Raw genomic sequence first — 269,464 nt, 5'->3', positions numbered from 1 at the left:
ACCAATGGAGGCACAGGCATCCATTCGGGTCCCCTCTCCAACCCCTGACTCTCAAGAGCAGCTGACCCAGGGTTGACAGGCCACCACCCTGCACTCCTTGCAACGCTGAGGGAAAAGCAGGAGACTGGCAGGCACAGAATAGCACTCAGCCACCAATCTGCAGCGTGGCGTTGAGCAAGTAGCTTCCTTTCTCTGGAGCTTTGTTTTTTTCACTTGTAAAATCAGGAGTCAGCAAACTTTTGTTTAAGGTCTCAGCCACATATATATTTTTTTAGTTTTTCTTTTTTTTTAATTTAATTAATCTCTACACCCAACGTGGGGTTCAAACTCACCACCCCTGAGATCAAGAGCCCCGGGCTCTTCCAAATGAGGTGCCCCACATATTCTTTTTTTTTTTTTTTTTTTTTTAGTTTATTTATTGATTTTGAGAGAGAGACAGAGACAGTGAATGGGGGAGGGTCAGAGAGAGAAAGGGAGAGAGAGAATCCCAAGCAGGCTCCTTGCTGTCAGCACAGAGCCTGATGCAAGGCTCGAACTCATGAACCATGAGATCACAACCTGAGCTGAAACCAAGAGTTGGACCTTTAACCCACTGAGCCACCCAGGAGCTCACACATTCGTTTTGTTTTGTTTTGTTTTTTTGTTTTGTTTTGTTTTATACAACCCTTCGGGGGCACTGGGGTGGCACAGTCCGTTGAGCATCTGACTTTTGATTGCGGCTCAGGTCATGAGCTCACGGTTCGTGAGTTCAAGCCCCACATCGGGCTCTGGGCTGATGGTGTGGAGCCTGCTTGGGATTCTGTCTCTCCTTCTGTCTGCCTCTCCTCCACCTGTGCGCTCTCTCTCTTTTTGCTCCCACCTTTCTCCCAGGAGCCAGGGTCTCCCTCCAGCCCTCAGAGTTAATAGTCACCCACCCCCCTGCTCTAAACCATTTATAATATGAACATATTTCATGTCAGTGTTAGCGGCCACTCCGAGCCCCTAGAGTGGCCCCCTCCTTGGTGCCTTCCCCCTCCTCCGGACCTCCCTGGAACTTAGCAACTACAGGGGGATAATGCCAGGTGTCCCTGGCACCAGTGGCCCAGCCCTGCCAGCCCCAACCAGCCCTGCCAATGGGCGTGTGTGTCTGTGCACCTGTGTCCTCCTCACTTGGTCAGCTGACCCCACATGTCCCTGACCTTGGCCATGTTCTGTGCTCGTCCTTGCGTGGTGTATATCAGCCAGGCCCTCCATGCCACCGCCGTCTCGTGTCTGTAGGCTCATCTGCTCGAGAGCAGCTGTGCTCCTGGCCCTTCCTGGGAGCTCCTGATGGTCCTGCTTACAGGGCGAATTTTGTGCTGAGGTGGTGAGCTGGGCTGAGGGGGCAGTGCAGCAGGCCCAGGCCAGGTGTTCTCGGTGGCCAGGAAGATGAACCATCAGCATCTCCTTTCCACACCTGTCCTAAGGTCAGAATGAACTTGAATCCAGCAAGGGCCCTGAACTAGAGAGTTTCTGTGACTGCAAAGGCTGGGCAGTTGAGTCGGGGTCCAGAGGGGTCAGAATCCACAAGCTGGATGAAGACAGCCCCCTAGGCCCCACCTGGCCCACCGCACCCTGGCAGTCCAACCTGAAAAAAATGATGAACTACTACATATGAATCAGTGTTTCTCTCCTGGTTAATGACAATTCAAAAAAAAAAAAAAAAATCTTGTTAATTTGGGCCTGTGTCCACTAGGATGCTGGCCAGAGGGCTAGCACTGCTGAGCTAAGGGGCCTGGAAGTGACATTGAGTGTAGGGGGCTGTGTCAAGGATGTTGAACCTACTTGAGTGATTCTTTTCAAATTGGTTTTAAGCTGGTCTCTACGATGGGAAGACAGGCCTATTGGAAGAGGGGGTAGAGGCCCCCAGGAGTGAAACTTCCAGGGAAAATTCTGAAGAGCTTCATACCTCTATCCTCAGGAGGGTGTACAGGCATTTGCAAACTGCTGGCGAGGGAACAGCAGAGGGAACAGAGGATGCAAACACACAGAAGCATGAGGGACTTGTTGAATGACCTGAGAAGGATGGGCTCAGGGCAGGGCTTCCTGGGGTGGGCAGATGGAGTTCTCCTTCATCTCTGCCAGAGCACCCCAATCATCTGGGCCCCAAGGAGGATCCCCAGAAGGCCCCAGACGCCCAACAGAGCCTGTGGGACTGGAGGAAGCTCCATTTCCCCAACCAGCCCCTTCTGCCCTGAGCCCTTCCTGGCCCCTTTTCTGGGGAAAAGAACTATGTGGGGGCACGGGGCTTTCAGCGAAGCCCGAGGGGCCAGCGAGGCTCGGGCCCCGGAGCTCCCTGCCTGGCAGTAATTTGGGTCCCTGGGAAATATTGGCGGCCTTGGCTAACCGAATTATTCTTTCGGTTTGAACCAGCTCCCCCTTTTGACTCAGATCCGGCTGGGCAAGGAAAGCGCTTTCCGAAACTCCCGCCCCGTCCTGCCAGCCCAGACGGAGGGGGCGGGGGGGGGGGGGGGGGGGGGGGGGGGGGGGGCGCGCAGCGCAGCGGCTCCGAGTTGGGCTCCCGCCCCCAGTTGGGGGCCTGGGGTCCGCCCCGCCCCCACCCCCACCCCCAGGCCGCGCCCTCTGCCCCCCTCCCCTGCGCCGCCCTACCCCCTACGACTGGCCCCTCCTCCCCTGGGCGCCCGCTGGGGCACCGGAGGACGGGGGCGCGAGCCTGGTTCACCAAGCACGTGCTTAAGGCACCAAAATAGAAAAAGAAAATACTTGGAAAGAATTTGATATTTCCAAACGAGCGTCGAAATCGCCTTACGGGAAAAGTCAGTCTTGTGGGACTTCTTTACACCAATGTAACCGTTCAGAGTTGTTTTTCTTTCAAATTACGCCACGGGGTGGGCATCCTGATCTTTTTCAGGGTTTAATGTCTACCCCCGCCCCGTCCCCAGGGGCCCTCAGCAGCACCCCATGTCAAATATTTTCAAGTCCGCGGGTCAAATCCCTGGGGCCACAGGGCTGCCCAGCTGTTATTTTGCAGAATTTCTCTCGCGGCTGCCCACTAGCAGTTCTGCTTATTGCTCCTGCCACTGACTCACAAGTGGAGGAGGGGATTTCTGAGCTGTTTCAAAACTTAACCAGAATAGTAGGGGGTTCATGCAGCCCTTGTTTATTTTTTTCAGAAAAGCCCCCAGAGCCAACAAAATATGACACATACAACAGAAGGGAAGGTGGGGTGGGCAGGGGCCTTCCAGGACCAAATGGCCTGCCTGCTTGTTAGAGCTAGACCTGGAGCCCAGGCTTCCTGTCTTTCTTCCCGGAGGCCTGGCTCATGCCATGCCTGCTGCTTTGCTCTGGGCTACGGAGAAGAGCTGGCATTTATGGAGACCTTCCTCCTGCCGTGCACGGTTGGAAGCTCTTTATAAGAAATAGCTCATCTATTTCTTATAGATGCGAGAGCTATTATTGTGCCATCCCCCTTTTACAGATGAGAAAACTGAGGGTGAAGAACTTCATTGACTTATGGAGAAAGATCCTGCTCAGCCACAGCAAGCCCCACGCTCACCAGAGTGGGGCTCCTGGGTGTCTGGAACTTCCCTATCGCAGAGGCCAGTGGGTTAGGAGCTTGGGGACTCTGAGATCCTGTAGGGACGTCCAGGATCCTGGATCCTGAGTGGCATCTAGGGCCCGAGATCTTGCTCACTGTCACCACCGAGGGTCCACCAGCAACAAGGATACCCAGCGTAGGGGCTCTGATCTAAGCCGCCAGCCTGGGGCCAGAAGGATGGAGAGACCACCAGACCTGCAGAGTTACCCAGCCCTGGAACTCCAGGAAGAAGGGAATGTGTGTGACCTCAAGGCCAAAATATAGAGTATCTGCCCTTAAAAACTAGGAAGTGCTGCCCTGGGGAAGGCCTAGATGGTACGTGGTGATGGGGGAGGGTGGTAGGAGGAGGTGGAAATGGACATCCTGCCCTTTCTCCCTTCCTTCCCCTCCTTCAGCCCCCTTCTGTGGATCTTCATTATGCACCAGCTATGTGCCCACCCTCAGTGGCCTCTCACTTGCTCCTCTTCCTTCCCAATCCCCTTTTTTCACCAACGGAGATCTCCTGAGCCAGTGTGGGACCTCAGACAAGTCCCTTCCATCTCTGAACATCAGTCTCTCTGGAGGAGCAGTGGCCTGGGCGCTGTAGCCCTGCCAGCAGCATGGTGCAGGCCGATGGGAAGGACCATTCTTAACCGGGGGATAGAGCCTCAGTGGATGCTGGACAGTCACACAATGACATGGGACTGACCACAAGAGCACCAGTGTGGCAAATGTCACAGCAGAGGTATATGATGGGAGCACCGGGACCCAGAGGGGATGTGGATTCCTGCTTCATGTGGAGCCTTGAAAGATGAGCAGAGGTTCCTGGGTGTGCATGGCGGGACCTACTGAGCCAGGGAAGGGCCCTCAGACACAGAGGGAACAGCAAGCACAAACACTTGGGGTCAGGAACAGAGCATACAGCACCGGGAATACAGTCCTCTGGCTGTATTGCAAGATTGGTCAGGGAGGGGTGAATGTCAAGCTGCCACCAGGCCCAAGAGCTGGGTGTACTGCAGGCCCAACACCCAGAGGAGCCACCTACGTGCAGCCTTGTGTCTTCAGCTGTGGCTAGTACCAGTAGTCGGGTCTGGAAGAGCCTGCTGAGGCCAAGGCAGGGAAGGAAGTCAGTTGCAACAGCAAAATCCCACAAGGCCAGCCCCATGGCTGAAGAAACCAAGGTACAGATGGACAGCTAGGGAGAGGCAGGAGGGCTGGACAACCATCTTCCCCTTCCGGAGGCCAAGGTAGGCCAACTTGGTGCCCCAGATGTGGAGAAGGAAGCCCCAGGGGTGTGGGCTCTAGTACAGGTGAGGGTGTACATATGTGTATGTGTTCCTATGTGTGAGCTAGGGGCTCCTCTGCATGCAGGATGCGTGTGCAGATGCACAGGTTTGTACACATGCTCTTGGGTACACAGAAGCAGGAAGTATGTACGGTGGGTGTAGGGAGAATTTGAGCTTCTGGTTGGCAGAGTGGGAAGGAAGGAGGGCCTGAGGTATAGGCAGGACCATTTGGATCTGAGTTCCCCTTTGGTTCTCCCTGCCAGGCACTGCTTCAAACATTGTTGGGATGTCAGGAAGGGAGGACAGGCCTCACCAGTGGCATTTGCAGGGCGGGTAATAGTGAGATGATGAATGCAGAGGCCTGGCCTTCAGGCATGGGATTAGATGTGAGGAGAGGCATAAAGAGAGCAGGAAACTTCTAACGGACATGAGTTCTGGGAGCCAATGGGTCCCAGACAACTCCAAGCCTGGAAGCTTTAGTTTTGACGTTAGCAAGGTCCCATGCATTCCTTTGGGAATGCAGGAACTAAAGCAGCCTCTCCCACTCCCCCCAAAAGCCCAGGCTTGAAGTACTCAAGGGGTTGATGGAGCCTGCTCAGGTTGGTAATGACTCACTTACCTTGCCCATAATTCCTCCTGGCATCCTGGCTAGACCCTAAGACCCCACCAGAGACTTCAAGACTTTGAAGCTACTACCTGAAAACTCAGAAAACTTGACCAAGTAGGAAGTCTCAGGGCCCAGCCCAGATCACCAAGAACAAGGCCTGGGGGTGGGGTGGGGGGAATTCAACCTAGGTCTCCCCTGGGGGGCACACAGGGCAGGGCTGTGCAGAAGGGCCATTGGGGAAGATGCCTGTTGTGCTAAGAGATAGTTGGGATTGGCGGGGGGGGGGGGGGGGGGGGTTGGAGGCTATTTAAGTATTTACTTCTTTACTTTCTTCCACAGGCTCAGAAGCACACTGAATTTGCCCTGTCCAGAGGCTGTCTTCACAGACCACCACCAACACAACAGAATGATCATTTGTTGAAGGACTATTTTATTTCCACCCTCATGTTAATCTTGCAAGGTAAGTATTGCTAACCCTGTTTACATGTGGGGAAATTGAAGATTAAAGACAGTGAGTAAGTTGTGTAGCTCACCTGCAAAAGGGGGCACCAGGATGGCAAAACAGTCTGCCTGGCTTCAGAGCCTGGGCAGTTCCTGTTCCAGTAGCCTGGCTGAGACTGAATGCAGCCTCCTGGGAACTTGTGAACGTGTCTGTGCATCCCCTTGTCCTTTGGTTGAATGAATGAATGAGTGAATGAATAAATAATAAAATACATACATAATAAAAGGGCCTAACTTACTGCCAAGAGTGAATGTGTGTAAGGAGCTTAGAGCTGGGGCTGGCCTGCCTCATACTTTCAGTCACTCTAAGCTTCAATTATTCTATGCTGCCTTGGGGGCCAGCTCGGGAAGCCAGTGGGCAGTCTCTGGGCCCCAGCAGCCTTACCTGGTAAGGATCCAGGTTAGGGCCACCGTGAGTGGGAGGATACCTGTGTCTGGCTCACAGCTGGCACGGAGTCTGGCACTCACCTCATGTTGTTGGCCCTGGAGGGGTCTCAGACAACAGGCTCTAGATGTGAAGAGGCAGCTTCTTGATCAGCTGTCTCTCCCCAATTCATCATAATCCTGCCCTCAGGACTCCAGAAGCTGCGCTGGTGGTCATCGCCACGCCCACGACTTTGCTGCAAGTTTAAGGGAACTCCCAGGAGATCGGGGACCCCCATTTTCCTCGCTCCGTATCCCCAAGTCAGTCCCAACCCTTCATTCCGACAGTAGGCCTGCAGCTGCCGGGATATGAATTCTGGAATCCGGGAGGAAGCGGGGGGGCACTAAAGAAAAGAGAGCTCCTCTGGCCTAGTCCCCCCACCATTCACCTTGCAGGGCTGCGCCAACGAGGGACACCGATTCTTCCGACAGGGGGCAGCTCCAAACTTTCCCCGAAGCCCTTACCAACGTAGTAAACTGAGGCCTGGCGGGACGCGAACTCCCCCCCCCCCCCCCCGGCCGCCTTCCCCTCCTTCGCCCCCTAACCCCCCCCCCCTTCGCCCCCCACCCATAACTGACTGCCTGCCCGAGCCCAGGGTCCAGCTGTCAAGGCCCTGGCATCCAGCCCCTCCCCGGGGCAGGGCAGAGCAGCAGAGGCGCGCCAGCCGCGCCCCCTCCTGGCTGGGCTCCCGGCCGGGCCTCGGGAGCCTGCCTCTCCCCCTCTGATGTAAACTGATATTTTAATTCTCTTACAAGGAATGGTGTTTAGAGAAATGACTTAACCGGATTACTCATCGTCTATAATGACTTGGCCTGGCTCCGAGGCTATTCCTAGACATGACGCTTGAGGCTTTGATTCTTTCTTTCTCTGCTTGTGCTACTTTTTTTTTTTTTTTTTTAATACCAAGAAATTACAGCCTTGTGCTCGCGGCGGCCCCGCCCCTACACGCCCCACGCACAGCATCCTGGGAGACGTAGTTCTCTCGTAGCCCGTCTGCCGCGCCGCGCCCCAGCTTTCCGCGTCTTGGCCGGGGGCAGGCGTGCGGCGGCGTCCATCCTGGGAACCTGCCTGTGATAGGGAACCCTACAGGAGAAACCCCTGTTGCGCGGCAACTGGGCAAGTCACTTAACCCGCATGTGCCTTGGTTTACTCCTCTGTCAAATGGGAGACAGTAGTAAACCATCGTGTTGAAGAGACAACTGAAATCTTATTTTAAGTAAAAGGGCTGGCTGCACAGACCCCAGGTTTTAAGAAGTCTTTGTCCTGTGCATATGTACTGATCTCCAGTCTACTTACTACTTTGTATCACAAAGTGACACAAAGAACCAGGCTTCAGTTATTCCCGTCCCTGGGGCTTAACCGGGACCTAGCGCACAGTGGGCCTTTCTTTACTCCTTACTGTTCGCAGATGAGCCTCTGAACTTGTCCAGCACTTACTCTCTGCTCCTCAGCGCCCTCAACTGTCATAAGCGGCTAAATATAGTGTCCACATCACAGGGTCGAGATGATACTAAATGACATAATTGACCTAAGATGCCTGGTATATCGTCTGATAAACATGGTCCAAGGCATTGCACCCTCCTAGGGCCAGGGTGTGGCTCAGTAACCGTGTGAAGAAGAAATTCTCTGCAGTCTATGAGGTTGGCAAGGCTACCTCTTCTGATCCAAAAGATGAGGCCTTTGTTCTAGTTGTGGCTAGGCCCTCAGGGCCTAGCCCAGTGCTGGCACATAGTAGGACGAACAACAAATGTTGGATAAATGAGACAGTACCCCTACTTTGTAGATGAGGAACCTGAGGATCCAACAGGTCAAGTGACTTGGTGAAGGCCACATAGCTGAGCTGTCTGACTAGGGATGGAAACCCCAATTTTTTCTCTTCGTCATTCCCCTCCCCCATACACAGGGGAATTGTCTTTCACCCTTCAGGCTCAGGAAGGGCAGAATCTCAGGTTTCCACCCAGCTAGGACCGTGGTGGGGTGGAGGAGCTCCCAGACCAAGGCCTGGCCCAACAAAGGAAGTTGGTCCAGATTCAGCGAGGGCAGGGCTAAGGGGTGGGGGTGGGGGTGGGGTTAGAGGGAACAAGCAGTTGGGTGTAGACAGGGCTTCCAGTGTGGACAGAGCTTGGGGAAGCTAGTTTTCACGTGCCCTGGGGGAAAGTGGCCAAAACTCTTCCAGCTGGAAGTTGGGCCCTTGGCGAACTCAATCTTGGCTGGATCCCTGCCCCAGCACCACACCTCCTCACTCCCTCACCCCCAGCAGGTCCCCAAAGGCTGAAAGCTATTCTTGGCTTTTTCTAAAAGAGGCATTTGAAGCCATGAGCCAGTTTTTTCCATTCCTGAGCTTGGGTATCATCTATTTCGGGCATTTGTTGTTTTCCATGCGTGGCAATGCCACTGTGAAGCCGGCCTTTCCTGGACAGCTAGCACGAGGGAGCAAGGCAGGAGCAAGGCGGGGCCAGCGGTTAAAAATACTTCCCGCTTCATTTCTCCTTTGAAAACAAAGCCCTGGGGGCCTTTTGCAACTGCTGAGCCTGGGAACCGAGCTTCCCAGGGCAAAAACTGGCTGTGTGTTGTTTCCTGAGTGAGCTGGATGGGCTTGTGTGGGTCCCAGAAGAAGCAACACTGACTTGCTGTGTGATCTTCTGCAACACACTTAACGTCTCTGGGCCTAGTGGCCTCCTTTCTAAAATGAGGCCAGGTGGACACATCTTGAATGGTCTCTCCAGCTCTGTGAGCTCCTAGAGAAGAACCACCCCCAGGGCCAGATTTTCTTCCTAGAACTGGGCCAGCAAGGGGTGCTGGGACACGGAGGTTGCAGTTAGGAGAAGGCAGCTTTTAGCTTTAGCTCAGGCTCCGGGAAGGCTTTGTGAGCTTCTGAGCCCTGAAGTGTTCTAAGGTGGTCCTGAATGTTCTCAGAGGATTCATGTAATCGAAAAAAGATGAAAGGCCATTAAAGAGGGAGTTATTTAAAGATACTGTGGTAGAGCCACACCAAGGCATGCAGCCCAGGAGTTATGAGACAAGCAGGTCTGTGTTCTGACATGGAGGGATCTCCAAAATCTATTGTTGGACAAAAAAGCAAGAACGGAACAATTAGAAATGTATCATTTGGGGTCTCTGGGTGGCTGGTTAAGCAATTGACTGTGGACTTCGGCTCAGGTCATGATCCTACAGTCCTGGGATCTTGGGAACGAGCCCCAAATCAGGCTCTCTGTGGGTTGTGGAGCCTGCTTGGGATTCTCTCTCTCCCTCTGCCTCTCCCCTGCTCGCACACTGTCTCTCTCTCTCTCTCAAAAAAAAAAAAAAAGTTTTATTTGTTTAAAAACACATAAAACAAAGCTAAATAATTTTTTATACCATGGATACATATATTTATGAACATGCAAAGGGCACGTTCTGGAAGATTTTACCCAATCTGATAATAGTCCTTATCTCTGGGGCAAGGAGGGCACTGAATTTGGAGTGGTGTCAGAGAGTGCTGATTTGTTTGTAATGTTTTCCAGGAAGAATGCATTTACTAGTGGGGTTTATGTGTTTGCTTGTTTGTTTTTATTGAGACACACTGAAAGACACCAAGACATTGAGGGGCGAGGAGACTCCTCTCAGGCTGTCTTAGGCCGGGACCCCATGGACAGAGGGTGAAGGGGCAGAGTGGCTGTGGGCAAGAGGTGGAGGTGTGTGAGATAGAGGCTTGAGCAATGGAAGTGTTTATGCTTTTAGGGAGGCAAATGGAGATGTTGTTCCCCTGCAAGATTTATTGGCCATTGTAAATTACGTTCTATTGCAAACAGTTGCCTCAGGAGGCAATTAAATTTAGATCATATTGTTCTCAGGTTGGCACAGGCAGGTGTTGACTTGCTGAGGCTTTGCACAACAGCCCCTGTCTGTAAGTGTGCCGCGGCCTGGATGGCAGAATAACCCTATTCCCTGGGGGGATAAGCTGCTACTTTGTAAGGTAGTGAGTTCTTTGTCAGAGGGCCTAATCAATTCAGGAGGGAGGATCTGGCCTAGACTGTGACCCTGAGGGGAGCACGCAGGTTTCTGAACGGAAGCTCAGGCAATCAATCCTGATAGAATGGGTGAAAGTGGGACTAGAAAGGCCATTAAACTTCCTGATGGCATCCCATTGCAGGGCCGGCCACCACAGCCTCAGCTGTCCTGGAGACTTTGTAAACTGGTAAGCGGGGCACATCATTACCATCACCATGATAACGACTGTTGTGCGCAGTTACTAAATACTGTCGGTGATGTGTCTGTTACCAAATCTCCAGGTGCTGGCTCTTAAGAACCAACCCACCGTGAGGGAGACGAAGGGGCTCAAAGTGTTATCTATGTTGGAGTGAGCCTGCGGGAGATCTTGCCGCCAACCTGCAGCCCTGGTCCATTTGGGTAGGTGGGCAGTAATGGGTACCAAAAAGTTTGGTGGGTGCCTGGGTACGAGGGTTCCTCAATACCTTGAGGTATTTCAAGACTACACCTCACTCCTGGATTCCAGGACTCCGTTGAAGCTACTGGTGGGCATCTTGCTGGCCCACTACTTCCTCACCAGCGCTGTGTCTTTCCCTTCCGCTCTCTCCTCAGGCTGTTGTCCCTGACTCTGTTAACGGCACTGCTGAGAAATGGCTGAGGTGACTGGTTAAGGAGGCTTGTTCTGGAGCCCCAGTGCCTGGGTTTTGCTCAGCCTCTGCCATTTGCCAGTTGTATCACTTGAGGCGAGTAACCTCCTAGAGCCTCAGTTTTACCCTGTAAAATGGGGACAGCGATTTGATGGGAAATATCTAGAGTTGTTGTACTAAAATAATCAACAGAAGAAACTGTGAGTGCCTACTATGTGTTAGGAACAGGGTTCAAGTCCTAGCTAGCCAAATGTTGAAACCTCAACCTCTTTTTTCAAACTGCCATAAAATATACATAATATAAAATTTACCATTGTAACCATTTTGAAGTGTGCATTTCAGTTGCGTTAAGGTTATTCAGGTTGTTGTGCATAGATCACCACCATCCTTTGCTCCTTTTTTCATCTTGCAAAACGAAAACTCTGTACTTACTAAACACCAATTCCCCTTTCCTCCCTTCCCCCAGCCCTTGGCAACCACCATTCTACTATTTGTCTCTATGAATTGGACTCTAAGTACCTCGTATAAGTGGAATATACTGTATTTGTCCTTACGTGACTGGCATATTTCACTGAGCATAATGTCTTCGAGATTCATCCATGTAGCATGTGTCAGAATTTCCTTTCTTTTTAAGGCTGAATGATGATACTCCATTATATGGACACACCACAGTTTATCCATTCATCTGTCCGTGGACACTGGCTTGTTCCCACCTTTTGGCTGTTGTGGATGATGCTGTGAGACGTTGGGCTCTCAAAGGTGAGCCTCAGTTTCCTCTTCTGTGCTGCGCACCTGGCCAAGTTACTCCTCCCTGCGGTGGAAGCTGCCTCGGCGGGCTCAGCAGCTCCTCGGGTGCCCATTCCACTCTAGCCTCACCCTCAGCTCCCCAAGCAGGGGTCATGCTCCCTTGTTGGAATGCTTTGTAGCTGCCAGTCCCTGGCCTTGTGACATCTGCAGACATTGCCCCAAGAGTTTCTGGGACCCCACAGAATTTTGACCAAAGGACTTGCTAGTTTGGTCTGGGGTCCTTGTTTAGCTAACACCAACCGCCTCTACTTCTATGTTGGGCAGGGTGGGAGTTGGAAAATACCCAGGACCCAGTTCAAGTCAAAGTCAGATGCACTTTGCTCAACCCACTCAGCCCCAGGGTCCCGTTGACGAGCAACGAGGAATTTTATTTCCAAGATTAGTTTTGTCCCTAGAGGCACAGGCAGCAGCGATTCCTGCGTGTCCTGCCTATCTCAGGTACCTCGGTCTCTGGGCCTGGGGAGAGAGAAAGCGCACTACAACTCCCAGAGGTCCTCGGGCTCAGGGGGCGGCCCCGGCCCCCGCGCGGATGAATTGGACCCACCAACCGGAGCCCAGAGCGGGGCGGGGGCGGTGCCCGGGCGGGGCGGGGCGGGGCTGTGGGGAGGAGGCAGGCTTGCTGCGCCAAGGGCCAGTTGCGCGGAGAGCGCGGGGTTGGAGAGCCGCGCGTGCGGAGGGCCTCGGGCGGGCGCCGAGGGACCTCTCCGGGCCATGGGTAAGCAGCTCCTTGGCCTGTCCCGGGACGGGGCTGGCGGCCTCGTGGGGAGGGCAAGGTTGCCCTGCCAGGTGCCCTCCGGGCCCTCGTGGCCATCCGGGCCCCCAGGAGGGGCGGAGCGGGGCCGGGGGTGGACTCCGGGGCGAAGGCGCGGGCACCCTAGCCCCGCTGGGGCGCCAGCGCCCTCCACCCTACGCGGGAGGGGTGAGGCTGGGTGTCGGCGCTCACTCTTCGAAAAAAGGAGAGACAAAAAGTTTTGGCGGCCAGGGGCTTCCCGGACGTTTATCTCGAAACTCTTTTCGTCGTCTCTTGGCTGAAATTTACCAAGTCCTGTACGGTTCTGTCATCCCACTTCCTGCTGTGGTTTCAATCTCGAGCTGGTCTCAGCTAATTTGTTGTGACAGGCTGTCCGCAGCAGTTTCTCTGCCTCCCAGCCCCCATTTGCCCCCCCCCCAGCCCCGCCCCGTCACATCCCCGCGGTTCTCAGAACCCGCCGGCGCCGCCGAGAAGAGGCACCGGGGTCCCTGGGCGCGCGCGGGGCGCTTTCCACTGCGGCCGCCGTTTCCTGAAAGTGACTCTGCGCGGGTTTTGAAGAACTTGCTCAATGCACTTTGAAGAATCAACTGTTCCTCTTTCAGCAAAGGGGTGTTCTGATCCTTCGGCGGTTACCGGCTTCCCACCCCCTACCCTTTCTCTTTCTCTTTTCTCTTCCCTTTTTCTCTTTTCTTCTCTGTTCTCTCTTATTCTTGTCTCCTGTCCACCTTCCTCTGCCCTCCCCCACCCGCCCGGCAGGAAAGAGCTATCTTCCCTCTTTGCTATCGTCCTCTTTCTTGTGTCTTCTCTTTCCTCGGGTCTCCTGAAGGGACTAGGTGGCGGCCCCGGGAGTGATGGGGCGGGGGTGGGGGTGGGGGTGGGGGGGAGCGAGAGAGTTGAAGCGCAGGCTGCGACCGTGCAAGGAGAGAGATGTTTGCCTTCGCGCTCAGCCGGAGCTGCGGAGTTTGGTCCCTTCGCAGGTCCCTTCGCAGAGTGTCCGCGGGCGCCTTCAGGCGGGGTTCAGCCCCGCTGAAGTGGGTGGAGGGTGGCGGGGCTCTCTAAGCGCCGGACTCTGAGGGTTCAGGGTGCAGGTCCGGGGGCACTGTGCTGGCCGGGTCCAGCGTCCCTTTGTTTTCGGCCGGTCCGCTGTCAGGGAGGGGTTCGCGGGGCCGAGGGGAGGATTAACAGGTGCTTCTCGCCCCCCGCCGGAGCACCACTGTTGAGGGAGTCAGCATCTCTGTGCCTACATGCCCCCTGGGGCAAAGGAGGGGTAGGAGATAGTGACTAGAGAGTCTAGCGCCCAGAGTGGAGTTCCATACTCCGCCGGAGCCCTGGGGACCCGTCTGGGGTGTGTGGAACATAGAGTGGCAGAGGTAGAAAGGACCTCAGGGGATCAGTCCCTCTTCCTTTGATTTACAGGTGGAGAAACTGAGGCTTAGAGTGAGTTCTGGCAGTGAGAGGGAGGCAGACCTCCCAAGACCTCTCCCCTCCCCCTTGCCCTCCTGTTACCTGATGGTAGGCCAGGGGCTGCCCACACTCCCTCTTAGCCCCCTGGGGTCTCTACCAGGAGGGTGGAAACGCTGAAAGGCTATGGAGTGCCCCCTGGCAGGAGTTAGGCAGCCTTCCTCATGTCCTGGCTGTGTCTCTACTCGTGGGTCATGTCTTGGACAAGTCACTGAACCCAGTTTCTCCCTAGGTGGAATGGGAACACAAACTTAAAGTTCATGGGGACCTAGGAGACAGTCCTTACATGGAGCCGTTACTGTTATCAAATACCACCCAGACTTGGTGGGGGGGGGGGACAGTGGGTATTCAGCCTATCCTGGCATAGGGTCTTTTAGGACATACCAGAGCTGACTAAAGGGGGCAAGAGTCCTAGTGCGGTTAGGAGACGGTAGTCTCACATTTGGAGCCCCCATGCCACCTACCTTTCTATATTTCTCTCAAGACTGTCATCTTGGCCCCAGCTGCTCTCAAACCCCGTTTTCCTGTGCCCCAGCTGAGACACTGAGGCAGGGCTGGGGCAGAAGCTGCACCCTTCGGGGTTCCCTTGTCCGGCTCATGCGTCCTCAGCCCTTGGCAGTCCTCCCTCCCCAAACTGCCCACTGGAGAAAGCTCCGCACCGAGACTTTGCCAGGCAGCCGGCTCCTGGGCCACAGAGTGGACTGGCGGCCTCAAAGGCTGTCTTTGTTTCAGCTCCGGCTCAAACTAAGAGAAACTTAAGCCAACAACCTCAGGCGAGGTGGGGCTAGGCGAGGTGGGGCGGTTTCTGCTGGTTGTTATTGGGCTGCTGTTACCATTATTGTCGTAATTGACGCAATTGATGCAGTGCTCCCAGTGGGTGACTTTTCATGAAAGGAAGTGTTGCTTCCTTTCCATCACACCAAGGGTGAGTGGGGCGGGGCAGGGCAAGAGAAAGAGAGAGAAGAGGAGAGGAGAGAGATATAAGTGGTGCGGTCTGGCACTGGGTCTCCGACGGGCTCTATGGCTTTGAACTAGTCACAGCCCAAGCCCCTCTCTGGGGTATCAGGAGCATCTGAGATCACGTGGTCTTACTGCATCCATGTGGTTGTTTATGGAGCACTTGTTCCAGGCCTCACGCTGCTCTGGACAGTGAGATACAGTGGGGAGTGAGCAGCACAGGCAGACCTCGGATCCCACTGAGGGGCGTGGGTACACACACACTTGTCTGTGGTTTGTGTCGGAAGCCTTGTTTCTTTGTCCTGCTTAGAACATCGGGCCCATGGGGGTCTAGCACACCCACCCATGAAAGGGATACCGTAGTACAGAAGCAGTGGCTGACTTGATAAAAGATGCAGCTCTGTGGAGCAGAGCCCCTTCCCACTCTTACCTGATTTCAGCTTGTCAGCAGAAGCCAGACTTTTTAGCAGATTAATAGGAGTGGTGTGATGGGAGATTGCTTCTTTCAGGGAGAGAAGCAAGCTTGCACCCTTTGGGCAGATAAGGAGCTTGGCGTCTCCCTGTTTCCATTAAGAAGTCCAGATCTCAGAGCTCAGTTTTGGGACGGTCAGACTGCTCTGGTTCTGAATCCCAGCTTTGCCACTAGTAAGCTGGGTGACTTCAGGCAAGTGATGAACCTCTCGGATCCTCATGTATTGTATCTGTAAAAGGGGAGAGATAGAACCCACTGGGTGGCTGGGAAGATTCAGTGAAGCGGTGTACAAAAATGCCTAGTCCACGGCCTGGCAGAGCACTGAGCTGAGTTGGTGGAGTGTATGATTTGGAAAGGGAAGTAAGGAATCTCTTGAGAACCAGTAGACTCCAGGGAGCGTCCTCTTTTGGAGTTAGTGACTGAAACTAACCTCTTCACTGCTGTGGTTTCAGGAGCTGGGGTTTAAGCTTGGACTTTAACACAAGCCATGGAGTTAAACAGATCAGATTCCTAATACCAGAAGGGCTTTGGGCAGCACGCCACCCCCAAGCACCCTGCCACCCCTGTTCACTCCCCAGTGCGGCACGGAGTCACAAGGGCCCAAGGGCTCAACTCCTGGCCCAACCAGCAGCCTCCTGTTCTCTTCCCAACAGTGAGAGGAGGAAACAACAGAGACTGTGGAGCCAAGTCCTGCTGTAGATTATCAAAGCTTTTCTCACACTGTCATCTAGCTGCCCAAAACACAAGGAGTAAGCTCAACAGAAAGCACACAGGGCCTTTAAGAAGGAACGTCTGAGGACAGCAAAGGGAGACCTGAATCTGGGGAGACATGTGGTCCTGAAAAAAGGAAGGTGCCAAATCAGAAAGGTGTTCTCTTTCTTCAAAGTAATTTCTAAGTTTAAATGCAATTCAACCAAAACCCCAGTTTTTTTTTTTGTTTTTTTGTTTTTTTTTTTTAAGGGAATGTGACAAATTATCCTGAAGTTCACGTAATTATTTAAAAAGAGTAATGATGGGGGACTTGCCCTCTGGATAGTCAGTTGTTTTACAGTTAAAACAGCATGCATGAGTACTGGCATTCCACAGTGAAGGAAACGGTAGAAAATTCCAGAAACGGTTTCAGGTGTGTTCCTTTCGTTGTTATTTAGAGAGAGAGAGAGAGAGCTTGAGCACACAAATCAGGGAGAGGCAGAGAGAGAGGGAGAGGGAATCCCAAGCAGGCTCTGTACTGTCAGCACAGAGCCCGATGTGGGGCTGGATCTCATGAACGGTGAGATCGTGACCTGAGCCAAAATCAAGAGTCTGACCGCTTAGCTGACTGAACCACCCTGGCACCCCTCCTATAAATTCCTTATAAACCTTTAGATTACGGGGAGAGTAGCATTTCAAATCACTGGGGGAAGGGCATCACTCAGTCAATATTGGGACATGTAACTGTTGGGGGGAAATGTGATTAGATCCCCATCTCATACCTTATAGATTCCAGCTGTGTTCACAGTAAACAATGAAATCATCATCATCATTATTGTCATTATTGCTTCCTGGATGGAAAAAGCCATGTCTGAACGACATTCCTTTGACCAGCAGTGGTTTTCTTCTTGCAAGTTGGATCCACCTTCCCGTTACAGTGGGGCATCTGAGGCTTTGTGGCGATAGCAGGACAGTAATTCAGAGGTTCCTGGGCAGCAGCAGTCACTCAGGAGCAGGTGGGACTCTTCTGCCTCTGCAGGCTGGATGTGGTTGGGAGACTGGGATGGCCGGTCCCCGAGCCTCTTTCCTCCCCTGCAGAGCCGGGAGAGCAGCCCAGCCCTTCCTCAGAGCACTGGAAGGTATGGGAGCTGGGAACCTGGCAGGCAGGGGAACCCGCCTGTCACCTGTGGCAGGGGTTTCACACTTAGTTTTCCTAGCAGAACCCTCTTCCAAATGAAGATGATCTAGAACCCTGGGGTTCCATGACTTGGGGTAGCCAGGGACAGGACAGAGGGCACCCTGGAGAAGGAAGGAGAGGACTGTCCTCTCCCTCAGCTGAGGCTGTGGAAGTGGGGCCCAGAAGGCCCTGCCAGGCAGAGAGCATGCTAGCCTGGTTGGGAGAGAGTGGAGGCTGAGTTCATTTGGGGACTCAGCTGGACACAGAGATAAAGAGAGTGTTTCCCTTTGTGGCTCTAGGCAAGAGCTCTAATCCTTTTCCTGTCTGGGGTTAAACGGCTCAGATTGGTGACCTCCTTTCCAGGTAACTTGAGTGCCTGGCTCCAGGAGATTTTCCCCTCAGTGTGGCCCAGGCAGAGCTCACCAATTCTGGAACCAAGCAGAAGGGATAGAGCTCCTCTGGCCCAGTGGCTCTCAAATTGTCTGCCCCCTTTAAGATCCCTTGGGGAGCTTTAAACTGATGCCCCTGCAGAACCTTAAATCAGACTGGGGGTGGGGGACACAGTCACCAATGTCTTTAAAACGCTCCCTGTTGATTCTAATGGGTACTGATCCTACCACTTTATTTTTCTGCAGCTGAGGGCAGCCACTTACAAGGGTCACATACCAAGTTTGTAGGAAGGCTCCAGTGAGAAGCCCCGGGATCACCGCATGTAGGGACTCCGGGTGGAGAGAGTCCTTTGATGCTGAGAAGCTGAGCAAGCAGGAAAGAAGGCAGAGAGGGTGTGAAGACAGGTGGAGAGGGGCGCCTGGGTGGCTTAGTTGGTTAAGGGCCCGACTTCAGCTCAGGTCACGATCTTGCAGTCTGTGAGTTCGAGCCCTGCATCGGGGCTCCGTTGACAGCTTGGAGCCTGGAGCCTACTTCAAATTCTGTGTCTCCCTCTCTCTCTGCCCCTTCCCCATTCGCACTCTGTCTCTGTCTTTCAAAAATGAACAAATGTTAAAAAGAAAAAAGGACAGGTGGAGAGGGCAGGAGGGCAGGGAGAAGAGCTGGGGAAAGTGGCTGTGCCTGTGACCTGGCCCGTGGACTTTAGGAATTCAGGGAGAGTGGCCAAAGGACTCCAGGGTCTTTCCCATTTCACAGAAGGGAAGACTGAGGCATAGAGTCACCAAGAACTTGGTTGGAAAGGGCATCAGTTGGGGAGGTGGGGGCAGGTCAGTTGTTAACACCTGGTTATTTCTGGATATTGACCATGTCTTGATTGGTCAGAAGCCAGCCTGAGAAGAAGGCCTGAGTGCCTTTCTCTTTGACAAGCCTTAGGATTGGTTTCTCTTCCAGGCTTATTTGGACTTCTCATCAAGGCTTTTTAAATGCTGGTGATGACAACAGCAACCACGATGGTGGCAAGGCCAGGCCACTTGAATTGGTGGTCAACAGACTTACTTTGAACCCTGGTCTCCCAGGGAGACAAGCAACTTAGCTTCTCTGGCTTCAGTTTCCCCTCTTTAAAAGGAGATCCCTGGGGCGCCTGGGTGGCTCAGTCGGTTAAGCGGCCGACTTTGGCTCAGGTCATGATCTCGCGGTCCGTGAGTTCGAGCCCCGCGTTGGGCTCTGTGCTGACAGCTCAGAGCCTGGAGCCTGTTTCGGATTCTGTGTCTCCCTCTCTCTGACCCTCCCCCATTCATGCTCTGTCTCTCTCTGTCTCAAAAATAAATAAACGTTAAAAAAAATTAAAAAAAAATAAATAAAAATAAAAGGAGATCCCTCCTGGAGGCCCCTCCGTGGCTCAGTCAGTTAAGCATCCGACTTCTGCTCAGGTCATGATCTTCGTTCATGAGTTTGAGTCCCACATCGGGCTCTGTGCCAACAGCCTGGAGCCTGCTTTGGATTCTATGTCTCCCTGTCTCTGCCCTTCCTCTGTTCACACTCTCTCTCTCTCAAAAATAAATAAAAACATTAAAAAGAAAAAAAAAACAAAACTAAATGAGATCCCTCCTGAGGGCACCTGGGTGGCTCAGTCAGTTAAGTGCCTGACTCTTGATTTGGGCTCAGGTCGTGGTCTCAACAGTGGTGAGATCGAGCCCCACGTCGGGATTCTCTCTCTCTTCCCCCTTCTCTGTGCCTTCCCCGCTCACGTGTGTGCACGCATACTGTCTCTCTGTCTCTCAAAATAAACGCTTTTTAAAAAAATGAGCTCCCTTCTGGGACTAAATAAGAGAACACACGTGGAAGAGCCAGGGACCCGTGCGGCACAAGCGAGTAGTTGCAAGCAGGGTGAAGCTTCCATGAGCGACCACCGAAGGGCACACCATCCCGTGGCCAGAGGTTCTGGCCTCGTGGGCCACGCTGGTGTGGGTTTGTTGTTGTCACGGCGATTCTTTTTCTCTCCAGGACAGAAAGGGGAGCTCGTAGGTGCCCAGTGGTAAGGATTTCCTGAGCTGGAGCAAACCGGGAAAATGGGAGCGTTCATACTAGGTTAACAAAAAGGAAGAGAAGGTTAGAAAGAAGGGGAGATCCAAAGCCCGGGGCTCCTGGTCTGAGGTGCACTGCCAGCTTGTCAGAGGGCTGGAGGCGGTTTCCAGTGTTTTTTGCAGGGACACGGGTGTTGTGCCCTTGGAACTATCAGCTTGTGGCTGCCCTTGGTAAAGTCGAGCGCCTCCTGCCCTCCATGCACGTTGTTGTGAGACACGCTCCTTCTCACTGAAACCCGGCGCCTACTGTGTGGCTTCACTGAATTGTCAGGAAGCCACATGCGCAGTGGGCAGTTCAGTCCGGATGGCTGTGAGTGGCCGAGGGTGCCCAGCGGAGCAAGATGGTTGTGCTAGGCTGGGGGCTGGGAAGGGCCACCCACAAGAAGTGGCTTGTCAGGTGAGACCCTTGCAGGTGACAGGAGCAAGTGGCCTAATGAGGGACAGTTAGCCCTCTGCCGATGCTCATAGAAAGGTCAGATGTTTCATAAACAGGAGCTTCTAGGCTTCTCGATTATTCCTGGAGGATCCAAGCACCCGCTGTGGTGCTCTTGGGCTCACAAACGTGGGAACCTCTGCAGCTTTCCCAGTTGGGCTGAGGTGCTGTGAAAACGCTCTGCCTGAATGTGGGGCAGGTTTTGGAGACAGGGTTTCCCTGAGCATCATGGCCCGACCTTCTCTCCTCTGACGTGACCCCAGGGTGGTTTAAATTTTCCTTCAAAGGATGTGGGGAGCTGGCTGGAACAGAGGAAGGAACAGCAGCAGGTGTGGGGCTCAGTTGGAGGTGAGCCTGGCAGAGAGGAGGGAGAGCAGAGTTGGCCACCGGGGTGAGCCCACAGGTGTGTGTAAAGGGCCAGCCTGTGTGCAGCCAGGGACCAGGAGGCAGGGGACACTTTGCCGAAGGAAGGGGAGGACTCGCTCCACACCTGGTGGTTCAGATGGGGGATGGGAGGACCTGCCATCTCTCCCAGAGGACCTCTCCTCACTGCCGGTTTCTTCTTGCCTGTGTCTCAAGTGCTCTCTCTCCCCCCTCCCCCACCCCTTCCCCTCTTTGCAGCACCTCCTGTCAAAGGGAAAAGGAAACAGTCAGAGGAGGGTGATCCCCTAGACCCATCTGTGTCCCCTCAATGCGATGGTGAACAGAGCAGGAGCCAGAGCCCCATCCATCTGGAGGTGAGTTGGGCGACCCCTGGGGGCCTCTTCCCTGCCCCTTCCCCCCTCACCTGTGCACAGCCTCCCAGGTGAACTTCGGGACTCCCCAAGCTTTCAGGAGGATGTGTTCCCCACGCTCCAGTCTGCTGAGCCGGGCCCAGCCCTCAGGTGTGGGGAGCTGGGAGCCAGGGACAGGAAGATCCTCCCGTGACCCACGGCAGGGGTTTCAGACTTAGTTTTCCTAGCAGAACCCTCTTATCAAATGAAGATGTGCCTGGAGCCCTGATGAATGAAACCGATAAAAGCACTGTTTTAAGATGTAAAACCACGTGTACATCCGTGCATCCCTCCAAGTTTACAGCGTGGGTATTAGAGTCCCTCAGCGAGATCACTAAGGCCATTTCGGTGAGCAGGGTCTGAGAGGGAGCCGTGGGCGACCCAGCGGAGCATTGGCCTGAACGTCCATTCATCTTGGCCGTTTGCTTTGGTGGCACAGCCTGGAGTAAAAATCCTGATTCACGTAGAAGAGTAGTTGCAAATGGTAACGGTTTTTCACAGCTTGCGCGGAAGAGCTGCCGAGGGAGTGCCTTCATTCTGAGGCCTGCACAAGACCAGCTGCCTTGGTCTCCAGTGCGTCACAGTTTCATAGGTGACGCATGAGTTTGCGTGCCATTCATTATCGGAGGTCTTCATTCAGTGTCAGAAACACTGAAACGGTACTTGAATAGAATGTTTTGGGAATGCACAGCTGTCTGTACTGTTCTAGGCCCTCATGGTTTACATCCTTCTGGTGTTTGGGGCCTCCCCATCCAGGACCTGGGAGCTGTCTGCTCTCCAAGCCCTGAGCCCCAGCTCAACCATACCCCACTGCCCTGAGCCACCAGCCAAATGAATACCATCAGCAGACACTGCCCCTCTGGAAGCAGGAACCGAACGTCCTGACAGAAGTGTGTCAGGAACCCAGGATAGGGCTTCACCACCCTAAATGCAGCACGCAGACTGGCAGCTCAGAGAGGCAGGCCACCACAGCAATGGCTCAGTGGACACAGGACCCCGCAGTGCCAGAAAACACCAAGCACCTTTGCTCCTTCGGCTTGGGGACTCTGAGCCTGCCACCAGGAGCTCACAGTCTGGTAGAGGAGCTGAGACACAGATAGAACAAATCCAGAGCAAGATAGAGAAGTGCTCTGTGCCTGGAGAGAGGCCTGGGGAGCTGCAGGGCTGCTCCTATGGCTGTCTCTGGAGCTGGGCCTCTGGGGACCCTGACTTGGGGTCCTGGGTACTAACAGCTGACAACTGCGTCTTTCTCATGCCAAGAGACAAATCACTCCAGCCCAGAGCCGTAAGCTGGATGCTGGGAGCCTGCTCCCTCCTATGGGAGCCATTCCTGCGGTTGGGGACCACATGCTTCATTCCTCCCCAGCAGCCAGTGGCTCCGCCTGTCCCCGGCCACCCACCAACTGGGGGCTCATCCCAATGCCTCCTGTTCTTTCCCCAGGACTCCCCCGAGGCAGGCGGGGAGCGGGAGGAGGACCAGGAGCGGGAGGAGGAGCAGGCCTTCCTGGTCAGCCTCTACAAGTTCATGAAGGAGCGACACACGCCCATCGAGAGGGTGCCCCATCTCGGCTTCAAGCAGAGTGCGTCCCTGGGGTGCAGGCAGGGAGGGGGAGCCTGGCAGGGGATCCCATCCAGGTAGGGTGTCAGGGCAGGCACCTCCACTCTGGACACCCCTGGGTGATGCCAGCCCACAGAAAGGGCACCCCCCTCCAGGCACAGGGCTGCAGTGGGTGGGGCCGGATCTCTGTCCTCCTTGGCCACTGGACTGCCAGTGCACAGGGCCTAGTCCACCCATCCATTGCAGTGGCCCTGTCTGGGTGTGTGCTGGTTCTGTGCCTGCCTGACAGGTCCACGGGAATGGGCTGCTGGTTGTGCCCTCCCCCTACAGAGGCTGACAGGGGCCCTGCCCTCTCTTTTCTCCAGTTAACCTGTGGAAGATCTACAAAGCAGTGGAGAAGTTGGGGGCCTATGAGATGGTAAGGAGGCACCTCTGGGTCCTTGCCATGCTGCATCTCCCAGGCCTTCCCCACTGCACCCTGTGGGGTCCTGGGGAGGAAGGGCCTTGTCCCCACCTCCAGATAGGAGGCAGAGGCAGGGTCCCAAATCCCGCCCCTTCCCTAGCTCTCCTGCATGCTGTGTGCTGTGGGGGAAGAGGGCCTGCCTTGCCGGCTTGTACTTTGCTGCTCAAAGCAAGTTTTCCTGTCTTCCCATCTGTTCTGTCTTCCTCGTGCTCCCCTTGCCTGGAAAGCTGCTGGGGCCAGCAGCCAGGCAGTGGCCCCTGGGAGGGAGGGCTGGCTAGCGGCCAGGCGAGTCCCTTCCCAGCTCCCCGCCACCACTGCTGGGAGAGAAGCAGCTGCAAAACTGCAGTCCCTGTCCCTGTCCATTGGGGACCTGGAGCTTCCAGGACTCCACCAGCAGGGGAGGGTGTGCCGGTCGTGCCCTCATGAGGTGCCCTTTTAGGTGACTGGCCGCCGCCTCTGGAAGAACGTGTACGACGAGCTGGGGGGCAGCCCGGGCAGCACCAGCGCGGCCACGTGCACACGCCGCCACTACGAGAGGTACGGGGGCCCGGGCCCGGGTGAGACTGCCTGCAGGACACCTTGGCCCTCACCTCGGGGCGGGGCGGGGCAGAGCAGGACCTGGGGGCAGGGGGCGGGGGGGGGCGGGGGGGCGGGTGGTGGCGAGCAGGACGTCCACACCTCCCACTGGACGTACAAGCCTGAGCTGCCTGCACCGCATTCATCACCGCCCAGGCCCAGCTCGGCCACACCGAGCGCCTCCTGAGCCAGATGAGGGAGAGAGGTGGGAGGTGTGGCACGTGCCTGCCAGGCTGGCCTCCTGGTGGACACGCTGTGCTCCTGCTCAGGCTGGTGCTCCCATACGTGCGGCACCTGAAGGGGGAGGACGACAAGCCGCTGCCCCCTTCCAAGCCCAGGAAGCAATACAAGATGGCCAAGGAGCCCCGCGGGGATGACGGGGCCCCTGAGAAGCCGAAGAAGGCCAAGGAGGAGAAGCGGTTAGACCAAGTAAGCTCTGAGCCTGCCCGGGCCACCAGCTGTCCCCAGGCCTCCCTGTCCCCTGGTCCCCTGCCAAACACCTCCCTCTTACCACCCACGTCATGGCCGCAGAGCACTTTGCCCAGGATAGCCAGAACCTACTCTGACGGCAGATCCGTGGGGGGCTCCAGGGTCATGGTTGTGCCAGTTCAAATGAGAGGCCCTGTGGGGTCTGAACTCCAGTCCGCACCTCATTCACCAGGCTCTGTGTCCTGATACCATGCTGTGCCCGTTCAGAGGACAGGAGACCGTTTGAAAATTTTTCACAAAGGTGCTGGAAGAGTGAACAGAGGCACTTGGGACCCCTCTGTGACTCTGCTCCCCAGGGCCCCCAGGTCAGGGTATGTGGCTCACACCCAGCCCTGAGGCATGAACTTTTCTCATTCCAGATGATGCCAGGAAAGACCAAGACAGATGCTGCCACGGACCTGGCACAGCTTCCTAGCCAGGAGCCCCCCAGGGATGGCACAGAACAGCCAGGCCCAGCCCTGGGCACCTCTCTGCCCTTCGTGGGTGCCAGCAGCTGCCCTGAGGCCTACAAGCGGCTCCTGTCCAGCTTCTACTGCAAAGGAACGCATGGCATCATGTCACCACTGGCCAAAAAGAAGCTCCTGGCCCAGGTGAGCAAGGCGGAGGCCTTGCAGTGCCAGGAGGAGGGCTGTCGCCACGGGGCAGGCAGCCCTAATGGGGACCCCCAGGCATCCCCAGCTGTTCACCTCTCCGAAAGTCCTCAGAGCCCAGGAAAGCCAGCTGAGAACTCCAGGCACCGGCTGACCCCTCAGGAGGGATTACAGGCACCTGGGGGCAGCCTCAGGGAGGAGGCTCTGGCCGGTCCTCGCCTGCCAGCCCCCATCTTCACTGGCTGTTTCCATGCGTACCCCACCGAGGTGCTGAAGCCCGTCAGCCAGCACCCCCGGGACTTCTTCCCCAGCCTTAAAGATGGGGCGCTATTAGGGCCCCCTGGCAAAGAGGAGGGCCTGCTGGTCAAAGAGCCCCAGTTGGTGTGGGGCGGGGATGCCAACCGCCCGTCTGCATTCCATAAAGGCAGCTCGAGAAAGGGCAGCCCCTACCCCAAGCCCAAAGCCTGCTGGGTGTCCCCCATGGCCAAGGTCTCTGCCGAGAGCCCTGCACCCCCACCTACCTTCCCTAGCATCCCAGGCCTGAGCAACAAGCGCAGCCTGGAAGAAGAGGGCTTTGCCCATGGTGGCAAAAAACTTCGGGCAGTGTCTCCCTTTCTTAAGGAGGTGGACGCCAAGGAGTGCGGGGCCAAATCCGTGGGGTCCGGCTTGGCCGTGTCCTGCCTGCTGGGCCCAGCGCTGGGGCCCACCCTCCCCGAGGCCTACAGGGGCACCATGCTGCGTTGCCCGCTGAACTTTGCCAGCACCCCGGACCACTTAAAGGGCCAAGCCACGCTCCCCTTCAGCCCCCTGGTCATCCCTACCTTCCCAGCCCACTTCCTAGCCACTACAGCGCCCTCCCCCATGGCCACCGGTCTGATGCACTTCCCCCCGGCATCCTTCGACAGTGCCCTTCGCCACAGACTTTGCCCAGCCTCGTCTGCATGGCACGTGCCACCTGCCACAACCTATGCAGCACCCCACTTCTTCCACCTCAACACCAAGCTTTAGGTCTGAGCCCACGGGGCTGTGCCGTGCTGTGCAGGGTCTGAAGTGGCCCGAGACGGGGAGGCACTGCCGGGGGTCTGGGCTGGAGCCTCTTCCCCGGGAGAGCTTGGCTGTGCCCAATGCAGGAACGTGCCCCCTGTCTGGGCAGCCTGGCACAGAGAGGGAGGCAGCGGGAAAACTGGGTTTGTCTCAAGGAAGCAGCCCAAGCCTGCGGGGCCGTGGGAGAAGACGGTGCTGGGCTGGCAGCTCCCAGCTAGGTCCCCAGAGCAGAAGCCAGGAACGTGGTGAAGGGCCAAGGAGCTGGGTAGCAGTTTGAGGTATGCAGGCTGCCCATGGAAAATCCAATAAAAGACCAATGCGAATCCACCCAGCCCTGAGGTGTGCATGGTTTGGACCTTCACAGGGGCAGGTGAGGCTGGGGCGTGTTCGTGGGTGGAGGCGTTGGTGACAGGGCTGGGGGAGCCAAGGAGAGAGACCTACCTTGCATCCACTCAGATCCCCCGCCGAAGGGCAGGGGGTCAAGTATCCTGTTCATAATTCAGCAGGCCTGTGCTTTCTGTCCACTTTCATAGTAGAGTCTCAGGGCAACTGCCTGTCAGGTGGGGGTCTGAGGCTCTGAGAGGGCTGGTGACTTGCCCTGGTTCCCCCAGGTAGTGACTGAGCAGAGCTAGCCACTTGGGTGTGATTCGAGTACTCAGAGCTAAACCACAGGACCCCAAACCATGAACAGCAGGAAGAGCCCTGGGGGTCAAGGGTGTGAGCAGGGAATCTGATTGGTCTGTCCTGGTGGTGGACTTACAGAGCCTGCTGCTCAATCCTCCCAGTGAGCCCTCTCACCTGCCCAGGGGTGGCCCAGGAGGTTCCCGATTTGGGTAGGCACCTAGAGGGGAAAGGGAGTGAAGGGGGCAGAATCTTGGCCTGGGCATCTGTGTTCATTAGATACGGTTGTTCTGGGGGCTCAGACCCTGCAGCCTAAACAACCTCCTTGCTAAAGGCTCAGTTTGGGGAGCTGTGTCAGTAGGAGGGAGGGCAGGAGGGCCCCGTTCAGAGGCTTCCCGCTCCTCCCCAGGCTGCCTGGCCTCAGACGCCAGCACAGTAACCTGCTGAGCTTCACGTGTTCCTGCAAAGGCAGTGCTGCTCCAGAATGCAGGGATGGTAGGGGTGGGGGCCAGGCCCCCGACTTCCAGCCTCCAGCCTCAGATTGGCCAACGGGGGCCTTTGACCTGCGCGGTTGGAACTTTCCTGCCTTCTGGGATACTCATGACCTCAGGTCATGAGAGGGGCAATCTAGCGTGACGACCCCGCCCCCACCCCCACACTTAGTTAACAGATGTGTAGGCTGAGGGCCCCCCATGGGTTCTGTTTGCCCAATGCCACCGCTGAGTATGACAGAATCCAGACTGGGGCACACAGCATTTCTGACACCAGGGGGTGGGCTACCAGGGCTGAAGGCATCCCATCCAGCCTTGCCTCCAGCTTCCACCCCTGGAAGCTGCCTGTGGAGGGGGAGCTCAGATGGGCACAGGCCGGAGAGCTGCCCTCCTAGGGATGGGGTAGCCAGAGGGGGGTAGTCACTGCTCCTGGCTCTGCTGGGGGTCCTTAGATTCACCACCTCCCTCCTGGGCGATGCCAGATACCAGCCTGAGTAGCGGCATGACCTCCAGTCTCGAGCCCCCTGTTCCCACATGCTGCCCATGTCTCTAGGCTCCTGGAATCTCTGGTGAACAAAGAGGGGCGGGAGGGCTGAATTCTGCCACCCTCCCTGCGAGTGCCCTGGGTGCTGGGTCACAGGCCACAGGGTCAGATCCCCTAGGTAAGGGGGAGGCGAGGGCCACCTGTTGTGTGCAGGGTCCTGCCTGAGATGGGGCACGGTCACTGAGGTCCTTGTTATCTGCAAAGCCACAGTGCCCTCGTTCTGGCACAGAGGTGGGAGGTGTGCACCAGGCAGAACTTGGGCACAGGATGTTCAGAGCTGTGATGGTGGTGCCCTCTGCAGGCTGTTTGGGGGACTACGCCTTGCGGAGAGGCTGCGACCTGAAGTTGGCTCCTGAGAAGGAGGCTGTGGCCCTTGCTTGGGGGTCAGCAAATACCCAGCGCTCAATGTGGGCATGCTTCCTGGGAAACTTCTGCGCCCTGCATTTCCAGTGTGCCGCTTTACATGATTTTTCTCACTTGCCCCTCATGATTCTGGGGAAGGTACTGTCCTGATTTACAAACGAGGAAACCGCTCCGAGAGCTCTATTAGGTTCAGATGCTGCTGACAGGCAAGCCTGACTCACTGGAAGGACATCCTGCACGTGCTTCCTGGGCACTGCCGCCCTACGTGCACAGGTGTGCTCCAGGTTGTGCTGTTTTCATACCCTATTCCTATGCATCCCTGCTGTGTCCTGACAGCCCTTGCCTCTGCCCTGGGGACCCACAGGCCAGCAGGACTGGCCAGAATCTACCGTTGGGGCATAAGCCATGTCTCAGGACCATTTTAAAGACCGCTTTCAAACTGTCTGTGGCATTCGAGCTGTTGAGGGTGGCAGTGAGGGCTTGCTGCGTGGCAATGAGTGGAGGCAACTCGGGAAGGAACATCCCTTTTCCTGGTGACCGTTGAAGCAGAAGGCCGTGTGTCAGGCATTCGACAGACAGTGAGCTTCCATTCCTAGCGGGTTCCAGGCACTGGTTTAGGTGTTGGGATGGACACATCAGTGGACAAAACACTCAAGCCCCCGCCCTCATGGAGAGGACATTCTATAGGCGAAGAGGGGGCAGAAAATAAGTGAATCAAATACAGAGCATGTCAGGAGGAGTTAAGCCCCAGGGAGAAAAATAGGGCTGGGGAGGGGAGTGTGCAGTTTGTTTTTGCGGTAAAATGTAACTTAGCCTAACATTTACCTCATTCTGCCCATTTTTAAGTGTGCGTTTGAGTGCACAGCGTACAATGTTGGGCTGCCATCACCACCATCCATGTCTAGGTTAAACAGGGTGGCCAGGAGTTCTCAGTAGAAGGTGGCATCTGAGCAGTGGCTGGAGGAGGTGATAGGGGGAACCGTGTGGCTCCTGAGGAGGGCAGAGGGAAGGGGGTGGGGACGAAAGCCCTGGGCAGGAGTGGGCACGTGCGTGAGGAACTAGAAGGCCTATGGAGTTGGAAGAGAGTGAGCTGGGGAAGAAACAGGGTTCCACAGGTGGCTGAAGCTGGATGTGTAGAGCCTTCTGGGTTCCAGTGTGAGCCAGAGCAGAGGAGGGTCATGGTCTCCAGCTCTCACAAGAAGGCTTGTGGTTTCTGGGTGGGACCAGGTGCTGGGGGGTGGGGGTGGCAGGAGCCCATCTACAGAGACACAGGCAGCAGGCTTGGGCGCACGTCCCCAGCGGGTGGGGGCCGTGCACACCTCTGGTGAGTGCTTTTGTTCTCCTAGGGAGCATGCAGGGAGAGGGGGCAGGATGGAGGTCTGAGGAGGGAGAAGGGCAACTAGAGATCTCCAAGAGAGGGGGCAAGGCTACACAGAGCAGGGTGCGGGGGCTTCTGGAAAGCCCCAAGTTCCCACCCCAAGAGGCTAGCAGCGGGAGTTTCCATGGGACTAGCAGCGGTGAGGTGGCCTCCCTGCCACTTGGGCCAGCTGGATGCAGAGCCGGGACTTGCAGAGGGGGCACTAGGTGCCACGTGAGTGCACCCGAGAGCCGGCCGAGCAAGGGCGACCATGACGGGGGGCGGCAGAGAGGAGGCTGGGAGGATGCAGTGAAGGACCCGGGACGGGTGGGACCAAGGGATGGCAGGTCCTGGTGGCTTCAGAGGAAGGGTGAGGAGATGAATGTGCTGAGGGAGGGCGAGGAGGCCCGGGTACGGGAAGCTCTGAAGTCAGCACAATAGCATAGCAGTGGTTTGGGGCAAGGCCTACCTCTGAGTCTTTGAGGATCAAGAATGGAGGATGGGGAGGAGGGAGTACAGCAAGGACCCTAGTCAGGGTCTCCCGGCATGACCTTCAAAGGGGGGAGCACGGGGTCTGGAAGCAGGGCTTTGCTCAGCCACCCTCAGGGGTGTGTGAAGTGTCCCACACTGGAGGCGCGGCAGGGGAGCATCTAGAGGTGGGCACAGAGTTGGCTGGCAGAGGAAGCCCCACGGGTAAGAGATTTCCATTTAAACTCAAGACCAGAGCATGCAGAGAGTGGCCTGAAGATGTGTTTGGTTTGTTTGAGCCGATGTGATATAAAAAAGGTTTTTGTAACTAGTTGCCAGCGTTTAAAAATCAAGAGATTTCCCATAAAAGTTTGGATATCGGGCTTCTCTTTAAAAATCAGAACCTCTGGCCACATGAGACCACTTCCTGGAGCTCAGTAAGCGCTGCTGCCCCTTGGACAGGGATTCCTACCCATTCAGTACAGTCTCCCCTACGCCCCTTGTCCTTAACCCCAAGGGACCCAGCTCCAGCCAGGCCACCTGGTCTGTCCTCTGTTCAAGCCAAAGTCCTGCTGCTGCGCGGCCACTAGGGGGCAGCTTTTGTTCTTTGTTGTCCACAAGATCAGTTTCCTAAGCAAGAATGTCACTGCTGGGAAACTCAACAGGGCTTCCAGACCAGAGGGCAGAGCAGAGTCTGGTTGTTGCCAAGTCGTCTGTGCAGTGTCCCCTGGTGTACGGGGACAGGGGCAGGCAGTGGTGGGCTGGCCAGCGCGTGGGCATGGGTCCCTATCCTGCCCAAATCCTGATGAATCAAAAGCCTTTGCCCCTCCCTGGGCCACATCTGTGTGTCTGTGAAAGGAGTATGGTCACTTCTAGGTTCTGCCTGTGACTCAGAATAAGATGCAGATAGGCTCTAGTGACTGATGAAGGACAGGTGACCTCTCCCCCCCACCCCCCCAAATCCTGGTCCTGGAGGACCTTCCCAGCTTCTCTGGGTCCCTGGCCACTCCCGGAAAGCCACTTCTCATCTGTGCACAGCAAGTGACAGCCACTGCCCAGCCTGTTTGTGAGGCCCCCACAGGGAGGGGAGGGGCTGCCGGAGGGAACAGGGAGAAGGGGCTCCAGGCAGGGGTCTTAGAAGGACGGCTGCACCACTACCACCACCCCCGCCAGGCTTCCAGCTGTCTCCAGGGTTCCTGCTTGGCCTTGTCACCCCTCCCTTGAGGGAGCAACGGGGAAAAGATCAAAAAGCTGGAAACCAGAACACGGGCCATGAGATGACTCCCCCACAGATTCAGTGAGGGTTCTTAGGCCCTTTACTTGCAAGCAACAGCAAGGAACTCCCACCCAGGCAGGAAAGAGCCTGCGGGGCTCAGAGACCCCAGGGAAAACAGAACAACCACACACAGGGACCGTAGCCATGCATCTCTGGGGCACTGCCTTCCGGGAGCTGGGGCCGCCTCCTTCTGGCTCATCTCTTCCCAACGATGCCACGCTGGTAGCTTGAACTAGGCCACAGTGAGAGCGTTCACACCCCCCAGGAACCAGCGTAGGTACGAGTCAGAGCATCCCCCTTCCTTGTCGCTCCATGCCCCCCCACGCTTGGGGCTCCAGCATTTAACGGCACACGACCACCATCTGGTTCAGCTTCAGTGGCTAGGCCTCCTGGTGGGCCTTAGCTAAAGGATAAATTTTGAGGAGAGAGGATCTGATCTTATGTCCTGTGCTCACCTGTGTTCCTGAGGCACCAGCCTGTCATTTCAGAAGTATGTCCTCCAGGTAGACCAGAACAGTAGCAGCCACTGTTGACGTGACGTCAGGGGCATACACTCCCCCTGGGCTTCCTTTTTCCCGTCTATAATATGGAAGTGAGTAATTTCTACCTCGAGAGTTGTGGGCAGTTAGCGAAAGTGCTTTGTAACTAAAGTTCTGGATGCATGTGAATCATCACCTCCTTCTCTGCAGTTCTGTCTGGCCCAGCCTGACCACCCCCTGCCTGCCCTGTATCTCAGGGCTTTTTTTTTTTTTTTTTTTTTTAATAATTTATCGTCAAGTTAGCTAACATACAGTGTATACAGTGTAGTCTTGGCTTCAGGAGTAGAGTCCTGTGATTCATCACTTACATACAACACCCAGTGCTCATCCCAACAAATGCCCTCCTCAATGCCCGTCATATCGCTCATCGTCAGGGAAATACAAATCAAAACCACACTGAGATACCACCTCACACCGGTCAGAGCGGCTAAAATGAACAAATCAGGAAACTACAGATGCTGGCGAGGATGTGGAGAAATGGGAACCCTCTTGCACTGTTGGTGGGAATGCAAACTGGTGCAGCCGCTCTGGAAAACAGTGTGGAGGTTCCTCAAAAATTTAAAATAAGAGCTTCCCTATGACTCAGCAATAGCACTACTAGGAATTTATCCAAAGGATACATGAGTGCTGATCATAGGGGCACATGTACCTCAGGGCTTTTGAAATTTGGGCTTATTGCCGACTGCTCTCCTGCCTGACTTCTGACTTAGAGCCATCCTGACCTTTGTGTCCCGTCTGGGTCTGGGACAAGAATGGTGAATCTGGGGTGCCTGGTTGGCTCAGTCGGTTAAGCATCCAACTCTTGACTTTGGCTCAGGTCATGATCTCAAAGTTCATGGGATTGAGCTCTGAGTAGGGCTCCACACTGACAGCATGGAGCCTGCTTGGGATTCTCTCTCTCACTCTCTCTCTGACCCTCTCCCCACTCAAAATGAATAAACATTGGGAAAAAATGATAAATCTGCTTCACCCCAGGTACCAACTCTCATTGTTCCTGGTTGCCTGCAGTTTTGGGTTGACTCAGTCTGAGAGTGATGCATTGATTAGTAATGTCTGCCAAGCACCTGGGAAGTGGAAGATACTTACCTGCCACAGAGTTGTCATCCTCATCTCTCTCTCTCTCTCTCTCTTCAAGCGTGATCATGGGCCAACTTAGCGCCACGTCTCAGCTGCAGGTCCTGTGCTCACGAGCAAGGGTTGTGGGACGGAAGAGCTTGGGCCAGGGATCCTAATCCTAGAAGCCTGAGTTGGACATCACTTGCCTGGGTAGTAATCAGGGAGGCAACTTCTTAGGAGAAATCCAGATAGGTTACTCCCTCCCCTCCCAAAAGAGGTCTCCCCCCCCACCCCGCCCCATCCCCATGAGCTGTGTGGAGAGAGGTAATTGATGATGAACTCCAAGAGTAGAGTAGAACAATTTTAGTGTCATTGTGGAGTGACTGCAGTGCTTTGGAGGTTTGTGGCAGAAATTAGTAGATGATCCATTAAAAGAATTCCAAATTCCAACTCTGGTCGGCTCACCTCTTCCATAAACTTGGCCCATGGCCCTCTGCCCTCAGGTTAAACCCCAAATGTCTTAGTTTAGAAGGCTCTTCCCTCAGTCTCCTGGCTCCGTGGTCCTCCCAGCCTCTGTCTGGGTTAAGCCCTGAGCTACTACCTCAGCTCTGGAAGCACAGAAAACATCTACCTGAAAAGCTTTTCTCTGCTGCTCCTGCTACTCCAGCCTCACCCAGAAGTTTTCCTCCCAGAGCCTTACTGGGTTAGGTGCCCATCCCCTGTGCCCCCACAGCACCTAGTACTGCTCACATACTGCCACTGCTGGACCTATTAGAGTCTGCACCCTCCTGCCACACCATAGGCTCCCTGAGGGAAGTCCGTGTTTTCCCCCCCATCACCACCAATCCCCAGTTCTACCTAGCCCATAGGACAGGTGTCCTGGTCCCACCCATTTTTTAGCCCAATTATTCTCAGAAACACTCCCCTTCAGAGTGTTCCCCAGCTGCCTCTGAGTGGTTCCCAAATGACTTGCTCAGGAGTCATCCCCGGGTTATTTCTAGAGAACTCTCCACTCCATCAGCCTGAAATGCTGGTGGCCCTTGAGAGGAGCAGCTCTTCCCAAGTGACCTCAGCCAATTCCTTGCCTGGCTTTGGAGAAGGGGTAGAACCCATCCTTGACTATTGCTTCAGAAATATGGGCAAAGGGGCGCCTGGGTGGCGCAGTCGGTTAAGCGTCCGGCTTCAGCCAGGTCACGATCTCGCGGTCCATGGGTTCGAGCCCCGCGTCGGGCTCTGGGCTGATGGCTCAGAGCCTGGAGCCTGCTTCCCATTCTGTGTCTCCCTCTCTCTCTGCCCCTTCCCCGTTCATGCTCTGTCTCTCTCTGTCCCAAAAATAAATAAAAAACGTTGAAAAAAAAATTAAAAAAAAAAAAAAAAAAGAAATATGGGCCAAGCCCCTTCTCATCCCCCCTACATACACATACACACACACAGACACAGACACACAGACACAGACACACAGACACACACACACACACACACACACACACACACACACACACACACGACTAGGCAAGAATAGTAGCAAGATTTCATTAAACTTTCAGGAAAAACAGCAGGGAGGCACAACCCATAACTGCTTCCTGAAATTGCTACTCAACCTAACCCAGATGGTGCCACACCCAGTTCCAAAGTTACCCTTAATAGGAACCTTATGAGGATATCTATCCAGTACTTTTTTTTGAAATTTTTTTAGTGTTTAGTTTTGAGAGAGACAGAGTGCGAGTGGGGGAGGCACAGAGAAAGAGAGGGAGACACAGAATCTGAAACAGGGTCCAGGCTCTGAGCTGTCAGCACAGAGCCCAACGTAGGGCTAGAACTCAGGAACGGTGAGATCATGACCTAGGCTGAAGTTGGATGCTTAACTGACTGAACAGCCCAGGTGCCCCAGCTCTTTTTTTTTTTAATGTTTATTTTTGAGACAACGCATGCGTGAAAGCGGGGGAGGGGCAGAGAGAGAGAGGGAGACATAGAATCTGAAACAGTTTCCAGGCTCTGAGCTGTCAACACACAGCCCGATGTGGGGCTTGAACTCTCAAACTGCGAGATCATGACCTGAGCTGAAGTTGGACGCTTAACTGACTAAAACACCCAGGCTCCCCTATCTATCCATTACTCTTCACATTTCATCATAAGGAATTCACCCATAAAAGATCATCAATTACCACAGCATTTTGCCCACTATAACCATCCCATTTACTTCTAGGCTTGTAATACACACTCCAACCCCTAGAGGCACACTTACCAGCAACAAAAAGGGACTTGGCCACTTTCCACCCACTCACCCCCACCTCCACTGGGAACCTGCAATACCAGTGAGGTAAGTCTCAACATCTCCCTCCTTGAAAATTCCAGCTCCTGGCCTGGGCCTATATGTCAGGAGCCAGATCTCCAGCCACTCTCTGCAGCCCCAGGCAGCGCCATACCTTGGTCATTAGCCAGACTCACTTCCTGCCTCAGGGAAAGGAGGACGGGTTTGTCGGTCTTCACCCACTTTTGAGGCTCTTCTCTCTAAATCCTCATATCCAGTCCCAGAATCAACCTCTGCTCCTGGACCAGTGGTTAAAACATTCGAAACTGGGAGGTGCAGGGACTTTGGGTCAGGGATAATGGAATAAAAGAAGCCAGAGAGAGATTTGGAAGCGCTCCTGGCCACACTGAAGCCTTCTGCATTCCTCCACTTTACATTTGCTGGCAGGATTTACCCCCTTCTGTTCACCTTCAGTTCCTTTATTCTATCCCTCGAGGGACTCCACAAGGGAACTGCTATGGTCTGAATGTCGAAAACCTAATGTCCCATGTGATGGGTATTAATAGATGGGGCCTTTGGGAGGCGATTAGGTCATGTGTGCAGAGCCCCTGCAAATGGCATTCGTGCCCTCATAAAAGAGGCCCGAGAAAGTTCCCTTGCTCCTTCCCCTTTGTGAGGGACAGTGAAAAGCCAGCCTAGAAAGTAGGCTCTCACCAAACACTGCATTTGCTGGCACTTTAATCTTGGATTTTCCAGCCTCCAGAACTATGAGAAATAAATTTCCATTGTTTATAAGGCACCTGGTTTGTGGTATTTTGTTCGAGTAGCTGAAACAGACTAAGACAAAACCTAGGAGGAAACTGTTGCTGTGTGCATGAACGTGCATACATGTGTGTAAGGTGCATGTGGGTATACATGTAGGGAAGTACACATGTGTGTGTAACTATCATAGCAAATAAAATATTACCCATTTCCCCATGTCCCTTCTCATCACATCCCCATACTTCCCAAACCAGAACTTGGGACATGTGGTTTGACAGAAATTTTCTTTTTTTATAATGTTCGTTTATTTTTGAGGGAGAGTGCACATGCACAAGGGAGCATGGGGGAGGAGTGGAGAGAGGGGGAGACAGAATTCTAAGCAGGCTCCACACTGTCAGTGCAGAGCCCAACGTGGGGCTTGAACTCACAAACCATGAGATCGTGACCTGAGTTGAAATCAAGAGTCTGATGCTTACCCATCTGAGCCACCCAGGCACTCCTAGTTCTAGGAATTTATTATAGAAAATGACTGGAGATATTTGGCAATAAAGAAGAAAGGGCTCGTAAATGACAATCATACCTCTGGTGAGAAGACCGTCTGCATCTGTGGCATTGAAATTATGAATAGGAAGACTATGTAGCAAAATAGAAAAAAATATATATGTGTGCATATTATTACTATCATTTATTTTATTTTATTATTTTTTAATGTTTATTTATTTATTTTGAGAGAGCATGTACTCTCAAGCAGGAGGGGAGCAGAGAGGGAGACAGAGAATCTCAAGCATGCTCCGTGCACAGTGCAGAGTCTGACTCGGGGCTCAATCGCATGATCAACTGACGGAGCCACCCAGGAGCCCCAATTACTATATTGTTTAAATGACTACTTAGTGGAACTCTTGGAATGTAGGCAACAGGAATCATTTTGGTGATTTAAGGAATGTCTGAAAAGGAGACGGTGGCTCACAAACTTGAAGGACTAGAAGACGATCAGGACCTGGAAAGTGTGGGCCGGATCGGTGCATGGAGGCCTGGAGGCAGAGACCGGCTGAGTCTCCTGGGGGCGGTGGGAGGAGGTGGCCAGAATGAATCTGTTCTTGTGTTACTGGGCTCACGATTAAATGCTTGGTCAGAAGCATGCCTACACAAAGTGCAGCAGACTCTGTCAGTTAACCACCTAACACCATCCCCTATTTGCTCTTGCTAACAGAATTCCAACTAGGTCCAGGGCATCATCCCAGGATTCATGGGACATGATTAATGTAAGCCAGTCAGAACAATGCTGTTCCCCATGTCCCTAGCCTCCTGGCAGCTGGGAGCCATCACCCAGCTCTGACCACTGAGATTTGGTAGGGTCTAAATTGTATTCCCACCAAATTTATGTTAAAGCTCTAAGTCCTGGGGCGCCTGGGTGGCTCAGTCAGTTAAGCGTCCGACTTCAGCTCAGGTCACCATCTCGCAGTCCGTGAGTTCGAGCCCCGCGTCGGGCTCTGGGCTGATGGCTCAGAGCCTGGAGCCTGCTTCCGATTCTGTGTCTCCCTCTCTCTCTGCCCCTCTCCCGTTCATGCTCTGTCTCTCTCTGTCTCAAAAATAAATAAACGTTAAAAAAAAAAAAAAGCTCTAAGTCCTAATATGACTGTGTTTGGGGATAGGGCCTTTAGGGAGGTCATTAAGGTTAAATGAGGTCATAAGGGTGGGGCACTAACCCAATATGAGTGGTATCCTTATAAGAAGAGACATAAGAGAGCTCCAACTGCCCCCTGCCCCGCTCCTGCCCCCAAGGACCAAGTGAGGATTTAGCAAAAAAGCAGGCATCTGTACTACAGGAGGAGAGGCTTCATCAGAAACCAACCCTATTAGACCTTGATCTTGGACTTTGTTGATAGCATTTGTGTGGTTGTAATAGACAGCCCATGGTCATCTCCAGAATGGTCAAACATATCTACTCCCCTTCCAGGGCCAGGCCATATCTAATTGGACTAATGGAGCTGAATCAGGGTCATGGCTATGCTCCATGGAGACCCTGCATGTCCTGGGGCATCCCAGATCTTTCTTGGAGCCTGAGGGAATTCCCAGAATCCTCCCCATAAATCCCTCTTTGAGTATAAACCGGCCAGAAGCAATTTCTGCTACTTGCCACTTGAACACCACCAGCCATCCAGGTCTCCTTTATGGTGAATGTCCAGGGGCTCTAGCCGTGGGTCCCAGCAGCCCCACATCAGTGGAGTTGGGCTGAGCCTTGTCCCCTTGCTGAGTCAGTAATGACCGAGAAGACTCCCTGGGGCTTGTGCTGAGGTGGGCCACCTAACAGCCTTCTGTGGCCAAGACAAGGATATTGGTCTTTGGTGGCCCAAACTGCTTCTCCATCACTTTTGCCAAAGCACACCCCTGAGGGCAAGGAACTTCTGGTTCCCTAGTATCCTGGGCTTCCAGTTCACAAGTAAGTGAAGGACTCTGTCCAGACAGTAAGTCAGGCCCCTCTGGTTTGTAATAATGGGAGGAAGACGTGCCAGACAGTGGAGAATCTGAACCACTCCAGAGTTTTCAGTAAACATTGCTCAGTGTTCAGCTACGTTTGAGAACTGGGAGCAAGAAGATCCCTGACTATTCTTTTCTAGGAAAAACCTAGTCATGAGTTGTATGCAAACAATGCCTAGAGTTTATAAGGCAGTCCTTGCAGCTTCTTCGCCCCACTGTTGGGCCTTGTCAGACCGGTGCTTGTACAGAAAGCAAAGGAAAGCTAAATCAGACACCGTGGAATTTGGAGTCTAAATCAGAGAGAGAAAGAGGGAAGAGACAGGGCAATGGGAAGGGAGGGGGGAGTGGGGAAGTAGATAGGAAGGCAGACTTCTAGTGACCTGCAGGAGGGATGAGGGAAGGTGCTGATAAATGATATAATGGTTTATAGAGGTCTTGTCCTTGTTGGTGAAAGACAACAAAGCATCTAGTTTGCTACTCTTCTGTTTTGTGTATTTTGTTTTTTTTGTTTTTTGTTTTTTGTTTTTTGTTTTTTTTTTTTCAACGTTTATTTATTTTTGGGACAGAGAGAGACAGAGCATGAACGGGGGAGGGTCAGAGAGAGAGGGAGACACAGAATCGGAAACAGGCTCCAGGCTCTGAGCCATCAGCCCAGAGCCTGACGCGGGGCTCGAACTCCCGGACCGCGAGAACATGACCTGGCTGAAGTCGGACGCTTAACCGACTGCGCCACCCAGGCGCCCCTGTTTTGTGTATTTTTTTTTTTTAATTTTTTTTTTAACGTTTATTTATTTTTTTTTGAGAAAGAGAGAGACAGAGCATGAACAGGGGAGGGTCAGAGAGAGGGAGACACAGAATCTGAAACAAGCTCCAGGCTCTGCGCTGTCAGCACAGAGCCCGACGCGGGGCTCGAACTCACGGACCGCGAGATCATGACCTGAGCCGAAGTCGGCCGCTTAACCGACTGAGCCACCCAGGCGCCCCTGTTTTGTGTATTTTGAACTCAAATCAATTTAAGAATCGGTAAGCACTGAGAAGAGAACGGCGCAGTGATAGGAAATGTTCAAAAACTGAGTTTTGTTTTTCTCTGTGTATTTCTTCTCTTGTTTTGTTTTAGACAGAGTGTGTGAGCAGGAGAGAGGGGCAGAGGGAGAAGAGAGGGAATCTTAAGCAGGCTCCACACATTAGCACGGAGCCCAACGTGGGGCTCAATCCCACAACCCTAGGATCATGACAAAGCCGAAATCAAGAGTTGGAGGCCCAACCAACTGAGCCACCCAGGTGCCCCTTTTCTGTGTGTTCTTGACCCATGGCTAAAAGTTTGGAACTGAAGCTATAATCCCTATTTGTATGTTTGTGTCTGAGTGTGTAGTATTTTCTTACCTTCAGATTATCAAATTAGTTAAATCACAAATCTCTTACAGGACCTCTATTCTGATTGAGACTTATTTATCTTAGAGATGGAGGTTTATATAAACTGAATATTCCTAAAATTCCTCCAACTTAAGGAAATTGAACTTCTAATACTTTCAACAAGCGGGGGTGGGAGGGAGGGAGAGGAGGAGGAATACACATTATGTTTAAAACAACTCAAATGTTTTTTAAGAATTCAACATCACGGGGCACCTGGGTGGCTCAGTCGGTTGAGCATCAGACTCTTGATTTCAGCTCAGGTCATGGTCTCACCCTTTGTGGGTCCCAGCCTGGCATGAGGATCCCCCCTGACCATGCAAGTGCATGCCAGTGCGGGGGCCTGCTTGGGATTCTGTGTCTTCCTTTTTCTGCCACCCCCCCCCCCCACTTATGCGCCCACATACTCTCTCAAAATAAACTTTAAAAGAAAAAAAAAGAATTAACTATCACATAATTTATATATATTTTTTGCAAGTGACACTAATATTATTTTAACAAAAACAGCTATGTCTTCTCTGAATTGTCAGCATTAAGCTTAGAGCAGGATTTGTGGTGGAGCTGCCTTAGGCGGTCTCTGCAAATGGGTCCTTAGCATCCCGTGCCTGCCACCGTGATCTTGATCGAGCGCCAAGGCCCTCGAGGGGTCTCATGGGAGGTTTCCACTAGCCCACAAGCGACAGCATGGCAGCCATCCCCTCCAGCGGTTTGCTCATGGCCACCCACGACTATTACCGCTGCCTGGGTTCCACTGCCAGTAATAGCTCCTGTGGAGGTGCAGAGTATCCTGGGGAAGCCATCCCTCACCACCCTGGTCCCTCCAAGGCCGGCCCAGGTCACTGGATGGCAAGTTTCTTTTTGGGGAAGTCCACCCTCCCGTTCATGGCAACACGCTCAGAATCTCCCCAGGCCTCCAGCGACTTGATCGCCTGTGACTTGACTCTGGAAGCCATGAGGAAGCAGCAGCCTGGTGGCCAGTCTGGCAAAGCAAACACCGAACACCCATCCCCAGTCCCGAGAGGCCACTGGCCCTCTTCAGGAGACGCTAGGCTCATCAGAGCCCCTCCTGTCCCCTCCTCTCTCCACGTAGACTAGGCAGGCTGCAGCAAGTGGAAACAGTTGGGTTCTTTTAGATCAAAATAACAAAACACCAAAAAGGAAGTCGAGAGAATCCCACTCTTTACTATCCAAGCCACACACAAGCCTTCCTGACACCCTGTAATCGTGTGCCTTGCACCAGGTGGGAAACAAACTCCAAGCAGTCAGTTTAAAAAAAAAAAAAAAAGTATAATATAAGCTTACATTTTATTCTATTTAGGTGTGTTCTTCCTAAACTCCTACAGATTTACTGATCAAATAAGCTAGCACTGCTTTTATTTAATGTTTAAGAATATGAAACATTTATGGGGCACCGGGATGGCGTAGTCGGTTAAGCATCTGACTTCAGGTCAGGTCATGATCTCACGGGTTTTGAGTTCAAGGTTTTTGAGCTCTGTGCTGACAGCTCATAGCCTGCAGCCTGCTGCAGATTCTGTCTCTGTCTCTCTCTCAAATATAAAAAGATAAAGAAAGAAAGAAAGGAAGGAAGGAAGGAAGGAAGGAAGGAAGGAAGGAAGGAAGGAAGGAAGGAAGGAAGGAAGGAAGGAAGAAAAATAAAATTATGTTTAATCAAATTGAATCATTATTCTGATAACCTTTCATTTCAAGAGTAATTATATTTTGCTGTGTGTCAACTAGAAGATAGTGTCTGATAACTTTAGGTAACCTAAAAATCTTAGATTGATTCTAAATTGGGTTTGATAATGGATATTCATTTAATTCCTAAATAATTTTTTAGTAAAATAAAATACTGAAACATTATTTCAAGCATAAGTTTTAGTTTATGTATTTTTGCCTCTTTATATGGTACTGAAGGATGGATATATATATATATATATATATATATATATATATATATATATTTAGGTCTATTAATAAACATGTTCATTTTTGCTACCTTGAGAAGTTGCAATATAATGGGTGTGTATGGATATAGAAAGTTGTACTTTTGCAGAAAGAAATTTACATGAGTTTGGGTCAAAGCTGGCTAAGCACTGATTGGTTTTTTGACATGATATTCAAAAAAAGCTTTAGAATCAAATTATTATACTGATCCAAAATCAGAATTTGGCTTTCTCTGTTAAAATGACAAAATTTTCTTGGATTATCGGTCTCCTCTTAATAAGGACTTGGTTAAAAGTTTTCTTTATCTTCTAGTTATCTGCTTAGAGGGCAAAGATTCTGTGTCTTAAAAGAATAAATTCTTGGGGCACCTGGGTGGCTCAGTTGGTTGAGCATCTGACTTCGGCTCAGGTCATGATGTTGCGGCTCCTGAGTTTGAGCCCCGTGTCGGGCTATGTGCCGATGGCTCGGGGCCTGGAGCCTGCTTCAGATTCTGTGTCTCCCTCTCTCTCTGCCCCTCCCCTGCTTGCACTCTGTCTCTCTCTCTCAAAAATAAATAAACATTAAAAAAAAATTATGCTTTAGGTTGACTATATCATGTCCTTGATTATTTAAGAGAATAAAGTCTCACTTTTGAAAGAGCAAAGGTTCTTTATGATCATGTTTCCTTTAAAAATTGTTTTACTATTATTTAAAAACATTTTTAATGTTTATTTATTTTTGAGAGAGAGAGAGAGAGAGAAAGAGCAAGCAGGGGAGGGGCAGAGAGAGAGGGAGACACAATCCGAGGCAGGCTCCAGGCTCTGAGCTGTCAGCCCAGAGCCCAATGCAGGTCTTGAACCCATGAACCATGAGATCACGACCTGACCTGAAGTCGGATGTTTAAACAACTGAGCCACCCAGGTCCCCATGTTTTACTATTATTTTAGTTAATTGTGGGAGTCAAGGGGCACCTGGCTGGCTCAGTTGGAAAAGCATGCAACTCTTGATCTCAGGGTCATGAGTTCAAAGCCCATGTTGGGTGTAGAGATGACTAAAAATAAAAAAATAAACAAACTTAAAAAAATATATATGGTAGGGGCACCTGGGTGGCTCACTCCATTGGGTGTCTGGCTTCGGCCCAGGTCATGATCTCACAGTTCGTGATTTCGAGTCCTGTGCTGACAGCAGAAAGCCCACTTCGGATCCTCTCTCTCTCTCTCTCTCTGCTCCTTCCCTGCTCACTCTCTCAAAAATAATAAATAAAAAAAATATGGTATCCAAATATTGTTTTACAGTAATCCATAATCCTACCTTAAGTGCTCAAAACTCCTGACGGAAGCTTTTGATATTTTGTCCTCCTCAAATCCTCTCTTAAATGCATATAAATAAGTGAAAGAAGCCAATCTGAAAAGGCTACATACTGTATGTTTCCAACTAAATGACATTCTAGAAAAGGCCAACTATGGAGACAGTAAAAATGTCAGTGGTTGCCCCGGGGTTTGGGGGGGGGGGTGCAGGGAGGGCGGTGTGGGTAGAGGTGGAGAGTGGGGGAGCAATAGGCAGAGCACAGAAGAATTTTAGGGCAGTGAAAATACTCTGTGATACCATAATAATGGATACATGTCATTTATTTTATAAATAAAATCTTTATTAAAAAAATCAAATTCTGAAGATTATCTTTCACACCTAAAACTGTCTTTGAGATTTCCCAGAGGGTCTCCAGAAAATCATTTAGGATTTTTTTTTTTTTAATTTTTGTTGTTGTTTATTTATTTTTGAGAGAGACAGAATGCAAGTGGGTTGGGGCAGACAGAGAGGGAGGCACAGAATCCGAAGCAGGCTCCAGGCTCTGAGCTGTCAGCACAGAGCCTGATGTGGGGCTCGAACTCATGAGCTGCGAGATCATGACCTGAGCCGAAGTCGGACACTCAACCGATGGAGCCACCCAGGCACCCCAAGGATTTTTCAAGTTTGTAAAAAGAGAGGTATTACAATTAGGCTTATCTGATACATTACTATCAATGAGTAGCACAGAAAGGTTTGTTAAATGAAGAGATGCTTTCATTCAGGTAAAATGTTATTAACATAAGATTTTCATAAATTGTATGCCGTACAGGAAGTTCTAGAGAACTGTCAGTGCCCTAACTGTCTATGACAGGTTTCCATTTATCAGAGTCCTAGTGCTGTTTTGCCTGATATTAGACAAAAACAGGTTAGTGTTATTAATCATAATTTGTTAGTTTTTATTTTTATTTTTATTATTTTTTATTATTTTTTAATGTTTATTTTTGACAGAGAGAGAGAGAGAGAGAGAGAGAGAGAGAGAGACAGAACTTGAGCGGGGGAGGGGCAGAGAGAGAGGGAGACACAGAATCCCAAGCAGGCTCCAGGCTCTGAAATGTCAGCACAGAGCCCGACACGGGTCTTGAACCCACAGACCGCGAGATCATGGCCTGAGCCAAAGTCAGCCACTCAACCGACCGAGGAATCCAGGCGCCCCAATTTGTTAGTTTTTAAATTGTTAACTTGGTTGCAACTTTACTTCTTTGATTCAAATTTTTTTTTTTTTTTTAACGTTTATTTGTTTTTGAGACAGAGAGAGACAGAGCATGAACCGGGGAGGGGCAGAGAGAGAGGGAGACACAGAATCGGAAGCAGGCTCCAGGCTCTGAGCCATCAGCCCAGAGCCCGACGCGGGGCTCGAACTCACGGACTGTGAGATCGTGACCTGAGCCGAAGTCGGATGCTTAACCGACTGAGCCACCCAGGCGCCCCCGTAATTTAATGCATTTAAAAGAATCATTAATTTATGGTTTTGGGCACACAATGTATAAAAATGTAATACTGTGATATCAACAACCAAAAGGGGTAGGGATAGAGCTATAAAGGAAGAGAGTTTTTGGTACGTTATTGAAGTTAAGCTGGTTTAAATTCAAATTAGAGTTATAACTTTAGCATGTTAAGTGCAATCCCCATGGTAACCACAAAGAAAATAACTATAGAATATACACAAAAGGAATTTAAACCCTTCACTACCAAAAAATTAACAAAAGACAAAAAATGACAGTAATGTAGGAATGAGAAACATAAAAAGCTATAGTGCATATAGCAAACAAATAGCACAATGACAGAAGTCCCCCCCTATCAGTAATTGCTTTAAATGTAAATGGATTAAACTCATCAATTAAAAGACAGAGATTGGCAGAATGGATAAAAACATATGATCCAACTATGTGCTATCTACAAGAGACTCACTTGAGATCCAAAGTCACAAACAGGTTGAAAGTGGAAGAATGGGAAAAGATATTTCATGCAAATAGTAACCAAAAGAGAGGGCTATATTAATACCAGACAAAATAGCTTTTAAATCAAAAAAGACAAAGAAGGATACTATATATTGACAAAAGGTTCTATACAGCAAGATGATAAAACAATTACAATCATACATGCACTTAATGACAGACCATCACAATATATAAAGCACAGCTGGACAGAATTGAAGGGTGAGAAAGACAGTTCCATAGCCATAAAGACTTCAGTACCCCACTCTCAATAATGGGTAGAACAACCACACAGAAATAAGTAAGGAAACAGAACTCACCACAATAAACCATCTAGGTCTAGCTGACACGTACAGAACACTCCACTCAACAACAACAGAAAACACGTTCTTCTCAAGTACATGGAACATTTTCCAAGATAGAGCATATGTTAGGCCGTAGATTAAGTCTCAACTTAAAAAGACAGAAATCATAAAAAGTATCTTTATCTACAACAGGATGAAGTTAGAAATCAATAACAGGGGCACCTGGGTTGCTCAGTCGGTTAAGCATCCGACTCTTGATTTTGGTTCAGGTCATGGTCACAGGGTCGTGAGATTGAGCCCCGTGTTGGGCTCCACACTGAATCTCCTGCTTGAGATTCTCTCTCTCTTTCCCTCTGCCCCTCCCCTGCTTGCTCATTCTCTGTCTGAAAGACAGAAAGAAAGAAAGACAGACAGACAGAGAGAAAGAAAGAAAGAAAGAAAGAAAGAAAGAAAGAAAGAAAGAAAGAAAAAAGGGAAAAAGGAAAGAAAAAAAAAACCACTAGGGACAATGAATCACAAACAGCCAAGTAGCCTGTTAAGCTGTAGCCAATCAAATAATTAAAAAATAAATCAATAACAAAAGCAAAACTGGAAAATTCATGAAACTGTGGAAATTAAATACACTTTTAAGCAACCAATGGATCAAAGAAGAAATCATAAGATAAGACAATACTTAGAGATGCATGAAAATGAAAACAATTAAAAGGAAAAATACAAATACCATAAGATCCAGTAATTCCACTTCTGGATATTTATCTGAAGAAAACAAAATCACTATCTCAAAAAGAATATCTGCACCCCTATGTTCACTGCAGCACGATTTACAATATCCAAGTCATGGAAACAACTGAAGCCTCTACTGAGAGATGAATGGATAAAGAAAACGCGGGGTGTGAACACACAGGCACATACAGGAATATTATTTAGCCATAAAAAAGAAGGACATGTTGCCATTTGTGAGAACATGGATGGACCTTGAGGGCATTACGCTAACTGAAAGAAGTCAGACAGACTTTGAAATTTACCAAGAGAGTAAGTCTTAAAAGTTCCCATAAAGAAACAAACAAACAAACAAACTTGTAACTATGTGTGGTGTTGGCTATTAACTGAACTTATTGTGGTAATCATTTTGATATTATATATATGAAATGATTGTGTTGTACATCTAAAACGAATACAGTGTTATATATTAATTACGTCTCAATTAAAAAAAAAAAAAGAAAAAAAGAAAGAAAAAGAAAACTTTGCAAAGGAAACAAAACACCTAGCCTCTCTCTCTCTGACCCCAGGGTCTGTGAAAGCTCAGTGGAGATCCCAGGCCTGCATTTCTTCTAGCGGTAACAAAGCAGGTCCCCCAGTCTCACACAAGGCCTGCTAAAACAGAAGACTGAAATAAGCCCTAGAGTTTCATAGAGAATATACCCAAGACCTCTTGGTTTCAATCAAAACCACTCAACGAACATACCATGAACCAGGAAAATCTCAGCTGGAGTGAGAAAAGACAACGGACTGTTAACACTGCGATGCCACAGGTATCAGAATTGTCTAACGAGGATTTTAAGGCAGTCAGCATAAAAATACTGCAGTGAGCAATTGTGAACACACTTGAGACAAATGAAAAAAGAAACTTCTCAGGGCTACTGTGCTCCATCTTGAGGGGTCCCCCTGCTCCCACAAACCTTCCCTGACCACTAGTCCTGCCTTACTGAGCCCTCTATCCCAGAATTCCTGCAAGAATAGACACAGCCTTAATTACCAGGCTTCTGGTCTCTGGTAACCTTGTAGGTGTCAGTCTTGCTTCTCTCGTGAAACCCTGGAAAGAAACTCGGTGTCCCTCTCTCTCTTTTTAAAAAATCTCTCACAAATCTCGGCAAAGAATAGGTGCACTTCACAGACAGGGGCTGAAGGGGTCCTTGAGTGAATCTACAGTGGCTCCTAGCGCAGCACCTGACACAGTCTACACTGCAGTCAAACAGGTTTGAAGCAATAAAATGCACAACAGAGAATCATTTCTACAAAGCAGGTTTCGGCACTCAGGAAACAGTGGAGAATGCCAGGCATTTGGATCAGGCTCCCTGTCCCTTTAACAAAACTCAGACATTTCTCTTCTACTTACAGACCTGAGAAGAAGGTGCTGGACTTCCATCTGTGTAACGTGCAGCTCCTGGGTCCATGTCACCTGCTCGGTAGCCTTCTTCTCACACGGGGGCCCAGCACACAGCCCCACAACCCAGCACTGGGCACAGCAGTGCAGGAGTGCAGGAGTGGTTGATGGGGAAGGTTTCTCCTCATACCTCCAGGCCCAGGGGACATAGGGGTCAACGGCCACCTCCTGGAGTGACCTAGCTTCATGTCCTCAGGATGTGGCTTATGAGACAGTAGAGGAAAATGCAGACCCTGGGGAAAGGCCTCTGAGAGTCTCAGTGTGGCTGGGGGCAAATCAGCCTAACCAGCCTGGCCTGTGAGCTAGGCAGGGGGCCAGGGAACCCAAGACAAGGAGCACCTGATGCTGAGCGCTGGGGCGAGCGCACACTGAGCCTTCCGGCTGAGCCACCATCCCAGCAAAGGACAGCATAAAACCAGGCATAATCTCCAGAAATTTATTGGAAACACGATACAAAGTGATCAGTAGACGGCATCTACTTACAGACAGACAGTCCACACTGCAATATCACGCTCTGAAGGAATTATCCTGGGGAAACACTCATGACCACTGATGCATGGTCCAGGCTAGTGTCCTCTGGCAGGGAAAATCAGAAATTGGGGACAGAGGGAATGGAGGGGAGGCATGGACAGAAAACTAGGACATGGCTTTCCTGAGGGGAATGGTGAGGTGGGATTGCTAAATGCGCAAATTCCCCCAAAGGAAAACAGGGACAGCTGTTAAGAATAAAGGCTTTCCCCCCTCCCTTCCAAAAGCATTCTCCTCTCTAGGTGAGTGAGAGTCTATGAACCCCCCACAGGGGCAGCTCCTCTGTCTACCCTCACTGGGGTCTTAGGATAGCGTGGGGACATAAACACCAGGCTGGACATGACACAGGGCAGACGGAGGACACACACGTCCCAGCCTGCTTGCCCTCAGACCCTCTCCTCTACCTCCCCCGCTCTGCTCTGAGTGGTGGGCCTGACCACTGCAGCGAGCTTCTCCTGGGACCCCAGGTCATCTGGCTTCCAGTGGGGTTTAACTAACGAGAGGCACCTGAAGAAACTACAGAGCACGAGGAAAGCAGAAGCCAGGCTATTTGTCCCCCACACCTGGGGAGCAGGGACTTTTCCGGCAGGGACCATGCCTCCCCATGGCCCCAGCTCCCACGAGATCAGCCTCTGTGGGCCCCAGTTCCTCCCAGTGGCTCTAGTCCCCGTGCTCTGGTAACATAGCCTCTCCCCATGTCCCACCAGCTTTGGGTGGTGGCAGTTTCCTGCTGTCGTTCTCCACCTCTGGGCTGCCCCTCATTCTCCTGTTTGGCCTCTCCGCTCTTCTTGTTTCTGTGTTCAACAGTTCTCTGGATTAAAGCTCCTCTGTTTTAAATACTTGGAGTGGCTTCCGTTTCCCCGGTTGGACGCTGACTGATAGAAACGGGGCTGTGGGCAAGGTACAGCTGTGAGAGGCAGGCTGAAAACCAGTCTGTCCCCCTCTTTGACACCATCTCTAGGAGTGGGCAGGTGGTGATGGCAGAGGGGGAAGATGGCTTGTGAACTTCTGTGTCTTCAACCAAGGGAACACAGATCAGGCTCAGCACAGCGAGTGCCACTGGGCACGTCTGCTGTGGCCGTGCAGACGGATCCCGCATGTCCACCCCACAAGCTCACCGCACAATGGTGACGCTCGGGCCCCAGGAACGGGGTGGCTGGGAAACCCTCTCAGCACCAACTGCTCAGAACGGCCAAGGCAAAGGTTAGAGGCTGCTGGGTGTCGTTCCTCCAGTCCCTGGAATGTTCAATCAGAATGCTGGGAACTTTCCAGAGATGAAATGGGAATGTAAGATCTTCGTCAACGGCCTCTTTGTAGGAGGATGGGGCTGCAGAACCTGGAGTTCTTACTACAAGGTGAAGAGCTTTCTTGGTACATGTGGCTCAATGCAAACTGCATGTGTCCCAGAGCTAAATGGGAGCTACAACTGGGGTGGGTGGGCTTCTCTGTTCTCCTTTCAGACCAGGCTTGGCCCCCAACTCCAAATCTCCTGGGCCTGGGTGAGGAGGGACTCTCCCAACAGGCAGAGAGAAGGAAGCTGGCAGCAGAGTCATGGGCAGCAGACTTTTCTCTAATCAACAGTCACATATCACATAGGTCAGGAGAGGTGCGTGTAAGGGCCAGGGAGCCATTGCACCTTCTGTGTCCGTGTGTGACAATAAATCCAGGGCGGGACACAAGACAGCCTTCCCATGTCTTTCTTTAGAGAGAACACACCATGTGGCATGGGAGGCAGAGTGCCAGTTGCCTCTTCTCCCAGGGCTTTTTGGAGGGGGCTTCTCTGCAGGGAACCCTGAGGGCGATGCCTATCACCTCCGCCCTGCTCCCTGGACACCTCTGACACAGGCCTTCCATCGGGACCCCAAGCCACAACCCAAAACAGCTCCAAGAGTTGGTAGTGGTGAGAACATCCCCAGGTCACCCTTGCAAAAGCCAAAGGTGAGAAGCAGCCCCTTAGAAGAGAAGCCATGCTGGCTGCAGAACTGGAGGGAAAAGGCAGCTCGATCTCTCGGCATCGCCTTCAGCCGTCATCCACTGTGTTCTCTTTGCTGAGCTGAACCCAGCCTCTGAGGATCTGGATGTCTACAGTGTCGTCATTTTAGCGATACTGCACTCTGCTTGGGAGGTCAGGGCGGGGGGGTGGAGGTAGGGGAGAGTGTCAACTCAATTGTAGTCATTCTGTCCTGCAACCACCTGGCTGTCTGGCCATTTATCCAGCTGCAGACCCCAGGGACAGCTGGAAGGCCAGACTCCAGTTTTCCTTCACGGTGCCGTGAGCCTGTGCCCTGCAGCCTGTCCCTGAAATGGAGGACAGGGAGTGGCCAGACTCATGTGCCTGGGGGGGTGTGGGGCACTAAGCTATTCCTGCCCCTGCAGCTGTGTGCACAGAGCCGCAGAATGGCCAGCCTGCCGTGCCAGCGAGGGCTGGTGCTGAGGGCAGACAGAAGAGCCCAAGCCAGCGAAAACCGGGTCACAGGCACATCTCCCGGGGCCTAGGCACATGTGTTCACAGAACTGTCTGGGCCAGAAAGGTGGGGGGCTCGTGGTCATACATACACACTCACCTGCACACACAGATCTCTCACTTCACCCTCGTAGGCCAAACAGATTCCGTCTGCTTAAAACAAACCTGGGTGATTTGTGACTCGTGGAAGGACCAACCTGGCTGCAAGTCCTTGGAGGCTGGCTGGGCTGTAAGGGAACAGGGCAGTACGCGAATGGCTTGTCACAGTGATATACACGCTCGACTCCGTTTAAACACCTGCTCTTGCTGGAGCTGAGACCAGGGAGAACCAAGCAGGACACCAGCCTCTCTCTGACAATAGAACACATGATATGAAGAGCTCACAGGCTTACCAAAAACGATTTTCTTATTTTTCTGTCAGAATCTCATAATTCTGTACCTAGGAAGGGTGGAGGAGGGGGAGCCGAATATAGAATGCAGGGGTGGGAGCAAAATTTCCCCGTTAAAAAATATAAAGATGAAGCCTATTGAGAGAAAGCCAAGTGACAGTAACGGCAAGGATGGGGGGATATCATGAACGGCATAAACACTGGCACATTTCTTAAGAAAAATCCATTCAGAAAGATGCCATGTCCCTCCTGTACACCATCGTGGTGCCTACAACAGGGCTGAGCGGACACATGCAGGGCAGCTGCAGATCTGAGCTCTCAGCAGCCCCGCTGCCCGAGGAGCCGCTGGGCCTAGGAGCAGAGGGCTAGAGAAGGAGGAGGTGCAGGGGCTCCCTCGTCCCCTCAATTTTCAGGCAGGTCCCGCCGTGGGACAGTGAGGTCTCTGAGAGGAAAGCGAGGTGACACGGATTCACACATGGAGATGCAGCTTTGGGGACGTGTACTCCCACAGTTTCTTCCCCTGCCCCACCGAGTCTCCAGGGGGCACATGTGTCTGTCTGCCACTGAGATGTACTGGAAATGGGGCTGCCTCCTTCCCAGGCACGACTGTGAACATCAGCAGGACAGTGTAGCGAGTCTTGGCTTATAGGATGAAACAGGGATAGCTCAGTCCGACACGCAGCATGTGAATTCTGGGGAAGGAGAGAGACAGGGTCAAAGTTAAAAGAGTTCTGATGGAGGAGGCCAGGCGCGAGCAAGGACAGAATCAGCCTTCCCACCAACAGTGTCACAGACTTCAAGGAAAGGCGGTCTGGCATTAATTCACATAAAAGCTCACAGGGTAGTTTAAGGCTGGAGGGAAGTCCAATTGAGGCCAAGAAAATATGTGAATGACACTGAAGTATCTTAAAAGCTGGGTTTTGGATGGGCGGGTTTGGTGGTCACGGCCAAGGCATACAGCATACCAGGCAGGTGCTGATGGGCTTATCAAACCGACATCGCGGAACGTCTCTGAGCAGATACTGAGGAGTGGGGAGCACAATTAGCCTGGAGGAGACACAGCGTGATCTGAAGTCACCATAATTCATCACGGTGATGTGGGCACTCAGAGGCTAGGAACACATTTTCCTACAGGAGGGGAGTGAACCCCAAACACCCACAGTGTCATAGCGACCCTTCCTTCCCACCCCCTCTGCTTCCCCCCAAAACCTTTAACTCTCCTTCCCAGGGTGGGTTATCTAGAGACTCTCAACAGAAACAAGTAAACGAAAAGCAGAAGTGGCCTGTAAACCACATCATCATCATCTGGTATCACTCACAAGGTTGTGAAACCTTTTGCTTGGTTATTAGGAAAGTGGCTGGGAGGGCACTGGGGGTTGTTTGCTGAGATGGGACCAGGTGCCCCAGCCAAGGAAGTGCTCAGACATGCTCTCCCATCACATGCCACTCTGCAACCAGGAGAGGACAAGGGACGCTCACCTTCACAGCCTCCCGCCATCCTGAGGAAGGTCTGCAGGATGGAGCAGAGCTGCGCCTTCACTTCATGAGCCTTTCTAGAATAGGGGAGATATATGTACACAGCCTGGTAGTTGATAGGGCTTGGCAAATATGTGTTAAATAAAAACCCAGATAATTGAGTTTAGGACTCAGGCTAACATTTGCCTTATTGAACTTACTATGGGATATATAACTGCATGATTTAACTTTCATCAGAACCTTGTGAGCATCAGAAAGGGTGGGAACTTGCTCGAGGTCATACAGTGAGTAAGTTGAGGATTTGAACCCAGATCTTCTTAATACAGGTCAAGATTTCCCTACTACACCAAGCTGCCCCATTTTCCATCCATCCCAGTAAGAGCATACTGTCCTCTTCAGTGTCTAAGTGAAGGGTTATGTATGTGTCAGAGCCTCTGATATTTCTTAGAAAAATCTCTGTCTCTCTTTCTCTCTTTCTCTCTCTCTTTTTGCAGGGGTGAGGGGGGGGTGCTCTGTCATTCATTTTTTGGTCCAGCCCCTGTGGAATTAAGCCATCTGCAAGAAGAGCCACTTGTAATAGTTTCCCAAGTTTCTGACCTGCCTTGGTGAACTGTGCTTTCTTTTATTTGTACCAAACTTACCTGCTTCAGTTTCAAAAGCAACCCTCTGGCATCTAGGTTCACACCTGGCTTCTTCACGCTGGCCGTGGTTTTGAGATATGTCACCTCTCTGCATTCCTGGCTGAAGAATCCCAGTGCTTACCATCTGCCCTTGCAAGGCTATCACTTCACTGCCCCGCGCTTAGAGCTTCCTGAGTCCCACCGCATTTCCTTGAAGCAAGGAACAAGAGCCATATGCGGGGCCCAGACACAGAGGCCCCAGCACAGCACAGAGCTCCAGGACAAAATGGACACTCCTTCTCAGGTCTCCTTCCTAGATGATATAGCCCAAATCATTTCCCCTTTTTGCTTATAAATACATTCTCAGAAGCATTAATCTACATTTGCTACTTCTGTCTATACTAACCCTGATTCATAAGCACTTGTTTTTTTACAAACATTTCCCTCTCGGTTTAAACTATTCAGAAGTACTTCATGTCCACGGACTTGGAGATTCTACACTCTAACCAATGCAATGAAAGCAACCTTCTTGAAGGTTTCCAGCTGCTGGATTCTGAGTTCATTTCCATCCCTTCTGTAACCCAGAGGAGAAGCCACCATCAGAACTTTGGAGGCTGGAAAGCAGATAAACGAGTGATAACAGATTATGCACTCAAGAAAGCCAAACCTGAAGCTGGCAGTGTGGAAAGCCAAGAACCCGATTTGTCTGAAGGGCCCACAAGTGGCTCAGGAATTAACACTAGAGACCTCTGGCAGTGAGGGAGAGATATTGAAGCAGGGAGATTAGTTGAAGGCTGTTTGAGAAGCAGCTGGACCCCGAGAAGCCCTCCTGACTCCATACCCCTACGCAACTGCCTGCCTCCCACAAGTCTGAGTGTGTATCCTCTGAAGAGGACCCGACAGAGGGTCTCAGTCCTAGGGGACAGTAGGCAACAAGCACAGTTGAGGGCAGGGCTGGCTACTCCAAACCTGAGGAATCAAGTGAACATACGCCTACTGGTGGTGAGACCTCCAGCCTTCCCAGAAAGCATGCAGCTAAACCTTCAACTTTGGGGGGAGAGACTGTTCTATGGTATGGCATTTGTGCCCCCACAAAATTCCTATCTTGAAATCCTAATGCCCAATGTGATGGTATTGGGAGGGGTAACCTTCGGGAAGTGCTCAGAGGGCGTAATCCTCATGGGTGGGATTAAGCCTCTTATAAAAGAGACCCCACAGAGCTCCCTAGCCCCTTCTACCATGTGAGGACACAGAGAAGAGTCAGCAGTCTGATACCTAGAAAAGGGCTTTCATCAGAACTCAACCATGTCAGCACCCTGATCTTGGACTTCCCAGCCTCTAGAACTGTGAGAACTACATTTATGTTATTTGAAGGTGATCCATCCACAGTATTTTGTTATAGCAGCCCAAATGGGCTAAGATAGATAGGAAGAATCTTCTCTGGGAAATGTGACCAGCCTATGAGACCAGCCTATGAGATAGTGGCACTTGAGTCACCGAACAAACAGTCCAGCCTGATCACCATACTGGGAAGTGTACTACAATCTCCCCCCATAAGCAGAGCACAGAGCTTTCAATCTGATTCTATTCCCCTACTCTTAAACATTCGTAGACAACCACAGGTCACCAGGGAAAAACCTGCAACATAAACGTCAGAGGCCAAAACAAAGAACAAAGAGAAGAATTAAAATTGGAAGAAACAGACTATTCATGGAGAAGAAAACTTAAAAAACAGAAAATGCTATAAATATCCTCAGAGGAGTAAAAAAAGATACAGTATCCATGAAACACAAACAGTATGCTATCAAAAAAATAAACAAGCAAACAAACATGAGAGAGCCAAGGGGAGCTGGCAGGGAACCTACAGAAAGATTGAAGAATTCTGCATTCTATAATGGTGGGCTAATTTGTATTAGATTAACCCTCCAGCCAATAATAGTAACAAACTTTGGATAAAATATTTAAAAAAAAAACTCCTTGAAGATTCTGGAGAGCAACCAAAAATCAGGCAAAAACTGGAGGGCATATGATCCTTGAAAAAAACAAAGTGAGATTAGGGGAGATCCACCCTTAACTGGCTTTTCCTTTGTGGGCACATTTTCCAGTACAAAAGGGAAATGGCTCAAGCAGAAAACTGCAATCTAAGCGGGCTGAACAATCAGGGAGAGTTCAGAGTTTGAGGCTGCCAATACAGCTGGAAATACAGGAGGAGGTCCTGGAAAGGAAGAGGACAAGGAAAAGGGAAGCTGCCACATCTACATACAAATCCCCCTCAAATCATTAGCTGATTCTGGAACTATGCAATTATGAGGTGGGACCCTAAGAAGCCCAGATGGAAACATCAGCTGGAAGGCTAACAAAGGCTGAGCAGCAACCTCAGCAGCTGTCTAGTACTGGGAAGACAGAGTTTGGAGTTCAAGTTCTGACAAGTGGGAAGGGCTGTGCAAACAACTTGGTCTTTCCGTTGAAATCTCACGGAACTCAGAGCAAAACTGAAATAGACCAGACCTATTAAAGCTTTTTTTTTTTTTTAATTTTTTTTCCCCAATGTTTATTTATTTATTTTTGGGACAGAGAGAGACAGAGCATGAACGGGGGAGGGGCAGAGAGAGAGGGAGACACAGAATCGGAAACAGGCTCCAGGCTCTGAGCCATCGGCCCAGAGCCTGACGCGGGGCTCGAACTCTCACGGACCGCGAGATTGTGACCTGGCTGAAGTCGGCCGCTTAACCGACTGCGCCACCCAGGCGCCCCCTATTAAAGCTTTAAACCAAGCCTGCATAAAACCAGAAGAGACTCTTGGATACTGACAACAAACTGAGGGTTGATGGGGGGTGGGGGAGAGGGGAAAGTGGGTGATGGGCATTGAGGAGGGCATTTTTTGGGATGAGCACTGGGTGTTGTATGGAAACAAATTTGACAATTATATTTAAAAAAAAATAATAATATAAACAAACAAACAAACCAGACTGCATAGAATCAAAGTGACCTGCCAATTTAATTGCTTGCTAGAACAAAACGCAACACTCTGTAGTGGAAAATAACAGAATCCGGAGTCTCTAAAACTTATCATCCACACTGACCAGTATTCATTAAAAACTAATAGCCTGATCAACCCACCAAAAGAAAATACAGTTAGTAGAAAATGATTAATGAATGATTCAGATGTTAGAATTAGCAGATATGGATATAAAATATTCACTATAGGGGCACTTGGGTGGCTCAGTCAGTTAAGCATCTGACTCTGGATTTCAGCTCAGTTCATGATCTCACAGTTTAAGAGTTTGAGCCCCGCCTCAGGCTCTGAGCTGACAGGGAGGAGTCTGCTTGGGATCCTCTCTCCCTTTCTGCCCTTCCCCTGCTCTCTCTTTCTCTCAAAATACATTTTTAAAACTTTAAAAAAAAACATAAAAAAATAGATGATTGTTGGACACTTGGGTGGCTCATTTGGCTAAGTGTCCAGCTTCCACTTAGGTCATGATCTCATGGTTTGTGAGTTCGAGCCCCACATCAGGCTCTGTGCAGACAGCTCAGAGCCTGAAGCCTGCTTTGGATTCTGTGTCTCCCTCTCCTTCTGCCCACCCCTGCTCAGACTCTTTCTCTCTCTCAAAAATAAATAGATATTGAAAAAAATTTTAATAGATAATTATTTAAAACCATAAAAAAAGAAAATATTCTCTATAAGTTTGTTAAAGAATCTATAGGGACACCTGGGTGGCTTGGTTGGTTAAGTGTCTGGATCTTAGTTTTGGTTCAGGTCATAATCTCATGGTGGGTTTGAGCCTCTCATTGAGCTCTGTGCTGATAGCACGGAGCCTGCTTGGGATTCTCTCTCTCCCTCTCTCTCTCTCATGTTTGTGTGTGCACACTCTCTCTCTCTCTCAAAATAAATAAATAAATAATCTTTAGCCAAAAACAAAGAGAAAAATAATCTATAAAAAAAAAGATGAATGTACAGCGACCTGCAGAATGAACCTGGACCAATTTCTTACACCATACACAAAAATAAACTCAAATGGATGAAAGACCTAAATGTGAGACAGGAAGCCATCAAAATCCTCAAGGAGAAAGCAGGCAAACCCCTCTTTGACCTTGGCCACAGCAACTTCTTACTCAACACGTCTCCGGAGGCAAGGGAAACAAAAGCAAAAATGAACTACTGGGACTTCATCAAAATAAAAAGCTTCTGCACAGCGAAGGAAACAATCAGCAAAACTAAAAGGCAACCAACAGAATGGGAGAAGATATTTGCAAACGACATATCAGATAAAGGGTTAGTATCCAAAATCTATAAAGAACTTATCAAACTCAACACCCAAAAAACAAACCAGTGAATGAGTGGGCAAAAGACATGAATAGACATTTCTCCAAAGAAGACATCCAGATGGCCAACCGACACATGAAAAAATGCTCAACATCACTCATCATCATGGAAATACAAATCAAAACCACAATGAGAACCACCTTACACCTGTCACAATGGCTAACATTAACAACTCAGGCAACAACAGATGTTGGTGAGGATGCGGGAAAAGAGGATCTTTTTTGCATTGTTGGTGGGAATGCAAGCTGGTGCAGCCACTCTGGAAAACAGTATGGAGGTTCCTCAAAAAATTAAAAATAGAACTACCCTAGACACAGCAATGGCACTACTAAGTATTTATCCAAGGGATACAGGTGTGCTGTTCTGAAGGGACACATGCACCCCCATGTTTATAGCAGCACTATCAACAATAGCCAAAGTATGGAAAGAGCCCAAATGTGCATTGATGGATGAATGGATAAAGAAGATACACACACACACACACACACACACACACACACACACACACACACACACACACAATGGAGTATTACTCAGCAATCAAAAAGAATGAAATCTTGCCATTTGCAACTACATGGATGGAACTAGAGGGTATTATGCTAAGCGAAATTAGTCAGAGAAAGACAAATATCATATGACTTCACTCATATGAGGACTTTAAGACACAGAACAGATGAATATAAGGAAGGGAAGCAAAAATAATATAAAAACAGGGAGGGGGACAAAACATAAGAGACTCTTAAATATGGAGAACAAACAGAGGGTTACTGGCGGGGTTATGGGAGGGGGGATGGGCTAAATGGGTAAGGGGCATTAAGGAATCTACTCCTGAAATCATTGTTGCACTATATGCTAACTAATTTGTATGTAAATTTAAAAAATTAAATTAAAATAAATAAATAAATGAATAAATAAACATTAAAAAAAAGATGAACGTAATGGGTAACAAGATGGTGTATTTTAGGAGAAATATAAAAAAACTAAAAGGAAATTCTAAAACTGAAAAATACAAAATCTGAAATGAATAATTTGTTAGATGGGATAATAGCAGATCCAATACTGTAGAAGAGGGACGTGTGCTTGGCTCAGTCAGTTGAGCATATGACTTGATCTCTGGGTCATGAGTTCCAGCTGCATGTTGGGTATAGAGTTTACTTTAAAAAATATACTGCAGGGGCACCTGGGTGGCTCAGTCGGTTAAGCGTCTGACTTCAGCTCAGGTCATGATCTTGCAGTTTGTGAGTTCGAGCCCGCTTCGGGCTCCGTGCTGACAGCTCAGAGCCTGGAGCCTGTGTCAGATTCTGTGTCTGCCCCTCCCCTGCTCCTGTTCTGACTCTCTCTGTCTTTGAATAATAATTAAACGTTAAAAAAATTTAAAAACATACTGCAGAAGAATCAATGAATTTGAAGATCTCTAAAAAAAAAAAATACTGAAACTGACAAACAATACATACTGTATGACTCCATTTATATAAAATTCTAAAAAATATAGTCTGTGGTGACAAAAAGTGGATCAGTGGTCACCTGAGATGATGTGGGGAGATGGGGTGGGTGGGAGAGTAGATTATAAAGGGGTACAAAAAAGTTGTTGAGGGTGATGGATAAGTTTATTAAGTATATAATGGATGGATAAGGGATTGTGGTATTTCCTGGGGTATACATATGTTAAACTTACCAAGTTGTACATTTATTGTTATTCATTTAAAAAAAATTTTTTTTGACGTTTATTTATTTTTGAGGCAGAGAGAGACAGAGCATGAATGGGGGGAGGGTCAGAGAGAGAGGGAGACACAGAATCTGAAGCAGGCTCCAGACTCCAAGCTGTCAGCACAGAGCCCGATGCGGGGCTCGAACTCGTGAACCACAAGATCATGACCCGAGCCAAAGTCGGACACTCAACCGACTGAGCCACCCAGGCGCCCCGTTATTTATTTTTTTAAAGTTTGTTTATTTATCTTGAGAGAGAGAGTGTGTGCAAGCAGGGGAGGAGCAAAGAGAGAAGGGGAGAGAGAGAGACTCCCAAGTGGACTCCATGCTGACACTATGGCTGTCAGTGGGGCTCAGTCTCACAAACATGAGATCAGGATCTGAGCTGAAATCAAGAGTTGGATGCTTAATCGACTGAGTCACATAGGCACCCCTCAAGTTGTATATTTTAAATATACAGTGCAGTTGTAAATGTGCAGTTGAGGGGCACCTAGCTGGCTCAGTTAAGTGTCCCACTCTTGATTTCAGCTCGGGTCATGATCCAAGGATTGTGGGATACAACCCTGCACTGGGCTCTGTGCTAAGCGTGGAGCCTGTTTAAGATTTCTCTCTCTCTCTCTCTCTCTCTCCCTCTGCCCCTCTCCCTACTCATGCTCTCTCTTTAAAAAAAAAAAAAGTCTATAACATATATATGTACATATATATATACATATATATGTATATCTATAAGAATATATATAAGAATCATTTCACAGTGATAAAAAGGTACAAAAGACCAAAAATTCTAATTATATATATCATCAATAACAGAATTTCAAAATACTAAGGCAAAAATTGACAGAATAAAGGGAGAAATAGACAAATCTGGTTGGAATGTAAATTTGAGAAAGTCTCCCAGAAAATAGAGCAAAAAGACACAGAGAAAGAAAACTGGAGAGACAAAGGAAAATCGGAGGACCAGTACAGGTCTAATGTCCAATATCTTGACCCTTTCTTCTGCTGACTTTACAGTTCCAGATACCTTAAATGTGGTCAGCCTTGTTTCCCCAGAACTCACTCTTGGCCTTGCTCCCCGGCTGCCCTGGAAAGGGGCTCCTTGTTGTCACTCAGCGAAGCTGTAGTTAGACTGTCATGGAAACAGTCTTCTCAGATTATCTTCTTCAGGCACCTCCGTTTAACAAAGTTGCCTTCAAGCTTGCTCCTCAGTTTTACATTAATTGCTTTTCATATTCATTTATATGTAAATAATTGTTGATAAAAATAAATATTTGGTTGAGGGAGAAAAATGCATAAATTATAACTCAGATGTTTTCTGAGCTTAAAGAGTACTCAGTCATCTGGAAGGGAAAACAGGAAACAGGAAAAGAAAATAATAAAGAGCAAGGTTGGGAAGCTTAAAATGAACCCAGGGGGAGGTCTCCAAATCAACTGGGCTGTGACAAATCCTTCCATTTCCATGGCCCTGGGGGGCCCCCCCGCAGATTCAGAACACTCCTCACTTCCATCCTGGGACCCAAAGAGAATGCTCAGGAGGATACCTAAATCAGTTGATTTCAGGAGTTGATTTACTTCCTCGGGGTATCAAGATCTAATACTGATGTCCTAATGCCTTTCTCAGACATCTGTGTCTGCTCTTTTGATGGATGGGTCACACTTACTCTAAGGAAGAGTTGTTTCTCAGGGACCTAATCCCCTTCTGCTGTCTCCCTCACTTTCCTTTCCCAAGCATCTACCTTTCCCCACAAAAAAACCAGGACTTAGCTCCCAAGTCAGGGGTTCCCTTTCTTAGAGACTCATCCTCTACATGTCATTGAGAATGGGAATACACTGGGACAGGTTGGTTAAAAAGGTTTCCTGTTGGGGCGCCTGGGTGGCTCAGTCGGTTAAGCGTCCGACTTCGGCTCAGGTCATGATCTCACGGTCTGTGAGTTCGAGCCCCGCGTCGGGCTCTGTGCTGACAGCTCAGAGCCTGGAGGCTGCTTCCGATTCTGTGTCTCCCTCTCTCTCTGACCCTCCCCCATTCATGCTCTGTCTCTCTCTGTCTCAAAAATAAATAAACGTTAAAAAAAAAAAATTAAAAAAAAAAAAGGTTTCCTGTAATGACCCTTGCAGGCAAACAGAGATTGACTGAGGAGGCCAGAGCTGCCCCTGAGACCTGAGGACCCTTGAGTAACTACCATGGACTTCTGTCACTCTTCTAAGATCTCCATATTGCTGAGAGGGTATCAAGTATAGACTTCCGACAGGCTCACACACTAGTATTTCCCTCAGGAATAGGATAAAAGTATTCTCTGGAAGAAACTAATATTAGTAAACTCAGGAATGGTCCCAGGGTGGCCGATTTGACATCCTTCCAGAATATTCCAAAACACCAAGTTGTTAATTACTCATGCCTAATGTACTTGGGTCTTTCTCTACAATGCCACCCTACAGCATCCACTCCCCTCAGATAATGCTTCCATGTCCCGAAACTCTCTAGATATATTAGGTACTCTGCTATAATTACTTGACATTCAATAAACCCTGGGGCCATAATGATCCATTGGAAAATACTGAAAAAAAAAATTCAAAGTCACTTTTATCTATTAAACCAGGTTGTAACATTACATCCTGAGACAAGGAGATCAGAGGCAAATCCAGGGGCACTTGATGTTCTTCCATAAACACTATTTTGGAAAATAAAAAAAAAAACATGAAGTCTCTTGAAATGATATAAAAATGTTGACAGAAGGTGGCCTGGGCCCAAGTGTGCCTAGGAATGCCATCAGCTGTTGCTGGCAGTCTATTTTTGTTGGGATTTGTGAAGACAGCAGAAGCATTCTCAGAGTGCTCTCCCTGCTCTCACTGGTACAGTGGACCTCCCACCCCCCATTTCCCAGAGTTGGGATGCAAACAGCTGGAGCTGTTGAATCACTGAGTCAGAAACAAGTCGTCCAAAGGACAGTCTTCACACCCTAGATCATAATATTGTACTTAGAGGCATCCACACTGGATACCCTCTTCATAGGGGACTTAGAGAAATGACATTACTCAATGTGGAAAACAAATAAGGAAAAAAACCTGGATCTGCACTGTATTCACAGACCCCAGGGGAAATAAGCCAGAAGAGAGCAGATTAAAGAGGAGTTTATTGTACCATTCATCAATTTCCTTGGCTCAGATGCCCTGACTCCGTCCCACTGATAACTCACCTCTCTCCTGAGCCTATTGGCTTTGGTATACCCGACACACTGAATCCGGCTTCAGTAGTACCCCTGGGACAAAAGCTGTATCATCTCAGAAAAAAGATGACAAGAGCACACCTCCAATTGATGTCCCCTCGGTCATATCACTACAAAACAGAAGTTGTTCTCTAGGGTCCCCATTTGATAAAGACAGAGACATAGCAGCCAGAAGCCTGTCCCTGTGCAGCAGAATAAAAGATCTGCTCCCTGGGGCAGGGAGGGCCAGGGCATCTTCTTAGGGGTCAGGAGAGAGGGGTCAGCCCCTCTCTCTCCTCCCTGGAGTGTTTTCTGACTCAGCCCTCATTCTGAAAAAGATTCCACTGTCTCAGGATGGTGATATTCCATCCCCTCTGCTGTAGGGTCTCTAGCTGCAGGAGCCTACACGAGGCTAAATGAGCCCTCTTTATCAATCTGATTTCCTGTCTTTAATACTCCTTTAAATAGCTTAATCAAAGGCAATTTCTCTTTATAGATACTGGGCCCTTCTAATGTGCAAATATACTTTGGAACACACCCATTTACTTCCAAGCAAACCCATGAGTCATTTTTTTGGAAATCCTATGTTTATGTCAGAAATAAATGTAAATAAATGTGTTGACATTTTATTTATATACAATCCACATATGACTACAAAAACTTTGGTTGATATCTTAACAATTTTCAAAATAGCTCTTCTAAAAAGGGTGGGGGGATAGAATCTGAGCACTTAATGAATACCTACCATGAGTCAGAGTCAATGTTGGGTGTACCCTATAATTTAATTTAAACACATTTCACCTTTAGGTGATTCTGTGAATTTTCTCTTGTTTCTTTTTTCTCCCCTCTCTCTGACACTAATATAGTTCCTATGCCCTACATTTCAGAAAATGTAGGGGGTATGTTATGGGCAGAAAAGCCTCACAGAGGCAGGAGATGGAGAGATAGCTTTGATCAGACAATCATGGCTTATACCTCACAGTCTACGTACAGAAAAACACCTACTATGTTCCTCTCTATATTCACAAACACACACCCATCTCCAACATGCAGAAAACATAAACATCTCCCAGGTACTTGTTGCACTGAGCACACAAATCCTGGTCCTTATACACCAAGTGGAAACAACCCCAGATTGGAGTTTAAATCTCATCTCTGCCACTTGTTAGCAGTGTGGCTTTAGCGAAATCCCTCAACCTCTTTGAGCCTGGGGTTTTTCATTATTAAAATGCATGTTAGGGGCGCCTGGGTGGCGCAGTCGGTTAAGCGTCCGACTTCAGCCAGGTCACGATCTCGCGGTCCGTGAGTTCGAGCCCCGCGTCAGGCTCTGGGCTGATGGCTCAGAGCCTGGAGCCTGTTTCCGATTCTGTGTCTCCCTCTCTCTCTGCCCCTCCCCCGTTCATGCTCTGTCTCTCTCTGTCCCAAAAAAAATAAATAAAAAAACGTTGAAAAAAAAAATTTAAAATGCATGTTATAACAACTATCTCATAAAGAGTTTGGAAGATCAGGGGCACCTGGGTGGCTCAATCAGTTAAGCATCTGACTTCGGCTCAGGTCATGATCTAACGGTTCGTGAGTTCGAGCCCCGTGCCTGGCTCTGTGCTGACAGCTCAGAGCCTGGAGTCTGCTTCAGATTCTGTGTCTCCCTCTGTCTGCCCCTCCGCCGCTTGCACTCTGTCTCTCACATTGTCTCAAAAATAAATAAACGTTAAAAAATAATCTTAAAAAAAAAAGAGTTTGGCAGATCAAGTGGTATAAGGTAGACACAATATCTTTAATCATTATCACAACACCATTAAGGCAAATGAAATTTGTACTTTACAGAGGAGAAAACAGGTTTCAAGAATCTGAGTGATTCACCCAAGGCCACACAGGAAGTAATCAGAGAAGTGAGCAGTTAATCCTAGATGGTTCCAAACACTTAGAGGTACGTTTTCCTCCATGGCACAGAGAAATCCCATCTGCCCTGTTGCCCTCTCTTTTGGGCTCTCACACATGGAAAGGCTTTTTCCAGTAATTGCTCTTCTCTCCCCACTGATCTCAGGGCTTTCTCTACTCCCAGCTACGTGGAATTAACCAAGTCAGCCAAATGTGGTAGGTACTTGGCTCGCTGGCAATAAAAAGGTCACCAAAGCACCTGCAAGTCAGCAAAGGAGATAGGATTTGGAAAGCATGTGATGGCAGGTGGCACATTACTGGCCCACCGCCTGACGGGAAAGACTGGAGTATAGAGGACTGTGGTAAGGAGCCGTGTAAGTCTATGTTTTGAAATTTCATTCTTCCTGCCATTACTGACCCCAAATAATGAGGCTTCTTACGTATGCAGATTCCGTTTTCACCCTTGGAGTTTAAGTCCCAGTAGGGGAGTCACAGAGGGCTGGGTGTGGCCCAGTGCCAAGGGTTAAGCTTAACAGAAGACACAGAGGTCTGATTTCCAACCATCGGTGCCTTTAAGAGGCCAGGGCCAGATGAAAGACAGTGACTTTCAGGAAGATGATAAGAAGCTGCCCATCATTTAAAAAATTTTTGTTGGGGCGCCTGGGTGGCGCAGTCGGTTAAGCGTCCGACTTCAGCCAGGTCACGATCTTGCGGTCCGTGAGTTCAAGCCCCGCGTCAGGCTCTGGGCTGATGGCTCAGAGCCTGGAGCCTGTTTCCGATTCTCTGTCTCCCTCTCTCTCTGACCCTCCCCCGTTCATGCTCTGTCTCTCCCTGTCCCAAAAATAAATAAACGTTGAAAAAAAAAATTTTAATAAAAAAAAAAAATAAAAAAAATTTTTGTTTAACATTTATTCATTTTTGAGAGACAGAGAGAGACAGAGCACAAGCAGGGGTGGGGCAGAGAGAGAGGGAGACATAGAATCTGAAGCAGGCTCCAGGCTCTGAGCTGTCAGCACAGAGCCCAACAATCATGGCCTGAGCTGAATTTGGACGCTTAACTAAGCCATCCAGGCACACCCCCACCTTTTTTTTTTTTTTAATGTCAGGTAAAATCCTTCCTACCAGCAGGAATCCAGAGCCTCTTTATCCATCATCATGAACTTCCAGCTGAAGGTGGAGCGTGAATAAAGGGGGGCAAGCCCCTGAGAAGGGGACAGGAAGCCCTAAAGCTGAGATATCTGAATATGTCAGTACAGTCAGATTTTGTTTCCAGTTAAATTAGTTCTGTCCACCAACATCCTGTTTGGTGTGCTCATCTGTCTGGCATGCTGGTAATTAAGTAGCAATGCTAACAGATTTTATTATTGGATCACAGGGCGAGGCTTTTCCATGAGTTTGTATCCATCAATTCCAGCAAGTGATGGTATTGACTATCTCATGAAAACTCACTATTGGCCTAATTTTTTTTTTCCCCTAGTACTTTGAGTTCACTTTGGAAGCTCAGGTTAGTCTGGATCCTATGTCCCAAGGAAATAAGAAATAGACCCCTTTATCCCAACGAAAAGCTTCACTGGGAGTACAAAAATGGGGACATTTTCTACAATGTGTGTTTCCCTTACACTTGTCTCTCAGCTCCACACCCATCCATTTAAATTCAGCTTAGTGACGCTGGGCCTGGGACTCTGCAAATACTTCTCCTTCGCCATCCGGCTCCCTGATACACCAGTAGGGGGTGCTAGAGGGAGGCTGTAAGGTTGGCAGCCACAGAAGGCACTTGCCGGGTCCTGCTCCCGCCTCACCGCCTCCCCCCCCCCCCCCCCGCCCCCCCGTAGCAGGTGCAGTTTGCTCCGTTCCCAGCTTTGCTTCACGCTCCCAGAACCAGCCTCATCACACTTGAGAGATGCCAGCACCCGCAGAGCAGCGCCTTTCCTCGGGGCCTCAGTTCCAGCTCCTCGGGCCTCCTCGAGCCTCTAGCATGTGATAACCGCAACTGCTTGCTTTTGCTCTCCCAGCCCTAGGGATGGCGGCTGCTTCCTGTGCCCCTCACCATGTTCCGTCACCTATTCTGTCCTCCAAGACCTGCAATATTGACTTCTTACGTTAAGTTAGCGAGAACGACTTCTGCGTTTTCTACTTTGCTGACAAATGTTTGAGAGCCACAACTTCTTTTATAACCGTGGTTAAGAGCAAACTCTGAAATCAGCCACACCTGAATAGGAATCCCAATCCCTTTATGCAGTGCCTGGTAACTTTGGAAAATTTAATTTACTTCTCTCTAGGTCTCATTTTTCTCAATCACTTTCGTTTATTCAATCAACATTGATTAAACACATACTAAGTTCCAGGCACTGTGCTAGGCAGTAGAAATACAATGTTATGCAAAACAGTTAAATGCCCTGACCCCATAGAACCTTCTGTCACGTGAATCAAATGAGATAACACAGGTACGGCACATGTCATCCAGCCTTCCTCTCCATACCATGCCGGGAGAGCAAAGACAAAAGGGTCTGGAAGGATAAAGGTGTCTCAACAGCTAGGTCTTTCCAGAAAATGAGATGAGTGTCTTTCCCTAAACAAGGCTGAAGGTCTCCGAAAACATAACACCAGGGATTCATTGTATGTCCTGTCCATTCCTCCTGCTCGGAGCAGAGAAGCAATGACCTTGCAGCAGCAATCTTCAGAAGGAAATGGGGCAAACAGGCATAGAGAGGGAACACTATGAGGTGGCATTTTTTAGAAATTCTAAAGATATAGGTAGCTGTGATACAAGGAAAGAGCAACGTGAATTGCAATGCGGGGCTAGGACTGGGGCCCAGTGTGAGTGTGACCATTGGGCCCAAGTGGAAAAAGAGAGTAGAGAGCTGTTATTCCAACTGTAGTCATTACAGGAGTCTTCTTACCAGAAAGTGTAGATGTACATGCATGTGTATGTATCAAATGAACTGGAACTTAATTTCTGCTTTCAACAACAGGACTATACACCTAGAGAGGCCAGAGAGGTCATGAGGTGGAAAAGAAAGATCCCTGATTCCATTTAAACCTGAATCCAAAAGCCCCAGGCTGTGGGCAAGCAAAAGCTGGAAAGAAATCCAATCTCCACATTTGGACACAACCCGTCCTTAGTCTTCTGCTATCCAGATACCAGGCGTATCGTGGAAGAAATGGCCAGTGTCCTTGTTAGTGAAGAAGTATCCTGCAAGACTACTGTGTAGCTAAGTTCTTGAAAGTCATATCTGTAACATATTGATATCCTATAAATGCAAACTAAACTCTTCACCCTCGATTTTTTATTCATTTTGACATCACTGTGACCACGGAAAGTCATACTGAAGGAAAACAACCACAGGAAACGATTACTAGAAGGTCTATTCCACATCCCTGCTCTAGGGCCTCATTATAAATAATTTACTGTCATTGAAGGAATTTAGAAGCCCTGAAGACATGAAAAGCCTGGAGAGAGTTTTACTCGTAAATAAATACCAACGTTTCAACAATCAAGACAGCTTCAAATTCCAGGACTGTTGAAATGAACAGTATATACTGCCTGCATGATTTATTATGCTTGTGCTGATGGTCCAAATGGGGAGGATAATTCAATTCCACCTGAAGAGTCATTATAGGGCCAAGCCCCAAGAGAAGTACTTTGGATAAGAGGTGATATTTCTCAGCTTTTCCATTTCGAACAAATTATTATTTCTGTATTTGAGACATCACCCAGGCAATCTCCGTCATGACTTGTAGCACTCTTGAGCAATTAAAAAAAATTTTATAAGGTAAAAGAAGTAGGGGACAAATGCCAAATGCAAAATGATCCGCAGAATGCCGAAGAACCCTTCCCCCCAGAGAGCACGGCTGCCTCAGACATAAGGTGAAATCGTCCCTTCTGCTCAAGAAAACATAAATGAGCAGTGAGTATGCATCCCAGCAAGAACATTATCGCCTAGCAGAGGCAACCTGATAAATACAGACTTCCTCTCCAAACAAGTCTCCTCACAGGGAATGTGAGCAAAGGGCCCCTTCTGAGGTGAATATCACTTGGCAAAATGTCCTCACCGTGGCACGCGGCAGCCTTCCCTCTTCTCCCCTTACCACACATTCAGTTCAATTAGAGGGTAGAAGAACCTGTTTGCTATACGTCTTGCATTTGTCATGGGACATGCTGAGAGCCGACAAGGGCAGAGAGGCCCTGGCCTATCAGACCAGCGCCCCCCCCCAGGATTCCTGGGCTTACATACCATCCAGGCCATTGTGATGACTGTAGTTCCTTTTCCCCAAAATGCTCAGAGACGTGTGATTTGGGGTGGTTAGCATCCGCTTGGTAGTGGGGGTTTGCAGGCTTGGTGTAGATCGAATGACATTAGGTTTCTTCGAAGGATGGATCTCTGGCAGGGGGAGAAAAGGTTTCTCAACTCAGAGCATGGTATTAAAAATCTCTGTGTGCACTTACATTGCCTAATAGGCACACATCTTACTTCTTAATGAGCTGAGAGTCAGTTCCTTATGAGCCAGCCTGTTTTCCCAAGGACCTCCATAATGATTCAGCTTCAAGTGCTGTTACCATGGCTTTCCTTATCAAAAGTGAGCTGCCTCTTCCTCTGCTAGCTGGAGCTCTGAGCTTCATGTTGGGAGTACAAGCAACAACGACAACAACAAAAACCACCAACAGAAAGCCACTGCCGCTTCAGAAGGTCACTGAAACACAGATTTACTAAGGGAATAAGGCAGCCAACTCTTCAAGGTTTTAGAAATGTAAACATTATCTGGAGAAGTAGCCTGACAGAGAAAACTAACTCTGCTCTATCAAAACAAAAACATAGCATGCAGCATGTCTGGGGTGTGAGAGATTTCTGAAAAACAAGATTCCTCATCTGGCTCTGCAACCAGGGTTTAGGACCAGGGTTAATCACGGCCAGTCCAGAACATGTGGATACAGCTGAAACCTGACACCAAACTCCAAATTCTACAGTCAAGACGTAGTGGAAGAAAAGCTTTGATGGAGGATATATCACACAACGATAACGTGCATGTGGCATACTGTGTTTACATCAAGTATGTTGTTGTTGGCCACATAACCCAGAATTACTTGCGTATTTTGGATAAAGCAGGAGGACAGAAATTGCAGCCTATAGGAACTGGATTTGAGGATCTCAGTCTGTTACTGATATGGACCACCTCTTGTCCAAAGCTGAACCTGCTTACTGATTCTGAGTCACCAGGTGTGCACAAGCCATCCTGTCTTCCCAGGGGAGGGCCAGGATATCAGCCTCATTTCCTGAAACTCAGGAAAACGGTTAGGATTGTTAGAAGTACTATATCTTGGTCTGGTCAAAACTCTACACTCGCCCAAATTCAGGAACAGATCAAGGGCTAACCAAAATGGAGTGCTGATTTTTTTTCACCGTGGCATTGAAGGCTTGCCAACCTTTTCATTACAACCTCCACACTACACTCCTTCCAGACCAGACAACTTGCCTTTGGACTCACTGAACCCTTTATTTATGAAGTTCCCTTGGCCTCAGAAAGGAAAAAAAAATTTTTCTTTCCCTACTGTTCTACCTATTTAAATACTACTTTATCATTCGAGGCTGAGATCAAATACTGCTTTCTCCACGTAGGCTGCCGGAACTCTCATCATCAGAAGTCACTCCTCCTTCTTCTAACTGTCCAATGAATATTGCCTGTAATTCCTTTATAGGAGCTAATCATTTGCTTAATTGTCCTTACCTGTGTGCTTTCCCTACTAAACTAAGATTTTGGAGGGCAGAGTCTTACTCATCTTGGTGTTCCCCCAAATCAATTAGCATAGTGTCTTGTACGTAGTAAAAACTCAGAAATACGTTAGGTAGGGATGTGTTTCAGCTAGTAAGAAGAGGACGGCTTTGGGCTTATGTAGTAGGCACAAAGACCAGTTTGCCCATAGGAGGAACACACAATTACCCGTGGAAAAACTAATATGCAATGTTAGCTGCATATTAGAAATATGCAAATATTAGAAATAATTCTATTTCTTATGATCAGAGACTTTTCCTTGCATGGTGGGAGAAGGGGCTTGTAGGCTTACGTCCTGCAAGGGAATACAGACAGCAACCTTCGAGGACTTGATCACCATGACTAGGTCCTGCCTATGATAACCAGGTGATGTTTTCGGGGGCTATCAAAGCAACTCTTTAGGCTCTGAGAAATAAAACAAGAAATAAGGTGACCAAGTAAAATCAAAGAGGGAGCTGTGAGCTTCTGACTTTTGGATGTGCTGATGAGGACGAGATAATATACCAAGTTCAAGGCTACACTTTGAATTTTAAAGGCGTGTCTAGAGTCTGAACACTTCATAACTGTGTATCTTTCTGACAGAGCAATAAGGTTCAATGCAACTCTGAGTACCTCTTTCACTTTTACTGAGAAAATAAAAAAAGCAAGAATATTAGAAGCACAAAAACATGCCATTATAGCTCCTATGTATACCAGGAACCATTTTAGGAACCATTATTTTGTAAATTACCTTAACACTCGCAAAAAACAAAAAGAGGGTGACTGCCTACTGATTTTTACAAATACTATTCTTAATTGTGCTATTTCAACATGTATATGGAACCATCACCTTTGGCAACTTCCAAGTTAAATAAGATGATAAAAACCAGAAAGCAATACAAATGTTTCCCTTTCAAAGTAACTTTAATTGGTACATTAAAACCATAAATATTTTTTAAGGTGGGTTAAAACCACTTTTATCTCATTAAAAAAAAATAAGCCAAGTGGAAGGATTTAAATCAAAACATTAAGAATATTCATCCTCTAAAAATTTAGTGATTCTTATTTTCCTCTTTTTGCTTCATCTGTATTTATATCCATAAATATACATTTTTATTTAATGATTTTTTTGGGGAAACAGTAAACATATCCATAACTGTGTGCATATGCTGTGTGTATATGTTTTGGTAATACAAAGAAAAGTTTCTAAAACAAAATAAATGGACTATATATAGGAAAGTATCCAATTTCAGCTACTTGAAAGGCTTGGATTTAGTTTAAGTGCATCAATTTAGAGTAGCCAAATACTGAGAAGATACCGAAATTGTTGTTTGAAATTTTCCCTCTGTTAGAAAATACCCACCTAAGTACCCAATGATACATGCCAAAGGTTTCCTAGTGCTTTTGCTTTTCAGTGGGCTTCCAGATAGTTCGGCATGTCTGTCTGCATCTGAGGAGAGAAGGAAACACGGAGACAACCAATGAGGCTGATTTCGCTACCTATACTACACATACTGCAGAAAAAAAAAAAAAAAAAAGGTGCAAGTGGATGACGATGCAAAATATCCACCAGATTCCTGCATAGTTTCCTTTGGGTTTGAGAAAACTGTTTCTAGTTCTGGTTCCCAATTACTGAATGAAGGATTTACCTGGAGAACCCTCACTTTAAAGCCTCACAGGAGTATAGCTAACACACATCTTACACATGTACTTTGTTTCTGTGTGGGCCTATCGGCAAAATAGTAAAAATATGCTTCCTTTCTAGCCATGGCATTGCTTCGATACAGTAGAAAAACTTCTGTGCAGTATGATGTGAAACCAGTCCTCATGTAAGATGAATCTGGCGTAGAAAACAAAAACGACAGCTAACAGAGGCAACACACTTGGCCATCCTTGACCTATGGGAGTGAGGCTCCGCTGAGAAGTCTTCATCTCTCTTGATTAAACTCAAGTCCATTAGGTAAGAGCCTCACGCGGGTAAAAGTGGGTCACTGGCTTTATTGCTGGTTTTCTTATCCTTCATATCCTACTGTGATGTCACTAGTGCTGAGATTCAAAAGGTTCCCTGTATGTAGACAGAGTATGTCATCCATTAGTCAGAACATTACGATACTGAGAATGGATATTAGCATTCATAAAAGTTCACATCACGTTCCTCATACCCTACCAGAAGACATTTCTGACGGAGAAAAATAAAGCATACAACACAAACACTCTCTGTGTTGTAATTAGCTGTCATTAGGGTGGCAGAGTAGATGTGGAACATGACTGCTCTCACACCAAAGAGTTAAGGTACGAAAATACAATTTGAAGGGACCAAAAAAAAAAAAAAAAAAAAAAAAGGGTACTGAAATGTTTTTTAAATTTGCAGGTATTGTCATAAAGCTTAACAAGGTAGTTTTAGCAGTATTATTTTGCTACGTTTATGCTTTTTCCCCACCTTCAAATACTTGACAAAAATGTTCTGTAGGTTTTCTGTGGCTGAGACCACATTTTTAGGCGTACCTACAGAAAATTGCTTTTGACATCCATAGGAATATTCTGCACTATTAGTGTTAAAATGTGCAATTCAATCTGGAATCTCAAATCATTTAAAATTAAAAATTAACTTTTTCATAAGCTCTAGCCCTCTCACCAAGGAAACTACAATTTTTTTTAATGTTTTTTATTTATTTTTGATAGAGAGAGCATGAGCAGGGGAAGGACAGAGAGAGAAGGGGACAGAGGATCTGAAGTGGGCTCCATCCCGACAGCAGAGAGTCCAATGCAGGGCTTGAACTCAAGAACTGTGAGATCATGACCTGGGCCAAAGCTGGACACTTAACTGACTGAGCTACACAGGTGCCCCACCAAGGAAACTATTTTAACTATTAAACAGAAAGAGGTGGGAAAATAGTATTAAAAAAAAAAACCCATTTATAATAAACAAAGCACATATTGCAGACAGCCTCAAGTAATAGGAATCTGAATATGTATCCCAAGTACTGGCTAATTATTATACAACCATGGATAACTATAAATGATCCAATTTCTTTTCTGGCTCAGTGGATTTCCTTTGGAAGGAAAATTATTAAGATACGAAAATTTTCACCTGTTGTTGAACAGTAGTGAAAAGATAAGAAGAAATTCTAAGCATATTTTGGAAGAGTAATCTAAATAAACATTAAAAAGCAGCATGGGGGTTGCCTGGGTGGCTCAGTCGGTTAAGCACTGGACTCTTGATTTTGGCTCAGGTCATGGTCTCATGGTTCATAGGATCAAGCTTTATTTCAGGCTTTGTGCTGAGTGTGGAGCCTGCTTAAGAATCTCTCCTCCTCTCTCTCTCTCTGCCCCTCCCCCCCCAAATAAATAAACATTTAAAAAAAAAAAAAAACAGCACAAACCCTGCAGGGATCAAATACCTGCCAAATCTCTAGTATTTAATACTAAGTAATTCCTTCGTAATATTGCTAATTCACGCAAATTTCAAGTTAGACTTGGGATGAGGACAAGAGAAAATTTTATGTTTTTTATTAAGGAAAGAAAGCTTGAATGAATCAGACTGGTACTTCCTCTGTGTTTTGGACAAAGGCAATCGTTGTATTACCAGTAATACGACTAACTTCACACTTTGTTCCCGTGGATAAGGCCCAAAGGAAAACTGCCAATGTGGCTGCAGCTTCTGGACTCCCAAAGGACTATCACCTTGACAAGAATCAACAGAATGGACAGCCTATCAAAGGGGTCACCAGCACAGTACTAAAGATATTTCATTTGAAATTAAACTAATCTGCTTTTAATTTCTCATTAAATCAGTAGGATTAATGATGTGATGTGCCAAGTGACAATTTACAGAGCACCTGAGTGGGGGATCAAAGCTCTTTAGAAGGATCGCTAATCACCAGTATGTTTTAAAAGAAAGTAGTTGGTGGCAAGAATTCTCAGTCTCAACGATGAGGAAATCAGGATCAAAAGTGCTAAAACTACCTAGTTACTGTTTGACGTCACAACTGCACGCATTTCAGTGATACACTCTGAATATGCATGGGAAAAATACCTTCTGCCCCAAGGGAATGATCATAAACATAGGATTATCGGGTCCACACGTGAGTTGGTTAAACAGAATCTTGGTCTGCACTCAAGAGCAGGCCGGTGGTGCCACTTGTCAGTTGGTCCTGGCTCTCAAATTATTCACCTAACTCTACTGAAACACAGAGCATTCATTAGGATGCGTTAAAAGTGCACAGATAAAACAAGCCGCCTGAGAGATGCCCAAAGAACCCAGAAGGAATAAAAATTTGCCCAGAAAGAGGGAGAACATGGGCTCCTCACTCAAATCACTTGGTTGCACACAGGCACATTTCTTTGGCTTCCTAGAGTTGCATCTCCTTGAGGTAAACCTAGAAAAACACTATTGCTTTTATTGCAACTCATGGTCATTTTTCTATAATGTTTTGGAAATGTGTGTGTGTGTGTGTGTGTGTGTGTGTGTGTGTGTGTGTGTGTGTGTGTGTGAGTGAGTGAGATGGTTGGGGGAGGGAATAAAACAGAAAAACTACAAAAAGTACACACTGAATTAAACTTCACAAAAACATCTCACATGGGCTTCCAAGACTGTTGTCAAAATAAAACCACTCATAGAATTTTCTTAAAGGAATTGCAAAAGCATTTCTATTTTTATGTATTTATAAGAAAGCTTCCTGCCCAGTGTGGAGCCCAACATGGGGCTTGAACTCATGACCCAGAGACCAAGACCTGAGCTGAGATCAAGAGTCTGACACCCAACCAACTGAGCAACCTAGGCAATCCTGCAAAGGCATCTTTCCTTTTTTCTTCCTTCCTTCCTTCCTTCCTTCCTTCCTTCCTTCCTTCCTTCCTTCCTTCCTTCCTTCCTTCCTTTCCTTCCTTCCTTTCCTTCCTTCCTTCCTTCCTTCCTTCCTTCCTTCCTTCCTTCCTTCCCTTTCTTTTCTTTCTTTCTTTCTTTCTTTCTTTCTTTCTTTCTTTCTTTCTTTCTTTCTTTCTTTCTTTCTTTCTTTCTTTCTTTCTTTCTTTCTCTTTTTCTTTCCTTTCTTTTTCTTTCTTTCTTAATGTTTATTTATTTTCGAGACAGTGAGCAAGCAGGGAAAGTGGAGAGAGAGGGAGAAAGAATTCCAAGCAGGCCTCGCACTGTCAGTGCAGAGTCCTAGGTGGGGTTCAAACCACAAACTGTGAGATCATGACCTGAGCTGAAATCAAGAGTCAGATGCTTAACCAAATGAGCCACCCAGGCATTTTGTAAAGAAGACGTAAAACCTAGGTGCCATTAAAAGAAATGATAAATTCAACTGTTTAAAAAAAAAAATCTGCTTGACAAATTCATCATAAACAAAGTCAAAGGCAAAATGGAGGAAAATATTTGCACCATTTATCACAGATCAAGAGCTAACTTCCTTAAAATATAAAAGTTCTCACAAGTCAGTAAGACTTCTAATAGAAAACAGGCCAGGGGCAAAAACAGTTGACAGAAAAGGAAATACAAATGGTTTTCAAATATATGCAAATATTTCTAGCTCATTCAAAATGAGAAATGCAAACTAATATAACTTACGTGTCACCTGTCAACTAGTCAAGGGTTTCAAATATGAGTAACACTGATGGCAAGGTTCTAGAGAAACAGGCATTCTCTGGACATCGTGGGTGGGAGCTCAAATCATAGTTTTTCTAAAGGTTACTGGGTAGTGACTATTAAAATCTCAAATGCATGTTCTTTGACCCAGATGTTCTACTTTTAGAGGTCTGTCCTGTAACCTACATGCACATTTCACACATTAGTATGAAATGCTATCTGCATAAGGATATTTGTTGCAACATTACATAACAGAAAATAAATGGAAATAACCTAAAAATCTGTTTAATAGAAAACTGGTTAAAATAAACATACAACAGATTATGTTTATTGAGTGTTGACCCTTGATTTTGGCTCAGGTCACAATCCCAGGGTCATGGGATCAAGTCCCTTGTAGGGCTCTGTGCTGAGCATGGAGCCTGCCTGAGATTCTCTCTCTACCCACCCCTCCCTCTTCCCCTCTCCCCTGCTTGCTGTAGCTAGTTGTTTTCTTTTTTAATGTTTATTTATTTTTGAGATGGGGGAGTGGAGAGGCAGAGACAGAGGGAGACAGAGGATCTGAAATGGGCTCTGCGCTGACAGCAGAGAGCCCGATGTGGGGCTCAAACTCATAATGAACCGTGAGAGCATGCCTTGAGCCGAAGCTGGATGCTGAACTGACTGAGCCATCCAGGAACCCCTCATGTTTAAATTTTTAAACATAAAAAAATTTATTTTTAATTTAAAAATAAAATTAAAAATTAAAAAAAGCCAGGTGCAGAACAATGTGGACATTAACATCTGTATTAAAACACAAAAAGAATACACCTCCTTAGACTGGTATAGATACACAGAATATCTCTGGATACTTTACATGCTATGACAACATTTACACTCTGAAGATGGTAGAAACGGGAATGACAGTAAGATCTGTAACCACTTTTGTATCTTTAGAAAAATTTAAAGTATCCATTCAGAAATAAATTTTTATTACAAATAAACTACCCCAAATACCAAAACTATTCTCTCCTAATACTGGAATTTGAAAATTTCACACAACTTTATATATATAAACTTTTGCTGAGAAATCCCTAGGGAAAAAACTCATAAAATATATATTAAAAGCTTCTGAATACAGGCCCTTGGGATACTTCCAAAGTTGAATTAACATCTTCAAACACAAAAAAGTGGCTCCAGGGGTCTCTCGAGGAGCGTCATACTAGGGAATGATGGTCATTCAAGTCACAAACCAGTGAGTCACCCACGCAAGCTCCAAGGTGGCAGGTCAACTCCTTGGATCCACTTCCCTTGGCACTTTAGCTTTATCTATGGAATGCTGCTCATAGAAACCTCAGTTTCTGAGGATCCTGAATCTCAAGTAGTAACCCTGTGCTCATCAGGTGTTGGGTGATTTTATGAATCTTTGATAAAATCATCGGGGAGCTCAGTGGTAATGTCTGATGGCAATAACAAAGGAGGAACACCATTATCACACTGTGGCTTTCTTACTGGGTGGGATGGGGTGTCAAGGGGGAGAAGAGACAGGCTGTCTGAAACTTGGCAACCCATGCTGTTGGTCTGCAAATCTTGTCAAGGACACAATACTTCTCTTTCTGCAACGTTTTGGTTTTTGGTCTACCAGTCCATGTTTAATAGCACTATCTATGTGGTAGAACTGGCTGAGGCATTTAGTGTATTAACGTTAGTAATAAGTAATAGTAAATGTTAGTAAGTAATAAGTCATGGACTTACTATATATTTACATATAAAGGTGTATCATTGGGGCACCTGGGTGGCTCAGTTGGTTAAGTGCCCGACTTTGGCTCAGGTCATGATCTCATGGCTCGTGAGTTCGAGCCCCAAGTTGCGCTCTGTGCTGACAACTCAGAACCTGGAGTCTGCTTTGGATTCTGTCACTCTCTCTGCCCCTCCCCCCACTCACGTGGTCTCTCTCCCTCTCAAATATAAATATTAAAAAATTTTTTAAGTGTATTATTAAACAAATAGATATTTGGGGAATTTGTTTTTTTTTAAAAAATCACCTTCTGGGGTGCCTGGATGGCTCAGTTGGTTGAGCATCCAATTTTGTTCATGATCTCACAGTTCATGAGTTCCAACCCCATATCAGGCTCTGTGATGATAGTGCGAGCTTGCTTGGGATTCTCTCTCTGCCCCTCCCCTGCTTACTCTCTGTCTTTCAAAATCAATAAACTTAAAAAATAAAAATAAAAAATCATCCTCTCTCCATAGATCTCATATGTATATATTTTTAAACATGTTGATCATACTATATATTTACGTTTTTAAAATTGTTTTTTAAAATAGGAAATGTACTCCCAGGGCTCAAAGGTGAAAACGTATAAAAGGATAAACAGGAGGAAGTCTCCTTTCCACACCTTTGCCTTAGCCTCCCAGTTTCCCTTCCCACAGATACTATTACTTCTTACATTTTCTCTGTGATACTTTATGGATATACAAAGATTCCCCTTTTTACTCTACTGTTTTAATACAGTTTTCTTAATGAAAATAAAGGCCAGAGGGTGCTATTTTAATAATAAAAAAAAAACCCAAAAAACAAACAAAAAAACCAAAAACATTTTCTCTAAAAGGATCAACTTGTTAAGCACCAAGTTACGATTATGATCTGCACCATCTGAGAATTTATCTCATTAGCTCTTCACTTCACTCTTATGCAGTCTGTCACCCCATGAACTCTGGCTAGGACACTGGCTGTGATGGGGTTGCCAAAACCAGAAGCCATGGGAAGGGTCAGCTTGTACAGTGCTCAGAACTCTCAAGTTCCCAGGGAAAACGATTTACCTTCGAAATATTACGAAGAATTATTCTAAAATGCATCAACGAGAGCTCTTGATCCATCAATATCTATAGAATTACAGACTTTCATCTGATCTGAAAGTACATCCATACTGCATCATAGGGATTCTTAACTTTTTTTGAGGAGGGATGGGGGGGGGGTCACCATTGCCCTTGAGAAACCAAGGAAAGCTTACTAAAAACATAAATACACCTATACATTCCCACTGGACCAAAGACACGGTTGCCTCCAGACATCAGGTTATTAACATCTCATCTTCCCTGTAACAAGCCAAGATCAAGGACCTGCTGAGGTTTTAACAAGGTACATATAAGAAGGGAGAAGATGGTGTAAGAATCAATTAGACGCTAGAAGAGTTCATTAGTTGCCTGTCTGAAAAAAAAAAAAAAAAAATGGATGGCTGCTAAAACTTTGTAATTTTAAATTTCAAGGTAAAATTATTCTGAAAATCTGATCCTATACATAACTTGACCAATGAAGCAAAATACACAATAAAATATGCTCCTTGAATCTCATCACAAAATGACTCTGTTATTTTATTATTATTATAGCTATATGTTTATAGAAATAAAACACATGTAATTTAACCTTGGACCCCTCCCCCCAACTTTTTTTTAGCAGTATGGCCTTTCAATTGAGAATACATAAAATGAGGTAACAGAAAAATATATTTCACTGAAGAATAATCAAAATAAAGGAAACCTGCAAATTTACTGAGAGGCTAATGGAAGAGCCATGGGAAATAGAAGCTTCCTCAGCTGCCAATTTAGTTGATGATGAATTCTCTTCCATTCATTGGAACAAACAGGATTTTGGATCCTGGCCAATTTTAATGGAAGAATTTCATTCATTTCTTCTCATGTTTTATTATCCTGTTTAGTTAAGAAATTATATAAATGTGTTTTAAATCAGCTAAGCAGTTTAGATGAATGTAAATATTTCCCAGTTTCTTAAGATGGGTAAGAAAGTGATAAGAGCATAAATTCATGAATTCAGAAATGCTAGCATGAAATTTCCTATCAGCCTAAGTTCCAAATATACATGAGTCTAATGTAGCTAAATTTCCCTCCATGGGACTCAAGAGAGTACTACCATTTTCCACTCTCTTTACACAGCACTTTTCTTCTCCTTGTAAAGCTTTTACCTGTAAGTTGTAAAGCCTTTCAACCATTCTGCTGAAAATCACCTTTAGGAACAAAAAATGATTTGCAATCATCACTCCTTAAATGGATATCCTCTTTAAATCAAAATGGAACATCTCATAATAAATTTCTTTTCTCACAAAGAAAAAGCATCTACTCAATGTTTATAAGATTTCCTCTATGTTAAGCCAGACAACAAGTTTTCTCATCCTTCAGGGGAAGAAGTTGCATGGTCTAACATGTCCGCCAGGCATGTGACTAAATGTAGCAAGGCTAGAATCAGAGCCTAACACACAAATTATGGACACATTTTAGGGGTACATGGTAATAACAGAACCACCCACAATTCACTTATATAGAAAACCTTTGTTCTAAGCAAAAAAATGAAACATAAGCAAGACTGAACATGTTGGAAATGAGAGTCACAGTCATGGAAATGTTACACGGTAATATATGTATGATTATGAAATGGAAACCAAATTGGACGAATAGAAAGAATGCTCAGCCACAAATATGGTCACTAGCCTATAAAAACTAAATACAAATGTTCAGAAAATGCACCCACAGACACTCAAGTTCATTTACAATTTGTTAAATCTTCAAAGAATTGTAGTGTTTGTAATGCAGCTTTGTGAATTTCCATAATACTGTAGAACTGTAAAAGGTTCATGGGAAAGTGAGAGGTTTACAAAGACAGGCAATTTCTAATTAGCGTAAATTGGCAACTTTTATTCAAACCTAACGAAGCCAGGTAAGACTGGACTGCATGTCTCAACCCTGGAGTTGCGCTGTGACGCCATCCTTAGGGATTACGTGGCGACACTACCTTATAGGTGAAAGCGTCTCTTCAGTAAGGGTTCTTAGGCACTTCCATCACAAAACCTCACTGGGCAAGGGCACCTCCCACCAATTCTCTGCCGGGCACTATTCTCTCTGCAGAGGGACTGCAAGAGATTTCAGTGTCTCCTTTTCAGGTTGGCATGATACAAATGGCAGCAGACAAAAACAATGTTAAAAAAATAAACCAAATAAAAGGCTGTACACAAGAACTTATGTTTATTGCAAACAAACAAACAAACGAACAAAAAAAAAAAAAACAAAAAAGAGAGATAGAGAAGGAGAGAAAATGGTCAGAAGCACAACACATAAGGTTAAGAATTTAAAAGCATCTTACATTCTGCCCTAATGGCAGCATAATTAATAGGAACAAACGGCCGTCTTGCTGCCTGCCGCAGCCGAAGGGTATTTTTGCAGACCTGACGAGCAAATTTTGTGAAATATGTAGTGTGAAGGAAGAAAGCTTGGCGGGTCTTCACTGCAGACTTGGGGCTCCCAGTGTTTCGAACTGGCATCCCCTGCATGGCCTGGCGAGACACATGACTCCTGACACGAGGGTCCTGCAAAATCAGACACCAATAGACATGTGAAAACCAGAATGCTATTTGCATCAGGCTCAAAAGAAAAGGCAATTTTAAAATTTTCCCCTGAACTTAATACTCTACCCCCACAGGAGAGAATTTAAAAGTATGCACTTTTGGGAAGAGGGTCGGGGAGGTGGGAGGGTGTGTGATCATATTTTTGTTTTTTAAGTTTTTATTTTAAACACACAGTGTTACATTAGTTTCAGGTGTACAACAGAGTGATTCCACACTTCCATACATCACCCTGTGCTCATCACAAATGCATTCTTTCCAGTATTTCTGTCTTTAAATGGACCTTAACAATCCAAAATCACATTCACAACAGTAAAAGTTGCCAAAGGTGTTAATTAAATTATCTTATTTTTTTAATAGTGAAGGAGTCCTGAAATCCTGTTAGCCCTTAAAGAGAAGTCTCCCTCTGAAAGACATGGGTCTACAGACGTAGACATTGCCTGGTATCTGCAACCTACAAGAATTTTACCAAAATTGTATTTCAACTCAAGATTGAGTCCATACCACTTTCTCGTCCCTCTATGATAGCCCAGGGCAGAAAAAAGGTTCAATTTGTATTTATTACTTTATGTAGTAAGGCATAGTTTCAACAGTATTCAAAGGTTGCAAACTGTTTTCAAAAAAGCACTTAAAACATTAAATTTGCAAGCTTTCTACTTATGCTAACACCTCCCACACACATTGTTCTTTTGCCTGAGTAATCACACAAGACCAATATTTTGAATACCTGAAAAAATCTGATATGTCCCTTCCTCTCTCTCTACGCCCACCTTAAATCTTGTGGTGCTATGTTTAGTTATAAAAAACAGCTTTGTTTGTTTTTAAGTGATCCTATACTGTACTTCTGTTTCCAAGGAGTGACCCAGCCATTGAAATGACATTTCTCAACATAAAAGACTATTACTCATATACCTCTGTAGTTGGGCTGGGAGATAACTTCTCTTCTTCTGACTGGGTGGGCATTTTCAGGCCTCCATATTTTTTCCAATAGAGCCAACAGGTTGCACACAATCTACACTGCATATTAGGTGGGCCCCAAGAATACCACTGATGAGACTGTGTAGCTAAAGATAGAGGAAAAATAGAAAAAACAAAGAATGCTATATAATTTGTAACATTAATACACCTACCGTCAAATATTTTAAAAAATATTCCAAAGCCATATTTAGCTTACAATGTTATTTTTCTTTCCCCAGTCCACCCAAACATAAAGTCTAATACACACATGTAGTTTTCAAGATTCAGAATTCATTAAACCTTTTATTTCTATATATATGTGTGTCTGTGGCTCCTGTTAAAAGAGGCTATTAGATGAAGTATCCTATATAATATGCTGTGCTATCACTGAGGGAGTTTTGTTGATTAAAAATACTCTCTACTGTGTACATTTCTGGAAATGAGTTACCAGAAAGATCATTATTATTAGATTAATGTTTAAAGTCTAAATCTAGGTTTCCAAATTGATGGTTCAGAAACTACCTCAGAGTTTAAGGTGCTCAGAGGGGCCCCAGTGATTAGGGCAGGAATCTGTCAGAAATGGGTATGGGGGGCAACTGGGTGGCTCAGCTGGTTAAGGTCCAACTCTTGATTTTGCCTCAGGTCATGGTTTCACAGTTCATGAGATGGAGCTCACAGCATGGAGCCTACTTGGGATTATCTCTCTCCCTTCTCTCTCTCTCTCTCTCAAACTTAAAAAAAGAATGAAATAGGTATCTGTTTTCCATTTCATTATTTTAATCGATGAGCAAAATAATTATTTTAATATTTCTCCCTTTCAAAACAGAATACCTTTCAAAACCGTTAAGTCCAGATCAAGTGAGCATAGCAGCCTAGATCACAGAATGCTTAAGACCTAATAACTCGGCTGATTTATCACTTAGCTAAACACTGCAAGCCTGTGTCGGTTTTGTTATGCAGTCTGAATTACTGCCACATGACACTTAAAGTATTCTATTCTCACAATGGATGTGAAGTTTAAGACAGAAAACACTGACACTGAAACATTAAGTTAATGAGGTACATAAAAATTATTATAATTCTGTAAGTCTGCCTTGGAATACTCTTCCTCTTGTAAGTTACCTTCATCAGGTCAAAATGTTCAAATAGCATATCAAGGTGTCAAATAACACTTCACAAGTCAATATCAAAAAGATAAAATATACTGACCATTATACTCAAACTGCTTCTTAATTGTTGTTTTTTTAAAATTTTTATTTCAGAGAGAGAGAGTGCAAGTGGGGGAGAGGGAGAGAGGGGAGAAAGAGAGAGGGAGAGAGGAGGAAGAGGAGAGAGACAGAGAGAGAGAGAGAGAGAGAGAATATCTCAAGCAGGCTCTACACTCAGCACAGAGCCTGACATGAGGCTTGATCCCATGATCCTGGAATCATGACCTGAGCCTAAAATCAAAAGTCAGACACTCAACCAACTAAGCCACCAAAGGTGCCCCAAAGTCCTTCTCAGTTTATTGAGAATAATACTGTATACATATCACGTGTTATTTCTGGTGGACTCCTTGCAGATAGCAGGACCTTCCCTTTTATAATTTAAAACATTTAAGTCAAATAAGTTGATTTTTTATTAACACGAATTTTAAGAATCCTAAATATTAGGCATGGACCTATTTTGGATTCTGAATATGAAATTTCACTCATATTTAAAGATACATTTTTACTCATGCCATGTCATTTTAATGTTTATCAACAAACATCTTTCCCCTTGCATAATTAACTCAAATTAAAAAGTGACAAAAAGAAAACACCATATAAAGATAAATTTTACATGTATAAGATACATTTTATGATAAATATTACTTAAGGAGTCTATAAAATATTAGAAAATAAAAATTGCTTATTTGTCATACATGCATAAAAATGACAGAATAATTCTTTTAAGGGATATGTGAGACTACATGAGTCTAAAAGGGGTAAGACAGATTAGGGGTGCCTGGGTGGCTCAGTCGGTTGAGCGGCCGACTTCAGCTCAGGTCATGATCTCGCGGTTCACAAGTTCAAGCCCTGCGTAGGGTTCTGTGCTGACGGCTCAGAGCCTGGAGCCTACTTCAGATTCTGTGTGTCCGTCTCTCTCTCCCTCTGCCCCTCCCCTGCTCATGCTCTGTCTCTCTTTGTCAAAAAAAAACAAAAACAAAAACACAGATTAAGCCCCAATTTGTTTGTAGGATTTTTATTTTCATTTAAATATACATAAACTTCAATATCTAAGAGTTTCCAATTCAAAGGCATCCATGATGCAACACATAGAAAATTTTGACCAGAAGAATCTAATATTCCCAAAACAATTCCCTTTTGTGCTTCCGTGGTACAGAGAAATGGTTAGGCATGTACCATTTCTATGAAGTTGGCAATTTGACTCACACTTTCCTTGGTTTCAGGTAAGATAATTATATGACCTAGTTTTAAAAGTCTTTTCTAGACTTTGAAATCTTAAAAAATAAATAAATAGAAGTATTTTTCTAATGCTGAAGCTTGGCATGGAGTATGGAGCAGAGGCACAAGTGTTCTTCATTCCTACGTCCTTAGGGCAGTAAGCTATGTTTATCCTTCCAAAGAGCTGCTGAGAGACAAAAACTGGGCACCAAGTAGCCTTTCAATAAAATTAGTTTCTTTCCCTTCCAGGCCACTTTGTAAGGAAATATAGATTATAATGTCACTAATGTCCATTAAGAGATTACGTGGTTGTTTGAGATTTTATTTTGTAAATTTTATTTATTTTGAGAAAGAGAGAGAGAGAGAGAGAGAGAGAGAGAGAGAGAGAGAGAGAGAATGCTCACGTGCTTAGGGGAGAGGCAGAGAGAAAGAAGGGAATCCCAAGCAGGCTCCGCACTGTCAGAGCAGAAGAGCCTGACTCGAGGGTCCATCTCACGAACAGATCATGACCTGAACTGAAATCAAGAGTCAGACACCCAACCAACTGAGACATCCAGGCGCGTCAAGATTTTAAATAATGTAAAAATATAAAAAGTGAGGGGTGCCTGGCTGGCTCAGTTGGTACAGCATGAGACTCTTTACCTCAGGGCTGTGAGTATGAGCTCCATGTTGCGTGCAGAGATTACTTAAAAAAAATAAAATCTTAAAACACACACACACACACACACACACACACACAAACACACACACACACACACACACAGTAAACAAAAACAAAACAAAACAAAACAAAAAACAAAGAACAAAAGCAAGATAAAAAAACCCAAAATTGTACCAATTACTTCATCTCACCAAACCAATTTAACATCCGGGTCAAATATAACGTCTGTCAGTGTCTGACAGGTTTTGACATGGATAAATACCAATAAATATACTGGGGCCCTGAAAGCAAAAAAAGCAAACACCCTAGAACAGCATCTCCCAAACCAGTGCATTCTGAGGGAACCTGGTCTGAGGATTAGAAATAGCAGTTTATCCACACACAGGTCTTTCTGACAGGATTTTCTGGAGCCTTTAATTTGTCAAAGTGTACTAAGAAACTCCAAAATTGGATTTGCTCTATTCTGTGGGACTGTGGCTTGCACAAAGCTAATAACCACTCTGCGGCTTAGCAAACACGGCTGCGGAATACTCAACCAACACAGGACTCCACAGGAGCAAAGCAAAGGAAACTCAATAGCGAAATATAGTGTTCAGGTGGACGGGCATGTATTCGTTCCGCTGCTCTCTGAGCAGCGCCGTGAAAGGACACCCCCCACCCCTCAGTGCCATCGCAAATGTGCCGCAAAGGAGAGAAGAAAGGCCTGCTGGAGAAGTCTTACCGTAGCAGCTCTCACAGGCTCGCCCTAGGAGGGGGTTCTGTGGCTGGAATGTGGTCCCCACGGCTCCATTCACGGCACCAGGTTTGCCATTGCTGGCGGATATTTGGTTGGGATTTGGTTTGCTGCTTTCAATGAAATATAAAGGGAGGTGATAAAAAATGACTTGTATAACAAGGCAAAAGTCTCTGTATCTCATCGTCGACTTAACTACATATAAACATCTGAAGGTTTAGTAAATAAGAAATAAGCTGGTAAAAATAAGGTGTTAAAATGAACTCAAACCATTCATCTTTGCAAAACAAGGCCCTGTAAAAACCAATCTCTTATGCCTGATAGAAAATAAACAGGGCCATTGGCTCTTCTCCATCCAAATACAATTTCCTTAGAACACCTTCTGCTGCTTTTAAAAGATACAAGTTCCGGGGCGCCTGGGTGGCGCAGTCGGTTAAGCGTCCGACTTCAGCCAGGTCACGATCTCGCGGTCCGGGAGTTCGAGCCCCGCGTCGGGCTCTGGGCCGATGGCTCAGAGCCTGGAGCCTGTTTCCGATTCTGTGTCTCCCTCTCTCTCTGCCCCTCCCCCGTTCATGCTCTGTCTCTCTCTGTCCCAAAAATAAATAAAAAACTTTGAAAAAAAAAAAAGAAAAAATAAATAAATAAATAAAAGATACAAGTTCCTAAGCTTTATTACATGAAGCTTTATTATCATGAAGTCTCCTAAGAATAAAAGATAATTTTTGGGGCCAAATAAATGAAGCCAAAGCAGAGTGTTGTGTTTAGAGAAAACCACTGTGCCATCCCTGCTGCAGGTGTGAAAGCTGCAGACTCTGTGCATTGTTGGCTCTTGAGTGGAAGCTGTTGGCATTTCAGGAGATTTAACCAGTTATGATAATAATTTCTACTGCTATATTTCAATTTTTATGAGGAAGACAACAATAGCACTTTAAATTAGGAAAGCCAACACAATTTGAGTTTTTCCTTTTAAGAAAAAATTTTTAGGAAGAGGAAAAAGGAGACACCTATCAAGTATCTACATGTAAATTTCCCAGGCCATCCTTCCTTAGACATGGGTAGCCCAGATTACCTTGTACTTACTGTGCAAACACGGCTAACTTTTCCCCGTGTAGGGTAAGCTAATTCCCCTGCTTATAAAGCTGGGCCTAAGAATACAACACAGGTGCACATGACATGTTCTCAATAAACTCATAATTCATTAAACATATTTATTCAGTGCCTAGTAAACAAAAGTGCCTGACCTCAAGGAGCTTTCATTCTAGAGGAGCTTCCACTTCTATTTACTAGACAGAAGATAAGCAAAATAAAGTGGCCAACTATTTGTCAGCAATGAATGCTGAGTGACTAAATGCAGATTATAGTCTATGTCCCCACAGCTACTGAAATAATGAGAGTTCACAATTAACAACACACTTGGAGTTTCAACACAGAATTGGCTCAGGAGTTTCCTCTTTGCTGTTCTCTGTTTCTTCAATTCCATTTACCAGTGAAAGCCTATTGTATAAACTTGGCCTGACGGCAAATTACGATTTCTTTCTGGCATTGGTACTGTAACTCTTAGGTGACACCCCTCCGCCACCCCAGAAGAAATCATTTAACTCCGAGTGCACTGAGGTCCCTATTCTGTAACAGGGCTATTATTTACACTTCTAACCTGTGCCAGCAATGTGTTTTCAAGACCATTTGTTTTTTAAAACATATTTTAAACAAGACAGAATGCATTTTTCTTCTTAAAGTTTGCAGCTGAAAACATACACAACTAAAAGTGGTGATTTATAATGACTAAGATTTCTAAGGGTGTGTAATAATATTCAATTTTTAAAAATCTACTATATATAGATAGAAGTGATGGCCCCTTAAATCAAATGACTGGTATCAGAAGGCTTCCCCCCAAATATGAAAATTTCTGACATTTAAACCCAGGCTAAATATATGTGTTAAAAAAGAGCTAATACAAATTCACAATTGAGCCGCCTTAAGCAAACACAATTTTAGTTGTTCAATTGAATTTTGAATGTTATTTGACTCAATAAATCACTGATCTTCATTATAACTGTAAAAGGAGAACAAGTGTGCAAAGACTCAATGAATATAAATGTGTGAATCACTTAAAATTAGTTCTGCAAATTCAAGTACCTACAGGTTAATTCTCAGGTGACCAACGAGGTCAATGCGACCATTTGAATAAACTTACTCTAAGACAAACATACCAAAAAAAGTTTTTTTGTTTTTTTGTTTTTTTTTAATTTTTTTTTTCAACGTTTATTTATTTTTGGGACAGAGAGAGACAGAGCATGAACGGGGGAGGGGCAGAGAGAGAGGGAGACACAGAATCGGAAACAGGCTCCAGACTCTGAGCCATCAGCCCAGAGCCCGACGCGGGGCTCGAACTCACGGACCGCGAGATCGTGACCTGGCTGAAGTCGGACGCTTAACCGACTGCGCCACCCAGGCGCCCCCCAAAAAAGTTTTTAAAGCTGCATTATATGAAACTGCCCTTTAATCTAATACCCAAACCTCTTTTCCCTCATCTGTACTCCAGATTCTACCCCTAGTGCCCTCCTGAGAATTTTGTACATTCAATTCTCTTTCCTGGACCCTACTCATGGTCATGTAATTCTCCTACTTCAAAAAGTCCCGGGGCGCCTGGGTGGCTAAGTTGGTTAAGCATCCAACTTCAGCTCAGGTCATGATCTCACGGTTCATGAGTTCAAGCACTGTGTCGGGCTCTGGGCTGACAACTCAGAGCCTGGAGCCTGCTTTGGATTCTGTGCCTCCCTCTCTCTCTGCCCCTCCCTGCCCCCCTTGCTCTCTCTCAAAAATAAACATTAAAAAAACAAAACAATCAAAAAAACCTCTGTTACTCTTTTCCAACCAGCCCTTCAAAGAGCTCTCTCAACTGACCTTTCCAGCCAGTTTCGTTGAGTGCTGCTAGTCCTGTCTGCAGTTCCTTAGTTCATATGCAGTCTTCACCATTACATTATAGATGACCAGTGACCTACCTCCATGTTGCTAAATTCCCAGGCTATTTTTCATCAACATCTGACATAATTAATCTCTTTCCCTCCTTGAAATACACTCCTCTCTCAGCTTTTGTGATAATGCACACACCTTGCTGTCTTACTTTACTGAAATTCTGGATTTCCTCAAGTTTGGTCCAAGACCCTTTTGTCTTATTCTTCCTCCGAATAAAGCTCATCCATGGTTTCAAACACAATATTATATGCTGATGGAGCTCAAATTTCTATCTCTAGCACAAAACTCTCCCCCGAGCTTAAGACCAATATATCCGACATCATATTCAACACCTCCTTTTGGGATAGAGCAAATTCAGAATGACCTAACTTGCTTCTCTGCCAGCGTCTTAGCTTGGTGAAGAACACAGTAACCCACCTTGTTGTGCTGGCCAGAAATCTGGGACTCTAGCTTGATATTTCCCCTCTGCCCCTCCATACAAGTCAATCACCTCCAAGTGGTGGACCATTTCCAGGGCCACAACCCCAGGTCAAGCTACTGTCATCTTTCTTCTCTAAGAACTTCAAAATTGGTCTCCTTACATCCACTATTACTCCCCGTCCCCAAACCGTTTTCCAAAATATAGCCAGTGATCTTAAAGTACAAATTTGGTCATGACACTTTCCTGTTTAAAATCCATTTCCACTGCTCATCAGATGGGTAAACCCTGGCCCCTGCCGACCATACTTGCCTCCCATACCTCACCAGTCTCTTTATAAAAGCTATACTGCCTTTCTCTCGGCTCCTAAACTATGTTCTGCCCCTTCCAATCTCAGGATCCCCTTGACCTGAAAAGCCTGTACCAACTGGTTAATTCTTCTTCCTCCTCCAGAGTTCATTCAAACTCACTTCCACAAGGAATCTTTCCTGTCAGCATCAACAGAGTCTGGTCCCCTGGTGTAAATTCTCATAAAAGCTATTCTATTCTTCTCCATTACAGTACTTGTCACACTAGGCAACTGTTTGGCATCTGTCTTCCCCACACTAGAATGAAGCCTGTCTTCTTAATCTTTCTATCTCTAGTACTGAACAAAGTGCTCTGCATATAGGAGCCTGCCAGGCTCAAAAGAATGATAGCATAATGTAATTCTCAATCTATTATTTGTTTCAAAATACTCGATTTCACAGTTAATTGTGAAATTCGTCAAAGGACTCAGATTCTTATCCAACTCACCGTAACTTCATACCTTCTATTTAGATAAAGATTTATGTAACTTTTTTTCAAGTTATGACTAGAAACTGTCTTGATCTTCAAAAACCATTCACTTAGATCAAGTTGGCACTGTAAATATTTTAAGTTCCGTGGGTATTACAATTTCTGTCAAAACCACTGAACGCTGCCACTGAAGCACGAAAGCAGACATAAACAACACATAAATGAATGAGTATGGGTGTGTTCCAACCACACTTTCTTTACAAAAACAGGCGTCGGGTCAGATACGGCCTGCGGACTAGAGCGTGCTGGCCTTTGACTTAAATTCAGACTCCGACAAAGTCAATGCAAAACATAACAGAAACAATTACCTGGGTTAGTAGGTGAAAACTGGCTAAACGTACTTTTCCTTTGCTGTGACAGCACCACAACGCACAAGCAAGCTGCCATGCTTGTCTCTGAAAATCTGACACATGAATCATAACACTGTTCTCTTTGGGGAGTTGCCCTTTTGCGAATTACTCAAATAAAATATCCTAAAACACTGGAAACTACTGCAGAAGGGACATTACCTGTCTGAATAAAAATTATGACTCCTGTCAATTACATGTTATCTGCCTTGAGATAAAAAAATAATCATTAAAAAAAATCAAAATTCATGGTCTATGAGGCCTCATATATATATATATATAAATATGTATTAATATATCAAAATTCAATAAACAAAATGCTATGTATAAAACAACTACACTAAACACAGAGTGAGAAAAATCTTGGAGCAGTAGATAGCACTTTGAGAAAATTTCATTTTAAACCCCAAAGAACCTAGTATAGCACTAGGTGCTTGATAAACCAAATTTTCCTGAACAAATGAACAACAAACTCTAAAGATCTCAAAAAAAAAAAAAAAATTACAATTCATTTAAAATGTAGCAAATGAAAAGCAAACTGGCATTCATTTTGATATGATAGGGATTTCTAAGCCCCCAAAATAATGATGATAGAACACCAGCCATGTGAGACAGCTGACATCTATTCATTACTCATCCAACAAAGTATGGTTCTTACTACTTTCTCTAACCCTTCTCCCAAGCAAACAATGTAAAATCCTCCACCAAATCAACAACCTCAAAAAGGCAATGTGAACTACCCATCCCCCAAAACTCCGTTCCGTAACATAGTTTCAAAAGCTGCTTAGCTTTCGGAAACACATTTGTTTCAAGTAATAGAGTTTCACAGGTTAGTTTTCTGATGCTTTCCCTGCAACGTTCCTAGAAGTATACTGTGGGTATTTTATTTTCCCTTTAGTCCTTTTGTCTCCTTGGGGTTTCACCCATCAGCCAATTTTCTTTCTAAAAAAAAGAAAAAATCACTGTCGTGGTATAATGGAAAGCAAGTCTCATGCTTTATAGTGGAAGAAAATAAGATACACAAAGAAATCCGAATTTAGCTGAAACTGACCACAATTACATATTTTGTTTTGATAGAATTAATACCATGACAAATATTTAAAAAGATTTCCATTACTTACTAAGTTGGGATATACACTTGTTTCAGTTTACTCTCAGCTTCTGCTGCCTTTAGACGTTTCTAATTCAAAAGACAGATAAAATATTTTACGTACAAGGCTAATAATTATTGCCACTTCATTGTCTTAGAAAATTCACATGCAAATGAAATATTCAAACACCATTCGCACAAATTGCCATTTTAAGAAGGGCCTTTCCCTTCCTGTGCACATTAAACTGCAGTGTTCTGTAAGACAACTGACTAGATTCTGAGGTACAGACTGCAAGTATTAATAACATTTGAGACATAGGTTTTAAAAATAAAGCTGTAAACAAGTGAAGTTTCCACTGCTCCCTGAGTGAGTAAACAGGGCTCACAAGTAACCATTTTTACTTTTCAAATTTAGTTTCTACTTTCTTTACAGCCCTTCTGGGAGAAACACACACACTCTGCTTAAAAAAAATTTTTTTTTTTGAAAAATGATTAGTTTCCAAGGTCCATGCAAAAGAAAGAGACAACTCTCCCAAGTACAATTAAATAAACATTTATCCTCAAATGTTAAGAGATACACAATAAACTTTAAAGCTGGCTGAACTCACATCAGATTTTAAAAGCCAAATGTAGGTAAAGGAACAGGGGAAAGATTACGTAATCATTTCTAGAAAATGATCAACACAGTAAATGAATATAAGCAAGGAAGGAAAAAAAATACATGTTGTAGATATCCAAAAAGAAGACAAAACAGAATGTAAGGCATTCATCCACTTTCTCAATGAGAAAAAAAAAAAACATTTAAGGCGACAACTTAAAATTTTTAGAGACAGAGTAGAAATTTTTGGAAATAATTTAATTCAAAAACCACTTTTCAACCACTCATGATGCCATCATCTCCACCACCTTTAAGGGACTTTTTTTGCCCTGAAAAATTCAAGTTTCCAGAGCACATGGTCTTCACTTCTACCTATGTTGTTTAAAATAAGCACTTTTGTATTATGATGTTGACACCAGAAATTTTTCAATTAAGCCATGGGTATCTCTTCATTATTCATGACCTTGACAACTCGCTATGGTCATTTAGTATCCAACACTTGTCACTGTGTGATCACATAACTTAGGGAAAATGATGTCTGTGTTAAATATATTTGCTCCTTTCTTTACCACCTCTAACCTATGACTAGAAGAATCTAAAAACAAGTATTGACTGAAGTCACTAAGGAAAATGTACCTTTCCCCCAAAGTAATAGTACTCAAAATAAGTAATTTAGAGATTTACCTCAACTTGGAACATTAAGGAAAGACTCAAATTAAAAGATTCCTTGCTTTTAGAAATAATTTTGGAGAAAAACTTATGCACACTACCAGACCATCAAACTAGTAAGACTAACAGTTAAGGTCAAAGATGTATATATGACACAAATGTCAACTAAGGAGGTTTTCAGAAGATCTTTTAAAATATCTCAAACTGGGAGCACCTGGGTGGCTCAGTCGGTTAAGCATCCGACTTCAGCTCAGGTCATGATCTCACAGTGAGTTTGAGCCCCGCATCAGGCTCTGTGCTGACAGCTCAGAGCCTGGAGCCCGCTTCAGATTCTGTGTCTCCTCCTCTCTCTGCCCTTCCCCAGCTCATGCTCTGTCTCTCTCTGTCTCAAAAAGAAATAAAAACACACACAAAAATTTTTTTTTAAATATATCAAACTATATGGTTGATGGCTTTGGTCTGAATTTCTAATACTTCATAAAATGACCTCACATCTTAGGCCATTCCTATCAACTATACTCAGAAAGAGACAAAGCACCAGGCACCTGCAAGGATAATACTGCCTCTCTAGTGGTTATGTCCCCTTGTCATCCTTCCAAAATATTTATCATAGTGACTTTGAAGTCAGAAAATACTAGAACTAAAATCTTAAAACAACATCTTAAGGATGTTAAAAACAGTATAGAAAAGAGAAAGCCAACAAATTTAAAATTAAGTGTATTGCTAAGAAATACTAAGATATAAAAAGAAAGCTCACTTTAATGCAATAGTATTGGTAGCAGTATGAAGAAAATTACCTGCTGCACATATCGGTCAGTAGTTTTCCACATGTAATAATATTCAATGATGCTAGTCAATGATTTCCAAGGGAGCTGAAAAAATATTTAACATGATAATGAAAACAAGGCATTACTGTAGGAACGGCTTTCTTTTTTAAGTCACGTTTTAAAAAATAATGAGGCAAATATCCACACGGAAGATTCACTCTAGGAGAAGTATTTGAGAAAACTAAAGTTAATTCTTAGCAAAGTGTACCCCAAACAAGTTACATTCAGTCAGAGACTCTAAAACAACACAGTCTATTTCTCAGCTCCCATTTTGTTACAGATGATAAACATTATGACTGATAATATTTCAGGACCTATTCAGGAAAGTTATTCTCAGGCTACAGGTGGCACTGAAGTAGTACAATGTTTAGAAATGACATTTATATAGATTTAGCCCAAGTTACTTTAACTTCCAAAGATGCCAGCTACAACTGGGTGTCGTTTGGTCTCTGCAGTAACCGTTCTCATCTTTTCCAAAACTGCTTTATTTTCACCTATTTTGTTATAAATAAAATAAAACCTAAGCCTCTGAAAGAGTACACAGTTGAATGTAGTCTTGCATTTGAAAAACAGGAAGGTTACCCTTTGCTATTTTCCATAATTATTCAAAACTGGCCAAATGAGCGCCCACTAAGGAGACCCACAACCAAAGAATATATTCAGGAATATGTCAGTATATTCCCTCTGTAAAGGGAAATCTGTCAGTCATCCCAGATGCACATCGGAATAGATCAAACCTTCAAGCGAATGACTGTCAACGGTCACAGTTTGTAGCGGTTGCATCAGATTCTACAGATAGGTGACTCAGCACTCTCTCTGACTTCTAGCTAACTTGCCCTAATGCACCATCGGGATTAGAGAATCAAAACAGTACTTCCCAGACCCCACTGCAGCTAGAGGTCTGCTTGAAATCCATGTGTACAATATCCACACTATTCTTTAATCACCTCAACATTTCACTCACCTGTTTGCTATGAAAAGAAAACAGATGGGAGTTTTGAGAAAGGAAATTATTTTAAGCTTAACTAGGTAGCAACTCCAACAGCAGTTACGAATGTGGTCTCTTTAAAGGACCAAATCAGCACAGCCACTGGCATGTGCGTTGCAGCTAAAGCAAACAGTTTTCTACAACCCAACAAGCAATCTAATGGGAGTTGAAAGTGTCTGAGGGATGGGGTAAGGAGCCCATGGCAAGACCTCACATGGCAAGACCTCACAAGGCAAGACCTCAGAGAACAGTCACGGGCACAGTCCCCTAGGGCTTCAAGCAAGCTAAGACATCTTCATCTGCTAACTATTCTTCACCTGAGAAACACCCCTGGCGTTCATTTATTTACCTGGAAGCCTGAGAAAAGGAAACCAAGTGACTATGTAACCTGAGCTTCATCATCAGCCAGATTTTATCTGAGCCATCAAGTCCTAATCAGCTATGCTCAGCACCACCACTCTCTTATCAAGAAGTATAGTCCTGAAGGCACAAATGACATGTCCCAGTGTGTCTACTCCTGTTGCAGTATCATTTCTCCCTCAACCCTCATGGCTCCACAGAAGTTCCCTATGACCTGTCAAGTGAGAAGGAAAAAAATCTGAATGTGGCAGATGGCTTTGCATGATATACTGGCATGAGCCAGAATTCTGCTGCAGCATTTTGGCCCCGAGCAGGGGTGGCTCTAAAGCACAGTGAAGAAGAAAGATCCTTTAAAAGGGCAGGGCATTAGAGTCACCATCTGGTTTCCTAGTCTGAGTTGAAGGAAAGCTGGCCAGAGGTACTAATCCATACCCACTCAGAGAGAGTGGTTATCTACCTGTCACAATGATCAGGGAGGGACTTGAAAGGAAGCAGATTAGAAAGTTGGTAACAATGAGGCTTAGGAAAGAGGTTTGTGGGACAGACACTTCTTGATGGGCCTAAGTGTGAGGATCTTTATATCCCCATGTTTATCAAAGGCTCCTTCTGGAGAGGAGGGTCTCTTATATCAAGAGGGCAAGATGATCTCTAGGGTTATCAGCCAGCCTCTTTCCCTAGCCACAACAATGATTGTTCAAAGGACACATCAATAAAATGGACACAGAGGCAAGCAGATTACATATGGGTACCCCCACATGGACATCCTCTCACCAAATCTGATCTGATTACTCCAGGTGTCCAATCTGCAAGGAACAATGCACACTGGGCTTCCAACATGGCACCATTCCTGGTAACATGTCAGTTACATTAGTCTCTCAGCATCCTGGAATGAACAGACATCTTGTTCTTGTTTAATAGACAATTATTCTAAATATGATTTGCCTTTTCTGCCTGTAATGCATTGGCTAGCAATACCAACCACGGACTAATGAATGACTTATTCTCACAAAACAGCTTCTAACTCAGGGCTCAGAACCCTCAGGAATAAAGGTTTGGGTTATGCTACCAAGTTGAGAACTCTGGTCATCAAAGGTACTAAGGAGAGAACATTGGGGGAATTTGATTTTGAATGCCAATGAAGGCCTCAGGATGAGTTTCAGAAAAGAGAAAGGAAGACTAAAGAAGCTTTCTATATTTCCTTCCCTGTTTATCAGAATTATTTTCCTTCAGCCACCCAATTCCTTTTTTTTTTTTTTAAGAGAGTGAACGAGTTGGGGATGAGGGGCAGAGGGATGAAGAGAGAGGGAGAGGGAGGGAGAATCCCAAGCAGGCCCTAAGCTAGATAATGTCATTCCCACCTTAACAATGAGAAGAAAACACCCAGATAACCTACAAAACCATACCGATTCTTGAACTAATGTTACAAGACAATCAACTGAACTGGATTCCAAAGTCACTCAGTACTCAAAGACTAGACTCATGAGCTACTTTTACTTTGGCAAAGCACCAATAAATAAATAAATAAAGATAACAAATAAAAACAAAGTAAGAAGAAAACAGCCAAAAATTTACCAAATTATTAAAGGTCAACAGTGAGCTAGCACAACTGTTGTAGCATCTATGGGATCTCTAGACACTAGGGGAATCCATCCACATTTGCCACGGGTCTCCATCAGGTGTTCATCAGAAAGATCTGGGCCAGAGCAGGAAACCTGAGAAAGCCCCTGTTGGTGGTGATGTAATTTGCACTTGATCTTAGCTAAAAGGCCGAGAAGTGGTGGTGGTGATGTAATTTGAATCTACACAAATAAATGAAGAGGAGCAGAAGTGATAACATTTTTAAAAATAAATAACAATACATAAATAAACATGGGGGAAAATATTTTTAAAAATCTCTTTAAAAAGATCACTGTCTAGGGGCGCCTGGGTGGCTTGGTCGGTTAAGCGTCCGACTTCGGCTCCAGTCATGATCTCACGGTCCGTGAGTTCAAGCCCCACGTCGGGCTCTGTGCTGACAGCTCAGAGCCTGGAGCCTGTTTCAGATTTTGTGTCTCCCTCTCTCTCTGCTCCTCCCCTGTTCATGCTCTGTCTCTCTCTGTCTCAAAAATAAATAAACGTTAAAAAAAAAAGATCACTGTCTAAAGCCAAAAAAGTTATAATTCCCTGTGGGATTTAGAACATAGCCAGAATTATATATGACAAAAAAAGCACAAGAATGGGAGGGAGGAACTGGAAATATATTGTCACATGGTTCTTCTTCTTCTTTTTTGTTTTAAGTAAGCTCTACACCCAATATGGGTCTTGGGGCTTGAACTCACAACCTAGAGATTAAGAGTCACATGCTCTATGGATGGAACCAACCAGGCATCCCAATCACATGGTTCTTATAATCTATGTGACCTAAGTGAGTTTGATTGAAGATAGACTGTAGGACATTAAAGATGTATACTGTAAACCACTACAAAAATAAAAGCTTAATTGGTAGGTTACTAGTAGAAATAAAACTAGAATAAAAAAATTAATTTAAGGGGCACCAGGGTGGCTCAGTGGGTTAGGCATCCAACTTCACCTTAGGTCACGATCTCACAGTTGGTGGGTTCTAGCCCTGTGTCAGGCTCTGTGCTGACAGCTCAGAGCCTGGAGTCTGCTTCGAATTCTGTGTCTCTCTCTCTATTTCTGTCCTTCCCCCAACTGTGTTCTGTCTCTCAAAAACAAACATAAAAAAAATTTTTTTTAATTAATTTTAAAAAGGGGAAAAGAACAAAGAACAATGGGACAAATGGAAAATTAATGGGAAGATGACTGGTTTAAACCAAAACTTGTAATATTGATAATTACATTAAAGGTAAATGGTCTAAACAATCCAAGTAAAAGGTAAAGACTGTTAGACTGGTTTAAAAAAAAAAAAAAAAGATCCTATTGTATTCAGTCTACAAAAAGCCCACTTCGAACATAAGTAAGACACAAATAAAGTGATGGAAACAAGATATACCATGTAATCAATAGAATAAAGCTGGAGTGGTTATATTAACAGACCTCACCATAAGGAATATTACCATGGATAAAGAGGCATGATGTAAAGACAAAAGGGTCAATTCCTTATGAGAACATAACAGTCCTAAATGTATGTACCTAATAACAGAGATTCAACATAATTAAAGCAAAAACCTATTGTAACTGAAAAGAAAAACAGAAAAATTCACAATCATAGCTAGAGGCTTTCAATACTACTCTCTCAACAGAACAGGTAGACAGAAAATCAGTAAGGCTCCAGAAGACTTGAACACCATCAATAAATCTGACCTAAGTAGCATTTATAGAACATTCCACCAAATAGCAAAATATCTCTTCTTTTCAAGAGCACATGGAACATTCACCATAGTAAGACCATATACAGGATGAGAATCACATCTCAAAAATGTAAAATTTGATTTTTTTTACAAAGTTTACAAACTTTTTTTTACAAAGTTTTCTGATCACAACAGAATTAAACTAGACTTCAGTAACAAAAATATGTGAAAAAGATGCAAATACGTGGAACTTACCTCTAAATAATCCATGAGCTAAAGAAGAAAATCAGAAAGAAAAACAAAAAATACTGATGCAATGAAAATGAAAACACAACTTATCAAAACGTGGAGACAGGCCCTGTAGTAGTTGGGCCTGCTGATGTTGACACAGGAGCACTGAAGAAACCCTCCCACATTCCAGGCCCCACATTAACCATAGGTAAGAATTTGATGTCTGTGAATGTTCAGATCACCTCCTATTTATTGCTTCAGTGAGGGGAGGAACCTGCCCCTCAAAACAGTATCAGACGGCCAGGACGTACAACACACGACACTGAAGACAAAACAGAGGAGTCTGACTGGTTTATTAGTCACAGATACTCACAGCCCAGGGGAAGATGACACCATGTAGGGCCACAGCGAGTCACTAGGGGCTGTGGAAGTGAGGTTCTGTGTAACAAGAGGGTGAGGTGTGCCCTGGTTCTGGAAAGAGTTCCCAGGGGAAGATGTGACTGGCCTGTCTCAGTAATTCTGCAGGCTAGCAGGGAAGTGAAACCCATGAGGTTGAAGGCTGCGGGGGAGCTAGAACTGGGCAGGTGGGAAGTCTTTCCTGCTGGTGAAGGATATATTTGGCAAAAGGAGTGGAACTCACAGTGAAGTTTTTGTGGCCCAGTGAGGCTCAAAGATATCAAGGCAGCACATGAAATTTTTGGTTAGGCCTTCCAATACAGCAGTACCCTGAAGGTAAACAGAACAACAACCAAATCCAAACCTGGTCCAACTACAGATTAGATTAATATATTAAAGGATTGGGTTAAAAAGGTAAGACAGCACACATGAATAGATAGGGATTTAAACAGAGAAAAGCATAAAAAAGAAAACATAAATGTTAGCAAAATATGCTAACATATTTGAAGAATTCCTTTAAGAAGTTTATCAGTATACTGGACATGGCAGAGAAAATTAGTGCACTGAAAAATAGATCAATCTAAATTATAAACTATACAAACTAATACACAAACAGTAAACTTTAGTTCTCAGACATTCATTAAAATAATTACAAAGAAAAATATACCCAGGTGCATTGTAGTAATAAAACTGCTATTAAACAAACAAACTAACAAAGAAACAAACAAAACCCCAAACTGAAGGTAAAGACAAAATCTTGAGCACAAAGAAAAAGAAACATTCACATACATAAGAACTTCTCATCAGAAACTATGTAAGCCAGATAGAGATACACCTTTAGAGCACTGAAAGAGAAAAAGAAAAAAAATGAATTCTACAAAGAATACCATTTTTGGGGTGCCTGGGTGGCTCAGTCGGTTAAGCATTCGACTTTGGCTCAGGTCATGATTTCACAGTTTTTGAGTTTGAGCCCCACGTCGGGCTCCGCTGATAGCTCAGAGCCTGGAGCCTGCTTTGGATTCTGTGTCTCCCTCTCTCTCTCTGCCCCTCTCCTGCTCACACTCAGTCTCTCTCTCTCTCTCTCAAAAATAAACAAACATAAAAAAAAAAAAAGAAAAAGAATAACATTTTTGTTAAAGAGGACAGGAAGACAATTTTAAGATAAGGCTAAAATCACTGTCAGCTAAGTACACTCTCAACAAATGATTACAAGAAAAGTTTCAACCTTAAAAAGATACTAGGAAAAGACAAAGCACTTCAGCACAAAGCAAGCTGAAGAAAGGAAATGACAAACATAAAAGCGGAAGTTAATGAAACAAACAAACAAACAAACAACAACAAAAATCAAGCAAGCAAAAAACTGGTTCTTTGCAAAGGTCAAAAACATCGATTAAGTCCTTGCTGGACTGATTAGGAAAACTACCAGTATCAGGAATGTGAGGGGGCATCACTACAGATCCATCCCACAGATCTTCGAAGGATAATATGAAATTATGAACCACTTTAGAACAATAACCACTTTATAACATTCTATGACAGGAGATATCTGTCTTTGTATCCCACAGCTATGGACAATGAAAACAGCCCTGGGAGGATCAGAGTCAAATAAGAAGCTATGGCAACACAGTGGCGCAAAAGATGAAGAATAACCACACAAAAAGGATCACCAGGGAGGTAGGCTTAGCTGAGACACCTGGAACCGGCTAAAAACAAAGAAGAAGGGTAAAGGCTATCAGTGTAAGCGGGTGCCAGTGTGGTCCGCAGTGGCCCGCTCTGCAGAGGAGCCTGGCAGCCACTGCCACTGAGGATCTCGAGGACCTCAACAGCCTTCATGACAGCAGCAGACTCCCTGCCATGTGCACAGCTGAGGACTCTGTAGTATTTGTTGGCGTGGACTCCAGCAGCCTACTCTGCAGAGGAAACTGATGGCTTCTGCCACTGAGGTAACCAACAGATACTGACCTCCTAGGGAGGGAGATGCTGCTCCACCCCTCCCAGATGCTGCTGTGTCCCCACCCCAGGAACAGGGCTGCCAGCTCCCATCTCCAACCCTGTGCATATCTGGGACCCCAGAACTCTGGCCGCTCCACATGCACCCACACTTCAGACCTTGGTTCCATGGTGGTTCTGCATGTGTTCACCTCTCGGTCACTGACACTGCAGGCTAGCCAGCACACCAGACCCCCGGCTGCTGTCACTCTGGGAGCATACATGCTCCGCTCCTGGTTCTGACCCAAGCTGATCCAGACACCACTGCCATGGCAAAGGTATCCACTGCCAAGAGGGATCCCTTCGGCAATGACACACCCCACGGGGGAGAAAGAGATCAGGAGATCCCCAGCGGCCTTCACTGCCACTGCAGACACCCAGAGAATGGGCCATTGAGGACCCCTGAAATCTTTTTTTTTTTTTTTAATGTTTTATTTATTTTTGAGAGAGAGACAGAGCATGAACGGGGGAGGGTCAGAGAGAGAGGGAGACACAGAATCCGAAGCAGTCTCCAGGCTCTGAGCTGTCAGCACAGAGCCCAACACGGGGCTCAAACTCACGCACTGTGAGATCATGACCTGAGCTGAAGTCGGACGCTCAACTGACTGAGCCACTCAGGCGCCCCAAGGACCCCTGAAATCTTAACTGACAACTGACCTCAGCAGATGGAATTGAATGTACACTATGCTGATGGGCCTTCCCAAGAGCTGGAACCATCATACACAAGCTTCCCACACCCTTGTATCCACAGCAGGCGAAGGTCTCTCCCTCCCCACTAAAACCAGTCTGTAAAGTCTGGTAGAGGTGACTGATCAATCAAATGCACAAACATCAGCACAAAGCTATAAGAAATATGAAGTTAAGGAAGCATGACATCACCAAAGAAACAGTAATTTTCCAGCAACTGACCCCAAAGAAATGGAGAGCTATGATTTCCTGATAATAATTTCAAAATCATGGTTTTAAGGAAGCTCAGTGAGCTACAGGAAAATACAGATAGAACTGAAATCAGGAGATAGACCCCAATACCAGGAAAACAATACACGAAATAAGTTCAACAGAGAGAAAGAAATCCTAAAACAAACACAAGTTCTAAAACTGAAGAATACAATGAGAAATGTAATGTGGAACATCAATAATGAACATCTGTGAACTCAAAAACAGGTCATCAGAAATTATCCAGTCAGAGTGAAAAGAAGAAAAATGAAGGAAAAAGAGTATATCTAGTCAGTAGAAGGAAGGAAACAATAAAGGTCAAAGCAGAAATAAATGAAGTATAAACTAGAAAAACAAAAGATCAATGAAACTAAGAGTTCCTTTTTTGGAAAGATAAAACCAAACTGACAAATTTTAACGAGTCTAAAAAAAAAAAGAGAAGACTGAAATAAATAAAATCAGAAAGGAGAATCAGAGGAGACGTTGCACCTGATACTGCAGAAATAAGAAGGAATATAAGAGACTGCTATTCACAATTATACACCAACGAACTGGATAATCTAGAAAGGATAATTGTCCTAGGAAGTTATCAATGGACTTCTCAAATAGAAATTTCTCCATTTCAAAGAGATTAAAAGCTTAATTAAAGAGAGCAATTCCATACATACAAGGACAAAAGGAAGTACATAAAAGTAGACAAGATTATCTAGTATTTAAAATGCAAGTAAGAAACTATGTATCATTAAGAGGAGTCAAGGACAGAAAACCCATAAAGCAAATTTTCCATACTGCTTGCTACAGGTTGTTTCCATATTAAAGGGCCACATCAAACTCAGGCTCAACAATTAGTAAGATATCTAGAAAAATATAGAAGGTCCAAAGGAGAGCAACAAACTTAAAGCAGACCTCAGAAATATTTTGTGCAAATGGTTAGAAAAGCCATCCATATTTTAAACTTGGAACTCAGAGCCTCCTGATACCAGGTCTTATAATTGCTTCCCAGAACGAATGTCAATTTCTCTCTCTGTAAGACTAGCCTTCATTCTATGTTGAGTAGATAAACATTACTACGTTGCAAGCTTGCTAAATGAATACTTTAAGGTTTACCAGCTTTTTAACAAAGATAAAATATTCACATCCAACATTTTATGTGCAGTTTTCTACTTACAAAGTCTTGACGTATGTCATTGAAGTCTTTGCCATATTTTTCCAGTGCCTCTTCAAATAAACTAGCTTCAGAAGCTGACCACTCTTCCATTTCATCTCTGCATAAAACAGGCCCTCCAAGTGGTACTAAGACACTAATTGCACTGCTTAAATCATAGCTGTGCCTATACAATGTATCCATAGCATGAAACTAAAGAAAACAAAATGGAGAGAAAAGATCAGTCAGAAGTGCAAACTTGCCAGATTATTTAAGAACAGGAATACTAAAATGCATGATGCACTGAATTAACACTAATATACTTAGGTATATTTTTTAAGTAACAAAGGTTTATTTTATTTATTTTTTTTTTTAATTTTTTTTTTCAACATTTATTTATTTTTGGGACAGAGAGAGACAGAGCATGAACGGGGGAGGGGCAGAGAGAGAGGGAGACACAGAATTGGAAACAGGCTCCAGGCTCTGAGCCATCAGCCCAGAGCCCGACGCGGGGCTCGAACTCATGGAGCGCGAGATCGTGACCTGGCTGAAGTCGGACGCTTAACCGACTGCGCCACCCAGGCGCCCCGACAAAGGTTTATTTTTTAATAAGGTTTATTTTTTTTTTAGGTTTTTTAGGTTTATTTTTTAAGTAACAAAATTAAGAAAAAATTTAAAAAACAGATTACCTATTTAAAATGTCATTTACTGATTTAAGAAAATGTTGATTTATAAGGTGTGTATTTAAAAAACTGCATTCATTTGTTACAGTAACCTAACCATGAAAATCCAGGGCCTCCAGGCACAGGTATTAACTAAAAAGCCAGTAAGTTTCACCATCCTTTCAGTTAAAAGTGCCAGAATCACTTCACCTATTATATAGGGTTGTCACAGCCTTCCTTGACAAGGGAATAATAGATTATATATCAGACAGAGAAAAAATATTCCCAGGTTGGATTAAGACAATGATGCACTAAGAACGAGAGTTACAGAAAACAATGGAATTGAGAATCAGGGTGACAAAACAGAACTACACATCCATGTTACACAAACAAAACAAAACACATATCCATGTAAAAACAGTAACTGGTTGAGATCTTCTAAGACCAAAAACAGATGACTAGGCTTGCTTGAATCAGCTAGGCTGGCATGGATTTCCTACATATTTCAGGAGAGAATGATATAAAGAGTAATTTGAAGCGAGGAAAAGATAGATTAGGATAATATACCTGTTTTTTTGCAAAAGTACCTTGGGTCTGGCTTATTTAAAACACATTCTTCTTCCCATCAGAAGCTGTGAAGAAACTTAGGTTCCAAAACTTTAAAGTTTGAAAAGCCTGTGATGGTATTTCTACTGGAGAACCAGAAATTCATTCATAACATATACGCACATTTGTATATGTGGAAGGAAAACTGCAGAACAGGGTGACTGGCTCTGCTGTGTCTGGATAAGCATGTAGGTGTGGCCCAGAATTGGTCGGCAAGGTGACCAAATCCTTACCAAGTGAGGACTAGTTCTATTTAAACTTTCTAACATATGGGGGCACCTGGGTGGCTCAGTCGGTTGAGCGTCCGACTTTGGCTCAGGTCATGATCTCACTGTTCGTGAGTTCAAGCCCCACATCTGGCTCTGCGCTGACAGCTCAGAGACTGCAGCCTGCTTCGGATTCTGTGTCTCCCCCTCTCTCTGCCCCTTACGCCCACTCACGCTCTCTCTCTCTCTCTCTCTCAAAACTAAACATTAAAAAAAAATTTTTTTTTTAACTTTCTACCATATGAAAGCCAAGTCCCGCACCTTGTACACAGTATCTACCGATATTAAAATTTTCACAAATGGGGATAGTATCACATCCATGTGGCAACATGTCTCTTAAAATTTAGCTGGTGAGTTCCCTACTACTCATACAGGAGTATAAAATAAACTCAAATATCAACAAACACCTATTAAAGAGAAAAAATCACTGGCTACAGTATGCATTAAAAAGACCTATTTATACTGTGATACATTAAGACACTGAATATGAATTTGTTGACAGAACTAAAGGTGGGATTCAGGACATACAGACATGTTTAAGGTACAGTAACTAACTGCTTTAATAAGGATTAACATCTCTCTTAAATAAATCACTGGATTCCACAAAACAAAAGCAAGGAGGAATCTCATTATCTGTTCCTTAGTCATAATCACAGCTAGGACCACTGATCACGTATAGTCTTTTGCTGTATGTGTCACAATCATGGAATAACTTCAATTTTTAAGTGAATTTCTTCTCACCTTTCCACAACAACGGTTACAAAAATGTTAGAATTTTTGATCTTTGGATCTTTACTCTTTGCCTGTGCTCTGCAAACTTCATAATCAACGAAACCCCACTTTTCTAGCTAAACTTCTCACTTGACAGACTCATCAGTTTCACTGTACTGTGCACTGTTGAACAAGTTTACATCATTCCTGAAATTATTTAGTTCCTAGATAACTGATCTACAAAAATGAAAGCACAGTTCAATAGCATGCAGGGATCCCTTCAATCACTAATATATTACTATAAACAGTTATTTTTGAAACTAAATTTACAATGGATAACAAAACTGAAGATTAAATGGTATTCAAAATCAATAATTATACAAATTAACTTTGCTGCTGACATTCCTCAAGAGGTAGTAGTTCTTATAATTAACAGGTGCTCTGAAACCCAAAGTCACAAGACTAAATGAGTGTTTCTCAGCTGATATTATAGCAGCCACTCAAAGCATAAAAGGATCTTCGGTCTTTTGTTCATGCGAGGTGATGAAAAGGCTTCTCTTACAGGCACTTTTACAAATGACGATAGGCTATTATCTCATAGAGTTTCAAAGAACCAAAGTAACATCACAGGCGTTATAAGTGATTATGACCCAAATCTGAAGCGAACAGATTGTTTTAATGGTTCTGTTCCTCACGGAGTGTGTGTTACTGGACACCGAAGTCAGCAATGGCTTTCGGAAGACTAACCCCTGCACTGTCACAAATCAAGTGGAAAGAATGGGTCCAACTTATAGGCAAATGGAGGCTATGAAACCCCCAGAGTCCACTTTGAAACGCAGCCCAGAGGAGAGCGCTGTCATGATCAGTATGTGTAGAAAAAAATCTACATCCCATCAGACGTATGCACTATGGAATTCCCAGGGAATAATTTTATTTAAATTGATGACCAAATTCATAAAGGAAACCAGAGGACCACATTATGGGCTAGAAGTCCATATTAACTCCATCTTTCTGACACACATAGGAGGCTCCTTCTGAATGGACTTTTACGGAGTTCAACATCACGCTAAAAAGCTGTAAGCAAAACACAGAATCTACCTTCTATAACATAACAGACAACATCAAGTGAAGACTCTCAGAAATAGGCTAACACAAGACATAGGAGTCTGACATCTGACTTACGGTTTATCAGTAAGATAACAACAATTCCAAGAGCTAGACATGTAAGAGAACACACTGGAAGATTCCGTTTATATGAACAAAAGAAAAGTAACAATCAGTGGTGAGAGAAGTCAGAATAATGATTCCCTCAGAAGGAGGGGGCAATCATTGACTGGGAAGAGGCATGAGGGAATCTTTTGGGATTCTGGTAAAGTTCTTTACCTAGATCTGGGTGGTCGATTACATGAATGTATACATATACACAAGTTTGCAAATGATGCACCTGAGTGTACTGAATACACTTTACTGTGTATACGCCTCAATTTAAAGTAACACAAAGAATTTAAGGAGTAAATGTAAAACAACAGAAAGTCTTCCCTCCAGATAAATACTTTACAAAGATACCATGTCTTCAATAGAGATACAGATACACACAAGATCCATTCAAATCTAAATTTAAAAAATCATAAGAACTCAGCACAAGCTGTTCTCTCTGCCAAATAGTGGTGAAGGTGTTGTCATATTTCATCTCATTCATAACAGATGGAGATGACAAACAGAAGTATTTTCGGAGAAAGACTGACAATGAAAGCTTGGCAGTGAAATTCTCATCCTTCGCTCATTAAGTACAATCACACAACGGTAGACTGGATTATTATTCAGCAAATATTCACTCCCTCCCCTGGGCCTTCACAGAAGAGGAGTCTTCCACTCCACTGATGTGGAGCCTGGCCACGTGACCTGACTGGTAGATAAGATGTTCAAGATACGTGACAGAACAGAGCCCTGGCATGTGTTTGCATATCTAGGTTTGCCCTCTTGAGCTACTGGCTTTTGTCACCAGAGGAGGAGATACACATGGAGCAGATCTGGACTCACACTGTAGTTTGGCACCTAAATTGGCCCAGTCTAGTTCAGCAGAATCCTAGACAATCTGCAAAGGAGTATATAAGAAATTAATGCTTGTTGTTATAAGCCACTGAAATACTAGGCAGTGTAACAGATACTGTGTTTTTCCTTCTGAGAGTAAAGAACTTACTCACTCCGTGCTAGATGTGCTATCAGCAGACACCCTCAGCTGTCACCTTTGGAATGATTTCAATTCAAGAAAGAATCGTCACCCAAGATCATGCCCTTTTCCTGGCACAGCCTTTATCCGATGATGCAGGAGTATACAGGCTCAGCCTGTCACCCGGATTTGGGACAACTCTTTGAAGTGTCCCGTGGAGTCAGCGGAGGCTTCGGGTATCATAGCCTACTTTCTTCCCCTGTTCAATCCTGCCTCCATCCCTCCTCTTCCACAGTTTTTTTTTTTTCTTAAATTTTTTAATGTTTATTTTTGAGAGAGAGAGAGAGAGAGAGAGAGACAGAGAGAGAGAGAGAAAGAAAGGACGAACAGGGGAGGGGCAGAGGGAGAGGGAGACACAGAATCTGAAGCAGACCCTAGGCTCTGAGCTGTCAGCACAGAGTCCGACGTGGGGCTCGAACTCACGAAACAGGAGATCATGACCTGAGCCAAAGTTGGACGTTTAACCAACTGAGCCACCAGGCACCCCCCACAGGTTTTGATTCCTAATAAATTTCCTACATACAAATCTCTATCTTAGCCTGTTTCTCAGAAACCCAGCATGTAACATGTAGCATTATTTTGACAACAGCTAACTGATATATATACATATTCAATCCTAACTATTGATTTGGTCAGAATGTTACAAAAACTTTGCATGTGTACCTCCAGCACAAATTATAGCATTCAGAACACTAAATCTACTTCAGAATTAATGAGCATATGGTTTTTCCCAAGCAGAAGGTGAATATAAACTCTCAGGAGTAAACCACAAACCATGATCAAGGCAAAACATTTTATATATATGTAAAAGAGAAGTATGCCATGCATTCTCAAGTTTTGCTTCAATGCACAGTATTCAAAACAAAATCCCTCATTCATCATCAAATTTGTTAAGACTTAGTTGTCATTCACTCAAATCAATCTCCAAGACACCCTGAGTCATGTCCTCATGTGTACTCAGACCTTTTGATTATCACAGGAAAGCTACAGGGCTAGTAAGCCACTGTAACCCCATGGCCCTAAATGTCCTTTGCATGAGCAGAACTGAAAATTCTTCCCCCCGGCTCTGATTCTAGACACAAATCAGACAAATACAGTAAAACCTTAGATTGTGAGTAACTGGTTCTACGTGTGTTCTGCAAGACAAGAAAACATTTCTAATAAATTTTAACTTGATCAATGAACATGTCTTGCAAAATGAGTAGTACATGATGCTGAATGTCACACGATCACAACTGAGCCAATGGTTCTTTCTTCCCTCTCTCTCTCTCTCACTCTGTCTCTCTCTCTGCAGGATTGTGGATGGTTGTCTCCCATGCTTGGATGCTTGGGTCTCAGGCCATGGTGTTTGGCAGAAACCAGTGATTTTTCAGAACACTGGAAGGTGCCCACAGCTGGCAACAGTGTATTTTTTGTCACTTCAAAGCACCTATGGACAGTCCTTTGCTTTTCCATCCAAGAGTAAGCTTAGCAATGCCATGCTTCATTCTAGGTCAGGCCGCCTGCAGATATAGGCCCTTTCCTCTGCTGCCTTATTGCCAGTCACATTAAATACAGTATATGACAAGAGAGTATTCATACTGTACTGCAGTCAACATCCGTTAGTGATAGTGAAAGTCGTCCTACATAATAACCTCCCCTCTCGTCTTCCTCATCAGCCACGAAGGTTTTCAAAGGTAAGTATAGGCTAATTTGTTTATTCTTCTTTATATTTTATCTTTTCTTTATAATTTTGTAATGATTACAGCAGTGTAATCATTTTTATATGAATATTTTGGGGTTGTGGAATGAATCATCTGAGTTTCCATTATTTCTTTAAAAAAAAATTTTTTTTCAACGTTTATTTATTTTTGGGACAGAGAGAGACAGAGCATGAACGGGGGAGGGGCAGAGAGAGAGGGAGACACAGAATCGGAAACAGGCTCCAGGCTCTGAGCTGTCAGCCCAGAGCCCGACGCGGGGCTCAAACTCACGGACCGCGAGATCGTGACCTGGCTGAAGTCGGACGCTCAACCGACTGCGCCACCCAGGCGCCCCTCCATTATTTCTTATAGGGAAATTCATTTTGATATACAAGTGCTTTGGATGAATTATGCTCACAAACCAAGAGTTTACTGTAAAACATCTATGTGAGGACACTGAAGAACAACCAATGCAAGCAAGGGGAGACTAAAATAATTCAGGAAGAATATGTATGACACGTGAGCTTCCACAATGACTTAACCTTTACCTTGATGCATTTTCTAGACAGAACAGACAAAAACAGAAAGCTTCCTTTGCATTAGGCCATGGTAAAAGTAAGACCCATGGAGCAAAATGCTGGGGAGGATTATGTTGCAGGCCCTAAAGGAAATCACAAATATAGTAAAAGAATTGGCGTATGTTTCTCTGACCACAACCCCCAAGGCAATTAAGATAAACTTATGAACCTCCTTTCCTTGGAAATTAACTCACAATTAAATGCAAAATTATAAAGTAAATTAGGAAATACTTAGAACCAAATGATAATGAAAATACTACATATCAAACTTTAGGACATACAGAGGTACATTTATAATCGTAAATATTGATGATGTAAAACTAGACAAAGTTGATGGGCTAAAAAATCAGTCTTAAAAAGCTGGAATGGGAGGGGTGCCTGAGAGGCTCAGTTGGTTAAGCGTCTCACTCTTAATTTTGGCTCAGGTCATGATCTCAGAGTCGGGAGACTGAACCCCACGTCAAGCTCCCAACTGGGCATGGAACCTGCTTAAGATTCATATTCTCTCATTCTGTCTCTCTCCCACACACACAACCCCCCGCCTCCCACCGCCAAAAAAAAAGAAAAAAAAAAAAAAAAAGCTGGATCAGGAATATCAGAGTAAAGCCTAAGATAAGTAGAAGGAGGAAAATAAACAGGAAAAAAAAAAAAAAACCTAAATAGAAAACATATAATAATAATAATTAAAAAAAACATACAGGGGTGCCTGGGTGGCTCAGTCGGTTGAGTGTCCGACTTCGGCTCAGGTCATGATCTCACAGTTCGTGGGTTCGAGCCCCGCGTCGGGCTCTGTGCTGACATATCGGAGCCTGGAGCCTGCTTGGGATTCTGTGCCTCCCTCTCTCTCTGCCCCAACCCACTTGCATTCTGTCTCTGTCTCTCTCAAAAATAAACATTAAAAAAAAATTTTTTTTTAAAAAGGGGAGCCTGAGTGGCTCAGTTGGTTCAGCGTCTGACTTTGGCTCAGGTCATGATCTCGTGGTCTGTGAGTTCGAGCCCCATGTCAGGCTCTGTGCTAACAGCTCAGAGCCTGGAGTCTGCTTCAGATTCTGTGGCTCCCTCTCTCTCTGTGTCAAAAATAAACATTAAAAAAAATTAATTAAAAAAAAAAACAAAAAAATCAACTCAATTAAAATCTCACTCTTTTAGGTAATAAAAAAAAAAAGAAATATCTGGCAAAACTGTCAAAAAAAAAATGGGAAATGACATACATAAACAATAACAATGAAAAGCTACTTACAACTGGAGACTTACCAGTTCATTCTACTTAAAGAATACTCCGAACACTTATGTTGATAAATTTGAAAAATTAGGGTGAAATGGAAATTCTCCTGACTTAACTGACCAAAGTGGACTTAAGTAAAATAAAAACTTATTTTAATTATAAATCAAATTATAACCACAACCCAAACTAAGGCATGTTCTACAAAATAAATGGCCTGTACTTTGAAAATGCCATGTCATGAAAGACAGAAAGAATGAGGAACTGTTCTGGACTGAAAGAAATTAAAATGATACAACTAAATGCAATAAATGATTTTCAAGGGGATCTTAAACCAGAAAAAAATTTTTTTCTTTTGTTATAATGAACATAACTGGAACAACTAGAAAATCTCACTAAAGCCTCTAGATTAGATAACAGTGCTACAGTAACATTCATTTCCTGCCTCAGTGATATACTTAGAAGGAAGAAAAATTTCATGTTTCATATGATTTACTGCAGTGGTAGTCTTATTAGTTTTAATTCTAATTTATAGCCTTGAGAACATGGACAGTACTCTTAAATTTTAAGAAATCGTGTTTTAAATTTTTTTTTTTTTTCAACGTTTATTTATTTTTGGGACAGAGAGAGAGCATGAACGGGGGAGGGGCAGAGAGAGAGGGAGACACAGAATCGGAAACAGGCTCCAGGCTCTGAGCCATCAGCCCAGAGCCTGACGCGGGGCTCGAACTCACGGACCGCGAGATCGTGACCTGGCTGAAGTCAGACGCTTAACCGACTGCGCCACCCAGGTGCCCCAAGAAATCGTGTTTTAAAAAAATTACATGAATTCTCAGTTCATCAATTTTACACTCATTTTGAAGAGTAGATTTCTAACGTAAGCTGATAAACCTAAAATTTTAATCTGAAGATTTATATATTCTGCAGACTACAATTCCTTTAAATGCTGTAATGACCATGAATTGCAATCTATCCTCAAATTCCCAGTACCCTCAATGCCCTAAATGAAATACGTAATTTCAACAGGACTCACAAATGAAGAGAATGAAATGCAGGATTAATGGCTAGCAATTTTACAAAGAGTTAATATCTGAAGAATAAAATTACTGTTGGTTAAGTCAACTTTCTATTTTCAAGAAAATAAGTTACTTACTTTTTCTAAGTTTTTCTTGAAAAAAATTTTATTGTAAAAATTATAGCTTGTTTTAAGGGGAAGATCTTTATTATTTTTTTAAAGTTTATTTTTGAGAGAGAAAGAGACAGAGCACAAGCAGGGGAAGGAGCAGAGAGAGAGAAGGAGACACAGAATCTTAAGTAGGCTCCAGGCCTGCATCAGCCCAAAGCCTGATGTGGGACTTGAACTTGAACCAGATCATGACCTGAGACGAAGTTGGATGCTTAACCGACTGAGCCATCGAGGCACCCTTAAGGGGAAGATCTTTATATCATATAATGAACTCCTTGTAACAATTGTATTAAAATGTATGGTCACTCGTAACCTAGTGACCATATTCAAATTTGATAACCTACTACAATGACAGTAAATATGGCATGATAAAAGCCCTTTCAGAAAACCAATAATGATATAAAATCAGAAGAAAGTAAATGAGATTCAACAAGATTGGGGGGAAAATATATCATTGTTATCACCATCTCAACAAACAATATTACCAAGCTCTCAACACTGTGCCACATGCTGTTCTAAATGATTTACAAGTACCACCTTGTTTAATCCTCAAGTTGATGCCACATGGTAACTCAGAGACAGACTTTTCCAGAGGCTGGGAAGAGGGTGGCAGAGATCTTGTTCAGGACACAGAGACATCACATACTCTCTCTTCCTGTGTGGCTAGAGTCTCAAGTGCCAGCAAAGCCCCGTGTTTGTGAATATTAACTTAAACGAAGGCACAAAAACTGTCAAACGTAATTTCTTCTGGAATGTTGAGGGAAGCTCAAAAAGATTTGTAGCATAGCAATAAATCACTTGTCTTCTACACAACCTGGGCGGTCAATTTCACGGAGAGTTTTATGCCCTCAGAAAACCCAGGGACCCAGGAAAAACAACAATGAGGTGTGGTCTGGGGACCCACTGCAGTTCCATCAAATTCTATATTCTTGGGACAGGTACATCGGCAATTTGTAGTTATGCCTGTATACCCTCTTCTTGTCAACAGATAACCCCCTGAAGCAGTACAGATAGGTTTCACAGTATTATTCCCATTGTGGATGAGGAAACTCAGGCACGGGAAGGCTACATAACTTGTAGAAGACTAAATGGATCATAAGCTATAGGTCCAGGGGGAAAAAAAACAACCCAGAGAATCATAAAAGTATATCCACTTGTACACCCATGTTCATAGCAGTATTATTCATGATAGCCAAAACGTAGAAGGAACCTAAGTTTCTATTGAATAAACACAATGTGGTATATGTGTACAATAAAATACTACGCAGCCTTGAAAAGGAAGGAAACGATGACACATAGGACAATATGGATGAACCTGAAGACATTATGCTAAGTGAAATCAGCACGTCACAGAAGGGCGAATACCGTGTCGTCCCCCTCCAATGAAGTACCAAGAGTAGTCAAAATCACAGCAACAGAAATTAGAACGGTGGTTGCTAAGGGCTGGGGAATAGGGAGTTGTTATTTAATGAGTACAGAGTTTCAGTTCGGGAAGACGAAAACATCCTGGTGATGGCTGCACAAGAGTGTGAATACTTAATGCGAGAGAACAATATGCTTAAAAATGGCTAAAATGGCAAATTTTTATGTTGTGTATATTTTACCACAGTTTTTAAACAAGTATGTCCAGTGCCAGAAACTTTCTGTAACTCCTGGTCTTTAGACCGTGTGTGTTCAGCTCTGGTGACACAATGAAATTATTTTCAAATATATATCACTTGTAGTGATGAGATGCATTCAAAAAAGACCTATTAACATGCTAGATAACATTTTAATAGAAATAACATACTCCAATGACCTATTTTAATAAGAACCTATTGTCTTATGTCCCAGAGAGAGAAACTAATTTATTCATTCTCAGAGATTTACTGAACACCTAGTAAATATATCCCAGGAACTATGCTTGGTACTGGGAATTCAACAGTGAGGAAAAACAGGTATGGTCACTATATTGATGAATACTACAAGCTGATATGTAGGGAAGGGGAAGAAGAGAGAGATACACGTTAATGAAATAATCACAAAAACAAGAGTTTAATTACAAATAATTAACATGGAGGAATGTTGTTGTGTCTCTCTCCATGAGCACACCACAAGAGTAACCTGCCCTAGATGGATAGATTAGACACAATTTGAAAACAGATTAAGAGTCAATTAGGTGGTGGGGCACCTGGGTGGCTCAGTTGTTTAAGTGGCCAACTCTTGGTTTTGGATCAGGTCACGATCTCACCTTTTGTGGGTTCGAGCCCAGCACTGGGCTCTACACTGTCAGGGCAGAGCCTGCTCAGGATTCTCTCTCTCTCCCTCTCTCTCTGCCCCTCCCCCACTAGTTAGTTCTCTCTCTCTCTCTCTCTCTCTCTCTCTCTCTCTCTCTCTTTCAAAATAAATAAATAAATTTGGGGAGCCTAGGTGGCTCAATTGGTTAAACGTCCAACTTCCATTCAGGTCATGATTTTGTGGTCCATGAGTTCAAATGCCACATCAGGCTCTGTGCTGACAGCTCAGAGCCTGGAGCCTTTTCAGATTCTGTGTCTCCCTCTTTCTCTGCCCCTCCCCTGCTCACACTCTGTCTCTGTTTCTCTCTCAAAAGTAAACAAACATTTTTTTTTTAAACCCTTAAAAATAAATAAATAAATATATAAATAAGTAAATAAATAAATAAATAAGAGTTAATTACATGGGGCTGTGAGAGCATCCAACCAAAGGGAACTAAAGTTGCAAAGGTCCTGTGGCAGGAGACAGACCACAGAATCAAAGGAAGGCTGGCTGGGGCCCAGAAGACATAGAGGAAAGGCTGGGGTACAGGACAGGACAGACTGGCCAGGCAAACCCCCACAGTTTTTTTTGACTCTTTTAAGGATCTGGGTTTTTATCCTGAAAGCAATTAAAGGCCAGTAAGGGGCGCCTGGGTGGTGCAGTCGGTTAAGCGTCCGACTTCGGCCAGGTCACGATCTCGCGGTCCGTGAGTTCGAGCCCCGCGTCGGGCTCTGGGCTGATGGCTCAGAGCCTGGAGCCTGTTTCCGATTCTGTGTCTCCCTCTCTCTCTGCCCCTCCCCCGTTCATGCTCTGTCTCTCTCTGTCCCAAAAATAAATAAACGTTGAGAAAAAAGGAAAAAAGAAAAAAAAAAAAAAAAAAAAAGGCCAGTAAAAGGATGTAAGATAGGAGACAGCAAAATAAAAATTGCATTTTAAAAAGATCAGATAGAATTAGAGATATTCCAGAATGCAGTCTTCTCCCTAGGAAATCAACACAGCCTGACCTTTCTCAGAACCAGACTCAGCATCAAAAATCCTGTTTCTAGTACTGAGTCTGTCAGAAATTAAATATGAATCTTTATGGAAGTTACTTCACCATTATCTCTAATATGATCTCTCCTGGAAGATTTTTGAGGCCCCCAAACAACTCAAAAAACTCTTTTTCTCAGATCTTTTCCTCCAACTTGCTTTAGTCCTCAGAGTTCAAGGAAAAGAGAAATCTAGCACTTCTTTAATTACCTGTTTTCCGAGACTGAGGCTATGCTCTGGCGATAGCTCCCTACCAATGCACATGGCACCCTCCGCCCCGTAACAGGCCTGGCCCTCCACCAACTACCTACAGACCACTTCGGGGTTTACTGTGTTCTAAAGAATTTTGTTTCCACAATGGGGCGAAGGGAGGTCAATGTAGGTTGTAAATTGTTTTTTTCTTTGCATATTGTACAAAGGACACTTTACATCTTAATGAAATGAGGGTGAAATCTAGGAAGCCTCCATGACAACTTAAGTGTTGTAACAATTATAAATCTTATCATGTTTCTTAGACTAGCACTGTTTGAAATTCAGTCTAGCTAAGATTGTAACAGGTCTCAAAATAAGGAAGTCAGACCTAGCAATGTGCAGGCATCTTAATTACCTGCTCCCAAAACATTACTGGTGATTTGACAAGTAGCATGTGGAGTCTAGGATAAACAGATACTTCAGATTAAGAATGCTGACAGTCAGCTGCAGTCCCTTACAGGAAAAGCCACAGTGAAAATCACCTAGGAGAGACCACTGGAGTTCCCACAGTTCTGTAACCGTGCCCTCTCTGCAGTAAGAAGTCTTCAGAGAAAGTCTGGTCATCTGATGGAGAAAGGTACTAACCACATCTGTATAGGTCTGAAAACACTGAAAGAAAAATAAGAACCTGATTCTCCAAATTCAACTGAATGATGAATCTAATTTTCATTTATTTTTTTAAATCTAATTTTCGGGGCGCCTGGGTGGCTCAGTCGGTAAAGCGGCCGACTTCGGCTCGGGTCATGATCTCACGGTCTGTGAGTTCGAGCCCCGCGTCGGGCTCTGTGCTGACCACTCAGAGCCTGGAGCCTGTTTCAGATTCTGTGTCTCCCTCTCTCTCTGACCCTCCCCCGTTCATGCTCTGTCTCTGTCTCAAAAATAAATAAACGTTAAAAAAAAAAATTAAATCTAATTTTCATTTCATGGTACAAAACAACTTACCAGCTTCTCATGATTTTTGGAAAATAATCTGCAAAACTCACATTATCAATGTACAAGTAATCAACTTTTAACCACTCCCACTCATTTCCATACAGGTGCCCCAGGATTTTATATGTTAACATCAAAGAGGAAGGCATGAAGCTACGAGGCAAAGAGGACTAAAGGTGCAGGACATGGCATCTGAAATCACAAAGTGCATCAATTTCCTCCTGCTTTTGTGACTTCTGAAAGATACCAATTTCATGGCACTGAAAGTAATCTAGACACAAGAGCAACATATAGAAAGAGTCCAAGTACAGCTGAACCTAGCGTCCGTTAGAGCAGGAAACCAAAGCATTTCAATGTTGCAGACAGAAGACCAGATCTTCAGCGCTGCCTAATCCGATGCAAACAATAACAATGATTTTTAAACCCAAGCCATTTTAAGGAGAGTGAAACAAAAAAGATGTAATCTGGGAGAGAGAATCTCAGGTAGGAGTCAAGAACAGATCCAAATCCTGTCTCTGAAACTGAAACCAGCTGTACAAACATGACAAACACAATTCCCTGAGCCTCTGAGTACACTTCTGCTTTAAAAAGTAACAATTACAGGGGTGGCTGGGTGGCTCAGTTGGTTAAGCGTCTGACTCTGGATTTCAGCTCAGGTCTGATACCAGGGTTGTGGGATCGAGCCCCACATCACATCGGGCTCCACGCTAAGCACAGAGCCTGCTTAATATTCTCTTTCTCCCTCTGCCTCTCTCGCCCACTCCCGCACTCTCTTTCTCTCTCTAAAATAAAAAGAAGCAACAATTATAGTAGTAAACAATTTAAGATGGTAGATATAACACAAAGTGTCTTCCTAAGTGCTGAATACTAAAAGAAAAAAAACAGAAGAAATGCAAACATTGGAGGGTGTGAAAGCATCCAGCCAGAAGGAACATGTAGGCAAGTGCTGCAAAAGATAAACACAAAATGATGTTTAAACTAATTAAGGTACATAGGTTGTGTTCTCTTTAAAATGCTTCTTTTATAACCCGCCTTCACTGACAGAAATAAATACCGAATCTTTAAAAACTCTGCCCTCTTAGGGGGCACCTGGGTGGCTCAGCTGGTTAAGTATTTGACTTTGGCTCAGGTCATGATCTCACAGTTCAGGAGTTTGAGCCCCACATCGGGCTTTGTGCTGACAGCTCAGAGCCTGGAGCCTGCTTCGGATTCTGTCTCCCTCTTTCTCTCTCTGCTCCTCCTGAGCTCGTGCTCAGTCTCTCAAAAATAAATAAACATTTAAAATAAAATAAAGACTCTGCCTTCTTCCAAAAGAAATTCACCCGCTGTCCCACCAGTCACCACCAGTGGGAAGCAGAGAGTTGCTGCAGCCCGAAGCAAAAGCTCACATACCTGCTCTTCACCTGTTCACACCTATCTTCAGGCAAATCAGCCCCAACTATCAAAGAGCTCTGTACCATCTCAAGAACAGGTTCTCCCTTGTCACTCCTCAGAGGGTGGAGGGAATCTGCTGCACTACAATAGGGTGAGCATCCCCAGTTATAATCTGGGAAGCATTATCTCAGAAGATGAGTGTTAAACCATAAGAGAGTAGCTATGTAAGTAACAGTATATCTATACAAGGCACAATCACACAACATTAAAAAAAAAAAAAAACTGGGGCGCCTGGGTGGCGCAGTCGGTTAAGTGTCCGACTTCAGCCAGGTCACGATCTCGCGGTCCGTGAGTTCGAGCCCCGCGTCAGGCTCTGGGCTGATGGCTCAGAGCCTGGAGCCTGTTTCCGATTCTGTGTCTCCCTCTCTCTCTGCCCCTCCCCCGTTCATGCTCTGTCTCTCTCTGTCCCAAAAATAAATAAACGTTGGAAAAAAAAAAAAAAAAAACTTTCCAGATTCTCATGATGATATGAAAAAGTATTTATTTTATATTGTTAGGGAATATGTGGTGGGGGAGGCAAAGTACAAAACTCTGATTTAAATGACTTCCACTATGTGTTAAAAAAAAGTTCACATGGGGGCACCTGGGTGGCTCAGCCAGTTGAGCATCCAACTTTGGCTCAGGTCATGATCTCACGATTCGTGAGTTCGAGCCCCATGTTGGGCTCTGTGCTGACAGTTTGGAGCCTGGAGCCTGCTTCAAATTCTGTGTCTCCCTGTCTCTCTGCCCCTTCCCCACTTGTGCTCTCTCTCTCTCAAGAATAAACATTAAAAAAAAAGAAAAAGAAAAAAAAACGTTCATGTGGGACTTATCAGCTTTTTATAATGTGGTACTTGTGCAGGGACAGATCAACAAAACAGAGGAGAAGAGATAACAAATCCAGAAGCAAGCCTAAGCATATCTAAAACCTTGAAAAAAGAGGAAGGAAGGATTACAAAATCATGAGGACAAGAAATTCAATAAAAGGTATTGAGATGACTATTTTCCATATGGAAAAAAAGACTCCTATACCTCATTCAAGTCTCAAAAATAAACTCCAGATATATTTATAATCATGAATATGAATACTATTTTTAAACTGTTAGAAAAAAACAATGACACAAGTGAAGAATGGACAAAGGATATGAATCTAAAATACAAAGAAAAACCACAAAGAGTCAATAAACAAGAAAACCTGCTTAACCTTATTAAGAAATACAAATTAAAATGAGGGAAGCATCAGGTTAGTAAAAATCTTAGTCTGAAAATACCCAATGTTGAAGCCAATGTAAGAAAATGGATGAGGACAGGAAAACACTCATTGACTGCTTGTGGGATTATAAATTTCTACCAGGGCACCTGGGTGGCTCAGTCGGTTGTGTCTGACTGTTGAATTCGGCTCAGGTCATGATCTCACGGTTTGTGAGATCGAGCCCTGCATAGGGTTCTGCCTTAACAGGGCAGAGCCTGCTTGGGATTCTCTCTCTCCCTTCTCTCTGCCCCTCTCCATCACATGCTAGTGCGCGCGCACACACACACTCTGTCTCTCTCAAAATAAACACACATTTTAAAAATAAATACATAAATTTATTTTTGCCTTGTGTAGAATAAGTTGGCTGTGTTTGGGCAAATCCAAAGTGATCAGTGCCCTATGAATCACTATGAATAACTATTCCCATTCTAGTTATGCCAGAGAGTTCACATACACACTCACAAAGGGTATGTGTTGGGATTTTCAATGCAGCATTATGGGTAGTAGCAAATGAAAAATGTTTTGAAGGAGTCCAAATGTTCATCGGAAAGAGAATACATAAGTAATGTGGTGTAGTATTCTATGAAGGAGTACTACAAATACTACCCAGTGGTTAAAATGAGTGAACTAGGGGTAAAAAAAAAAAAAAAAATTAGGGGCACCTGGGTGGTTCAGTCGGTTAAGAGTCTGACTTCGGCCCAGGTCATGATCTCACAGTTCGTGAGTTCAAGCCCCGAGTCAGGCTGTGTGCTGACAGCTCAGAGCCTGGAGCCTGCTTTGGATTCTGTGTCTCTCTCACTCTCTCTGCCCCTCCCCAGCTCATACTTGTACTCTGTCTCTGTCAAAAATAAATAAACTTAAAAAAAAAAAAAATAATAAAATAAAATAAAATAAAATAAAATAAAATAAAATGAGTGAACTAGGTATGTGTTTATTAACATGGCTAGAGAGCAGTAAGAGGCAAAGAGCAAAATGTCACAGAGTAAATTGAAACACATGCAAAACAAACTTTATGTTGTTTTCAGACACACAAGTACATAGTGGAACCAGAAAAACTAGACACACAGCAAATCTGTCATAGTGGCTGCCTCTTGACAGGAGGCAAGGGTGATGGGCATTAGAGGTACAGATAGAGGACGCAGAATAGGACTAGGGAGAGAGTATTAGAAATTATAATTGTTGAGATTTTTTTTAATCCAAAGAACTAAAACACTAACATTTGTTTTGGGTGGCTCAATACATTATCCTCCGTACCGTTCTGTAATTTGCGGGTATTACTGTTCATAATACACGAAGAGTGGCTGAAAGGAAATATTACGAAATGGTAAGAATATTCCACTCTGGATAATGAGTACAAGACTTTTTTTTTTTTTTTTTTTTGCCTGCTGCTGTACTAAATTTTGCAATTTTTCATAATAAGCATACACTAATTTTATAATTGGGAGAAAAATCTTGAATGTGGAAAAATATACAGGTGGTGATTAGATTCCACATTACTTTGGTTCGCATAAATATCTGTTGACAGGATTCTGAAGGTTTTTACAAATGTGACACTTGTACTCTCACATCTTTGGTAAAGTACAACCTCTAAACAACCAAAATATAAACCTATTTTGAAACCCTGAAACTTTTATAGAAAACATTAATGTACCAATGGAGAACAGAACTTGCTTCTATGAACAACATTCTAGTCTCGAAGAAAGCATAAAGAGAGGTGCTCCATGATGGCTACGGACTGTTCATGCTTTCACCATTATCTATACTGTAAGAAAGCACTGTAAGAAACAAATTTGATGTGAATTCTGCATGAGTTTTTACATTACTGCAGTATTTCGTTGAAAGCATTTCAAACTGGAACGTAATGAGAAAGTAGTAAAACCTCTCACTGTATTCCACTCCATCAGAAAACAAAATTGAGGGGCACCTGGGTGGCTCAGTCGGTTGGGTGTCAACTTCAGCTCAGGTCATGATCTCACAGTTTGTGAGTTGGAGCCCCACATGGGTCTCTCTGTGCCGACAGCCTGGAGCCTGCTTCTGATTCGGAATCTTTCTCTCTGCCTCTCCCCTGCTCACACTCTGTCTGCCTGTCTCTCTCTCAAAAATAAACATTAAAAAATTTTTAAAAAGGGAGCGCCTGGGTGGCTCAGTCGGTTAAGCCTCCGACTTCAGCTCAGGTCATGATCTCGTGGTCCATGAGTTCGAGCCCCGCATTGGGCTCTGTGCTGACCACTCAGAGCCTGGAGCCTGTTTCGGATTCTGTGTCTCCCTCTCGCTGACCCTCCTCCATTCATGCTCTGTCTCTGTCTCAAAAATAAATAAACGTTAAAAAAAAATTAAAAACAACAACAACAACAACAAAATTGAGACTTTTAGGAGTGGACTTGAGGAAACCTGTCATGAGGTACTGAGTGCCGGTATCCTAAGTAACAAGATTTGGATTAGCATTGAAGTACCTGAGACAGAAAAGAGTGGTCAGATTTTGGATATATTTTGGGGAGAGAAATTCCAGCACTTTTTGATGTATTTTATTTGGCAGTGATTATGGCCTGAAGAGGTGAAAGGAAAACATGATTGGAAAATGTATTTCTTTACACTATAAAACTCTGATAAATTTAACAGGAAAAAAATTATTGCTCACGTTTTTCTGCATACTCTGGGCAAGACTGCATTTGTAGTCATCATCAGCAGAGCATAGTAATGACTTCTTTTTTTTAGTTTATTTGTAACATTTATTCATTTTTTGAGAGACAGAGGGAGACAGAGTGTGAGTGAGGGAGGGACAGAGAGAGAGAGGGAGACACAGAATCTGAAGCAGGCTCCAGGCTCTGAGCTGTCAGCACAGAGCCCGACACGGGTCTCAAACTCATGAACTGTGAGATCATGACCTGAGCTGAAGTTGGACACTTAACTGATTGAGCCACCCAAGTGCCCCTTTTTTTGGTTTATTTTGAGACAGAATGAGAGAGTAAGAGAGAGAGAGAGAGAGAGAGAGCGAGAGAGCGCAAGCGGGGGAGGGGTAGAGAGAGACTGGATGTGAGCTCAAACTCACAAACCATGAGATCATGACCTAACCCAAAATCAAGAGTCGGACACTTAACTGACTAAGCCACGCAGGCACCCCCACAGTAATGACTTTAAAGAGAATACCTAGATGGGAATGCAAGCTGGTGCAGCCACTCTGGAAAACAGTATGGAGATTCCTCCAAATACTAAACATAGAACTACCCTACGACCCAGCAATTGCACTACTAGGCATTTATCCAAGGGATACAGGTGTGTTGTTTCGAAGGGACACATGCACCCCCATGTTTATAGCAGCACTATCAACAATAGCCAAAGTACAGAAAGAGCCCAAGTGTCTGTCGATGGATGAATGGATAAAGGAGATGTGGTATATATATTCAATGGAGTATCACTCGGCAATCAAAAAGAATGAAATCTTGCCATTTGCAACTACGTGGATGGAACTGGAGGGTATTATGCTAAGTGAAATTAGTCAGAGAAAAACAAAAATCATGACTTCACTCCTATGAGGACTTTAAGAGACAAAACAGATGAACATAAGGGAAGGGAAACAAAAATAATATACAAACAGGGAGGGGGACAAAACAGAAGAGACTCAGAAATATGGAGAACAAACTGAGGGTTACGGGAGGGATTGTGGGAGGGGGGATGGGCTAAATGGGTAAGGAGCACTAAGGAATCTACTCCTGAAATCATTGTTGCACTATATGCTAATTTGGAAGTAAATTTTAAAAAATAAAAAATTAAATTAAAAAAAAAGAGAGAATAACTAGAAACTAGTATTCAAAAGAGACAGGATGGATAACATAGTGTCATGAGTTATGGTGTATCCAGCATTAAATAAATAGCTGCAGAGGCAAGAAGATCTACATTATTTATAATAAAGCAGCTGTGAAGAGATATGGTATTATGAAAAAAACAAAACTGAAACTTTTATTACGTGTAATGAATATCGGTCAAATAACCTCACCAAAACTCACTTTTCTCATCTGTAAAATGAGCACGTTATCATGCTTGTCTCAAAAGGCTGTGGCAATCATATACAGAAAGTAACTTCAATCGGCAAACATCTGGGGCGCCTGGGTGGCTCAGTCGGTTAAGCATCCGACTTAGGTTCAGGTGATGATCTCGTGGTTCATGGGTTTGAGCCCCACACTGGGCTCTCTGCTGTCAGCACACAGCCTGCTTTGGGTCTTCTGTCCCCTTCTCTTTCTGCCCCTCTCCCACTCATACTTCCTCTCAAAAATAAACGTTTAGAGAAAAAAAAGAGTTCCTTCTCACATTAAAAACTGTAAAGCACTATATTTGATACGTAACGATTTAAGTACATAGATAGAATATGAGGAAAAAAGCATACAAGTGAAACGAGATGGGTCAGAATGTTTTCCCCAGAATATTTTTTTATTGTTTCACACCTATTCCATCAGCAGCCATTCATATTCGTCGCAGCTCACAAACATAAGCGGTGACTTAGGATGAGACACTCTACCCCCAGTTAACCAATCAGCCAAGTCAAATCAACCTAGCAGTCAGCAGGGCTAAGAGCCAGAAAGCTCTTTCAACAGAAAGCTCTCCCATCCATAACACTGCTATACTGGCTTTAAAATTAAAGTAGCAGAGGGAATAATAACCCCTAAATTTCAAAAAGCATCTTACCAGGGTGATGTCTCGAGAAGCTGCAGCTGCGCTCATATGCAAACTAGGCTGCCTCACAGAACTGCTGCAATCAAGGGCTCGAGCAAACGTCCCAACAGCACTGAATAATCCACAAAAACAAAGAAGAAAAATTAAGGCAACATTATTTTTTTATACTTAAAAAAACACATTTGGGTAGTGCGTGAAAATTGTAAAAGTCAGTGCTAAGGATCCAGGGGCTGCGAGCTGAGGTCTGAGTGTGTCTCAGCCTTGTCTGCAATGGGCGTGTGGCGCCTTGGACAAGATGCCTCAGTTTCTTCCTGTGTAGAGAACAGTGGTGGCCAAGAAGTGCACTACGTTTGTCTCTGCTACAGTTCTTTTCTGGGGTGGGGGGCGGGGGGGAGCTCGTTTCCTTCTTGCTCTTGGTGTGGTCATTTAGGGAGGATCCCCCGGAGGGGACTGCACTAGGCAATCTGCCTCGGGGACTTAAGAGAGAGGGGGACAGCACACTACGAAACCAAACCTCTTAAGCATCTAGCAGTCTCAGAAAGTCGTCATTCCTGAGTGTAATGGCCTCCGAGAGAGGAGGTAATCCCCTAAACAGGCAGTGGGGAATTATTTCCCATGTCCTTTTATGGTTGGGGCTCATCTTGGTCAAGACTTTTCTTTACACAGGAAAACAGGTAAATAACAAATATAGCTGTCAGGTGGGTATGTGCTATGGAGAAGAAGAAGAAGAAAAAAAAAGAAAAGTCAAACAAGTTCTTAGATGTTTGAGAATCAAATATCCAATGAAAAGTATTTTCTTTAAGATTTAAGCATTGACAAGCCAATTAACTATATATGGGTCATTATAATGAAATTGAGAAAAAGTGATTTGTGTGCCATAAAGAAGGGAAAGATCTATCATGAAATGCCATGGAGCAACCAATTTGGTATTCAACTGTGCTCAAAAAATGAGACGTAAGTGAGCTGCAGAGTTTGACTATTACTGCAAAACAAGTTCTGACCACTTTTTTTTAGCCTAAATTGTGAAATCCCAGGAACATTTTTACCTTGAAATGAGGTATCATCAATTGTAGCAATTCTTCCTATAAATAGGGCTCAAGATGTAATAGATTTCCACTTAAAAAACAAAACAATTACCACAACACTTTTTTTCACTTGATGATTTAGAAGGCCTTCCCATAAAGCATGAAATAAACGTTTAGACCTGCTGCTTGTTGTATTTTATTTTATTTTATTTTAATTTCTTCTCTCCCTTTGTTGTGTTTTAAGCATGTTAGCTGAGGAAAATTTTTTAATGTTCTGATTAACATAGAACACACATGCATAAAAACACACATTGCACAGCTATGCAGTAACTGCAAAGTGAAGCCATCCATGTCACTAACACCCAGCTCAGGGTACAGCAACCGCACCCCAGTAGACTCCTCCTGCTCCTTCCCAATCTGTAATCTCTCCTTTGTCCCAAAAGAGAACCACCATCATGGATTCTAACATCATGGGTTAGTTTTGCTCATTTGAAAACTTAGCAGAAGCACATACTATGTACTCTTTTCACATGCAGCTTCTTCTGTTCAAAATTATGTCTGTGGGCTCACCCACACTACTGGTTATAGAGGCGTTCATTCATTTTCCTTGCTACGGAGCATTCCTTTCTATGATGCCCCCTCCCCCTCTGTTGTTGATGGACATCAATGCCCAGTTTGGGGCTACTCTGGGTAGTGCCATGAATGCCATCTGTATATGCAACTTTTGGTGCACAGGTGTATGTATGCAATTCTGCTGAGTATACAGTCAGGAGTGAAACTCAAAGGATGTGTAGGTCAGATGAGAGCAAAGTGGTTATACCAACTTACACTCGCACCACCACAATAGCAGGGTGCTGGTTGCTCTACCTCTTTACCAATGTTTGGCACTTTCAAATTTTCACCATTCTGGTGGAATGTGCAATGGTATTTGATTATGGTCTTAATTTGTATTTTAGACCATTTAAAAAAACAAAAACAAAAACTGAGGGGGTGCCTGGGTGGCTCAATTGGTTGAACATCTGACTCTTGATTTCAGCTCAGGTCATGATCTCAGAGCCCTGGGATCAAGCCCCACATCGGGCTCTGTGCTGAGCATCCAGCCAGCTTAAGATTCTCTCTCTCTAGGGGCACCGGGGTGGCTTAGTCAGTTGAGTGGCTGGCTTCAGCTCAGGTCATGACCTTGTGGCCCATGAATTTGAGCCCCGCATCAGGCTCTGTGCTGACAGCTCAGAGTCTGGATCCTGCTTCAGATTCTGTGTCTCCCTCTCTCTCTCTCTCTGCCCTTCCCCGACTCCACTCTGTTTCTCTTTCTCTCTCTCTCAAAAATGAATAAATGTTAAAAGAAAAAAAAATTAAAGATTCTCTCTCTTTCTCTAAAAAAAGAAAAAAAAAATGAAAAAGGCACCAGGTGCATCTCCTTGGTGTCTTTCATGCCGGCTTGAAGGAAAAAGGAAAAAACAAAGAAAACCAAATTTGAAACTGCAATGTCTACTAAATAATCCCAGATCTGGGTAACCTGCCTGGAGTCTAGGCCAGCGGCTCCAACAAGGATTCATTTCCACTCTCAAATCTTCAATCTCCTCGATCTACTGACTGGCTTCCCCAGCAATGTACATCAGGTCTCCATCCGAGCACCAGTGGCTAGGTGTCTGAGTGCTGGAGTCCAAACGCCTGGCTGCTGACATGACATGTGACTTCCATGGTGCCAGGCACCATGAACAATGCTGTCACGTCAACTGTGCTGTCATGTCAGGGTGCGGTGAGACCCTTTTATCCTTTGGGTCATGAAGAAAGTTCAACAGAAAATTAGAGAACATAATGAAGACCCTTGTGATCACATCTGTATCTACTGGGTTCTAATATTTTGCCAGACTTGATTCATTGTTTAAGGAAATAAATATTAGAAATGTTGTTAGAGCCTCCTATACACATCTCCCACATCATACATAGACATGACATACATATTCATCTATATGGCCATTAATGAAAACATGGTTTGTTCATGGTATAACTTTTTAAGTGATCATACTGTGTGTACCCTCACTCAACATTAGTTTTGAGATTTATCTCTTTGCTATATATCCCTCGAATTCATTTTCATTATTGAATATACTTCAATTCACTTACCAAGTGCTTGTTGACATATTCTTAGGGGTTTTTTTCCCCAATTTTCCACTATTTACACTGCTATGATACACTCACTTACTTGCTGCTTTGCAGTAACTCCGCCATGAATATCATTTACTTTTATAATTGAAACAATAAAAATACATTTTTTAAAAAAAAAAAATTTTTTTTTCAACGTTTATTTATTTTGGGGACAGAGAGAGACAGAGCATGAACGGGGAAGGGGCAGAGAGAGAGGGAGACACAGAATCGGAAACAGGCTCCAGGCTCTGAGCCATCAGCCCAGAGCCTGACGCGGGGCTCGAACTCACGGACCGCGAGATCGTGACCTGGCTGAAGTCGGACGCTTAACCGACTACGCCACCCAGGCGCCCCTAAAAATACATTTTTGTCCCATTCATTTTCTCAAAGGGTGTGTGGTGGGTCAAGTGCAGGAGAGCCAGCCAGTCAGGCAGCCAGGCTTAAGGCTCTCAAAGAAAGTTATACGCTTAGCAACAGGCCCTCCTCATACGTGGGTGCAGTAAGAGGAAGGCAAGATGCACATCATTATGGACACCTGAACAATCCCCATCTAGCGTAAAAGAGATAACTGCTTTAATTAAAGATATGGGGATTCAGGTGATGAATTTCATCTTCATACTGTTCTGTAGTGCCCAAAGTTTTACCAGAAGAAATTATTATTTTCTTAATCGGTAAATTAATAAATATATTTTCAAACAAAAACTAACAATCATACTTAGGAAGTGGTATGATACATATTTCGGCTTTCTTACTTAACTAGAAAAAGAATACAACCAATGGAAAAGGTAGAATACAAAGAAAGAAACATACATACACCTATAAATTCTTACAAAAAGAAATTTCTTGGAGTTGGGGGTGGTACAGTTGGTTTAAATGCCCAACTCTTGATCTCAGCTTAGGTCATGATCTCACAGTTCGTGAGTTTGAGCCTCGCATCGGGCTGTGTGCTGACCCTGCTTAGATTCTCTCTCTCTCCCTCTTTTTCTCTCTCTGCCACGCCCCCGTTTGTGCGCACGCGCTGTCAACTAAAATGAACAAACTTAAAAAAAAGAAAAATGTTTAAAAAAAGAAATTTCTTGACTCAACAGTGCCATACTTACCGTGCTACAACTAAAAACTGGTCAATCTGTCGATCTGTAAGTGGGCTATTTGGATCCCAGACTTTAACTTCCAATTTGGACTGTTCCCTCTCATCGGATTCTCCTGTCCGAGAACAAAGGAAATGGAGTCTTGTTACTTAGCAAGGCAACCATTGCATTCCGTCGAGGACTGTGGGCACTACCGCGTTCAAAATGTGGTACATTCTTTCAGCAGATGGACAACATTTTGTAAAGTGAACACTGATAATAATACAACGAAACCAACCACAGCAGATTTTCATTTAGTTAGTAACATGTATTTCCTGGGTACTTGCATGTGTGAGGCACTAAACCTCATGCTGAGGGATATAAAAACAAAACAAAAAGCACGCCTGCTATGAGACGCTTTCACTGGTAAAACTAACACATAAGTAAGTAACTATGATACAAACGAAAAGAAACGTGTCATAAGGACATACAGAAAAGGCTGTAAAATTCTGACAATGAGAGGAATCACTTCAGACAAGCTAGGGAATGATGTCATAAAGGGTGTGGTATTTCTGCTAAGAACTGAAGGCTCTGATTGCACCAGCAGGGAGAAGGACTTAAAGTAAGAAATAAGAATGTGAGCAAAGTCATGTGGCTTTAAGATGTGACAGAAAAACAGCTCATTTTGTCACGAGCACATTAAAGGGAATGGGAGTAGATAACTAAAAGAAGGTTACGAACATAGTACTGAAGATTCTACACAGATTTTACTTCGAGGCAATGAAAAGCACCAGCCTTTTCAGTAGGAGAGTGGCAAGACCAGAAGGAAACTTCATACCTCACACTTAGCAATGGTATGTGATGAAGACAAAATATAGTGCTGACGCTGATGACAGAGAGCAAAGACAGGAGACATGTGTAGCAGGTAAATGTCAAGTCTTGAGAACTGCATGCATAGCGTCGGCATTAACAGAAAGCAGGAATGCTAGCAGGGCTGAGGAAAAGACTGACAATAACGCAGGATGCTTGCTTTATTTTAGGAATCTCTCACAAGGAGATAGAACTGTCAGGCGGGACTCAATGTCAAGACAAAGGATAGTAACGGAAAAGAGATGTGGGAGGCAACTGGAAGTCCGATTTACAGCTACGGGTTTCTTATTAGGCTGGGGACTGATTTTGGCTTTGTTTAGCTTTTGATTTATGAGGCAGAATGCCTTGCACTGACTGATACACTCTGAAGCTAAACATCCCTGGTGACAATCCTAGGCTGTGAGCCTCTAATGTGCTCAGTCCTAGCATAGGAGCAAGCAGGAATCAGGCTCAACAGGAGAAAGGGGTGGAGGAGGGTGGCAGGGACCCAGCCTTTCCACCTGCAGTCTCCTAAGTCAGCCACTGCAGTCAGGGTGGGGCTTGCCCTGCCTTGTTCAAAGGCAGGTAACCACAGAGCCAATCTCCACCCCCAACATAAAGAAGCACAAGCAGAGCAGAGCGAGTACTAGATCTAAAGTGTTTGAAAGGACTTTCGTTTTCATTGTTTGTTGCTTACAATTCTCAGCAACCTAAGCCAAGACATTCAACATCACCTCACAGTTAAAAGCCAAAAGATTTGCCAACTGTATGAAACTTGAGAGTAGAATCACACAATTACACTTCCCTGTAATCTTCAAAAAATAAAACTTAAGATAAATAATAACAGTACGAAAGATAATAATGGTAAATAACACAGGATGATTAAATGATGATGGTATCCAGTATTAAGCCCCTGTCACATTATATACTCCAGAATGTAATGATAAAACTGGTATTTACGTTTCAAATATAAGTTAATTAAGTTGACACATTTCAATCCCACCCATACATTCTACAGCATATAGCAGAAAGAGAATTCTGTGTAAGAATTCTAAACAGGGGCACCTGGTGGCTCAGTCAGTTAAGTGTCTAGACAACTTTGGTTCAGGTCTTGATCTCACGGTTTGTGGGTTCGAGCCCCATATTGGGCTCTGCGCTAACAGCTCAGAGCCTGGAGCCTGCTTCAGATTCTGTGTCTCCCTCATTCTCTCTCTGCTCCTCCTCTGTTTGTGCTCTCTGTCTCTCAAAAATAAACAAACATTAACAAAAATATAGCAGCAACAACCACAACAAAATAATAAATATAGAAATGTTCCTGGGGTGCCTGGGTGGCTCAGTCAGTTAAGTGCCTGACTTCGGCTCAGGTCACGATCTCACAGTTCGTGAGTTCAAGCCCTGCATCGGGGCTCTGTGCAGATAGCTCAGAGCCTGGAGCCTGCTTCAGATTCTGTGTCTCCCTCTCTCTGCCCCTCCCCCTCTCATGCTCTGTTTCCCTCTCTCTCTCTCTCAAAAATAAATAAAGATTTAAAAAAATTAAAAAAGAAATGTTCCTGGGGTGCCTGGGTGGCTCAGTGGGCTAAGCATCCAACTTTGGCTCAGGTCATGATCTCACGGTCCATGAGTTCTAGCCCCACGTCGGGCTCTGTGCTGACAGCTCACAGCCTGGAGCCGGCTTCGGATTCTGTGTCTCCCTCTCTCTCTACCCCTCCCCCACTCATGCTCTCTCTTTTTGTCTCAAAAATAAATAAACATCAAAAAAATAAAAAAAAATTTAAATGAAATTTTCCATATCTTGGGGTGCCTGGGTGGCTCAGTTGGTTAAGTGTCCAACTCTTGATTCTGGCTCAGGTCATGATATCACAGTTGTGAGATTGAGCCCTGCATCAGATTCTGTGCAGTAATCTTTGGAATGGTCTTGGTGACTGTGGTATGAGCCAGAGATGGGACCAAGACTACTGGTCATGTTCACGCTAGTCATTGCAATAATCTCACCTCACTCTTTCATTTATGATTATCCAGGCAATCAGTCCAGTCCCAGTCTCATCCCACACCAGCTTACGTACATCTTCCTAATCTCTGAATTCTTAAAAAATGTATTTACCAACTAATTACATGAATGTATATATAGCACCTTTATTTTTGCTTCATAAATTTTTTCATAATTTTGAAAAAAATGTAGATTTAGCAATGATTTTAAATGTGGTATCCCTAATCCTCCAACTACTTCAAATTTTAAGGTTTCTATTAAATATGGATGAAAGAAGAAAAGAAACAAAAAAAAGAAAAAGAAAAAGAAAAAAGAAAATTCAGACAAAGTACTTCTTCAGTATAATCACCTAAAAGTACATAATAGAGTTCAAAGACTCTGAAGAACTAAAGCTATATGGAAATCATCTTATAGGCTCTTTCCTGGATAATTGAAAATATTCTTTGTTCTAAACACAATTCATTTTCTTTGCACCAATCATCAGAGTACAATACTTGTCATGCTATTATTAAATTCAGAAACACACAAAGATGCCATTAGTCACCATTTTTATTCAATATTGTTCTCAAAGTTCTGGCCAATGTTTTACGTTATCAATCAAAGGAATGATGAGTTACTAGAGACAAATACTGTACATCATTTACGTGTGGGATCTAAAAAAGCAATACTCATAAAAACCAGAGAGTGGAACAGTGGTTACCAGGGGCTGGAGTGTAGGGAAATTGAAAAGGGAAAGATGTTGTTTTGGGATACAAATTCCAACTACTAGAAAAGTAAGTCCTGGAGATCCAATGCATAGCATAGTGACTATAGTCAATAATACTATAAACTTCAACGTTGGTAAGAGACTAGATCTTAATTGTTCCTGCAACAAAAAAGAAAGGATAATTGTATGATGTGATAGCGGTGTTAGCTAAGCTATAGGTAGTAATCGCATTGCAATATATAAAGTCAGCAAATCAACACTCTGTACACAAACTTACACAATGTTATGTGTCAGTTATATCTCAAGAAAAATATCTTATAAAAAATAAGTAACTAGAAAATATCTATATAAAAGTAACTAGAATGGCACAATAAAAATAGAACATAAAAAATCCAGTGCCATTCCAAAGAAAATATAATGTAAAAAAAAATTATGTTTTTGTTGCTGTAATAGAAAATATAACACTAAGAAACAAAACTGGAGTTATGTTTATATAAAACAAAACTTTTAAAGAAACTTTCAAAGAAGATAACTTGATTAAAAAAGAGGAAAGATTTAAAATCCTAAGGATATCATTTTTGTACAAGTATACCAACAGGCTAAATTTCACAAAATTTACTTTGAAAGCCAATAAAATAATTTGAATAGTAACCACCACAAATCCAAGAATAATAATAAAAGAATTAACTAGGGGCACCCAGGTGGCTTAGTCAGTTAAGCATCCAACTCTTAATTTTGGCTCAGGTCATGATCTCATGGTTCATGAGTGAGTTCGAACTCCACACTGGGCTCTGTGCTGACAGCAGGGAGCCTGCTTGGGATTCTGTGTCTCCCTCTCTCTCTCTGCCCCTCCCCACTCCTGCTCTGTCTCTCTCTCTCACTCTCTCTAAAATAAACATAAAAAATAAATAAATAAATAAATAAATAAACAAACAGGAGGAAATGGGAACTTAGAGGGTTTAGTTTTCCCAAGGTGACTCAGCTAAACATATTATTGCCAGGTTTTGCACAAACCTACAAACCCACAGTCATTTTAGTTTATTAATTTAATGTTACTATAATACTTTTTTGCAGTTACAAATTTTAATGAATATGTAAAAAGATTTTGTTGAAATTTTCAGTATTACAGTGAAATAATAATTTAAAACTTCCCACGTTATGACATCTTTTTCAATGGGAAATTCTCCAGGTGGTTATTTCAAACGCAACAGAAGATTTAAAATCTCAAAGAAACCTTTATCTTCCCTTGCAAACTACATACTGGTCTTTCCAGATCTCAAGAGTTTGTTAGATGGTGGGTAGCCATAAGCGAATTTTTAAATTCTGAAACTACAAAAAGATTTATTCACTAGCAAGACAAATGCCACAACAACGTCTTAGAATCCCAAGACATTCACAAACAAAGCAAGCCTGTTATATATTCTGGCATGGTGTTGATGCTGCCACCTACTGGGGGTATTAATTCAGGTTCTATATCCCATGCCAATGCAAATTGGAATATGGCCACTGGTCAAAATGTACCCACTCAAGAGTATCAAAAGGGTTAGTAAACACAGACTCTGGCAACTCCTAAACATCTGTTGAGTGTGGTATTTTCTGTATTTAATTTCCCTGCAAACAGGCACTAGCTATGTATATGATGGTAATGTCATATTTTCCTTTTTTTTTTTTTTAAGGTTTTATTTATTTTTGAGAGAGAAAGAGAGAGACAGAGACAGAGCTCGAGTAGGAGAAGGGCAGAGAGAAAAAGGGAGACACAGAATCTAAAACAGGCCCCAGGCTCTGAGCTGTCAGGACAGAGCCCAATGTGGGGCTCGAACCTGTGAACTGTGAGATCATGACCTGAGCCCAAGTTGGTGCTTAACCGACTGAGCCATCCAGGAGCCCTACAAGAACTATAACTGTTGGTATACCCATTTGTCACCCTATACCCTCTTCCCTGAAAATATATTACTTACAAAAAAGGAAGCTCTTTATATCTTGCATCTAGTTAGTTGCCTGATTACAAGTGAGATGAAACATCTTGGATATGCTAAATGCTTTAGGCTCAAATAAGAATCCAACGTGACTTCTTCATTTATGATGAAAAATGTGGTGTTTTTCTTTGTTACAGATGAATACTTACAGCTAACAAATTATAAACTTAAAAATAAACTTAATGAGAAATGTATAGAATCTATATGACTAAAACTATATTGAGAAAAAACATTAACATAGGGAAAGGGAAAGAGAGGGAGAGGGACAGAGAGAGAGAGAGAGAGAGAAGTGAACCATAAGAGACTCTTAACTCTAGAGAAGAAACTGAGGGTTGATGGACAAGGTGGGTGGGAGACAGGCTAAATGGTGATGGGTATTAAAAAGGGCACTTTTTGTGATGAATACTGGGTGTTATATGTAAGTGACGAATCACTGAATTCTACAACTGAAACCAATTTTACCATATATGTTAAATAACTTGAAACGAGAAAGAAAAAAGAAAAAAGAAAAACAAAACCACAAGACCCAAAAGTAGCCTTGAAGAAAGAAAAAAAGACATCCCTTATTTCTAATTAAGACTTTTCAAAACCATCAAAAGTCTGTTCCCTCTAAATTAACTGAAACTCCAATAGACATACTTAAGAAAGATTCAAGCTGATAATAAAATTCATTTGGAAAAATAAGAGGAGAATTAGCCTCACCAGATATTACCACACACTACAAAGTCACTATAATTAAAACAGTGAGTTATTAGAGCATTAACAGGCAAACAGACCAGTGGGACAGAATAAAAATCTCAGAAACAGACCCATGTAGAGACAGAGAAACAGACTCAATATTATGAAATGACCAGTCACCTCCCAAAGGAATAAATAATATTAATACAATTTCAATCCGAATTCTAATGAAATCTGGAGGGAAGAATTTGACAAACTGATGAAAAACTTCAACAGTCAGGGGGGAAAAATCTCTGAGATGAGACACCTCCCCACACTGACACACACACAGAGGGTATTTTAAAGAACAATGAAGGGAAACTTGTTCTATAATAAGAGATAGATAAACTTGGATCTATCACCTATTACACAATGAAACATTGAATACAATTTCATGGATCTATATATACAGTAGCTACATAACAAACTGGAGAACATGTTAAATTAATAACAGTGTTTAACAATGGGCAAAGAGGGATGATCTAAGGGACTACTTTTTGTTTTTAGTTACTTGCACTTTCACTTTCACTTTGCAAATTATTGCACAATTTGCAATAAAGTAATTTTAAAAACTAAAAACTGGGAAGAAGCAAAGAAAATACAGTGGAGCCCTCATTGTTATACTATGTTGCAAAGGGACTTCGTCAAAGACACCTCTAACTGTGTGGTTTATCTGGCGATTCTGACTATATGATGAAGAGACATGACTCAGAAAGAAGCACTGAACAGCAGCCTTTAGCATGTAATTCTCTCAATCCTGAGAGTTACTGGGGTATCTCAAGAGATTCAATGGGGACTTCTCTCCCACCTCATCCCTAATAGCCAGGCTTTTCTTATTTTATTTACGGTCATATTGTAGGGTGTTTCATTTGGACAAAGGATTCCATTACCTAAATAAAGTTTGTAACCACCCACCCAAAAGACTGCCAGGAGAAATACTATATTAAAGGCAATTAAGACTTGTTGATGAGGGGTGCCTGGGTGGCTCACTTAAGCCTAGGATTAGACTCTTGATTTCAGTTCAAGTAATGATTTCAAGTTCTGAGATGGAGCCTGGTGTTGGGCTCCATGCTGAGCATGGAATCTGCTTGGAATTCTCATTCTCTCTCTCTCTCTCTCTCTCTCTCTCTCTCTCCCTCCCTCCCTCCCTCCCCCACTCACTCTCTCTCATGTGTACATGCTCTCTCCCTCTCTAAATAAGTATATAAACATTTAAAAAATCTATTAAATAAAAGATAAATTATATAAATGAACATTTAGTCACATTTTTTAAACATAAAGTCTGCCTTTGTCAGAGAACTGGTACAACTCTTCAAATGCTACAAGCTGTTAAGAATCATTCCTCTTACAAATAAGAACTTCAAGTCTGGTTTGAGAAGAACCATAGAATACATTATTGCATTTTATGTATCATTTTGTTTCCTAAAATCTTTTTTTTTAAATATTCTAATCTAGGTAGAGACTCCTGGGTGGCTAGTTGGTTGAGCGTCTGACTCTTGATTTCAGCTCAGGTCATGATCCCAGGGTCATAGGATCAAGCCCTGCATGGGGCTCCGTGTTGAGCATGAAGCCTGATTAAATTCTCTCTCTCTCTCTCTCCCCTCCCCCCCACCCCGTCCCTCTGCCTGCCTCATGCTCTTTCTAAAAAAAAAAAAAAAAAAAAAAAAAAAAAAAAAATGCTTGGGAATGCAAGCTGGTGCAGCCACAAAATAGAACTACCCTACGACCCAGCAATTGCACTACTAGGCATTTATCCAAGGGATACAGGTGTGCTGTTTCGAAGGGACACATGCACCCCCATGTTTATAGCAGTACTATCAACAATAGCCAAAGTATGGAAAGAGCCCAAATGTCCATCGATGGATGAATGGATAAAGAAGAGGTAGTGTACACACACACACACACACACACACACACACACACACACACACACACACACACACACACACACAAAATGGAGTATTACTTGGCAATCAAAAAGAATGAAATCTTGCCATTTGCAACTACGTGGATGGAACTGGAGGGTATTATGCTAAGTGAAATTAGTCAGTCAGAGAAAGACAAAAATCATATGACTTCACTCCTATGAGGACTTTAAGAGACAAAACAGGTGAACATAAGGGAAGGGAAACAAAAATACAAACAGGGAGGGGGACAAAACAGAAGAGACTCATAAATATGGAGAACAAACTGAGGGTTACGGGAGGGGTTGTGGGAGGGGAGATGGGCTAAATGGGTAAGGGGCATTAAGGAATCTATTCCTGAAATCATTGTTACACTATATGCTAACTAACTTGGGTGTAAATTTAAAAAAAAAATTTAAATAAAATTAAAAAAATGCTAATCTAAGTAGATATGCTTTCCAAATAACATCACACTAACCAGACTTTATGCCTTTCAGGGGTAAATACCATATTTAAATAGTTTTCTGGATAACAGGAACTTGTGAGTTTCCATGATCTGATTCTTCTGCCCACTGTTACTTGAAACATCCCAACTTCATGACTTGGTTCAGCATTTATCTCTCCATGAGCAATACACAATTTCTAGGCTTTCTATACATCAGGGTGTATGCTCAGTGCTCAAGGGAGAACCACACAATCAATACCCGAGTGTTGATTTTAAAATTTCTGAAGTCAAATAATAAAAAATAATATAAAAGATAACATGAACGACTGATCTCCACAGTTCAAAGATGGGAGGGACTGGGGTTCAGGAAGGAGTGACAAAGGCTGCTGAGGGGATGCGGAACTTGGGCTGGGGGCCTACGCACACATGAGCACTAAGGACCTTCCTGGCTTTTGGCCTGTGCACGGATGGACTTGCCGAACTACCTCACTTGGAACATAGGCTTTTGTCCAAAACTCACAGAACTGCTCACTAAAAATGGTGGGATGTACTATGTATAAATCATACCTTAATTAAAACAAGGGAAAAACCCACCACCTGTCAATGACTACCTGGAAGACAATTAGGCATTCTGTATAAAATTTCAGACATACATGCCCTAAGACTCAGCAATTCTACTTTATTTGCCAGTTATATCCAGAGCACAAAATTATCCATTATACTCATTACAGCACTGTTTATTAATTTTAAACATCAAGGTTTTTGGGGGGGGGGGAATAAAATGTTTAGTGAACAATTAGGTACAGAGATATAAGTCTAACATCAAACATTAAGGACTAAAGATGTAAAAATTCCTTCTGGAAGATAAACTGATTTGCACAGATGAGAACATCAATGAATGCAATCTCTCAACCTATAATAAACTGATTCACTACTCTCAATCTGTTCAAAATCATTTCCAAACACAGGTGAGTGCAGACATGGCGTTCTGTTCTTCAAGCTTAATCTTTATTGACTGACTTTTCCTGGCACTTAAGTTCAGGAAAACACAGATGACTGTAGCCTGGCATTATTCACAGCCACCACGGACACCAACGTGTACAATTCTCACACTCTATCTTGAGTATCTATTGATTTAACTCTTCTGCATACATTTTCTTAGAAGTATGACAAGGTAAAGAGAGAGAAGAACATATGGAAGAACTCCTATGTTTTTATAAAAGTTTAGGTTGGGGTGCCTGGGTGGTTCAGTCCGGTAAGTGTACAACTTCAGCTCAGGTCATGATCTCACCGTTCGAGAGTTCAAGCCCCGCATCGGGCTCACTGCTATCAGTGCAGGGCCCACTTCAGATCCTCTGTCCCTCCCTCTCTCTGGCCCTCCTCTACTTGCACTATTGCTCTCTCTCAAAAATAAACATTTAAAAAAAAGTTTATTTTAGTAATCTCTACACCCAACATGGGGCTTGAACTCACGACCCCGAGATCAATAGTCATATGCTCCTCCAACTGAGCCAGCCAGGCACCCCTGGCAGTACTTGTATGTTTTAATAATCAGTGGGCAAAAACAAAAAGTGAAGGCCTTTTGGTGAGTAACGCAAATCGTAAAGACCTTAAAGGAAAAGACTAAGAAATCCCAAACTTTTGTATGATAAAAAATAAAATATATTTAAATTTAAAGTCACTATTAAAAATTTTTAATCAAATAATTAGGTCTGTGGGGGAGAGGTTTATAATCCTTGTAGACAAGGTAAATACTTCTGTGTTTGCTTACCTTTAGTAGTCAAGTAATTCTTGCCAATGCATAAAAAGATAACAACCAAGTAGAAAAAGCACAAGATGGGGCACCTGGGTGGCTCAGTCCATTCGGTGTCCGACTCTTGATTTCAGCTTGGGTCATGATCTCACGGTTGTGGGACTGAGCACCATAGTGGGCTCCATGATCAACTTGGAGCCTGGTTAAGATTTTCTCTCCCCCCTCCCTCTGCCCTTCTCCGGCTTGCATGTGCGTTCTCTCCCTCTCCCTCTCCCTCTCTCTCTCTCTCTGAAAAAGAGTGTGCCTGGGTGGCTCAGTCAGTGGGGCGTCCGGATCTTGATTTTGGTTCACGTCATGATCTCATAGCTGTGTGATCGAGCCTTGAGCCAGGCTCTGTGCTGACAGCACCGAGTCTGCTCGGGATTCTCTCTTTACTCTTTCTGCCCCTTCCCTGCTCTCATGTGAGCTCTCTCTCAAAATAAATAAATTTTACAGTTTAAGAAAAAAAAAAAAAAAAAGAGAGAGAGAGAAAGAAAGAAAGGGGTGCCTGGGTGGCTCAGTCGGCTAGACATCCAACTTCAGCTCAGGTCATTATCTCATGGTCTGTGAGTTCGAGCCTCGTGTCAGGCTCCGTGCTGACAGCTCGGAGCTCGGAGTCTGGAACCTGCTTCAGATTCTGTGTGTGTGTGTGTGTGTGTGTGTGTGTGTGTGTGTGTGTGTGTCTGTCCCTCCCCCACTCATGCTCTGTCTCTCAAAAATAAATAAACATTAAAAAAATAAAAAAAAAGAAAGAAAAAAGAAAAAGCCCAAGAAATTTAAAGGCTAAAGATAACTAGGGCAAGCATAATTTCAATTTTAAAACAAAACAAAACAAAAAACTCTAAGACAATTATATATCAAAATGTGGCTAAAAAATGAAGGGTGAAAAAATTCCTCATAATCATTGTTGGTGAAAGCACCTGGTTCTTTCATAATATAGTAATAGTTGTTTTGAAGAGCAAAGGAGCATTTTCAATATGTAAAATGTATATACCATTTCACTTCCAAGAAGTTATGCTTGAAAAAAATATGTAGGTATAGCTTTTCTAGCAGCATCAATTTGTAACATCGAAAACATAAATGCCTAAAAGTCTACCAATAGGGGGCTGGAAGAGGGAATTATAGTACATCCATGCAAATTTAAGACCTGCACAGTTAGTGAAAAGAATAAAAGTCACTGTACTCATAGGGAAAAGTACTAAAGTTATGCGGTTAACTGAAGAAAGCAGTTGCAGAGTAACATATGCAACATGGCACTGCATGTGGACCCTTCCTGGACGGAGGGTAAGCCAGCGTGAACCAAATAAACACACCCGAAACGACCATAGTGATTAAATATGGGTTTGGAATGAAGGAGAGCAGATGGTGTTCATTTCCTACATTATACATTTCTGTGTTTCATTTTTTAATGTTAAGAATGTTTACTTTTGAAATCAGAAAATAAAGGTTTGAGTGTACAGTTTTAACAGGAGAAAGAAAAATTTGTCTTGTTAGGAAGATATTTTTGAAATGCAAAGCTCTGAATCTCTCCAGTACATAACTACCCAGATTAGCCCAAATCCCCACCAAAACATAACTGTTCACTAGATTCCAGGCACCTCAGTTAGATGATTTAGGAGCATTCAGGATTTCAAGGCATGTACATATCACATGAAGACACAAGTTCAACGATACGAACATTCTAGAAGTTGCATTTAAAAGGAAAACCCAGCCAGAAAACTCACAAAAATGTAAAATAAAAATCAAACAATTGATCAAATAAATTATTTTCTGTTGTTATTTGTTGTATTTCTACAAGGGGAAGAACTTGTAACTTTTAAACTTTAGCCCAAAAGACTCCTCTCCCATATGAGGAAAAGAATATTTGAGTTTCAAGACATATTTGTTTTCATAGGACTTGAAACCCAAAGGAAAACATACCTTCTAAGAGCATTTCTGGAATGTCTGCTTGATATCTAGGTCCCACTCTGATTTCACCTTTGTCAGCTAATAGTGTTTTCACTGAAGGGTCGTAGACCAATGAATAGAAAAAGGTATCCTGAGAAAAAATGACAGAAAATATCTAGGTAAGCTCAACTCCTTCTACTTTTTATAAAGCAATGAGGCCCATGTCATGATAATGAAATCATAAAACTTCAGAGAGTATATAAAATTTCCTTTTGGTGAATAAATTCATGAATCTTGAAGAAGAGAACAATGTTAGGGTCATCATGTAAAACAGTGTAAAATTAAATCAAGCAAAAACAAATAGCAAACAATAAAGGTAGATTATAAAGTTTTGTTGTTTTAGTCTAAAAGAAAACCAATGAACTGCTCTAAAACAGATTCTGAGCTAGCAAAGCTAAGCTCTAAGTCAAAGGTAAGACACCTGAATCAAGCAATCATTTAAATCTCTAAAGCCCACACCAAACAACGAGGACACAAGGCGCCCTTACTTCTGGAGTGTCCACCCACATTTCATCAACATACTCAAATGGATACACATTTCACATTAAAGTTTAGAAGAGCTGAGCTTACATACAGTTTCCTAATTAAAATGTCACATTGCATTATTTCATGGAGCATCTATTAATTCCAATTCTGCAGTTCTCCTTTGAATCCTGAAACATTCATATTTATATATAAATAGGCATATAAACGTAACTACCTACCACCACCAGCACACCCACCAACTTTCCAAGGTTCTTTAAAACGCAAAAAGGCCCTAGTTACTGTGTCTAATGGATAAAATGACCAGGCTACCAGGCCTTTGCTGAATTCTGCATCACTACTGAAGGTCTTAAAAGGTCTTGTCCCTGCTTCCTGCTATGATTCTGAGGGTTATCTACTATACAACTCTCTGCATTATATGCTGGAGGGGTCTGCTCCTACCATCAGCACTTTACCAAGACCGTGCCGAGCAAGCTACAAATAAGAGATAATCTACCAGATTGTAAAGCTTTCTCCTTACAGACTGTGATAAAGGGAAAGGAGAGAAACAGACAAGGCGATACCATCCATTCAGAATTCTTCTGCATGGGTCACGGTCAGAAGAAAAGACTAAAGAATCAAACACAACAATATGACAATTTATGCATATAAAAAAAAGTCTACCTGGGGAAAAGAAAAAAAATCTGCAGAATATATAAACCAACCTGCTCAATAGGCTGATGGAGGGAGATCAATATGTAATCAGAATTGTTTGTTTTGTAAGACAGGAGCAACAAAGAATGTTACTAGGGTGACTGACGCTGCTGCCGTTGGCACAGTATGGGCTTTCAAGGTACACATACTTCTGGTCACTTTTATTGTGTAAAACAGGTTAGTATAGTATTCTAGAAAAATGGGATTTTGCCATACTATACAGCAAAATAAAATGAAATTCTTACTTAGGGCCACAAAAGTTGCTTAAGACTCCTTAAATTTACATGTGCCAATATGGGAAATCGCTTAAAATGTAAAAGGTAATGTTAATTTTTCTAAAAGGAAAACATTGTGATTAGAAAGTTGTCCTTTAAGGGGTGCCTGGGTGGCTCAGTTGGTTAAGTATCGACTTTTGATCTCAGCTCAGGTCTTGATCTCAGGTTCCTGAGTTCAGCAAAAATACCACGTTTTTAAAAAAATTACACCGTCTTAACAGCCAAATACACCAGTAAAATAAACTGAAACATACTCATGTTTCCTCCTTTTATTCCTGCTTCTATGAACTAATGGTAACACCTGAGCATTCTCTTTATCCATATTATTTTCCACATGTTGACTGACAACAAACACTATTACCTTCTTTTCTAAATTTCACAAGAGTAAGTTATAAAGACTATCAACCTTTTTTCTGCCTTGAACATTTACCTCCTCTTAGTTTTCTCTGTTCAATTTTCTAACGTACAGTAGTTCCACATGTCTGCATCAATCCTTTCAGGGACAACACTTTTAAGTATAATAAAAATTTTGGGGGGGGGGGGCGCCTGGGTGGCTCAGTCGGTTAAGCGTTCAACTTTGGCTCAGGTCATGATCTCACAGTCCGTGGGTTCGAGCCCCGCGTCGGGCTCTGTGCTGACAGCTCAGAGCCTGCAGCCTGCTTCCGATTCTGTGTCTCCCTCTCTCTCTGCCCCTTCCCCGCTCATGCTCTGTCTCTCAAAAATAAATATTGAAAAAACATTAAAAAATTTTTTTAATATATCCCTTTAATTCTTTAAACGCACACATACATACATACATACATACATACATACATACATACATAAAGATTTGGGAAAACAAAAACATAAAGGTTAAATCTTAAAATGTCAACAGTAAAAATTTTCTCATTGTGGAATGTTCTGTTTACAGGAATTTCCTCCTTCTAATGAAGTATATGTTCTCACCCAACTTGTGAAAATAGGTTTAAAATGTCTCTTGTTGAAGTTCACAGAAGGAAACACTTGTAGTTGACAAAGTTTATTGAGATTCTAGGAAAGAAAGCAGACCACCAGTGCTAGGATCTCATCTGGAAAAAGCCTAAAATAAAAACTCTTTATTTAAACAACAACAAAAACAAAAAACAGGGAGGAGGATTGAGTACACAAAAGTCACTTATTTCATAAAGCCAAAAATATTTCTACTGCTACCAACTACATCATCATACCTTATAAAGCCTTTCATTACCAGCTTAAAAAAGACGGCACAGAAGTTTTTGCCAACTCTTCTCTCAGTTAACCAGAAAAATAAAATTATCCAAAAGTATTCTGGTCATTACACTTTTATATAATGCTGCTCTCCCGGTGCAATAGTTTGGTACAGAAGAAATACATTTAAAGGTATAGGCTTCATGTGAAATCAAGGGGGAAAAAAACATAAAATAAGTGCAATTGTGAATTACCTCTTTATCAAGATATGACAATACTGACTCTGTCTCATTCAGAAGGGCAACACTGCATTTTCCCCTGTTGAAAAAGGGAAAAAGTGAATGAATGTCAGAAAGGCCACCTCACCTTCACATCGATGACATATACAAAGTCAGGAATATTCAGAATGTAAAGTTACTATTAAGAAACTAGATGGCAGTTACAAATATACGTAAATGTATACACTTAGACTCGCTTTACAATCCTGGTGTCGTAGAACATAAAAAATAAGACTGTTTTTGTAGGCATTTACTGCGAGGCTAACCTGTGGAAGGAACTGTTGTTAGGCAGTAAATTTTATGACATAAAACACTTCACGGGTATTTTCTAATTATTACAGAAAAAAAAAAGGAGTACAATGAAACCTTCGTATTAAAAGTGAGTTTCTGAATCTATAAAAAGTTACTATGAGGTGATTTTATACAAGGAGTCTTTAGACAAAGACTTCACCATGCAAACCAGTACCTAAATAATCTTCGGGTTTTTTTTTAAGTAGCCACCGCATATGAGGACCTAAAAATAATATACATTCATCAGGATTAACTAGCTTACCTTTATTGACCTTGCTCTAAAGCCTAGTTAAAATTTAAATACACTGCTATAAAGTAGGGGGCAAAATAAAGACCTACAGATTCAAAGACCTTGAAGTCTGATGGCATTTACCTTTGATCACAGCCCTTGGTGTGAGTTTGAAAACGAATGTCTATTAAAAAAACAAAAAACAGTCTTGTCCAGACTTGAGAAAAATTGAAGTTATCCAAGTAGAGGCATTTATTACAAATTCGTTTTCAATTATCCTCACTATCTTGAAAAATTCTGTAGACCTACGAATTTAACAGGAGAAATTTGGTAGACAATTCAAGTTGCAGATAATTGGTTAGGACTCACAAAATATTGTTTAAATGCCATAATGTTATTTGATTTTGTAAACAAGTCACTTCTTGCTCCCCACAAAATAACAAGCAAAAACAAATCGTCACATATACATTGAATGGGAAGCTAAAAGAGCAGGCTGTTGGAACACCAGAGTGAAAAACAATTCAAAGGAAAAGATTACCAAAAGCAAAATAAAATGTAAAAAACACTAACACAAAGGTCAAAAATTACAGTTTACCAAACATTTTCCAAATGTATATTCCTTAAATTTAAAAAAGTTTAACCCTCATAAAAACATCTTTTTCTGGTAATCATCTATAGTTAATATAACTTCAAAAGACTTCTGAGAACATGTGTTATTTCCATATTATCTTCTCAAATCTCTAACTTAGTTAGCGAGAGTTATAAGGGTTTTTGGTTTTTCTACTATATTTTATTCATGCAAATTACTGAAGCAGAAAAATTAACATTACTTCGGAGCATATAACAACACTCACAGTCAACAATTACCTGACATGCTCGTGGAAAGGACAGAATAACGCGCAGGGAAATTGCTCCGCTGAGGTTTGCACATCTACAGCTGTCACAGAAGAACTTCTGTGACCTGTGGGTGTGCTCCTAACACATGCAATGTGCATAAGTGGGTTTCCAAAAATAGGTTTCGTCTAGGTTTTTTTTTTGCCTCTGCAACAGCTGACAAAGCAGTATTTCTAACATTTAATACTTAATTACCTAGAAGAAATAAAATCTTGTTTTTTAAAGGTCTCTAAAGCCACTTTTTTTTTTTAAGTGCAGAGGAGCAAAAGCTGAATGTCATCTTAATAGATACCACTTTCTTCAACAGTCACTTGAATTTCAAGGGTTAACAGACACTGAGAATTTACACAAACAATACAGCCTACTTAAGAGTTTCTTCCATACTGTCTGAAATGACAAGAGGATTTAAACTGAATCATCAAACCACTATTTTCATATTTATATTAGGAGATAAGAAAACACTGGTTATGTACTCTTTTAGAGATACAACAGGACTGCAAAATCACGAGGATACCCAGCCAACCTAAAATACAAGTTATTTGGGTTAATGTAGCTTTTATGCAAAGATGAAAAAAATAATGCATGATTTTTCATCTGTAAGTTTTCTTTACCGCAGCTATGTATTTTTCTCCCAAATTAAAAATGAAAATCTGAGGGGCACCCGGGTGGCTCAGTGGGTTAAGCATCCAACTTCGGCTCAGGTCATGATCTCGTAGTTCATGAGTTTGAGACCCACCTCAGGCTCTGTGCCAACAGCTCAGAGCCCGGAGCCTTCTTTAGGAGTCTGTGGGTCTCCCTCACTCTCTGCCCCTCCCCTGCTCACGCTCAGTCTCTTTCTCTCAAAAATAAATAAACATTAAAATTTTTTTTAAAAGGAAAATGAAAATCTGACACTTAAAATATTCAAATACATATACTAACAGCTAACAAAGCAGGAAGTTGAGTCAGAATTATTTTATGAAGTAAATATGAATATGTAATTAACAGATGTACTACCACGCCAAGAGTTGTTGATAAAGGTAGCTTAAAAAGAGATGTAAAGAGCTGGCTTCCTTTATGCTGAACAAATCTTGGCTCACAGAAAAAGAAATAGGATGAATTTTAAGCTAACCCCAAACTAAAGGAACTATTATCAAACGGTGAATATAGATAACCCAACTGATTTATGCTGAATCTCAAGCAATGACCCTAATTGTGCTCTTCCACCATACTTTAGTCCGTAAAGAACAAAGATACCCAAACATGACGATATAAACATAAAACACATCAAAGACCTTAATACGAAGAAAAGTCACTCCAGGCCTGTATAATTATTTATGTTGCTTTTCTACAAGCAACTATATACAGTAACACAGAATTTTTCACTGAAAAAGGTTTTAAAAACATACTCTGTTTGCTTCAGAAACTGGGCAGGGTGTTGGGACAGAGAGACATGTGAATAAATAATTATGACACAACGCAATCCTGTGTTTAATGGCAGGTTCTGATCAGCCTATCTGCTTAAGAGGATGTTCAGTATACTCCCACAGATTCAAAAACCACATGCAAAAGGCGCACCCAGGTTACAGATTTATTTAAAGATGCTACCTATTTGTATACATGAAAGAAGAAGTTTAAATTAGCATCCATTTCCCCAGTGCCTAAAGACTTTCGGTTCCATACCACTCCAGCTTGTAGAATAATGGTGCAGGACCACCAGGGTCCCTGCTTAGGAAAATGAAAATTTCTTAGTGTCACACCAGATTTATTGAAGCCGAACATCTTGGGGAGGGATCGAGAAATCCTCGTGGTTAGGAAGAATCACCAGGTGATCCTTAGTCAGATTTACTGAATCCAAAGATCTCAGGGAGGGATCAAGGAAAGTACATGGAAAAACAAGCATCACCCGGTGATTGTTAGGCATAATGAACTTGAAAAACCCCTACTACAGATGCAGAGTCTGACTAAACTTTCCTTGTTCAATGAAAGACAATAGTTTTTCATGATAGAAAGGCATTTTCTCAATGGCCTTATGAGTCTTACAGTTGTTCTGGATTCTGAACATTTTCTCATATTGAAAACAATGCTAAGTTCTGTGATTGGAAATTCAGCGAACAGACAGTTTTAAACAGTATTTAATCCAAATTTTTAAAAAATGAAGTTCAAAGATCCAAAATGCTTTCAGAAAATGATATTTCACAACAGCAATACTGTAAAATAGGACAAAAGGAGATTCAAAATTCTGAATGAAAGGATTCCCAAATCAAAATTTAATGCCTAAAAAAATCAGCAGCTAAGTGTAGAAAACATTTTCAAGATAAGCAAGGACTAAGAATTTTTTACATTTTAGAAGACTAATTGAAAGGAAAGGCAAAAGGGGCACCCGGCTGTCTCAGTCAGTAGAGCATGTGATTCTTGGTATCAGAGTCATGAGTTCGAGTCCCACATTGGGTATATATCTTACTAAAAGAATAAAGAAGAAGGAAAACAAAGGCAGAACAATTATTAAGTCCAAGGAAAACAAAAGGCTGTACAAGAAAGAATATGTGGGGAATCCTTACATGTTCGTAAAATACAAAGACTGATTATTAAGTTAAAGAAAAATTGTGATACATTGGAAACATGAGGGAAAGGAAATAGAGAAGAGAAAGCAGAAATTTCTACAATTGAAAAAGTAAGAGTAAGCAGTGTAAGAGAGGTATAAATGCAGGAAAATGACTATGTTGGGGGGACTCTGCTTATAACTGCTTTGGATATTATTACACAGCTATATACATATGTTTGATTTTTAAAAATACAATTTAGGGGCGCCTGGATGCTCACTCAGTAAAGCGTCCGACTTTGGCTCAGGTAATGATCTCGAGGTTCGTGGGCTCCAGCCCTGTGTCAGGCACACTGCTGTTGGTGTAGAGCCTGCTTTGGATCCTCTGTCCACCCCCCCCACCACCCCCCCCCCCCCCGCGCCGTCCCAGTCTCTCTCTGCCCCACCCCTGCTTGCACTCTCTCTCTCAAAACTGAATAAACATTTTAAAAACTCTAACATAAATCTTAAAAAAAAAAAAATACTATTTAAATTTAAAGTAACAGGGGGGATCCTAATTAAATGAAGTGCATAAATTTATATACATAATATATATACCAAGGAAGCAAAGATTATTTACCATGACTCTATATTAGGTTTTCTAAACCTTGGCACTATTTTTTTTTAATGTTTATTTATTTGTTTTGAGAGACAGAGAGAGAGAGAGAGAGAGCATGCACACACAGGGGAGGCACAGAGAACCCCAAGCAGGGAGCCAGACCCATGAGACCATGACCTGAGCTACAAAGAGTCAGATGCTTAACCAAACGAGCCATGCAGGCGTCCCTCGACCTTGGCATTATTAACACGTGAAGCCAGGTAATTCTTTGCTGTGGGGGGCTGTCCCATGCACGTACGGTGTTAGCAGCATCACTGGCCTCTGCCAACTGGGTAACAGTAGCTCCCCCACACGTAGCTGAGACAACCAAATCTTCCCAGACTTTAATGAATGGTCCCCAGGAGACAAAACTGTCCCTTGTTGAGAATCACTGGTCTGCATTATAGAACTGATGAACCATGGGCTAACTATACCTTAATAACAAACACATAAGGACTGTGTCATAGAAGTGATATAAGTGAAAGAATATGATTTTATGGATCTTTAGACTATAAAAAGGACAAAAACAGAGAAAGAAATCTGGAATCCTTCAAATACTTCTATTTAAAGATACATTTTCTAATACTTCTTTAACAGATGTTAAGAAATAAAAACTAAAGAAGGCCAAAAACAAAAACAAAGATGATTCTGCAAAGAAAAGTGACACACAGTGTTTTGAAAAACTCATTCTATTCTGTCCGTGGTACGTAGAGAATGCCAAAGCAACAAAGCTTTGGCATGATTCTGGAGATTTGATAACAAATATGAAACAAACTACAAAGAAGGAATTCAAGGGTGAAAAAATCCTTCTCTTGGTGCCACTTTTCCCTTTTATAGCTAGGACAAAGTGGAATGTCCAAAAGAAGGCAGCAGTTATTAGGAAGATCCTCTTCCCTGGGACAGGATGACAAACTGTTTTGATTACCAAGGCCCTTCCACAACCATGCAGGATAACACGTAGAATATATGCTTTTCTGCACTGGGACTCTGGTCGGAGAAAGAAACACTTCAACCCACAGAGGATAAAATGATCCTTTCAAAGTAAAGATTTTCCCATACAAAGACAACATTCAAGAGAAAGTGTGCTAAACACATGGGCTTTAAAATGTTAAACTGTGGGGGTGCCTGGGTGGCTCGGTCGGTTAAGCGTCCGACTTTGGCTCAGGTCATGATCTCGCGGTTTGTGAGTTCGAGCCTCACGTCGGGCTCTGTGCTGACAGCTCAGAGCCTGGAGCCTGCTTCCGATTCTCTGTCTCCCTCTCTCTCTGCCCCTCCCCTGTTCATGCTCTGTCTCTCTCTGTCTCAAAAATAAATAAACGTTAAAAAAAAATTTAAAAAAATAAATAAATAAATAAAATAAAAATAAAATGTTAAACTGTGGGGCGACTTAGCCGGTGAAGCTTCTGACTTCCGCTCAGGTCCGGCGTTGGGCTCTGTGCTGACAGCTCAGAGCCTGGAGCCTGCTTCGGGTTCCGTGTCTTCCTCTCTCTCTGCCCCTCCACCTCCCCACCCACCTCCCCAATAAATACACATTAAAAAGAATGTTAAACTGTAATACGATTTTTCTCTTCACTGTATTTTTTTCTCACATCCTTCCACTAAGCAATCCTATGAGTTTACTCACACTAATTAACTTCCTTATGTTAGTTTCTTAAGCAACACTACTTGTACTCTTCAATAGTATCATTTTCACTAATTCAAATTGTTTACAAATAGCAATAAAATTGCAAAAAATCTAACATCTTAAAATACTGGCATAATAAAATGTACAGGAAGAAAACTTCCTTATTAGAAATTTTTTTAGATTCTGAATGAGTTAACATTAACAGCTAAACTGAAAAGAGTCTGTTAATTCAAGTGGAGTGCTATTTCATTATATAATTAAAAGTTAGCAGGTACTTGGGTGGCTCAGTTGTTAAGCATCTGACTTCGGCTGAGGTCATGATCTCACAGTTTGCGAGCTCAAATCCCACAGACAGTAAGCTGGAGCCCGCTTCAGGTAAAAAAACGAGACCCACTTCTCTCTCCTCTCTTCCCCTGCCCTTCCATCACTTGCACCCTCTCTCTCAAAAAAAAAATAAATAAATAAATAAAAAGAAATTACAAATAAAAGTTGGCATTACTATTTTTCAATAAACCTAAGTCTTTTAAAAATTGTTTTCTCGGGGTGCCTGGGTGGCTCAGTTAAGCATCCTACTCAAGTCAAGTTCTCGCAGTTGGTGCTCGTGAATTTAAGTCACTAAATTTAAGGCTCTCTGCAGTCAGCTTCAGATCCTCTGTGAACCTCTCTCTCTGCCCCTCCCGTTTGCTCTATCTCAAAAACAAATAAACATTTAAAAATAATTGTTTTCTCAAGTTGCCTGGCTGGCTTAGTCAGTAAAGCATGTGGGATCATGAGTTCAAACCCACATCAGGTGTAGAGCTTACTTAAAAAAATTTGCGGGGGGGTTGCGGGGGGAGCCTGGGTGGCTCAGTTGATTAAGCATCACATTTCCGATGAGGTCATGATTCACAGTTCATGAATTCAAGCCCTGCCTCGGGCTCTGTGCTGACAACTCAGAGCCTGGAGCCTGCTTCATATTCTGTGTCTCCTTATCTCTTAAAAATAAATTAACACTGAAAAAAAGATTTTTTTTTAATTTGAAAGAGAGAATGAGCAACAGAGGGACAGAGCGAGAGGGGGAGAGAGAATCCCAAGCAGGCTCCAGGCTCAGTGCAGAACCCAACACGGGGCTTAAACCTGTGACCCTGGGTTCATGGCCTGAGCTGACATCAAAAGTTGGACACTCAACCAACTGAGCCACACAGTCGCCCCCGCAAAAAATTTTTGTTTTCCGGGAATATGACAAAAAAGGCCTCAACAGACCTAAATTTACAAATTACAAATCCTTTTACTTGAATCTCCCTGTTTTGATCAACACAGAAATATGAATGAATACAAAATCCAGAAAATATAATTGGGAGATTTTAATCTATTTTACTTGATATGACTTATTTTGTACATCTTCACCCAACCACGCACATGTGAAGGGACCTATGCCAAAGTTTATTCTTTGCAGTATTATTTTAACAGCAAAAAGCTAAAATGAACCAAGTATCTATTAATTAGGATTAAATAAATTAGACATATGAAACAACTATAGAAAAGGTGAAGCAGATCCTTATTATCTGATATGGAATTATGCCCAAGATATTTCATTCATTCATTCATTCATTCATTTATTTATTTATTAAATTTTTTTTTTCAACGTTTATTTATTTTTTGGGGGGACAGAGAGAGACAGAGCATGAACGGGGGAGGGGCAGAGAGAGAGGGAGACACAGAATCGGAAACAGGCTCCAGGCTGTGAGCCATCAGCCCAGAGCCTGACGCGGGGCTCGAACTCACGGACCGCGAGATCGTGACCTGGCTGAAGTCGGACGCTTAACCGACTGCGCCACCCAGGCGCCCCTCAAGATATTTCATTTGAAAAGCACAATGTATAGGGCACCTGGATCGCTTAGTCATTAAGCATCTGACTTAAGCTCAGGTCATGATCTCTCTGTTTGTGAGTTCGAGTCCAACATTGGGGCAAGAGCCCCGCTTCGGGTAAGCTTGAGGCCCGAATCCAGTGAGCATGAGACCCGTTTCAAGTGAGCCCTACTTCTCTCTCTCTATCCCTCTGCCCCTTACTCAGTTGCAAGCCTCTCTCTCTCTCTCTCTCCCTCTGAAAAAAAAAAGCACAATGTAGAAAGCAAGATGGAGTCACTCAAGATAAACAGTGACTTATGTCAAGCAGTGACACAAGCAGCCAAGGGTGTTACAGCTAAGACCAGATATCACTGAAACCACCACAGGCTGATGGCATCCAAAACTGATAACCAGAGCAAAGCCAAGAGAGTCTGGAAGAACTAAGAGCTGATAACAAGAAGAAACCTGCAAAGGCCCAAGACTGACTAAACTGTGTTTTCCTAATGTTTATTTATTATATTTTAGAGAGAGAGCAAGTGGAGGAGGGACACCGAGGGAGACAGAGGATCCCAAGCAGGCTCTCTGCTATCAGCCAGATGTGGGGGCTCAAACTCCTGATCTGCGAAATCATGACCTGAGCTGAAGTCAGAGGCTTAATGGACTGAACCACCCAGGTGCCCAACTAAAACTCTTTAAAAAGGAAGGACTTCGCAGCAAGCTGTCAGACTCTCCAGATGCTGAGCCTTCCATGATCTGACCACATTAAAAAGGCAACTCCCGAAGGCTATGCCTGACTGATCTGTGACCCTAACAGAGATGCTCCACTGGTTGAATGAACATAATACACAGTAAGCACCAAGAGCTGACCTGGATGGGACCGAGGTCTGATCTCAACTACACACTCACAGACTGACTTTGCATTTGGTTCGTTAACTTATCCCTAACTGTATCTTGCTTGCTGTGTGACTTCGTATTGTGCTTTGCTCAGTGTGCCCTGTACTAAGGCAAGTTGAACACATAGTGAAATGTCACTGAGTTTGGAATCCTAAACCTGCTTTACAATTGTGTTTACCTTGCCGTGACTGAATAAAGCTGCACTATGGAAAGACACGACTCATACAGGAGTCATTATAGCATGCTCACAACATAGAATAGCATCACAATTTATTCCATGATTTACTACAGACACAAACATACACACTTCTTTGCTTCTATATGCATGAATTGTTTCTGGAAGCATACGTAAGATTCTAGAAACAGTGATGGGCCAGGGGACTGTATAGGAGTGAGACACTTTATTGTGTATCCCAGATTTTGATTTTGAACCATGTCAATATATCACATATCCCTCCTCAATGTTTAAACTTTGAATATATTTTTTATTATTTAAAAAAAATTAACATTTATTTTTGAAAGACAGAGACAGAGCACTAAGTAGGAGAGGGGCAGAGAGAGGGAGACACAGAATCTGCAGCAGGCTCCAGGCTCTGAGCTATCAGCAGAGAGCCTGATGCGGGGCTTGAACCCACAAACGTGAAATCATGACCTGAGATGAAGTTGGACACATAACTAAGTCACCCAGACATCCCTCGTTATGATTTTTTAAATGTGTATTTTGAGAGAAAGAGAAAGGCAGAGAGAGAGAGAGAGAGAGAAAGAGAGAGAGAGAGGGAGGGAGGGGGAGAGAGAGAGAGAGAGTGACAGAGTCCCAAGTAGGCTCCATGCTCAGCACAGAGCCTGACATACGGCTCAATCTCACGACCATGAGATCATGACCTGAGCCAAAATCAACAGTCTGATGTCTAACTGACTGAGCCACCCAGGTGCCCCACGTTTTTCATTACGATTAAGTGTATGCTTTAATCTCCATCACATATTTCCCTCATTCTCCTACCCACCTCTCCTATGGTACCCATCAGTTTGTTATCTACAGTTAAGAGTCTGTTTGTCGGTTTCTCTCTCTTTTTTTTTTTGCTTGTTTTGTTCCTTAAATTCCACCTATGAGTGAGATCATGTATGGTATTTGTCTTTCTCTGACTGACTTATTTCATTTAGCATTATATTCTCTAGCTCTATCCATGTTGCCGCAAATGGCAAGGTTTCGTTCTTTTTCATGGCTGATTCATATTCGTGTGTGTGTGTGTGTGTGTGTGTGAGTGAGTGACATCTTTTTTATCCATTCATCTATCAGTGGACACTTGAGATGCTTCCAGTTTGGTTATTGTAAATAATGCTGTGGTGCGTCTAAGTGGCTCAGTCAGTTGAGTGTCCGTCCAACTCTGATTTCAGCTAAGGTTGTGCAATCAAGCCCCATATCATGCTCCACACTGAGCAGGGAGCCTGCTTAATATTCTCTCTCTCCCTCTGCCCTTCTCCCCCACTCTCTCTCTTTCTAAAATAATAACAATAATAATGCTGCAATAAACAAAGGAGTGCACATATCCCTTTGAATTAGTTTTTTTTTTTTTTTTTTTGGGGAAAATGCCCAGTAGTGAGATTACTAGACCATAGTGTAATTCTATTTTTAATTGTTTGAGAAATTTCCATACCGTTTTCCAGAGTTGGTGCACCAGTTTGCATTCCCACCAACAGTGCAAGAGAATTCCTTTGTCTCCACATCCTCACCTACACTTGTTGATTCTTGAGTTTTTGATTTTAGCCACTCTGACAGGTGTGAGGTGTTATCTCATTGTAGTTCCAATTTTCATTTCCCTGATGATGAGTGATGTTGAGCATCTTTTCATGTGTCTGTTGACCATCTATATGCCTTCTTTGGAGAAATGTCTCCTCAGATCTTCTGCTCATTTTTTAATGTGCATTATCTGTTTTTTGGGTGTTGAGCTGTATAAGTTATTTATATATTTTAGATCCTAACCCTTTATCAGATATGTCATTTGCAAATATCCTCTCCCATTCAGTAAGCTGCCTTTTGGGTTTGTTGATTTTTTCCTTCACTGTACAGAAGCTTTTTATTTTGATGTAGCCCTATAGTTTATTTTTGCCTTGTATTACCCTTCCCTCAAGAGACATATCTAGAAACATGTTGTACAGCTGATGACAGAGAAATTACTGCCTATGCTCTCTTCAAGGATTTTTATGGTTTCTGGTCTCATATTCAGATCTCTAATCCATTTTGAGTTTATTTTTGTGTATGGAGAAAGAACGTGGCCCAGTTTCATTCTTTTGCACATAGTTAGCTGCCCAATTTTCCCAACAGCATTTGTTGAACAGATTGTCTTTTTCCCATTGTATATTCACTCCTCCTTTGTCAAAGATTAATTGGCCATATAACTGTGGGTTTATTTCTGGGTTTTCTATTCTGTTCCACTGATCTTTGTGTCTATCTTTTTATGCCAGTACCATACTGTTTTAAGTATGACCACTTTGTAATATAACTTGAAGCCTGGAATTATGATACCTCCAGTTTTGTTATTCTTTTTTAAGACTGCTTTGCCTATTAGAAGTCTTTTGTGGTTCCATACAAATTTTAGGATTGTGTGTTCTAGTTCTGTGAAAAATATTGTTGGTATTTTAATAGAGACTGCATCAAATCTGTACACTGCTTTGGGTAGTACAGACATTTTAACAATATTTGTTCTTCCAACCAATGTTTACATCTTCAAAAGGAGGGGGCTGATCAATTTTCTTGTGATCCCGAGAACAACCACAAAAAAAATCTGCTCTATTATCCATTACCTTTGGATACCAGGTTACTCCCAGCACTCCTTCAAACCATATATGGATATACTATCCCCAACTATACCAATTCCTAAACCCATCTATTCCCATAAACTCTAATCTATTAACTATAGCTTTGCACTCCTGGAATACTCTTTTGTTTAAAAAACAACTCTGGGGGCGCCTGGGTGGCTCAGTCGGTTAAGCGTCTGACTTCGGCTCAGGTCATGATCTCGCGGTCCATGAGTTCGAGCCCCGCGTCGGGCTCTGTGCTGACAGCTCAGAGCCTGGAGCCTGCTTCGGATTCTGTGTCTCCCTCTCTCTCTCTGACCCTCCCCCATTCATGCTCTGTCTCTCTCTGTCTCAAAAATAAATAAACGTTGGGGCACCTGGGTGGCTCAGTCGGTTAAGCGTCTGACTTTGGCTCAGGTCATGATCTCATGGTCCGTGAGTTCGAGCCCCATGTCGGGCTCTGTGCTGACCGCTCAGAGCCTGGAGCCTGTTTCAGATTCTGTGTCTCCCTCTTTCTCTGCCCCTCCCCTGTTCATGCTCTGTCTCTCTCTGTCTCAAAAATAAATAAACGTTTAAAAAAAATTTTTTTTTAAATAAACGTTAAAAAAATTTTTTTAATAAATAAATAAAAATAAAAACAACTCTGCTTATAGATAGGCAATTATTGTTCATTTATTAGTCTCTGATACGTATAACCACCTAAAAGAAAAGTTCTACCTTCAAACACTATTTGTTCTAGGTAAAACATGAATCAAAAAAAAAAAAAAAAATTCAAATTCCAGCTTCTGAAAGTGGATGGGGCACCTGGGTGGCTCAGTCGGTTGAGCGCCCAGCTTCACCTCAGGTCATGATCCTGTGGTTCGGGAGTTTGAGCCTCTCATCAGGCTCGCTGCTGTCAGCACAGAACCTACTTTGGATCCTCTGTCCCCTTCTCTCTGACCCTCCCATGCTTGTGCTTGCTCTCGCTCTCTCTCAAAAATAAATAAACCTTAAAAAAAATTGGATGGAAAGGTCTTTTTCAATGGTGAATAAACTTATCAGAGTCACTCTGCATTTCCCAGTTTGATAACTCCATTTCACAAATAGACACAAAGGCACAAATCCCAGTACTATAAAGTGTTATTTATTCAGTGACCTAATTGAGAAAAGTTTAACAGCATTCTTTTTTTTGTAAAAGTTTACTTATTGGGGCGCCTGGGTGGCGCAGTCGGTTAAGCGTCCGACTTCAGCCAGGTCACGATCTCGCGGTCCGTGAGTTCGAGCCCCGCATCAGGCTCTGGGCTGATGGCTCAGAGCCTGGAGCCTGTTTCCGATTCTGTGTCTCCCTCTCTCTCTGCTCCTCCCCCGTTCATGCTCTGTCTCTCTCTGTCCCAAAAATAAATAAACGTTGAAAAAAAAAATTAAAAAAAAAAAAAATAAAAGTTTACTTATTTATTTTGAGTAGGGGGGCAGAGACTCCCAAGCAGGCTCCATGCTCAGTGTGGGTGGGACATGGGTGGGACTCGATCCCAAGACCCTGAGATCTTGACCTGAGCCAATATCAAGAGTTGATATCAAGAGTCAGACGCTCAACCGACTGAGCCACCCAGGCACCCCAACATTCTAACGGGGAAGAAAGGTAGTATTTTTAGAGTGTCAACAGAATAATAATGAATTAAATGACAGGCAAAGCCCATCCATTCATCGGAAAAATGGACATTTGGGCTCTTTCCATAGTTTGAGTCTCTGAAATTAAAAAAACATTTTTTATGTTTATTTTTGAGAGAGAGAGAGAGAGAATGAGTGAGAGAGGAGAGACAGAGAGAGGGGGAGACACAGGATCCAAAGCAGACTCCAGGCTCTGAGCTATCAGCACAGAACCCGACACAGGGCTACAACTCACAGACTGCGAGATCATGACCTGAGCTGAAGTCGGCGTTCAACCAGCCAAGCCACCCAGGAGCCCCAAGCCTCTGAAATTTTAAAATATAGTTGGCAATATTAAAATGTCAGATGTGCTAGGAGATGAAAGTCAAAGATTTAGCTTAGAACCAAAAACAGAAAATATGAGAAAAGACAGTAAACCAAGAACTCCAGGAGAGCTAACACATAAGCAATTTAAGTACTAGAAAGAAAAAAAGTTTTGAAAGAAATGTTAGGAAAACAATTCCCAGGGGTACCTGGGTGGCTCAGTCAGTTTAGTAGCCAACTCGTGATTTTGACTCAGGTCATGAGCTCACTGTTCATGAGACTGAGTTCCAAGTCGGGCTCTGCTGATGGCACAGAGCCTGCTTAGGTTTCTCCCTCCTCCTCTCTCTGCCCCTTCCCTGTTTGCGTTCTCTTTCTCTATCTCTCTCTCAAAATAAATAAACATTAAAAAAAAAAAAAAAATAAAGATTTCCCAGCTATGAAGGAAGACCAGTATCATCCAATTAAAATGGTCTACCAAATATCCTCAATACTGAGGCATCACTGAAACTTCTGGATACAATGAGAGAATTACATTTTTCATCTATTGGTAAGAGAATTCAAAGAAGATTTAAGAGAAGGGAAAAAATAGGTAATATGAAAGTTTGGATATAAAACTACTGTTCGGTGACAATAGACATTTGAGGACAGTAGGGTAATTCCTTCAAAGTTTTGATGGAAAATACATTTCAACCCCAAATTCAATACCAAACCAATTATGCATCATGTGTATAGAACCACATCTCTATATCTAGTTATCAATTCACAAGAAATATGAGGGAGAATGGAACATGGTAAAGAACAAAATGGGGATATAGTCAGCAAATCCAAATGGTAAGAAACAAAACCCTTATTTGGTCACAAAAATAGCAAGGGCAGGGGCACCTGGGTGGCCCAGTCAGTTGAGCCTCCAACCGACTCTTGATTTTGGCTTGGGTCATGATCTCGTGGTGGTGAGATTGAGCTCCAAGTAGGGCTCCCCACTGGGCGTGGAGCCTGGTTAAGATTCTCTCTCTCCCTCTGTCCCTCCCCTGCTTGGAGAGTGAGGATGCTCTCTTTCTCTCTCAAAAAGTTAAAGATATAAAATCTAAAAAAAAAAAAAAAAAAAAGTAGAGAAAGAAAGAAAAAGAGAAGTCTTCGTTTATTTTCCCCTGTAATCACCCAAATGACTTGGCACCATTTCCTGAAAAGACTTCTCGTTGCAGTGGTTCCTTCATCAAATATCAAGTTGTATTATGTATGTGGGTCTGTTCTGACTTTTCCATTCTGTTCCACTTATTTCGCAATCCACTTATTAATACCATCTTGCTTTAATTACTGTAACTATACAAATGTCTTAATATCGATTGATATAAATCTCTAACAGTTTTTGTTCAAGACTGACTTTGTCAATGGTTCTCAAACCTTCTGATCTCAAGATCACTTTACGTTACTAAAAATCATTGAGGACCTCAAAGAACATTTGCCTCTGTGAGTTACATCAATCAATATTTACCATGTTAGAAATTCAAAGTGAGAAAAATTTAACATTTACTAATTTATTTAAAATAAAAATGAACATTAGCAAATACTTGTTATGAACAACTACTGTCTTTTCTTTTTTTTTTTTAATTTTTTTTTTTTTTTTCAACGTTTATTTATGTTTGGGACAGAGAGAGACAGAGCATGAACGGGGGAGGGGCAGAGAGAGAGGGAGACACAGAATCGGAAACAGGCTCCAGGCTCTGAGCCATCAGCCCAGAGCCCGACGCGGGGCTCGAACCCACGGACCGTGAGATCGTGACCTGGCTGAAGTCGGACGCTTAACCGACTGCGCCACCCAGGCGCCCCCAACTACTGTCTTTTCCAAAACAAAAAACTTTTCACAAGAACAGTGGCACTCTTTTCATTTTTGCCTATCTCTTCAATGTGTTGCTTAACAGACAGCTAGATTTTCAGGTTTATTTCATTTTCAAAAGGCATCCATCAACCACTTGTGTCTAAATAACCACAGTTTGTCTTTCAGTGGTTACTGCAAGTAATAACGGCACTCTAGGAAAAAGCAGGTAGTTTGGCTTACATTTCAAAGACTGTCATGAGATTTTTTTTTTTCTCAAGATAACTATCACACTTTCAAACATGACAGAAGTGATTTACATGTATTTCCCATTTCATGAGGCAGAATGTTAAAGAGACATTTAATGGTAGTTAAACCATTGAAACAGTGATGGTTACACAGCATCGTCACTATACTGAATGGCAGTGAACTAGATCCTCTACGCTGCACAATGGTTAATCTGATGTGTTAATTTTTCAGTTTTGTTTTAGGACATGAGGGATTCAGATTTATTAAAATAATAAATTGTACCATTTTGTCAAGAGCATTCTTTTTGTTGTTGTTTAAATGTTTATTTTACTTATCTTGAGAGAGAGAGACAGAGAGAGAGAGAGAGAGAGGGAGGGAGGGAGAGAGCACGCAAGTGGGGGAGGAACATAGAGAGAGGGAGAGAGAGAGCCCCAAGTAGGTTCCACACTGTCAGCCCAGAGCCCAACACGGAGCTCAATCCCATGAACTGTGAGATCATGACCTGGACTGAAATCAAGATTTGGAAGCTTAACTGACTGAGCCACCCATGCGCCCCTTGTCAAGAACATTCTTAAGTGGAACTTGTCATTTTGGTTATTGTTTGTTTTATTGCAAATTCACAGAGGTGAAGAATACAGCGATGACTCTAGCACAATTTAGTGCCACTGGTGCAATTCACACTAAGTTTGCCCACCACTGCTTTTGCAAGACTAAAACAGTGAAAAGGTGAATAACATCTTAACTATTGTTATAAAATAGTTTTGATTTCACAAAACCCCTGAAAGGGTCTAAGGGACACTCAGGAGTCCACAAACCATGATTTGAAAACACTTTGTTTTCACTATTCTTGGTTCTTTCCATTCTCATAAATTCTGGAATCAATTTCTCAATTCTCAATTTACACACACACACAACACACTTGCTGAGCCTTTCCTTGGAACAGCACTGAATCTTTAGATCAATTTGGGGAAAACTGACATATTTACTTAAGTCAAATTCCTTCAGCAACCCTTTGTAGTTTCCATGGTGAGTTTTTATAGATCTTTCCCCTTTTCTTATACATCTTTCTTTAGATTTATTCTACGTGTTCAGTGCTTTTCGATGAAATGGTAAATGGTATCTTCTAAAACTTAGTTTTCTAACTGACCCCTCTTCACACCATATACAAAAAACAGACTTAAATACAAAAAGTGAGGTACTGGCTGGCTCAGTCAGAGGAGCATATGACTCTTGATCTTTGGGTCATGAGCTCAAGCCCCATGTTAGGTACAGAACTTACTTTAAAAAAAAATGGTTAGGGGTCCCTGGGTGGCTCAGTCAGTTAGGCATCCAACTTCAGCTCAGGTCATGATCTCGCGGTTCGTGAATTCGAGCCCTGCATTGGACTCTGTGCTGACAGCGTGGAGCCTGGAGCCTGCTTCAGATTCTGTGTCTCCCTCTCTCTTTGCCCCTCCCCTGCTCGCTCTCCCTCTCTCTTTCTCGCTCTCGCTCTTGCTTTCTAAAATGTATAAACATTAAAAAAAATTTTTTTTATGGTTAAAAAAATACAAAAGGTGAAACAGCAAAACTTCAGGAAAACATAGGCGAGTACCTTCATGATCACAGGAAATCATTTGCCTGCGGTAACACTTCGACTTGTTTTTGAATGAGCACTCTTCCTGAGTGACAAAGTATTCTTACTCTAGTTTCATTCTGCTCCTTCACGTATATCAAACTTCTCAGGCATGTCTGTCAGCTTCTCAAGAATGGAATTTTTCCAGCCTTTATTTAACTATCCTCCCCTCCTCCTGCTGTTCCATTGTTCCTTTCCAACCACATTTCTCAAATATTTAAAAACAAACCAACCAACCTAGAAAGAGCAAAGATGACACCAGTGCCGCTGAAGAATAAGCACAAGCTGATGAGAGAGGAAGCTACGCACAAGTAACGCGGCGCCTCTGCCATTCCACGTCCGTTCCAGCAACCCGCAGCCAAAATGCAATGGCTACACGGAAGATTAGAAAAGAAAAATGCACTAAGGATACACCAAAATGTCGGTGCTGCTGAATGGAGAACTACACACGTGTGTTTATGAGTGTATGATAGAGACAGTGTGTATCTTTTTCTGTATTTGACATTTCAACAATAAGTTATAATTCTTTCATTATCAGAAAATAAACAACAAAAGTGTTTTTTTTTATTTTAATATGCAGTAATGTTGAAGGAACTACAAAATGGGAATATTCATAATATACTGTGGTGGGAATATAAACTGACAATAATTTTTTTTTAATTTTTTAAATGTTTCTTTTTGAGAGAGAGAGACCAGAGCGTGAGCAGGGGAGGGGCAGAAAGAGAGGGAGATACAGAATCAAGAGTAGGTTCCAGGCTCTGGGTGGACAGCACAGAACCCACATGGGGCTCGAACCCACGAAGCATAAGATCATGACCTGAGCCAAAGTCAAACACTTAACTGACTGAGCCACCCAGGCACCCCTAAACTGACAGTAATTCTTTCTCTCTTTCTTTCTTTTTCTTTTTCCTTCCTTTCTCTTTCTTTCTTTCTTTCTTTCTTTCTTTCTTTCTTTCTTTCTTTCCTTTCTTTCTTTCTTAAACATTTATTTATTTTTGAGACAGAGAGAGACAGAGCATGAATGGGGGAGGGGCAGAGAGAGTGGGAGACACAGAATCTGAAACAGGCTCCAGGCTCTGAGCTGTCAGCACAGAGCCCAACGTGGGGCTCGAACTCACGGACCGCGAGATCATGACCTGAGCTGAAGTAGGACGCTCAACCGACTGAGCCACCCAGGCGCCCCAAACTGACAGTAATTCTTGAAGAAAACAGAATTTTGCAAGAAAATATTTGAAAAAATATACCCCTAAATTAGAAACAGGTCTGCTGGGGGCACTTGGGTGGCTTAGTCAATTGAGCGTCTGACTTTGGCTCAGGTCATGATCTCATGGTTCATGAGTTCAGTCCCCACGTTGGGCTCACTAATGTCATCCTGTAGGCGCAGAGCCTGCTTCAGATACTCTGTCCCTTTTTCTCTCTGCCCCTCTCCCACTTACGCTCGCTCTCAAAAAAGAAATAAAAGATTTAAAAAAAAAAAAAAAGAAAGAAACAGGTCTGCTATCAAACAGTACGTATAGTTAATGATACTAACTTACTACTACTGGAGAAGGGAAGATAAAGAGGAGTACTCTCAGTGGATTTCCATCTACTCTGTCTTCATCAGAACCAGCCATGTTGAAGATGAATGCAAAATGGCATTTTCCCTCTCTAATGCCCAAATTCGCAAAGTTTAAAATAAACTTCTACCCATTATATGTCTAATGTGTTTTCACATTTCAGAAAAAATGGAAACGTAGAAAACCATAAAGAAGTTGCTTGCATTTTCTGATATTAAAACAAATCTGAAATCTCTCAAATGCCAAATTCCTATTTACATTCATGATGTAGATACATGCTTGCTAAATGAAAATGATCTCATTTATTCATAAAGTAAAGATCACTGACTAAACAAAATAAAACAATTCTTCAATAAACATATCAGTATATATCTCTCCACAAACTTGCATCGAGAACTCTGGTTAAATAAAATCCAAAAAGTAGAACTGTTAGGTCAAAGGATATGTACACATTACAATCTGGTGTTTCCAATTATACTAACACTCAAATACGGGAGAGTTATTTATCTGTTTCCCTACCCTCACAAACAATGCACATCGAGACAAGAACTATGGTCTTCCATGCCTCAAATTTTAACTCTTGTTCGCTAGAAACTTCCATTCTCCCTTTCTCATGGCTGCTATGTACGGCTCAGAAATTCACTTTATTCAGTGACAGTATATACACAAAAACAATTTCCTATCCTCCTCTGCCTAGTCCTCCTGGTAAAAGCTTGATGTTGACTCTGAGTACCTCACTCTCCCTGAGAGTCCTGAGCAACCTGTGATTCCAGACATCCAATCTTTAATTCTTGTGAAAGGAGAGAGGCACGCAATCTAAAATGTCATTTATGATCAGTAATAATTAAGAAGACATTATTCTATTATCTGTTGATGATTTTCATTTCCTCAAAGATAACAAAGTTAAATGACAACTATGCAAGCTTCAAATTCTGACTGGCTATTTTGTGCTGTGCTGTGTTCTGCAGTAGGCAGGAAAAAGATAAAGATACCGACCTTCCAGAATCTAACACTCTGGGGCGCCTGGGTGGCTCAGTTGGTTAAGCATCCGACTCGATTTCAGCTCAGGTCATGATCTCATGATTCATGAGATCGAGCCATGTGTTGGGCTGCTTGCGTTTCTCTCTCTCCCTCTCTCAAATAAACTTTCAAAAAACAAAAAAGGAATCTTACACTCTAAGACAATGTCTAGACAAACCTAGACAATCTAGACAAATTATACCTAAGCCGTAAGATTTTTATCAGCTGCTCAAGATACTTTTTTCAATTGAATTAAGAAAGCTCCTTGTTTTGGACGTGAGGAGACCATGCAGAAGCAACAGGGTACCACATAAACCATGAAAAGTTTATTACACATTGTGGCTACAGCCAGTCTTCCACAGAGCAATAATGGTGATTATGATGGTGGTGATGTTTATATTCTGGAATCCTAACCTAAAATTTGTTTAAAAGGATAAGAATATAAGGCTTTCTCCAAAGCACCCTGCCATTAAAGGACTGCTTGAACACTATGTGCACCTATGTCTTTCAGACTTATCCTACAGCTGACATCACATTTAGGTTCTGGAATAGGTTCTCTGGACTTCTTAAAAAGCATAGTCAAGGGTTAAGCAATGAGGTAGACAGGATCCTTACCACAGATGCTCAGAAAGAGGGCCAGGTCTGCAACACGGATATAATGGTTTACCTACCACCACTTACTTTTCATAACGAGACAGACTTAAAGAACGAATCATCAGGTCCAAAAGCCCTTACTACAGGAAAAATTTGAGGCCAATAATCAACAGGTATCTAAGAAAATGCTTTTAAGACACAATGAAGCGTAACTTCAAAGGCTGTGATCCAGATCCCAAGGTTGGCAAACAGGTAAGGACTGGCTCTTTTTACATGACTGACTACCTGCACCAGAGGCTTGGAAGAGACATTAACCATTACACGTACGATACTGTAATTAGCTTATAATTTTTTTTTCAACGTTTTTATTTATTTTTTTGGGACAGAGAGAGACAGAGCATGAACGGGGGAGGGGCAGAGAGAGAGGGAGACACAGAATCGGAAACAGGCTCCAGGCTCCGAGCCATCAGCCCAGAGCCCGACGCGGGGCTCGAACTCACGGACCGCGAGATCGTGACCTTGTAATTAGCTTATAAAAGGCCAAGCTCTTTGTGTTCAAGATGTGGAAAAACTGACACTGGAACACATATAAGACACATCCATGACTGAGGCACCCAATCAAGTAAGTAGTTCCTACTTGCCACCACATATCTAGCATTGTAGCATCATCTTTTAGTATAATAGTACAGTCTATATGCTTAACTTAGTTTTTAGTTTAGTTCTGTCCATTTGACCTGAACGTATAAATAGAAAACTTATGTGAAAAAATAAAATATCAAAGAACCTACCTATCCAACAAGTAACTCAACAGCTTTGTTTTTAATCTCTGATGCTTTTCTAACACTTACAGTCATATATACATCGTAATGCTGTCTATCTGCAGCCAGGTGGTCTGCTTCAATTTCTCAATCTGCCATTTAAACCTGTGACACTGACAAGTTACTTTATCTTTTTGTGCTTCAGTCTCATCTGTAAAATGGGGATAATAACAGAACCTACTTTATAAAGTGATTGTGGGGATTAAATAAAATACATATAAAACAACTGGAACAATATCTGTCACAAAGGTTCAATGAATGTTAGAATTTTTGAAAGCCAAGTTCAATAAATACAGTCTATCTGTGAGACTGAATACAGTATTATATACCCCTAACAGGTCTAGCAGCTGCATAACAATTTTACAGTGCTTTAGAGTGTCTGTAGCGTATAAGCTATTACTAATGACTTAAGGCACCATGCATGAAACATGCTGCCTCACTCCTTACCAACACCACCCCCCAAAGAAGTGTTCCAAAGACACTTTCATTGTTCAAGTCCTATCTAGCTCACAAACACAAGGTGAATCACTAAGTGTCCAGAATTGTCCCAGTCCTGGTTTACTCTCTCTCTGCCAGAGGAATCAGAAGGAACAAAGAGTGGTCTCCATACCACTTTGAAAAGCTTATACTATCCAGTGAGTATTGTTGCTCACACACTACAAAGGCATTCAAGAATGTTTTTCTCCTACATTCCATGTGGCACTGAGGAAATTCTGGGCACTTGATAATGTCCCTGGAGAATAAAAAGCCAGTATTCACCGAATTACCGCTCTTTGCTGCCAAAGAACAATGGGACTTGAGTAATTTTCTCCTGTTATAGCAGAAATAGATAGGGCATGACTTCAACATTAGCAAAATGTGAAGATCACTCCAATGTGTACTTGTTCCATGCATCAGCCTGTGGGCTGGTCAGCATGGCTCCAGGCTTTGGCCGGAGACTATCCCTAACCCCTACCACTTCAGCTGTTAGAAAATGAGAGCAGATGAGAAACAGATGAGAAAGAGTGGCTCTGAACTATTCCCTCTCAACTTGGAAAAAATAAAAAAATAAAGCCTCAAATGTTTAATAATTCAAAACAAACTACTGGTAAATGCACCCAGTAAACCCCTTGAATTTCAAAGACGGGGGACCTCACCTTATTTATCAAGCACTTAGTAAGGGCCTTATTCTAGAATATATTCAGGAAATATGTTCAACAGGGACTGAATGAATGATCATGTATTCTACATAATTTCTATGTTCAACACACGGGTGTCTTGCTAATTATATTCCAATATACTCTCTTAGTTCTATGGATGACAAAAAACACATTACTAGTTTTTCCATTCCAAGCAATCTGTTAAAGGAAACATTACTTATAAACAGATTCTAAGCTATCAGGACGGTAAATTAAAAATGTACTTTCGTGTTTTGGGTACATTTTTAAAACCATTTGTCAGATTCTCATTCTGGCAGGATTCTTATGACTAGCCACATTACTTCTTGAGCTTAAAATGAATCTGTAGATTCTAGTTTCTTCCAATTAAGTAATAAATGCATATGGCTCTCGAACATTATTAGTTATATATGTCTTTAAGAAAATTATGAAATATGTTTTCATGTTCCATCTGGACAAAAATAACTTACTTTCCTACTTCTTAAAATACCCCACTGGTAGGTAAAATGACTGTTTCCATATTACCTGGCCAGATCCAGATTATTTTTTCCAGCAAAGGACCTAGTCACACAGAATACACTAACTCTAGCCAATCTAAATACAGTGTCCCCTAAAAAACCTAATAAAGCAATGCTGTGATGTTAACTACTAAGATCAAGTTATTTCTGAAAAGATTTAGAGCACGAGGAATTCCAGTATCTGTCATACATTTTCTGCTTTAGAAAATCTGTGTCCGTTTCTGAAAAGGGAAATATGCACAAACGTCCTGGGAGATGGGTGTGTGTCTGTGTGTGTGATACGAGGACCAAATCACAGCTTAAGGCTCCAAATCTGTCTTAGCCTAAAGAAGACAGATTCAGTACCCACACTGGGGGTTAAAGAAGAGGGGCCAATTTTTGAAACAGTCTCTCCAAGGTTGACTAAATGCCAAGTTTACCTGACCTTGAGGGTCAGTAATTGTACATCTTCTAAGTTCAAATATTTTGTTAGACATCCGAGATGTTTATGCTTGAATTTTACCACTTCCAGCATATCATAAAAGATACCACCATTCATCTACAGCCCCCAAAACGACAAAATGTTTTCACTTTTGCTTACCGTCAATGCATAGAGCAGATGCAAGTAAGTAATAAAAAACAGAAACTTTTTCATCCCAGAGTTCCTCAATAGAAAATACAGTCTACAAAACCAAGAGTCACCTGCCTGGGAACCAGATCTTGTGTTTCAGTTCTGGAATTCTAATCACTAACTCCATAATGTTCTAGAAATCTGGTGAAGACCAGAATTTCCTAAAATACTGTTTGCTGGATACTGTTCTGTAGGATGCTAACGGATACTCAAATAAATTGGAAAAGTCTGGATTAAAATAAAGCTAAAATGGTTACTTTACTTGAAAACACTCACAGGGCTTTAATATGGTAGTAACACTATAAATTTCCAAGATAAAATTCCATTATGAGACCTAGAATAAACTAATTTGAGCAAGATCATGAAAGAGTTTGGAAATGCTTCAAAGAAGGCTGTTTTGTATTTTTTCTGTCACAACATTATTGAATACTTCATATCAACTTCTAAGAAGTTCTTACCTGATATGTGTTGCAGGCAGAGATTCATACTGGCGTGACAAAAAGAGCTCTCTATGTTTCAACTGATGTTTCTGTTTATCAGTCAAGTCCGCCTCAATTGTTGTTTCAGATTCTTCCTCAATTTCTTCTACACAAATAAAATTCAAAGAATGCATTATTACAAAGCACATTATCTATCTGGAAATTAAGACAGACCAACCTTTCATTCAATATTTTCTTCAAACCAACTGATTTTATTATTTTTTATTTTAAATTTACATATTTAATTTGTTATTTGAGTTACAACCATAAAATAACATTAACCAGGCCACAAACAAAGATGAAGAATTCCAATTTTAAAATGGCAGATGGGGGCATCTGGGTGACTCAATCAGTTAAGTGTCTGACTTTGGTTCAGGTCATGATCTTGCAATCCCTGAGCTGGAGCCCCGTGTCGGGCTCTGTGCTGACAGCTCAGAGCCTGGAGCCTGCTTTGGATTCTGTGTGTGTGTGTCTCTCTCTCTCTCTCTCTCTCTCTCTCTCTGCCCCTCCCCCAATCATGCTCGCAGGCTCACGCACTCTCTCTTTCTCTCAAAAATAAACATTAAAATATTGAAATAAAATACAATTAAGATGTACCAATATTTCAATGACAGTAAAAATGGAAGCAATAACGACAAAAACTTTTGACTAAAAAAGGTTTTAGAAGATGGAAAGCAGATAAAAACAAAAGAAAACAAAACAGAAAGTATACGCTTAGCCAAGAGAAGGAAGTGACAATCTATATATGTATAGACAGATGCAAGGAAGACGCAAGCGCAAAGCTTGAGGTGCCTTAACCCTCAAGTTACCAAAAAGTACAGTGAGAAAGGAGGAGGCGAGAGACAAAGCCAGGAGGAAAGGTTGCAAGTCCATCTACAACACTGTAACTAAATCCCAGAATACTCTATTTTAAAAAGAGAACAATCAGAAAACAAGAAATAAGATAATACTTTTTAATTTGATAACACAAACAAAAAAGCTAATAGAAGGGTTATAAGGTACTAATTAGGAAATCTCCCAGAAATTTCAACACTAAGACATAGAGATAAATACGTGACAACCAACAGATTTTAAAAAATTAAAAGATACTTTATAAAGTCCAACATCCCAGGAATAAAAGTTCCAGACAGAAACAATAGGGAAAACACATTTCATTATCTCTTTTGGTGGGGAGAGGGAGTGGAGGAAGACTTATCAAAGAAATGATTCAAGAACATTTCCCCTTACTGAGGAAGAGGACCATCCAAACTGAATTTCTGGCACACTTTATTTAAGTGCTAACATGAGATCACGAACGCTTACAGAAAAGAAACATAGGTCACATGCAAAGAAACTAGAATCAGTGTGGAATTATACACGAATAGTAATACTATTCCATCCTAAGATGCTAAAGCAATGCTACCCAAGAGGGAAAATGACAGTCAACCTAGAACCATACTTGATTTTTTGTTTTGTTTTTAATTTGAGAAAGAGAAAGTGCACACATGAGCAGGGGATAGGAGCAGCGGGGCAGAGGGAGAGAGAATCCCAAGCAGGTTCCAAACTCAGCACAGAGACCAACATGGGGCTCAGCTCTGGGATCATGACGTGAGCTGAAATCAAGAGTCAGACACTCAACCGACTAAGCTACCTAGACGCTGTGCTTGTAAACTGTAAATTATTTACCAGTCTGGAAACAGAGTAAGAACAACCTTTCTTTCATTCAACCAAGATTTATTAAGTGCCCAAACAGGCACTAGTTGAAGTGTTGGAAACAAGCCATGAGCAGAAGTTATTGAGAAGCAGCGTTGGAAGCAAGGGACAGGAGACAGCAAAGTTTTACATAAGTTTTAAAAAAACTGTATTTAGGGGTGCCTGGGTGACTCAGTCAAGCATCCAACTTTGACTCAGGTCATAATTTCATGGCTCGTGAATTCAAGCCCCAAGTCAGGCTCTGTGCTGACGGCTCAGAGCCTGGAACCTGCTTCAGATTCTGTGTCTCCCTGTCTCTCTGCCCCTTCTCCACTTGCTCTTGGTCTCTCTCTCTCTCTCTCTCTCTCTCTCTCTCAATCTCAAAAATAAACATTTAAAAACTAATATTAGCGGCATCTGGGTGGCTCAGTTGGTTAAGCTTCCGACTTCAGCTCAGGTCACGATCTCACGGTTAGTAAGTCTGAGCCCCAAGTCGGGCCTTGCACTGACAGCTCAGAGCCTTGAGCCTATTTCAGATTCTGTGTCTCCCTCTCTGTCTGCCCCCTCCCCCGCTCACACTTGGTCTCTCTCTGTCTCTCAAAAATAAATAAATGTCAAAAAAAATTTTTTTAATTACAATAGTAATAAAAATTTAAAAGCTGAATTTACTAATCTTATTAAAGGGGTGTCTGGGTGACTCAGTCGGTTAGGCGTCTGACTTCAGCTTGGGTCATAAGCTCACAGTTTCTAAGTTCGAGCCCCATGTCGGGGTCTGCACTGACAGCTCAGAGACTAGGGCCTGCTTTGGATTCTTTGTCTCCCTCTCTCTCTCTCTCTGCCCCTCCTCTGCTGCCCCTCTTCCGTTCACACTCGCTCTCTCTAAAATATACATTAAAAACAAAATCTTTTTAAAGAAAAAAAATGACCAGTGTCATTTACAGATATAATTCAAAATAATTTTAGATACAAAAATTTCTTAATATAAAAGCTCTCAGGGCTCATAGATCCTCTTCAGTCTTACTTGGACCAGACTGTGTGGGAACATCAGGGGCACTGAGGACTCAGCCAATAATACTACTGGAAGGGGGTGGCGGTGGGGGTGGGGGGTTGCTCTTCATGCAGGAAGAGTTTAAGTTTAGGACTCAGAGACTTTAATTTTGGGACACTGATAGGCAACACACACACAGAGACACAGAGAAATATATACACGTGTGTTATATTTCTCCCTATTCTTCTAAGTTCCTATTTGGGGACCCAGAACCACAAAAGGGATTTTACCACATATAATTCTCTAGTTATAGCAGAGCTTTTGAACTGCATAAGGATAATGAATGGGCTAAGCATCAGATCTTTTCTACAGTGCTTTCAAATTTTTAAAACTCTTTAATTGAAAATGAACCTGAAAAACTGACTTAGAGAAAGATTCACCCAGCTCCAAAAAAAGACTAAAATGATTTAAAATTCTTTGAATATTCTTTTTAATGAACTACTCAAACAGAAACACAGCCCTAAAAGAGCCATTTACTTGCATAGGCATTTCACCAGTGGAATCAATGAAGTTACTGCTGCATTAGCAATATCAGCACCAGCAAATACCACGTATCAAATTATACCCTTTACTTAATTAGGATTTGATAAATTGTTGTTCTGTAAAACACAAGCTAACTGAATTCTAATGTGTACCCTGTACAGCTGAAACCACAACAAACTTTACCAATAAGAGCAGCAAATCTTATTCCCTTATACAACCTCTGACTGCAGGGTGAAAAGGCCTAGAATCTCTTACGTGCAACCACAACAAAAACCGAAATCACAACAGTACCTAAAAGTCACCTTTCAAAATGTACTTGTTAAACTTCATTTACCTATTTTTATAAATTTACATTGGCTTCTGAATAGGAATGATTCTCAAGCCATTAAATCCTAAAAACATTAAATGGTCACAATGGCAAAACAGGCATTTAGGCAATGAAAAATTTAAAAAGACCTAATATAATTATCATCAGAAATTGAGTACATGGTAATATATTCCTAATTTTTCTTAAACCGTTTTACCAAGCTGATGAACCATCAAATTTGCTACCTTCTAACAGTTACTGAAGTATAAGTCCCATACTCTATACAGTGGTAAGAGAGATTGATACCAAATTAGTTACTATACTTTCTTTACAGCTGCAAAACTTTCCATACAGTTTATTAGTAATAAGGCACTGTCTGGAAGCATAGAGGGGAGAAAGAGTAGAGAAGGAAACTGAACAATGGGGATTGTATAAAATTTTAAGGAGCAATATAAATATCACTATCCTTAATACTGGTACCTTCTGGGACACCTGGGTGGTACAGTAGGTTAAGCGTCCAGCTCTTGATTTGGGCTCAGGTCATGATCTCATGGTTTTTGAGTCCTGTGTCAGGCTCCATGCTGACAGCACAGAGCCTGCTTGGGATTCTCTCTCTCTCTCTCTCTCCCTCTCCCCCTCTCGCGCCCGCTTGCTCTCTTCTCTCTCAAAATAAATAAACAAACTTAAAAAAATACTAATATCTTCTGTTTTAGTAGTATGGGCCACATAATACACAACCCACCAAGGCTCTTACAAATTTCAAAGTTTTAGACTGCAGGATGAGAAAGAAGCCATGGCCAAAAATCTCAGCAAGGCTAATTACACATGCAGGCTGAGAGGGGATGGGACAAAGTGAGTACAAACACTGTCCAAGAAGTGGGGATCAGAGAGCAAATCAAACTAGCCAAATAGTCCAGAGTATCAGAACATCCAGCTATGGGATTTGGGAGATCAGTCTTCTCAGCAGTAGGTTACAATCAGGAACTTGGGCAAAGCTCTAAAGAATGGGCATGTGACATACACAAGACCAGAGCCAGCCAGTGATGAATTTAGGTATCTGAACAAGGGACAGAAGGGAAGGAAGGAGCAGTCATTACTGATTCTAGGTACTTCTGGACTTGAAACTGGGTGTTCTTCAGAATAGACTGGCATTCTAATAATTCCTACCAGTTAGTTGGGAGGTGTGGAGGGGGAAGTAGACAGGAGGAGAGCCCTCCACAGACTTTTCCCAAGCTTCCTTAGGTCTCTATTTTAATGGAATAGCAGCCCACAATGATAAGATGTTACTGGTACAGACCGTACAGAAAAGCAGGTGGTTAAAAATTTGTCTGTAGATGCATTTAACAAATATCCAAATGTTTGAAGGCATATTATTGGGACTGAAAATAGCTCAGTATTGATGTGACTCAAGTTTGCCTAGTAAGAAAAAAAGTTCTGAAAAAAGGAATAAGCAAGTTGAATAAAATTAGAAGGATTTTGTGACAATTGAGATTTCAGGAAACTATCTGAAGGAAGAAAAACAGTTTGACAGTTTAGAGACAAATAATCAGTAAAGAAAAATCAGTTATATTTCCATCATTAGCAATGAAAAATCCAAAACTGAAATTAAGAAAACAATTTCGGGGCACCTGGGTGGCTCAGTCGGTTAAGCATCCGACTTCGGCTCAAGTCATGATCTCGCGGTCCGTGAGTTCGAGCCCCACATCAGGCTCTGTGCTGACAGCTCAGAGCCTGGAGCCTGTTTCAGATTCTATGTCTCCCCTCTCTCTGACCCTCCCCCATTCATGCTGTCTCTCCCTGTCTCAAAAATAAATAAACGTTAAAAAAAAATTTTTTTTAAAAAGAAAACAATTTCATTTACAATGACACAATAGGAAAACAATACTTAGAAAAATATTTAACAAAGGACAAAACTTGCATACTAAAAACTACAAAACACTGTTGAAATAAATCAATCAATAAATGGAAAGACTACGTTCACAGACTGAATGACTTCCTATGGTTAAATGGCAATTCTCCCTAAACTGATCTACAGATTCAATGCAACCTCTACCAAAATTTCAGCGGTCTTTTCACAAAAATTGACCAACAAACCCTAAAATTCATTCGGACATATAAGTGACCCATAATAGCCAAAATAATTTTGGAAAAGAATTTAAAAGGACTCTCACACACTTCCGTATTTCAAAGCTACAGCAAGACCGTGTGGTATTAGCATAAGGACAGGCATATACATCAGAGGAAGAGAGTCTAGAAATAAGCTCATACATTTATGATTAATAGATTTTGGACAAAAGTATCAAGACAATTCATTCACGGGACGCCTGGGTGGCTCAGTCAGTGTCCTATTTCAGCTTAGGTTCCTGAGATTGAGCCCCACAACAGCTCTACTCTAATAGTGTGGAGTGGAGCCTGCTTGGGATTCTCTCTCTCTCTCTCTCTCTCTCTCTCTCTCTCTCTCCCCCTCCCTCTCATCTCTCTCAAAATAAATAAACATTTTTTTTTTTAAAGACAATTTGTTGGGGGAAAATATCTTTTTTCTACAAATGACACAATTTTTTTCCTACAAATATCAAACTGGTTATGAAGAATGAAGAAAGAATGAAGTTTCACTCTCACACCATATACAAAAATGAATGCAAAATGAATCGACCTCCTAAATTTAAGAGCTAAAATTATAATACTCTTAGATAAAATACAGGTATAGACCTTCATGACTTTAGACTAGGTAATGGTTTCTTTACTATGGCACCCTAAAGCATAAGCAACCAAAAAATATTTATGAATGGAATATTAAAATTTTTGTACTTAAAAAGACACTATCAAGAAACTAGAGATGGGGCACCTGGCTGGCTCAATCAGTAGAGCATGTGACTCAATCTTGGGGTTGTAAGTTCAAGCCCCATGTTGGGCACAAAGCTTACTTACAAAAAAGAAAATAAAGTAGAAACAATCCACACCACAGAATGGGAGAAAATATTTGCATACATGTTTCTGGTAAGAATTTAGTATCCAGAATATATAAAGAATTCTTACAACACTTAAAAAAAAAAAAACAAAAAAAACAACCCATTAAATAGTGGGCAGAGGATTTCAACAGACATTTCTCCAAGAGATATACAAATGGCCCGTAAGTAAATGAAAAGATGTTCAACATCATTAGTCACTAGGGAAATGCAAATCAAAATATACTGAGATATTTCAAACCAACTAGGATGACTACAATCAAAAAGATATAACAAGCATTGGCAAGAATGTGGAAAATTGGAATCTTTGTACATTATTGGTGAGAATGTAAAATGGTGCAGCTGCATTGTTAAACAGTTTGGCAGTTCTTCAGACTGCTAAACATAGTTACCATAAACCAAGTATTATTCAGCCATAAAAAGGAATGAAGTGCTGATGATTTATTCTACAACATAGATGAACTTTGAGACATTATACTAAATGAAACATTATGAAAGTGAAAGACACAAAGGGCCATATACTATATGATTCCATTTATATGAAAAGTCCAGAATGAGCAAATCCAGAGACAGGAGGTAAATGAGTAGTTGCTAGGGATTGGGTGGAGGCGAAATGGGGGAGTGACTGATAACAGGGATGGGTTTCTTTTCGAGTGATAAAAATGTCCTGGAATTAAATAATGGTTATGGTTGCACAAATTTGTGACTATACTAAAAGTTACCAAATTGTATACATTTTTTATTTAAAAAAAAAAAATTTTTTTTAACGTTTATTTATTTTTGAGACAGAGAGAGACAGAGCATGAACAGGGGAGGGTCAGAGAGAGGGAGACACAGAATGTGAAACAGGCTCCAGGCTCTGAGCTGTCAGCACAGAGCCCGATGTGGAGCTCGAACTCGCGGACCGCGAGATCATGACCTGAGCCGAAGTCGGCCGCTTAACCGACTGAGCCACCCAGGCGCCCCATTTTTTAAAAGACGAATTATAGGGGATATGAACTTATCCAAAAGCAAAAGAGCTAAACTTGAGAAAAAAGTCAAATAAAATGCAAAAGGTCAGCGGAGCCACCATCTTCCAGGAATGCATCAGAAGGACCAGCACAAAGGGAAAGAGGCAGCACCTGCTGTATGTTCCCTAGGCCTTTAGAAAACATGGAGCTGTTCCTGTGGCCACATCCATGCTCATCTACAAGAAAGGTGATGTTGCAGACATCAAGGGAAGGGGCACTGTTCAAAAAGCAGTGCCCCACAAGTATTACCGTGGCAAAACTGGAAGAGCCTACAGTGTTGCCAGCATGCTGTTGGCACTGTTGTAAATCGGCAAGTTTGGGGCAAGATTCTTGCCAAGTGAATTAATGCACGTATTGAGCATAGTAATAAGCACTCTAAGAGTAGAGACAGCTTCCTGAACCGTGTGAAGGAAAATGATCAGAAAAAGGAGGACGCCAAAGACAAAGGTACTTGGGTTCAACTGAAGCCCCAGCCTGCCCCACCCAGAGAAGTGCACTTTGTCAGAACCTGTGGAAAGAGCCTGAGCTGCTGGAACCCATTACCTATGAATTCATGGCATGATAGTTATTTAAAAAAAAAGGGAGAGAAAGAGAGAGAGAGAGAGACCTCTGGACTGTGAAAACATACACAAACACACAATGCAAAAAAGGCCAAAAGAATAAATTTCAGTACAGTCATGTAATGAAATTCTATTCAGTAGCTAAAAATGCATGAATGATTCCAAGTACGAACATGCATGGATCTCAAAAACTTGATGTTGAGCAAAAAAGCAATCTGTAGAAGGATACATATGTACAATAACATTTATTTTTTTAATGTAAAAACAGTGCTCTATAAAAATACACATATGTATAGCAAAAATATAAAAACATGAATGGAAAAAACACACCAAGACATCAATTCACCTATGGAGAAACTAGGAACGGAATGGGGTTGGGAAGGCATACACATGACACTATAAGAATCTGAAGCAAACCTGTGAAAATATTAAGAGAAGACAAACCTGGCTGGTAGATTCATAATTAACACTACATTATTGCCTCTTTTCTGCTTCCTAAAAATACTTTGAAATAAAAAGTAACAGGACCCAATAGAAGGGTAACAGTCCTTTTCCCTGTACCAAAACTCTAATCCAGGTTAAGCTCTATTTTTTTTCCTTCATGGCAATAACATCTATAGTTGATAATCATGTCTTTCTTTTTTTAATGTTTATTTATTTTTGAGAGAGAGAGAGAGCAAGCAGGAGAGGGGCAGAGAGAGAGAGAGAGAGGGAGATACAGAATCTGAAGCACACTCCAGGCTCTGAGCTGTCAGCACAGAGCCCAACTCAGGGTTCGAACTCATGAACCATGAGATTGTGACCCGAGCCAAAGTCCAACGCTTAACCAACGGAGCCACCCAGGTGCCCTGATAATAATTTCTTTAACCTATATCTTTGTTTTCTTCATCTCTTTCTATCACCTTGCAAAAATGTAAATTTCAACTGGCATTAACCAATTTCTGAAATATATGCAAATAAATATACATATTTATAAATATTAAATATACAAATAAATTTTGGTTTTGAAAATTAAAAAAGGAAGAGACCAAAATAGAAAAGTAGGACGGCTTGGGAGATCAAAATCAGGCAGGAACTAAGAGTCCAATGCTTTTGTAAAGAAATGCTCAGTCAGTTAAGCATCCAGCTTCAGCTCAGGTCATGATCTTGCAGTTCTGGAGTTAGAGCCCTGCGTTGGACTCTGTGCTGACAGCTCTGAGCCTGGAGCCTGCTTTGGATTCTGTGTCTCCCCCTCTCTCTGCTCCTCCCCTGTTCGTGCTGTTTGTCTCTCTCTGTCTCTCTCTCTCTGTCTCTCTCTCTGTCTCTCTCTCTCTCTCAAAAATAAATAAACATTAAATTTTTTTTTTATTTTAATACATGAGGGGCCCCTGCGTAGCTCAGTTGGTTAGGTGTCTGACTCTGGATTTTGGCTCAGGTCAGGCTCTCACAGTTTGTCAGGCTCTGTGCTGACAGTGTGGAGCCTGCTTGAGATCCTCTCTCTCTCTCTCTCTCTCTCTCTCTCTCTCTCTCTCTCTCTCTCTCTCTCTGCCCCTCTCCTGTTTGCTCTTTCTCTCTCAAAAGAAACTGAAAGAAAGAAAGAAAGAAAGAAAGAAAGAAAGAAAGAAAGAAAGAAAGAAACAAACACATGATATAAACAAGAGAGAATACTGGAGTAGATGAAAAGTTACCAGAAGTAAGAAGATCAAATGTAAAGTTGGAAGAAGTCTCTGAGATATGGTACCTGATCTATTCAGACTTTCGCCAATGTCCATGCAGCAGAATCCCCTGCTCTTTGCCACAAAGCAGAACCCACATGAGCTTACGTACTTGTGACAGAATGTCTTGCACTACAATCCATCTGATTTACAGTCCCTTGAGAACAAAGCTGGGCCATTTATCTTTGTATTCATGCTCTTTTACTCATGGGGATTCAAGAAATGTTTGTAAGAGACTGGGTAAGAATTATCAGGTAACACAAGTCAGTGGCTGCAAGGACAGATGCACAAAGTTAAGACATAAACACTACACAGAGTAACTACCAAAAAGTTACTGTTCAAGGGGCTCCACTTTTCACAATTCTTTCAAGATCTAACAAGGTGGATGGGAGATCAGGCTTCAGAGTCACACTTGAATCCAAAGTCTAGTACCCAATGCTCCCAGTTATGTGACCTTGGGCAAGTTATTTACTCTTTGTAATCCTCAGTTTCTTTATCTGTAAAATGTGTACATAATTCTTCCTCCCTCATAAGGTTACTGTAAGTATTGAGATAATGCACATAAATTGCTTAGCACAATGTCTAACACAGAATTAGATTTTAAAAACTGCTATTACTATATATTTTTTGTTATTACTATTTTTTGTTTGTTTTTTATTTTTTGTTTTTTTGGAGAGAGAGAGGCAGAGGGAAAGGGAGGAGAGAATCTTAAGCAGGCTCCATACCCAGCATGAAGCCTGACACAGGGCTTGATCTAATGACTGAGATCACGACCTGAGCCAAAATCAAGAGCTGAAGGCTTGACCACTGAGCCAGCCAGGCACTCTGCTATTACTATTTCTGTTTTTTTGTTTTTTTTGGTTTTTTTAATGTTTACTTATTTTTGAAAGATAGAGAATGAGAGAGAGAGAGCAGGGTAGGGGCAGATAGAGAGGGAGACACAGAATCCCAAGCCGGCTCCAGGCTCTGAGCTGTCAGCACAGAGCCTGATGCAGGGCTCAAACTCACCAACTATGAGATCATGACCTGAGCTGAAGTTGGATGCTTAACCAACTGAGCCACTCAGGCATCCCTGATATTACTATTTCTTAAATGACATTTAATATGATCTTTGACATCTGGAAAACAATTCCTATATTCTAAAATAAGGTTCTTGGGGCACATGGGTAGCTCAGTTGGTTGGGCATCCGACTTTGGCTCAGGTCATAATCATGGTTCATGGGCATGGGGCCTGCTCTGGATCCTCTGTCCCCATTTCCCCCTGCCCCTTCCCCACTTGTTCTCTCTCTCTCAAAATAAAAAAAATAAGCTTTAAAAAATAAATTACCAAAAAAATGGCTCTTCGTTAAGAAGGCAAGTCATATTAAAATAAAAACAAATTAAAAATCTGTTTTCACTTTTTTTGAAAAAGATTTTATTTGTAGGTAATCTCTACTGTTTTTAAGCTTTTTAGTCTCAGAACTACTTATATCTTAAACCCTAAGACCTCAAAGAGCGTTTGTTTAATGTGTTATATCTACCAATACTGTATTAGAAATTAAAATGAGGAAATTTTTTTTTTCCTGAGAGAGACAGAGACAGGGAGAATGCCTGCGCAAGAGGAGGGGAGGTGCAGAGAGAGTGGGGGTCAGAGGATCCAAAGCGGGCTCTGTGCTGACTGCAGCAAGCCCGATGTGGGGCTCAAACTCACAAACCATGAGATCATGACTGAGCCGAAGTTAGATGCTTAATCAATTGTGCTACCCAGGCACCCCTAAAATGAAGAAATTTTTAAAACACAAGAAATTACAAGCACACAGTCCACATTATCATGAGAGTGATGATGCCATTGCATGTCATATAGTCTCTGGAAAAACTCAGCTACGTACTCATGAGAGAATTAGTGGAACAATTAAATGACAACTTAGAGTTATTATGAAAATTGTTCTGTCCTCCAGACCACCCGAAAGGTATTCAGGAATGACTGATCTCTGCAAAAGAATTACTAACTGAAGTCTAACCTGAAAAGAAAAATAAAAACTGCCTGAAGCAAGACTTTTTTACTTTATTGAATTTAAGAAGCCTGCTACAAATTTTATCTTCACATTGTATGATATAATGACTCATAAGTTGTTCTACAGCAAGTTAGGATCCCATCAGAAATTTAAGCTATTTCTGCTTTACATTTATTTATTCAAAGAACACTGCATCTGGCAAAGGCTGCCCAATCTTATAATATATTCAAAGTCCATCTGGAATTTTATACAGCCTTAACATGCCACCATGCATTTTCCCACTTGCTATCAATTTTTAAATTTAAGTAACAAAACAAAAGGATTAGAAGTAACCAAATTTTCCAGCACCACCAGACCACCATCCTCCCCAAATCATTACGGACACAGAAGCCATCATCTTCCTACGACGCAACTCACCTTTCTCCTCTGCTTTGATTAAAAGAACAAAAAACAAAACACAAAACCCCCAGTCACTTTCAATCACCAATGGAATCAAAACTAAACTTTCATGGCTGAGAAATTTCCCAATGATCAGTCCTGCCATATGTTGGACCTATTCCCCTCCCAACCCTACCCTTTTCCTGGGAAAGAAAAGAAAGGAAAGGAAAGGAAAGGAAAGGAAAGGAAAGGAAAGGAAAGGAAAGGAAAGGAAAGGAAAGGAAAGGAAAGGAAAGGAAAGGAGGAAAGGAAGAAAGAATAGAGAAAGAAAGAAAGAAAGAAAAAGAAAGAAAGAAAGAAAATTTATTGATGTGCCTACCAATGTGTTCTGAGGATATCTGTGAGGAAGACATAAAAGTCCTGCCCTGATATGGGGCACCTCCGGGCCTCAGTTGGTTGAGTGTCCAACTCTTAATTTTGGCTCAGGTCATGATCTCATGGCTCCAGAGTTCAAGCCCCATGTAGGGCTCTGAGCTGACAGTGAGAAGCCTGCTTGGGATTCTCTATCTCCTTCTCTCTCTGACCCTCCCCCACTCGTGCTCTTTCTTCTCTCTCTCTCTCAAAATAAATAAATATACTTATATAAAAAAAAAAAAGTCTTTCCCTGATAGATTATAGTTGACCCAGGATCACAGATAAAAATTTATTATCTCAAGTGTGGTATTATAAACTTCTGTAGGGTGATCCAGAAGTAGGACAGAGGAAACTAATGTAGCCTGAGGGGCCAGCAGAGCCTTCTGTGAAGAAGCATAGCTTAAGTGAGACCTGAAGGAAAAGGGGGGGTTGGGGTGGGTGGGTCCCCATCATTTTTAAACTAGAGAACGCAAGACTGCACAAGGTTGGCCCAGGCCTTATCTGTACTTGAACTTGGCTAGACCATGAGAATTTCCTTCTTCAACTACCTTCACATCTTGTTGACTAAATCAGTGGAGAGCCTCATTTAGGGTGACTGGAACTGTCCTGGTTTTAAAACTGAAAGTTCCCTGTTCAGAGAACCCGTCAGGATGGTTGGTCACCCTAGCTCTCATTTTACTCAACCTGAGTATGACCCTTTGGCCTAATGAAAGAAAACTTACGGTCTCATAATGGTGAAAATTTAAAAGACTAAAAATACCAGATCTCATTAAGAACATAAACCACCTGGAATTCCCATACATTAACAAACAAAGTAAAAGCTGGCCGGACCACTGTGGGAAATTTTTTGGCAATATCTACCGAAGTAAATTTACACCCACCCCATAAACCAACAATTCCACTTCTAGGTATTTACCCAAGAGTAATGAGAGTTTAAATACACCAGAAGACTCGTACAAGATGTTCCTAGCAGCTTTGTCATAGGAGCCAAAAACTGGAAACCACTCAGATGTCTATCAACAGAAGAAGGAATACTACTGGGCCAGAGAAAGGAACAAGTGATAACAAGCAAGAGCACCAATGGATCCCACAAGCAGGGAGCTGAGGGAAAAAGTGAGGTAAAAAAGGGCAAATACTGTAGGTATTCCATCCGGATGAAGTTAAAAACTTGGCAAAACTAACAGATGGTGGGTAGACATCTGAACAGTGATTACCTGTGGGAGGCAGAGGGCAGTAAGGACCAGGAATGGGCATAAGAAATCCAATAGGGTATTAGAAAGATTCTCTATCTTGAACTGAGTAGTAGTAATATGGAGGTTTTGTGTTTTTTTTTTTTTTAATGTGTATTTATTTTTGAGAGAGAGAAAGAGAGACAGAGTGCATGCACAAACCGGGGAGGGGCAGAGAGAGAGGGAGACAGAGGATCCGAACTGGGCTCCATGCTGACAGCAGAGAGCCTGGTGTAGGGCTCCAAATTCCAAATGGTGAGACTGTGACCCGAGCCGAAGTCAGACACTTAACCAACTGAGCCACCCAGCCACACCCAGAGCTGAGTACATTTTATGTGTACATAAAAATGTACACGTTTAGAAAATTTACTGACCTGCACACTTCACCCATTCCATTGTATTTTATATCTTGACTTAAAACAATTTTTTTAAAGAACTAGGACTTATGCTTCTGGACAAATAAATTAACAGGGACCAGATCTACCCTCCTGTCAGAAACAACCAAAACAATTCAAAATTAATAAACAATTTAAACAGCAGACAGCAGACAAAATACAGGAAACATCAGTTTTCTTAACACTGGACCACTGGGCATCAGGTGATGAAGAAGAATAATTCTTGAGAGACAGGAAGCAAACAAGAGATGAGCCCCCTAACATTACTTAACTGCCTTGAGAGAATTTCCTGGCAACAACAGAAGGAGAAGAAACTGAGGCGAAGCCTGGCAGAGTCCCAGAGTTAGGGAGACAAAGCTGAGCAACCAGGGAGATCAAAGCAACTAGAGAGCAAGAGACAGAGTACCAAAGAACAAAGAAAACTTGACACTGGAGGGGGTGATCCTCGATCTCAATACCAATCAAAGCACATGAAGAAACTACAAGAAGCCAAGGAAAGAATCATTGGAAAAGAATCAGAAGGAACAGTGCCCAGTGATCACATGGGGCCATGAACAGATTTGTTCCCAAACAGCTACACTGGAAAAACTCGTAATTCACAGCGTATTGGGTAGAGTACACAGAAAAGTCTTGCCTAAGTAATGGGGAACAATTAAGCCCTAGATTGAGCTCTGACTGCTCCATGTTCATTTAACAAAGATATGAAAGTCATAAACACAATAACCAAAAGGATCAAACTGTTTCCAAGTAACCTGAGTGCATCCCAGAGCAAAACTCAGTAAGATTTACAGGAATAGGAAAATATCCAGGACACAGAAAAGTAAAATTTACCATGTCTACCACACACCTAATAGAAGGCCTAAATTCAAGACTGCCCATACCAACTGTAGGCAGAGTGAAGACACCAAAACTCTCTTACACTACCTATGGGAATATAAAATGGTACAGTCACGTTGGCAAACAGTTCACGGTTTCTTAAAAAGCTAAAAATACCCCTATTACATGGATAAAGCCATTCTACTCCAAGAGAATGTATGTCTGTACAAAAAGTTGTAAACAAATAACCACAGCAACTGTGTCTGTAGTAGCCCAAAACTGGAAACAAGTGAACTGTCCAATAACAGATGAGTGAATAAATAAATGGTGGTACATCCACACAATGGACTGCTACTCAACAATAAAAAGGAACAAATCGTCAGTGCTGACAGACATACTGTTTTCATGGATTAGAAGACCTAACATTGTTAAGATGTCAATTCCCCTCAAATTGAGTAATGGATTTAACACAATCCCAATCAAAATCCCAGCAGGCTTTTTCTACAAATTGACAAGCTGATACTAAAATTCAAATGGAAATGCAAACGATCTAGAATATAGCCAGCCAAAAGAACTCTGAAAATGAGAAATCAAAGTTGGAGGGCTAACATTACTTGATTTCAGGCATTAAAAAGCTACCATAATCAAAAGCAGGTTATTGGCAAGAAGAGCAACAAATGGATCAGTGGAACAGAACGGGAAAGCCAGAAACAGAGCCACACATATGCGACCAACTGATTTGACAAAGGCACAAAAGCAGTGCAAACGGAGAAAGTGCAAACCTTTCCCACAAACGGTGCTGGAGCAACCGGATATGCACACGCCCCTCGCCCTACAAAGAAAGGAACTTAGGTATGGATAACTCGCACTACATATAAAAATTAATTGAAAGTGGGTCGTAACTTAAATGTTAAATCTAAAACTATAAAACTTCTACAATACAGGAGAAGACTAAATGACAGCAAAGCATGAAAGTAAAATTGATTCATACTTTCTGGAAGGCTCTTTGGGAACATGTATTACTAAAAACCTTAAAAACTGTATACACATGCTCTCTGAATCATACAAAAAGAAAAAAAAAAGACAATCCCCCAAAAAAGGTACATTTATTTACTAGGACAGTCACTGAAGCGTTTTTTCGATTCCTTTTTCTCTGTAAACTACTAAACAATCAAAAATAATTCTACAATGGTACACTCTATTTACAGTTGTGAATTATGTGACATATGAATTACCAATATAAGAAAGATGAGCCATCCCATACTATAAAATATAACCTTTTTCAAAGCTTTAAGCCATATGGAAACCAAGGACCAGAAAATTTATAGTCTACCATGGACAAAATGGAAACAAGAATCAATCACAGAGTAGAGGATTACAATAACATTTCTTACAGACATTTTCTGCAGTTTATTTCCCTCTGGGAGCCTTTCACTAATGAGCTTCATAATTTCTCAAAATTTCTTATAATCCTGTCATCCTTTCCTATCCTATTTATAGTCATTTATATGAAAAGATATACAGTCATAAGCAAGTTTTTTAAGTCTTTTCAAATAAGGGGAAATAAAGAAAACATTTCCCCAACTATACAGAGTACTGAGTAATCTGAAAACCACCTCAACAAAGGAAATGGACTTGCTACTTAAACTAGAAAAACACAACAAAGGAGTCAACCATATTACACCTGAAAGGCAAAAAAAATTATATAAAAACCGGAAATAACATCTTTTATTTTTGCTATCTCTAGAGATGTCTTTCCAGTATCCTAACCTTTAATAATTTTTCGACCAGGCTGAAATTAATTCCTGCCAGGAAGCATAGTTTCACCCACACGCATTTCCAATACTCTTAAATGTAAAAGCAAGTTCGGCCAACCAGCTATTTTTACAACCTTGCCACAAAGACTCACAAGTCCCCACAGAATGAAAATATTCATGCAGCTTTAAAGACTAATGTCAAGAGTGGGGAAAAAACACAAGACAAAGCAAGAGATCGTGGAAAAAAAATTGTGCTAAAAAGAATGAATTTATAAAAAATCTTTATTTATGCAACGAAGCTACATAGAACCAAGATATTGTATCAGATGGTGTCCAAAGCTATACTTTATTCCAAGATCTATAAATACTGGCCAACAGAAAGGTTTAATTTGGCTGTGAAGAAATGTAATTTTTCCACTAAACTATGGGCAGTGGGGAGAGGAGATCATGCTCATAAAGTGGTATGATTGGAAAAGTAACCCTTTAATCGAGGTAAGAACTCTAATCTATTCTTATTTAACCTAAGATACAGTTTACCCTCTATCTTTCACTCAAGGGAATTAAAAAAAAATTCAAGAGTTAATCTGATATGCAGTATCAAACACAGTACACGGAAAACACAAAATAAATAAGCTTCTTTCAACATCATATAGCAACCTAGCCCTTAGCAGTTCAAGGTCTTCCACCAGTGAAATATAATACATCCTTTGGAAGTTTAAAACATTAATGCAAATTCCAATGTGGGTTGAAAACAATTGCTGATTAGAGAAAACATGTAATGGTATTTCATCATTCTATTTCTATATCAGAATGAGAGCTCATCACATAACATTTCTATTCTACCAAGAATGATTTTATTCCCCATTCTTTTTTACTAGTTTAAGGACAAAAGTAGGGCAGAAGAAAGTCTTTTCCCTAAAAACAACTTGAAAATACGCATTCTTGGAATTTAAGTACTTCTGCCTTTCCCTCCTCCAAAAAAGACTCAAACTACAAAAACAAGTTTACATCTAAGAAATGTTAAAATTTAATAAATACTAACAGGGGCACCTGGCTGGCTCAGTCAGCAAAGCATATGGCTCTTAATCTTGGGGTTGTGAGTTCGAGCCCCACGCTGGGTGTAGGATTATTTAAATAAGTAAACTTTTAAAAAATACTGATAATGTTATGCCAAGGGAATTTACGAAGGGCCTTTTAAAGGGTGCAGCATTGAGCCTGGGTGGCTCAGTCGGTTGAGCTTCCGACTTCAGCTCAGGTCATGATCTCACGGTCTCTGAGTTCGACACCCGCATTGGGCTCTGTGCTGACAGCTCAGAGCCTGGAGCCTCCTTTGCATTCTGTGTCTCCCTCTCTCTCTGACCCTCCCCCATTCATGCTCTGTCTCTCTCTGTCTCAAAAATAAAATAAAACATTAAAAAAAATTTTTAAAGGGTGCAGCACAGGACCTGGGACAATTATTCTGAGCATCAGTTTAGAAGGTGTGTAGAGGGGTAGCTCTCTGAGGGAAAGAGGGCACCCGGAGGGCTTCTGAATGACCACAACTTCCCTGTAACTGTAAGCATCTTCATTAGGAAATATGTAAGACATTGTTGCTGTATACTAACCTCTGCCAATAAGTGCTGTACGTATTAAGTAAAATACCTCTTCCAGCTAACTCATAGCTCTTTACCCTGCCCTTGCCCGCTTGTGGATGGTGATGGTGGTGGGGGGTGGATGGTGGTGATGGAGCCGCTGATGGTGGGGGAACAGCAACATACTCCAGGAAAGATACACAGTGAGGACTCACTGTCCCATACAAGGGAGAAGCCCTAGGCAATGGCAACAACCAGTCTTGTGGGGTTGTGCTTCCCAAACGTGCAAGGGGCACACTGCTGCTCTTCACTGTACACCCACCCACACACTTCTATTCGTCTTATACTTTTTATGACATAATGGGACCTGTGCACTATAGCCCTGAAAGGAGAAACGTTAAGTATGAAAAGAGAAAATGTTTTAAGCCCACCAGCTCTCTATAATGCCTTAAAGTGTTGTTTATTAAACACATAGAATAAAGCCAAGAACGCTTCTTATATCTTGGGTGAAAAAAACAAGGTAACAGAGGAAAAGAATAGAGACTATCTGGACTCTAGGTCTAGGATCTGTGTTGTGCCACGATGCCTACTTGGCTCGTAAGGGAAGGAATATGGCCCCTGAAAGCCTTATGATAAATGGGTGAAGGCAGAAGCTGCCATCAAAGATGCCTCTCACCTCAGCTCGGCAACAGAACTGGCCAGATCCAAGAGGATTTTCCTAAGTATTCTCTCCGCCTCTCTGCAAGAAGAGTTTCCCATCTATACCGTCCCATTCTTAACCAAAATTGTCATGATACAATTCTCTTTACTCTTTTGTAAAATGTATAGGTGACCAGGGTACTCAAACTTGTGAATGACCATTTCCTAAAAGCATGTGGTATCACTTTAGAAACCCCCCCCCAACAGGGGTCAGGTGTCCTTCCTAGGTATTTCACCTCTGCCACAGCACTTACTACACGGTGTTAAAACACCACGTGCCTGCGACCCCAGGACAAAAGGCTTTCAGAGCACAGAGCAGTGTCTGGTCACTGTTAACATACCTAGCACCAAGAACAGACACTAGATCATACAGAGATGCTCAGTGGATTATTTACTGAAGGAGTAAGAACAAGATATTGGAAGGAGCATGGCCCACTAAAAAGAAATGGATTTGGGATTTCCAATTCTAGTTCTAGAATGTCACTCACTTGCTTGATGTATAATCCTGAATAAGGTATACCAAACACGGCAATAATAATCCTTATGTACCACCATCACGATCATCTATCAAAATGCCACTACAGTAAATATTTGGATTTTCTCAACTTCATTCCTTCCCTTTGGAGAGATCTGAAAGCTTAAAACGAATTCCTAGTTTCCCACACACAAAAAGTTGTGCAAGGAACTGGCATAAAAGGTATTGAGAGGCTATGAGCCCAATGAGGCTGGGGTCACCTTCCTGAGACCCTTAGCAGTTAGCCAGGAGCGGCTGAAAAAGTGAAGCTTTGATGCAGCAACGTCCATTCTCAGGTGTCATGAAAGGAGTGAGCGTCAACAGCTTCTGGATATGACCTCTACAATCTTGGACTGAGGCTTCAGGTGACCACTGCCAACTTCCACTTTCCTGGCTCTGCAGGACAACTGAAAAAGCATGCTGCCAGCTTAGCTGCAGGGAAAGCTTCAGAGGGAGCAGCTTCCCATATGGGTCAGTTCTCTGAACTGTTACGGGAGTCCTCCTGGGGCCGAGCCTAGGATACGACCTTCAGTCTTTCCATTATTTCATAAGCACCTAATTCCCAGTAATAGATCATATGTAGGCTGGTTTCTGTTTCTCTCAAATGATTCCGACTGATATAAAAAGCACTGTTTTCTGCATACCTCATGATTTGCCAGGTACTTTATTCATTGTATTCCACATAACTCTCAAGACAAGGAGGGTAGGTAACAAGGTAGAAAGTATTAGTAAGCCCCTTGTAAAGAGGAAGACACTAAGGCTCAAAATGATTGATTAATCTGCCCAAGGCACATGACAAAATCAACATTAATATCCATGTCTGGCTCCAAAACTTGTTTTTCTACACAGCCAAATTGGACAAACATAAAATGGGGTATAGCCATATTTACCTTCTCCAAAGTAAATTTAAAAAAAGAGATAAATAAAACAGAAAAGCAGCAATCAGAGGACAGAATATTGGTCTGTCTAGGTAACCTTGGGTCAAGGACTTAGCCACAAAGTACAGTTTGAACAGATTACGTATAATAAGATCCTTCCAGGTCTAAAAATCTATAGTTTGAAATGCAAAATGAAAACATACTTTGAGCAATTCTAAATACAGGCTACACGCGCATGCGCGCGCGCGCGCACACACACACACACACACACACACACACACACAAAAGCACTAATAGAAACACAGGTGGCAATAGGAAGCTACAGAATTCAGTGTGTTATTACTATACCTCAATGCTCAATGAAACAATTTAAAAAGTAATCTGTGGAAAATTTTAGATTAGCTACTGACTACAAAAATTATTTTCATTCAATTAGTCATATGAAAATACAAAACAGGAGTCTACAAATTAAGTTGAAGCTAACACAAACCTTTAAAGAAGCTTAACAAAATCTAATTATTGGAATGCCTCACTTAATAATCAATAAACAATGTGACATCAATTTTAAACTATTAATAAAGTACTAGCTTTGTTTAGGGGCAGCTGGGTGGCTCAGTCAGTTGAGCATCCAACTCCTGATTTTAGCTCAGATCATAATCTCACGGTTGGCGAGTTCAAGCCCCGAGTCAGGCCCCACGATGGGTAAGGAGCCTGTCTGGGACTCTCTCTCTCTCTGCCCCTTCCCTGCTTGTAATTGAATGCGCACTCCCTCTCTCTCAAAATAAATAAATAAACTTTTTTTTTTTTTTTTAAAAAGGGAAGTGTAAAAAGATAATAGCAGCCATTAACATTCAAAGTAATGGATCAATAAGAAAATGTGTATCATAAAACATAATTAACTTGTCAAATAAGAAGCCTCGGTAATATTTACAGTTGATAATAATCTGGTTAATGAGACACAAACTTGCCATAACTGCTAATTATAAAATGTCATTCCACAAAATAAAAACATTTTAAACAGCAAGAGAAAAATGTCCTTATAAATGAACATTTATTACTTTTAATGCTGTAACAAAAAATAGATTTTTGTGCCAACTCCAATCAACTGGTAGTAGCTGCTTGGAAAGGACTGAGAAGGGTCTCCAGGGGCAGAGTTAGGGCTCGGTGTCTCAGATTTGCCATATTTGGCCCTGGACTCCGAAAAGGAGAATGTCAGGCTGACATCAACGTACCTACACACGTAACAGACTAGACTAAGAAGCAACAGACCTATGCGCTATACTCTCATAATGTCAAACTTCCTAAGAAAATACAACAGACATCTAGAATTCGAATATGTTTAGCCTTATCCCTGCTAATAAAATTTGTGGTCAAAGTACAAAAACTGGAATGAAGAAAAAGTTCTTCAAATGCCAGGGTAATTTCTTTTCTTTTTTAATGTTTATTTTTGAGAAAGAGAGAGAGAGAGGGAACGAACATGGGGGAGGGGCAGAGAAAGAGGGAGACACAGAATCCGAAGCTCCAGGTTCAGAGCTTGTCAGCCCAGAGCCTAATGTGGGGCTAGAACCCATGAACCATGAGATCGTGACCTGAGCCAAAGTCAAACGCTCACCCGACTGAGCCCCCAGGTACCCCATCTTTTTTTTTCTTTTCCTTAAGTTTATCTATTTACTTTGAGAGAGGGTGTGATAGGTGTCGGGGAGGGACAGAGAGGGAAACAGAGGGAATCCCAAGCAGGCTCTGCACTGCCAGCACAGAACCCACTAACCTGAGATCATGACCTGAAGCGAAGTAGGACACTCAACCAACTGAGCCACCCAGGCACCCAGCCAGGGTAACTTTCTATTGTATTTTCCCTTCTCTCTTTAGTATTCCTCTTCCGAGCACAGCTGGCTCTTGAACATCATGGGCTTGATGTGCAGGGGTCCACTTATAAATGGATTTGTTTCAATAAAAACAGCATATAAATGTATTTTCTGTTCCTTATGATACACTAACATTTTTTTTCTCTAGCTTACTTTATTGTAAGGAGACAACATACAATACGTATAGCATACAAAATGTTAATTGACTGTTTATGTTATCAGTAAACCTTCCAGTCAACAATAGGCTATTAGTAGTTGAGTTTTTGGAGAGTCAAAAGTTATACACGGACATTTTACTGTGCAGAGGATTGGCACCCCACACCCCTGCACAACTCAAGAGTCAACTCTACTACAAATTCGACAAATGGGCTGAACGAATCACGAAATAGACACAGCTGCTAATGAAATAAGTCACCAAAGTATTATATCACAGAATTCTCCAAATAAGCCACACAAAAGGGCTAAGAAATAAAAGAATGACACCAAGTGAACAGAAATCACCAACTTCTGTTACTAGGAATTCCATAAAGAGAACAGAGAGAACAGAAGGACAACACAGGGACACCTGGGTGGCTTAGTCGGTCAAGTGTCCGACTTTGACTCTGGTCGTGATCTCATGGTTCGTGAGTTCAAGCACCGCATCAAACTCTCTGCTGACAGCGCAGAGCCTGCTTCAGATCCTCTGTCTCCCTCTCTCTCTGCCCCTACCCTGCTTGCGCTCTCTCTCTCAAAAATAAAAATTTTAAGGGGCGCCTGGGTGGCTCAGTCGGTTAAGTGTCTGACTTCGGCTCAGGTCATGATCTCGTGGTTCATGAGTTCAAGCTCCACATCGGGCTCTGTGCTGACAGCTCAGAGCCTGGAGCCTGCTTCAGATTCTGTCTCCGTCTCTCTCTGCCCCTTCCCCACTCATGCTCTTTCTCAAATATAAATAAAACATAAAAAAAATTTTTTTAAAAATTAAAGTTTTAAAAATAATAAAATTACTAAAATAAATAAAGAACAACACAGAAACAGTAATCTTAGATGAAAACACTCCTGAGCTGAAAACAAAATAAAGGTCCTCCCTCACTTCAACATATTTACCAAAAATAAACAAAATGGTTACTGAAGTAAGTCCAACATGTAGACGTAGACGTAGTCTGGTAAAATTTCAGAACACCAATTCTAAAGGAGAAAAGCTTCCAGAGGACAAAACATGTTACCTACAAAAGAGTGAGAATCAGACTGACATCAGACTTATCAACAACACTGAATTCCAGAAGACAATGAGGCAATTGCTCCAAAGTTCTGAGAGGAAACTATTTTGAACCTAGAATTCTATAAAAAGCCAAACTAGCATTCAAGTGTGATGGTAAAATAGAGACATTTTAAGGCAGGCAAAGATTTAGAAAGTTCACCACCCACAGACGCTTGCTGAAAAAAACTTTGATAGCGACACATTTCAGCAAAGCAAAACACAAATGTAATTCAAAAATAAAGATAACTTGGATACAAGAAACGGTAGCAAGAGAACAAATGAGTAAAACGAAGATATAAACCTTAAAAAGCAGCTATGTAATGTAAGATGGACTTATATGTAATAAGTACTGAGAACAGTGTCTGGTATGATGTGCTGTTATTAAGTCATCACTACTTAACTCTAAAATTCCGGAACAAAATGCTGTACAATGTCAACACTGGAAGGTAGAGGACAAGGAAGACAATGTACGCTCAATGTTTTTCCTTATTCTAAGGGGAGAATAACTGGTGGGAATATATAGGGTTAACCGCGTCCGTTTAAATGTAAGGATATGTTTTTTTCCTTTATTGACTTAAAGATTTTCCCATTACAAATTATTTTAACAAAACTTAATAGAAAACAGGCAAAAGGTTTAAACAGAAAAGGAAATATAAGGTGGCCTCTATAAAAAAGCCACGCTATTGTAAGAAATGTAAAATAAAACTATACCAAGGTATCATTTTTTTTTTTTTTTACCCATTAGATTAGTAAGGATCAAAAGCCTGATAGTAGGAGCGCCTGGATGGCTCAGTCGGTTGGGCGTACGACTCTTGGTTTCAGCTCAGGTCATGATCTCACAGTTCGTGTTTGAGCCCCACATTGGGCTCTGCGCTGACAGTGCGGAGCCTGCTTGGGATTCTATCTCTCCCTCTCTCTGCCCCTCCTCCCCCCACCAAAGTAAATAAATAAACTTAAAAAAAAGGCCTGATAGTAAACGTATTGGAAAGGGATTAGGCACTCATTCACTGATGGTAGGTATAAACTGGTACCCTATCTGAGGCAGGCAATTTGGCAATGTTTATCAAAATTACAATGTACAACCTTGAGACCCCACAATCGTGATTCTAGGAATCTATCCTAAATATAGATACTCTGTTCATACATGCACTAAATGATATGCACTCTGCAGAACTGTGGAACAGTAAAGGATGATAAACCCAGTCCTCCACCAGTATATAGGGGTCAAATTACAGTACAAACTGTGGAATACAATGCAGTCAGTAAAAGAAAGTAATAATACGGAAGGATCTCCAAGATAAATGAGAAAAAAAGCAAGGGCCAGGAAAAGTAATACAGTGCATCAGAAGTCTTCAAAAGGTGAACTTGAACCCCTCTGTGAGTACATGAAGACATTCCATGGGACACAGCAACACAGGTTTAAGGAAGCTGATTTTTTTTTTTTAAGTGATGAAGATTTTTTTTTTTTAAGTTTATTTATTTTGAGAAAGAACGTGTGCATGAGCAGGGGAGGGGCAGAGACAGAGTTAGAGAATCCCAAGCAGACTCCCCACAGTCAGCACACATCCCAACACAGGGTTCCAACCCATGAACTATGAGATCATGACCCGAACCAAAATCAAGAGTCAGTTAGATACTTAACCAACTCTACCCATGCAACCTGACTGATATTTTTAAAAAAAAAATTTTTTTTTTTTCAACGTTTATTTATTTTTGGGACAGAGAGAGACAGAGCATGAACGGGGGAGGGGCAGAGAGAGAGGGAGACACAGAATCGGAAACAGGCTCCAGGCTCTGAGCCATCAGCCCAGAGCCCGACGCGGGGCTCGAACTCACGGACCGCGAGATCGTGACCTGGCTGAAGTCGGCCGCTTAACCGACTGCGCCACCCAGGCGCCCCTGACTGATATTTTTAATAAGCTATAGGCCCAATGTGGGGCTTGAACTCGTGGCCCTGAGATCAAGAGTCACATGCTCTACCAACTGAGCCAACCAGGCACCCCCCTAAAGAGATCAATTTTTATTTTTATTTTTATTTTTAGGAGATCAATTTTCATTTACTTTTTAAAATGTTTATTGATTTTGAGAGAGAGCAGGCCTGCATGCATGCAAGCAGGGGGAGGATCAGAGAGACAGCACAAGAGAGGATCCCAAGCAGTCTCCACACTGTCAGTGCAGAGCCTGACAAAGGGCTCAGTCTCACAAAAAAACTGACTGAGCCACCCAGGCGCCTCCAGGAGACCAATTTTTAGATCAACTTCCTCAGATACTAGTTCCTGTTCTGCCTGAGAACTAGCACAAGGTAGAGGCATCTGGCTGACCCTTCTTTTCTCATTTGCACGACCCTCTTATCTCTCTACCACCTTCAACCTTACAGTGAAACACAACCCCGGAGAGTAAAAACCAAACAAACACACAATATAATCTCTAAGAAGCCACTTTAACCAAAACATCAGAAACACACACAGTGGGTTTCAGTTACAAAAGAAGTGTGGTATAAGCATTGGGGTATTTGGGTATTGGGATGTTATGGATTCAGAAATATTTAAGACTATGGCATTTCATGTCTCCCTACCAAATTGATAATGAACAATTTCCATTTAAAGACTTCACTTTTGGGGGCGCCTGAGTGGCTTGGTCAGTTAAGCATCTGACTCTTGATTTCTCCACACTGGGTATGGAGCCTGCTTGAGATTCTCTCTCTCCCTCTGTCCCTCCCCAACTGAATGGTGGTCAAAAAATACCATCACCCCAGGGCACCTAGGTGCCTCAGTAGGTTAAGCATCCAACTCTTGATCTCAGCTCAGGTTATAATCTCATGGCCATTAGCTCAAGCTCTGCATCGGGTTCTGCACTGACATCGTGGAGCCTGCTTGGAATTATCTCTTGCTCTCTCTCTCTGTCTCTCTCTCTCTCTCTGCCCTTCCCACTCTAGTGCCCTCTCTCAAAATAAATACACTTCAAAAAGATGGGGTGCCTAGGTGGCTCAGTCGGTTAAGCATCTAACTTTGGCTCAGGTCATAACCTCACAGTTCGTGGGTTTGAGCCCCACACTGGGCTCTGTGCTGACAGGTCAGAGCCTAGAGCCTGCTTCGGAATGTGTGTGTCCCCTCTCTCTGGCTTTCTCCCGCTCACACTCTCTCTCTCTCTCAAAAATAAATAAACATTAAAAAAAATTTTTTTAAATAACATGTCCACTATACTTCACTACAAAATAATTTTTTAAGACATTAAAAAAAAAAAAAAATCACACCTGAGAAAACAGTCCCAAGAAAACAAAACAAAACAAAAAAACAGGTGCCAGGCTAGCTCAGTCAGTAGAGCATCGACTCTTAATCCCAGGGTCTCTTAATCCCACAGTTCTGAGTTCAAGCCCCATGTTGGTTATAGAGCCTATTTAAAAATGAACAAAAAAGAAAAGAAAGAAAAGAAGAAAACAAGGAGTGTAAAAACTAACAAGACCATCACAGCAAGACTCCAAGCATTCTCAAAAGTCTATCTTAGAAATCAGAAGGAAATGGCTGCCTTGGATATGCATAGTACTCACTAAAACCGCAAAAAAAGAGACTCCAAAAAAGTCAGTGTGATTTAGCTGCCTAGTTTGTCAATGAAGACTGGCTTGACCATTAAGGTTTACTGGTGATCATTTTCCAGGATTGAATAAATGAAATCTGTAGTTCCAACAATCTGATGAAAATATATTTAATAAATATCAATTTACATATATTTAAATATATTTTAAGTATATACATAAAATTCATAATCTTCCCAGACATAAATTTAAAATGTAAAGGTTTATTTATTTATTATTGTTTTTTTTTAATGTTTATTTATTTATTTTTGAGAGAGAGCACATGAGTAGGGGAGGGGCAGAGAGGGAGAGAGAGAATCCCAAGCAGGCTCCATGCTGTCATCACAGAGCCCAACATGGGGCTCGATTTCACAAACTCCAGGATCATGATCTGAGCTGAAATCAAGAGTCAAGACACTTAACCAACTGAGCCACCCAGGCACCCCTAAAATGTAAATGTGTATTTAAATGAACATTATTTCAACTTCCTCCAACATTTCTGAATATATTAGTTTAAATAAGGTCCTGGGGGGCCTGGGTGGGCAGCTAAAGTCTGACTTCAGCTCAGTTCATGATCTCACCGTCCTTAAGTTTGAGCCTCTCACTGGGTTCTGTGCTGACAGCTCAGAGCCTGAAGCTTGCTTCGGATTCTGTGTCTCCCTCTCTCTCTGCCCCTCCCCTGCTGGCTCTCTAGCTCTTAAAAATAAACATTTTTTAAAAACTTAAATGAGGTCCCTATGATGGTTAATTTTGTGTCTCAAATTGGCTAGGCTAACCATTGCTCTCATTCAAAATATAATCTAGGTGTTGCTCCCAAAATATTTGGTAGATATTATTAACATCAGCTGAATCTAAGCAAAAGAGAGTGCCCTCAATAATCTGGGTGGGCCTCATCTAAACAGGTGAAAGTCCTCATGAGCAAAACTGTATTGCTCTGAGGAAGAGATTCCACCAACCAGCCTACCAGTCAGGATTTCCAGCCTCTACAATCATAAAAGCCAATTACTTGCAATAAATCTATTTATGATTTACATAAATTGGAAATTATATAGGTGTGTGTAAGTACACAGGAGGTATGTATGCGTGTGTGTGTGTATGTGTATATGTATATGTATAAAATCTACAACTGGTTCTGTTTCTCTGTATATATACGTATAAAACCTACAACTGATATAATTTCCAACAGATAAAAGAGTAAGAAGTACAATTAACAGTCATTTGTTAGGTGTTGTTGGTGTTACTGTGCTTCTCAGAAAATGAGACCACGAAGGACTCTAATCACTGGTTAATAAACCTCTTCCAAGTCTGGTGGTTTCAAATTCTCTTCTTTCAGCAAAACTGAAGGAGGACCTAATTGAATTGTCAGCTACTAAACCATTATTAAAAATCACTTTTGATGAAAGTCTGCTATATGATTTTTCACATACAACTCAGAAGAACCAAGAAAGAGACACTTGTAAGCTCTGAGGGCAGAGATTTCTGTTGCTTTGTTCACTGCTTATCCCTGGAGCTTAGAAGGGTCCAGAACATAGTAGGAGCTCAAAGTACATTCGAAAAATGAATAAATGAGCCAAACTCCACCATTCTCATCTAATAACTTACATGAAGACATTTTGTCAAAAGCTACATCTATAAACCCAAAAATCACAAAGAGAAAATGCCAAACCCTGTCTCATTCTAGCAATGAGTTACATTTACACAAGCATTCATTAACTAATTGGGAGTGAGAGGAAACCCCATCTATCTTGTTAAGAGATGATTTCCGGTAAAAATGTATTTTTATGTGTAATAATTATCATATTTTTAATAATACTAGTACTGTAATAAATCCAAAAGAAATTTTTAAGACTCTGAGCCTTATGAACGCAGGAAATATAAATGTTTTTAATTTTTACTTATACATTTTGTTGCAGAGAAGGATATGATGATGAATAAAACTTTCATGCATAAAATACATTAGGCTAAAATTCTGTGGAGAAAACAAAATGGAAAGGAGCTCAAGGAAAAAAAAGGATCACGTAAAATTTCAAACTGTTAGAATAGAACTGGTTCTCCCTATTTTTAACCTGTGATGGTGGGCAAATTGTTACATTCTTTCTTTTCCACTGGAATACTTTATTTATTGTTTATTTTTTTAGAGTAAGTGAGTGAGACAGAGAGAGAGAGAGAGAGAGAGAGAGAGAGAGAAAGAGAGGCAGAGAAGGATCCAAAGCAGGCTCCACACTGACAGCACAGAGCTCAATGTGGGGCTCATGCTCAGGAACCGCAAGATCATGACCTTAGCAGAAGTCAGTCGCTTAACTAACTGAGCCACCCAGGTGCCCCTCCACCAGAATACTTTAAAGTGTGATATAACAATTTATTTTTAAACATCACTGTTTACAACACACGAAATATTACATCTTTGCGACTATTTTAATTTAAGTAAGCTCTACACCCATCATGGGGCTTGAACTCACAACCCTGAGATCAAGAGTCACATGCTCTACTGAGCCACTGAGCCAGCCAGGCACCTCCACAACTATTTTAAGCTTTAGATATCAACTTTGTATTTTTTTCATTTTTTTTTATTTGAATAAAATTGGCACACAATGGTACATTAGTTTCAGGTGTACAATAGAGTGATTTGACAAGTTTTACATTAGGCTGTGTTCACCACAAATGTAGTTATCATCCATCACCATACAACCAATTACAATATCACTGACTATATTCCTTCTGCTGTCTTTTATTCTCATGATGTATTCATTCCATAACTGGAAGCCTGCATCTCCCACTCCCCTTCACTAATTTTACTCATCTCTCCACCCCCACCCACTTCTGACAACCATCAGTTTTTTCCTCTATATTTATAGCTCTGGTTCTGCTTTTTGTTTGTTTATTCCTTTGTTTTTAAGATTCCCATATGAGTGAAATCACATGGTATTTGTCTTTAACATTTCACTTAGCATAATACTCACTAGCTCCATCCATGTCGTCACAAATGGCATGGTCTCATCCTTTTTTAAGGCTGCATAATATTCCTATGTGTGCGTGGGGGGGTGTGCGCGCGCATGTATTGTGTGTTATGTGTGTACATCTTCCTTATCCATCCATCATTGGGATACTGGGTTACTTCCATATCTTGGCTATCATAAATAATGCTGCAATAAACATTGGGGTGCATATATCTTTTTGAATTAGTGTTTTTGCTTTCCTTGGGGACGTAGGCAGTATTACTGGATTATATGGTATTTCTATTTTTAAATTTTTAAGGAATCTCCATACTGTTTTTCACAGTGGCTGTACCACTTTACATTCCCACCAACAGTATACAACAATTATATGTCAACTTTACAGGGACACCTGCATGACTCTGCCAGTTGGGCATCCAACTCTTGATTTTGGCTCAGGCACGATTTCACAGTTTGTGAGTTCGAGCCCATCAGGCTCTGTGCTGCAGAGAGTGCGTGGGACTCTCACTCTCTCTCTCTCCTTCTGTTCCTCTTTCTCTACCTCTCTCTCTCAAAATAAATAAACTTAAAAAAAAAAAAGATGTCAACTTTACAGTGTATAGGAGAGTAAAGGTTTTTTTAAATAATTAAGGGAAATAATTTTGAGAGCAAAAAACATAAAAATCACTATACTGTGCCATTGTTTTTGTTTAAAAAAAAAAGTTGGGAAAATGCATGTATACACATATATACTATTTCCTTCTATATACATTGACTTTTCTCTAGAAAAGACACCGGAAACTAGTAACAGTGATCTGTGGGGGAGATTTAGGGCTTTGGAGACTTGATGTGGGGAGTTTTTACACTATACTTTGGTACCCTTTAAATGTTAGCCCATATTCAAATATTACCTTTCAAAAACCAAATTTTTAACAAGTAAAATAAATAAAACGTGAAGAAACAAAAAAAATGTGAAGGCAAGTATTACAAGACTACAAATAAGATGAATGCTTTCCTAAAAAGAAGAAAATCTGATAAAACCAATACAAGGAAAGGAAGGAGGGAGAAAACACACATGATTTAAAATAAAATATGATTAAATACAAAAGAATTAAATATCCTTACTGAAGTTAGAGACCCTCGGAATGGGTTTAAGGAGACCAAAAAATGAAAACAAAATTAATCCAGCTGTAAGTGGATTAAAGAGATATGACACTCCAGATTAAAAATAAAAGGATTAAAAAATGTATAAACTAGGGTGGCTCAGTCAGTTAAGTGTTGGACTCTTGACTTCAGCTCAAGTCATGATCTCACATTTGTGGGATTGAGCCTCCCATCAGGTTCCGTGCTGACAGTGCGGAGTCACTTGGGACTCTCTGTCCCTCTCTCTCTGCGGGGCTCGAACCCCACAAACCACCAGATCATGACCCGAGCCTAAGTCAGATGCTCAGCCAACTGAGCCACCCAGGCGCCCTGGGTAGGCATAGAGATTACTTTAAAAAATAATAAATTACCTCAATTTTTTTTAAAAAAGGATTTACTATAAAACACGAAAGAAAACAAACAAATCCGACTTTTTCCCTCACCATTCTTTGTTTTCTTCCCAGCGTATGATAGCATCACTTTGCCAATGTCCATATAAAGTTCTATTAGGATTTTGACTGAATTTCATCAATCTTATAGATATATTTGGGAGAAATTTAAACATTTACAACATTGAATACTATTTTCAAGAACAAGCTACTGAATTCACAACTTCTACATTTTCCCCTGTTTCATTAATTGTTACTTTTATATTTAATAATTCCTTCCCTCTTTTGGATTTATTTTCTTTTTCTCTTCTATCTCAATGCCTGGCTTTAATAATTACTTCCAGTCATTTTTTTCAAGGTGTGCTTTCAGTCTTCAAATTTCCTTCCTTCCTTTCTTTCTTTCTTTCTTTTTCTTTCTTTCTTTCTTTTCTTTCTTTCTTTCTCTTTCTTTCTTTCTTTTTTTCAATTTATTAATTTTGAGAAAGAGAGTGAGCACAGGAGGGAGAGAGGGATGGGGAGAGACAGAGAGAGAGAGAGAGAAAGAGAGAAAGATAAAATCCCAAGCAGGCTCCATACTGTCAGCGCAGAGCTGGAAGCAGGGCTCGATCCCACAAACCATGGAATCATGACCAAAGCCAGAATCAGGGTCAGACCGTTAACCAAGTGAGTCACCCAGGCACCCCTGAAGTCTTTAAATTTTCTTTGCAGTGTCACTCTGGCCTCATCCTACAGGTTTTTAAGATATAGTACTTTCATTGTCATTCATCTTGGAATCACTTGCTACTGAAGATTTTATTTCTCCTTTAGCACAAAAGTTGGCTATAAGCATTTTTTTAAATTTCTAAATTGGATACTCACATGGCTTGTTATCCTTTTATTGTTGTTTACTTCATTGCCTTGTAGACAGAATGTTACTTATGCATTCCTATTTTTGGTATTTGTTAAAAGGTTTTCTTTGGGCCTCATTTATAGATGAATGTTATGAATAACAGTCTGTCTTTTAACAGGAGAATTTATCCCACTCACATTTTTTGTCATTTGATATGTGTGGCCTCATTTTGGCCATCTTGTATTTATTTACCTTATTGTTCTTTATCCATCTTCTCTTGAGTTGGGGTCTATTTGGGACCATTTTAAATTCATCTATTAATCTAGTAACACAAGTGAAGTAAAATCAATGTATTTTTCCATTGGTTATCCTTAAATCAAGATATAGTGAATACAGTAATCTATTATTCAACATAACTGAGGGGCACCTAGGTGGCTCAGTTGGTTGGTTGAGTGTCTGACTTTGGCTCATGTCATGATCTTGTGTCTTGGTTCATGGGTTCAAGCCCCATGTTGGGCTTTGCACTGACAGCGTGGAGCCTGCTTTGGATTCTGTGTCTGCCCCTCTCTCTGCTCCTCCCCTGCTCCTGGTGTGCTCCCTCTCATCTCTCTCTCAAAAATAAACATTAAAGGGGCGCCTGGGTGGCTCAGTTGGTTAGGCATCCAACTTCAGCTCGGGTCATGATCTCATGGTTTGTGAGTTCGAGCCCCGCGTTGGGCTCTGTGCTGATGGCTCAGAGCCTGGAGCTTGCTTTGGATTCTGTGTCTCCCTCTCTCTCTGCTCCTAACCCGCTCATGCTCTGTCTCTCTCTCAAAAATAAATAAACATTTAAATAAATAAATAAGTAAATAAATAAATAAACATTAAAGAAAAGAAAGAAAGAAAAAGAAACAGGGGCAACTGGACAGCTCAGTCAGTTAAGCATTCGGACTTCAGCTCAGGTCATGATCTTGCAGTTCTTGAGTTTGAGCCCCACATCGGGGTCTGCACTGACAGTGGGGATCCTCTCTCCCTCTCTCTCTCTCTGCCCCTCCCCAACTTGCGCACGCATGCACACTTTCTCTTTCTCTCAAAATAACTAAACTTAGGGATGCTTGGGTGGCTCAGTGGGTTAAGCATCTGACTTCAGCTCAGGTCAGGATCTCACACAGTCTGTGAGTTCAAGCCCCACATCAGGCTCTGTGGTGACAGATGAGCCTGGAGCCTGCTTCGGATTCTGTGTCTCCCTTCATCTCCCTCTTCGGATTCTGTGTCTCCCCCTCCCCCACTCACACCCCCCCCAAAATAAACATAGAAAAATTAAAAATAAACTTTAAAAAAAGAAATATAACCGAATACCTATTATCTTCCCCTTCCCTCAGAAAAGACTTGTATTTCCCTACTTTATTTATGCTTTTAAAGTATACTTATTTATTTTGAGAGAGCGAGCATGCAAGTAGGGGGACAGAGAGAGAGGGGGCAGAGACAGGGGTGGGGAGACACAGACTGCCAAGCAGGCTCCACACTGTCAGCGTGGAGCCAGATGTGGTGCTCAAACTCACAAGCTGTGAGATCATGACCTGAGCCGAAATCAAGAGTCAGATGCCCAACCGACTGAACCACCCAGGCGCCCCCTCCTCCTGTTTTGTTTTTTTTTTAATGTTTGTTTATCTTGAGAGAGAGTGTGCAAGCAGGGGAGGGGATGAGAGAGAGGGAGAGAGAGAATCCCAAGCAGGCTCCACACTGTCAGTGCAAAGCTTGATGTGGGGCTCAAACTAATGAACCATGAGATCGTGACCTGAGCCAAAACCAAGAATCAGGGGCGCCTGGGTGGCGCAGTCGGTTAAGCGTCCGACTTCAGCCAGGTCACGATCTCGCGGTCCGTGAGTTCGAGCCCCGCGTCGGGCTCTGGGCGGATGGCTCAGAGCCTGGAGCCTGTTTCCGATTCTGTGTCTCCCTCTCTCTCTGCCCCTCCCCTGTTCATGCTCTGTCTCTCTCTGTCCCCCCAAAAATAAATAAACGTTGAAAAAAAAAATTTAAAAAAAAAAAAAAAAACAAAAAAAACAAAACCAAGAATCAAGACTCAACTGACTGAGCCACCCATGCGGCTGTACCCCACTGCTCTGTGTCTAATGATCTGATAAATATAAACTTTTGTTCCTAAATTAGATATTTGTATACTAAAAAATACCTTTATTGGATCACTCATACTGTTATTGAATTCTCAACTTTAAATAATTTGCTCTTCTACTAAGAAATATAATCCTCATTCTTTTATTGGTAACTTTCTTTTTTTTAATATTTATTTTGAAAGTGCATGCACACATATGTGCAAGTGTAGGAAAGGGGCAGAGAGAGAGAAAGAATCCCAAGCAGGTTCTGTACTGTGAGAGCAGAGCCCAACGTGGGACTTGATCTCCCAAACCATGAGATCATGACCTGAGCCAAAATCAAAAGATTGGCCGTTTGGCAACGAAGGTTAGGCACCTTTTTTTAACTTCTTAAACTTTACAGGATCCTCAGTTTTTCTTTGGTGTTCTGAAATGAAGTATCTGCAACTTTTTTTTTTCATTCAATCTAAAGACTGTCCTTTAATTCTGGGGAAATGTAATTCTTTTTAATAATTTCTCCTTTTCATTTATTTTCTTTCCTTTCATTTATTTTGATTTTCAATGTTTATTATTTATGTAGAAAGAGAGAGAGAGAGTGTGCATGCAAGAAGAGGGGCGGAGAGAGAGAAGAGAGAGAACCCCAAGCAGGCTCTGTGCTATCAGCACGGAGACTGACGTAGGGCTCAATCCCAGAAACCGTGAGATCATAACCTGACGGACCTCAAGAGTCGGATGTTCAACAGACTAAGCTGCTCAGGTGCCCCCTTTCGTTTATTCTCATTATTTAAATCCATCAGTGTCTTTATCATTCAGTCCTTCTAGTCATTCTTTTATTTCAACAGGCATTTTTAACTTCCCCAAAACATGTTCTTATTCTGATTCTTCATTTATAACTGTATGTGTTACATAGGATCAACACTTATACACATAAATATATATGTATGTAGAAATTCACACATGAATATCTATAAATTTCGCCTTTTCACAAATGTTTCAAACCTGGGGTTAAAACTTACATATTCATATCATTATTAGTTCAACTATATATTGTGCCATCTGTCTATGTTGACATGTGTAAGTGTGTTTTCATTTGAATGGCTGAAGGGATTCCAGAATATGTGCAGTAAACAAAGTTTGTTTAGTTTAGTACCCTATTGCTGGACACTTAGGTATCTCTCACTTTTTGCTATTACAAAGGCACATTTCCTTGAGTACTTGCCTATGATTAGTATCCAGTAATGGAAATACGGAGTTTTAATTTTACTAGGTATTCCCAAATTCTCCCTTAAATTCCAGGTCAAGGCAGTATCAATCTTAGCATAGTATAAATAATTTTAACTTTTTTATTACTTGAAACTTTAATCTCTAATTTTCGGGAATTAAGGAAAAATTAAGTATTTTAAAAAAAAATTTTTTTTAACGTTTTTTAATTTATTTTTGAGACAGGGAGAGACAGAGCATGAATGGGGGAGGGTCAGAGAGAGAGGGAGACACAGAATCTGAAACAGGATCCAGGTTCTGAGCAGTCAGCACAGAGCCCGATGCGGGGCTCGAACTCACAGACAGTGAGATCGTGACCTGAGCCCAAGTCAGACGCTTAACCGACTGAGCCACCCAGGCGCCCCATTAAATATTTTTTTTAAGTAAGCTCTATGCCCATCATGAGGCCTGAACTCACAACCCCTACAGGGTATAATACTGAGTGAGAGATAAATACCGTACGATTTCACTCATATGTGGAATCTAAAAAACAAAACAAACAAATGAACAAACAAAAAAACAAACTCATAAATGCCAAGAACTGGTGGGCTGCCAGTAGGGGAAGAAGGGCAAAATAGGTGAAGGGGATTAAGAGGTACAATTCTCCAGTTATAAAATTAAAAAGCCATGAGGCTGAAAAGTACAGCATAGGGCATATAGTCAGTAATACTGTAACAGTGTTATATGGTGACAGATGGGAGCCACACTTATCAAGGAAAGCATAGCATGATGCTATATAATAGAACTGTCAAATCACTATGTTGTACATCTGAAACTATTACAACAAGAACGTTAGACACCTGATAGATACGCAGTATATTGCAAAAGGCAGTCCAGTACCAGAGCACTGATTCACACGACTTTCAATGTCCCTCTGAACGTTTACACAGGCGAAAGACATGACTCTGTTACTGGAAACTAGGGTGAACTCCAGTTTATGGATGAGAAAGAAGTATTTCGGATGCGGTTTTAATATAACTCAATTTTCCAGGAATGCAGTCATCATATAAAAACAGAGACGATTTTGTGGTGTTCAGAACTTACCAAGAGCACCATTCTGAAAAGTCTCCAGAGTTCCTAATATAACATTTCAGTCTAATCTATAAGTGCTGCATTGCTAGCAATACCATGCATGCATGCAGACATTTCATAATTCCACAGTCTTCCACTATAGTCATGCCCCACTATTTACACAGACTGAAATACAGTATGTATGATCTTATTACATTACATATTCCATTATTATAGTCTATTAGTTTACTTTTTTACTTTATATATCAGAACATAATATTGTTGGTTTTGTTGTTTACATTATAAGTTATACTATCGATGGATTTCACGTCAGAATAATAAAGAGGGTATTTTTCCCGACTTGTGCTCACTGTGGCCAAAAATTAAGTAAGAGGAAAATATTCAGTGTAAGTCAATGTATCAAAAGAAAACAAGGTTTACTTAAAGAAAACTAATAGTTCATTAAATATTTTTAGTAAACAGTCATAAACTTTGATATTGACCTTAAACTGTCATCGAAATTACACAAAAAAAGAAAATCTATTATGATCCTGTTCCAGTTAACTACTGCGGAGTTACGAATCACCCTAAAACTTGATGGCACAAGACAACGACTATTATATTTTGCGCACAAGTTCAGTGGGTAAGGAATTCGGACACAGCACAACAGTCTTGCTTTTGCTTCACAATGACCAGGGCCTGAACAGGAACTCAAATGGGTGAGGCCAGATCAACTGGCTCCTTCAGCCACATGTCTACCACCTGGGCTCTCAGCTAGGGCTGTCAACCATGGCATTTATCCATAGCCTCTCCATGTGGCTTGGCCTTCTCACAGTATGGTGGCTGACTTCCCAACAGGAGTATCCTGAGAGCAAACATTCCAAGGGAACCAGGCAGAAGCTGCACGGCCTTTTATGACTTAACTTAGCCTTGGGAGTCACATAGCATTACTTCCACCACACTGTCACGCCACACAATGACAGAGACCCCATCTAACAATGGAAGGAATGTCAAAGAATTTGGGGACCACATTTGAAAACCCTCACAGATTCTTTTCAGCCAACCAAGATGTTAAAACAAAATGACTGATAGTCTGGCTGTTCAGATCTATTCCCCTCGCTGCTGAGTTTAAAGCCACAAATATTTATATCAACAAATGTAATGAATAAGACACATGAAGCCTCAAAAAATGATCAAGACCAGGTTCCCAACAGTAAAGAACTTAACATTGAGCACTCAGAAGGTACAAACTGTGTGCTAAGACCAGGAAAGAAAGCTGGAAAGGACAATGCAGATATATTCAAAACAATCGGTTTCAGTATTTTAACGATCAGTTGTGATTACTGGTTACAAATCTTTAAAAAAATTTTTTTTTTCAACGTTTATTTATTTTTGGGACAGAGAGAGACAGAGCACGAACGGGGGAGGGGCAGAGAGAGAGGGAGACACAGAATCGGAAACACGCTCCAGACTCTGAGCCATCAGCCCAGAGCCTGACGCAGGGCTCGAACTCACGGACCGCGAGATCGTGACCTGGCTGAAGTCGGACGCTTAACCGACTGAGCCACCCAGGCGCCCCTGGTTACAAATCTTTTAAAAAGAGGTGCAATTCTTTTTATAAAATCCTACTTAAGTCCAAAATACCTATAAAATATAATAAACATTCTATATCTTTTTAATAATTATAAATCATGTATTATGAGAATCTTTAAAAAAAATTAAGTTCCCCATACGCCCTTTGACACCAAAACATCTTATGAGAACATGACTCAGACCGGGATGAGATAAGAACTGGGTATAGAAGTCACGTCACCTTTTACCTGTAACAAATCTATAACCTTATCGATTAATAAGATTAACACATCCTGAAATGTCTCATTATTTAAAATTTTAAAAATAATGTCAAGGGGCACCTGGCTGGCTCAGTCGGAAGAATATGTGACTCTTGGTCTCAGGGTCACAGTTCAAACCCCACAGTGGGTATAGAGATTACTAAAAGAAATAATAGTAATAAACCTAAAAGAAAAAAAAGAATGTCAAAAAAAAAGAAAAAGAATGTCAACACTACTTTCTGATTCTACTCAAAACGGTAACACAAAAATGCCAAGAATTATTAACAACATGGTAACAATATGAACATGACTTAAGGTAGGTAGGATCAGCCTCTTTCCAGTTCTCTCCAAGAGCTAATCCTGGTTTTACAATTTTGAGTTGGAATAAATATAAATTCCCATCTTCTTTCCTTTTCTGCCTTCACAGAGCTCCAAGTGTATGCTTATTGTAGTGGAAACACAGGAGTAAACAGAATGAGCATTCATCAGAAAATAACTATTTTCACTCACTTCCCTGTGTCCCAACTTCAGCCCACAGTAAGTGACATAACAATGGAAAAGCTGGGAAGAAAATTCTAAGGAAGGAAGAGAGCAGAGCGGTAAGTACAGTAAACACTTTACCTTCTGCCAAACAGTTTAAATAAAAAGAAAGGTGACATAAAATTTAACTTTCTAAAGCTTTGCATTTTAAGAATCACAATATAAAAGTATACAATATGTTGGGGCACTGGGGTGGCTCAGTGGGTTGAACGTCTGACTTCAGCTCAGGTCATGATCTCAAGGTTTGTGAGCTGAGCCCCACCTCGGTTCACTGCTGTCAGCACAAAACCTGTTTCAGATCCTCGGTCCCCCTCTCTCTCTGACCCTCTCCTGCTCATGCTCTCTCTCTCAAAAATAAAACATTAAAAAAAAAAAAAAAACTAACACTTTAAAAAAGAAGTATACAATACATCAAAAAAAAAAATCTAAAACTATAACGAATATAAAGCTATATAAAATATAAAAAAGTTATCAAGAATACCAATGAATTTCATATTTGAAAATTCCAACAGTCCTAAGAACCGTGTCCATCTGAAACTATTTTTTTAAAACAAAATTCCTTTTCTAATAGAAATGCTTTTTAAAGTATGTACTCTGGCTTTTAGTGAAATTACCTTAGTAAAGAATTGGTAATAAGACTATAGTCTGACTTCTTTTCATCCTTATAAATATACTATCATCAAATATCCAATCTGTTTAAAGTACATGGTCATCTAGATATAGCACCGCCCTCTCTCAAAGAGTCTCTCCCTTAATGCTCAGACTATGGTCACTAAGACCATTTCCCAGTAAAAGGAACCAGGGCTCCAGAGATGAGGTCTGGGGCAAGAAATTTAAAAGATGAGCCTGGAACATCTTGTCATATCAAAAAAGCAAGTAACATAACAAAGACTACAAAGATCATTTCAAAATGATCCAAGAACCATTCTCTTTGCAGGATACCAGGAATCACCTCATTATTTTTGAAAACTGGTAATAACTGAAAAAAGGAAAAAGCACATCAAGACTTTAATTCAACCTGCCTTTCCTAGAAGATCTGAACCTGAAGATTAACATGATAGCTGACACAGGGAAAATTCTCTTCACAGAAATAGTCTATGCCAATAAATTAGGGGATAAGGGGCACCTGGGTGGCTCAGTCAGTTAAGCATCCAACTCTTGATTTTGGCTCAGGTCATGATCTCATGGTTTGTGGGATAAAGCCCTACATCAGGCTCTGTGCTGACAGCATGGAGCCTGCTTGGGATCCTGTCTCTCTCTGTACTCTTTCTCAAAATAAATTATAAACAAACAAACAAACAAATAAATAAATAAAAATGAGGGGATGATAGAATTATGATAGAAAGCATAATTTTCACAACTTTAATGAATTAATCCAGGCAATCATCAATCAATGATTAATAACATTACAAAAAGATACCTTAAAAATTCTGAGCCTGATAGGCTCAGTCAATACAGCATGTGACTCCTGGTCTCAGAGTTCTGAATTCAAGCCCCATGCTAGTTGAAGAAATTACAAAAAAATAATTCTTTTTTTTTTTTTATAATTTTTTTTTTCAACGTTTATTTATTTTTGGGACAGAGAGAGACAGAGCATGAACGGGGGAGGGGCAGAGAGAGAGGGAGACACAGAATCGGAAACAGGTTCCAGGCTCTGAGCCATCAGCCCAGAGCCCGACGCGGGGCTCGAACTCACGGACCGCGAGATCGTGACCTGGCTGAAGTCGGACGCTTAACCGACTGCGCCACCCAGGCGCCCCAAAAAAAATAATTCTTTAAAAAAAAATTCTATTTTTATTTTTTGCTTTAAAAGGCATTAGTAGGAAATTTTGCAAAACCTAAGTCTACTACAGATTAGAGTATTATCATGCTTGGTTAGGTAAGAAAATCTGCTTGTTTTTAAAAGATATACACTGAAGTATCTTTCGGAATTAGGGGAAATATGTCTTCAACTTAAATGGCTCAAAAAAACTAGTACGTATATAGATATAATAGAGCAAAGAGTAAAATGTTAACATTTTGGGAATCTGGGTGGAGAATATATGGGATTTCTTGGTAATGTTTTTAATAATTTTTCTGTAAAAGTTATTTCAAAGTAAAGTGTTAAAAAAAATGAGACACAGGAAACAATACATTATGGACATCATGAGAGAAGTACACACATACTACCTCATGAAGTAATCTGGCATCCCTTACCCCATTTCCCCTCCAAAATAACCATGTGGATTTAGATCCTCTAGAATCTGGACCTAACCATCTGTCTACAGAAAAAATGTGGTAAAGGACACAACAGAGATGCAATAAACAAACTCCAGACCAAAGGAAATTCCTGTGTAGGTGAACAACCTGCTATCTTCAACAGAACGATGAGGGATAGAGGGAAAATATATGAATGAATATCTACACAAAAATTTGTATATGAATGTTCACAACAGCATTATTCAAAATAACCAGAAAGTGAAACAATCCAAACTGTCCTTCCACTGAAGAGTAAACAAAATGTATATCCACCCAATGAAATACCATTCAGCTATAAAAAAAAAAAAAAAAAAAGAAAAGAAAAGAAAAGAAAAGAAAAAAAGGGGGTTGCCTGGGTGGCTCAGCCAGTTAAGCATCCAACTTCAGTTCAGGTCATGATTTCATGACTTCATGGATCCCACTTCGGATCCTCTGTATCCCTCTGTCTCTGCCCCTCTCCCACTCAAGCTCAAGTGTTCATGTGTTCTCTCTCTGTCTCTCTCTCAAAAATAAATATTTATAGGGGCACCTGGGTGGCTCAGTTGGTTGAGCATCTGACTTCAGCCCAGGTCATGATCTTGTGGTTCCTGAGTTCAAGTCCCACATCGGGTTCACTGCTGTCAGCTATCAGAGCTGAGCCTGCTTTGGAATCTCTGTGCCCCTCTCTGCCCCTCCCCTGCTTGCACTCTCAAGGAAAAAAGGAAGGAAGGAAGGAAGGAAGGAAGGAAGGAAGGAAGGAAGGAATAGATAGGAATTCAGGCAATAACATGGAAAAAACTTGAAAACATTATGCTAAATTTTAAAAAGCCAGACAAGAAGACACATTATTAGAGGCACCTGAAGGTTCTTGATCTTGAGGTCCTGAGTTCAAACCCCTGGTAGAGTGTAGAGCTTACTAAAAAACAACAACAACAACAACAACAACAACAAAAACACCTACCCACACACATATTATATGATTCCATCAAAGGAAATATGTCCAGAAAAGGCCAATCTATAGAGATAGAAAGTGGATCAATGGCTGCCAGAGGCTGAAGGGGGAAGGGGAAGTAACTGATTTCCTTTGGGGATGATGAAAACATTCTGAAATTAGACAGCAGTAATAGTTTCAGCTTTGTGAATATGCTAAAAGCCACTCAATTGCTCACTTCAAAAGAACAGATTTTATGCTATGTGAATTATGTATCAATTTAAAATAATGAATGAAGAGGGGCGCCTGTGTAGCTCAGTGGGTTAAGCTTCTGACTTTGGCTCAGGTCATGGATCTCACAGTTCCTGAGTTCGAGCCCCGCTTCGTGCTCTGTGCTGACAGCTTGGAGCCTGGAGCCTGCTTCAGATTCTGTGTCTCCCTCTCTCTCTGCCCCTCCCCTGCTCATGCTCTGTCTCTCTCTCTCTCTCTCTCTCTCTCTCTCAAAAACAAATAAACATTTAAAAAAAATGTTTTTTTAAATAATGAAGAAAAGAAATTATAAAAGAAAAATGTGAAAACTAACTAGATATTTCATGAGCATGTTTACAGAATCCCAAATGATCAAAGAATGCTAAAATGAGTAGGCTAAAGATTAAGAACAAGGTATTCACATAGTTGCTAATAATCTCCCCCCAAATAACTTACTAAATACAAAGGGACACCACCTTGACCAAGTCATCAAACCAAACACAATCAATATTAAGACAAACCCAATTATGTGTCTGCTAATATAAGGCATGGAGAGGGATACAGTAAGACTTCCATGGCATCCCTACAAAAATTACATAGCCTGCAAAAACAAGAAAATACCCTAAATCTAATCATGAGGAAACATTAGACAAACATAAATTGAGCCATGTTCTACAAAATAACAGGCCTGTTTTCTTGAAAAATGTTAAGGTCAAAAAACACACAAAAAAAGACTGAGGAACTAGCTCCATATCAAGGAGACAGGACAACAAAATACAATGTGTGAGTCTGGGTTTTATTCTAAACTAAGAAAAATAGGGACACCTGGGTGGCTCAGCTGGTTAAGTGTCTGACTCTTGCTTTCAGCTCAGGTCATGATCTCACAGTCTGTGGGCTCCACGATGACAGTGCAGAGCCTGCCTGGGATTCTCTCTCTGCTCCTCCCCTGCTTAGGCACACATTTTCTCTCAAAATAAATAAATAAACATTTAAAATAAGTAAATAGGGGCGCCTGGGTGGCATAGTCGGTTAAGCGTCCGACTTCAGCCAGGTCACGATCTCGCGGTCCGTGAGTTCGAACCCCGCGTCAGGCTCTGGGCTGATAGCTCAGAGCCTGGAGCCTGTTTCCGACTCTGTGTCTCCCTCTCTCTCTGCCCCTCCCCCGTTCATGCTCTGTCTCTCTATGCCCAAAAATAAATAAACGTTGGAAAAAAAAAATTTTTTTTTAATAAAATAAAATAAAATATAAAATAAATAAAATAAAATAAAATGAGTAAATAAAGGGCACCTGGGTGGCTCAGTCGATTAAATGTCCAACTGCGGGTCAGATAATGATCTCATGGTTCATGAGTTCAAGCCCCACATCGGGCTCTCCACTGGTGGGGCAGAGCCTGCTTGGGATTCTCTCTTTCTCTCTGCCCCTTCCCCACTTGTGCTCTCTCTCTCAAAATAAATAAATAAAATTTATAAATAAATATAAATAAACTAAGAAAAAACATACACAGCTATAAAGAACACCATTAGTACATAAAATTTGATTAAGGACTATGAATAATGGTTTTGTGTGAATATTAGGTTTCCTGAATTGTTTACTATACTGTGGTTATGTAAAATAATTTCCTTGCATTTAGGAAAAACACACTGATGTCTCCAACTTACTCTCAAGTGATTCAGTTTATACATATAATAAGAATAATAAAGTCAATAGGGCAAAATGTTAATTGCTGAATCTGGGTAGAGGCCATATGGGAGTTCCTTGTATGTTCTTGGTACTTTCTGTAAGTTTGAATGAAGCCATATCTTTTAGAAATACATACTGAAGTATTTACAGATGAAATGGTAAGATTTCTCTGATGAGCTTCAAAATAAGGGGCAAGTAGGGGTACAGATGAATTAATTGGTCATTGATTGATAACTGTTAAAGCAAAGTAATGGAAACATCAGGTGGATTACACACTTCTCTGTACTTGTGTATATTTGAAATTTTCTGTAATAAAAAGTTTTAAAGGAGTCGAAAATGGAAAAGTTTTTTTAAACGGAGAAACTGAGGCTCAGGAAATTTAAGCCCAATTTTGAAATCTTTCAAATACATGATACTCTCTCCATTAATCCTCCTATAAAACCTCTTTATACAGCAAGAACTATTCAAGCAGTTTTATTCTCCCCACCTGAAATTTTGGTCAATAACAACAGAAATACAAGATACTTCTGACTCCACCATACCTAAGCATATAGCTACCTCTGAGAATAAACTCAATAGATAATAGAAGAAACAAGCAAATGTAGATAGAAGTAATCCACCCAATGATCTACAAATTGCTCAGAAGGTAGAAAAATCAACTGAGGAGCACCTGGGTGGCTTAGTCGGTTGAGTAGATGACTTTGGCTTAGGTCATGATCCCACAGTTGGGGAGTTTGAGCCCCACATCGGGCTCACTGCTGTCAGTGCAGAGCCTACTTCTGATCCTCTGTCTCTTTCCCCCTCCCCAGCTCATGTTCTCTCTCAAAAATAAGTAAGACATTTAAAAAAAGAAAAAGAAAAACCAACTGACATTTTTTTTTTTTTATGTTTACTTATTGTTGAGGGGGGGAGAGGAAGGAGGGGCAGAGAGAGAGGAAAACAGAGGATGCAAAACAGGTTCTGCACTGAGAGTGGAGAAAGCCCGATGTGGGGCTTGAACTCACAAACCGTGAGATCATGACCTGAGCCAAAGCTGGATGCTTAACCTGCTGAGCCACCCAGGCGCCCCCTCTCTAAATCTTTTTCTTTTTTTTCTAAATCTCTTAAATTTGATTTCTAAGGGTCAATACCAAGGGCCTATTCAATTCTGATTTTCTACATCTACATGCCTAAAATAGCACAAAATGTGGCCATGCTGAGAACAGTCAGCAGACAGGGCGCCTGGGTGTCTCACTCATTTAAATGCCCGACTCTTGGTTTTGACTCAGGTCATGATCTTGCAGTTGGTAAGATCGAGCCCTGAGTCAGATCTATACTGACAACAAATAGCCTGCTTAGGACTCTATCTCTCCCACCCTCTCTGCCCCTCCCCTGCTCATTCTCTCTCTCTCAAAATAAATAAGCATTTTAAAAAATAATAAAAAGTAGTACTTTGGTCTCATACAGGAAGGACAAACAGGAATGCCCTGAATCTGTCAAAATATAATTTGTAATTATAGAACAACTCATATCATAATAAACACTTTTTATACAATAAACAGAAATCTAAAAACACTATGAACTACAGCAGAAAATATAGTAGGAATTTAACTTATGAGACAATCAATCTTCCAGGTTAAACCAGCAACACAGTGGGTAAATAATTATCACACAGGCACAGAATAAACCTGTGTATACAATAGCCTCTCCTACCCCGTAACCGCAACACTCCAAAAGCTTCAGGATCCCCAAGACCAGAGTATTACAGATCACAGTGTCAAACTGAAAAACACACAGACATATGGTCCTAGTCTCATATATTTTGTAGGGCAAAAATTACTTTCAAAATTAAGTATTGTACTGGGGCGCCTGGGTGCCTCAGTCGGTTAAACGTCCGACTCCTGGTTTTGGCTCAGGTCATGATCTCACAGTTCCTTGAGTTTGAGCCCGCACTGACAGTGCAGAGCCTGCTTGAGATTCTCACTCTCCTTCTCTCTGCCCCTCCTGCATGCTGTCTCTCTCTCTCAAAATAAATAAATAAACTTAAAAATAAAGTACTATACTTATGTTTCACATATGTCTTCTTTCTTAAAATTTAAGCCACTTTTTTTTATCATTGTGTTTATTGTTTTAAAAAATTAAAGGGGTAGGGGTGCCTGGGTGGCTCAGCTGGTTGAGCGTCTGACTTCAGCTCAGGTCATGATCTCAACAGCTTGTGAGCTCTGAGCCCCGCATCGGGCTCTGTGCTGACAGCTCAGAGCCTGGAGCCTGCTTTGGATTCTGTGTCTCCCTCTCTCTGACCCTCCCCCGTTCATGCTCTGTCTCTCTCTGTCTCAAAAATAAATAAACGTTAAAAAAAAAAAAAAAGAAAAGAAAATATATACTAAAACCAAGTACCACTGAAAAAATTACTCCCACCTAAACTAAGAGGAAGACAAATGGAAAGGCAAAAAAGTACAGGTAACAAAAAGTATTTTTCCTCCTATCATGGAAAACAAAAAACTTCAAACATTTTTTAATTAAAACAAGACAATTAACTTACTAGCATGCTTGTCTGCAAGCATTATAAGCGTGTTGGAAATATCTCGCCGTCTATAAAAGCACACTACTTTTGCTTCCACGTTGCCCGTCGCAGTCTAAGAGAGAAGAAAAATAAAAGTTATCTGTACCGAAGAATAGACTCAAATAGTTTACAAAACAAAACTAAATACAACACAATTACAAGATCAATCTCATTTACACTGTGCCAACCACAACTGCAGGATAATCAGAGAGCTGAAAAAATTCAAATGAGGATGTGCAGCATTTGCAAAGGTTCCAAGTTAAACTGAAATGTCAAAATTAAATAACTTACTAGTATCAATTAATCTAAAGTGATCACACCCCTTTAATGACTAAAGCCAGATGCTTAAATCTGCTTAGCCCTGAGAAACTAATCCCCCAAATTTTCAGAGCCACAACGTAACTTACTTGAGACAGCAAAACATATCCCACTCCCAGAAGCAGAGGCTAAAAGTAAAATCATCCAGCCCTCTCCAGAACACCCCCATGTTTCATGATGGTGAAGCCCTGTAGGTTCGGGCAGCCGTCAGACAGAATGGAGCAGAAGACCTGGAAAAGCATTCTCCAGCCCTGGTTAAGTCTATGAATCTGTAATAGTTGATCTTCTCAGCAGTACTTAGTTTACCTTCACATATGAAAGTATTAAAATCTCTGAGTTATGAACGCTGAAGTTCTTATTTATTTTTGACTACAGTCTAGAATACAGCCAATATTCAGTTAGGTTGTAATTTGCTGCAGCTGGGGCCCAGGTTCCTACTCTCCTCCTATTCCTTATGAATTCTGAGAACTTTCAAGGTCAGTCATTCATTACAAAGTTCCTTGTAAAAACACATAGATTACAGTAAAATGCTATTGTGATTTCCAATTTCAAACAAATATGAGAACAAATTTTCAGAATTTCTCTGGGCTTACAGATATATTCAGACATAAAGAAATAAGAATATACTTATGCTACAGTAAATTTGTCAATTTTATGAAGTTCAGCAGCAGTATTTTAGAGTGAGAAATAGTCATGGAGAAATATTGCCCTTTGAATTGAAATCATATTAAATCCTAACCAAAGTGCTTCCATATTTCACAATATTGTGATCAAATACATCCTCCAGAAGTAATGATCCAGCAATCTAATAAATGAACAGGTCAATACTTCTTGTAAATAAAATCTATCAATGACTACAATTATAAGCTCTTTATCAGTTTTGTTTTAAGACAAAAGCACATTCAAAACCCAAAGCAAGTGTCTAGTGGCATATCTTTTCTGCCTTTCTAGTGAGTTCCTCCACTAGGAATACTCTACAAAAACGAATTCAAAACTGCTTGGGGTGGAGGGGCACAGTTCAAAATAAACAGTTTTGGGGCACCTGAGTGGCTCAGGCAGTTAAGGACCTGACTTTGGCTCAGGTCATGATCTAACAGTCTGTGAGTTCCAGCCCCACATTGCATTGAGCTCTCTATTAGGGCAGAGCCCACTTCAGATCCTCTTGTCTCCCTCGCTCTCTGCCCCTCCCCCACGCATTCTTTTTTCTCTCTCTCAAATATAATAAAAAACAAACATTACGGGGCACCTGGGTGGCTCAGTCGGTTAAGCGTCTGACTTGGGCTCAGGTAATGATCTCACAGTTTGTGAGTTCGAGGCCCACATCAGGCTCTGTGCTGACAGCTCATGGAGCCTGATTACTTGTGCTGTGTCCGTCTCTCAAAAATAAATAAAAATGTAAAACAAAAAAATTTTTTTTTAAAAAACATTTAGGGGTGCCCGGGTGACTCAGTCGGTTGAGCGTCCAACTTCGGCTCAGGTCACGACCTCACAGTCCGTGGGTTCCAGCCCACATCAGGCTCTGTGCTGACAGCTCAGCCTGGAGCCTGCTTGAGATTCCGTATCTCCCTCTCCCTCTGCCCTTCTGCCACTTGTGTTCTCTCTCTCTCACACACAGAAATAAATAAACTTAAAAAAATAAAATTTTTAAAATAAACGTTTTTTAAAAATTAAAAAAATAAAGTCTCTTCTGAACCATGTACACACTTGGCCATTAGGTACTTTGCAACTACAGTGTTCCTCTTCCCCTCCACAAATACACATACAAAACACACACACACACACACACACACACACACACACACACACACACACACACACACCTCTTCCCCTCCACAAATACACATACAAAACACACACACACACACACACACACACACCTCTTCCCCTCCACAAATACACATACAAAACACACACACACACACACACACACACACACACACACACACACACACACACACACACCCTCCAGCATTCCTCTAAAGTTGAGCTACTCAAAGGATGGTCCAAGACCCAGTCTACAACTGTTGCTGTGTAATTAATGAGAACTGAGAGTGAGAGTGTGTATTAGAGCATCTGATAGTTAATTTTAATCTGTTGAACCTACTAATGAAAAATGAAGGCTTGTGGTTTTATAAGCTTATTTTAAACTTCATTTTTCTATTATTTATTTTCATTTTATAAAAGCAGTCTGAGATAGTGAACATTCTTTTAATGTTTATTTATTTTGAGAGAGACAGACAGACAGAGTGCGAGCAGGGGAGGGGCAGAGAGAGAGGGAAACACAGAATCCGAAGAAGGTTCCAGGCTCTGAGCTGTCAGCACAGAGCCCAACTTGGGGCTTGAATTCACAAACCGTGAGATCACGACCTGAGCCGAAGTCGGATGCTTAACCAACTGAGCCACCCAGGTGCCCCAGATAGTGAACATTCTTAAAAGTCTTTCACCACAAGGTGCCTGGGGGATTCAATCAGTTGGGCATCCAACTTTGATGTCTGCTCAGGTCATGATCTCTCGTTTCATGGAATGGAGCCCCGTGTCAGGCTTGGTGCTGAGAGTGCAGAGCCTGATTGGATTCTCATTCTCCCTCTCTGTCTGCCTCTCTCTCTCCCTCTCAAAATAGATAAATAAACGTTAAAAAAAAAAAATCTTTCACCACAAATAGTTCTCCAAGCACTGCTCTAAAAACCTAGGTTAGGAGTGCCTGGCTGGCTCAGTCAGTAGAGCATCTATCTGACTCTTGATCTCAGGGCTGTGAGTTCGAGCTCCACATTGGGTGTAGAGATTACTTTTAAAAAGTGAAAAAAAATTTGGTATATATAAAAGTCTGGCTATTCTTTCAACTCACCACATTTCTTTTGAGACCTTCCTCTGTGCCCAAGCACTGAGCTGAGCTCCACAGATACATAGTGCCCACCCTCACGAAGCCTCCACTCTAGCAAGGATGTCTATTCACATCATCTCCTTTCCAACCCTCCAAAGCCCAGTTGGAATCATGTCCCTCACCTGATTAGAAACCTTCACCAGTTCCCCGCAACTAAAGCATAAATGTAAAATGTGCCTGACAATATTGCCACTCATATTTTCCTTTACAACTTCCTTTCCCCTCCAGACTCTACTTCTCTCACTCATGGAAGCAGGAAGAGCAACCCACTGGGGGAAGGCAGAGGAAAGGGGGTAGAGTCCTAGGAAAGAAGGAAAGGAGTCCAACAGGTGAAGCATGGAAAGCTGAGTGTCCAAGAAAAAAGAAGGACCAGGGAAAACCACATAGGTGGGAAAAGCAGGGACATGTGTAAAGAAGAACCCACAGTGGATGTCAACTTTTCTTCTGTATTCTTTTCTCCATGTGCATTGCAGCCTCTTAAATCCCGTTCCGTCAAGCATGTTTACTGAAATATCCTCTAGCAATAAGGGGCTTTTCTTAAGCTCTAAAATCATTTTAGTCATACTCATGTCTGTTTCTATCCCAGACTTAGAAGGTACATTATTAAACACACACACACACACACACACACTTTCCATTTCAAAACGTCTGTGGTTTGCTCAAACTAAAGAACAAGTGAAAAGGTGCTTTCCCAATTTCTGTCCTTTTTCCCAAGAGATCTAAAATGGTAGGAGAGGTCTCAACCTGGGTTTCATGAAAGGGCTTTGAGGGACTCTCCTGAAATTATGTGCAAACGTAGTTGGAGGCAGAGGGTGTCATCAGATTCTCAAAGAAATTAGTGATTCCCCTCTCCCCGCCCCCCCCCCCCAAAAAAACCATAAGACTAGAAACAGCAAAATGAATCTCAGAGCAAGTCATAGGGCTAATAAAATATACAGAATATGAAGATACACACAAATAATACAGCATACACACCAAAAGAATTTTAGTAGCAAATAACAAATTTTTCCACAAGTTTAACTTCCCAAACTTCCTGACACTACACTATTATGTGCACACAGCTTTCTCTCAACATGAATGCAGTGCAATCTTTTTTTTTTTAATTTTTTTAATTTGAGAGAGAGTAAATGCCAGAGTAGGGGAGAGGAATAGAGGGACAGAGAGAATCTTAAACAGGCTCCATGCTCAACACAAAGCCCAATGCAGGACTCGATCCTACGACTCTGGGTTCATGGACTTGAGCTGAAATCACGACTTGGCCACTCAACCAACTGAGCTCCCCCAGCCCACCCCCCCACTGCCCTACCACCCTGGAGGCCAGCAGATGCAATCTTTAGAAGTAGGAGCAACATCCAACCTAGATAAAGACTAAATAAAATATACCAAAAGTTGTTTCTATTTTAATCTTATATTCACCCTCCAAAAGATTATCTTCACAAGGGGCACCTGGCTGGCTCAATTGGTTAAGCGTCTGACTTCGGCTCAGGTCATGATCTCTAGGTTTGAGGGTTTGAGCCCCGTGTTGGCCTCTATGTTGACAGCTCAGAGCCTGGAGCCTGCTTCAGATTCTGTGTCGCCTTCTCTCTCTGTCCCTCCCTCACTTGCACTGTCTCTCTCTCTCTCTCAAAAATAAACACCAAAAAAGATTTTTTTTAATAATAAAATAAAATAAAATAATTAAACACACACACACACACACACACACACACATATTCTATTCAGAAGATAATTAATAGGGGGCGCCTGGGTGGCTCAGTCGGTTGAGCGTCCGACTTCAGCTCAGGTCATGATCCCGCAGTGTGAGTTCAAGCCCTGCATCGGCCTTGGTGCAGACAGCCCAGAGCCTGGAGCCTGCTTTGGATTCTGTGTCTCCCTCTCTCTCTGCCCCTCCCCCACTCATGTTCTGTCTCTCTCTGTCTGTCAAAAATAAAAGTAAACATTAAAAAAATTTTAAAAAGGGGCACCTGGGTGGCTCAGTCGGTTAAGCGGCCGACTTCGGCTCAGGTCATGATCTCGCGGTCCATGAGTTAGAGCCCCGCGTCGGGCTCTGTGCTGACCGCTCAGAGCCTGGAGCCTGTTTTGGATTCTGTGTCTCCCTCTCTCTGACCCTCCCCTGTTCATGCTCTGTCTCTCCCTGTCTCAAAAATAAATTAAAGGTTAAAAAAAAAAAATTTTTTTTTTAAATTAAAAAAAAAAAAAGAAGATAATTACTAGAGATGCCTGGCTGGCACAATTAGAAGAAATGCAATTCTTGATCTCAGGGTCATAAACTCAAGCCCCATGTTAGGTGTAGAAATTAAATAAATAAAAACTTTAAAGAAAAAAAGAAAGGACATTAACCTATTTTAGTAACTATCTTCTTAAAATTTATTTATTTTTGTTTTATTTTTTTATTAAAAAATTTTTTTTAAGTTTATTTATTTGGAGGGAGAGAGAGAGAGAGAACGAGCGGATGAGGGGCAGAGAGAGGGAGAGAGAATCCCAAGCAGGCTCCACGCCACCAACGAAGAGCCCAATGTGGGGCTGGAACTTAAACTGTGAGATCCTGACCTGAGCCGAGATCAAGAGTCAGACACTTAACTGACTGTGCCACCCAGGCACCCTAAATTTTATTTATTTTTAGTAATTTCTACACCCAACATGGGGCTTGCACTCACAACCCTGAGACCAAGAGTCGCATGTTCCACTGACTGAGGCAAGCCAAGCACTCCTAGGTAAATGTCCTTTCTTATCCTGGCTTATCAATTGGAACACATCAAGTACTCTTAAATTCATTACTGGGATTTTCCATCATGTTAATTTTCCTCACTTTGCCAATTTGACCTATGCTACTCTCAGGGCCTGTATCTGGAACATTTGTGTGGGCTCTCTCCCATGGCTACCTTTCTCATCCTTTAGGACTCAACTTCAGTGTCCTTAAAATTCTTTCCCCTTCTGGGGCACCTGGGTAGCTCTGTAGGTTAATCATCCAACTCTTGGTTTAAGCTCAGGTCATGATCTCATGGTTTGCTTCGTGAGTTCAAGCCCTTTGTTGGGCTCTGCGTGGACAGTGCAGAGCCTGCTTGGGATTCTGTCTCTCTTACGCTCTCACTTTCTCTTGCTCTCTCTCAAAAATAAATAAATAAACTTCAATGAAAAAAAAATCCTTTGCCCTTCTATCCAAAAGGAGTGACCCCTGTTATTCTCTATGTTAAGATCCTTGTTTATTTCCTTCTTAAAAGTTAACATCATTTTCACTATTTTTTTTTAATTTTTTTTTCAACGTTTATTTATTTTTGGGACAGAGAGAGACAGAGCATGAACGGGGGAGGGGCAGAGAGAGAGGGAGACACAGAATCAGAAACAGGCTCCAGGCTCTGAGCCATCAGCCCAGAGCCCGACGCGGGGCTCGAACTCACGGACCGTGAGATCGTGACCTGGCTGAAGTCGGACGCTTAACCGACTGCGCCACCCAGGCGCCCCACTATTTTTTTTTTTTTTTTTATGTCTGGTAACTTGTCTTTCATGTGTCTCCCTCATGAGACTATGAGGAGGGGCAGAAAATAGGTCCATATTGTTCACTGTTGTGTATCAGCTAGCCTAGTGCCTGGTACACAACAAGTACTCAATAAATATTTGTTTAATGAATTCTTTAAAATGAGAAATCTTGGGGCAACTGGGTGGCTCAGTTGGTTGAGCGCCCAACTTCAACTCAGGTCATGATCTCAGTTTGTGGGTTCAAGCCCCACATTGGGCTCACTGCTGTCAACCCAAAGCCCACTTGGGATCCCCTGTCTCTCCCCTCCTCTGCCCCTCCTCTACTTGTACTCTCTCAAAAGTAAATAAAACATTTTTTTAAAATAAATGAGATACCCTTTCCATATCCCTTCAAAAATAAAGGCCCTATGTAAATATTCACTATTTAACACTAGTCAATCTCACTTATTTACCAATAATCCGTCTATTTAAATTGCCACTGTCTGGGGGCGCCTGGGTGGCGCAGTTAGTTAAGTGCCCGACTTCAGCCAGGTCACGATCTCGCGGTCCGTGAGTTCGAGCCCCACGTCGGGCTCTGTGCTGACGGCTCAGAGCCTGGAGCCTGTTTCCGATTCTGTGTCTCCCTCTCTCTCTGCCCCTCCCCTGTTCATGCTCTGTCTCTCTCTGTCCCAAAAATAAATAAAAAGAAAAAAGTTGAAAAAAAAAATAATAAATAAATAAATAAATAAATAAATAAATAAATAAATTGCCACTGTCTGAAATTACAAACTGTAGTCTCTCACAGTTCAGTCATTCCCAGCCTCCCAAAAACCATTATTATAATAAGGACTCTCTGCTGAAAGCAGAGGACCAGGAAGAAGTTATAGATGGGAAGACAAGGGTACTTTCTTTTTTTTTTAATTTTTTTTTAATGTTTTTACTTATTTTTGAGACAGAGAGAGATAGAGCGTGAGCAGGGGAGGGGCAGAGAGAGAGGGAGACACAGAATCCGAATCAGGGTCCAGGCTCTGAGCTGTCAGCACAGAGCCCGACGCAGGGCTCGAACTCACAGACCAGGAGATCATGACCTAAGCTGAAGTCGGACGCTTAACCGACTGAGCCACCCAGGCGTTCCTCTTTTTTTTTTTTTTGTTTTTAAAGTAGGCTTCATGCCAGCGCAGAGCCCAATGTAAGGCTTGAACTCACGACCCTCAGATCAAGACTTGAGCTAAGATCAAGAGTCAGAGGCTTACCAGACTAAGCCGAGGCGCCACTGTTTTTCAAATATAATTTATTATTATTATTACTATTTTAAGTAGGCTCCACACCCAGCATGGAGCCCAACACAGGGCTTGAATTCACAACCCTGAGATCAAGACCTGAGCTGAGATCAGGAGTCGGATGCTCAACCGACTAAGCCACTCAGGTGCCCTGAGGGATACTTTTGAAGTGAACAGTGTTATGACGACAAAGGAGTGTGAAATGAGCCAAGTTCAAGCTAGAGGGTGCAATCCAGTCATATTACCACTGCATACCTCTAAACAACACTCCATGATGCATCTACCTTAAAGGTTTAAGGTTATTTTGAGGCTCAGAAAAAGTAACAAATGTGAATCCCCAAGATTATACGCTTCCAGAACACCATGTCCTGATGTTTGCAAATTTAGCACAGCTGCAATTTTCCTTCTAATTGTGGGATACTTTGGCTGATGATTGTCTCACTACCGGACCTATTTTTGTGCACCCCTGAATTCCTAAAAGCGCATATCTAAAAATGCCTGGCAGGTAGCAGGTCCTCAGAAATATCTGTAAAACGAACAAATCAAAATAATTTGTAAACAGTAAAAGCTTTGTGCAAGCATTAACATCAGACATTGGAGAAATTCATTAATTCAACAAATAATCACTGAATGTCTTAACTATGTACCAATCGCTTTATTCTAAGGCACTTGGGATGCATTAGTGAACAGAAAAGATCACTACACACAAAGAGCTTACATTCTAGTCTGAGAAAACAGGCAATGAAAATAAACACAATAATTAAGTATACTTGAAGGTGATAGATAAATGATATGGAAAAAAGAGCAAGGCAGAGCAGGTACAGGGGATTAGAAATGACTCGGTGGTCCTAACGTGGGTGCACATGAAAACAGCCAAGAATCTACTGTGCTGGCAGCCATATGAGCAAGGCAGAGACCCTGAAAGTGGAGGTCAGAGGGGTAGGGAGTAGCCAAAGAATACCAGTCTCACAGGCCAACATTTCTCTTTTGTATCCTAATTGTCTACATAAACTGATAAACAGCTTCGAGTTGCCTACACCTTTACATCAATAACGTAAAAAAGGTTAAAATGACACCCCAACAGTTCCCACCCACAGACTGATCTAATCCTGAGACCATTCTCTTCATTTGGCGGTAGTGGTCTCAAAATACGACAAAAGTTTTACAAATGCAAGGTCCACGGGGTATCTCCAGAAGCAAACCAAGATCTCGGGGCTTATAAACCAGAAATGCCCTAAACCACACCCCACTTCCTGGGGCTCAGAACTGGACCAGCCTCCAGATGGTACTTTGGGGGAAAGGTTTCAGCTAGATAGTGCCAACATTTTAACACTATGAATTCTCATAAGCTGTACAAATAAGCTTCACAGTTGGTTTGGAGGAAAACAGAGCATCATTAGTAATCTATGGTTCATATAGTTTATGACTGTTTTCATAAGCCACCATTGCATTCATATGCAAACAGTCACAATGCTTCTGATGTCCTGGACACCAGCGACCAGGGACAAACCTTAATATAAAAGTTTTATTTACCTAAGGCCTAAAGTAGGAAGCTACTTTGCATTATACCAAAACTGTATTCTTATTAGTCTAGTCCAGAATTTTACAAATTCCCTTCAATATTAGATTTCATAGCTTCCTCCTTCTAAAGATGGAAGAGGAAAATCATGATTCACTAAAAAGGGAGAAATACAATTATGACTCTAAATATAAAAAGAGACTGAATTACAGGAATGACCTGCTCTGAGAAGCTCCAAGCAATGTGAAGAAATATGCAGATGTTACTCAGTAAATTTAATATCACAGGTAATTATAAAAAGTAAAAGAATATTCAGAATCCTGCCTAACTCTCTAATCTGCAATCTCTACTTTCAAAGACTCTAGGACTGAAAGTAAAATCACCTCTTATGCCCTTTACCTAATTACCCTTCAATGGAAAACAATTATTTTTTAATATTAGAATCAAGAAAGCTCAGTGTATACCTTGTTGAGTTCTTCTATCCTTCTGATGAGGTACGGGTTACTGGAGGAATTCTCAAAGTAGACATAATCTGTAATTAAAGGAAGTAAAGAGCTTAATCTTTTCAACAGAAAGTTCACATTTGTCAATCTATGACTTTCTATATCAGGCAAATTCACTTTCAAAATGAAGTGCAGACTTCGTTCCCTGATAAAAGCAAATTTAGTAATACAAGTTTAATATATTTTCTCATATGCCTACTACTCACAGACCCTTATTTTCCTCTAATATTTTCATCTCAATTCATGTTTTATCAAGTTCTCCTAAACTTTCACACCACCCATCACTAAATAATAAACAAACAGACCCCTCTTATCATTAAGTAGTCAGAGCTGACTAAACATGTCTTTTATGCTGTAACTGCTCCCACATCTTTTCCCTCAATCCAATTTACCCTGGAGTATGCTTCTCACATAAAACTATTGACCTAAGACAAATTTAGAGCATCTTGAAAAGCTTAGCAGCCCAAAGTACATTTCAATCACTAAAAAAAACAAAGCGAAACAAAACAAAAACCAATCAAGTGAGCTGAGCAGGTAAGAGGAAGCACACTGACAAACTTTTCCACAGGTCTGAGATGATGGGGGGGTAGAGGGGTGTACAGACATGAAAGGGGGTTCACTTTCTGACAGAGCTCTCTAGAGATGGTATCAGGCTTTTAAAAAACTCTTTACCATATTTAATCCAGATCCATGCAGGGTTGTGTTGTAAAGAAATCACAACCGGCTTTCAATAAAAAGGATAGAAATTTTCAAGTGTGGCTTTTCCTCTCATCTAATAGGCTCACTGGAAACTTCCCACTGTGTGTTTATTTGAAAGGTTGGGCTGCGTTGTTATTGTCTATCTCAGTGGCTCTTTCCTGTCTCTCTTCTGCAAAGTGGCCTCATTTGGCCAGGCTATTCCCACCACCATCCATCAGGAGCTCACTAATGAGCAGAGAAGAGCGAGTCTCACACACAAACACGCCACTTATCTGAATTATTATTTTACGAAGAAAGAGGGAGGAGGGCGTCGTGAGTAGGGAGAAAGTTTGTTTGACCTTATTTCTCTCTCCTGCAGAAGGCTGGGAAGGAGGCAGACACCAGAGCAAACGTCCAGGCAGAGCTCAACTCCCCACCTCTGGCTGCGGTGCCCTGGCCCCACTGTGTCCCATCTTGGGGGGCTGGGCAAGAAACGGGAGGGGGTGGTGAGGAAGGAGAGGTGCAGGGCCCCGTCCCCACAAACAGGCCCCTGGCTGTGCCCCTGGCTGAACCCCCATCGCCCCCACCCCCACCCCACACTCCCACTAAAGGGGAGAAGGAGTAGAGGAGGGGGGGATGTCCCCCCATCCTCTCCAACCCCCACAGCCTGGAAGCCACGCGGGGAAAGACCACCCTATCAGGGGGTTCGACGGCCCATACCCAATGCGGGTGTCCTGGAGGGGGGCGTCTGAGGATTCACACCCCCAAGTACAGGCCTGGCCCTAGAAAACTGAGCGGGGGTGGGAGCGAGGGGCAGGGTGGGCGCCGGCCCCCAGCCGGCCACAGTCGAGGGAGGGGCGGGTGGCGGGGGTGGGAAACCCCGGCCCCTTCGGCGGGCCCCGGCGCCCCCCGCTCCCTGCGCCCTCGGCCGGGTCGCCCGCGGCTCCCAGCGGTTAGGGTGAACTCGCCCCGATCCCCCACTCCCGAGCCCGCTCCCAGACGGGCCGGGTCGGGCCGAGCTTTCCTACCTCCGACCCGGTACATGTTGGCCGCCATGTCCGCCCGCCCGCCCGCGGAGCCCGAGCCGAGCCCCGCCCGCCGCCGCCGCCGCCGCAGCCGCCGCCGCCGCCTCAGCCTCGGCCGCCGCCGCCGCCGCCGCCGCCGCCTCGCCACGGGGGGGAGGGGAGGGAGGGACCGAGGGGAGGGGGAAGTGAAGGGGAGGGGACGCCACGGGGTGGGGGCAGGTTACCGCCCCCAGCGACGGGCTTGCAAGGCCGAGTGGGCCGGGCCGGGGGAGGTCGCTGCGGGGCCAGCAAGGACTTGGGGCGGGCGGTAGCTTGGGGGCCCTTGCTGGAAGTGGAGTACCCTAGGGCAAGGGTCGTGGCCGAAGCAGAGGCCTGTACTCGCAAAGGCGGACCTGGGGCTGTTAGAGAATTGGGGCGGGGGCAGGGGCTCAGGCTCTCCCGAGCCGGTACCGCCTCAGCCAGTGTACCCTGTCACCTGGCCACCTCCAGACAGGTCTTCCTCCCTGCTCCGTCCCTGGGAGACCCCTGTATGCGAGACCTCTAGCACGTGGGCACCAGCCTCAGGGCAAACACTTGGGTACAACTAAGTGCACGCCGCAGAGCACCTTCCTCGTGGTGACGTTAATGCAGTGGTCCTGGGTCACGCACACCTTGGGGCCAAGAGGACTCCAGGTGCTTCCAGCATCCTCAGGGAAAGCCCCAACTGGGGACAAGTGTAGAAAAAACTGACGCCCTCCCAAGTTTACCCCAACTGCATTGGTAGGTCTGTCAGCGTTCACCCCAAAACCGGGTTGAACAGAACCCACTCCCCCCCCACGTGGAGGCCTCACCTCTAGACAGGCCCTACACACTGTGCTGCCCTGCCAGGAAAAGAGGCCCTTAGAGAAGGGAGTGGGGGGTTCTTTTTGCCCATAGGGGAACAGGACCCTACCTTTCACCACCAACCACAAAGGAGGAGATAGTTTTAATCACCTTGCCACTGATGCACTGTTAACTAGTTATGTGTCTAAAGCTTCTAAATCATTATTATTTTCCCATGCTAATACTCTAGGCAATCCCTGTGTCCTCAGCCTTAATTCCCTCACAGGAAACTAACAAAAAACAAATAGAGATGAATCTTAGCTGGGGCAATCCCCCAAATGAACGCAAACAACTTTCTTTAAAAAGCCAATCCTTTCCAAACTTCTCCCAGGCATTGTCATATAATCAGCATAAAGATGATCCCTCCCCTTCCTGGGCTGTTTGGAGTTTCTGGTGATTTACAGCTACATGTTGGTGACTCTGGGTGTGGGGTCTGTGCAGGGATGGGAAGTGTCCTAAGAAAAGATTGTGTTTTGTTTGTATGGTGATGGCATTTGTGATGGTCCGTTATCACAAATTACTAAGGTGAAAAAAATAATTTTCTACATAGCTGAGGCAAAGTAAAAAATAAAAATAAAGCACCTTTGCCTGAATCACCTTGATTATGTGTGACCCAAGTTTCTTCAGATATAAAATGGGAACATTAATTTCATTTCACAGGTGAGTTGAGAATCAGTTGTGATGATATATGAAAATGCTTTATAAATCATTCAGCATAGAGCACTATGTAAATAACAGGTGTCTGTTGCTTTTTATTAACTCCATAATGTTTCAGATTCCCAAGGGTTTTATACCATGGGTACAATGTGAGCCTGTGTCAGCTCTTCTGAACCAGAGAAAAAAGCAGAAGTGTTCTGTTATGCGCACTGAATAGTTGTTGTTTATCATAATCCTTTTACTGGACATCCCACGGAAAACATATTGTGACATATCTGACATCACTGTCTCCATTTCTGTGCTGACACATAAATAGGTTGAATAATTCACCTGGAGTCATCCAGTAAACTGGTAGCAGTATTGAGATTATAATTCAGCCCTTTCCTCTGGCCTACAATTCTCTAAACCAGAAGCCTTTTTCCAAGTGACAAGGCTACCTGAAAACCATAAACTACAAAGGAACAGATCACAAGCTTTAAAGCCTTTGACCATTCCATCATTTTTATTTTTATTATTATTTTTTTTTTCAACGTTTATTTATTTTTGGGACAGAGAGAGACAGAGCATGAACGGGGGAGGGGCAGAGAGAGAGGGAGACACAGAATCAGAAACAGGCTCCAGGCTCTGAGCCATCAGCCCAGAGCCTGACGCGGGGCTCGAACTCACGGACCGCGAGATCGTGACCTGGCTGAAGTCGGACGCTTAACCGACTGCGCCACCCAGGCGCCCCCATGCCATCATTTTTAAATAAATGAACACTTTTTCCCCCTTCCAAATATTTCTGTATTTCTGTTAGTTCCGTACTGCTCTCTCATTTCCCCAACTTTGTGCACCTTAGCAAGTATTTGTGGTGACTGTACTAACCATACTTAATGCGCAAAAGGTGCCAAGAAAACTTCCTCCATCTATACCCACCTCCTCTCCTTAGGAACAGTCTTATCCAGAAGTCCCCCATTGAAAGGTTTCAGAGACTTGGGGGGAGGAGCAGGAAGTACGATGGTGCCAGAACCCAGGGCCTTTTCCTTCCTCTAGATTTTGTATATTCAACCTCTTCCACCTCCAGCTCCTGGGCCGGTGTCTTCTACATAGTACATGCTCCATATCTGAAAGCATAAATACCAATGATGGGCTCAGTATAGTTAGAGAACTAGGTACTGATTTGAATGCGAGGATTTTGTCTATGAAACTTACATATCTCCTAATATCAAAGAGGTACTGCCATAATGGAGTTTTGCAAATGTTTGGAGATTAAAAGAAACCCTCAAAGCAGAGAAAGGGTGGAAAAGCCTTTACCTTCAAAGGAAGCAAAGGTACCTCTACCTCCGGAGGCTGTGTGGTTCAGATCACCACAAACTTGTCATCAACCAGCCCAAACTTCACTCCTAGTTTGGCTATTTAGCTGTAAGACCTTGAGCAAGATACTTATCCTCACCGAGCCTCAAGTTCTTCAAGATACGATTAGGGATTGATACCTATAGCAAAGTCTTGTGCTTAAAAGAATACATAAAGTGTTTGGCACATGTTCAGAGTTTCCTATATATTAGGTCCTTTCTCTCTATGCCAGCCACCCTCACCACTAAGGAAGAGGTGTCTCTCAGACCTTGCCAGAAATCCCCTGGCAAATCCAACCTTCCGTGGGAAAAATTTCCTGGCATGGCTATTGTGATTAAAGAATCATTGTGGGGGGGGGGGGGGTCGGAGGGGGGTGCTAGGTGGCTCAGATAGTAAGCATCTGACTCTTGATTTTGGTTCAGGTCATGATCTCATGGTGAGCAGGGAGCCTGCTTGGGATTCTCTCTCTCTCTCTCTCTCTCTCTCTCTCTCTCTCTCTCTCTCTCTCTCCTCTCTCTCTCTCTCTCTCAAAATAAATAAATAAACATTGAAAAAAAAAGAGAGAGAATCATGGTAAGAAATTGTCTAAAGGCCCATTGTGTTCCTGTGTCAGTTTCTAGCATCCCACCACTTAGCTGAAGAGAAATGGATGCTCAAGAAAGCAGTAAATGGGGACACCTGGGTGACTCAGTCAGTTGCGTGTCCGACTCTTGATTTCAACTCAGGTCATGATCCCAGGGTCTTGGGATCAAGCCTCAGGACAGGCTCCAAGCTGAATATGGAGCCTGCTTAAGATTCTCTTTTTCTCTCCCTCGGCCCCTCTGCCCCTTTCATAAGAAAGGAGGGAAGGAAGAAGTAAATGAGACAGAGTTGATTTTTGTCTCAATCTGAGGATAGAGTTTTCATATAGGTTCTACAGAGCTGGCCAGAGACTAGAAGCTTCGTGATATTGAATTCAGGAAAGGAACTTGGGTAGGAGGGGGGTGTCTAGAATCTAATTAATCTGAAATTAGATGCCAGGTTTTGGATAAAGGATTATATCTTATTGTTTGTGTTTTCTATGATTTGTTTCTCTCTCTGTCTTTTTTTCTTTTCTTTCACTGACTTGTTTTGTTATTTAGTAAAATTCTTTTGGAAAAAGGCCAGCCTGTCTCAGCTATTCTAAGGAGGTCCTAGGTTTTAAAGGCACATGTGCTGTATCCTAGGAGAAAGCTAAGCATATAACAGCAAGAATCAAAGCAGGGAGCCCCCGAGGGAAAGGAAATGAGAGTCAGGCGTTTTGTAGCTTCTAGAGTCAAGGAGCATCGCCTTCCATCCATCCCTGTGCTGAAAACATGAAGCTCAGGGCTAATCTCAGAAGGTCTTGGTTTTTGGAAATGTGCATTTTAGGAGTCCATGGTTTTCTCATGCCCTCCAAGGGGATCTGGCTCAGCCATTGGGTTGCATCCACAGGAGGTTCCTACTCTAGAGGCAGCATTGCTTCCAGGTAGCAGAAAAGGGACCAGAAATCACAATGGGGACAAGCATGAGCCCCTGGAAGGTTGAACTAATTGATCTTAAAGCTTCCCTTTTTTAGCTGGCATAATGCTATAAATTTGGATGGGGAGATGGCTGGGCAGTACAGGGTGTGGAGTTAGGAAAACGAATTATAAGGGGAAATGGGAATGTCTAAGGGATTTAACAGGGAGTGTTTATAGGAATGACACAGGCTGCAGTAAAGAGGATTCGACAAGATGGAAGGGTCTAGGCAGGAGACCAGTTGGTAGGTTGGTGAGGAAACATGGTGAGGTTGGTAGGTTGGTGAGAAGGGATGATGGCTTGACCTAGGGTAGAGGCAGGGGGATGGGAGAAAAGTAGAGGGATTTGAGAAAGATTTAGGAGGTAGGGGTTATGGGATCTGATGACTTTGGAGAGGTAGAGTATGAGTAACTGGGTGGGAAGAGGTATGATGCAGTGAGTTTAAAACACTAGAGTAGGGGGGCACCTGGCTGACTCAGTAGGAAGAGCATGCAACTCTTGATCTCAGGGTCGTGAGTTCAAGCCTTACATTGGGTGTAGAGATTACTAAAAAATAAATGAACTTTAAACTTTTTTAAAAGGTTTATTTTTATTTATTTATTTATTTTTTTTCAATGTTTATTTATTTTTGGGACAGAGAGAGACAGAGCATGAACGGGGGAGGGGCAGAGAGAGAGGGAGACACAGAATCGGAAACAGGCTCCAGGCTCTGAGCCATCAGCCCAGAGCCTGACGCGGGGCTCGAACTCACGGACCGCGAGATCGTGACCTGGCTGAAGTCGGACGCTTAACCGACTGCGCCACCCAGGCGCCCCTAAAAGGTTTATTTTTAAGAGAGAGAGAGAGAGAGAGAGAGAAAGAGGGAGGGCACGAGTGGGGGAGGGGCAGAGAGAGACCAACAGACAGACAAAGGATCGGAAGTGGGCTCTGTGTGACAGCAGCAAGCCGGATGTGGGGTTCCAACTCATGAACCATGAGATCATGACCCGAGCCAAAGTCAGATGCTCAACTGACTGAGCCACCCAGGCGCCCCTAAATAAATAAACTGTTAAAAATTAATTAATTAATTAAAAAAAATACTGTAGGGTAGGCAATTTGGGGGAGGAGGGATAGTTGACAGGTTTAATGTTAAACAAATTGTGTTGTTTTCCTTTTGGAAACATCCAGGTGGATGTTTCCTCTTTAGGAAAGAGATGGACAAATAGGCCTAGAGCTTAAAAGGGAGATCTGCAGTGAAAATAGCCTCTTCTGTGTCACCATCTACACAGAGCCTGCCTGTCTTGTCTAAGGAGTAAACCAAACCCTGGCCCCAGGGGAAGAAGCAGGTTCCCTGAGTCCTTCAGCTTGGGAAAAAAACAGGTTTAGCAGGTCCGGGGTTCAGGAGATCAGAGTCCAGGTCCAAATGTGCAAACAGGCAGGGCATGGGCAGACAGCCACACAAGTCGCTGACCAAGACAGACAGTGAAGATGAAGGGGAATGCCCAGGGCTGCCCATCTCACAAGGGTCAGTGAGCAAAATTCTCAGACTGAGATAGAGAGTTCCGCTCCCAGCTCTGGAAAAGCAGCCAGGGTTGGGGAGAAGGAAGGAGGAAAGCCAGAAAGAAGAGGAGAAGGAAAGGGATCCAGTCTGAAAAAGCAAACCTGACTACTTTCTTTTTTTTTTTTTTAATTTTTTTTTCAACGTTTTTTATTTATTTTTGGGACAGAGAGAGACAGAGCATGAACGGGGGAGGGGCAGAGAGAAAGGGAGACACAGAATCGGAAACAGGCTCCAGGCTCTGAGCCATCAGCCCAGAGCCCGACGCGGGGCTCGAACCCACGGACCGCGAGATCGTGACCTGGCTGAAGTCGGACGCTTAACCGACTGCGCCACCCAGGCGCCCCCAAACCTGACTACTTTCTACCTTACCTTCTTGCCTCTAAGATCCTACGGTGGGTTGAATGGGAGTCTCCCAAAAGATACGGCTTGTGAATGGGATCTTATTCAGATAAAGGGTATTTTCAGATGAAATTAAGTTAAGGATCTGGAGATGAAATCATCCTGGATTAGAATGGGCCCTAAATCCAATCACAAGTGTTCTTATGGGAGACGGGAGACACAAAGTGAAGAGGAGAAGTCCATGTGAAGGTGGAGGCGGCGACTGGAGTTACTCAATCGTAAGCCAAGGAATACCAAAGACTGCCAGCAACCACCAGATACTGGAGAAGAACTATGGAATGAATTCTCCCTCAGAGCCCTCAGAAGGAATCAACCCAGCGTGTCTGGGTGGCTCAGTCAGTTAAGTGTCCGACTCTTGATTTTGACTCTTGATTTCTACTCAGGTCATGATCTCATGGTTTTTGAGTTCAGGCCCTGCATTGGGTTCTGCATGGACAGCAAGGAGCCTGCTTGGGATTCTCTCGCCCTCCCTCTCTCTGCCCCTCCTTTGCTCATTCTCTCTGTCTCTCTCTCTTGCTCTCAAAACAAAATAAACTTTTTTTTTTTTTTTTTGAAGAAGGAATCAACCCCGCTGACATGTTGATTCCTGGGTTCTGGCTACCAGAACTGTGGTGAAAATATGTTTCTGTTGTTTGAAGAAACCCAGTTTGTGGTAATTTGTACAGCAGATCTAGAAAACTAATACAGGTGGTATCCACAACTCAATTTTAAGTAAATATAGATTCATCCAGAAAACACTGAACACTACATGCAGAGACAAAGGGATGCAGAAGAAAAGAGGGACACAGAAAGAAAGGAATCCAATACCACTTCATCTAAGTCCTATTCAAACCAAAGATGGCAAAAATTTTGTACCAAATTATATAGGACGACACTTAATCATGTAGGCTGTTGTTCCCTCTTACCCCAGTACTATAATAGCTTTTTTAAAAAAATGTTTCTTTATTCGTTTTTGAGAGAGAGTAAGAGCACAAGCAGGGGAGGGGCAGAGAGAGAGGGAGACACAGAATCCAAAGCAGGCTCCAGGCTCTGAGCTGTCAGCACAAAGCCCGGCGTGGGACTCGAACCCACAAACCGTGAGATCATGACCTGAGCCAAAGTCGGATGCTCAAGTGACTGAGCCCCCCAGGCGCCCCTGTTATAGCTTTTCATTGCCATTTACCTATTCTTTCAGATGAACTGTGTCTTCGTGGTAAGATCAATGAATCCCATAGGTATAGGCCACTTACTGCATTTTTTTATCTTAAAAAATGTTTCTTGGTTGTAAGTGATGCTGGGCGTGATAATATGGTCTGAAATAAAGCCTTTTGAAAGTTAAGAAAAAAAAAAACAAATCAAAAAGATCACTCGAGCTGCAGTGCAGAGGATAGACTGTGGGGAATGGAAACAGGGAGACTAGTTAGAAGGCTAACATAGTTCAAGGAGGAAGAAGGTGACAAACGTTTGGAATAGAATTGTAGCTGTCATGGCCCAAGGAGTTGTTTTTTGTTTTGTTTTGTTTTGTTTTGTTTTTTGTGGGAGATGCATTTTTAAGGCAGAGCCAACAGTTCTTGCTGAAGGATTGGATATAGGAGATGAGAGGACAAAATCATAGATGTTAGTACTTCCAAATGCTTATAGATATCTGTTCAGAGGTGTTAAACAGACAAGCAGATGTGGGCTCTGGAGCTCAGCACAGAGACACAGGCTAAAAATGCAAATCTGTTTAGGCGGTCCATGAGGCTGGGGACTGGTCAGTTCAGCTGAGAGAGAGTGTAGATGGGGGAGGCAGGCAGAAGCCTACACCCTGGGACAAGCCAGCATTTTGCTAGCAGGTTCTGTACCCCAGCTGCACCAGAGGAACTACTTATCATACCGGTCCCACCCCCCAGAGATCCCGATTTAGTTAGTGCAGAGTGGACCCTGATTTTCAGCTAAAAGAAAAAAAAAATTCTCAGGTTATTCTGAAATACAGTCAAGACTGAGACCTACTCATGTAGTGATCAGGAAGAGGAGAGGCACAGAGGAGGACTGAGGGAGCAGTGAGGTCGGAGGGAGAAAAGCCAGAGGAGTACGGGTCCCAGAAACCAAGTGAATAAGGGAGGGGCTCAGCTGTGACAAATCAGAGCAACAGATCATCGACCCCTGGATTTGACAAGGTGCTGGTCATCAGAGACCAACTCCTCTGCCAACATCTTTCCTTTGGTGGCTCCTGACTCTCCAGATACCTAGGCAGCTCAAAATGGATTAGTGGAGTTTGGCCCTAGAGATTCTACAGAGTGGATGACTCCAAGGACGGAGAGTAGGGCTTCTGAACTCCCCAGACTGACGGATGAAGACTAGAGTTTGCTCTTTTCATCAGCTCCTTTTATGTTTATCTGTGGTTTATAGCAGCTGCCCTTTCTGAAAGAGACTGAGGGGGGAAAATATATTTAAAAAAATAAAATAAAAGAGACTGAGGGAAGTTTATTTGCACTCTTGATTTCAAAAAGCACAGACTATGTGGAAGGGCTCAAAGCTATACTTTGAACTCCTGGATAAATAAATCGTTGTTTATGTTCCCTTTTATCTCTGCGAAGTTTTGGAGGAAAAAAAGCACAAGTATTACAGAGCTGTCCCAAGGAGCTTCTTTTACAAAGCCAAAGCCAGGACCATATCATTAATGGCAACTAACACAGTGCTCCCCGTCTAATTGCATAGATCAGAGCACTGAGGGGTTAGCTCCAAAAAGAGGGCACCTGGAGGCAGTTTAATCTTTTTGAGGTTTTGGCAAAGGACACCCAGGACCTGTCCAGCCAAATCCCATCATTGGTTCCTTTCTGTACGAGGAGAAAAAGTGTGCATCTCCTGAAGTCCTAACTTTCCCCCCAGGCTCCTGGTATAATGGGGTGAAATTTAGACTGTGTTCTTGGAATAGAAGGCAGAACCCATGTTACAAGCCAGAATTCTGGAGGTGAAAGGAGGATGGAAGGTTCCAGTATTTCATGGAGTCTCCTTAATACCTCTGCCCTTGAACTCAACTGCCTCCTTTTATTTGGTATCCTGATTCTCTGCTCTATATTCACACAGGATTTAGGTTGGACCTGTTCTAAGTGGCCCTGACGTCTCTCCAACAGGTTGAAGCAACCTCGAAGGTGGAGTCCAAACACTCTGTGGCATCGGTGTTCCTGCCTCTTCCTGCTTCTCTCATTCTCCCCACCAGCGAGACCCCTGCACCCCCTCATGGCCTCTCAGATCTGCCCTGCGATGGGGAAGCACAATGACTCCATCCAGGAGTAGCTTCGAGGAGAAGCCTTTAGGCTCAAGATGGACTTCTCTGTTCTGGTCCAACTTCTCCCAAAGCGACTGCAGCAGAGGGCAGGCCCTGAGACTTGAGGGATGGCATGACTCCCAGCCAGTGGCATGTTCCTGGGATCAGATGCATTATTTATGATGCTGGTGTCAGCATGGCTCCCAGGCACCAGGGGAAATGGAAAAGGCACTTGGGCCTGGGCTGATTAAACTAAATATTTAAACAGGAATCAGGAATTGAGGCAAAATTCATTTTTCTTCAGTAAGGCAGAGAGCGCCACAAATGACTTCAAGGCTGGGGACTTAGTAAACACCATGCTGATCATCAGGGAAGACTGGAGGCCTCTGGTCCTCCACAGTCAGCTCCCTGTTCCCTCTCTGGGGCAGATCTCAAGGGTTTGCAGGGGACTTGGGAGTCAGAGTAGGGGAGGAGAGATGAAGGAATCGGGGAATGGTTTGAGACATTGTGGGAATGAGATTAGGAAACACCAGGACAAAAGGCAGACTGCGTTCATGCCTCCAGCTGCTGCTTCTTTCTCCAGAGACTTCCATTTCCTTGTCTCCCAAGATCTGTTCCATTGCATTTGCCCACATTATCACATTTATCTTTTGATTAGTCCGAAGGAGGGTGGTGGGGTGTCAGGCAATCATGGACCAACACTCTTCACTTAATTCTTCTTCTTTTAAAAAATTTCTTTTAATGTTTATTTATTCTTGAGAGAGAGAGAGAGAGAGAGAGAGAGAGAGAGACAGAGCATGATTGGGGGGGGGGGGGGCAGAGAGAGAGAGGGAGACACAGAATCTGAAGCAGGCTCCAGGCTCTGAGCTGTTAGCACAGAGCCCGACATGGGGCTCGAACTCACAGACTAGGAGATCATGACCTGAGCCGAAGTCGGACACTTAACCGACTGAGCCACCCAGGCGTCCCTTCTCTTAATTCTTCTCATCTCACCAGAGACAGGTCCCAGTCAGGAAGCCAACCTCCATCCACTTGCACACTAACATACTGGAGACTGTGCACAGACAGTCCACATGGGGTCTGGGCCCTCCATTTACAACATCCAGAAACCTCCAGATTTGAGCAAAGATGAGATTTGAAAAGGAAATTTCCTGGTGGGAAGAAGCCCTTGTCATTTGGTTTGGCTCTTCCCGGTGTGTTTTTTCCCTCCCTGTGGGGTCCATCACTTGTATTTCCACACCAGTCACCATCCCTGGCCCCCAGGGATGTGATTTTCTCAGTCCCAGCATGAACATGCTCCCTTCGCCTGTCCTCTTATTACAGCTGAGACAGGTTGACATTTTCAAAATTAACTTTTGTAAGAACTTAGGAAAGAAAGGGAAATAATTGCAGAAAATACAAATGAGTAAATTCAATTCAATTCAACGTTTATTGAGAGTCTTGTGCTTAGCCAATATGCTGTACTCTGAGTTACCTTGATGGTTAAAATAGTGTTCTGGTCCTCAAGGAATTCACTGCCCAATAGAAGAGGTAGTCATGAATATATGGTGAGGTATAATCTAATAAGATAAGGGCCATGTTAGCCCAGAATTGGGAGCAATTAATATGGTCTGCTGTAGGGGTAGGGCTTCCAGAGAAGGCTTTAAGAGAAGGTAATATTTGGGGTACCTGGGTGGCTCAGTCTGGTAAGCATCCGACTTCAGCTCAGGTTATGATCTAGCGGTTCATAGGTTTGAGCCCCGTGTCGGGCTCTGTGCTGACAGCTCTCGTAGCCTGGAGCCTGTTTTGGATTCTGTCTCAGGCTCTCTCTCTCTCTGCCCCTCCCCCACTAGTGCTCTGTCTCCTCCCCTTCCGCCCCCCCCCCCGTCAAAAAATAAATAAACATTAAAAAAATAGAGAGAGAAGGTAATGGACCTTCAATTAGAATGAGGATTTTGCCTGGTAAACAGTCAGAAAGGACATTCCAGTCAAAGGAAGCAGCATATAGAAAGTACACACAATGAGGGGCGCCTGGGTGGCTCAGTGGGTTAAGCGTTCGACTTTGGCTCAGGTCATGATCTGTGCTGACAGCTCAGAGCCTGGAGCCTGCTTCCAATTCTGTGTCTCCCTGTCTCTCTGCCCCTCCTCCCCTGTTCACACTCTGTCTCTCAATAATAAATAAAAACATTAAAAAAAAAATTTAAAGAAAGTACACACATGGCATATAAGAACCAACTGCAAAGTTGGTTCAAGGCCAGATCGCTAAAGAGCTTGACTTGATCATATGGTGCCTATAGGCACTGGGGAGCTAACATGATTATGTTTGTGTTTAAGTAAGAAGTATAGTAGTGGCTAAAATTTAATAAACTGGCATTTTGATTTATGCCACAGTCTCCTGTGAGTTAAGCATAAATATATGAAGTTTCTAGACCTGCAGAACTGACAATTGAGCGTGGGCTAAAGTATCATCACCCCATGAAACGGCCAGGCTCCCCAGAAGACTTACTTTTTCTTTAAAGTTTATTTATTTATTTTGAGAGAGAGAGAGCACAAGTGAGGGAAGAGGCAGAAAGAGAGAGAGAGAGAGGGAGAGAGAGAATCTCAAGAAGGCTCCACACTCAGCACAGAGTCTGTTTATTGTTGAGACAGAGAGAGACAGAGCATGAACGGGGGAGGGGCAGAGAGAGAGGGAGACACAGAATCGGAAGCAGGCTCCAGGCTCCAAGCCATCAGCCCAGAGCCCGACACGGGGCTCGAACTCATGGACCGCAAGATCGTGACCTGAGCTGAAGTCGGACGCTCAACGGACTGAGCCACCCAGGCGCCCCTCAGCACAGAATCTGAATGTGGGGCTCGTACTCACCAACCATAGGATCATGACCTGAGCAGAAATCAAGAGTCGGATGCTTAACCAACTGAGCCATCCAGCCGCCCCATCAGAAACATTTTTTAATTAAGAGGAAAAAAAAAAAACAAAAAACAATGACATAGACACAAAATGATAGAGTAGAACTTTCTGAAGTCAAGTTTATCAGTCCAGAAATTATCACTTCTCTTGGGTGTTAGGACTGCACCCCTTTCCCTTACACTCATCCAGGTGCCAATCAGCTGCTTGGCACAGAGGTGGGGGAAGACACTGAGGCAGAGGGGAAAGACAGAACGCCTCCCCACCCTTCTAGTGCACCCCAGATGTCTGTTCCTCTCTGAGATATAGCCTTATTCCATCCCTGAGTTCATGACACAGTCTTCTCCTTAATAATACATTTTTTCCCTTAAACTAACTTTGTTAGCTTATATAAACCAAAAAAAAAAAAAAAAAAAAAAAAAACCACCAAAAAAACCAAACGAAACAAAACACAAAACTTAAGTAATATAGCTAAGAAGATATCAGATCACAAATGCCTGTGGACTCCAGGCTGAGATGAAACTTTTGTGTGGAGACCACAGGGAGCCTCTGAAAGGTCTTAAGCAAGGATGTGACAAGCATCTCAGAAATAACTCTCCAAGGGGCGCCTGGGTGGTGCAGTCGGTTAAGCGTCCGACTTCAGCCAGGTCACGATCTCGCGGTCCGTGAGTTCGAGCCCCGCGTCAGGCTCTGGGCTGATGGCTCAGAGCCTGGAGCCTGTTTCCGATTCTGTGTCTCCCTCTCTCTCTGCCCCTCCCCCGTTCATGCTCTGTCTCTCTCTGTCCCAAAAATAAATAAACGTTGAAAAAAAAAAAAAAAAAACCTCTCCAGAGCAGCAAGGAGGACAAATCCGAGAAGGGCAAGATTAATGCAAGTAAGATAGGGAAGCTGAAGGGACTCCATCTTTAGAAAGGCTCTGTCTCTGTTGCTTTTCTGCTAGCCCCCATTTACTCACGTTCTATATTTCATCTTGCATCTGAATAAACCAAAGAAGCTATGTTCCCGCTCCAAGGGGGAGACAAGAAAGTTGATCATTCTCTGAGTTTCATCCTAGGCCCCCAAATACCTAACAATGTCTAAAAAGAACTGGATCCCCAACACGTTCCAGGACATTAGCCTCGAACAAACCCCAGTCGACACTGGCATCAATACCCCCTACCTTTGGTAATTCATGAAATAACACCAATTGTTCGTTTGACGGCCATTTTTGATTGGACTCTGACCTGGATTCCTGAAGGAACACATACCGTGGACCCCTTTCCAGTATAAACCCCTTAACCCCAAGTGACGATGAGACTCCCTCTCCTCTCCTCTCCTTTCCTTTTGGAGTCTCTCAGACACTCTGTCTGCTATGCTCTATTACTCACCCTCTTCAATAAACTTTGCTTTTACTTCTTCCTGGCTCAGGTTTGATTTCTATCCTGTGCTAAACCAAAGACCCTTTTGGCTGGTCCTGTGGGGGGCCCCTCTGGATCTCTGGACCTGGCCTGCCTAAGCTCAGTTACAGAAAACATTTTTAATAGTTCAGTTTTTGCAGAAAGCTTTTTTAAAAAAGATTTTATTGTATCTTATTTTGAGGGGAGGAAAGGCAGAGAGAGAGGGAGAGAGAATCCCAAGCAAGCTCCACGCCCGGTGCAGAGCCCAATACCGGGCTTGATTTCATGACTGTGAGATCATGACCTGAGCCCACATCATGCCCTGAGCCAAAATCAAGAGTCCGATGCCAAACGGACTGAGCCACCCAGGTGCTCCAGGGTTTTATCTTTAAGTAATCTGTACACCCAATGTGGGGCTGAACTCACAAACCCAAGAACAAGAGTCCCATGCTCTACTGAGCCAGCCAGGCGTCCCACAGAAAGCTCTTTCAGTAGTCCAAGTGAGAGATGGTTTTGAGACCGCCTTCTTCATATTCTGTTCTTAACTTGTGGATTGACTTAGATTCACTTGCATTCTGAATTATTCATTAATTACCCAAGAGAGAGAAGTAAGGAATAACTGAATCCCTACAATGGCTACAAGATTCTACCCCTCTGATTTATACCTCTATCCTTTCTTCTCTACTATGGTCTTTTGCCTATCAGCTCCCTAGAGCTCAGCCACACTGGTCTCCTGGTTATTCCCTGTCTATACCAGACACACACCAGTCTCAGGGCCTTTGTAATTCTGCTTAGCCCCCAAACTCCCTCTCTCACCTGCTAACATCTTAACTCAAACACTACTTTCTTATTACCACCTTCTCAGCCATACTATTTAAAATTGTAACTTCTACCCAACTCCCCAGCACTCCATATTGCTTCCTCCTGCTTTATTGTTATCTGACATACCACATATTTCACTTATTATCTGTTCCTTCCGCTAAAAATGTCATCCCTTTGAGGATAGGTATGTTTCTCTGTCCGTTTTATCCACAGATATCTCCTCAAGGCCCAAAATAGCACCTGGCAGGCAGAAGATAATCTAGAAATACTTACTGATTTAATGAGTCAACCGAACTTGAAGCTGTATTGGAGAAAGTCCTTCCCATCCACTATGCTAACAAGGTATTGTGTGCATAAAAAAAGTAATCTTCAGTATCTCTGTAACTTAGATTCCTTAGCACATTATTCAAGGCTAGTCCTTTAAAATCTGTCCCTGGGAAAGGGCTAGTATCCAAAATCTATAAAGAGCTCACCAAACTCCACACCCGAAAAACAAATAACCCAGTGAAGAAATGGGCAGAAAACATGAATTGACACTTCTCTAAAGAAGACATCCAGATGGCCAACAGGCACATGAAAAGATGCAACATCGCTCCTCATTAGGGAAATACAAATCAAAACCACACTCAGATATCACCTCACGCCAGTCGGAGTGGCCAAAATGAACAAATCAGGAGACTATAGATGCTGGCGAGGATGTGGAGAAACGGGAACCCTGTTGCACTGTTGGTGGGAATGCAAATTGGTGCAGCCGCTCTGGAAAGCAGTGTGGAGGTTCCTCAGAAAATTAAAAATAGACCTACCCTATGACCCAGCAATAGCACTGCTAGGAATTTACCCAAGGGATACAGGAGTACTGATGCATAGGGGCATTTGTACCCCAATGTTTATAGCAGCACTCTGAACAATAGCCAAATTATGGAAAGAGCCTAAATGTCCATGAACTGATGAATGGATAAAGAAATTGTGGTTTATATACACAACGGAGTACTACATGGCAATGAAAAAGAACGAAATATGGCCGTTTGTAGCAACGTGGATGGAACTGGATAGTGTTATGCTAAGTGAAATAAGCCATACAGTGAGGGACAGATACCATATGTTTTCACTCTTATGTGGATCCTGAGAAACCTGGCGGAAACCCATGGGGGAGGGGAAGGAAAAAAAAAAAAAAAGAGGGTAGAGTGGGAGAGAGCCAAAGCATAAGAGACTCTTAAAGGGCGCCTGGGTGGCTCAGTCGGTTAAGTGTCCGACTTCGGCTCAGGTCATGATCTCACAGTCCGTGAGTTCGAGCCCCGCGTCGGGCTCTGTGCTAACAGCTCAGAGCCTGGAGCCTGTTTCAGATTCTGTGTCTCCCTCTCTCTCTGCCCCTCCCCTATTCATGCTCTGTCTCTCTCTGTCTCAAAAATAAATAAACGTTAAAAAAAAAATTAAAAAAAAAAAAAAAACCAAAACAAACAAAAAAAAAAGAGAGACTCTTAAAAACTGAGAACAAACTGAGGGTTGATGGGGGGGTGGGTGGGAGGGAGTGGAGGGTGGGTGGTGGGTATTGAGGAGGGCACCTTTTGGGATGAGCACTGGGTGTTGTATGGAAACCAATTTGACAATAAATTTCATATATTGAAAATAAATAAATAAATAAAAATAAAATAAAATAAAATAAATAAATAAATAAATAAATAAATAAATAAATAAATAAATAAATAAATAAAAAATCTGTCCCTGGGGTGCCTCGCCGGCTCAGCCAGTAGAGCACATGACTCTTGATCTTGAGTCTGTGAGTTCAAGTCCCACACTGGGTGCAGAGATTACTTAAAAGTTAGGTCTTTTTTATTTTTTAAAAATGTTTTATTTCTTTTCGAGAGAGCGTGAGCAGAAGAGGGGCAGAGAAGGGGGGAACAGAGGATCTGAAGTGGGCTTTGTGCCGACAGCAGCAAGCCCACATGGGGCTCAAACTCACACACCCCTGAGCTGAAGTCGGACGCCCAACCACCTGAGCCATCAGGTGCCCACCAAATTAAATCTTTTTTGAAAAAAAAACTTTAAAAATAAATACGTTAATTAATTTAAAAATCTGTCCCCAATTTTCCCTTCCCAATCTCCTGTCTCACGCCTTCTTCACGTACCCGACCCACCAGCACCTTGAGCAGGGCACGGACTTGACTCAGCCTTGACCTCCCACATCTACATTCTCAGAACCTGGCCTTCCCTCCCTCCTGCTCCACTGGACTAAACTCTTCAGTTTATACAAAAACTCCTCCCCAGGCACAAACCCCTCACCGAACTACTGTAACACCACAGTTGTTTGGGCCTGTCCCTCCACTGTTTCAAAGGGCTCCAAACCTGGCTGATCATCAGGACCTCGGGGCAATTTGTTTTCTCGTTGGTTTTCTTTTTTTTACTAGACTCCCAGACCCCACCCTAGACCTATAACATCTCTTTTTGGAAAAAAGATGATCAAAATCTGGTTGCCAGGTTAGACTGCAGTCAGTGGCCACCCCTAGATTTGATTAAACACATTTTGCTACAAAAACCCATAGAGGTCCAGGGAAATGCAGGGTCTTGCTTCAGGTTTCACAAAGCCAAGTAGGAGAGAGGAAGACATCCTAATTCAGGGCCCAGGACTGCCAGCATCCCACACAGACTTCTCACCCAGTGTGGGACCAGGCCACACCCTCCACTAATCTCCTGGCTGCCTTTGTTTGAGTGGAGCCACTTCATTAGCATGTAACAATGGAGACATCCAAGGTGCCCTCCTGTTTTCCATTTACGATTTAAGTGCCGGCAATCACCAGGCGCCTCCATTGTCATTGCTATTAGCTGAACTTAATGGTCTTTTCTTAAAACTATAAGGTCCTCCCTATCTCCCTCCCTCCCCCCATCAGGTTATTTGCAGAAAAATTCTGGAATCCGCCAATCACCTTTTCAGGAATGGCTCAGGGAAGCTTCATTTAAGTAGTACCATTATCATTGTGATTAGCGTGATCCTGAGCCCTTCCTTCATTTTTTGGAATTTTTCTTGGGAGGCAGATTCAGGATACTCTGCTTAAAAGAATTTTAATAAATAGAATTTTGGGTTGGAAGTGTTCCCAACTGCCGTGAGACTGTAAAAACAGGGGTCTCAGGTCAGAAGTCCTGGTCTGGAATCTCAACTCCACCCCTGACTTGGGGGGCTGAAACCTCCGGGCTTCGATCTTCACATCCATAAGCTATTTGCTCTTGTATCCCAAACTTCTGACAATCCTAATGCAGTCTATTGAAAATGGGTTGTAAACTTTAAACCCTCTCAAAAACCTGCCATGCACCAGACACAAAGCTTTGCACGTTTTCTCTAATGAGTTAGGCATTCTGTTCTAATTTTCCGCATAGGAAATCGGATTCCTCCTTGACATCCCTCCCTGTGTGCACACGTCCCTACCTCCCCATTATTAACTCCCAACACCTCAAGTCTATCTGGGAAACTTCAGCCCTTCCCTCCATCCCAGAAGCATGGCCTTCATTGCCCGGGTAGTTCCCCCAGAGCATTTCTCTCCTGAATTACTAACAAAGCCTTGCATTTTCTTAGGTTCTTTCTATCCTCCAGAGGGATCTCTTTGTCCTGCAAATCTCTCGAGCCACTCCCCTAACATGCTCCACTGCTCCCCCCACAGTTGGGCTGAGCTGGAACCACCATCCCTGACCTCCCTCCCCTGACTGTACTTGCTCTGCTACCCCACACTGAGAAGCTAAACACCGCCCGAGCTACCCCTGTGTTCCTTCATCTCCTAGCCTTTGTATTAGCTGATTCTCACCCCTTTGACTCTACCTGGCAACTCCTACTGGCAGCTAGAAGCACCTCTTCCCCAAGCACATAGGCTGATGGATGTTCCTCTGTGTTCCCTTGGCACTGGGCCGCATAGCTCCATTACTGCACATTACATTTCTGTTCATGGCGCTGGAATGTACGTTCTGGCCTCTAGGTCGGCAAACACTTGCATGGCGAAGAGTGAGAAATTGACATTAAGGTGGCGGAAGGAGGGCATGAAGTTGTAATGACTGGTGCGTAATGGCAGATGAAGCTGGACAAGAAAAACTAGAAAATTAAGAGTCTTGATGGCTAAGAAACTTTGGGTTTTACCCTGTAGGTGATCAGGGAGTTTCTATGCAGAGAGTGACAGTGGATTTATGTTTTTAATGAGATATAGTCTGATTCTACTGTGGAAAATGAACTGGAGGGCAGAGAACAAGTAAGGAGGTTAGGGTGGAGGCCATTGCAACAGTGCAGAAAAGTGCTTCACCAAAGAAGGCAGTTGTGGGGGTGGAGATAGGAGACAGAAGGAGAAGATACAGGGAAGCTTGGCAGTAGAGGGAAATGCCATCAAGTGTTTGTTTGGTTATGTGGTAAACACGGATTTGTAGGGGAAGATAGTTTTGATTTGGTCATGATAAATTTGGACTATTTATAGCAATATCCAGCTTGGTTGGAAATATATCTAGAGCTGAATGTAAAGCAGAGCTATGATAAAGATTTATGAGTCTTTTCTATACAGGTGACAGTTAAAACCACAGAAGTGGAGAGGATCGCTGAGGGGAAAATTGTAGAATGAACTAAGAATCTAGCACTTTTTCATATATGTCTCTTGTTACAATGTCACAAATCCATAAATCAAGTGACATTAGTTAATCCACTTGAGAATTCACTTGAGGATAACTCTTCTGGGATTAAAAATCTTGATGGTCACATGACCAGACTGTTTTCCACAGCTGTTATCACATGGACCTGGGGTAATAGAGGCCTCTATTCTGTGAGACCGGAACAAACCATTGTGTTAATCAAAGGATGGAATGTTCAAGGTCAGATACTAGTTGGTTGTCAACTACCAGCCATTGCCAAGGAGCCAGGCAAGAAATGGACCAGGTGGTCTTTGGTGTTCTGTACCATCCTCTTCACATTTGAGGATCTGTAACAGAAAGCTCTCAGGAAAGGGGCGCCTGGGTGGCTCAGTCAGTTAAGCGGCCGACTTCGGCTCAGGTCATGATCTCTCGGTCCGTGAGTTTGAGCCCCGAGTCGGGCTCTGTGCTGACAGCTCGGAGTCTGGAGCCTGTTTCAGATTCTGTGTCTCCCTCTCTCTGACCCTCCCCCATTCATGCTCTGTCTCTGTCTCAAAAATAAATAAAACGTTAAAAAAAATTTTTTTAAATTAAAAAAAAAAGCTCTCAGGAAAATTGTAACAACATAAGCCCATGACCTATATTTTCTTTTTTTTCTTGTAAGTGTTTATTTTATTTTGGGGTGCCTGGGTGGCTCAGTCAGTTGAGTGCCGACTTCGGCTCAGGTCATGATCTCAAGGTTCATGGGTTCGAGCCCCGCATTGGGCTCTGTGCTGACAGCTCAGAGACTGGAGCCTGTTTTGGGTTCTGTCTGTCTGTCTGTCTCTGTCTCTCTGCCCCTCCCCCCTCCCCCGCACTCTTTCTCACTCTCTCAAAAATAAACATAAAAATTTTTAATGTTTATTTTTGAGTGAGAGAGAGAGCACGTGGCATGGGATGGGTAGAGAGGGAGAGAAAGAATCCCAAGCAGGCTCCTGGCTGAGCGCAGAGCTCAATTTCAACGCTGGGCTTGAACTCGTGACCGAGAGATCATGACCTGAGCTGAAATCAAGAGTCAGACGCGTAACTGACTGAACCACCCAGATGCCCCGACCTACATTTTCTGAGAACTCACCCACACTCCCACCCCCTGCACAGAGCAGGGGATCAGGGTCATGTCTGTCATTGACAGGGGAACAAGGGAAAGACCCCTGACTCAGGGGAGTCAGTTACTCAAGAATGTGAGAGTATGACAAATACTCTCGTGAGTCTCTGTACTTGATCTAGGAGTACATACATTTTGGAATTTTGGCAGGGGGAGGTCAGCTATCCTTTCTGTGAGCACAGAGGAAGTTCATCTGCAGAGAAAGCAGAATAAAGCAGGGAACATCAATGTAACCCCTAAAAGAGAGAGATAGACAGAGACAGGGAACATATGCTAAAAAAAAACAAAAAACAAAAAAAACGGAGAAAATGGCTGCCTTGGCTCCTCACAGCCCTCCATTTCCAGATTTCCCTCCCAAGGCCCTTGGTTTTTTTGGACTCATGGCTTCTGTCTTCATTTTTGCCTAAGCCGATCTGAGCGGGCTGCTGTTATTTAAATTTTTTTTTTTTTTTCAACATTTATTTATTTTTGGGACAGAGAGAGACAGAGCATGAACGGGGGAGGGGCAGAGAGAGAGGGAGACACAGAATGGGAAACAGGCTCCAGGCTCCGAGCCATCAGCCCAGAGCCTGACGCGGGGCTCGAACTCACAGACCGCGAGATCGTGACCTGGCTGAAGTCGGACGCTTAACCGACTGCGCCACCCAGGCGCCCCGGGCTGCTGTTATTTAAAACCACGGAGCAATCGACAGTAGCCATCTAGGTAGGGGCCTCAACGGGAGAAGTGGTTAGAATAGGTATTACGGAGAAGACTTGGAGAATACCTAAATCCTATCAAGAGGCTGAAGTATATCCTTAGGACTGAAACGGATTTGGTGAAAGCTATAAACCAATCAACTGTTACTTTGACTGAAAAAAGGATACTGCAGGGTACAGGAGTGTAGTACAAAATGGGTGCTTTGCAGTGTTTATTGAATGGCTAAAACTAAAAGGCAAATATCAAATGGGGGGTGATTCACAATAAAGGGGAAATACTTGTTCTACTCACATCATTTTCACTTCTCATTTTAACGAAAGTTCTACGAGGCTAACGCCCACTATTGGCTGTAATGGGCATTATTTTGTCTGTGTACAGCTGGGCCCTTTTATTTCTTCCACCCCACTCAACCCCTGTGAGTGGACAGGACGTGTGATGCACGCTGGACCATCCAGAGTCCTTCTCTGGCATTTTGAAATTTCCAGCCAGAGAGTAAGGAAGGCGCAGCTCCTTTCTAGTGGTAGATGTGAGGCTCGGAGGCTGATTTGGTTGACAAATTCCCAGCTGAGCCCAACAAAGCCACTGACAGGCATACCTGTGCCATGCTCAAGCGTGAGGTATGAGGGAACCACTATCCTAATCACCCAATTTGCCAATGAGGCAGGATTGCCGTAGAGATGGTCTACAGCCTGCCTCTGTGTGCATAGACTTGATTGGCTGTATGCCCTCTCCATCTTCGTGAGGCAGAAGGGGAGATCTTTGGAGGGTCAATGCTCTATACCCTATCTTTTATCTACATGGTCATGCTGAAAGCTGCAGGACAATTCTGTGAATCCTTCCAGAATGATGCAGATCATCAACAGGTACAAATGTGTTACTCCAGTATTCATTTTCCTCTTCTTAGTGACACAACAATGATTTTACTCAAGGCAGTAACTCATCTTTCTCAAAGGCATTTCTTGGGGAGCTCGGGTGGCTCAGTCAGTTAAGTGTCCGACTTCGGCTCAGGTCATGGATCTCTCAGTTTGTGAGTTGAACCCCTACGTTGGGCTCTGGGCTGACACCTCAGAGCCTGAAGCCTGCTTCAGATTCTTTGTCTCCCTCTCTCTGCTCTCCCTCCCTTGCTCTCTTTCTCTCTCTCTCTCAAAAATAAACATTAAATTTTTTTTTTTTTTTAAAAAAGGCATTTCCCGGGGCGCCTGGGTGGCTAGATCGGTTAAGCGTCCGACTTCGGCTCAGGTCACGATCTCACGGTCCGTGGGTTCGAGCCCCGTGTCAGGCTCTGTGCTGACCGCTCGGAGCCTGGAGCCTGTTTCAGATTCTGTGTCTCCCTCTCTCTCTGCCCCTCCCCCGTTCATGCTCTGTCTCTCTCTGTCTCAAAAATAAATGTTTAAAAAAAAAATAAAAATAAAAAATAAAAATAAATAAAAATAAAAAAGGCATTTCCAGTGTCTCTTGAAGTTGGTGTACTATGTGACCAAGTCTGACCAATGAAATGCAGGTAGAAGCATTATAGGGTACTTTGGGGGAATCTCCCTAAAAAGAAAGAAAAGATCTTAGTCCCTCCCTTTTCACTTTTCTTCTGCCTGGAATGTGAATTCTAATAGACCTCTTGAACCATGAGACAATAAACCAAGGATAGCTCCATTGTTATTCAGGACCTGAATGCCTTTTTTCTTTTTTTTTAATGTTTATTTATTTATTTATTTATTTAATTAAAAAAAAATTTTTTTTAACGTTTATTTATTTTTGAGACAGAGAGAGACAGAGCATGAACGGGGGAGGGTCAGAGAGAGGGAGACACAGAATCCGAAACAGGCTCCAGGCTCCAAGCTGTCAGCCCAGAGCCCGACGCGGGGCTCGAACTCACGGACCGCGAGATCATGACCTGAGCCGAAGTCGGCTGCTCAACCGACTGAGCCACCCAGGCACCCCATGTTTATTTATTTATTTTGAGAGACAGAAGGGGCACAGAGCAGGAGAGAGAGAGAATCCTAAGCAGGCTCCCAGTTGCCAGTGCAGTGCAGAGTCTGATGCAGGGCTCAAACCCACGAACAGTGAGATCATGATCTTAGCCGAAACCAAGAGGTGGCCACTTAACTGACTGAGCCACCCAGATGCCCCAGGACCTCAGTTCCTGGGGCCTATCTTGCTGCCCCATCTAGCTTATTGCCTCACGGTCCAAGATAGCTGTTAGAAATCCATGCAATGCTTCTCACTAGGTTCTGTTGCATATAACAGACTAAGTCCCCCCAAAAAGTAGCAAAACAAGACAGAAGTTTTTATCTCTCAAAAATTTTTTTTCCTCGGTGCCTGGCTGACTCAGTCAGAAGAGCATGTGACTCTTGATCTAGGGATTGTGAGTTTGAGCCTCATGTTGGGTGTAGAGATTACTTAAATAAACTTAACAAAAATTTTTTTCGTTAAGAGAGAAATAAAGTCCTGTCTTATTTATACAACCGTTATTTGGGGTTTTGTCTATTACAAGCAACTGAACTTAATCATCCATCAAGTAACCTAGAGTGGGCACTGGAGTATATTGGAGGAGTCAGTGATGGGGCCAGTTCCAGGCTCACTGTGAGTAAGGGTACTGTCCCATGGGAATCTGCACCCCACCTTCAGAATCTTCACAAAATTGTCAGGGCCTTCCACCAAGCAAACTAGGTAGAAAGATTCCACCTGAGCTACTTCTGAGAGAAAGGCTCAAAGGGTGTTACTCTAAACGTTGCCTCCCCATTGAGCGTAAGACTTCAGGTTCCATCTGGAATGGTCCCTGCTTCTTTGTTTCCTCACCCTCTCTCGAGGACCTAGAATCTAGACCGCCACTATCCATATCCATAAGCCATATATGCAATTTAAAACTTTCTAGTAGGGGTGCCTGGGTGGCTCAGTCGGTTGAGCGTCCGACTTCGGCTCAGGTCACGATCTCGCGGTCCGTGAGTTCGAGCCCCGTGTCGGGCTCTGGGCTGATGGCTCGGAGCCTGGAGCCTGCTTCCGATTCTGTGTCTCCCTCTCTCTCTGCCCCTCCCCCGTTCATGCTCTGTCTCTCTCTGTCTCAAAAATAAATAAAAGGTTAAAAAAAAATTTTATAAAAAAAAAACAAACAAAAAACTTTCTAGTAGCCACATTAAAAAAAAGTAGGGGCGCCCGGGTGGCTCAGCTGGTTAAGCGTCCGACTTCAGCTCAGGTCATGATCTCGCAGTTCCTGGGTTTGAGCCTTGCATCGGGCTCTGTGCTGACAGCTCAGAGCCTGGAGCCTGTTTTGGATTCTGTGTGTGTGTGTGTCTCTCTCTCTCTGCCCCTCTGCTGCTCATGCTATCTCTCTCTCTCAAAAATAAATAAACATTTTAAAAAAACATTAAAAAAAGAAAGTAAAAAGAGGGGCACTTGGGTGGCTTAGTTGGTTAAGCATCCGACTTTGGCTCAGGTCATGATCTCATGGTTTGTGAGTTTGAGCCCCGCATCAGGCTCTCTGCTGACAGTGCAGACCCTGCTTGGGATCCTCTGTCTGCCCCTCTCTCTTCCCCTTGCCCGCTCACAATCTCTCCCTCTCAAAAATAAATAAACGTTAAGAAAAAGCAAAAAGAGATAGGTAAAGTTTATTCATTTGTTTTAAAAGAGAAAGAGAGAGAGAAAAAGAGCTTGAGTGGGGGAGGGGCAGAAAGCAGGAAAGAGAGATTCCCAAGGATGCTCTGCGCTGAAAGATCACAGCCTGAGCCAAAGTCAGGCACTTAACCAACTGAGCCACCCAGGCACGCCTGGTAAAGTTTATTTTAATAACACAGCTTACTTAAGCCAGAATATGCAAAATACTATCAATTTCAACATAATCAAGGTAAGCAGTATAAACAGAATCATTATAAACTATATCAGATCATATGTAATCAATAGAAAAATTATTAACAAAATGTTTTACATTTGGGAAGCCTAGCTGATTTAGCCAGTAGACCATGCGACTCTTTCTTTTAAAGTTCATTTATTTTGAGAGAGAGCATACGCCAGCAGGGGAGGGGCAGAGAGAGAGGGGGAGAGACAGAGTCCTAAACAGGCTCGGGGTGAAGCCTGATGCAGGGCTCGATCTCATGAACTGAGAGATCATGACCTGAGCCTAAATCAAGAGTCAGGTGCTTAACCAACTGAGCCACCCAGCTGCCCCAAGTATGTGACTCTTGAGCTCGAGCTTATGAGCTCGAGCTCTACATTGGGTATAGAGTTTACTTAAAAAAAAAAAAAAAAAAAGATATGTAATGTCTTTTTTTGTTCCAAGCCTTTGAAATCCAGTGTACATTTTACACTTACAATGCATCTCAATTTGGGCTGGCTACATTCAAGTGTTCAATAGTTCCACGTGGTTGTAATTTGCCTCTGTTTATAATCTCATAGTGAGGTGTTTTTTTTGTTTTTTTTAATTTTTTTTTCAACGTTTATTTATTTTTGGGACAGAGAGAGACAGAGCATGAACGGGGGAGGGGCAGAGAGAGGGAGACACAGAATCGGAAACAGGCTCCAGGCTCCGAGCCATCAGCCCAGAGCCTGATGCGGGGCTCGAACTCACGGACCGCGAGATCGTGACCTGGCTGAAGTCGGACGCTTAACCGACTGCGCCACCCAGGCGCCCCTCATGGTGAGGTTTTTGCCTCTCTGCCTGACTCTTTTGGATTGATGCATGAAAAAAAAATTTTTTTTAAATGTTTAGTTTTGAGAGAGAGAGAGAGAGGGAGAGACATACACAGAGAGTGAGCGGGGGAGGGGCAGAGAGAGAGGGAGACAGAATCTGAAGCAGGCTCCAGGCTCTGAGCTGTCAGCACAGAGCCTGAGGCAGGGCCCTAACTCACAAACTGTGAGATCATGACCTGAACCAAAGTCGGGCACCTAACTGACTGAGCCACCCAGGTGCCCTGATGCTTTTTTTTTTTTTTTTTTTTTTTTTTTTTTCAGTGTTCTTGGATCTTTTAGATCTTCTTTGCCTCTTGGTCCATATAGTCATGGACCAGCCCCATCTCCATTCCGTGCCTCACCTGGACGACCTGATGTCTAAAAGGGAAGTTCCTCTGGTGCTTTTCAGTTATATGGCTGATCCTTCACACTGGCAGTCTCACACCATTGCTACCCAAATGCCAAGAGTTAAGATCTAGCAAAGGAAACAGAAAGCTCGGGAGGCAGAATCACCTGATGAGTGAGGTTATTCTTGATGTTAATCACTTGGGAAACTGGCAAGTCCTCAGATTGGAAATCAAAACTGGGACACAGGGTAAGGTCAGGTGCAGAAGGGCTCCTTCTTGGCTCTCAGTTGCCCAATGGATATATGAGGTCATCATATTGCTCTTGGCACCTAAGGACAGGCAAGGACCCGGAGTAGGAGGGATCAAGGCCAGGGCTGGTGCAGTTGTATGAATTCCTGTGGATAGAACTGTGATTTTCAAACAGTGCTCTCTGAAGCTCCTCGTTTGTGGAGATCCTCTGGGGGCTACGTGGAATAGGATGTAAAGGGAGTGAAGGGGATGCCTAGCGGATAGAACTCTATGCTCTCCAAACCCTCCCTCAACCTGAGCAGGGCTTCTTTTATCTACTCAGACATTAAGGTTTTGCATAGTAATTTATTTTTTAAATGCCTCCACTACTTAAAAGGAAAAAGCCCAAAAACCTGAAAATGAGCAAGATAGGAAAAAAACAAAACAAACAAACAAACAAAAACCCTGATGCTCAGAGAGGGTAGGTGATTTTCCTAAGATTACACAGCTAGTCAGTGGTAAAGCCAGAATTCAAAGGTCCAGGTCTATCTCATAAAGCTAAGCTCCTTTTACAAGAGACATAGGTAATTTCCTTAGCTCACTACAAAGATAATGTGGTGCTTAGAGAGTCCAGAAACCAAGGAGAGATCTCATGGTAGAATGAAGCTTTCACATGTAGTGGTAGGATCTGGGCATAATGAACTCCCGCTGAGAATGTCCCCTAACAAGCAAAGGAGAGGAGGTCTTAGGGCTCTGCAGAAGAATTTTGACATTTTTATTTTATTTTTTAAATGTTTATTCATTTTATTTTTTATTTATTTATTTATTTTAACATTTTATTTATTATTATTGGCGAGACAGAGCGTGAGCAGGGGAGGGGCAGAGATAGAGGGAGACACAGAATCGGAAGCAGGCTCCAGGCTCCGAGCTGTCAGCACAGAGCCTGATGCAGGGCTCGAACTCTCAGACTGCGAGATCATGACCTGAGCCGAAGTCAGACGCTTAACCGACTGAGCCACAGGGAGAGAGAGAAAAAGAGAGAAAAAGAGAGAGAGAGAGAGAGAGAGAGAGAGAGAGAGAGAGAGAGAGAGAGAGGGGGAGGGGCAAAGATAGAGAGGGAGACAGAGGATTCAAAGCAGGCTCTATGCTAACAGCAGAAAACCCAATGCAGGGCTTGAACTCACCAACTGCGAGATCATGTCAGATGCTCAAATGACTGAGCCACCCAGGTGCAACATTTTTACTTATTAAAAAGCAGTATTTTAGGGAGTGTCTGGACGGCTCAGTTGGTTAAGCACCCAACTTCAGCTCAGGTCATGATCTCGCGGTTCGTGAGTTCGAGCCCTGCGTCGGGATCTGTGTTGACAGCTCAGAGCCTGGAGCCTGCTTCAGATTCTGTGTTTCTCTCTCTGCCCCTCCCCTACTCTCTCTCTCTCTCTCTCTAAATAAACATTAAAAAAAAAAACTTTTTTTTTATGAAGAAGAAAAAGTATTTGAAATATGTCAGAAGACTGAAGTTTGAGTCAACATGCCTTCCCTAGGCTCTTCAAACTTGCATTATCTTTGTCTATTTGTAATATCTGGAGGTCAAGACTTATGCCTTAAGGGGCTCATAGCTGCATATGAGCATATTCTCAGGGCCACATCCAGCTGTTCTTCCAAACTGAACATTCAACGTACTTTTTCAGTAAAAAAGAGAAGGTAGGGGGCGCCTGGGTGGGTGAGTCGGTTGAGCATCGGACACCTGATTTCGGTTCAGGTCATGATCTCAAGGTCATGGGATTGAGCCCCTCATTGGGCTCTGTCTGCACTGAGCATGGAGCCTGCTTGGGATTGTCTCTCTCCCTTTCTCTCTGCCCCTCCCCTGCTCACACCCGCACTCTCTCTCTTTCTCTCTCAAAATAAAACATAAAAAAAAAAAAAAAGAAAAAGAAAGAAAGGAAGGAAGAAAGGGAGGGAGAGAGAGAGGGGAGGGAAGAAAGGGAGTGACTAACATGAGACAAAGCCATGCAGGCCTCCTTAGTATTCCTGCAACACACTCAGCATATTGCTGCCTCAGGGCCTTTACACTTTGCCTCTCTCTTTCCCTCTCCTCCAAAGCCTCACACCTAACCCCTTTCCTTCACTGAGGTTTCTGCTGAATGGAGAGGGTTTCCTTGACTACCTTATCTAAAAGCCTTAACCCTGCTTTTTCTTCATAGCATTCATCAGCACCTAACATATACTTACTTAAAAAAATATGTATCATTAAACTTTATTTCGCAGTTTTGAGGAGTATTGCTCAGGTACTTTATAGAATGTTTATATTTACTTTTTTTGTATCATCTCCATTTCTCCATTAGAACATAGGCTCCCAAACTACAGAGAATTTTGTTCATTGTTGTATTCTCAGAAAATACAACAATGCCAGGCACATAGGGATTTCTCAATAAATGTTGAATGGAAGAATAACAAAATAAATCATGGCCCAGACATAGGGGGAGGGGGGCTCAGAAACACAGGCCATCTTCTAGAGGGCCCAGAGATGAGGGTGAATGCAGCTGCCCTCGGGGTGCCTGTCATTTGTCTGGGTTCACATGGCAGAGCACAGCGAGTGTTGGCAGGGCCAATAGAAGTTCCAAGGAATGCATTAATCATCTTGGCAGGACCCTGGAGGCCTAGGGAAGTGTGGGACATAGGCCGAGCCATGAATCTTGGTCTCACCCATGATTTCTTTTTTTAAAGTAAGCTCTGTGCTCAATGTGGGGCTTGAACTCACAACCCCAAGATCAAGAGTCACATGCTTTGCCAGCTGAGCCAGTCAGGTGCCCCAAGATTTTTTTTTTTTTTGTAATCCAAGCACCTGCAATCATTTATTTAATCAATGCAGTTTTAATGGGTCCCACAATTAGTATAACCAAGTGCCTGTTGGTTCATCTTCAACAAGACTTGACCACGGTCACCTTTGCTAGAGTTGGCATGCCCTGGCTGAAGAGGTACTTCAGGATGGCCACCTCTGGCCATACCACAGCGTCCCTGTTTCTGAAGAGGTGATTGTATTAGTCGTGGAGAGAGAGGGTGTCTAAGTCACTGCTCCAAAGAGAATCCCAAAATTCAGTGACTTTAAGAACAAAGAAGCTGATTTCTCTTTCGCATAACATCTGAGATGAGTGTCTAGGTCAGGAGGTAACTTTGCCTCTTGAGGTTATTTAGAGGCCAGGTTCCTTCCTATGGTTCCTCCATCTGCTATGGTCTCATCTCCCTGGTTGAGGCTGGTCCATTGCTTTGTCCAGATTCCAGCAGTGGGGAGGTGGGAGGAGACCCTGTGTCCGCCCACATTTAGAACTTTGAGGCCAAGGTCAAGAAATGTAGATTGAACTGTAAGTCCTTTTAGGATGATGATTGATTAAAAAAATTCATCTTTATGGGGCGCCTGGCTGGCTCAGTCAGTTAAGCGTCTGACTTCAGCTCAGGTCATGATCTCTCAGTCTGTGAGTTCGAGCCCTGTGTCGGGCTCTGTGCTGTCAGTTCAGAGCCTGGAGCTTGCTTCGGATTCTGTTTCTCTTTCTCTCTCCACCCCTCCCCCACTCACGCTCTGTCTGTATCAAAAAATGGATAAACGTTAAAAAAACATTTTTTTTTAATTCGTCTTTATGGGGCGCCTGGCTAGCTCAGTCGGTACAGCATGTGACTTGATCTCAGGGTTGTGAGTTTGAGCTCTATGTTGGGTATGGAGATTACATAAAAATAAAATCCTTAAAAAATTTCATCTTTGCATCTTAAATTCCCAGAATCTAGCACAGTAACTACACATAGATGTTGCTAATAAATATACGTTGAAGTTTGTGTTAGTTAAGTTTCTTTTAGTTGCAAGAAAATATTATTGAGAGGTGAGTGGAAAGCTTTTCTGGGTGACTCCTAGAATTGACAAAAAGGAGCTCAGTACAAAGTCTCAGAAAGAACGGGAAATGGCACAGCTACAGGGGCCTCGGCAGCTGGTTCATGGACATTTTCTGTAGGGCAATATTCTGGATTCAGCTCCCAACACTGAGGAGGCTTGGTTGTTATTGATTCATTGAATGCTCCAGATCCACCAGCAAGAGAATGTGGCTGTCCCAGGCTGGGCCAGCTGTCATTCCCTCTCAGTCAGCTCTAGCCAGGAGCTGGGAGGAAAAACACAGACAAGAACCCTGGTCACCAGCCTGAGAACATTTCCAGAGAAGGGAAAATTGTCCCATGAATTATTATCCAAATGCCTGACCACACCCTAGTTCAGGAAGCCTCACAAGCTTCAGTTTGTTAGGTGGGGATACAGCAGCTAAAGAATAGGACAAGCTATTCAAAGTAGCTGAGACTTGGAGGTGGTTTTGAAAATGTGTAGAGCTTGGAACACATACTAGGCAGTGGTAATCTTGGCAGGGTCCCAGTTTGTTACTTTCATGCTTTGCAAATTTTCCAGGAGACTCTGGCAGGTACCTTGAGGGTCTGATGACCTCCCACCATAAGCGTGGGTCTACGTGTTTCAGAGGGACATGGATCTTCTGCCTTCTTCTGCCTGTGCTTGGACCTGAGGGATGAATGGAAGCTCAGTCTAATCTCTGTTCTACCATTAAGACTATACCTTGGCTTCTTGCTCTTCCCTGAGCCTTCTAGAAGCATGGGGCCTCCAGTTCTGCTAAGCAGTTGGCTTATGTGTCTTATTCCAGAGGGGCTGACCACTGGAATAACATTATTCCAGAGCAAGCCCCATACCAAGAGCCACAAGTCATCTGCCCCAACCTTCCTGGAGACGCCACTGTGCCCTGACTATACGCTTCCCACAAATTCGAGACACAGATATCTTATATTCTGCCGGGAGTAACCTCATGATCCTACAGCATGTCGAAGTTAGGAAGGGAGCATGTTGTTAACTATCTCTCAGTCTCCCCAGTCGGGTTTAAAATTAGGAAGACTGCTCAGTCAGCCTCTATCACACAGCTGGAAAGATTAGTAAATTATCTATTTGCATGAGGAACTTGGACAGCTTGGCTCAGCTGCCTTAGAAGGAATCAGATACAATTATCTGGCAACTAGCCAGCCTAGATTAGCCAGTCTGACAAAAGGCTTCCCAAACTGGCTTGAATTAATGAAAAGGAAAGTGTTCTGCCTACATTTCTAATTTAATTTTATATTTTAGTATTTATTTTTGAGAGAGAGAGACAGAGTGCATGTGTGTGCATGCGAGCAGGGGAGGGGCAGAGAGCGAGGTCTACAGATGATCTGAAGTGGGCACTGTGCTGACAGCAGAAAGCCTGATGGAGGGGCTCAAACTCACAAACAGCGATATCATGACCCGAGCTGAAGTTGGGCTTAACCGACTGAGTCACCCAAGCGCCCCTTATTTTAAGTAATCTCTATACCCATCATGGGGCTCAAACTCACAACCCCAAGATCAAGAGTTGCACGTTCTTCCGAATAAGCCATCCAGGCACCCCAGGTTCTGCCTTCTCTTGGGTGCCACTCATTCCTTTTGAACTCTCATTCATGGCCCTGCATAATGATACCTGGTTTCTAAGTGTGACGTTGGGCTCACCCAGTCTGAGTTACCCATGCAGGTGGTACAAGGGTTTGAGAGGGATACTGGTTATCTATTGCTGTGTGACAAATTACCCCAAAACGTAGCAGTATTAAACAACATTTATTATCTCAGTTTCTGTTGTCAGGAATCTGGCCACAGCTTATCTGGGTGTCTCTGGTTCAGGATCTCTCACAAGGTTGCGGTCAGTTTGCTGGCTGAGGCAGCAGTCATCACGAGGCTCAACTAGGGTAGGATCGGCCTCCAAGTTCACTCCTGTGGCTGTTGGTAGGCTTTGGGTCCTCTCTATTTGTTGACCAGGCACATCGTCTCCTTGCCATATGGGCCTCTCTGTAGAGCAGCTCACAACATGGCAGCTGGCTTCCCTCCTCAGAGTGAGCAAATGAGAGAGAACAAGAGAGAACACCCAAGATGGAAGCTGCAGTCTTTTTGTAAACTAATCTTGAAAATATCATTGTATCACCTTTGCTGTGTTTTATTGATTAGAAGTGAGTTACTAGGTCCAGTCCATACTCTAGAGGAGGAGACTATCCAAGAAATCACTGGGGGTCATCTTACAGGCTGCCTACCACAGAAGTGTCAAAGACAGAACGCCAATAGAGGTTTGTCAGTTCTAGGAGATGTCAGGACAAAGGAGTGAGGTATTTATCAAAGTCAAGGACTTGAGGTTGGAGCTAGGAAGCTGGGACATTAGGGTAGAAAGGCCAAGCAGAAGAAGAGCCAGTTTGGGAAAGGTTTTGGGGAAGAAGACCAGAGATAATGTGTCATTCTCATCACCTCATTTCAAGGGGTACTTACTATTCACAAGGTATCATTGGTGATGTTGACCATTTTGTTCAAATTGTTCTAGCTTTCACCATTGGAAGTCCTTCTTGTTGACTTGTCTGTTGCTTTGACATACTGCCATCATTGCGGTGTTTTTGAGTTCCTTTTTTGGAGAGTAGCATTAGAAACCAAGATCTGGGGGTGCCTGGGTGGCTCAGTCAGTTAAGTATCCGACTTCGGCTCAGGTCATGATCTCGCGGTCTGTGAGTTTGAGCCCAGCGTCGGGCTCTGTGCTGACAGCTCAGAGCCTGGAGCCTGTTTCAGATTCTGTGTCTCCCTCTCTCTCTGACCCTCCCCCGTTCATGCTCTGTCTCTCCCTGTCTCAAAAATAAATAAGCGTTAAAAAAAAAATTAAAAAAAAAAAAAAAAAAAGAAAACAAGATCTGGGTGCTGAGTACGTTCAACTCAACTGTATTTTCAAACTTTATTTCCTCACCTAAGATAAAATGTGCTATACTTTTTCAAAGGCTTACTTTTGTTTCCATTATGGGTTCTTAATTTCTTTGTATACTTTGTGGGCTTTTTTCCAGGGGTGGGGAGGAGCAGAAGGAGAATCTAAAGCAGGCTCCATGCCCATTGTGGAGCCCAATGTGGGGCTTGATCTCATGACTGTGAGATCATGACCTGAGCCAAAATCAAGAGTTGGATGCTTAACCAACTGAGCCACCCAGGCACCCCTCTTTGTACACTTTGATATGCATTCTCTCTTCTGCTTTCTCTCTACATTAAAAGGTGCTTAAATGGACTTTGGCTGGACTGATGTCCGTGGGTTGTCACCACTAGATTTCTCAGTCACATTTACTGTTTCATGTCTAGACTTAAGCTCCCATAGTCATTTCTCTCCTTCTGAATGTAAGGGTATTGATTGCCATTTTGCAAAATAAAACTATAACATTTGCTTTGAGTTTGTAAGCCTACAAAAATTGGAATTCTGGGGGCACCTGGGTGGCTCAGTCACTTGAGTGCCTGACTTCGGCTCAGGTCATGATCTCACGGTTTGTGAGTTTGAGCCCCGCGTCGGGCTCTGTGCTGACAGCTCAGAGCCTGGAGCCTGCTTTGGATTCTGTGTCTCCCTCTCTCTTTGCCCCTCCCCTGCTCACGCTCTGTCTCTGTCTCTCAAAAATGAATAAACGTTTAAAAAATAAGTAAAGTAAGAGAATTTTGTAAACCCATTGGTGGGGAAGGAGAAAGGCAGTCAGCTGGACACCCAGGGACCTGGTTGAGTTGGGATCCTAAACCAGGGTCCACTGAGTTTCATGAAGATGTGTCCTTTTTTTTTTTTTTTTTTTTTTGCTTAATAAAAAGCCTGGATCAAAGGAAAAGGGAGCAATATTTATGGTGTTTTTAAAATTTATCTCTGTGGCTATTGCCCTGAAACCCAAATCCCTTTCCCTTCGGTTTAATAAACACAAACTGAACTTTTACAGAAAGAGCTTTTAAAATAAACACACACACACACATACGCACACAAATAAAAACATGAACGTATAGATTTTGTACAAACAGCATAAAAATGGTGAGCTAGCAGCACAGTTTCTTGTCCTGAGATAACCATGATCTTCCCAACTTTCCTTATTACAGGCCTGGGATTCTTCGAGCCCTCATTTCTATCTCTCAACCTGAGGGGGAGGAGGAGGGCCAGTATTGCTGGTCTGATGGGAGTCTGAGATCTTTCCCTGGCCTTCCTGAGAATGAGCTTCCATTTGCCTCTCAGACCAGCCTGGGATGCCTGGTGACCTGTGTGCTTCTCTGGCCTTCTGAGTCTCCTTGATTCCCAGCTTATTGATTCCAGGTCTCATTGCCTGGACTTCAAATCAGCTGGGCCTAACTTTCCAAATCTCTTTCCAGCAGGTCTTGATAGGTCTCCTTATACTCTTCCATGGAGCTATGTCCCGTGATAGCTTTAAGTGTAGTGTTCCCATCGACAATGTGGTCTCTGGAGGCCACTTTCTTTGTAACTTAGAACCCATCCCTTTTCCTGGGTGTGGTCACTGGTCTTTTCTTTCTAGGCCTCCTCGTGGCCCTCAGGCAGGTTCTTCTTTTAGCTCCTGAAATGTTCAGTTCCAAGGATATGTGTGAAACTGAGAAGATTGACCCACTGACGCTCAATGATGGCAAGTATTCCAAGTTGTTCTCATTTTGTTCCTTAAAGTCCTTCTGACCCTAATTGGTTTTTTGCAATATGAATCACTATAGTTCAACATCTAAAAAATACCCGAAACGTCCCACAAGGCACTTGCTAAGGCAGAGATAAAATGGGCTGCCCCCTGAAGGGGTAACCGGAGATGCCAGCCTCTCCTATGTGCCTAGTTGATTATTTAGCAGGTTAGAAGTGAGGACAAGAGTGAACATTCCTCTAGAGGATCCCATGGTGACGGGCTCAAATGAAGTGGCAGGGTTACTTGTATACCTTGCATTTTCACAGTTTGGGAGAATGGATTGAGTGGCATTCAAACTGGTTTCCATAAGGGTCCTATAAGTGAGGGGATGTCTTAGCAATGTTTAATCTATACGGTATATAAATATCACTCTTGACTTGGTCACTAGGGGGAAATCACAGCGAACTATAAATGGAAAGTCCTGACTAATGCTGATTCAATGGGAGTTATATTCACAATTTCTCCCTTTCCGTGAAGTATCTGTTGCTACTGAGATAGCCCACTGGTATAGTCATTGAGCGTTTGCTGCTGATCCCTTGACACCATCTAAGTTAAATACAGACTACATCGAGAGAAGAGAATGCCTTGGCATCGGCAAAGGGAACTTGGTAAGCCTATTTTCTTCTTTCTTTGGAGATTTACACTGACATTTACTCTAATTGTTCTTGCAGTTTCATCCATCACAATAGAAGCTAGTGAAAGGGTATAAAAAGCTTCTCGGTGTTCCTTTGCTACAAAGATTTTTTATTTGTGATTACTTTCCTCTGGAAAGGAAAAAAAATCCTCCTTGGAAGCCCGACAGTACTAACAAATGTTAAGCAGAGGGCAAGGTCCCTCTCAGGCATAGGAAGGTCCTAGCTGAAGATAGGATCTGATGCCACTTAGCCACGTGGCATTACAGCCAGCACTCAGTTGAGCATTTTTTGCTGAGCCATTGGCTCTGTTCTCCGACCCAGGCCTTAGCGAGGCTTATACCGACGTAATTGCATCTGCTCCAGACCTCCTTTAAAAACTGTAAATCTTCCAGATTGCTGCATTTCTCAGCTTTCCACTAAAAGCATACTTTTTGCTAACCCGTTGGACATGTATCTCAGGGAAAACAGAGGCTGGGGTTTTGCCGTAGAAGGGTATGGGATCACACAAACCGGAGCTGGATGATTTTATCTCCGGTTAAGAACTGGAGAAAAACAGTCTGTATTTTAAATCCCGTACCTTAGCGAAAAATGCAATCGCTGTTGAAGAGTGTATCAATTATTAAGTGTGGAGCCAATGCTATTTTGGTTGCATCTACGAGAAGATCATTTCCAGGAATACCATAAGCTTCGTTTCAGTCAACTCCAGCCCCAATCTTTCCTCTGAGGCAGAAATAATAGCAGTGGGCATTGGGGGGGGTGGGGAGGAGGGCTGGGATTGTGGGGCAGGGAAACAAGATTGTTACAGGGACAGAAGGGTAAGAACAGCAGGTGTTTTTCAAAGCAGACTCCTAAACTAGTTAATTTTGGTTCATTAATGTTGATAAAGGCAGCTCTCTTCTTTGCAGAATGGATAGAACGCAGCAGGGAACTTTCATTCATTTTGAAAATGTCTTTGATTTTTCTTGTGTGGAGAATCCTTTCTTGGGCTGTTTGAATATGCCCTGTGATGTGGTAAGGGGCAAAGTGGGGGAATCCCTCTCTCTCTGCTTGGCTCTCCCACTTCCTTCCTGTCTGGGCTCAAAGCCTGCTTTGCTGGAAAGCTTCTCCTGCTGATCTGGAACACCCAATCAGCCAGTAGGGTCTCTGAGATGTCAGTCTACCATCAGGGCAAGAGCCTTTTAGATTACTTTCCATATTTTCTATAGTTCCTGAGCCAAGATACACAGAACCTCCTGGATCCACATCCAACACTTTCTGGACAGTTTTATTTACTTTTTTGGTAATAACTTTGAAGTGTTTAATTCAGTCATGGCCAGTTTTTTTCCCTTGAAGCCTCTAGTCTGCTTCCACAATATGTCCTTCCTCCAAGGACAGGTACAGGTGGATGACGGGACCCAGACACGAATAGAACTGATTCCAAGAATTTTTCTAATGAAAGCATTTGCTAGGTAAGGACTTCAGGGTTGGGGCCTGACCCAGGGTTGGGGCCTGCTAAATGAGTAGAGCTTCTGCAGTGCTTTTAATGCTAGGGAGCTGGCATACGCTGTAGGTCTGGGGGAAAACAGTGCCAAGATCTTCTCTGCCAGTATGCCAATCATTTAACGAAACTGAAGTGGCTTTTCAGAAAGAGCTTGTTTTTTTCAAGTTGGTCATTTCTAACTTCACTATTATGTATACACTGACGCCGCCAGTTCAGCACGCAGAGAACATTATTATTATTACCATTATTTTAAAGTACCATTTTAAAGTAGCCTCCATGCCGATTATGGAGCCCAGGGTGGAGTTTGATCGAGACCTAAGCTGCGATCAAGAGTCAGGTGCTTAACTGACTGAGCTACCCAGGCGCCCATAAAGAACATTATTTTAAGCATTCCTGTTTTGATTTAGAACATTATTTTAATCAAAAACAATAGTCATTTATTCCCTCATTCAACATACAGTTATTGCGCTTCAGCAAGGAGCCCGGTGCTGTTCTAGGAGCTGCTCTAGGACGTTGCTGTGAACCAGTCCCCAGGCCCATTCTCGAAGGGAGTGAGCAGAGTCTGATGGGGGAGACAGATGATAAACAAGTAACAGGTGGATGAACAAGATGATTCTTTTTAAAATCGTGATAAGGGGATAAAAAAAATAGGCTCATACACTAGCATGGGTGTTCAGGGAAGGCCTCTCCAAGGAAGTGACCTTTGAACTGAGACTTGAGAAACAAGGAGGCAGCCACATAGTGCTCTGGGTCAGAGTGTTCCAGGCAGAGGGAGCAGTGGGTGCCTGGTCCCAGATGTAACTGAGCAGAGCAGGATACACCAAGAACTGGCCCAAGGGAAAAGAGAATTTGGTAGGAGGACATGTACTGAGAATTTTTCTTTTTTGAACTTTTTTTTTTTTAAACTGAAAACATAATCTTTGAACTCAGTTAAAAGAAAAAAACACACAGAAGGTTTACAACCAATAAAAGTAGTTCTCATATTTACTCTAATCTTCCCAGTCCCTCGACTAGGAAACAATTACCCGTAACTGTATTTTATGTATCCTTTCAGAAGCCTTATCATATATTCATATCCATGTATTTGTTTTTAAACGTTTATTTTTTTTTGAGACAGAGAGACAGACACAGCCTGGATGGGGGAGGGTCAGAGAGAGAGGGAGACACAGGATCCGAAACAGGCTCCAGACTCTGAGCTGTCAGCACAGAGCCTGACGCAGGGCTCGAACTCACGGACTGCGAGATCATGACCTGAGCTGAAGTCGGACGCTTAACTGACTGAGCCACCCAGGCGCCCCTCCATGTATTTTTAAAAATTTATTTTTTATTTGAGAGAGAGAGAGAGCATTAGCAGAGCACGGGGGCAGAGGGAGAAAGAGAGAGAGAATCCCAAGCAAGCTCCATGCTCAGTGTGGAGGCTGATGTGGGTCTCAATTCCATGACCCCTGAGGTCATGACCTGAGCTGAAATCAAGAGTTGGATGCTCAACCAACTGAGACACCCAGGCACCCCAGTATATCCATGTATCTTTAATATAAAGAAGGCATAATTTAACCCATAGCACAGGACTTAGCACAGTTCCCTAATTATGGACATTTAGGTACTTTCTAGACTTTTGCTATTGAAAACAGTGCAATGATCCTTAAATGTATGTCTCTATGAAATATGTGAATTTACTTATAGGATAAATTCCTAGCGTTAAAATTGCTGGACCATTAGGTGTGTGCATTTAAAATTTTAATAGGCATTGTCGAATGTGTGTTCAGCTTTTTTATACTCTAGAGAAATTAGAGGGACTCTTCATTATAGACATCATGAAGAGGTACATTCTGATCTGGTGTGAAGGAATAATTGTCAACATTCATAAATTAGCTTAAATGAAGCTCGGGGCGCCTGGGTGGCTCAGTTGGTCGAGCATCCGACTTCGGCTTAGGTCATGATCTTGCAGTTCGTGAGTTCGAGCCCCGCGTTGGGCTCTGTGCTGACAGCTCAGAGCCTGGAGCCTGCTTCAGATTCTGTGTCTCCCTCTCTCTCCGCCCCACCCCTGCTTGTGCTCTGTCTCTGTCTTTCAAGAATGAATGAACATAAAAAAAAAATTTTTTTTAAATGAAGCTCAAGGTTTAAAATTTTTATTTTTATTTTTGTATTATGGACAATTTGAAATAAATACAAATGGGGAGAGATTAATATCATGAACTCTATCACTCAGCTTCAACAATTATCAACTCATGGTTAATCTTGTTTCATCTATGTCCTCAATCCACTTGCTCTTGCTTATTTTCTTAAAAAATTTTTAATGTTTATTTATTTTTGAGAGACAGAGCACAAGCTGGGAAGGGGCAGAGAGAGGGGGAGACACGGAATCATAAGAAGGCTCCAGGCTGTGAGCCATCTGCACGGAGCCCGATGTGGGGCTTGAACTCATGAACCACGAGATCATGACTTGAGCTGGTCAGATGCTTAACCAACTGAGCCACCTAGGCGCCCCCCCCCCCTTGATTATTTTGAAGCAAATATCAGACATTATATCCTCTCCTGCTTAAATATCTCAGGATCTGAAGGTGACTCTTTGAAGATTAGCTATCTTGTAGAATGACCCCCTTCAAGATTTGTCAGATTCTTGTCTCTGGATCAACCAAAATCGTTCCTCCCTCCCCAGGGGAATTTGATGCTTGGTAGAGAGGGGAGTCAGTGGTGAGATAACATGGTAGGCAGGAGACCCTGCGTGGCCTTTGGGTTTCCGTACTGGGGCTAGTGCTTCCTAGCAGCTGTGGGTCCTTAAGCAAGTCCAACCTCTTGAAGCCTCATTTCCTTATTTGGAAAGTGAGGGTTAGAGGAAGAGGTTTTTGTGGAAAGCTGAGCCTGTGGTGCCACACAGTAAGGGCTCTCGGTTACGGTAAGCAGCAAGGGGCAAGGAGTGGTAGTGGGGAGAAGGGGCCATTATACCACCATCCAACATAGCAGCATAGGAATGAGGGTTGGGTGAAGATAAAGGAGAAGGGCCATTCTGTAAAAGGCACCAACAATGTTTTTGCTGTTAATGCTGAAGGGTAGCAGAATATGCCACTCTAAAATATGCCACTTTGGCATAAGGATCACTTTGAGCTAAAAGCACTTACAAAAACATCAGGTACAAGAAGGGTGCTCTGATCTTCCCCCTTTTCTTTCTAAAAGCAGATGAAACCCCCATATGGAAGATGTCTTCCCTATACTAGGAGTTAAGTACCATTTTTATCATCAAGGATGAGAGAAGTTGAAGCGGAGAGAGTTCTGTACAAGCAGACTTTGTCAAAACAATTTGTCTTCCTTTAGCCTCCCCATATATTTTAGTTACTTTTCCGTAACTGCCTTTCTTTGTTCAACCGATATAAAAGCATTTAAGTGGGGCACCTGGGTGATTAAGTCAGTTAAGTATTCAACTCTTGATTTCTGCTCAGGTCATGATTTCGTGGTCATGAGATCGAGCCCTGCATTGGGTTTCACGCATTGGCGTCTGCTTAAGATTCTCTTTCCCTCAAAAAGAAAAAAGCATTTAGGTTCTGCTACTTCCTTGGGTCTTCATTTTCTTTTTTAAGTTTTCTTAAACATTTATTTATTTTTGAGAGACAGAGCAAGAGCAGGGAAGGGGCAGAGAGAGAGAGGGAGACACAGAATCTGAAGAAGGCTCCAGGCTCTGAGCTGTCAGCACAGAGCCCGATGCGGGGCTTGAACTCACGAACCATGGGATCATGACCTGAGCCGAAGTCGGCCGCTTAACCAAGTGAGCCACCCAGGTGCCCCGGGTCTTTGTTTTCTTACGAGGGCTCCTAGGTCACATAAAACTTAAATTTGTATGCTTTTCTCTATTAATTTGTCCTATATCAGCTTAATTCTTAGGCCCAGTCAAAAACCCTAAAATGCTGGAGGTAAAATTATGCCTCCCCTTATAATGATTACACAGTGATCTTCTCAAAGCTGGAGATTTAAGGAAGATAGTGTTCCTTTATGCTTTAAGAGCATAAAATGTCCTGGAGCAGAGAATAAGGCAGGACACTGGTGAGGGTGAAAATCCCTCTGGTGGCTTCTCACCACAGGGTTTAAGAACAGGGTTAAGAACAGGGTTTGTGTCAGGGAGCCTGGGTGGCTCAGTCAGCTGAGTGTCCAGCTTCGGTTCAGGTTGTGATTTCATGATTCATGGGTTCAAGCCTGCATTGGGCTCTGTGCTGATGGCTCACAGCCTGGAGCCTGCTTCGGAGTCTATGTCTCCCTCTCTCTCTACCCTTCCCCTACTCATGCTCTGTCTCTCTCAAAAATAAATAAACATTAAAAAAAAAAAAAAAAAAGAACGGGTTCAGGTGGTGAGACGGTTTTGAGGGCAACTTATTAAAAATTGCAGTTTTATCTTCTACTTGGGTAACTGTGCATAGTAGGTAAAGTCATTAGAGTCTTTCTTTTATATAAAATTAAAGACATTGGAAGGCTATGTTTCCGTTCAAAAAACCGACCTTTTCTTTTAAAATTTTTTTTACATTTATTTATTTTTGAGAGACAGAGAGACAGAGCACAAGTGGGGAGGGGCAGAGAGAAAAGGAGACAGAATCTGAAGCAGGCTCCAGGCTCTGAGCTGTCAGCACAGAGCCCAACCCCACGCGGGCTCAAACTCACAAACCATAAGATCATGACCTGAGCCGAAGTTGGACGCTCAACCAACTGAGCCACCCAGGTGCCCCAAAAAACTGACCTTTTAAAGCATCCACTGATTCTGCAGATGCTGAGAAATAAGCTGGTGTAACCATAAACACTTGGAAATAAGAAATAACAGCAGAGTGAGAGCTTTTCAAAGCAGTCAATAAGTAAGCAGCAAAGACCGATAGTGCCCACAGGGTATTTCAAGTTATAAAGCTTTGGGGCAGGGTGTTCAGAGTCCCGGAGCACAACTAGTTGTGCAATGCTAAGTGATAGAGGAATGTGTGTTCCACTCAGACTCAGCAGTATGAGGGGCAGCACGTTTCACTGAATTTTTGATGTTTTAGGTTACTATTGTGATTGGTCACATTTTTTTTAAATAAAATTTTTTACATGTTTATTTATTATTGAGAGACAGAGAGACACAGAATGTGAGCAGGGGAGGGGTTAGAAGAGAGAGGGAGACACAGAATCTGAAGCAGGCTCCAGGCTCTGAGCCGTCAGCACAGAGCCCAACGCGGGGCTCAAACTCATAAACCGCGAGATCATGACCTGAGCTGAAGTCGGACGCTTATCCGACTGAGCCACCCAGGCGCCCCTGCTTGGTCACATTTTTAGATGAATCCATTTGTCTTTATTTAGAATACAGGAATAAGAGTGAGCATGGCTTGACTGGGCTAGTGGAAGCATACACAAAGTGAATTTTCTAGTATCATGCCCTGAGCTGTAGGACACCCCCATATGATCTCTTAATCCTCACGTCACCCTATGATAAAGCTACCATTCTCTCCATTCTATGGATGACAAAACCGAGGCTCAAAGAATTTGTTCCAGATCACTTAGCAAATAAATTGTGCAGCCAGAATTTCAATCTAGGGAGGGCTTTAATAACCAGTTCAGACTCGTTATTAGACAACTTGTAATTCCACAGATCTATAGTCCTTTAAGGTTCTGAACTGGGGAATGGCTTGATCAAAATGAACAGAAAGAGCTGTCTGGTGGCATAATACAGGATTCACAGAGGAAGGAAAGAACTGGAGCATGGAGAGATCAGACGGAAGGTTGTGGCAGGAAGACAGGCCCTGGAGATCGAGTGACCAGAGTTTGGAGCTAGAAAACTCGGTTCCAGCCTGGGCTCTACCATTATGCTGCTATGGGGAACATTAGGCAAGTTACAGCCACATCTCTGACATCTTGTTACTCCTCCCTAAATAATGGGCTGATAAATTTTGACGAGACAATCTCTTGGTTCTTTCAAACTCTAAAATTCTGCCTGGTGCCTTTAAATTTTAATGCATTCTAAAGATTTATATTATGAAAGCCCTAAATATCATCCAGAATCCCGAAAAGAATTTAGATGAAATGATTCTCAAAGTAGTCTTTTGAAAGTACAAAGGAATAGAATTTTTAGTAATTCTAAGAACATAGTTTTTAAGAATATTTTCTAAACTGGATTATATTGAGACAAGCCCATCATTTCTGCATCTTACCGTTTTGTTTAAGAACGTGATTTGAGGGGGGAGAAAAAGAACATGATTTGGGTATTGCTGCGGCAGCACTGGTTGATGATATTAAAATCAAATAAACATATTACTCTTGAAACAAATGAAATTATTTAAACCTACCTCTCTAAGAAATTTTATGAAAATATACCTAGGAGGCACAAATTATATTATCATCAAATTAATTTGTTTTCTAAGCTCAAATTTAATTTAAAATGTGATATTTCTCCAACTGGTTCAGTCAACAGACTTTAAAGGGATTTTAGATAGAGAACACAGGAAATAGATATAGTAACGTTGGAGAAAATAATCAACAAAATAGTTGTTCTGTTGCTGTGATGCTTCTAGAAGGTATTTTCAACAACTCCCTGAGGAATTGGCTTTTGCTGGAATGAAGCCAGTTTCTTCTCTCTGCTCACATCCGCAAACTTTTCTCCATTCTCATATCCTATAACAAACCATTTCCAAGCCTTGCTGAGTCCTTGGTCTCAGTGTTTTTCAGAACTGACACTGCCTCAAAAAAGAAAAAAAAAAAAAAAAAAGGGAAAAGAAAAGAAAGAACTGGCTTTTCCTCATCTACAAAGATTTGGGTTGGGGTTCCCATTCCTGGGTGGCAGAAATGGTCTTCTCCTTAGAATAAATTGAAGGGCAAAAGAACCTTCCTGAATGAAGCTTTCATCAAGCCATTTTTGTTATTAAAACATTCAGGCATCCCATTACTTCGAGTTTGAAATCTAAATTCTGCAGTTGAGATCTCCTTCCTTTGAGCCAAGCAAATGCATTAGCTTCCTTTACAGACTTTAATCCTTTACATCTGAGATTCTATTTGGAATGCTTTTCTGTTCTTTCTCTCTGCCAGCACAAGACCACCACCTCTTGAAACCATCTATCTTGAAACTCATTTCCTTCAGGATGTTTTCCTGGTTTAGTAGCTACTTTGCAAACAAACAACTCTTGTTTTTGAGCCTTTAATCACATTAAGTGCTTTTAAGATAAATTATCCAAGTCAAGGGATAAACAACATATAGAGATTTCCATGCTTTAAGAAACCACCCAGAGGGATTTTACTTTGTGAGGAGGGATATAGGCACTTGAATTTGTAGGTGTCTTGCTTTTTAGCTGAATCCACACTAGAATCAGGGCAAAATGACTCTTTATGGTGACCTCTAGTGGGCACGGGACAATCCTACAAAATTATGAAAAGTAAAGGGCAAAGTAAAACCCTTCCCAGTAACCAGCTGGGTTACTCGGCGGTCAGAAGACCGCATCCCACCCCACCCCACCCCTACCCCACTCTTATTTTCAATTCCAGTATTTGT

General features: G+C 43.1%; 3 protein-coding genes and 1 pseudogene across 4 annotated transcripts; 2 read left to right on the top strand and 2 right to left on the bottom strand.

The window, feature by feature from the left end:
* The first annotated feature begins 12,482 nt into the window (after positions 1-12,482).
* Positions 12,483-26,033, top strand: ARID5A (AT-rich interaction domain 5A). Of its 2 annotated transcripts, XM_025927099.2 has the most exons (7): positions 12,483-12,512; positions 20,831-20,946; positions 22,424-22,562; positions 22,906-22,958; positions 23,443-23,540; positions 23,849-24,008; positions 24,428-26,033. In XM_025927099.2, exons 1-7 carry the CDS (start codon positions 12,509-12,511, stop codon positions 25,664-25,666), a joined length of 1,809 nt encoding a protein of 602 aa, XP_025782884.1. In that variant the 5' UTR covers positions 12,483-12,508; the 3' UTR covers positions 25,667-26,033. The 2 variants fall into 2 exon arrangements, with proteins under 2 accessions (XP_025782884.1, XP_086556601.1); XM_086700475.1 differs by lacking the exon at positions 22,424-22,562 and having other exon boundaries at positions 12,496-12,512.
* Positions 26,034-40,002: 13,969 nt separating this feature from the next.
* LOC112864139 (pancreatic progenitor cell differentiation and proliferation factor pseudogene) lies at positions 40,003-40,565 on the top strand (annotated as a pseudogene).
* Positions 40,566-50,371: 9,806 nt separating this feature from the next.
* Positions 50,372-76,982, bottom strand: LOC147582361 (metastasis-associated protein MTA3-like). Its single transcript, XM_086700474.1, has 4 exons — positions 76,931-76,982; positions 70,689-70,775; positions 67,813-67,959; positions 50,372-51,064 (listed from the first exon to the last, which is right to left on the bottom strand). The coding sequence occupies exons 1-4, from the start codon at positions 76,965-76,967 to the stop codon at positions 51,039-51,041; spliced, it is 297 nt and encodes a 98-aa protein (XP_086556600.1). The 5' UTR covers positions 76,968-76,982; the 3' UTR covers positions 50,372-51,038.
* A 1,252-nt stretch (positions 76,983-78,234) lies between these two features.
* On the bottom strand, positions 78,235-225,141 carry MTA3 (metastasis associated 1 family member 3). Its single transcript, XM_086700470.1, has 14 exons — positions 225,049-225,141; positions 223,304-223,371; positions 213,365-213,458; positions 166,661-166,787; positions 142,569-142,632; positions 139,652-139,769; positions 127,389-127,491; positions 123,128-123,227; positions 102,197-102,385; positions 92,809-92,883; positions 90,776-90,834; positions 85,065-85,189; positions 81,212-81,363; positions 78,235-80,263 (listed from the first exon to the last, which is right to left on the bottom strand). Exons 1-14 carry the CDS (start codon positions 225,074-225,076, stop codon positions 80,018-80,020), a joined length of 1,548 nt encoding a protein of 515 aa, XP_086556596.1. The 5' UTR covers positions 225,077-225,141; the 3' UTR covers positions 78,235-80,017.
* Positions 225,142-269,464: the final 44,323 nt, after the last annotated feature.

This window comes from Puma concolor, chromosome A3 (assembly GCF_028749965.1).
Source record: "Puma concolor isolate L17-30 chromosome A3, mPumCon1.1.hap2, whole genome shotgun sequence".
NCBI classification, from domain to species: domain Eukaryota; kingdom Metazoa; phylum Chordata; class Mammalia; order Carnivora; family Felidae; genus Puma; species Puma concolor.
The sequence above is the reverse complement of the archived record's forward strand: the minus strand, read 5'-3'. Positions and strand labels throughout refer to the sequence as shown.

Bases quoted from the DNA above. Each gene is read 5' to 3' on its own strand.
- LOC147582361 (XM_086700474.1), bottom strand. From the start codon at position 76,967: ATGCTCAACCAACTGAGCCATCCAGGCACCCCAGAAG. The intron at 70,776-76,930 runs GTGATTTTTTAA...TTCTCTCCTCAG, and splicing joins CCATCCAGGCACCCCAGAAG to ATGCAGACAGACATGCCGAA. The intron at 51,065-67,812 runs GTATGTAAGCCC...CTCCTTCCCCAG, and splicing joins TCATCACAATGGCCTGGATG to AATTCACATGCTGCGTGTCG.
- MTA3 (XM_086700470.1), bottom strand. From the start codon at position 225,076: ATGGCGGCCAACATGTACCGGGTCGGAG. The intron at 166,788-213,364 runs GTAAGTTAATTG...TTATTTGTGTAG, and splicing joins GCTTGCAGACAAGCATGCTA to AAGAAATTGAGGAAGAATCT. The intron at 80,264-81,211 runs GTATATGAGTAA...CTGATTTTGCAG, and splicing joins CTCCCAGCCCAACTACAGAG to GACCCTCGTGTCAGGAGTCA.
- ARID5A (XM_025927099.2), top strand. The intron at 20,947-22,423 runs GTGAGTTGGGCG...TTCTTTCCCCAG, and splicing joins AGAGCCCCATCCATCTGGAG to GACTCCCCCGAGGCAGGCGG. The intron at 23,541-23,848 runs GTACGGGGGCCC...GCTCCTGCTCAG, and splicing joins ACACGCCGCCACTACGAGAG to GCTGGTGCTCCCATACGTGC.